General features: G+C 39.5%; 5 protein-coding genes across 11 annotated transcripts in view; 2 read left to right on the forward strand and 3 right to left on the reverse strand.

Moving 5' to 3' along the window:
• arf1 (ARF GTPase 1) overlaps positions 1 to 6,010 on the forward strand; it is a 12,134-nt gene extending 6,124 nt beyond the window's left edge. For both annotated transcript variants that reach the window (XM_088918335.1, XM_088918334.1), the window contains exons 3-5: positions 627 to 737; positions 2,927 to 3,051; positions 3,504 to 6,010. In XM_088918335.1, the coding sequence (XP_088774461.1) occupies positions 627 to 737; positions 2,927 to 3,051; positions 3,504 to 3,665 (398 nt within the window). In that variant the 3' untranslated portion in view covers positions 3,666 to 6,010. The remainder of the gene's footprint in view (positions 1 to 626; positions 738 to 2,926; positions 3,052 to 3,503) is intronic.
• Positions 6,011 to 20,951: 14,941 nt separating this feature from the next.
• c6h1orf35 (chromosome 6 C1orf35 homolog) lies at positions 20,952 to 37,063 on the reverse strand. The gene is made up of 8 exons (XM_088919762.1): positions 36,622 to 37,063; positions 34,578 to 34,728; positions 33,665 to 33,710; positions 32,686 to 32,768; positions 31,146 to 31,218; positions 30,656 to 30,738; positions 26,365 to 26,520; positions 20,952 to 21,843 (listed from the first exon to the last, which is right to left on the reverse strand). The coding sequence occupies exons 1-8, from the start codon at positions 36,716 to 36,718 to the stop codon at positions 21,585 to 21,587; spliced, it is 948 nt and encodes a 315-aa protein (XP_088775888.1). The 5' UTR covers positions 36,719 to 37,063; the 3' UTR covers positions 20,952 to 21,584.
• guk1a (guanylate kinase 1a) lies at positions 36,190 to 67,575 on the forward strand. Of its 6 annotated transcripts, none has more exons than XM_088919765.1 (9): positions 36,243 to 36,359; positions 53,041 to 53,154; positions 54,605 to 54,646; positions 56,526 to 56,600; positions 59,994 to 60,090; positions 61,931 to 62,069; positions 63,872 to 63,956; positions 64,234 to 64,319; positions 65,502 to 67,575. In XM_088919765.1, the coding sequence occupies exons 1-9, from the start codon at positions 36,335 to 36,337 to the stop codon at positions 65,535 to 65,537; spliced, it is 699 nt and encodes a 232-aa protein (XP_088775891.1). In that variant the 5' UTR covers positions 36,243 to 36,334; the 3' UTR covers positions 65,538 to 67,575. The 6 variants fall into 6 exon arrangements, with proteins under 6 accessions (XP_088775894.1, XP_088775891.1, XP_088775889.1 ...); XM_088919763.1 differs by lacking the exon at positions 36,243 to 36,359 and adding an exon at positions 38,053 to 38,216; XM_088919766.1 differs by lacking the exon at positions 36,243 to 36,359 and adding an exon at positions 49,768 to 49,830.
• A 1,747-nt stretch (positions 67,576 to 69,322) lies between these two features.
• Positions 69,323 to 239,610, reverse strand: obscnb (obscurin, cytoskeletal calmodulin and titin-interacting RhoGEF b). Its single transcript, XM_088918145.1, has 123 exons — positions 239,393 to 239,610; positions 230,114 to 231,252; positions 225,942 to 226,211; positions 225,383 to 225,643; positions 222,675 to 222,980; positions 222,024 to 222,290; positions 213,574 to 213,849; positions 212,436 to 212,711; positions 212,058 to 212,333; positions 210,764 to 211,039; positions 209,467 to 209,742; positions 204,274 to 204,549; positions 202,511 to 202,786; positions 201,101 to 201,376; positions 199,688 to 199,954; positions 198,337 to 198,606; positions 195,810 to 196,076; positions 194,914 to 195,180; positions 193,617 to 193,729; positions 192,753 to 192,906; positions 190,728 to 190,889; positions 190,169 to 190,273; positions 188,641 to 188,907; positions 187,919 to 188,188; positions 185,873 to 186,139; positions 183,383 to 183,649; positions 182,666 to 182,932; positions 181,895 to 182,164; positions 181,260 to 181,526; positions 180,269 to 180,535; positions 178,920 to 179,183; positions 175,192 to 175,476; positions 174,156 to 174,422; positions 173,134 to 173,400; positions 172,121 to 172,387; positions 171,097 to 171,363; positions 170,086 to 170,352; positions 169,043 to 169,309; positions 168,463 to 168,729; positions 167,599 to 167,865; positions 167,114 to 167,380; positions 165,819 to 166,085; positions 165,280 to 165,546; positions 164,316 to 164,582; positions 163,777 to 164,043; positions 162,811 to 163,077; positions 162,272 to 162,538; positions 161,306 to 161,572; positions 160,767 to 161,033; positions 159,801 to 160,067; positions 159,262 to 159,528; positions 158,297 to 158,563; positions 157,757 to 158,023; positions 156,797 to 157,063; positions 153,892 to 154,158; positions 153,113 to 153,379; positions 150,970 to 151,239; positions 150,342 to 150,608; positions 148,357 to 148,632; positions 147,481 to 147,750; positions 146,457 to 146,735; positions 144,870 to 145,127; positions 142,176 to 142,442; positions 140,437 to 140,709; positions 139,088 to 139,354; positions 137,917 to 138,192; positions 137,374 to 137,649; positions 135,264 to 135,554; positions 133,011 to 133,280; positions 131,235 to 132,536; positions 130,294 to 130,575; positions 129,502 to 129,583; positions 128,993 to 129,114; positions 127,886 to 128,083; positions 127,540 to 127,593; positions 126,889 to 126,987; positions 126,586 to 126,804; positions 126,100 to 126,163; positions 125,112 to 125,173; positions 123,973 to 124,095; positions 122,120 to 122,176; positions 119,647 to 119,786; positions 118,515 to 118,715; positions 117,946 to 118,028; positions 115,588 to 115,761; positions 115,171 to 115,330; positions 114,887 to 115,003; positions 114,518 to 114,682; positions 114,005 to 114,163; positions 113,571 to 113,748; positions 112,786 to 112,899; positions 112,026 to 112,193; positions 111,537 to 111,639; positions 110,793 to 110,922; positions 110,225 to 110,330; positions 104,757 to 104,799; positions 100,894 to 102,346; positions 97,114 to 97,291; positions 94,633 to 94,762; positions 94,157 to 94,257; positions 92,751 to 92,863; positions 91,830 to 91,998; positions 91,053 to 91,131; positions 90,277 to 90,477; positions 89,620 to 89,680; positions 89,457 to 89,534; positions 89,086 to 89,258; positions 87,870 to 87,896; positions 87,095 to 87,247; positions 86,694 to 86,739; positions 84,953 to 85,030; positions 82,197 to 84,543; positions 81,871 to 81,978; positions 81,132 to 81,242; positions 80,280 to 80,447; positions 77,482 to 77,604; positions 76,082 to 76,249; positions 75,793 to 75,916; positions 74,998 to 75,237; positions 73,801 to 74,024; positions 73,081 to 73,156; positions 72,534 to 72,683; positions 69,323 to 70,234 (listed from the first exon to the last, which is right to left on the reverse strand). Exons 2-123 carry the CDS (start codon positions 231,237 to 231,239, stop codon positions 70,060 to 70,062), a joined length of 30,441 nt encoding a protein of 10,146 aa, XP_088774271.1. The 5' UTR covers positions 231,240 to 231,252; positions 239,393 to 239,610; the 3' UTR covers positions 69,323 to 70,059.
• A 43,852-nt stretch (positions 239,611 to 283,462) lies between these two features.
• LOC148832773 (polyunsaturated fatty acid lipoxygenase ALOX12-like) overlaps positions 283,463 to 288,358 on the reverse strand; it is a 19,456-nt gene continuing 14,560 nt past the window's right edge. Inside the window, exon 18 of the mRNA XM_088919613.1 lies at positions 283,463 to 286,688. Coding sequence (XP_088775739.1) covers positions 286,509 to 286,688 — 180 coding nt within the window. The 3' untranslated portion in view covers positions 283,463 to 286,508. The remainder of the gene's footprint in view (positions 286,689 to 288,358) is intronic.

Genomic DNA, 288,358 nt, shown 5'->3' on the forward strand with positions numbered 1-288,358 from the left:
GTTTTAATTTTTACAAGATTCTTCTTGAGAACTTTGCTGATGGTGACAGAAACTTTGTACTCTCATATTGTAGGTAATACCCGCTTTTACTCCAAGTTTCTTTTCCATGTCTCCAAATTCATATCTTTCTCTCTTTTCTTCTATGTCTGTCAGACACATGTCACTCTAAGAAGTAGAGCTAAAAGAATTAAGTGAATCAGACCTGTTTCTGTATATGGTTGCATATGGTCTTTATACTGTCAGGTAAAAAGTTTCAGAGTCAAATTAAAATGGAATTGTAGATTGTCAAACATATGTAAATGTTTTGCAGTTACTTGAAAACTTACCTCAAACTGTGATTCTATACCATCCATTTATATCCCTGGATGAATACTACCAATAATCTTGTGAGGGGGAGAAATACATTATTAGACAATTACATTTGTTATGTTAGAAAATAACACTAACATGAAAACTGCTTTTGCACATAGTTGACAAAATACACTTTTAAAAGACATCTTGGACAGCTTCTGTTGGCAAAACTGTAATGCTTTTGGTATTTCTTGAAGCTTTGTTGAAAACCTGGGTTTACACTACGTTTTCTAATTTCAGAGATGTCTAATAAGAGGTTTTTCTGTGCTCTGCAGGTTTTAATGTTGAAACAGTAGAATACAAGAACATAAGTTTCACAGTGTGGGATGTAGGTGGTCAGGATAAAATTCGACCTCTGTGGCGTCATTACTTCCAGAACACGCAGGGTAAGTTTTCTCTTTTCCCAGTTAGGTACAAGTGTGTTTAATGGAAAATATCCAACATAAGACAAATTGTGGAACAGTCACTTAGTGTGGTAACATGAATAAAAGTAAGCCTTTAAGAATAAACATTTGTTAGAGACTGAAATGCCCAGAAATCAGAGCCAACATACAACTGAAATGCGCTGTTTCTTGAGCAGCCTTCTCAGCTTTTATCCTGGGTATACATCTGCAGGTTTTAAGGTCAAGCTGATCTGAACTCTTATTTTACCTAATATTAGGATTAATTTAATCTCTTTAGGCCATATTCATAAAAGTTAACTGTCATGTTAAATCTTATAAGGAAACACTACAATGGAAGTTGGAAAGTGACAAATCTTTCAGCATACTCAAATACCTTTTGTTGCATTGGAATTTGAAGTTTTTTACTTACAAAGTGGGTGGTAAACTAATTGTTAATATTTAAGAATTAATGTGCCTTATTTCAGTTCATTACCATGCTGCAGATTGCATTTTGTGATTAAAATTTTGCAAAGATTGCAATGAAACCACTTGATAGTTTTAGCTGAGGATTCAATTTAAGTTGCACGCAGTTAAGTTTAATTTTGTAATTATCTGATATCATTTCAGTAGTTACGCAGTTAACATTAGCTTGGTACTCTGTAACCAGTTGCTTTTAGGTTTTAGTGAAATAGGAAAAGACCTACAGTAGGTGATCTACAAGTATCATTAAAAGTTTAAATGTGTGCTAAAATTATTAATTTAAATATAAATATTTCAGAAAACTGAAAAATTAAAAAATCATTTTGCTTTGGAGCTGTTAAGCAATGTCTAAAATGTTTTTGCACATAAAACATTTTAATTTGCTTGCAAATAATATTGTTAAACAGTTCAGTACAAACAAAAGCAAGATAAAACAATGCGTGTCGCCAATTTGTGAATTAACTATAGACTGTGGTAGTGTTCTCTTTTACTTCATACTGGTAAGCTGAATACAATGCTAGAAGTAAAGAATATATTTAAAAATGGACAGGACATGTTAACATGGTACATCTACCTGAAACAGGATGACTTTGTGTATTTCATAAATATAACTAAATTAATTAAACCTTGGAACTCGTCAATTTGTAATTTCCTAAAATGAAGTCTGAAAAAATGCTTTCTTTACAGTGTCGTTTCTATTTAAGAAATTGCAGGGTTTGCTTTATTGCGTGAGCTGTACACAGGGAAAAAGCTGAGTGCGTCAAGGAACTAATATGAAACGATAATGTGGATTTGGTGACAGCAACTGTTAAATGCAGGAAAAGATTCTTGGATCTACGAACTTGAAAATGAACATAGCTCATGGGTTGAATAAACATTGCATGACTAACGTTACTTGGAAAAACACCCCTGGGATGAGAATCAGGATTGTGGTTGTACATGATTGCATACCTCTTATGCCTTTCACTAACAAATTCAAAAAGCATGATTTCAAAGGTTTACCTAAATGTCACAAACTGCATAGAAAACACTGCAAAATGCCTCATATGGTCACCTGTGGCATCACATGCTTAAGTTATTTGTGTGCCATTCAGTAGCCTTTTACTGAGCCAGGTAGAATTTGATATTGTTACCAATTCAAAATGTGATTCTAAACATTTGTAACAAGCTGAAGATCACTGTCAAGATTAAAAACTTAAGAGTTGGCAGTATGTCTGAACTTTTGAAAAAGATGGTTTTGTTAACTGTTGTGTACTGATTGTACTAACATTATACAGCAAACATTTTTGTTAAATATATCCATTATATCAGCTTTTGGAGCTGATTTTCTGCCTTGACAATCTATTCAATTATTTGTATTAATAATCAGAGAACTTGAGAAGCTACAAATGAGCAAGTAATGTGGATTTTTAGCTTGTTTATTAGTAGCTAACTAATCTAAGAATTTCAACCAGCTGTCTCTTGAAATAAGTAATGGTATTGGCTTCAACAGCATGGTCTGATAGTTTCATACTCCCACAACCCTTTCTTTAAGTACTATTCTGTTATATACATTAACTGTTCAAAATTAAAAGCATCTTGGAAAAAAACTAACAGTATTATTGACTAGATATTCAAAACATACTGCTGTCTTGTGATGAGTCACGTATAGATTTGTACAACTTTGCACATTATGCAACCTGGTCTTAATAAATATTTTTTATTGATTACAGGTTTAATCTTTGTGGTAGATAGTAACGATAGAGAACGAGTAAATGAAGCCAGAGAAGAATTAATGAGAATGTTAGCAGAAGACGAGCTTAGAGATGCTGTTTTACTAGTGTTTGCAAATAAGCAGGTATGTTTTAACTTTCTTCATTTCAAGGCTTTACTCTTCTGTGTATGTTATTGCTTTCTATATAAGTATTATAAAGCTGTGTGCAAGAACAAATAACAGAATATTAATGGTGAAAAAGCAAGCAGTTAGTATTTAATCATCTAGTCCTTATAACCTTAGACTCTTCCAGCTGACTTTTGAATAGACAAGTATGTAATGCCTTTTGTTGTACATGAACAATTTGACTTTTTCAATTATTTATCTTGTTTGAGTGTTATAGAAATGTGTGCTTCTGTTAGGGTGATTTAGAATGTTTAATTTAGCTGTTATTCTGATTATTAGTGCTTCGCTGTAAAACAATACAATTAGATTCAGCTATCAGTGTGTGTGATACAGTACAAGCAATATTAAGTACATTGTCTTGATTTTATCACCTTTAATTCTAATAAGTATGCTTTTTTTCCATGGTGCAGGACCTTCCAAATGCAATGAATGCAGCAGAAATCACAGACAAGCTTGGACTGCATTCTCTCCGTCACAGGAACTGGTACATCCAGGCCACCTGTGCCACCAGTGGCGATGGTCTCTATGAAGGACTGGACTGGTTGTCTAATCAACTCCGAACCCAGAAATAACTCCAGTCTTGTGTCCTCTTTCCATCCTCATCTCCTCTCCTTCTTCCTGCTTTATTCTCTGATGTGGCAAACTGTACTACTTTGTGGTATTGAGTGCCGGAAGCCGACCTCATTTCATTTCTATTGTCACAATATGTATTATGAAGCCACACCTTTTAGTTGTGGGGGGAACGAGCTCAGAAGCAGTTAGATTTCTTATTTAATGTAAATAGTCTTTTTGTAATGAGGCAGCTTCTGGCACTCCTATGCAATATTTACTCAGCTTTTATTCTTTTTCTCGTCCATTTTTGTACAAATTTTGACTGACGTACCTCTGTGTAGTACTGGAAAAGGAATATAAGAACCTCGCAAATACTTATTTAGAAAGGTCCATATGACAGTTTTAATAGTATCCAGTTTCTTTCCATTTTCTGATCTCCGTGTTGAGATTTTCTTTTAATTGGATGCTGATTTTTAACTTCTAGTACTGTATGAGTGGTGCAATCTTGAATCTTATCGGTCACTGAAAGTGAAGGAAGCCTGTGAAAGCGCACAGATGCACTACTCTCAATGAAGTGGTTACATTAAACTCAGCAGGTATTAGTCATGCTTTAAAACTTCAGACAAGCTTGGCGTTGCCTGATGCGTACTGTGTAGTTACCATGTAATTAACCACAGTCTGTGATGCTAATGCCAAGGCGAAGTTCATTTTAAATCCTGTTGGTTCTTTCATGAGCCTCTGCAGTTTGTCATTTGAAAGGACTGATGGCTTAATTTTTTTTGCCTTTTTTAAAGTTAATAAAGGTCGGGCTGGATTATGCATGGAGTGTCTTTCAGGTCTCTAAAAGCTTAATGATGTAAACAGGCCAAGAGTCCAATAATTGTTTCTTTTTAAAACTTACCAGTGACAATTGTCTCTGCAGATCTCTGTCCCTTTTTTTGCTTCATGAGTTCTGGATAAAATATTCATAGTGACTTACCGCTTTTTTTTTAACTTAGTTGAATTACCAAAAATACCTTTTCAAGTCATTCCATTCAAGTGTTATGTACACACCTAAATCCGGTCTTTTCAGTGCAGCTGGATTTTGTTTGAGCTACAAGGTCAGATTTGCCATTTCACCAAAAAGCCTATTTTTTCCTGTTTTGATCAACACTGAAGATTAAGTTGTCTGGAATTAATTTGTGGGTCTTTCTCTTTGGGGGTTTTTTTTATTTCATAGTGTGACTTTTTCTTATTTACTCAGTTGTTTTTTATGTAAACTTATTTTCATTTTGACAGATAAGCACTGTAATTAAAGTTATTAGAATAAAATATGAAAGGCATTCATGTCATTTTGTTTCATGAATTAATACCACCTGCTCACACAAGAATATTGTTGCAGTCAGATCGCAAATTACAGGAATGTCAGTTGTTGACATTGATTTTGCAGACCAGCAAGGGTCTACTAATGCTCTCAAGTGAAACTTGGAGACTTGATTGCAACAACTAGCTTAACTTGCATCTGACATGAATTTGTGGGGCTCAACTTCCTTTTTCAATGTAGAACTTGAACTTAGAATGGAGTCTTTCTCCTTGGGATTGTGACAGGAATACAGTATTGAATAATGCTGTCCATGTTCATTTATTTTCAGTACCTCTGGTGTCTTTTCCATCGGCACAAAAGATCCTCTTTGTTTTCAGGTAACTCTTTGTAAAATAGGCTTTTAGCTCCAGGATCACAGGTTGTCTCGCCTTCCTGCGGTGGCCAGAAAGCAAATGCGACTAGTGCTGCTGTAGTGGGGTGACACAGAGGAAACTCTTTTACTGATTGTGTACCTGTAGTACTGGACAGTTTACATGACTGTTGTCCAATTCCTTTGATCCTTTTATCCTTTGCATTGTGGTTTTGTTGCACAGAAAGAAGCACTAAGCCAGATGGACAGATGTGTTTACGCATCAGAATTGAATTGTTACCCTATTTTAAATCAGGTATTTTGATTTGAGGTAACAAAAATTTTTTGTTCAAGAAAAAAGTGGTCTGTGAGCTGTTTCCCTGATATGCATTAATGGGTTTCACTGAAAAGCGAAAAATAAAGGGTGTATAAACATGTTAAAAATACTATGACACTTTTTATGAAAGTGAAGTCATGCTTTCAAAGCAAGTGGTACATTTTGCTGTCCTATTTCGAATTGTGATATGGTTCACTAAAGCTTATTTTACACAAGAATTTTGTAACTTTGGAGACTTGAATGATACAAAGAATTATATTAATGACCCAAGAGACTGAATGGCGCATGTGCATGTTTTGTCAAAAAGTATGCATCTACTCATGCCAAATGTACTATAGGTCTTGTTTCTGGTATAAATAAAAGGAAGTTCTCAGATTAATCGATCAGTTTTTTTTAACAATTTCTTGGAAAAAGTGTACACAATGCTAGAATATTATTTAACCACAAATCTTGGAAGCTACATACAATTACATGTACATTTCATTTCCACCTTTTTCTCTTCCAGAGGTACTTCTGGATTTTTTATCCAGGTCTCGCTGGAGTTTTGCAAATGTTTGTCAAACTGATACTTCTCCCAGCAATACAACTTCATAATACACTTCTGTAATCATGGTCCACTGTTACTAAGGAGTCCTTAATTTACACAGAAAGGTTGCTACTACATTAATGTGCTGTGGATTAAATACTGCTTGTGAGTTGTTACCTCCTTGGATCATAAAGCTGGGAGAGAAAATTTAATCTTGCACCAACCTGGCCATTTGTAATCTGTTTACCACCACCGAACTAAGTTAATGGCTCAATTTTGCATAGTGTTTTGGCAGATCTTTATTTTCTCCATATTCGGCCTTGGTCAAAATGATGTGTAATTTGTTGATTAAAGACTATTTAAAAGAGATCAGATGAAATGGCGTTCAGAGATATTTGAATTGCTAATAAATTTAGGTGCTACTGTAGGATTTACATATGCTTCTATTGCTGATATGGTTATGGGACACAGTAAGTTATAGAGAATTTGGTGTGGCATCCTGTTAAAAGAAAGAGAACTGAATGTTAATTTTGTTTTGTTCATGCTTCCATAAAATGTACTGATTTATAAAAAGGTTGAGAAACCTTGCTCAAAACTACATAAATAGCAGTGTCCCCTCTGGAATCCCGCAACCTTTAGAGTCCCGAACCCTAAGTCAAAATACAATCCTGTTGAATCAGGCGCACTTCAGTAGATTTGGAGTAATATGCAAGTTCAACAAAAAGAAAAACATTCACTTGACATGTGCTCTGATGTTTGTTCAATACTGTCCATAATGTAAAGCTACACACCAATCACTCACAGGCAATTTAATTTCCATTTCATTTAAAATTAAACGTCACACTTTTTGCTTTAATCTGGTTACAGGGAATGTGTAGGTTTGCCCAGTTAAGTCTAACTTGGATGAGTCAACAAGCAACACGGGGTAATTCAACAAGAACAAAAAAAAAGAATCCATGCTTGACGACCAGCTTTTTCACCGACACTTCAAAAAAATAATGGCACTATTCCTACAATGTGCAGGGAGTGGTTTACTGAGCAGCTTAGGTGCAAATCACAAAGATGTATCATTAATCAGTCTTGGGCAGATGTCATTACACTCAGCTTCTTTTTTGTGGTAAGTCATGTGTGGTCCCAACTGCTTGCCAACATGATCTTGGAAGTTACCCCGTGTTTGCAGTTTATAAAAATTTTGGAGTCAGATTGTGTGCATCTTAGGAAAGGATTTCTTTCAGCTCCTGACAGCAGATGACAAAAATTAACCTTTATTTTTTAAGCAACCCCATGTTGCCTATCTGTGGAGAATGTGTAACTGTAGGTGCTAAACATTAAACTGAAATTATTGATATTTAAAAAGTGCCATGATGGATTTTATGGATGACAATTTAATATTTTTGTTCAGATTTTTTAAGTTCAGAACTTAAAGATGGACCTGGGGTTTATCTTGCTAACAATCTCATTATAATATAAGAAATGTCAGTAACAGCTGAATTTTTGTAGTGTTTTTCCTGTATTGTATATCGCAGGGATCACACTTCATTCACCACTGAAGTGAAAATATGCCAGAGATATTCATTCCTGATCCTGGATCACCAGGTCTTCTGTATGTACCCATAGTCCAATGCAGGGTTGCAGAAAGATGGAACTTAACCTGGGAAGACAGTAGGTGGCAGGCAGGAAAACTGCTGAAAGGGACACCAGTCTGTTTTGTAACTTGTATTCTTCAATAACAAAAGAGCTGCGAATAGTAGTAATGTAGACCAGTTAGTCTAATCATTAACAGTACATGGAATGAGAACTAGACAACACAGCAATCCTGCAGGATTCAGCAGATCATGTGGAGAGGCAAGAAATTGTTTTACCAGTCGAGAATATTAGGGAAGCGAGATAGGATAAGACAAGAGGTAAGCCAGGCCACATGGGTCAACACCCCTACCCTTACCAACATCTGCATGGAATATTTAATAACCCAACTGGGGTTAATCAAGACATCAGTTTACATTAAGTTTATCATCTGAAGGATGTAAATTCCTATAACATAGTGTTCCCCATCACTGTATTGAGGCATTGGTTTTGGAAATTCTATTCTAATTGGAACTGATGTGGAATGAAATCCTGCATTAGAGGTTTCCTGTCCTAGTGCTAACTAGGCCCTGTCTTGCTTAGCTTCTGAGATTTGAAGAGATCAGGCTGCAAGTCCTTGATATTGTGAAGCTGAAGCAGCAGTAAGTGCCAAAGACTTGGCATTTAAATATGGTTTGGCTCTCTGTAGTACACCAGTGGAGATTTAGTTTGCTATAAATCAATTGAATTTCTCTGGCCTTTACTAAAGAAATTTGACAGATACCTATTGTGTTTTAATTATCATAGTGATTAATACAATTTTATTTGTGTTTTAAAGAATTTCAAATCAGTGTAAAGAGCTCCTACAAGACACGATAGAAACAAAAATAAAATAATGCAAATTGGCTTGCCTTGACCTTTTACTTGGCTTGTAATTATGCATTATATACTTCAATGAAAATATAGCAAGTTTTGAAAAATGTTGACAGTCTTTGAATCTCTTAATAATTAGGTAATGAATTCCTGTTGCACATGAATGGCATGATGTGACTTGAGTGCTGGGAATGGATACAACATCTAAACAGGTAAAGAAGTGTAGGCCAACAATGCATCCACTACAACATTGCCCCAGTAACAGAGTCCAAGAAGCTTAGTGCAGAAGCAGAAGATACAGTTGCTGAGTAAATAGTCAAGGGTAATTAGTGTCTTACGACAGCCTGCTCAAGAGACCTAAAGGGGGCGCTCACCCTGCGGTCCATGTGGGTCCTAATGCCCCAGTTTAGTGATGGGGACACTATACTGTAAACAGGCGCTGTCCTTCGGATGAGACGTAAAACCGAGGTACTGACTCTATGTGGTCCTTAAAAATCCCAGAGTGTTTCTCGAAAAGAGTAGGGGTGTAACACCGGCGTCCTGGCCAAATTTCCCATTGGCCCCTACCAATCATGGACTCATAATAATCCCCATCTATGAACTGGCTTCATTACTCTGCTCTCCTCCCCACTGATAGCTGAGCGTTCTGGCACACTATGGCTGCCGTCGCATCATCCAGGTGGATGCTGCACATTGGTGGTGGTGGAGGGGATCCCCATTACCTGTAAAGCGCTTTGAGTGGAGTGTCCAGAAAAGCGCTATATATGTGTAAGCAATTATTATTATTATTATTATTATTATTATTATTATTATTATAGACTACTGCTGTGACACTTATTAAGTACAGCCCAGTCCACAGTTAGTCTTGAGACTTCTGTTGGATCATAACATTCATCAGAGCTAGTTGATAGCAAACACAATTCTATTGCTAATTAACCTTAATCTGAGCCAATATAACAAAGATGGCCTTAAATCTGTGAACTAGAGTGAGAGATGAAATTGTATTTTTGACGCCTAGAGCTAAGGTGCAAGTATAAATCAAGCTGCCTAGTCATGCTGTTAAAGCTGATGCCCTGGCGTCTTCAAAAAACTTTCTAGACGTGACCCTTTCATCAGTTAATTAACTCAGTGAACTAGGTGGGCTGTCTTCTCATTTGAAATCTTGTATCTTCTTCCCATTTGCATCCATTCGTATGAGGCAGAACGAGAGCTCGTCTACCACTGCCCTTCGAGGCAGAGAGTGTGCCACTCCTGTGTGGAAATCAGGGGCAGCTGGTTTATCTCACAGCTGCCTGCAGAGAAGATTATGAGTACGACTGGGGCCACAAGGCACCTTGTAGCTCATTATTGTCGACCTTCTGGCAGAGATGAAATGCTTTGCCTCTATATGCCCTAGGTCACAGCTAGGACTGTACAACCCGCTGCATAACACTCACACTGACACCAATTAATAACATAAAGACATGCAGCTGGTCTGAGTTCAACAGCACTGAATACTTACTGCAATAGGATGTAGAAAGTGGAAGAAAGGATCTCAGCCTCCCTTTCTCCATCCCCCATGTTCTCCAATTACTACTTGTACCCCAAGGTGGAAGTTTGCTTTCCAAAAGTGACCCTGGGTTGGAAATCCACTCTTCTGCTTCAGTTCCAGGTGGAATATAGTGTCAGATGCCGCAGAGAGAAAAGAGACAGAGAGGTGGTTTCTAGATCTTTAGGGTTAAACAAAGGTGTGATTTTGCTGACTTCATAACTATGAAATCTATGGAAAACAAAAAATCTTTTAAAAAAATCTACGTGAATGCCAGGTGGCTCCGATACCTTCACAAATGTTCTAGAAAGGAAATATCGATGATAAATGAACATGTTATTGGAGTATAATTTCCTGGTCATCCACGTACAGAATGCTGTACAATTCCTTATTCATTTACATACAGTAGTAGTCATTTCAATACATGCATTACTTAAATCAGGAGCAAATATAATAATCATGATCTTAATATAGTAATAATCCTTCAAACTTTGAAGTCTCTCCCTTTGTAACACATGTGATGACTATATAGATAAATGTTGGAAAAGCCTTCAGACTAGGAATGCTTCTTCCTCTGATCAGGAGACAAGGGCATTAGACCGCTGTCACCAACTCTTACAATTCTATTACTAAGGCCAGTTATCATCATCAGAAATTCTGAGTTTCAGGTTATATAAAATACATGTAAAATAACAGGTGATATCACACTTCACCCTTTTACGTTGCCCCAGGTTAGGCTTTGGCCTTGCTAATAACACAGTCTTCTTAACCTCCTTAGCACTGGAAATCCTCAGCCTTAGTCCTCTGGTGACAGCTAACAATTATCTAAATTTCCTTCCTACCTCAGTCTTAACAAAAGTGTGTTATACAGAATGTCTAAATAAGTAAGAAATGTACAAAATACAAATTTTGTGTTTGGAAAAAGAAAACAAATAATAAAACATACCACATACTTAAACTGCATGATTTGTAGGAAGAATCCTGCATGTCCCAAGGTCTTTGTTAATATGCTGAGTACACATTTTCTTATGAACAACACAATAGTTTGAAAACGTATTACTACACAGAAGAAAAGTTTCTATCTGAGAATCACACCAAAAGAACATTAATTCAATTTTTCTTTGAACATGGAACTTTGGGCTAGTATTATTTCTTTAAATTGTTTTATACATAATAATAAGCAGGAGATTAATGTTTTCTGCACAAGATTAATCTTGTAGCATTTCCTTTGAATGTAAAATGGTGTCTAGAGTCAAAGGCCCCATATAGTAACATTAGAACTTCATTATAATTTTGTTCCAAAAATGGCAGATGGAACTGGTGGAAGTGATCAACATTATGATATCAAAAGGTTATGGCTAAGAGGAGACAATTCTGCACCTTTATCTCATTTGGCTTCTAGTAGCAAAATAGTCTGAGGATCTTTTAATGAGAATATGTGTCTGGGCTCAGAATTATGGTATCAAGCAATATAGTACATATTGGATATATTTGCAAAGGATGTTTTGGCTACATACAGTATATTGAAACAAAGGTTAGCTCTCTTTTAACAAGGACTGGACATTAAAATAATTAGATATCTAGACAGATATATAAATGTAATCAGATATATAAAATGAAATCAAATGGTTTAGGATGTTCTTGCAAATGGAGTCCCTTTTACAGAGCGGTGTGTGAGCTGCTAGTGTGGTAAGGAATAGGGAACGGCTCTCATTTTGGTCCCAGTTCAGACTCAATACCCAGCATAATTTCTAAAACAGACGCTTACAGCTTCATATACCGGCAGAGGTGCATATTTAAGTTATAATCAGGTTACTGAGCCTGATCTTAGTTTTATGGCTTCATCGACAGGATATATCTGTGGGTATCTGTGACCTGTTGATTTCTCATTGTAATCTGCATTGTCATTAGATTTGATTCTTTTGCCAAGAAAATGTTCTATTGCATTGTGGCATTTGTCAGCATCTTAGTAAAAAAACAATTTATTGTTTTTTAGTTCGTGTGGATCAGGGAGCTGTTTGATTCCTTTTGTGTTTAGTTCATTTACAAGTAAAAAACTTAAGCAATCACACTTTACAGATTTGCCCTAGCCCTAGTCTGCATATGATCTTCATGTGACAATGCTGGAACAGGCTATTTCTACATTCGCACAAAGTAAAAACCCAAGGCCAGTTTTTTTCATAGTCATGTTTCAGATATTAATGACACAAAAAATGCACAATTCAAAATTCATATCCTTTGCAGAGAAAACTCACTCATCCATAAACATTTCTCTTTGCTTGAAATCTGCTGGTCATTTATATCATGAAATAATTGTCAATAAATTTAGGCCAGTTGCAGTAACATTTGACTAAGGCAGATGTAGTGGTCTTGGAGAGATATAAGGTGTTTTGATTTTCACACCAACCAAGTTTCATGATTTAAAACAATTATTGGTTATGTGAGAGTTATGTGACCTATCGATACAGACTGAAGAATCCTATGAAAGATTAAAGACTAGAACTTTGGAAGCAGGGCCTTAATCAAAACAATTTATCTGGAGCCTTACATACTGACAACTAATTGCAATTTATTTAAACTGTTACCTATATTTCTAATTTATGTCAGTTGATATTATTGTCTTCTGAAAAGTGACTCTTCACTATGGGTTGGCACCTGGAACCTAATTACAGGGAGCAGAGAGACAGGGCAGCTTCTGAAGCTTGAATTGATGATTTTGTAAACTCTGTGTTAATGTTTTGCTGAATTATTTTATTTAACAAATTAGATAACATATAGTGCAACTGCCTTTTGATTCACTTTTTTTAATTTGTTTAAAAGAAACTTGTTTAAAATATTTGTATATTTTATCTTTGGTAATTAACAACTCTATAGTACTGATTATTTCTATCTGGTTTACAGAACAGTAGAATTAATTGAATGGCAAGGATCTTCACATACAGGTATTAACAATATCATCACAATGATATTGCTGATTTTGTTAATAATCATTACCTTGTAAAAAACAGAGATGAAATTTATCATACGGAGAAATGAAAGAAACAAGTGATGAAAAAAACAATTCATTTCACTTGATGAATTTCACCGAGCACAGATGTTACATTGTAACATAACAGGCAGCAACATACATCAATTTAGCCATCATGTTCATTTTTCCCCATCCAGGGATAGACTAACAGGAATATGTCCAGCTGGAAGATATCCTGGAATTATGAGATCTCATCATCCTACTGTACTGCACTAGTCTGCACCAGGGTGGTCATCCCCTCCTGTTAGTAGGAACCCTGTGCAAGAAACCCATCTTAATAAGGCCACTTGGTTTAAACACAGTCAAATTCAAGATCACTATGACAACAGTTTACAGTATTTGTAGGGAAATTACATATTTAGCTGATACATAAATTCCTATGGGGTTCATATAAAAGTAATTTATTTGAACCCCAGTGTATTCATGGGTTGTTTGTATAAACGTCCCCTTTGCTCCATGAAAGGAACATGAATAGCCACTTTACTGTGAAGCATTACCACTAGAATTCTTATAATTACTGTTACCATAAATTTTAAGATATAAAATGTGTTTCACATACACAGATCTACAATAAACATGACAGAGCAGGTGCCCTCTGTGCATTGTTATAGTGTAGGTTAAAATGGCTCCCTTGGTTCCTGTTAAACCCCTGGACAGTGTCTGTGGATCCTCAGGAATCCCTGAGGCCCTGGTTGATATGCACTGCTGTACATTGTGCTGGAGAAATGAAACATTTCAGGGCCAGTGCTGCACTTTCTCCTGGGGAGAGATGGTGCATTAAGTTGCATGGTCATTGTGCTTGCTAGGAACAAGTAAAGGTTTATTCCATGCTGAAAAGAGAAGAAAAGTGTTGACACCTGAAGAAGATTCCACAGCTGAAACGTTGTGTTTCTCTTCTTCTCTTTTCAGCATGGGATAAAACTTTACTTGTTCCTTTGCTGCCTATGCATACTGACACAGCTACCTACTTGAACCTATTGTGCCTACTAGTTTACTTGCAGTGCCCTCTGCTGGTAGAAGAAATTCCACATCAATTCTAGAAGATTACCAACTTTTTGACATGCATCTTACTAGTGTTTTAAGCATTTTAAGTTTCAGATTTGGAGCTGGGGAGGCACTGTGGCACAGTGGTCAGCATGGTTACCTCGTAACAACGGGGGCCTGGATTCAACTTCTGGGGAGCTATCTGCATGGAGTTTGCATGTTTTTTCCATGTTCGAACAGAAAATAGGTTTCTTCTGTGTGCTCCAGTTTCCTCCCACTGTCTAAAACCTTACTGGTAGCATAATCAACTTCTATTAAATTGACCCTGGTGGACGGACATCCAGGACATGGGTTAGGATCCAAATCCTTCCGTGACCTGTATTGTATGAAGTGGTTAGAAAATGGATACATAGATGTACTGTATGTCTGGAGGTGTATTGAGTGTCCTTCACAGAAACAAATGCCCGTACATAGCTTGAGGATGCTAAAGGCAGTTGCAGGGGCTATCTTGGATCATGAAGTCTGCCTTTAAGCAACATTTCTCTGCTGATGCTCATTGCTACCTCAGCAATCACCACGCAAGAGAGAGGCAGCAGTGTGTGTATTTCCGCATCAGACAAACTCTGCTGTTTTCCCACCCTTTCTACACCATTAAAAATGTACCAAACCTCAAGCCATGGATATGTCATGGAAGATCAGTTGCTTTGAAGGGGGCTAGCAGGTTCTTGTTATACTTGAGCTAGCTGTGGTGGGTGTGATCAGTCATTTATACACCTGACAAACACTGTGTGCAGCCAAAAATCCTCTTTTTCCTTGCATTGTAAAGACTGGAAAACCCAGCTTTTTGTATTGCAGGTGCCGCACCTGTAAAGCTGTTGATCATCTATTGTAGATCAGTTCTGATCCCTGAACCTTATGTTGTAAATCAGTCGCAGTCCCTGAGCCCACACCAAGTCAAGCCAAAACTCTGTAAACTTGTGATGCGATTGAAGCTCTTTCATTTCAGGACGTCATCACAGCTAATTTCAAACCTGTGTCAATCCCAGACTCTCATTCATACCGTTTTTTTTCACAGAAGTGGGTGGTAAATGCATTATTTTTAAAGATTTCGTCTGAGATATTGACCTTAAATATGTATATCCAACATCCATTGAGTATATTTGTTCTATTTCAAATTCTGTGATGGTGTGTATTTACATTCTTGACTTTGTGAAAACTTGAGTCCGAGGGTTTTAAAGAGTTAAAAAATCCCTTGAATTGCTCAGCACTGCAGCTAACTGGATGACAGACAGTTTCAGCGTTCTTAATTGCGGCTGGTCCTCTTTATCCTATTGATATGCGTCAATTTCATCCCCTGTAAAAATCCTTCCACTTCAATCCAGTTCCCACCATTAAAGAGCTGCTAGCACATAGGTGACACAAGCTGGCATTTCCAATGAGCAAAGGTGCTATATTCTTCATTCTCAATGGCCTGTTCTGTTTCTCGTCTTAGAGGGAAACCATTACATTGCATATTATAGATGAACTGAACAGGACAGAGGAGGTGATAAAGTGGGCAACAAATAGTCTTTCAAAGCTCCATTTGTATTGCTCCATAAAGCCCGCAAATAGCAGGATAATGGGAGTTTGATGTGCTGCTGATAGTCTAAGTGACAGTCAATAACTCCAAAGAAACTTTTTTCAATGAGGAGTAGAAAATGAGTTTATTTCTGTAATGACAGCAATCCAGTTAGTGGCGACAGTGTCCATATTGCCGATTCAGTTGTACATCTGGAAGGTCTCAAATGAGAGGGGCCATGTATCCCATAAAGCTCATTTCACTTTGGTTCTATTGCAAAATAACCACTGCTGAGTCAGTTTAGAGAAGCCAAAAGGCCTCACTCACATGAGGTAGGAGGAAACCAGAGCAGCCGGCCAACATTAATGTGAAGCAGAGACCACAGTGCTGTCCACTATGTCACCAAACCACGTCACTGTTGTCTGGGTTGTTCTGGACATGAAGTGAGGGTAAAACGTTGGTCATGCATGGCTCTTGTGCCTACAGCATACAGCTGAAAGAAAGATGTTGTGTTACAATTCTTAAAGAAATTATGTGGCAACATAATGTTAATCAGGTCTTAAAATCCGGTTCACAGGAAGACTTGTGAGTGAGTGGAAGACCCTGCAACCCCGTTGGCTCATTGGGGTCTGTCAAAAATGACTTGTCCATGAATAGAACATTTCATAAAGCTGTCACTCATACCTAGCCTTTCTTTAAACTTTTGCTTATTGTAGGGCTAATAGTAGTCCAAAACTATGTAATCATTAATATAATGAAAAAACAGTTAACTTTCTCCCTTTGCATCTACCAATATTAACCGTAGTACTTCTTATTGAGTTCGTAAATTATAAAGTGGATTGTTTAATATTGTTATTACATTACCAGAGAATTGATTTAATTGACTTATAAATATAATTTGCTTTTCCAAATTTCTAATTAGGATGTTGCAGTTCTTCTGTGGTCTTTGTGAAATTCAAAAATTAAAAAGTCAAAGTTTTTTCTAGTTTATTCTCCATGATTCCCATTACTAGATAAAGTTTTGCACAAGAAACTTGTGTGACTTAAAAATGCTGATAATGTGTTTCTAGATATGGAGCTTAGCCTCACATTTACCTTTGGGACAGTAAGGACTGGTTTGTATTGATCATGGTATGTTTGTATTTCCTACTCCTGCTATCTTTTCAATCTTTGAATTCCATTTTCACCTGATCAAGCAGTAATGCAAAATGTTTTTATTCTCCTGAATCTTTTCTATAAAACCTTCTTACACAGGATTAGTCTGATTTGGGGCTATGTACAGTAACCTCAGAAAATAATAGCTGTTTTTGTAAATGTACTACTACTATTGATAAGGCAGGAAATGTTTTTCCCTGCCTCACAGTTTAGATCAAAACGGTTGTGGTATATATGTGTTCTCTTCAATACAGGTCAGACTTAGAAGTGTCATGGAAAGTATAACATGGTAGCGAGATGAACGGTATCATGAAAATCATTCACCGTTCATGAAAAACTAGGATTACTAAGAAGATGCAAAACAGAATGGACACCTAAAACTGGCAAGAACAATGTAGGAGTTTTAGGTCACATAAAAGGATGTGAAAAAGATGTGACAGTAAAAGAATTGCGTAGGCAGATTTTTTTTCTTACCTGCTGACGCTTTATGGATAGTTACTAATGCGTCTTTAATGCCCATAAATTCTTTCCAATATATGACCCCTGTGCCTTGTGTGAAACTGTTTGTTAGTTGACGCTTGGCCTCCTCTAGGCTGGGGGTGGTGTGTGTGTGTGTGGGGGGGGGGGGTGCTGGTTGGGGGACTGTCTATTCAGGGTAAAGTAGATATATACTGTATCCTGAAGGAGTTCTCAGCAGGAGCTGCCTTTTCTCACTGTGGCCATCCTTTCCCAGCCCCCCTCATTTCCAGCCTAACAATGGGATTAATTGCACAAACATTCTGACCCTCAATAGGTCCCCTCCCCTGCTGCCAGTGAGAGAGATGCCACTCACTGCCTCTTTTATTGGTCTCCTTTCTTCATTGCTCAGAGACGGAGAGACAGAGGCTCTCTTCTCCTCCCCTAAGCAGACAGAGCTGTACGAAAACCATAAAAATTGCCTATAATGGCACAGGATGAATGAGTTCGGCAAGCACAATGACCTGGCCCTGAAATGACCATATTTACTCCCCCCTGCCCCTCCTCCCCCAACAGCCAGGGACCTCGTAACTCACAGGAAACCGCAGGGGCAAAATGATTCAGGAAGCCTGCCTGTATAGACCCAGTCAGAACCTCGTAAGTCTCTTGTAAAACCACCACGCTGTCTCATTCTGTCCACACACAAACTTCCTAGGCGTTACTGAAACACCCATCAGATAGGCATTTGCACTTTCCGAGGTAGCTGGTGAAGTTATTGTTATTGGATAAAATACAGACACCCTCCCCCCCCCCAAAAAAAGAAAATTCAGGGTATCTTTTTGAAAGTCAAATTTCTGTCACTATACTGAGAATAAATGGGACAATTGGACGGCAGGTTAAAACCTGACTACAGGGTTTTAACAACTTATTTGAAGGTGCATAAATCATTGCGGCAGCACTGTCTTTCCATTACTTCTTTATTTGCCTTTTCCCAGCTCCTTTCACACTACGCCAAAATTAATTTCACTGCTTAAGAACAAATCTATCTGGCACTGGCTTATTTGATGATTTACGCCAGGACTCAGTATAAACATATTGTAACCCACCCACCACAATTTCATTGTGGGACCCAACAGGCGCCCTGTAAAACATCTTGATCAGATTTCCTTTGCATAATCTTACAGTATTAGCAAAACTAATAGAAGGATTTTGGAGAACCTTGATTATGCTTCTTCATTAGTTGCATTTTTACCTTACAATTATTTAGGGTACAACAATAAGCAGAGTCACCACAGCTCCACATCACATTTACGTTATACTTGGACAGAACCCTTCCCCTTACTGCAAGACTGCATTCTAAGCTTAACCCTAGTACTCCAAGCCTAACTGAGTGCTAGAAAGGACTTTGGGCCCTGTACAGGGACTAATGGACAAAAGCAAGTGGTAGGGCTTGGAGGGACTCTTTAATGGCGCAAATCTGGCCCCATCAGCCACTTGATGCAATGGACAATCACCCCGTTGGGAACGTTTTTATTGCACGTTAGTTTCAGACCTTGCTTGAATGTTTACCGATTGTGAGAATGCTTTCTATTCTGAGATGTTGTTTTGGAAATAAAGTTTATTTTGCAGAGTGTTAAGTTGGATTGTCTGACAACCTGTGCAGTGCAGGGATCACCACATGGTGAAGGAAGCTATGTTTATTAACCATACCATAGACAGGGGCCCTGATGGGCTGTTTGTTAGTAACCTAGTGGTAATGAAAGGAAGTGTGACGTCAGTCTGAATCTTTTAGAGTTGTTAGGGAAGTATGATTTTGCCAAGTACTTAAGACTCACACATTTCATTAACCCTCTCTAAAATGTCTCTCTGACCTTGCCTACTAACAAAAACTAGATTTCATAGTTGTGATCACACTCTAGTTCAGTCGTGTAGTTTCAGGCAGCCATAACACAATTTGATTTGTATACTATTTGTCAGTATAATACATTTGTCAGTTGTCCATAATGTATTAATTCGAGCAGCACTCAAATCTCTCTGGTTGCCTTTATAAAGCTCAAAATAAAAACGTGAGAAGTGCTGTTAAACCACGAAAACAGCGGTCCCAAGTACTCGATATTATTTGACAGAGAGCTGCAAGTTCTTATTCTCTTCTAACACTAGAAGCAAGAACCCAGCAGTCAGCACAAACCTAACCTACTGTCAGCCCTTAGAAGCCCTTTATCACACATGCTTTCCCTTCTCCTGCAGTGCTTTGTTCGAACATGATTCCTTTTCCACTGACTCTCCCTTTGGCTGTCTTGAGCCTCAGCATCCCCGCGTCAGTGAGAAGACCGATCACACCCCACCCCCAGACACACACACAACCCCTTCCCTGTGCTGCAGCCAGCATCGCAACTCGGAGGGGAAAAAGCACAGGACGAAAATGCAAGGGCCACTTACTAAGTGACAAAAGGGAATGGCTGGGCCTGTGGTGCTGGGGGAAGGGTAGAGCCATGCTGTTGGGTGGTGGACAGGGCTCTTTCGGGATGAAGCAGCAGCTCTGGATGAGACTACCACGCTTACAACACACAGGCGGAAAGAACTGGCAGAGAAGGGGAGAAAAAAAAAACCTTTCTGGTGGTGTTTTTTATTTTCTCCCCCACTGGGTACGCTGCATTGTCTGTTTGCGATGGCCCTGAGGCACTGGGCTGCACAAAAAGACTAGTGTGTTTTATACAAGAGGCTACAATTGTTTAGTAACTAGTTTGCTCTCTTACTGCACCCTGAGGTGACTGCCAATAGAATCCGCTTTTTCAGATCCACTCCAATACAAACATCACAGTCCATTATAAACACCCAGGGGCATTCCAAAAGACTTGTACCAGTGCTGACATTTATATCAGCGCACAGGGACAAAAGGAACACTTGATTCAGGGAAGAAAAAAGAACTGAGGCATGATGATGCTCTGTGGCTGAAACAATTAGAAGTGAATGAATAATAAGAGTCTCGGGATACTGCATACTTACCATCAATCGGTGCCGTTTCCCAGTTAAAAACACTTAAACTGCCGATTATGAATTAAATCTAACTGTTTTACACTTAACATCCCAGCAGTTGTTTTACCTCATCAATCCCTCAAGAAGAGTTTAAAGGGGACAATCATTAATCCTAGAGCCTGTTTAACAGTCATTTCAATCCTGCAATTTCCCAGCTGAACATATAGTAGATATTTTATGATTGTACTTCTATTGCCTCCAGTGGATAAACAAAAATATATTCTTTATACCAAATTGGTGATGTACAATCGGCTACTGAACAAGAATCACAAGTACACTGTTTAAAATCATTGTTAACCATGTAAATAATCCTACACAGAGAGGGCAATAGATACTGTTCATTAACCTGGGATTCATTGAAGACTCAATGACAGCTAATTACTGTTTAAAGGGATGTAAGCAGTTTGAAAATAAAGCAATGAAAACCTAGTGTCTTTCGACCCTTGATCCATTCTCAAACATTAAAAAAGAAAGAACGGACTGCAGCGCAGTCAGATGGAAAAGCAAAAAATGAAAAAAGTCCTTAAATAACTGAGCAGATACTACTGAATCTGGTCACTATTTTTTTCCTTAACAGCAAAGGCAATTAAGTAATACATTTCTTTGGGTGTGGTTTCTAAACACAGTTTAATGGTATTTTACTTTAATACTCTGTAAAAAATGCTTTGAAGGAAAGCAAGTATTTCTGAAATACAAAAACCAACAGCATGCACCTGCCGGACCATGGCCAATGCAGACACAACATTTCAAATGTACTGAATTAGATTTTTTTCTTCTAAACGAAAAACGAGGAACAGATCACGTTAAAGCCCTGACGCATAAAGTTCTGTTTTTGTAGCTACACTAAGGAGATTCATTTTTTTGTACTTTTTTAGTACTCTGCCTATTAGTCCACTCCAGTGTTTTTTTTTTAATATGCTATTTCTACTGCCACAACCTGTCAAGAGTACATGTAACAAGAAAGGAGTGGACTAAATACAGATGCTATAATGTGCTCCTTCAGGAGTCCAGGCAAACGTTTCGAATGTTCCATCTTACTCACTGCTGTCTGTTAAAGATATATGTGGTTTCTTTTAACGTTTCTTGCGATTCCAGTGTATGAAGATCAAGACGCTGCACTGTGAGGCTGTGCGACCGTCTGAGTTAGGCCCCATTACTCTTGCCTGAACCTGACAGCAAGCCTTGAACTCCTTCGCTAAGTAGCAGGGATCTGCAGGCCTCCCTCCCTGGGTGACAAAGCTCATTAATCGTCCGAGTCGGTGTCGTGGCGACGCTTGTGGCCACGTGCAGGAGGGGATGGGGCTGGCTGCCGGCTGTCGCGGTGGTGGGCCCCGCCAGGCCGCGCTGGGGGAGACCCCCTGCCCGAGGACGGGTCCGTGTCGTGGCGATGCCTCCTGCCAAAGGGGGGCTGCCGCTCGGCCTCTGCCTCCCCCGATGAATAGCTGTCACCGCGCCCGGCACCACTCTGCCGCCTGGATGATGGATGATGGACCTTTCTCCTCCTGAGGAGCACACACACACAAAAAGGGAAAAACAAAATAAATGAATGAATGGGGGAATGAAAGAATCAGAAAGAAAGGAAAGAGAACAGGACAGGTCAGCTTGTCTTATTAGTGAAATGCTCCCTTCTTTCCCCACCATAGAGAAGAAACACAAGTGACTCGCAATGGGCATACCACTCAATCAAATGTTTCTACAGGGGGGAGTGCGTGTTGCAGCACACACATTTTCAAACGCTAAAGGAAACTGCTGATGTTAAGCGCCGATAAAACAGCACAAAAGTTACTTGCGTTCAGCGCTGAGGAAAGTAACTTTTTGAAAGTAATCCATTACAGCCACAAGTTTCTTATGTAAAGAATTACTTTGTAAAATGAACAAGCAAACGGGGAAGGTAACTTTAGACAAATCGGCAGTAACAGTGATTTATGTAGTGCGCACACAGCGAATATTTACAGTAGTACATTACCTTTTAAAAGCAATTTCCACAACATTATTTTAAAAATGTAATTCCTATCGCAAGAAACTGATTTATTTTTTTAAATGGATAAGAATGGATTACTTTTTAAAATAGCTTTCCCCAAAACAGTTTACGTTATCAGGTTCTCTCTCCTTTCCTGAAAGAATTGGGAATTACATTCTTCATTATTAGTCACCAATCTGGATGACAATACATTGAGACATCATCTCACTATAATCTAAGGATTATTAGCAGGATTTAGTTATACCTGTACATAATCAAAACCCACTCAGATGATGAACAATAACCTGGAAAAAAAGTTACATGATAAAGAAGACAAGGTTGGCTGCAAAAAGAAAGATCAATGAGACATTGCGAAATTTCAATGAGAAATTTAAAAAGGTAGAGTTGTCTGTGTAGGTCCAGACACCAAATAAGGTATGTGATGAGAGGACATGAAGGCAAATTCATTGGCAGGATGGGACAATTTCAGAGTTGTGACACTGAAGTGTATTGAAATTTGGCATTCCATTCTTCTTTTGGCAAGTCAGGATTCTGAAGTGTGTAGACACTTTTAGAAGACTCTTCAGATTCAAAGACCCAGTTTGACCCAAGGCTACAATTCTAGCACTGTGTAACAGAATAAGTGTTTCTACCAGGCTTTTAAGTTAATCAACAGTAACCTCTGGCATTCTGTGTGAGGAACACTCAGTTCTCTCTCCTTACTGTATTTTAAACTGAGGAAGAAACCTGTGCAAAAGGTGAAAGAGGGCTTTATAGTGGTTGGATACAGAGAGCAACACTGTCTTACTATTATAAAAAGCCTTTTTGCACCCTCTTCTGTCCACACTGAGACTCTGAATAACAGACATGGAATCACTATGAGCACTGTTAAACCTTGTATATCATGAATTGCACATTACCATCAAACTACTCATTTTTCCATAGGCCATCTGCTTAATGGTGGTGGTGTTGTCCCTAATGGGTACACAAAAAAATTCTCAGAACTGAAAAAAAGGTGCAAGGTGGTCTTGTGAAGCTCAGTGAGACCCCTGACATATTTAACTTGAGCAATGCTGGGAGAAAAGTAGTGCACTTGTTAGCTGTGAGAAGAGAAGTGTAAAGGAAAGCGGCTTCAATTCAGTGATTTTTTTCTCCAACGTTCTCAGTTGAAGTTCTCTGCTGATTCATGCTGAGAGCGACAACGTTTTTCTACTTTTGGTTAATTCAGCAATCCTTTTATAAGCTGCTATTGGCCTTTTAGGATTTAAATTTTAAGATGCCACATAATGATAAGTTATATTAAACCACAATGAAGCAATAATGTTCTACTATGGTCAAATCCTGAATTCTGAAAATTTATTTTGCATTTAGAATATCTGGTTTTCTCAGGCTTTGTTTAATTTACATATATATAGTGTTTGCAGTATTTTTTCCAGCAACACCACATTTCCACAGATTGATATCACACTGCAACAGGAAAATAGTCAGAGAACAGCAGACAAGAAGGAATACAGCTCCATCTAGCGTACGTTCTTAGTAACAAATATCAGAAGAGAGATTACTGAGTTTTGTATTTCAAGAGATATATCAAGACTTTTTTTAGGTCCCTAATCTTTTCCTAATATCCTGTAATTAGGTCTGGTCAGACACTAATATGAAGAAGCAAGTGTAACCTGTCACATCTGGCAGCTGGAGTTCAGACAAGACAAGGCCAAAGAGCCTACAATTCCCTTAAAAAATATCAAACTCTGTCCAGTATTGAGTGTTCCCATTTTATTACCCGACAGAAAAAAAAAACAGATCACGGCATAAAACCTAAAATCTAACTTGTATTAGAACTATCGTACAATGTCCCACATTTCTTATGAACACTAAGGTACGTTATTGAACTGTTATTGAACTTCTTAGTCTCCATCAGTTTCCATCTGTTCTTCTTTAGATTGAGGCTATCCTCAGCAAAATAATGACAGTGAAGTATTCCTAACTGCTATTTTCATAGTGAAAGCCTCTACTGCTTATATTAGATTCTTTTGTTATAAAAAAAACATTGGAAGCAAAAAAAGAACTAAATAATGTTAATAATGTTATTTTAGCAATAGCATTAAGAACACAGGTGATGTCAAATTTGAATATTTTCCCAGCGAAAGTGAACTACTCAGGGATGGGTGTATGGTGCCCTCTGGTGGAGTTAAACAGTAAATGTAGGTCACAATAACGAAGGGGCAGATATGGAAACCATCATAGTAATGAAAAATATTTTGTGTTTTACAAGGATTCTCAGTATGAAAGAATAAGGAATTTAAATGATTCACAGCAATCTGATTAATATTTGAAAGCTGCGGACCCAAAAATATGTATCTCAGTAAGAATGAATTCGATCTTCTAGTGACACAACAGACAACGTAATGAAATCCATCAAAGCACGGTGGGTATGTATAATGGGGCCAAATATTGAACATGAAAGTACAATCATCAAGGAGGGGTGCAAAACACATGAAGTTAACCTAAGGTGGCACTGTAGCTAAGGATCTGCGCCTGTGGCTGAAAGGTTGCCAGTTCAAATCCCATGGCCGGCAGAGGAATCCTACTCTGTTGGGCCTCTGAGCAAGGCCATTAACCCCAGCTGCTCCAGGGACGCTGTATAAATGGCTGACCCTGCGCTCTGACCCCAAGCTTCTCTCTCCCCGTCTGTGTGCCTGTGTGTCTCATGGAGAGCAAGCTGGGGTACGTGAAAAGACTAATTCCTAATGCAAGAAATTGTATATGGCTAATAAAGTGATCTTATTTTATCTTACTGACTGACATCTTCATGCAAGGCATGATCGTTCTCTTGGAGGTGTTAATAACTGGAAATCGTCAATTCTTATTTTATAACAGGCATGTTTGGCATTTCTCAAAGCATGTCAAAGGCCATAGGGGTTTGGTGATTTCTGTCTTTGCAGATCGTTGAAGAGCCAGCTCCTGTAACAAGAAACTGTTTCCTTCCAGTGACCCCAAGACAAATTAAAAACTAAGCAGTGGAAACATTTAGTATTCCCACCACACAGGAGGTCCTGCACCATAGGCAATATCCATCCATCCCATTTTCTGTTCGGTGCTTCTAATTCAGGGTCACGTGGGAGCCAGAGCCCATCCCAGCAAACAACAGGAGCAAGGCAGGGTACCCCCTGGATGGGACGACCGGCCAACACAAGGCAGCAAGACAAACACAAAGACACACACACACTCACACCAGGGACAATCTTCCTATGAGCCATTTAGCCTACCAGTATGCTTTTGGACTGTGGGAGGAATCCAGCCCACCTGGAGGAAACCCACAGAAGCACAAGAAGAACATACAAACTCCCCACATATAGCACCTCAGGTCCATAACTGAATCCAGGGCCCCAGCACTGCGAAGCAGCAATGCTAACCCATTCGCCTCCCCTATAGGCAATATCATTCCAGCCATTCTCCATGATTCAGGGTCCTGATAACAGACTACATATTACACAAAACTATCAATGGGCATATACAGCAAATTTGAGGGGAAAACGGAGGAAAGACAGAAGAGGCAGGGAATATTGTCCGAAGGAGTGCTTACGCTTCACAGCAAAGCATATATGTATAATGTTCCTATGTTACTCAAACCCCATTCAGAAATAAAAATTCAGAGCACCCGAATCAGCTGAATCATATCATAATAATAAGGAACCTTGTGTCAAGAGTTATTTTAAGTAAACTGATTTTAAGATTAAAATCTGTAATATTATGTATTAAAATTTTAAATATCAACAATTCACAACTAGGTTATGAATCAATATTATAAACTGAAGGACAGCATTACCATAATTTTAGAAAAGCAAAGAGAATGTAAAGCAAAAGATAATGTAGATTTTTTTTTATACTGTTTAATGTTGCTGGCGCTTAAACTGACGAAGGTAATGCAAACTAACTGCTCAAAAACCTGCTAAAATGTGTCTTTGACTGTACCTCATAGTAGCACACTTACACCAAACCCTCTGAACATAAAGACTAAATTCACAGCCAGAGATAAACAAGCTGGAGGCAGGAACAGGGTTACCTTTTGCTGTCATCATCAGATTCCGACTCAGAGGAAGATGAATGCCTTTTGTGGTGCCTGGTCTTCTTTTTTTTCTCCTTCTTCTTTTTCTCCTTTTTACTTTTCTTTTCTTTTTTGCTTTTCTTTTCCTTTTTGCTTTTCCTTTTGTCCTGCAAGCTAGCAGCAAAACATCGAAAGATTTTTATTAGCATACATGTGAGTATTGCCGGTGTAGTGCATGTGTTATTTAAATACTTTTAATTCAATAGTCAGCTGTTAGAGACGAGCACTGGAAAAACGTTTTTCTAAATGTAACAGAACACTATTCTTTGTGCTCAAGAAAAAGAATAGTTTTGATAAGACACAGGCCAGATCAGGTTAAATCCATTTTCAATTACGTTAAGCCCAAAACATGGTCATAGTGGCTTATAGAGGCTTACTAAGAGCTGACAATGAAGGCAAGGTAGAATACAGTCGTACACTTGTATAATTTACAGAAGTTTATAATTAAATTAGCCTAGACAGCATACCTGTACATTGTGGGAGAGCACAAAACATAGAACATGGAACAAAATCTCACAAGCCCACATAAAGAATACGAAAACTCTACACAGAAGGTACCCTAGGCCAAAAACTGATCCTTCAACTCAAGAACTGTGAGGTCTATGTTGATCATCTATAATGAAAAGTCCACCAACCAGCAATCCTGTTATGTTGACTTTTTAAAAGTATACTATATGAAGGATTTCATTTTAGACTGTGATGTGACAAAATGTACCTTTCTCTAGACATACCAGACTCTTGTTTTAACATGGTGGGCATCAACAGACATCTAACTGAATTATTTTAATTTCTAACACTTGGAATTTTTCTTTAAATTATAATAGTTTTAATTTTTTAAAACAATTATCTATTTCTGTCATTTGTGAAATGTTGTTCAATAATTGAAAAAAAAGAACTATATAAATGCAAACAAAAGCATTAATAATTTTTCCCTAGAATATGTAGGTGGTTCCCTGAATCCCTCTTGGGTGATTTTTCAGTTTAGCTAAGTCAGTGTTAACTATACAGATAGTCATCTGCTACGTTCAAGGTCAAGAGGTCAAGCAGAGGTGTTACGTAGTGGTTAGGAGCTGATTCACATGGGGGGTTTAAAATCCACTACAGAAAATTATTTAAACAGCTTCCTTCCACCAAATAAGGCCAGACAAAAACAGCCCCTTACATTTACAAATTACTACTCTTCACAACAGGGCTTGCAAAACTCTTCGGAATCACTCCTCAGCCTTGAGATGACTAAAAGTGTGCTCTCCTTTGAGTTGGAGCAGCAATGTGTAGCCAGCACAATATCTACCCGCACACATGAAAGCATCAAAAGAATTAAGAACGAAAGCATTTTATTTGAAAGAATTGAGGAGATGGTTAGGAAAGTGAAGTTTTACCTAGACCGAACACCATAGCACAGTTATTTTAACTGAATAACTGACCAGAATTTTTTACAGACAAACTTAAGTCAGTGTGTTGATTGAGACTTTTGTTAATGCTACAGTATTATACCTTTTTTTTGTGCTCAAGCCAAAGAGAAATAAATCAACCAAGCAGAGAAGTACAGAGGAATATTCCTTCCACCAGGACAGGAGATCAAAACCTTAATCTTTGCTTGTTTTGTGAACCTTCCATCCAGAGTACAACTGCACTTCATTTGGAGGCAAAGCAGTGTCAAAGCCAGAGTCTTACACAACTGAAAAACCCTCTGCCATGAATTTTGTTCCCCCTTTGCAGGTGTGCAAACCTCACTTGCCATCTCCCAGTCTCCAATGTATTTCTTGGACATCTTCCTCTCACTGAAGATGTCCCAGAACCTAAAAGCTATGGGAATCTGCAACATGTAAAATATTCAGCTGTCACTTCAGGAGGCTGGTGGTAGCATTTAAGTCACCCAAAAACTGTGAGATGCAGTGTCTGACATTTTAAAGATATCAGGCCAGTGATGCTGCTCTATAAATGCTGGAGAAATAACAACTTTCAAGGCTTTCAAAACTCATCACCCTCCTTGAAATAGACCAATTCCAGCCTAGTATAAAGACTGTTCAAATCAATGCTTCTAGTGCCTTCTATAAGTTATACTGTTTGAAGAAAATCACATTGGCTTTCCTGGGGCCATGAAATCTAGAAATTTCCTGGCTGAAGACATCAGCCTGAGGTATTTCAATTGGTTGTGTCATGCGGCATGGTTTTAAACATGCTGATGTTCAGCTGTCTAAAGGCTCTCAGAATGACCTTGATGTTGCCCTCCTGCTCTGGCACATAAACTAATTTAACATACTGTAGATAACCCTAATTAAAACTCCTTAGTCAGAGTATTATGCTTGTCTTCATGTTCTCTGTTGCGTCTCATAACACATTTTCCGGTTCATGTAATGCACAATCACAAAAAGGTAACCAATTCTGTGGTAATTCACCATCCACATATCAAACTTGATGTCTCTGTGACCTATTTTTCCCCATATTTTAAGCTTGAGAATGAAACTTTGAAGAACTTCTTGAGTCTACTTTATTGTGTTTCCAGAAACAGTAGTTAGATCAGAGAGCAATGTAATGATATCAACACGCCCCAGCTACAGTGGCTATCAAAAGTGTTTACCCCCTTGGATTTTTTATTTGACTGTTTTACAATGTGGAATCAGAATGTAATTAACTGGGAGTTTTTGCCATTGATTGACAGTAAACACAATATTAAATTAAAGTCTTAAATTATTTATGAATATAACTGATTGCATAGGTATTCACCCCCTACGAGACAATATTTGGTAAAGGCATGTTATTCAGAAATTACAGCCAGAAGTGTTCTTGGATAAGTTTCTACCGGCTTTGCACATTTGGATGCTGCCATTTTTGCCTATTCTTCTTTGCAAAGTCGCTCAAACTCCCTCAGGCTGCCAGGGAAAAGTCGGTGAACAGCAATTTTCAACTCCTGCCACAGATTATTGATTGTATTTAGGTCCGGGCTTTGACTGGGCCACTCCAGTACATTGACTTTTTTCTTTTTAAACCACTTCAATGTGGCTTTAGCTGTATGTTTTGGGTCATTATCCTACTGGAAGATGAATCTTCTCCCAAGTCCCATGTCTCCTACAGACTGTACTCCCTGACTACTGCTCTTCTCATGTGGATACTTTTGAGGGCACCCTGTTCTTCACAGTTTCACAGTTGTGAATTGTCTACATTTCTTTATAACGGATTTAACTGTGCCTTGGGGGATATGTAATGTCTTGGAAATTTTCTTATAGTCTTACCCTGATGGGTTTTTTTCAATAACCCTTTCCCAGATTTACTTTGAAAGTTCCTTTGTCTTCATGATGTATTTTTTGTTGGGAGCTGTATTAATCAACTTTGGGTTCCTCCCAGAGAATGGTATATTTATCCTGAAGGCATGTGAAACACCCTAATTGCACACAGCTGGACTCCATTTAACAAAGTAAGTGACTTCTAAAGACATCTGGTTGCACCAGAGCCTATTTAAGTTCGTCTTAGTAAAGGGGGTTAATACTTATGCAGTCGCTTATTTTCCGTTTAATATTTATAATTAATTTAGGAAGATGTGTATAATTTTGTTTTCGCTTTGACATTATAGAGTGTTTTGTGTCAATCAAAGGCAAAAAATCCCAAATAAATACATTGTAATTATATATTGTAACACAGTTAAATGTGAAAAAGTCCAAGGGGGGTAAATAATTTTAAGGGGGTTAAGCTCTGTTAACTAATTCAAAAGATTTTATAGATTTACAACATACTTCACTGCCAGTTTTGTTCCTGATAACCTGTTGCATTTCCTGGGAATCCTTAACACATATTTTTAAAGGAAAATATAGGCAAATTTCTCCATCAACTGGAATGGAGCTGCACTAGTGATTTCAGAATGATGAAATTCCAGTTTTTATTCATTTTTCAAGCAAATAATCCACTTAATCATTTTTTTTAATTCCTGATTAACTCACAAGACTAACACACATCTCAATTTTCCTTGGAAAGGTTATCTTTGACTATTGATCTCACCTGCAGCTGACATGAGAAGCAGAACCGGAAAGATGCTGAATGTTGAAGAATGAACAAAAAAAATAGCCAGAATATCAGTCAGTCCTTCCCAGTCATGTCAAAAACATAGTCATTTTGGTGTTGCTATATACGTTCATAACACAAGACAAATTCAAAGGAATCACGCTAGTTGTGAACTTTTTCATATTCCAAACTCAAATCTGACTGTCTTTATAGGTTACCTGAGGTACACAACCTGATGCGGAACTGTTCTTACCTTTGGTCTTCTGTGTCAGTGTCTCTGCTCTCTGTCTCCCTCTTCTGATCGGAGATCTCCTGGCATCCTTCCACTTTATGATGCTGTGAAGTCGTCAATTAGTTGTTAAAATATTTTTTTTTTAATTACATAAATTCTTAAATTAAACATTTTTTTTTACATTTGGCTCATCCAGCAGATCACCTCACTTTCACATTCTGAGCAGGCTTCATCAAGAATTCACTGTAGTACGATATATACAGGCTATTGCATTGTTATTAAAGCACTTAGAATTTGTTTATTCAAGCATGAAGTGAATTTATATCAAGAATCCTGGGTTGCCTTTTTTAAAATAAATGTATAATAACATGGAGGAAACGTATAATTTCAGTATAGTTCTCCATATCCAGTTATTTGCTTGAGGACAGAACGATCTATCATCTTAACCCAATTACGTTTGGACTAGTTATCTGATATCTTCTCTAGTCACACCAACGAAGAGCACACTCACTGTGAAGACAGCTAAACCCAGCTTTGCAGCTTCCCTGTCCTGCTTGGAAAGCATCACTTTACTGGAACTGAAGCTGCAGAAAGAAGCAGGCAGAGGGTAAATCAAAGCTATCAGAACCTCCTCCCAAATTGATCATAACAAACATTGTACAAAAAGGAAAACAAAGCTGCATCACAATACACTATGTGCTCAGTTAAATGTTCTTTATACAGTGCCTTCAGAAAATATACATCCTCCCTCGATTTTTTCACAATGAGTGATGTTACAAACTCAATTAAAAACAGTTGTGTGGTAATTTGTTTCACTGATCTACACAAATTATTCCATAATGTCAAATTGGAACAAAAGTTCTGGATTTTTTTAACGTGTAAATCAATAGAAAACACAGAAATGTGTTTATTTGATAAGTCTTCATCTTTTTTGCTATGAAACTCCAAATAGTGTCCAGGTACATTTAATCTCCATGTGAGATCACTCTAAAACTTGAATATTGACTCCACCTGTGGTCAGTTTAACTGGTTTAATACCAGGCGGATGCTGCACACTGGTGGTAATGGAAGGGAGTCCCCATTACCTGTAAAGCGCTTTGAGTGGAGTGTCCAGAAAACTGCTATATAAGTGTAAGCAATTATTAAGAAATTATAATGATACATGATACAGCTTGCCTCTACGTAGTCCCCTTCTGCCCTGCACAGTGGGTCAGAGGTCACTGTTGATTGCCCATAGGGACGAGGTACCTGCAGTGTGGGTACCAGGACAATACCTGATAACATCCTAACCAATCACTGTGATGTCGTACCTTAAAAGCTTGCACCCAACTTATTTTCATTAAGTCACTCATCTTGTATTTGTAAACCCACTTTGTGGCTGATCAACAACATTTGAAAACAATTTTAACAATCTTAAAATTTGAACAATTTAAAAATAATCTTTGACAACAGTTTCAGTATCTAGTCCTCAGCAACGCTTTGCAAAGTTTTCTCTTCTTTCCACATTGAGACACTCCCAGCACAGGGGCACAACTGCCAAGTTGGACCACAGACCAACCCAGCCCAGCTCCATCAGCAGAAGGTTTATGATACAGTCAATGTATTTTAACTGTGAAATTATTAACTCTGTTCTTTGTAATCCCTGAATGCATGAAATAAATGCTTCGGTGTAATATCAATAAATTGTACTGTATATTAAGAATCCATGTGTGAATCTATAAATTATGTTTTACTGTTCCGATTTCTAATTGCTACATCACAACTGCAACCCTGTGTTGGATAAAGTTAGAAAATTAGAAAATGCATGGATAGATAAACCATGCGGACAAAAAACCATGCAGCAACTGCCACAGGACTTGATGAAATTGATTCTTCTACAGTCAGAGGATAGACGCTGCTTTAGTCTCCAGAATTGCTCCTTATCACAAAAATCACTGCAATAGAAAACTAAAAACCTGTTAATTGTGTTCTCTCTCCTTAACATATTTAGTTCACAGAGATGGGACATATTTTACAAGTCAGACTCCTTTAAATGTCCAAAGGAACCTCACCTGGAACTCCCAAGACCTGAGACTCTGTCTACATCCCTTGAATCATGATCAGTACCCTCCCTCCGACACACATCAGCCAAGTCCTGAGAATGAGAAAGAAAAATCAGTTTGAAACCTATTCAAAGGTCCAAAAAGATAACATTGTGATATTTAAAAAAGATGAACAGTGCATTTTAAAATATAATAATGTAATAAATTTTGCTATGCCCCACAGTTTGCTTTCATAACATGCTTCATTTTAAGCCAGATTGTTCACTTTTCTTGAAATTTGTTTCACCACAAGATACTTTCAGTACTCAGAATGCTGTGGTCAATCAGCTAAAATCTCAAAACAAAATTTTAAATGTAAAAAAACACACAAGTACCCTAATAGCTTCTAAATGAAGTCTGATGTGTAACTGAAGAACTCTCAATGCTATATAAATTAAAACCTGCTATGATATCTACAACTAGCCTCTTGCAAGTGCTACACTGAAAGCACTGTGCTACAAAAGACGAACATAAGAGTATACCTTTTTAATATGTAGGAATCAATAAACAAGTGTCTTTAACACAACGTGTGCTGTACGCTAACCAGCTCGATCACTTTTTACCAGAAAATAGCCCAGTCCATATGCATATCCTTCCACTTTATGATGCTGTGAAGTCATCAATTTGTTTTTAAAATAATGTTTTTTTTTTAATTACATAAATTCTTAAATTAAACACGTTTTTTTTACATTTGGCTCATCCAGCAGATCACCTCACTTTCACATTCTGAGCAGGCTTCATCAAGAATTCACTGTAATACGATATATACAGGCTATTATTATTAAAGCACTTAGAATTTGTTTATTCAAGCATGAAGTGAATCTATATCAAGAATCCTGGGTTGTTTTTTTTAATAAATATGTAATAAAATTTATTTAAATTACCATGTGTAATAACATGGTACACATTTACATGGTAGCAACAACTATCCTTTTATCTTCTTACAAACCTCTTTGGTAAGGCCAGTGGGCTGTCTTTTCACATCTTTGTAACCTCTGCAGAAGGAAGAAAAAAAAATGTATAACGAACTTAGTGAAATGTTTAAAATGTATGGTTTTTAAAAATATTTACTTAAACATCAGGGGCAAGTACAATCGTTTTTAACAATACTGTGTCTATTTTATTTCTGTGTCTATATTTTAATATTGCCCACAATTTGTAGTTCATGGGTTTTTGTATACTAAAAATATGAATTAGCTATGGTTTACTTCTCATTTGGGGTGATATTATTTTTGGGTGTGATGGCAACTGAAAAACCTGTCCTGTGTCGCAGCGCCTTGAGACTTGGCCAGAAAACAGCTATAATGACGGTTGCTTAACTTTATTTAATCTGTTGGCATTATTACAGGAGCAGTCTCAGCAAAATGGACAAACAGTTTGGAATTTGGACCTGCGTCTGTAGACCAAATTAACTCATTCTCCAGCTCAACAGAAAGACATTACTGCTGATTTAGTTCAGGTGGGTAGCTGAGTCAGCATGTGTAGGCTGCAAAGGAACAAGTAATAGGTTTATTCCATGCTGAAAAAAGAAGAAAGAAAACACAACGTTTCAGCCATGGAGTCTTCTTTGGGTGTGACACCTGAAGAAGGCTCCACGGCCGAAACGTTGTGTTTTCTTTCTTCTTTTTTCAGCATGGAATAAACCTATTACTTGTTCCATTAGTGCTTATTGCTGTGTAAACTATTTAATGCTTTACTTAACAGGAATTGGGTTTTGTAACATAGTGCTGTCAGTAGGATCTCGTCAGGAGAGGTACACCACCACAACTGACAAGATGTGCTTCAACTGAAATGAGAGAGGTGGGACTAACAGCTGTGAGCATCTGTCCCTACATGCCCTGGTCTGACAGGGCGTGACTCACAGAGCTGCCATTAGAGCCTCCTGCTCCGCCTGCCTCACTGCTGCCAGCTCCTCCTCCCTCGACAGCACTGCCTGGCCCTTCTTATCCTTGGCGTACCACGTCAGATCCCGGCCCTTCTGCCAGCGGCCCACTGGTGCCATCAGAGAGTTCCCTGTAAGGGCACAGCAGAGGGGACACCATTCAGGCCTTTGCTGACAAGCATGACAGACCTGACTAGGAGTTACATCAAGTGTCTTTTGGGGGAAAAGGAATATATGGCCTGGACCTCACTCTCTTCTGAGCTGCAGCAGATACCGCATTACTGTTACTGTATTGAGTGGTTAGTGTAACACAAGTTGTTTCTTCTCTACTAGAACTTGAAACCTTCTTTTTTTTTATAAAAACATTACGCAATTAAATACAATACATAATTTTGGACATTTGGGGAAAAAAAATATTGCTGTAGGCTTTGTATAATGATGTTGAACATTAGAACTGTTACATTTCAAAGCTGATTCGCCCTGAAGGTGAACAACTTGCACGGAGGATAAAAAAAAACACTTTTCTTCAGCAGACTTTCACTTTCAGCAGCCTTTCACTGTTTCTCCCTGGACATGAGGGGAAATGTTTTATGAAAAAGGCAGATACATTTGGGCAACCTATTCCCCTAATAACTTTAATGAAATATTTATAAGTGGAAATTGACTTCGGGTACTGTAGTCATAAAAAGCATAAGACAGGTTACAAATGAGTGGACCCCATTCAGCTCACTTTGGGTTATTTAGAAGTTGGTAGATCTTATCCAACCATTTCATGAACTAAGCCAAGGTTCGTCTTCAACTATATGTTTGTTCCATACTCCCACAACCCTTGTGGTAAAGATGTGCCTCCTATACTAAGTTTTAAATACACCTCCACATAGTTTCTAGTTCTGTCCTCAGATTTGTGTTTCACCGTTTATTCTGAAGAAATCCGAGTTGACTTTGTTAATGCATTTGAGTATTCTGAATTGGGTCTCCTCGTAACCTTCTCTTTCCAAGACTAAAGTTCCTTCAGCCTGTCAGTGCAGGACATTCCCTGAAGCCTTGGAAGCCCGAAACCTATCTACAGTAGGTGCTCGCCTCTGGATGTATTCCAAAGCAGCAATACACTTTCTTTAACTTGGTAACCAAAAAAAACAATAGTTTTAACCCAGTACCCCTTTATTTAAAATCTACTTTTAACTATATATCCTAACATTTCGTTTATAGTTTCAATTGCGTGTCAATATTGATGTGAGTCAATATTGATCAGATGTTAATGATGTGTCAACATAAACACTTAAGTATCTCAAGTACCCTCTTCTAGCTCAAAGCATTTTAGATTTTGTATTTAGACCTTTTTTTTCTGGCTGCGTTACATTAGACGTATTTGTAATAACAGACTCCCAGCAGCAAGGAATGTTACTATAATGTAATCGAAGTGGTGCGGGACAAATGGTTTTTCAAGAGCCCTGTTCTTCAAAGGATTTCCTTATGGTTCAACAAAGTACCGACTGAAGAGAAATTTATAATATGCTTAAATGCAAAACGCTCAATACTCTTGCTCAGCATTACAAAGAACTCACTCTACCGATGGACAACCCAATGCCCTTAGGAAACGTGTAACTTGGGTATCTGACAGAGAGGATCGGCATCCCATCAGCTCAGAGAGGGCGATAGACGAGCCGTGGACGTGACCTAGTCAATCGAGCTGTGTGGGCGAACTATATTTTTAAGAGAAAGCACAAAGATTATGAGATGAAGGAATATCGAAAAGAAAAAGGTAAGAATCGCAACTGTCAATGTGATCACCCTATCCTTTAATAATGCTCCTGTTCCTTCTTACTCTCGCAGAATTCCGGCTTTACAACAGCCACGAGGTTGTAATTAATTCGGACCACGTTACAGGTTTTATTAAAAATATAATTTCTATTAATGTTAATTCTAATCCCCGAGTAAAAAAATGTCAATAAAACATGCATTGATGTTTTATTCAAAAAGAGAAGTACATCTTGCGAAGTTTGCTTTGTATGTGCATGACTTACCAAGATAGTTTTCTCTGTGTTTGTCGCTCTTCACATCATCCCAGTTGAATTGGTCTTGGCCACCTCTCACGCCACCGGATCTCGAAGAACCAAACATCTTTTTTGTACAAGTAAAATAGCAAATTTCGGAAAGCCTTAATAACGATACTATTTGGCTACATGCGCATTTCTCTATTGTGCGGCCTGTTCAATCCGCGGAGTTTCCTGTAAAAATACTCCGGGTTCCTTCACTCAGCAAGGTTTAAGTGGCTTTGAGCCAAGCTGCTGTTATGGGTAGAGGAGAAACCGAAAGTCAGGATTTTGATTATTAAAATAAAATAATGTACACATATACAGTGTAAATTATGTGTCCACGCGATTTCTTGACCGCAGCGAGCTAGACTGTTACTAATTCAGCGCTGGTTATCCGCCCAGTCTACTCTTCGCCACCACTAGGCGCTAATTCTTCCCTCCGCCTGCAGTCGCTGCAGTTCTGACTCCCATTTCAAGTAGGCTAGGGTTTGGCTGAATGTATGGCAACTAATGTTGTTCAACTAAAAACAAAGCATCATAACTGAGAAATTACAATATTTTAGTAAGCACACAATACATAGGTGCTGCATTTAGTACGTATACAATACATAGGTGCTGAATTGGGTAAAAAATGGTATGCAGTAGATTAAATATTGACAACAGTGACGCTAAATGTAAATGGCTTATTCGGTATCTATTTTAAATTAGCTTCATTTAATGTAATTTTAAATTCACCCAGTTTAAGTTTTAAAGCAAACTATTTTACACAACTGTTCTAATCAGTAAACGTGTTGTATTCGTCTGCTTTGCTGTTAATTATTAATTACAATATTATTGTTTAAAATAACTTTTACTAAGGCATTTCTTAGTTTAAAATGTTCTTTCTTAAGCCTCTCATTTTCATTTTCAGCCGCCTTTTTGCGCAGTAGTGTATTTCCCTGCAGCAGTCACTGACAGCTGACGTGTATTTGTTTTGTTCTGCTCTTGCAGTCAGGGCCAAACTGGAAAGTATGAAGTCGTTGTGTGGCTATAATAAGCGGTCTGCTTTACTGGATAAAAAGAATCCCTAGTTATCTGAAGAAACGCTAAGTGTTTTCCCGATAGAGAGAGCATATTCGTAAACGAATTAAACTAGAATGATTCAGAGGTGGCTAATGGCATCGGGAACTGTAATAGTTAACACTGTCATATACAATTAAAATTAACTAACCGATATGGTGACACATGGCAAATCGATTTATATATTATATGGTTGTTGTAACGCATACATTACAGACACGTCTTAATTTCTATTATATTTGTCTTAACGGTGTTTCTTTGCTAGGCTTACGAAATAGTTTGATATTCAAGTGCTACAGTAGGATTTATAACCTTAAGACGCGTAGACGCGACGAGTAACCACAGCAACACACTGTCTTTGTCTCACTGTGATGACGTCGAAGTACAGCACCGTAATTTAATGGAGCTCATGCGAGAATACTACAGTTGCGGAAAGGGGAAGGAGAGGTGGGGAAAATAGTCTGGAGCTGTTGTGTCACATCCATCTCACATGTATCAGAAGATTTTCTCCAGACTTCTTTCAGGTAGGCTCGAAACGTTTATGAAAGAAGACTTGCCTTTCATTCCCCAATGTCGTACAGTACCACGGTGCATTTGAGGATGCAGAAGGCGTTTGCGTTGTCTTTTAGAGCTCTTCGTTTTCAATGCTTTGAGATTAACACGGTAGTGTATATCCTAAAGTAAAACGCTATAGTTACTTTTTGTTTTCGGTTTGCTGAGAGTTAATTAAACTAGAATTATGTGTGTATTTTAAAGTGCACTAAATGGGATGTTATTCAATAGGCACGTTGCGCCCGGTGAAGTTTCTCTTACTCTGTTATTCCCGTTTCCCATTATCTCTCCCTCCCGTATTGACTACAATTTCATTGATGGTCACATGTAAGTGTTTTTGTTACTTACAGGGTTAAGTGTAATAAATTGCCTTTTTGTTACAGGTTTGTACGTCCAACTGGTTGTTTAACTTTCTCTTGAGATTACATGAATTCTGTGCTTTGCAGGATCACAACTAAGGCAAGATAACGCAAAGTTTACTTTTCTTCCTTTATATCAGCTGTGGCTGATACAGGATTTGAGCTTTCCCACAGCTTCCTGATAAGGATAATGTACCTAGTCAGAACCACACCCAGGCGTAAATTAGTCAAACAAAAAACAAGAGTGCAGGAAACGGTGAATGCCATTTTAATGCTTATGATCTCCACGTGATTATTCTTTGAGCCCCAAGAAGAAATCCTTGTGGAAAAAAAAAAGAAATATTAACCAAGATCCAGGTGGATGCTGCACATTGGTGGTGGAGGGGAGTCCCCATTACCCGTAAAGCGCTTTGAGTGGAGTGTCCAGAGAAGCACTATATAAGTGTAAGCAATTATTATTATTATTATTATTATTATTATTATTTATTATTAAGATCCTAAAGCTACACAGAAGACTTTATGTAGTCCAGGATTATCTGAATTTTGTTCTGAACCTCTTACTGTGATTGGTGGAAGTCCAATGTATTGAAATATTATAAGACGTCTACAGTATCTAGAGGTCCAGATGATCATAGGTCTAAACAGGACCATTTTTCACATGATTGACTTTTAAAATGCGTGCAGTGCAAAGAACATAAGAGTCTAACATAGTTCGCCACCCATATAGTAAATGTAACAACCTTCACAACTCTCATGACTCTCTATAAAACATATATTATAATCCTTACAAAAACTTTTTTGTCTTCATTAGTGGATTGAAGATATTTTTATATTTTGTTTAGGACATATGCATGAGAGGGGACCATTCTGTGTGAAATAGTCCCCTAGGTTGAACCTATCTATACAGGGTTTTGTATTCTAGGATCAAATCGCCTCTTATCATCTCTCAGAAAAAGACTAAATAGATTTCACTCCTTCATCCTGTCTACATATGACTGTCCCTTAAAACCAGTCATTTTTCTATTGCTCTTCGAACTCTTTCTAAGGCTATAATATCTGTGAGGTCTGATCAGTACATTTAGAACTTAATATACTTAAACGTCTCAGTATTTAAACTTCAGTTTTTGCCATGATTTTGCCCAATCATCCATTTTGCCTTTTTGTTTAAAACATTTAAATATAAATCATTTATTCAGAAGCAGACAGCATGTGGCTCTTAATGAATCACACATGATGAACTCTGTCAGTGGGAAATATTGATCACAAGCATTAAATAGTAAAGGCATGATTCCAGTTGTGTCCCGTGGTGTTTGACCTAATTGTGAAATAGCTTTTTTTAATTCATTGAGTATAAAAACACATGACAGGAAAAAATCCTGACCTTGTGTCCAGATGAACTGTTGCTAGGCAGAGTTTAGATTCCTGTTCACATACTGTTTAAAAATCATGATACAGAAATTTACAAAGATGAAAAATAAAATTGCACTCCCAGGTTGGTTTTTCGTGCTTTTGTGAGAGGGCTTACCATAGTAATTGAACTGAACTGTATCTGTTTCTGATTTGGTTTCATTTAGTGCGAAAAACAACATGGCAATATGCTGTAAATTTACTGTTTCTTCTACATGAGTCTTGTTCTTTTCTTAGATTCCAGCCTTGCATTAGTGACTGCAGTACATCATTTTAGACCCTAATCTAATTAGATCTTTTACTAATGTATGACATTGTGGAAGATATGTTACTTACCATAATATTACCATGATATTACATTTTTACCTTTGCTCCAGGACAGCAAATGTCTAGCTAAAATTGTAATTTAAGCCTATAAATTTATGCTTACCTTATCTTTATATTCCCTTTTAAACTCTGCTATAGTTTGGGCTGCTAAAAAGTTTAAATGAGCCAAGTCTGAATGAACATGTTTCATTGTCTTTACTATATTAGGTACATCCTGCACACTTAACGAAGTGTGTGTCTCATCTCATTCATTTGCAAAGTACACTTCAGTTGTTCTGTTAACTTATGTTAACTGTGTCCAGTAGCATTTAATGAATAGAAAGCCCCACTACATCGGCTATTTTAAGAACATATGATGGGATTCCGAGAGAGTCAAAGTCTAGTTATTTTGTAGGTCACCCGAAATCCCCAGTTATTTAGAAATTAGGGTCATTTAATCAAATAAGCAAATGATGATTCAGTGCAGGACAGCACAGTGGTACAGTGATTAGCACTTCTGCCTTGCAGCACTGGGGCCCTGGGGTTCTGTCTGTGTGGAGTGTGTGAGAGGAAACTTTGTGTTCGCGTGAGTTTCCGGTTCCCTCCCTCCCAGAAAATGGATGGATGAATGTTTCAGTTAAGGAAACTCTGGTCCTTGAGGGCTTAAGGATGTTCTGATCTTTGTTACAAGTGCTCTGTAAATTACGTAAATGAACACAACACCTGTTTAATTGATCATACTGTAGATAAATTGTTTCAGTACTTTAAAAAATTAGTGGTTTAAAAGCTACCTTTGAAACCTGGTATACACTGCTTACAAAAAGATGAGATCATTTAGCCCATCTAGCTTGAGTGGGTGCTGGTAGCTAGTAGCTAAGTTATCCAATGATCCTATCCAGTCATTTTTTTAAAAGGAGCCAGGGCATCAGCTTTGACAGCATGGCTGGGAATCTTGTTCCAGACTCCTCCAACACTATGTGTAAAGAGGCACCTGGTATTGTCTGTTTTAAATGCAATTCCTTTTTGATCCTCCGGTTAATTCTCAAGACTTCTGCTAGGTTGGCTATGTCTATGTGTTTGAGGATTTTGAACACTTGAATCAGGTTCCTTTCTAGTCTTCTCTGTTCAAAGCGGTTTTCAATGGTCACCATTAGAAAGAAAGCATCTGGCCAAGTGGGGATTAGTAGGTGTGTTCAGTCCCTGTGAGTTTAATACACTTGCATTTTTTGTGAGCCTACAGGTTTCTTTCCAAACGTAAGGTGCAAAAGAAAATATGGTTTCCCCTATCTCACATACCACCCTCACCCATTCCCTGGCACCCTCACTGTTATCTTCCTCCAAGTTTCTAACAAAAATACACTCACACAACAACACCTCAAGCCCCGTGCCAGTCTACTGTATATAGTTTGCACTTTCAATAATACCACATACACACAGCTACATGGTTACAATAGGCTCCAGCTCCCCCATGACCCTGAATTGGAAGAAGCAGTCAGAAAATAATGGATTTTGTTACAGACTACTTTGACTTTTTTACTAATAATACTCAGCGAGTATTGTGCAGTGCTTGCTTTCAAGTAAATGAGGCTAGACACAGCCTAACTGATATAGTTAATAATCTCATTTAAAACTGGTACCACTGTTTGTCAATTTGTGTGATCAGTTACTGATTTGTATAGGTAATAACCCAACCAACAAAGCTGTCAGTAATCTAATTTGTCCGTTAGATTTACATTAATACACTACAAAGTTTCCAACGTCACGTCTCAGCCATTCAGTGCTTTCCACTTGACTTTGCTTGTAGAGGCTGCTACAGTATAATAAACACTCCTGAAGCAGAGATTAAGCCCCAAATGCTTTTGAGTAAATGCATTGGCAACTACATTCAATTGTCGCAGCTCTGATTCTGACAGCTCCAATTAGAAATTTCTCATTTGCGTAAGAAATGCTTGTGTGGTGTGCAGAGAGAATAGCACTGTCACCTGCAGGTGTTGGGGAGATCACTTTTGTCTTTCCACTCAGGGCAAGGTGTTTGACTGAGATGATTTTGGAAGGGATGCACTTTTTCATTCTGCTCTGTAACATGTGAGTAGTCTGCTTTCATCTTATTTGCCTGGTCTCACAATATGCTCAGATACTTTTTTTTTTCTTTTTGTCTGTGAGACCAGGATGTGACAGAGAAGTATCTTTCCCTACTGCAAGGCTACAGAATGCTTTTTGTTATCAGTGTAAGACTGATTCAGTGTTTTTAATTTTTTTTTTAATGTAGTGCTTGCCTTTATAAATCAAACACTTTTGCAGAATTTCAGGGGAGACGTTTTTCCATGATTAATTTTCCTGCAGCATTTCTTTCTTTTTTTCCCTCTTCGGAAAGCTAAGCATTTCTACAGAAAAAGGATGTCATAGACTGTGGAGGATGTGTACAGACCTACTGGACAGACAACATGAAATCGAACCCATGTAACAGTGGAATATCTGACAGTATTTTCTGTTATTCTGCTTTGCAGGGGTTGTCGGGTATGGTGTTGCCCTGGTTAGATTCTTCTAATCTCAGATCAGCCATGAAGGGGAGCTATCTACCTTCAGCTGTGGGAGATGCAAAGAGATAGAGACATTATCTTTCCTATGCTGAGGAGAACAGAGTTTTTCTATACTGTCTGCTGTGCATGGTTAGTTCAAGGGCAAGTTCAAGCTAGAAAAACACGGTTGACCTCCCAGCATTTCACAGCGCAGCTACACAATTTTTTTTTATGTACAGCGTACATCTATGAAAAAAACAAAACAAATTACACCTAGCAAAAAAAAAAGTTATAATTTAAGATACAAACCTACTCTTTAAGGGGAAATGGATGTGTTTTTTCTGCTTTTAAAAAATTGCCCATGTGCACATGCTGAGTGTTTTATAGTCTCCATTTTACAGTGTATAGTGGACTTCTTGTTAAACAGGTTTGGCTGGTGATTTGAATGAGCCACCCTTTCCTTTTCCACTCATCTATTATCAAGAGATTTACTTTTTATTTTGAGTTTGTATAACTTTATTTAAAGTTTTATTCTGAGAAATGATTGTGGTTAAAGTAACAGAACCTCTATGAAGGTGTGTTTAATTACACTGTAAAGATGGAAGTATTGAAATATTAATCTGTGGTAGGTGCATGGTGATTGTTTAGAAGATATAGCCTAGACTATGGCTATTGTTTAGGGGTGAGGCAAAGTCATTTTGTTGCTTAAATACATCCTTTGTTCTGACAAGGATTGAGTTATTTTTGTGTTTTAGTGTACATTTGCCTGCCTTCTCTATTTTCACTTGGTTAAATGTAAAAGTGCCAATGATATATAGCACATCCTTTCAAAGGACTAAAGAGATGAAATTGCTCGGTTTTGTAAAAGCATACAGTGTGTCAGATATCTGGGGGGGGTCTGTGGCTAAGGATCTGTGTCTGTGGCTGGAAGGTTGCTGGTTCATATCCCACGGTCAGCAGAGGAATCCTACTCTGCTGGGCCCCTGAGCAAGGCCCTTAACCCCAACTGCTCCAGGGGCGTTGTATAAATGGCTGACCCTGCGCTCTGACCCCAAGCTTCTCTCCCTGTCTGTGTCTCATGGAGAGCAAGCTGGGGTATGCGAAAAAAGACACATTCCTAATACAAAAAATTGTATATGGCCAATAAAATGATCTTATCTAGATTCAGAATATCATGTGGGTATTATATTGCATAAGGCCTTTAATCTTCTTTGAGAGCTATTTTATTCCACTTGCTGTACAATCAGCTTATTCCTGGGCTTTAGAATCCTTCCATGTTCCCGGTTTCTTCTCAAAGCAGGAACCATAGGAAAGATGTAGATTTTATTCTTCTTGGAGAACAAAAGAGTTGTAATGAAAGTAATGTTAAAAAGAGCACCCAGTCAGTCAAAAAAGATCTCTATATTTATAGATAAAATTACCATGCACTCTTACTGATAAAGGTTTGATGAAGGTAAATGGAGTATATTATTATAGTGTTGTCATTGATGGTTTGAGATGGTATTAAAATGAATTTTAATAAGGAAAATGTTATCTCGGCTACAAAACATACATTGAGTAAATATCAAGCGCTTGATGTTGAAATGGTTGGAGACACATAGGAAGATTAATTTGTAAATGAAAGCCTCCTCACTTAGAATTGTACTGTGCTTTTTTATCTTCAACAAACTTGAATAATGAAAAAGCAAACTTCTAAGTAGGTTTGAATAGCAGATAAAAAGATTACATTTGGTTCATGTAATCAACCGTTTACGTCAATTACAATTGATTCTTATAGAACAGAAGGGCATAAGAACATAGAAACAAGGGTAGGCCATTCAAACATTTATCCTTGTTAGGTTTCCGGTAGTCCTAGTATACGTGCAGCTTCTGACAGCTGACATCTGACACCATAATGATTATTTTTCATATCTTTACTTACTGTTAGACTTTAATTACTGCATTTTCTTACTGTCCTATATTGATACTTTTATTTTGCTGGTGTTGTCTATCCTGTATTTCTGCACTGTCCTAAGATCAGGTTCAATATGGCGAAACAACATGAAATGTAGAGCTGATCCTGAAAGACACTATTTTAGATTCAAACTGTTTAAGAAAACAAAAACTATAGGGTCTTTAGGGATTGAACATATTACACAAATTGCTTATTCTCTGCATTTTGGAACTCTAAATTAAGGATGTGCATCAGACAGGTTGACCTCGCTAGATTATTTGCGGCATGTGATTTCTTTAAGGTAACTGTTGTTGTCTGTTTTCCTTTTTAAATGAGGTCAGCCATGGCTTAGCACACAGCCCGGCTCAGGTCAGAATGACACTAATTACAGGAGCTTGTAGACCTACCTGTTTTAGTGATCTATGTGGGCCCGGTCTCATTAGTGAAGCGGAACAGCTCTTGATACACTTCAGTTTCGTTATTTTAAAGGCTTTGTCATGCTATTTCAAATATTTTACACACCTTAATCCTGCAACATTCTTAACAGACACAAATGGGAAAATCTGACAGAAAAAATGGTTCCTAAACAAATAAAGACCTCCATTCTTGAAAGCTTTACTAATAGTGTAGAGAAGATAGACTTGTATTACTTGTTCAACTGTGTTTTGTGCGAAGGTTGATATGTGTAAAATACTTAAATAATTTTAACTTTTAACCTGACAGTGGCAGCAAGTTGGCATTTTTTATTGAATTTAATTTATTAATTGAATTGAATTTATTGAGTGCATGTTCTGCTGTGTAGGGAGAGCATCTTAGTTATGACTAGCTCAGGTGGGTAGCTTCGTCATCATGTGTATGCTGCAAAGGAACAAGTAATAGGTTTATTCCATGCTGAAAAGAGAAGAAAGGAAACGCAACGTTTCAGCTGTGGAGCCTTCTTTGGATGTCCCACAAAATATGCTACTTTGGCAAGAGTGTATAGACTTTCTACGGGCACTGTATAAACTGTTTCTTTTTTAAATAGCATACTGTTTAATCCAGCTAAGGACAAGACATATTGTTGAAAAAGTACTTTTTTGTGATGTATTTCTCAGAAGCCTCTACGTAACCAAAAAAGATCTGACAGCTCTCTGCCTATTACAAGATATAGCTTCGGATAACTTGCATTTGATATTGCACAAAGTCTTTTTGGATAATTTTATCCACAAACAGTTATTTGAATTTGCATGATGGCCTGCATCTATTAACTGTGAGTTCTAAATCATAAGAACATAAGAAAGGTCACAAACCACAGGAGACTTTTTGGCTCATCTAGCCTGTTTGGTCAGTAGAAGTGGATTAATCCAAGGATCTCATTCAACCAGTTCTTGAATTAAAACAGGGGCAAAGGCCAGGACACCACCATTGCTAAAAATCCCAAAACAGAACAGGTGGTTGTTGGAGACTTCATTCTGTAGAACACTGCAACTGAGATGTTGACCAGAGACCATCAGACAACAACAGCTTACTGTCTTCCTAGAGCTAAGGAAACTGATATTATACAAAGGTTCCACAGGGTTCTTGCTAGGACAGGTGACAATCTAGCTATTGTTATCCAAAGGGGCGCAGATGAAATTGGATTAAACTGCACACTTTGCATCCTAAACATATTTAAACAACTAGGCAAGAAACTAAAAAACAGAAATTAATGTTTCCCAGGAATCCTGCCAGCACTGGGCAAAGGTGAACAATTCCAAATGTAAAACGTATGGATGAGTATATAATGTGCAGAAGAAGGCTTCAGATTTCGGAGCCACTAGAAACCTTTCCATGGCAAAGGACATATGTACAGACATGGCTAATTCCATTTAAATGAGATGGACATCAGTCATCTTGGCACAAGAATCCACATAGAAATTCAGAAACCTTTAAAATAGAATGGAATGAAGGAGAACCCAAAGCTAATTGAAAAAGAAGTTACGTAGGAAACAAAGTTGAAGAGAAAATAAAACAAACGGTCAGATGATCAAGTGCTTATACCAAAGGGCAAGGACCATCAGGAACCAACTGGATAAAATAATAGCTTCCACATTAGCAGGAAATTATGATGTTACTGGAATCACAGAAACCTTGGTAATCTATAATGAGGAAGAGGTATGTAACATTAGTGGATACACTGTTTCACAGAGACAGGAAAGATTGAATAGTGGATATGTTGTTCTACATATCCAAGAGTATTCAGGCTCTGGAACTTAAAACAAATCAAGAATCTTTGGATCTATGTGGGTCAGACTATGTAAACAAATTCAGAGGCATAATGTTAGGGATGTGTTCAGAGTATGCCGTATACATCCCTTAAATCAAAGGATATTATAAATTTTAACATAACACACCTTAAAGCATCAGTTAGAATATTATGTACAATTGTGGTTTTATCAGTGGGTCTCGCTAGGAAAAGTTTAGTTAGAACTCTGAGGAATACTGGGAAAGATCAAAAGACCTTTTGATTCCTTTACTCAGCCTACTTAATTTAGTGGTTTGTTCTTCAAAAGAACCGTAATTCCCAGTGGCAGAAGAATATGGCCTCTGGATGGGTGGAGTGTTCCCTCTTGGGCTACTGGGTGGAGTAGGTATAGGCAGTAATATTGTAATGAATCTGAAGGAGTGGACTACAACATTTTTGGTGTTTTAAAGTGTACATTCTGCACATTTCATTCATGTGAATCATTTACTTAAACATTGTTAAAAACATTAAATAACTGTGACTTGTAGTATCTTCTTAAACGGACCACACCCTGTAGTCAGGGCCAGATTGACCAGTTTGGGGCTCTGTGGAATGTCATTGCGCTTTCTCCAAAAAGACACTGAGGAATTCTAATTGGTGACTTGTATCTACATGTTCTAGTTGGCTGATTTAAGCCCACTTTTATTGGTTATTTTGCAAATAAGTGAAACATTAACTCAAACAATATATAAGTTTTCTGATCAGGTTGCTTTTATTGCAGTGACTTTAAGATAAGCATGCTAATTTCTGCCTTCACTTCATTTGGGAAAATAACCACTCTACTTCCACATTTGAAATTGGTAAACTGAAGTAAAGATGTTGCGCTATTTCCATATTTAATACAAATACTCAAGATCGCATGTTTTTAAACCACAGCTTTTTTTGTTAAATAAATCTCAGGTCGAGAATGAATCTTGGAGAAGATGCCAAAATGTTTAGCTACACTCCAGTACATCTCTAAGCCATTTTGAGAAAACAGAAACTGTCAGTGATGATTTTGGTTTCTTATTTTACTTGGCCTCACAGATCAGGAAGGTAATAGACTCACCTGAGTTCTGTTTAGTCCGTGCAAGCACAGTGCATCGCATATGCAGGAGCTGGACAACATAACCAAGATTAATATCCACATTTTGAAGTGTGGAGCTTGTAGAATCAGATTGCTGAAGGCAACAAAAAAAAAGCTCTGTTTCAGCACTTTAAAGAGCTGTTCAGTATTTTTTCTTAGCCTTAAATAATTTTCATTTTGTAGAACAAAGTATTTTTGATTACTAGACACATTGAGATAAAACAGTCCTCCTAAATGTACCAGTAAATTGGTGCTTCTTTCTGTTAAGCTATGATATCTTATTCAGCCAACAGAAAAGCCCAAAGTTGTTTTGTTTCTCTCTTGATTAATAAAAAGGCCCCCTGGGGCTCTAATGCAGATTGGTTAATTCAGGCATGCCTGTCATTTTAAATGGTATTAATGATAGGAGTCTTGATGTTATTTTGGCCATTACTTTTACCAATATTTTGCCACTATTACAAATCAAAGGGAACTGATGATGATTAAAATAATATAATGCCATAGGGGTTTAACAGGTTTGAAGCACACTGGGTTATCTTTGTCCATCGGCTAAGCTGACTTATTCTTTGAGTGTATTCCAAGAGTCATTTCGAGTCCACCTCACCTCTTTTAAAAGTCTTCCTTACATGATGCAGGATACAGTTCAGTGGAGAAGCCCGAGTGCCTTGTGTTTGTACCTATGCACTAGACCCTTAATATGCATAACTTGTCTAATGGGATTCACTGTTATGTATGGTCTTAGACCCAGTGTCCAAAGCCATAAGCTTAAGCTGTTGTGAGTAAATTAAGATGTCTGTAAACTTTACTTTATGAGAGAAATAACCTTTATTTCAGGTTTTGTAACCCAATATCTACACATGCATAACTAAAACTATTACTGTATATAGACCTATATTCTTTAAATTTTTGACTGTAGAGGAGAAGCACCCTATGCAATTTCTTACTGCATTAGTCAAAATAGAAGTAAGCAAATAAGAAGTAAAACTATTTCAGGACACTCAATGGAGCTAGAAGGAGTAATTCTAATCAGTGATACAATTTATTATCATCTAAAAATAATCTGAACTGTAGCTAAATGTCAGGAATATTTAATTTCCTATATGCTGCAGCATTTACTTGAAATATTTAAAATTAGTTGATACTTTATGCATATAATACAGATTATGAAGTTACACGTTTTTACTTTCTTACATACAGATTTCATTTACCCATTTAAATGATTGGGTTTGGTGGAGTAACCTGAGCTAAAGTACCTTATTCTGGGGTACAAGAGCAGTAGTGCCCCATCTGGGATTTCTACCCTCAATCGTTTGGCCAGGAGTTCAGAGCTCTGACTTCTAATACCAGCAGAGCGGTCACTGATTTATTTAAAAGGAGGCCATTTTAAAATGCCTTCCTTTAAAATCTTTTGTTAAGCAACAGATGCCATAGATTTCTGGTACAAAGTTGGCCATCTATCATGTGTTTGTAAACTAAATAGTGTGAGGAGAATGTGCTGGGAAGACATGCAGAGTTAAATGTGTGCACAGCAGATGCAGATTAGCAGAAGGCTGGTCTGCTGGATTTCCACTGGCTGTGCTGAAAAGGGGAAGTGATAATCAGTGCTGACAGCAGGCCGCCCCTGCGTCCCTCCCTAGGTCTGCCTCCGCACTGACTTTGCATTCATTCAGAGCTGCTGCTTCCTCACATACACAACACTCTTGGTGTTCAGAATCAGATATTCCACACCCAAGGTAAGATAAACAGGAGCTGTATTTGCAGACAAAGAGCTGTGTCTATTACAGTACAAAGGTTACTGCCTGCATCAATGACATACGTCTTGCTATTGTTATTGTAGAGTCCAGTGCTTTGTTAGAATGCGGGTGAGTGCCTTTGGCTGTTGCTCTGATGTACTGTAGGTACACAAGAGTACAATTGGTTGTCTCCCAGGTAGGATTTAGATACTTCCTTGTACAAAAACATCTACACTTGGTAAAGACTAAACGCTTAGTCTTTGTTCTAGAAGTCTGGTAATATTTTTCCTTTTCCTTTCAGTTTAATGACACATGCACAGGTGTTTGTACTTGTTTCTGGAAGAGTTTAGTCCTCGTTATGCGTGATGTCTGTCTTCAGAAATTTAATCCTTTAAAGTCTGCAACAATGATAAGATCCAGGATGTTTATCTTCTGAAATAGCCATAGTGTGCCATGTTTGTCATTAGTGAATTGAAGAAAGGTCTGCTTTAATACCTCTGTGATTCTAGATTAAAATATCATTTTGATTATACATACTGTGTTGTGAGAGAGTTGTTTTTGACATATCTGTGCTGATGAGTTTTAAAAATAAGAAAAGTAGGAACTGTTGTGTGTGTGAATCTAAATCTTTAAATGTGAGTTTTTATTAGGTTGAATACTTGAATATTTGAGGCAGTTCTAGTTATTAGTCCTCTGTAGTTCTATAACTTTAAAATGCTGGTGTTATTTAAAATATTATTCAAGTCTTTTTTTTAAAGTTTAGAGTTTCACAATTCTAAATTTAGCATGTTTAAGACCATGTTTCATCCTTAATGATTTTACCTTTGTGGCTAAATTTGTAATTTGTGGTTTGTTAGAATGAATGTGCAATTTTAATACATTAGGTGTTCCTAGTTTATTCTGTCACATCTGAAGACCAGAAATTGAGATGTCTCAGAAAGTGGGTAGGAGAATAAAACTCTGTGTAAATGTCTGTACTGCATGTTTGTGCTGGTTAACTTAATTAAATATTGGCATCTCAAAATACGTGTGAATATTACTGGAAGTAAAAAAAAAAGTCACTGAGTTTCAAGTTTTTTTAATCTACATATAGACCTATTCATCAAAACCTAAAAAGTGACTCCCTTTGTAATATGCTTTATTTTGTGGTGAGTCAAATAATTATAAAAAAATGATGTTCTTCTGTTGTCTAGCCTTCACATCTTCTGGTAGCAGGTAGCTCATGCTATGTTCTACTCCATCTGTTTTAAATAGATTATTTCAACATTATATAATGTCATCTGTATAGTGTTTCCCATAAATGTATATTAATAATGTAAGACTGTATACACATTGCAGAAAAGAAGCTAAAATATGTTAACGTTATTGCAGTAGTTTTTAAAAAATCTGCAATTGTACCATTTTAAGTTTAGAAACCACAGTAGTATTATCAAATTATCAAAAACAAAGGAAAGGAAAATTTTCAAAAACAAAGGAACTGGTTATTGATTTTAGGAAAAATACCACACTCCCTCAACCCACTACAATTGATGGTCAGCCTGTTGAAATTGTCGATGACTATAAGTATTTAGGACTGGTCATTGACAAAAACTTTAAAAAGTTGTGACACTTTCTATAAAAAAGGCCAACAGAGACTCTTCTACTTTAAGGCAGATAAAACTATCCTTACACTTTTCTACAAATCATTGAAAGTGTCTTAACATACTGCTTCACTTGTTGGTTTGGCAACCTTACCGGTAATTGTAATAGGCTGGGTAAATTACTGAATATAAGTGACAAAATAATCAGGATTAATCAAATCAATTTAAGCATCTTTTACAAACAGAGGTTGACTAGGAAAGCCAAAAGCATCAGGGAGTGTGTGTCTCACCCCCTCCATTGTGAATTCACACTTCTCTTATCTGGGAGACACCTCTGTGCCCCCAGGTGTAAAACCAACAGACTCAGGAAATCTTTCATTCCCACTGCAATTACACTCTTGAACAATTCAAAGTAACTGTTCAGGTGGGTAGCTTTGTCACCATGCATAGGCTGCAAAGGAACAAGTAAAAGGTTTATTCCATGCTGAAAAGAGAAGAAAGAAAACGCAACGTTTCGGCCGTGGAGCCTTCTTCAGGTGTTAGCTCACACCTGAAGAAGGCTCCATGGCCAAAACGTTGTGTTTTCTTTCTTCTCTTTTCAGAACGCAAAGTGACTACCTTGTCTCTTGTTTCTTTTCTCCTGTAACACTACTGTATTCTCTTGTGTTGTGCTTGACTGTGCCGTAAAACAAATTTCCCCTAGGGGACAATAAAGCTTGATTTGAATTTAATTGAATAGAATTATTGGATTTCTGGTCATGACACTTTAGGCTTGCACAGTATGGCCTTCCTAAGTTCTCAGTCCTATACCTTGTAGTAGGACTGCTACATTCAAACAGGAAAACAAAGGAAATGTTTATTTAAAGCATGTTGTTAGAGTTGATGTGGAAGAGTATTAAAAGTCTGAAGCTATGTCTTATCTTATAAACCTTTCATTGGTAGATAAGCAGACATACAGATCTTGTTTCTTAAGGTGCATACTGTAACATCTTAGGTAAGGACAAATTACCTATATGGGCCAAATGGCCACTGTTCATTTATAACCTTTCTTATGTTCTTAGTTGCTTTTAGGTCAAGTCTCAGTTTAATCCTTTCGCTGGCCTGAGGTGACACTATTAAGATGTACTCTGAGCTAAACCCAAAACACATTTTCTGTCCCCACCTATGCTTGTCTTATCCGAGCTAATCTTTCACATTGCAGGAATATATAGCCAACATCCTGGTCATAGTTCAGTGCTGTGGAATCTGATCAGTTGCTTGCAGCAACTTAACAGACCTCTCAACTCCAACTCAACTCAACTCCAATGTGGTACCTGTTGTTCAAGGAAAGCTAATAATTACAAGGCTAATTTGTAGGTAAAGACACACCTGATTTCTTTAAAAAAAAGATACTCTTCCAGTAATATTTATTGAAAGGCAGTACTTTAAAGTGACCCCGGCAATATAAAGAGCAAATTGCTGAACCATCTTGCTGTTTTTACATTTGTATCTGACCTTAGTTTCTGTCGTTATGCTTTTAATTTGATATGGGAATATCAGAGAAATCAAAAGCCTTGAATTGGAAGAGTTTGGTAAAAGTAGTATTGACTTATGTTAGATAGCCTCTGATATCTCTCTGTTTGTCCTCTAGCGATGGCAGGACCAAGACCTGTGGTGCTGAGCGGGCCATCTGGAGCTGGAAAAAGCACCCTGCTCAAACGGTTGCTCAAGGAGTACGAGGGGGTCTTCGGTTTCAGCGTCTCACGTAGGTATACTTCAGGGGTCTTGGCTTCCCCAGTATGGCCTTGTACGTCCTTAAGCCTCAGGCTCACCATTCTTGTGTGAAGCTTTGCCTTATCTTCTGCCTTAACTTTCTGTAGTTCTCAGGTACATCCTGTCTGCTTGGAGTCTGTGCTGTGTTTGTTAAAGGATCTGAACCTTTTCCATTTCTTTCGGAAATTTACAAGCATGAAATAATCTATTATTCCTCTAAATGTAATGGTCTGTGTATCTTTTATTCCTTTATCCGTTTGCCTTTCTGTTCAATTTGTGCTTTCTGGCGTGGCATGGCACTGTGTTTTGAAGTGCTAGTTTAGCTCGGTGGCTCTCTGGGGTTCTCAGGATCAGTAGGTTTCTGAAACTCTTCACTGCCTTGTACTGTCAAAACATTCAGTCAAGACATTTACCAAGTAGTAACCAAGGCAATGAGAAGTCAGTGGCATTTTAACAGTGGCATGATGGTTAGCTTTGCAGCCTTGCAGTTCTAGGCTCCTGTATTTTATTCTGGTCTCTGACATCTGTTTGGAGTTTGCATGTTCTCCTCACTTTCCATAATTTGTCACCCATTGTTCCAGTTTCCTCCAACTTCGCACATGCAGACGGGGCTTGACCGCCTCTTCTAAATCTGTCATTTCTCTGTGGCCCTGTGATGGGCTGATCAGATGGCTGGTCCTGTGCTCTGAACTTGCACACTATGCTTCCGGGATTGGCTCTGGTGTTCTGCGTACGTCATCATCAGACTAAGCAGCTTACTGATAACTGATGCGTGGATCTTTGATACTGACAGAGTAGCTGATCTGCCACTTGTCTTTTGATATTGCATGCAAGACTTTCAGAAACCTACTGATCCTGAGCACAGCCCTTTGATATTCCCATCCACCACTTCTGTAGAAGGATGTTTACAAAGATGATCAAATTAATACATTGGCAAGATTCAGAAAAATGTGAATATTTGTGTTGGAATTTAATTTTCAACTATAATAACTGCATTATGTTTTTTACTACAAAATTACCTTAAAAATGTTGTAAAAAGTGGGAAACTAATGTATCTGAAAATTCTATTGTATTTTTAATTGTACATCTTATAAAGTTTTTGGTAAACAAACTATGATATATAGTATAAGCTTCACCTGACAATGTGGATAGAACATTCAGAATGGGCCTTACTATATTCTTAGTAAATACCACTTTGGATTTTTTTTGCTTTTATCTCTAGACAGTTCGTTTGTAGCGAGAAGTTAAAACATAGCCCTACCAGAATAAATCAAAAAGAAACACTGAAGTTTTTAAATATGCTGTTTTCTATTTCTGTAGCAGATGGAATAAGATTCCAGTAGCTGAATTTAAGAGTTGAGCGAAAGAATGGCTTACCAGTTCTTCTGTAGCTTTTAACCACTAAAGAGCTCTGATAAACTCACTCTGTCTTTCGTTTCTAGATACAACACGAAACCCCCGACCTGGAGAGGTGAACGGCAAAGGTGAGTATTCCTGCATATATACAATATTAATTTTACTTCAATACTCCCTTGATTTATCTTCATTTTAAACTGCATTTTAACAGTGTTTTACATTAAGCACTTCAAATGTAGCACAAAAAAGCTTTTTTCTAGATTTCAGTATTTTTTTAGAATTATCCATTTAACTTGCTTAGATCTCCCTCAGACTTTTGTATTATGATACCTTGTCAACTCCAGAACTTTTCTTCTTATTGCCATAGGTACGAAAAGACCCCAAACATTTTTATTTGCAGATCTGAATATGGGAACATGTTTGGCAAATAGGTAATGCATACCTTCAGTAAGCTCTGGCATTGCACGAGGGCCACAGCTATTAAGGCCATTTAAAATAATTACTAACCACATGATACAGTATGCATGTACAGGAATATTTCTTTATTTTGAAGAACACAGTATGAACATGTTGAGATTAATCTTATGAAGCTAATCTTGTAATTCTTTGATCGCAAAAATATTATTTTCTTTTCTGCCTAATAAAACGGAAATGAATCAATTAAGTTCTCATAAACTTCTCATATTAGTTTCACTATAGTTTTGTACTTTGTGATTTTTTTAGAACTTAACTGCGTGATGAGTGTATTTAAGCTTAGACTTAGTTCTTTCTTTCAGTTCAAAAAGATTAGATACATTTGCACCAGTTTTCAATCTTTTTTTTTAACTTTTTAGGCATGTTTTCTTTTTAGGGACTTTTGAAAAATTGGAAATGTGTAGGTTTTCTCATACAGTATGTATGTAAAGACAATACTTCAATGGGAAGAGGTCTTGGAACAAAGCCATTTCCTGGCACCTTCTGTCACCAAGACCAGTGTTTCATTTTTATCTTGTCAGGGATTCTTTTCATTTCACTTATACTGTAGTAGAAATGGCATTGGGGTACTTAAGTGTTTTGGCACTTTCTGAGAAGAGCTGTTGGTTCCTTAGAAAGTCCTTAAGTATATAACACTAAATGAGAAATTGAAGATTAAATTGAAAATCATTTGATTGCCTCAATATTTATACTAACAGGGCTACGTGTCTTTAAGGTACTAAAGCAGAAGTCAAATCATATTGGGCAGATGTAAGCGGGTATTTTTAACTGATAATTGAGAAACTGGCACATGACATACATATTAATATTTATTGTAGTAAAAGTTGGCATTGACAGTTGAAAATCAACAATATTTGCTTCTCTTATTTCCTATATCTCACTTTTTCTATATCTCACTTTGTCACCCTGTAAAATGTATTGATTATTCCTTTGCATAACTCCCCTTTATGGATAAGAGGAATATATAGAGCTGCTATATCACTGCTGTAGAACGTGAACAGAATTACTACTAAGGATTACTAATACTGTCATCGTTTTTTTTTCAAATATTCATAGTTTTCAAACATTGATAAATTCACTTATCATGGTTTAGTTCTTTTTCCACTGTACTTACACTGTACTGTATTTGTATTGCTATCTGAAAATTTTGCCTCTTATTAGTTATTCAGATATACAGCCGGTTGAATTTGAGGCTATGATTTAATGATGCAGACAATTCTTCAGCTAAACAGTGAAAAAACGGGATTGCAGGTTACATCCTGGAATAAATACTTCTGTGGATCTTTTGTATTGTGCCAAGAAAACTTTCTTCATACTAGTGTTGCGTAGCAGAATAAATGTGTTTTTCCTTTTGGCATCTAGTCTTTTTTTTTTGCTTCATTCCAGTGACAGTGTGAAAAAAAATAGCGCTTCTTACTCCCAAGTGTACTGCATTGATGCTCTTTCCATCATTTCAAGCCCAGAACTCAAATTCATGTCTCACTTTGTAAAAAAGAGCTCAACTTCTTTTTTTGTACCCTTTTTTCTCCATAGGCTTGAAATATCTCCCTATCCTTCTTGAGGCGACAACTTTATTGCCCCTAGCAGACGTCCTCTCATCAGCTAGAGGTGTTAACTCCTTATCTTGGTTTAGAAATTCTTATGCAGCTGATCAAATTATTTTTAGTTAGTTCAGAACATAAGCCTTAGGGTTAAACTTCTGAAAGGACAAAAATTGTCAGAGAATATTACAAATTACAGTTTGATTTTTTTGTGCTGTATTCTCTGGCTTTGGATCAATACCTACAGTATGTGTTCTTCTTACTCAGAATGGCAAAACTTGCACTTTGGAGTAAAAAGCTTTTGAAAATAGCCCCCTTTGATTCTTTCTAGGGGTTGCTTGTGCTTGTTGCTTGTCGAAAAGAGCGGACACCTACATCCACCTTTCAGAACACCTAAGGATTTATAGTTTATTCTGATTATAGTCATTACCTTCAGTACTCATTGTAAGCATTAATACCCTCCCCCCCCAGGTTGTTTCGATAATAGGGAGCCCATTTATTATCCTCAAAGTGTTTGATCTATGTGTTTTCCAGACAACCATCTTAATCAATCACATTTTCTTTAACAAGGGAAAAATCGGCACTAAATTCATCTGAGCCTACAGGCAAACTTTGTAGTGCCTGTTCACAGTGGTTGAAGTTTATGGTAAAACTGTGGTCCTATTAATTCTGATTTCCTGAAAATGGTCCTTTTCTGCTTGAGCAAAAGTAATAAATGCATAGTATAGTTTCAAAATTGGTCCTCTAACTGAGCATAAGACATGATAAGGTTTTCCCCGTGATGGAAATCATGGGTTTCATACATCTATAGTATAAGAGGGTGTTACTTTGGAGCTGTCATTGTGAAAAATTCAATGCAATCAATTCATATATAGCTCGTATATGGAATGTTTTTTTCCAATAAAGGCACAGTACTACACACAATACTGCAGTGATTGGATACGTTTTAACAATTATGGAATTGTAGATTGCTGCTGAATTCATATGGGGATTCATAAAAGAAGTCCCATTCCGATGCAATAAGGAGGAATCTACCAAATGAATTTAGAACATGTTACTTTACAGTGCAGAAGGTGGTACAGTTTTGGTATCACCTTGGGTTATTGGAAAGATCATTGAATCCTCTTTAATTGCATTAGTGACAAGTATCCTTTGTGAGATTTGAACCCACAAGCTTGCGATTGGAAGTCCAGAGCCCTAGCCAGTACACATTGATGTTGTCCTTAATAGACTTGCCCTATTAGAGCTGACAGAAGGTAGACTGGACTGTAAAATTATCTGATCACAACCCCTTTGAACTTGCCAGCTCAGAGTTGTGGTGTACACAGCATATTCAAGAGTTCAGGTGCTCATGTAGGGCAAGAAATTAACTGTTTTTGCCCCCAAGTCATCCTTAAAGACGTTAGGTATCATTTAAATTGTTTTTGATCGTTTTAACCCCTCTTTATTTCCAAGTTAAAAAAAAATACTAGGGCTTTCATTTGTTTGTTCCATGATTTGGCTCGGCTGCATCTCTGTGCAAAGTCCAGTACAAATTAAACACTTTTCTGAGAGGATAAATGGGTGTCATCCTATTGAAAGAAAAACAATCTTACTGCTAGATTGCTAACTATAGATAACACAAAAACTGGTTACTTGCTTATGTTTTTCAATCTTTATCTTGTTTTCTTCTTTAGTTGTGATTGTCAGTATGTTGATGTGTAGTTAGTAGCTAAATAGCTTTACTCTCTTTGTTACCGTTTTCCTCAAGAATTCTGCTATTGCTAACAGTATCCCTTTAGGACTAATGGTAACATTTCTAATTATGAGAGACTAGTACTATATGTCAAACCTTCATGTAACACTTTTTGAACATCGGAATTATTCTAGATTTCCAGTTATGGAGCAGGATGTTCCCTGCAAAACTGCTTCCCTAGACTAATTGTGACAGACATCAATAAAAACGAGATCACTTCAGAGTGAAACTGTTAGAAATGATTGTTGTTTCAGTGATTTTGAAATAGTCGTTGTATAGAGTAGAAAATGCAGGCAATCAAAAATGTAATCTTTTATTGTTGGATGTTACTGCTTACTCTGTGTTTTAGTGTAAGTTGTGTGTGTTTTTTTATTAATAGTTACTTATGTAAACATATTAGAATATAGCTGGGCACTTAAGATACCGATAGCCTAGAGATGGATAAACACATTGAAGATTACAGTTAATAGCATTCGCTGTAAACTGTACATTATGTTAGAAATATTGAGATACTATTAAGTTTGTTCTTGTAACGCTGTTGGAAAAATGTGGAATCTAAATTTTGTAAGTGAAATGCAGGGAAGTCTTAACAATTCTATTTTATCAAATGACATGGTCATCTTTTCAGTAAGGTGAGTGGGAAGAAAACCAATCAGTCCTGTCAACTGGTAAAAAAAAAAAAGGATGGGAGAATTAAAACTTGCCATACATATGTCAGACATGTGACAAGCCTACATCTAACCAGGTGGCCCCTGAGAGCTGAGTATTGATCATCAGGTTTAATCATGATGGTCAGCAGAAGTACTGTGCAAGGAGTCTTTTTAATCAATAAACCACACACAAACCTATTTACAGGTAATAGAGGTTCTAAAAACCTGTAGTGGCAGGTCAGCTGAAACTGCAATCCTCATTACTGCTGGCCTACCACAGCATGTTTAGAATTGTCCTTTTGTTTCCTGTATTAAGACTCTATTAACATCACTGAGATGTAAACAAAGGCTTTAGAAAGGCTTTTATCAGGTTTCCAGGAAAACTCGGAGAACTTGCTTGTCTTGAAATGCAACCATGTCCAATTGCTTAAGTATCTTAAATTCAGGAAGGAGGCTTGAGTTTGCTATGGCCTTAAACAACATAAAGACTCATCCACATCCACAAAGGTCACACAAACTAGAATTTGGGCACCTTTTCATACCTAGTTTGTAGATGATTAATCTAGAAAAGATGGTAAAAATGGCATCATGTGCCGATCTTGGATAATTGAAAATGAAAAATAACTGTTTTTTAAATGGTCCTACAAAAGGAAAGCTCATGATGTTTAATCAATATCTGGCTTCTTTTAGATAAGTAGTTTATGATAAAAATGCACTTCTGCAGTACAAAATACAAAAAAAGTATGTAATATTTCCACAAAAAGCCAGTAATCTGTTCCCTAAACTATTAGAGCTCTAGGAGGTCACTTGAAGGAGAAATGTGGACCCCCGCCTTATAAGAAGACAGTCATGCTTCCACGAAGTTATTCACTTCTACCTGTGAAATCAGTGGTGTGAGAGACATGAACTTGGATAAACCGCTTTCTGAATGGCTTATGGCTGTATTTTGTGTCATTTTTTTCGTAGTGAGCTCTTTCATTACTTTCACCAAGCAGAAGCCGCTTCTTTGCTGTTCATGTTACTGCTTCTCGTTCATATGAACAATGGCTTTTCTTTTTTCCCATTTCCACTGAAGATTACCATTATGTGTCAAGAGAGGCAATGCAGAAAGCTATAGATTCTGGGGAATTCATCGAGAATGCAGAGTTCTCTGGTAACATCTATGGAACAAGGTATGTGGGATCAATTTCTTGCTACTTTTTCCTTTGTTGAGTAGACCACATTTTGGAATGTCAAGCTGTTTTTCCATATTCACCTCTTCTGTAAGTTTTGGGCAAACACCATTTGGTACATAAGGTTCCAGTAAATTTATTGTAGTCAAGAAATTATCATTTCTCACTAGCCAAGATCACCAATTTGCCTGGTGGTCGGGATATATACCAGTAGTGCTTGTAACACAACTTATTTTTAATGTGGACATTTTATCTCTCAGTGTGCAAAGTGTCACACTTGAGATTTCTAAGTGTATACGTCTGGAAACAATCAAACAGACTAGTTTTGTAGAAAAAAAGGTTTTCAAACTTAGAAGATAATTGCAGCAAAAACTGCAATCAAAAACAATGTATTGTATGCTGCCATTTCTTGGTTCCGCTACTACTGGCATTGCTCACAGGTTGAAAACATGGAACGAGTAGAAGTTAATTATATGCTGAAAAGTAGAAAGAACAGAATGTTTCGACTTGTTCAGATGCTCTTTTTCCTATTTCCTTTTCTGGTGTAATTAACTTCTTGTTCCTGTGCAGCCAGCTCCCCAACCTCAAAAGTAAAATATCATGAAGTGGCTGTAACAAGTTTTAAGAGACAAATCCGTATTGTAAATGGAACTTAAAATGTATATAAAATACAGTTTTAAAAAACATGTTACAAATAAACATTAGTTTGTGATTCCACTTACACTGCAAAACATGGAACAAACGTAATATTTCTTATACCTCATCTACAAGTTCTTATTGGGACTAAGCGATGGCACGTCTGTCAGTCTGTTTGACTTACAACTTACCGCTCTTAAGCGCAGAACAGCCTTAAGTCATCTGTTGAGAACAGCTGTCGGTGTTTAAAGGAACATTTGAAAACATAATTAGTCCGGGGTCTTAACTGTTTCTTACTGCTAATCCTAGCCATGTCAAAGTTCAAGAGTGTTAGTGTCCATCAAAGCAGGCCTGTTAGAGGAAAAAAGCTGTTTTCCTTTTGCAAATCCTGGACAATTCAAGATGATTTTGAAAGATGTATCCTTGATACCTAAAGTAATTGGATTACTGGAAATGTAAATCTGTCCAGTAAAGATTTGTAGGTTCATCCTTACTTTTCATATGAGTGTATTTCAGTTTCACTGGTTTCGAGGTTGAATGTAGTTTCCTGAAGTAAGATAGTTAAAAATGTGTAATGTGGAGCTCTTGGAAAGCAACAGCTTGGGTGAATTAATTAGGAATCTCCCAAGTTAGATCGTGTTGGAAAGAAAATACAGGCTAGACTTTTGTAACATGCAGAGAATTTAACTTTGTTTTAGAGCATGAATCAATGTTTTTGCAGACTTTGATTGTATCTTCAGCATTTCCTCTGAAGTAAAGATTTCTGTGGATTTATTCAATTGAAGAATGCATGTTTTTTTCTATTTGCTCAGAACTTTTCTTATGACAAATTGTTCTTAACCTGAAATAATAGTGCCACCTGCTGGTAAACCAGCATTTATGTTCAGAGGTAGACGTGTTGGTTCACAACCAACAATTTATGTTCAGAAATACATTTGTTTGATCTCAACTAATCAACAGTTCACAGTGATTAGATGTAATGTAGCAATGTACAGAATTCTCCAAAACTGCATAAACATTTGGGGTGTCCAGCCCCAGGAAAGGGTTATTAATTATATATAAGGTAAACTTATGCTAAAAAGACTTTGTAATGATGGAGGTTTACAACTGCATATAATTCTTCTGTTGGATTTTTGCACAGATACACATTAGTGAGTGTGCATATTACAGAAACACAACATCACACAGATTTCTTTCTCTACAGCAAGGCATCTGTGCAGGACGTTCAGGCCAAAAACCTGATTTGTATCCTGGATATCGACATGCAGGGTGTGAAGAACATCAAGAAGACAGACCTCAACCCCATTTATGTGTCCATTCAGCCACCCTCAATGGAGATCCTTGTAAGTATCCTAGGCCAGTGCTTCTTTCTCATCAATAACCACATACAATTTGTGCTTTTCAGAAAGTACCCATCGACATTATGCAGTATATGCATCTTACTTTCAATAGTACTTCTTGTAATAATAATAATTGCTTACACTTATATAGCGCTTTTCTGGACACTCCACTCAAAGCACTTTACAGGTAACGGGGATCCCCTCCACCACCACCAATGTGCAGCATCCACCTGGATGATGCGACGGCAGCCATAGTGCGCCAGAACGCTCACCACACATCAGCTATTAGTCGGGAGGAGAGCAGAGTAATGAAGCCAGTTCAGAGATGGGGATTATTAGGAGGCCATGATTGGTAAGGGCCAATGGGAAATTTGGCCAGGATGCCGGGGTTACACCCCTACTCTTTTCGAGAAACGCCCTGGGATTTTTAATGACCACAGAGAGTCAGGACCTCGGTTTTGCGTCTCATCCGAAGTACTTCCCTATCCTCACCTATGGTCGTGAGGTTTTGGGTAGTGACAAAAAGAATGAGACTGCAGGTAGAAGCTGCAGAAATGAGGTTTCTCTATAGTGTGTCCAGGCTTACTCTCCGTGACAGGGTGGGGAGCTTGGCAGTCCAGGAGGACCTCAAAGTAGAATCATCGATCCTCTGGATCGAGGGGAGCCAGGTGAGGTGGTTTGGGTATTTGGTGAGGATGCCCCTTGGGAGCCTCTCACTGCAGATGTATCATGTATCAGTCATCTGAGAAGAAATCACAGGGCTGACCCAGAACACGCTGGAGGGATTATATCTCTTAGCCAGCTTGGGAGCACCTGGTATGGAGCTGGAGACTCTTGCCGGGGAAGGGGAAGTCTGGCTTGCCTTGCTGAGCCACCGCAACCCTCAACACAAGTGGTTAGAAAATGGATGGATGGACATTCAACTGTACTAGACAACCTGCAGACCAGTGTTCAGTAAAGAGCATGAGGATGAAAAAATGGAGATCCCTTTTCTAGGTTTAGTGTATCTTGTGTGTTTCTGTATTTTTGCATAGTTTGTCTATCTGTGCCAGGCTGAACAAAGATGTAAGCACATCTTTGTTTTGACTTTCTTACAAAACCGTATATGTTCATTGAGAAGGTGTTGTGGAATGTAAATTTGTGTTCACTAAAACATCTAGCGTGTCTCCTATTTTGTCTCCCCATCAATGCAAGCTGTTAGTTGAACACATCATGGGCACAAAATGATCATAATGGTGAAAGATAGCATAAAAGATTTCATGATTAGAATGAATTATTCACATCAGAGCTTGATATTTTCTTATATTCTGCATAATTCTATCACTGAGTCAAACTGAATTTTGCAATATCCTAGCATATTAGCCTTCATAGTATGAGTAGGCAATTTATTCCATGCATTATTAATTCTGTTTGTGAAACAATGGTGTGTGTGGAGGTATAGGATATAAAAGTAATGTGATTGAGTGGTTAAGGAAAACATTTTTGAGAACAAATGTAAATTAATCCCATAATCTATATGTGACGTAATGCAAAGCTTCTATTATGAGTGTACCAGCACTTGGTGATGAGCAGTTTACCATAAACTTTATATTAAATATAAGGCACCTTTTTAAAAGATTTACCTTAGAGATTCATTAAATCTGAAGTTGATTGTAAAAATAAACAACTACCTATAGGCTCCTCAATGTGTTATAATTTCTGATGTGAAAGGATTATGTACTGAGATAGTTATATTGATGGTAAATAATGCCAAATAAACATATTTAAAGAAAAAAATCTCTAAGGACTGATTTTTGTTTCCCCAGGAAAAACGGTTACGAGACAGACAGACTGAAACAGAGCAAAGTTTACAGAAACGTCTAGAAGCAGCTCGAATTGATATGGAGATCAGTAAGTTTCTGCTTTCATTTTAAGGGATTGAGGTTCCTTGCATCATTGATTTCATTATCACAAATACATTTTAGGTACATAAACCCAATTAAATAAGAGTCTCAGCACACATGCAACAAATTTGCACACTAAGCATCCAGTAAGTGTGCTATTTTAATTGTATTTGTGAGTACCTGGCGATACAGAGTTGAACGAGTTAAGGAGCAATTAAGGAGTTAAGGAGAGTAATCTTTTGAAATTAACATTTAAATATCTGACTAGTTTCTCTCTTTTTTAGGTAAGGAATCTGGTCTTTTTGATGTTGTAATTATCAATGATGATTTAGAAGAAGCATATGGAAAATTAAAAGGGGTACTCATTGAGGTAAGTTTGTGCTATTGTTATTTTTAACTGTAAAATGGAAGAGAAGATAAAAGAACAAGCTTTCTACCTGTTGTGTCTTACACCTTATAGCTTCTTCTATTTTGTCACTGGTGATTTTTGTGTTGATTCATATGCCATGGTCAATCTTCTGTCATTAACATTTGTAGGCTAAATAACTCCACTGTTCTGTCAGCATGTTGTTTTATTGGTCTTTGTCCTTACTGTTTAACTTTATCATATTATTCAGATCCTTTTTGTGATTGCATACTTACTGTATAAAAGAATGATGATGGGTTTTTAAGATTCTTTGTAAAACAAAATACGATCTTTATTTTTTTAATACATTTTTCCATGGTACATAGGGCTGGGCGATATGGCCAAAAACATTATTACGATAAAGTTTCATATCAGTCGATATCGATAATTATCACGATAAATGTAAAAACATTATTTCTTTCACGTTTAAAGGCAGATTTTTTCTCCTGAGTGAAAGTTAATTGGTAAATTAAACAACTCTTTATTTTAAGAACACAACAAACACTTGCAAAACAGCAGAAACATTAAACAAATCTGAGGTAGAGAGTATTCAAGTCTTTTTTTATGTCAAAATATGCATGAGTAAAATTTACAAAATAAATATCTTAATGGAAAAATTAAATACTGCAGTGTGATAAAACACACATAGAAGAGGGCTCAGACAGACTGCAAAGTTTAAAGTGCTCTGTTTTATGTCTGATCGTAAAAAGCCAAAATATCTCCAAATTACCGAAGTTTAATTACCTTTTCTGTTGACGATGAACACCACGTTAGCTGGCCGGTCTGCAACACGCACGCGCACCCGCGCAGTATTTTATGCGCATGCGCATATCATGCGCAAAGCATAAACATATATATCGAACATTTATCGAACTTTTGTTAAAATTATATCAAGGAAAATTATATCGCGATAATTATCGTTATCGAATTATCGCCCAGCACTAATGGTACGTATTTAAAATGTAATGGTTTTGTCCACCACTTGAGATTAAAGTTTCAACCCATATTAGGGAAATAGATTGCATGGCCAGATATAAAACTAAACATCTACTATTTCTTTCAAACATATAACTTATTTTTGATTACATGTTGAAGTGTAATGAAATGTTTGTCTAAAAGCTTACTTTTTTACCTTTTTTGCAACAGGAAATCAATAAAGTCCAGGATGCTCAAAAATCCTGAAAGACTAAAATGAAAGAAGTCTACCTCACAGGCCACTCCTGAGAACATGAACAGCAGCCTTCCATTCCAGTACCCAACATTCCCTCATACAGCTGGGACTCTAACTAGAACAAGTACTTATGTATTTTAACTGCTAATTTTAATTTAGGAAATCCCCAGGTAGACTTGTAATGTTTTCCAATCCGAAGGGGCAGTTACTTTGTTTTATAGGTTTACATGTATATAATTAGGGGACAATTTTATTCAGTTTTTCTTAGCTGGTTAATATTATGACTTTTTATATTTAAATATATATGTACAGTGCGTACAGGAGTTGTACTTGTCCTTGCTCTGTACAGCACTTAGGAGCTTTGAAATGTCATTAACTACAAATGTATATTCCCCAGTCTTGGCCACATTTCGTCATCATTGAAGTAGAGAGTAACTGGAACAACGGTACAGTCAGGTGTTTAATGTTCTACAGCCAACTGTACTAAAATGTACATATAAAAGAAAATGTTTTATGCATGAATCATGTATAGCTTATTTTCCAAGAGAGATCTGAATGTATTCATTACTTTTTATTTCTTTTGAATAACGGAAACAATTTTTCTAGCTGGTGACAGTTGGCATCTTGCATTAGCAGACATTTGAAGGAAGATTCATGGTTCTCACTTCAGTGTGTGCATTTCTGACGTGTTGATGCTATAACTAGAACAAAGTTTTACTTAGTGAGGTTCCAGCTACCTTTTAATCACAGTGCAAAAGACATTTCTCAAATAAGCTCAATAGTTTAAAATTTGTTAAAATTTAATAGATTATGACTTTGTTTCCCAAGTGATTTTCAAATAGTAACATTACTATTATTTTCTGTTTCTGTTGCTCAGTCTGTTTTGGTATACATTTGTACGTCCATTTGTATTATGTATTATGTAGGACACCATCTGTATACTGTATAAAGTAATGGAATAGCCCAGTCTCCACTAAATACATAACATAAATGCATCTTTCTTCAATGTCATCCCATAATCAGTGCAGTGTAAACATAAGTGTGCTGAGTTTGTATCCTATCATTGAAACCTTGGCAAGTGGCTGGAACTGGGTTTTACAAACCAATCATTCGTATAGGAAAAAAACTACAGAATAAGTAATATCAACAGAGTGTTTGATCAACTTTTGATTAATGAGCCATCAAAACAGTCAGCCAACCCAAGAATGCCAAACACCAGGCCCTGAACTTGTGTAGCCATGAAGGAAGAGGTGAACTATTGTTCTAGGAATTGTTCCTAAACCAATGCTGCAATGATCCTTTAAATATTTTATCCTTGGTGTTATATAGACAAACATTCATATAAATAACTTACAATTTCAAATTGTGTTTCATATTCTGGCTAATGGAACAATGCACATGTCCATGTAATGATGTGTGTGTTTTTAAGAAAAACAAATACTGGAAATTGAAACATAACACATTATGTTAACAGTTCAGCTGATGTGATGACAACAAAGTCAATTTCAGTGATCTCCATAAGCAATTAAGCCACCTTCAGTTTTGTTTGATTTTATTATTTAAGTGGCTACATTTTATATTATTTTTTATATGTGTTTTTTAACTGTCAAAATAAGATTTGTTTGCAAGTATGAGTGCACCCTGCCTTTTACGATTTATTTTGACCTCTTCTGACAATGTCTTATTCTAAGGTCGAGCAGGAAACCTTAACAATGGCAAAGGAGGAGTACTACAATTTATGGCACAAAGGAGAGTGAAGAAATCTCTTGTGCAAGAACTTGAATTGAAAAAAGATTTTCTTTAAAAATCTTTCCATTCCAGGAAATTGTACCCACTTTATATGCTGCACAAGTATCTAAGAACTAAGCACACGTAGCAGCCACACAACTTGAAATGCATGATAGCAATATGCTTAATAGGAACACTCCTTCCTTCAGTGGAATGAAATAATACTTAGAGAAATCATTTCTTACTTATTGTGAGTTTCTGTAACATGTACCTGTATGCGGCTGTGCTAGTTTAATAAATGCCGTGTGGCACTTTATACTTTCCAGGTGTTGTCATTTGCATCTAGCATAACTACAGTGGTCACATTAAACTAAACATGTTCACTACCTCTCAGGAACGCTGTTATAGTGTACCCCAAATAAGGAAGGAATTTATCCTGTTATTGCATTTGACAAATGTAACAATGTGGGAGTAGGAGGAGCCGCGGCAAGCACCGGTAAAAGTGAACGGCCCGTCGGAGGGGCAGTGTGAGGTTAGCGAGAACCGAAAAGAAAACAATAGAAGATTGTGCCGTTGAGTAGTGTGGCGCCCTGGCTGAACTTGCCCTATTTAGCATATCCTAATGGCACCTGCCTAGCACTAAAGATGTATTCTTCTGAACAGGAACTAGAACAACAAGATTATGCACTCTTAATAGACCCATATAGACCCTCCTTCCAAAGGAAAACTTCAAAGTCTATGATTGGCAGCCCAGACTTTAATAGGTTAGTATACTAGACAAGTGCAAGTAAACTTACATTGCACATCTCATTTAAGTAGCACGTAAAATTTTGTAACTCATTTCAATGTTACAGACATTTTATTTGTGGTTTTCTTTAACATGTCCGTATACATCAAACTGCAGAAATATAATTTAATGAGATTTATCCAATGTGCATTCACCTCCTTTTAATAAAGCAATTTCAGTGGCACTGAAGCGTAAATGCCTTAATTTCCTTCTTTCATATTTGCCAAGAGGATGAGAATGACATTTCTTCAGCATAAATTGTCATAGGACTAATATGGACTTGTATTTCTATATTTGCTTATTATGGACAAAAAAGTTGGAAATAAGAGTTACACTATTCATAAATCAGTAAGCAAAATTCAAGTTACTGTCAAATTAAGTTTGTTGTATTTGGTGGATATGTTGTGTTTTTATAATCGGTAACACATGGATTGTTGCAAAAGAAATCTTCACATCATTTATCAAATAAATATAAATATTGTAATAAAACTAAATGAGAATCAAAGGATAATTTTTTTAATGTAATATAACAATTCTGAATCCTGTTTTTAGCCTTCCATGTTGAATTCAATTCTGAATTCTGCAATCTTAGAGCCAGAATTAAACTTCAATGCACTGAGATCTCTAAATACAAACCCAGTACATAAATACAGGATTACACCTAATATATGTAGGCAGTCTTTCTAGAACAAAGTCACCATCTGATACTAGGTTTTCAGAGTCCACATTGCACATTTACAGAAACATTTTGATTTAATGTAGACCTAGAAGGCATTGATTAGGCAAGAAAGAGATAAATGTGAAATTATGACAAAAATATTGTTGTGGAGTAGATAAATGTTATTTTTTTTTAATCAAAACCACCCCATTCTAAAAAGATAGTGATTGAAAATAAAGCATTGAAAATATGTGTAAACAAAAATCTTAACTGATCATCTTTCTTGAAGTGGTTACAATGGTTAAAGTTCCAGGTGTTGAAACAGTGATACTAATTTTTAATTTGGACTAAACCAATTCAGTTAAATTTTGTAAATTATCTTATAACACAGACGAGGGGATGCCAAGAACTTAAAGAGACAACTCGTGAAATGAAGAATCTTCTGCATGAGTAACCTCCTTCAACATACCAACACAGCAGAATCTGCTGTTTTATATCTGAGGAAACACTGATTTCCCTTTTGTATTATCCTTCAGACTGCAAGAAATCTGTTCAGTAATGCTTTTTTTAATAAGGAAATATGTTCCAAATAGCTTAGTATCCATTTTAGAGAAAGATTCAGTTGACTGGTTATTACTTTATTACATAGCTATGCCAGAAATGTAAGAAAACATGTTGTATTATGCTCGGTATTCCCTGACAACAGGAAATATAGTTAATAGTAATTATTTCAATTTTCTTGCATAGCAAGCTGGTGTCAGAGCCTGATAACTGATTTGATCCTTCTTAATTATCAACAAAATGCATAAGTATATACGATCTGATTTGGAGCCTAAACTGAATTCTAGTATGGCTCAAGTATTAAAGATGCTATGTTGAACAGTGCCCAAATCTTAGACGTACTGTACAATTCTATAAGGGGGTGTTGAAACAGTACTTCTGTATGGGTTATCTAGGGGGTTCAGTACTCTGAATAGTTTATAACTGTATGTCAAGCTGGTTAAGTCAATATCCTACCCTAATTCAGTTTTTACAGCTTGATTTCGGTACTGCCAGCTGTTTAACCGATAGGATAATAAAATATACAGTAAGGAGCAAGTAAGTAATAAGGACATGCATTACAATGGATTAACTTCCTAACTTTCAACTTTCCAGATCTTGGCTTGTTACTGAAAATCAAGAAAAGTTACACCTTGAAGAAGGGTGTTGAAAAGTTTAATTGTGAGTTGTTTACACGTTATTATTTTGAAGATACTGTAACTGTGGTTTTAAAACGGGCATACTCTATTCTTAGTGTCTGTGGGGCACATGTCTGGACACAGCAATACCTGACACTTTTCTTCCCTAATATTTACGCTGTTCACTGGAAGATTGGTAAATCCAGTTTGGTGCGGAGTTGTGCCCGTTTCCTCTCCCTGTCTCGGATGTACCCCTGTAGCTTGTCTGTGGAGAAACACACAATGGAGCGGCGCTTAGATACTGGGACTCCTTGCAACCATGGTAACTCCAGGCACTCAGCAGCGGAAGGCCTTCCCCTGAAATGAAGGACAGGTTACATTTGAAATTAAACAGGACATCAGAAATTATCCATACATAAATTATTCTAGTCTAGGAAAAAATAAATGTTTTTAATTATTCTTACTAAAAGCATCCAATGATGGAATCATTGTCTTCATACATTACACAGACAGCACAAGTGCTGAGCCATGATTTTGATTTTCTTTCTCTAAAATAATGTTCATTCTATTCAGCTAACAATTGACATGGGAGTTCTCTTCATAAGGGTGTGCTGCAGTGCAGTCTGGACAGACAGTTACAGTGGTGTGAAAAAGTGTTTGCCCCCTTCCTGATTTCTTATTTTTTGCATGTTTGTCACACTGAAATGTTTCAGATCATCAAACAAATTGAAATATTAGACAAAGATAACACAAGTAAACACAAAATGCAGTTTTTAAATGAAGGTTTTTATTATTAAGGGAGAAAAAAAAATCCAAACCTACATGGCCCTGTGTGAAAAAGTGATTGCCCCCCCTGTTAAAACATAAATCAACTGTGGTTTATCACATCTTTGGAAAGTTGAGTTCAATTTCTCTAGCCACAACAAGCCTGATTACTGCCACACCTGTTCTCAATCAAGAAATCACTTAAATAGGACCTGCCTGACAAAGTGAAGTAGACCAAAAGATCCTCAAAAGCTAGACATCATGCTGCGATCCAAAGAAATTCAGGAACAAATGAGAAACAGAGTAATTGAGATTTATCAGTCTGGAAAAGGTTATAAAGCCATTTCTAAAGCTTTGGGACTCCAGCGAACCACAGCGAAAGCCATTATCCACAAATGGCGAAAACATGGAACAGTGGTGAACCTTGGCCGGCCGACCAAAATTACCCCAAGAGCGCAGCGACGACTCATCCAAGAGGTCACAAAAAACCCCACAACAACATCCAAAGAACTGCAGTCTTCACTTGCCTCAGTTAAGGTCAGTGTTCATGACTCCACCATAAGAAAGAGACTGGGCAAAAATGGCCTGCATGGCAGAGTTCCAAGACGAAAACCACTGCTGAGCAAAAAGAACATAAAGGCTCGTCTCAGTTTTGCCAGAAAACATCTTGATGATCCCCAAGACTTTTGGGAAAATACTCTGTGGACTGACAAGACAAAAGTTGAACTTTTTGGAAGGTGTGTGTCCCATTACATCTGGCGTAAAAGTAACACAGCATTTCAGAAAAGGAACATCATACCAACAGTAAAATATGGTGGTGGTAGTGTGATGGTCTGGGGCTGTTTTGCTGCTTCAGGACCTGGAAGACTTGCTGTGGTAAATGGAACCATGAATTCTGCTGTCTACCAAAAAATCCTGAAGGAGAATGTCCGGCCATCTGTTCGTGACCTCAAGCTGAAGTGCACTTGGGTTCTGCAGCAGGACAATGATCCAAAACACACCAGCAAGTCCACCTCTGAATGGCTTAAGAAAAACAAAATGAAGACTTTGGAGTGGCCTAGTCAAAGTCCTGACCTGAATCCGATTGAGATGTTGTGGCATGACCTTAAAAAAGCGGTTAAGGCTCAAAAACCCTCCAATGTGGCTGAATTACAACAATTCTGCAAAGATGAGTGGGCCAAAATTCCTCCACAGCGCTGTTAAAGACTCATTGCCAGTTATCGCAAACGCTTGATTGCAGTTGTTGCTGCTAAGGGTGGCCCAACCAGTTATTAGGTTTAGGGGGCAATCACTTTTTCACACAGGGCCATGTAGGTTTGGATTTTTTTTTTTCCGTTAATAATAAAAACCTTCATTTAAAAACTGCATTTTGTGTTTACTTGTGTTATCTTTGTCTAATATTTCAATTTGTTTAATGATCTGAAACATTTCAGTGTGACAAACATGCAAAAAAATAAGAAATCAGGAAGGGGGCAAACACTTTTTCACACCACTGTATCTGTGTATTAGTCTGATAATCTGTCGCCAAGCCTCTGTTTAAATCGGGGGGAGTCTTAGAGTCTTAGCCTCCTGTCTTAGAGAACTGATAGTTATTTGATTTTTCTTCCCCCTCACTTCTTAATTTGCCTGATTGGCCAAGCTGAAGCATTTATATTTTCTCAGTAAGTTGGAAATTTAGAGAGACCTATAAAACCTTCTGGACAGCAGCCCTTAAAGAACACAGATGGGCACTTCTGGTCTAAATCCATTCACAATGTTCAGGGCTGATGGTGTATGTAGAGCATCTTGGAGCACATAATGTAACATAATTACCCAAAGCTCTGTCCTCTCTGGCGGGAGCTAGAGGTTATACTTAGGAAATACAGTGCAGATTTGCAAGCATGTCCCTCACCAGGGTTTGCTATGCAGAGTTCGTTTCACAAAGTTCAAGGCCCCCTCTGACAGCCCAGGGTAGCACCTCCCAAACTGGATCTTCCCCTTTTTAATGTTTCTGTCCCTCTCACAGTGGATGTCAGAGTAAAATGGGTTATCCGCGCTCAGCCTGAAGAGGAAAAAAAATCTAAAAGTGGTCATCAAAGACAGCTATCCAGACAACTTTCTTTACAAATGAAAAAAATGCTGTGTTTTTAAATAAATGTTATTTGTTCGGTTGTTTTAGCAGCATGCATAGATAAAACATTATTTTTAGAAGCATACTTAATATCAAAGCCATCATCATTTTTTTAATTGAAGTTTTATGCTATTGTATATCCCAGGATATTTCTTGTCAACTCTTAACTGAACATAATATAAACAATTAAGGCCAACAAACATTGCTCATGCTTGAAAGTGGCATCTATTTACCGTATAACCCTAGTCATCTTTCAGGTAGTTCCAGCACACATAAACAGTCTTCTGTGATATCACAGAGTCAGTGTTTTTCCTTGACTCATACTCACATGATGAATGCTACAACACCAACACTCCAAATGTCTGTTTCTGGCCCTACACCCTGCCCTCCCAGGATCTCTGGAGCTGTAGAAAACACAGTGAAAAATTGTTAAAACTCACACAACCGAGAAACATATTTGACAATGAAAGAATGAAACAGAATGCTAAAAATATATCACAGTGGAATGTAATACATAAAAGGTAGTTCAAGCTATTGTTGAAATAATCAATAATTTAACACTATACTGTCCTGTATATCACCCATCCATCTATTTTCTAACTCCTTCCAATTCAGCGAAATGAAGGCAATTTCAGCAAGCACCAGGCACAAGGCAGGGTACACGCTGTACAGGACATCCATTCATCTCAAGGCAGACAGAGACAAACACACCCAGTCACACCAAGGGTCAATTTTCCCAATTAACCTACTAGTATGTTACAGATAATACCTCAGTTCCACTATGGAACTCAGGGTCCCAGCATGCAAGGCAGCAGTGCTAACCACTGCGCCACTGTGCCACAACCCCTCATATCATGAAATATAAATTACCTCTGTCATAGTAATTTGGAAACATTAATGACTCAATGCACTTTTCACAGCCAGTATTGAATAATTCACAATATATTTAAAAATGTGCTGTTAGCTAACAAAAGCTGTCTCCGTATACAGCTGCACTCTGAACGGAGGAGACCTGTCTGAGCTGCTCCCGGATGTAGAAAGGTCCTACCTCGGCACTCTGTCAATTCATGGATCCTCTCCACAATGAGGGGTTTCCCTGCTTCGTAGGGCTGAGCTGAGCCGAAGTCCACAACCTTCAGCAGGTTGTGCTCAGTGACAAGCATGTTTTCAGACTTCAGGTCAAGGTGCAGCACATTGCAGGAGTGGAGGTATTCAGCTGCACTGAGGATCTGTTGCAGGAACTCCCTAACGTGCAGCTCAGAGTACGAGTCTCTGCAGGGCATACGTTCAGCACCAGTTAAACTTGTTCCTTTCTTCATCTTATTTTCTCAGAGCATTTTAATCTTTGTCAAGAAAAGTGCATGCTTTTAATTCCTTCTTTCTATACAATTCAAATGCACATTCAAATCTGTTCCTCCCTCAACTGCTCCCTAAATGGCTGGTCTGCAAAGATGGCTGAAAAATAGTTCCCACCATCTCCTCCTTAACTGATATCCTATTCACTATACAGAAGCAAAACTAGCAGCTCCCTGGAAACCGAGACACTGCTCAGTTCTCAGTTGTAAGGCTTTATGTGATTTGTCACTGCAGGTTACTGACAAAACCCATGGGGACAATGCTCAGCAAACTACTGAACTCCTTCAGTCCTTACTCTGTTACCTCATGCTCACACATGAGAGGAAACAGACCAAAGAAAACTACATCTCCTTGGTCCAGAAGTCTATGTTTATTTCCCATAATGTATCTTAGTCCTAGTGAGACTCCTTTTCACCAGAATTCTCTGTTGCGTTCACATTTAAAAAAAAAATTAACAAATGAATCATTGTCTTCATGCATCACACCAACTACACAAGTGTTTTCTTTCTCTAAAATAATGTTGTGCGTTCTATTCAGCTAACAATTATCATGAGAGTCCCCTTTTAAATACCTTGTATACATCAGGGGTTGATGTCATCTTCGTGGTGTACCGCAGAGCAGTCTGGACTGACAGTTATCTGCATACTAGTCTGATAATCAGTCACCAAGCCGCAGTTTAAATCACAGGGAGCACAGCTCCAGTCCTGGAGGACCAGTAGCTATTTGATACTCCTTCATTATTTGCTTAATTGACCACATTTCTTAAATTTAATTAAGGTATTGTATATGTGGTGACAGTCTGAAGCTTTCAGTGATAACAGTCTCCACCACATGAGGTGATCTGAGTCAATATCATAGTCAATATCCAAGTACCCAAGGACTCGCTTGCCTCTCAGCCAGGTGATGCAGCAGCTCGCGCCCGATGCACAGCTCCTCGATCAGCACCAGGTAACGTGGGGTGATGAAGGCAGCATGCAGCTGGACCACGTTTGTGTGCCGCAGCCTCTTCAGTAGCTGGTACTCCCTCAGCACACACTGGCGCTTCTCCGCCTTGTAAGGCGTCACTTTGGTCGCAAAGAGCTTCCCGCTCAGGTCTTCCCTGCACTGCTTTATGACGCTGAAGCGCCCCCTAGAAAAGGAAGAGCTGGGACTGAAAACAACGCGGGGCAGACTGAGGTGTGCCCCCGAAAATCACTGTTACCTCTGGCCATTTTGTAGAAATAAGTGCCATCCCTCAAAATATTCAATAGCAGAGTGAAACTATACAGCTTTGACAGCAGTATTACTGTGAAAACCTTTTACGTTTGTGCTGTAAGTTTATAACTCCCTACCCCTGAAATAATTTTGAAGGAAGCTGCCTCAGTGGCTGTAATGTGGTACAAGCGTGTGTCCACATATTCTGGTGTTGTGGAGTTCTTAAATAACAATATCAATTCATGAAGTAACATTTGAAAGTTGTAAAAAAAAAATCTAATTCAGCTACTAGTCTTTTTTGTAGACGCAGGTTATTGTAAGTTGCAGCGTTGGGTTCATACGAAGTGGCAGAATAGCATATTCTGTTTCACATGGAGGCTAGCCACTGCTTAGTTGGAAAATAGCTGATATACCTGTTTACGGAGATGCCGAAGCACCATTGACTGCATTATGATGAGTGCTGTCCAGACTAACTGTGGCCATTCAGTACCTGTTGATCTCAGAGAGGAAGGTGTAGGTCGTGTGAATGGGGAGGAAAGGGGACCCTGGCTGTGCTGTAAGCTCGCTCCCCTCTTCCCTGGGGCGAACAGTGTGAATGAGGGGGATGTGAGAGTCTAAAGAAAGAGAAAAAAGAAAGAACAGAGGTGTGAGCCAGTGACTAGGACCAAGCCTAACACAGTCTGGAGGTCAAGAGTCTGTCAGCACTGCATGCCACTGGCACCTCGCCTTATAGACTATGTTATGTTCTAGGATATACACTAGGTATTAGCAGGCCCTGCCTTCTTGATCAGTTCCAATGGTGGTTGCAGCCGAGGGGTCGCTGTAAGGTCCCATCCCAGCTCTATTGACACAGGCCACCCTGAACCTGTACAGTGATCCCCTGGGCAGGGCAGCGATTGTATAACAGCTGTCCATAACACCCTCAGCCAGCAGCCTCCACGCCTCTCCTGCAGAAACACAAGACACATATAATGGAACCTGTTAACATGTCTGTTCCATATAGAAACAGATCTAGCCTCCCATGTCAAAAATATTATTAATAATATCAGTTGTAAATGTCTGTCTTCTATGAACCCTTTTAGATTTACCGTGCAGACGACCTGATCATTTCTGCTGTCCAAGAAACAGGATATTCCAAAATGTCAGTAGCTGCATAGTGAAATATAATACTGTATAGTACTATACAGTAGCTGTATAGTGAAATATAAATAGGGTTCATTCTGACATGACACCATTCCATCAGGACATGTCTTCATGATGCTGGTCAAACAAAGTCTTTCTTGCAAGAAGAAAATGGGAGTAATGCTGTGGAAGACTAGACTTGAGGTCCGCTGAAGATGACCAGTGAAGGGGCTAATGCTTATTAGATTCACAGGCAGCCCATTCTTGATCAAGCCTGATGACAAATGTTAATCAGTATAATGAATGTATCAATGTAATGTGTGTTCAGCAATGTGACAGTGCACATGCTCAAAATTATTTTGTCAAATCATTTTGCCATTTTCCTCTTAATACCCAAATGTATTGCTTATAAGTGATGCATAGCTTTGAGATAAGATAAGATCACTTTATTGGCCATATACAATCTCTTGTATGAGGAATTTGTCTTTTCACATACCCCAGCTTGCTCTCCATGAGACACACAGAAACAGACAGGGAAGAAGCCTGGGGTCACGGCGCAGGGTCAGCCATTTATACAGCACCCCTGGAGCAGTTGGGGTTAAGGGCCTTGCTCAGGGGCCCAACGGAGTAGGATTCCTCCGCCGGCCACGGGATTCGAACCGACAACCTTCCAGCCACAGGCACAGATCCTTAGCTACAGAGTCACCACACCACCCATTATATATATAATAATGAGTAATATATATATAATGAGTAATGCTCATTATTTATATATTACTATATATTGATGATTGGATGACAATAAACTCTTTGTTGATCTGCACATGGTAATGACTGTTACCACTGTACATTAATTTAATTAATGTAAAATTAAGTTCTTTTCCCATTTCTTACCTTTTTCACGAATGATCACCTACCATATACTGTATTTTATGCCCAACAATGCAAGTTGCATTGTTCTCCAACTGTAATTGCAATCATTGATTTTTAAACCATGGATGTTGTCATGTTATGATGTGACATGTTTGTATTTTCAATAGAATATAAAAGACCTCACCATCTTTTCTGTACTGGATGTTGTATGTAAGGGGAGCTATGGATTCTACAGGCTTCCACACCAGTAGCACTCCATCCCCATCCACCTGGGTAAGTTCTGGGCTGGCCGGGCAGGCAGGCAGCTCTGCAAACAAACACAGGGATGTTTTAAGACTTCCCATTGATGTACATATCTCGTTTTGTTTGTGCGGTTTGAAACTGAAAATTGTCTCGTGACACAGACAGAGGTGTTTTGTCACTTGACATACTGCCTTGAAAGTCTGATCTCATCAGACCTCATGAAATGAATCAAGATGTGGTGTGTCCAATCCTGGGTTGGAAAAAGGTCTGGTCCTGCTGCAAGGGACCACTATTTCATGCTTTTTGCAATGCTCCTCCTATTTCTCTGTCTCCCCTTCTTGTTATGTCTTCCATTTTTTCCTGTCTGCTGGTAAAAGGCAAAACCAATTGATTTTCATTGTCTTGATTTCTTGGAGACATAAAATTCTCCATTTTTGTTGAAAGTACAGTGGAAATAAACTACATGAGCAAACAACACCTCTTCCAGCAATGGAGTGTGCTAAGGAACTTTAAGTGCGAGTAGTGGTTAGGACTCTGGATTCGTAACTGAATGTTGCAGATCCTAGGTGGATCAGTGTTCTTATACCTTTAAGTATGTACAGTGCTCCAAGTAAAACACGCATTTATGTTCAAATTTATTTTGCTTTGGATGAAAGTATAATATTAATAATACGAAGTAGAAGCATTTCTTTATTTCAAATGCACTCTGAGTTCAAGATTTAATAATGTAGGTCATACTGTAGGTTCATAGGTTACAGGGCAGGTAATATTACAAATCAGTAGAAAGAGTAACAATTATATCTTGTCCTACATCTGGAATATCCATGAAAATGAACACTGAGCATTTTAAATTACTCATCAGTGTAAGTCAAGTCAGGTTTTTTAAGAAGTGATTCAATCCTGGCTGACGCTGAGAGTATGTTTCTATTATAGTAGCCACAAATACTGAGTGGTTTACTGACAAAGACTTTTGCACATTTTGCAGGGATCTGATTCAAATTACTCAATAGCACTGATAAAATCAAACCAGTGAACTCCTTAAAACTCAATGGTGAAACATAAATCAGAGGACACAAATAATAAAAATGTGAAAAGGAAGGACTCAAAGGTTTGCGAGAGTACGGAACAAGCTAACCAGCCATGTCGTTCAAGTCAATCCATTGGCGTCTTTCAAGAAATGGCTGGAGGAGATTCTCAGAACAAGTAACTACTAACTGCCAAATGGGTTGGAAGGGCTGAGTTGCCTTCTCCTCATTTGTAACTGTTCTTATGTTCTCAACCACACTGTGGTCTGAAACTGAACAATAATCAATAATAAGTTGAACTGAAATCCTAAGGCAGAAATACTAAAGCTGTGTTAATATTTACCTTTTTGATTTGATTCTAGCTGCAGCTTTTCTTCATTTGGAGATACGTTTTTTTCTTTTTTTAGTCTTTTGTATTTCCAAGGGTTCCAGGTCATTTTGGTTCAGATTTCTAGAGCTTTCATTCTGCATAACCTATATGGACATCCCAATATGTTTCTTCTCTTTCCTTTCCCTTTCTCTGCATTTGCGTCTGTCTTTCAGTGGGAAATCCATTGCAAAGTCATCCATATATACAGGAGAATTCTGGGACTGGACCATATCAGCTGACTTCTGTGAGTGTTAGATATTTTAGCTCGCTGGTCAGTCTCAATGTTAGGACACATGCCATACCACGCATTCAGATGGCCTTGTCAGAAGCACTGTTTACAGCCCCTGCTTGCCGTGTAGCTCACTGTACTCCTTCTGATTTCTATAAATAACTTGTGTGCTTTTAGTTTAGGAGGATAAAGCTGTTACACAGACTCACAAGGACTTATCAACAGTTAGACAACCCAGTTTTCTGTCTTTCTTCGAACATTTCCATTGTCCTTTCTGGCATCTGCTATTGCAAACACAGAGAACAATCCATAAAATACCGTACCTGAACTTTACTTAGTACCTCTGTGCAACTATCCACCGACAGGAATTCTGTCACTAAGGCAGATCTGAGTCCTAGGATGGCTAAGAGTTCATCTGGGGTGAGTCAGGAATGGAAAATAGATTTTAGCCAAGCCTAACATCAGCTTCTCTCCTTGGAGATGGCGGTACAATATGAGAGAGACCTAACTGTGTGGAATTTGCTAGAACAAGGCAAAAAATGTTTATCAGGAAGGTGAAAGGCTTGTTCACGAAGACCATTAGTAGTATATGAGTAGTAGGGTTGGACACTATTTTCTAAAAAAACGAGCCTTTGAAACATAAGATTGGAAAATTGCCTTTGAAGATTGGGAAATTTATCATTGATAGATACTTTATTAATCCCGTGAGGGAAAAACTCCCTCATTTAACAGCACTTAAGAAAAACCATCCACATTAGTACTTATTTTGCATAATGTTGCCTATATACATACAGCCTATAAATATGGTTAACGTATAGCTATGGAGGTGTGCAAGAAACAACATAAGCTTAAATATGTGTTTTTAAAAGCAAGCTCTAAAAAAGCTCTAAATAAAAATTAAAATGGATAAACGTTCACTGTTATGATTAGCAGAATTAAAACCATATTATATATATATAAATGCACTAATATATACAACCAACACTAAAAAGTAAACACAGGTGTGTTACACCTTTCACATGAAGTATCGCAGGAAGGTCACAGTGGATCTGAGAATTGGCAGGGGAGAGCAAGGGAATCTTGCAGGACGTTGGTCTGACCCGGGACTCTCTTACCTGACACAATGAGGGTGCAGGAGGTGGAGGCCTGTCCCACTACGTTACTGGCCACACAGCGGTAGCTGCCCAGGTCCTCCTCCCGGGCTGCGTGGATAGTTAGAGAGTGGAGCTCCTTGTCCATCACTGACAACCAGATATGGCTACTGCTCTTAATCCACTGGCCCTCTGGAAAACACACAGCAAAAACCGTGAAGGTGCTCAACAAAACAAAAGCATCATAGAGCCTCAGCCAAGCACAAATGTAGCAAGGAAAAGAAAAAAAAACTTCAAATAAAAAGCTTTATTTTAATCACAAGAGATCATAGGAAATGTTCCAGCCAATTATCCAACCTCCATTATACTCATTAGTAGATTTTTATTTCAATTCAGTCACCAACAAAGCCAGCTGACATTTGACACAACTGGAAACAAGTTAAGAGGCTGTCTTTCATTAATGCATAAGAAAGATATGCTTTCTGCAAGAATCAGAATGGACATGATGTTGTAAACATCAATTTACATGTCCACTTAAACATTTTATATACCATATTTTATATAATATTTGATGTAATTTGTATACAGTATGTGTCATCAGTCAGAAATAGACTTGATTCGCCAAGCAGCATATCAACTTTTTTCTCAGGGAGCAAATTGAACTTTTTTGTATTTTTCTAGTAGACAATTCTCCTGCAGTTAAAACCCTGTTGTGCTATTGTGATGACTTGTCACATTGTTGCAGCCAACGTAACATGAATTTCTGATTAACACGAGGAGATAAGCATGTTCTAGTGGCAAGGGGTATCTATTAATCATCCAGATTAGACAGGTCCCAAAAGTGTTTAAGGAGTATACTAAAGTAAGAACATTCACCTTTATACCAGCAGATGTCTGGGGGTGGGTATCCTGAGAGCCTACAGGACAGCGTAACTGACTGACCCAGAGATACAGACATGTCTTGTAGCTCTTCCAGAAACACTGGCTCTGAAAGGACAAGACAGACAGCACACTGTAAACTTCATATGCCTCTTTCAACATTGGGCTACCATCAAGTACACTGAAACTTCAGCAAAGCAGTGGGCTCTGACAGCCTTATCCTCATGGGCTGATTGTTGCTCTGGCAGACAAGTGAGTTATGGAAATATTTCAAACTAACTGAACTGTTGAGGGTTATCTCCATGCTAATAAATAGAAAGTAGAAACAAAAAAAAGTTTGGCTGTAGAGCCTTCTTCAAGTGTCAATACAGCCTAACCACTGTGATTCTCCTTTTTATTTTTCAGTGTGGAATTAACCTTTACTTTACTTTACTTACAGCCAGTGCACCCTGACACAACTCCCCACTCAAATTTGATTACAAACACTATTTTTATTGATGTTTTATTGATGTTATTGATTGATTTTATTTTAAATCCTGACTTTAGTTAAATACTTGCATGCAGCACCACTCCATGTTTGTGAACCTCAGAATGTCATACAAAACACTTAGCATTTAAAAATATCAAATATTAACAGTGCTTTTCAATAATATAAGATTCTTTATTTGTAAAACACAAAGAACAGCCACCTGTGCAGTATTTCACTCCTTCCACCTTCTCCCCTGGGAGTTCTTACCTCGACTTTTCTTCAACCCATGCAGTTTGAAGGAGAAGAGCTTAGACTTCCTCCTCAGGGACCCTGATGTGGCAGTCCCCAACTCAGGGTGTGGCTCTTCCTCTCCACCTGAGAAACAAACCACTCAGCCCAGCTTTTCTATCATTTACCTCAAGGCTACACCACAACTGATGATGGACAGAAAAACAAGCAAGTCTTACTTCAAATTAATAGAATTTGAGGAAAAAATTTAACAACAACATTAACAACAATAAGGGCATTACTCATGTGGAGGTGAATCAAAAAGAGCAAGTAAATGTATATTTTTTTCAAAATTAAAAATTCACCTTCTCTTTTATCTGTCTCTTTGCGATGTTTCCCCCAGATGGCTGCAGGCAAGCAGGAGATAGAAGCCCTCATCTTCTTTGCTAAGGATAAATTGGAAGTTCCTTGTAGCTGCTGATACAGTGAGGGGGAGTGGCCCAGCTTCTCCTCTGGAGTTTGCATCTCGGACCCCTGTCCAGATGATGATGTAGGGTAATCTGTAGATGAATGCTTTCTGAAGAACCGTAAAATTCCGTATTTCCCCGTTTTACTGGGCTGGTGCTTTGAATCTGGGACAGAAGAGGGACGATGAATTTGTTCTGTGAGGGCTTCCGCACTCTGTTTCTCATGAGAAACTTCAACTAAAGATGTGGACTTTACTGGGAAGGCAGTGTCCCGCCATGCAATGTTGAGATTCTCATACATGTTGACTTCCTCCAAAAGGTGCTGAAGTTCTGGCTCCAGGTCATTATCATCATCGCCACAGGTTTCCATATATGCACGTGATGATGCCTTCACTGAAGCAGTCTCTGACATATGTTCATGAAAGATCCCAAATTCTTCCTCAGGGCTCACTTGTGGCTCTTGTGGATGGCTTGCAGATGGTACACTAACACAAGTAGCTTCTTCAGGAGTTGAGAAAATCACTTCTGGTTCTCCAAAAGAACCTTGAAGATCATATTTGGACCCATAAGGTTCTTTAAAAGATAAGGAGCCACCTGTTGCAGGTGTTTCAGTTGTTGGTTCTGCAGCCAAGGCCAAGACAGGTGGATCGGTTGATGTTCTCATCTTACTTTTTGCCTTTGCAACATGAAGCTGTGGGAAATGAGTTCTATTTTCTTCTTCTAAAGTTTCTAAAGCCTTTAAAGACAGGTGAAAGCTTCTGGGGCTCTCAAACTCTGAAAGGCCATACTGGGAAGTCAGTAGCTCTGACACCTCTTGAACCGCAGACACTGGTGTAGTAGATTCTACAAAAATGGGCTTCATTGGTAATGGCTCCCTTACTGATGACGGTGAATCCTCAGTTCTCTGGGTGCTCTCATCTTGGGTGGCATACGCTAAAAGAGAGAATTCAGATGTATCAGGGTTTTCTGGAGGTGATTCAAAGCCACTTATAACTTTAATTTCTTCAGATAGGGAAACCATTTCACTTATAACGCTCTGAAGCATGGCAGATTCCACTTTGCTATCAGCTGACGAGAGGGGTGTCTCTGCCTTGACAGTGTCCTCTGTGGTGAGTTCAGATTGCTGAACTGTCTCTCTTTCACTGTGTGATTCTTTGAGTGTACATTCATCTGCAAAGGAACCTGTGTTTTCTGCATCATCTTGAGTAGATTCTTTCACTCCTTTTTCAGGGTGACTATCAAAGAGCTTGATTTGTATTTCATCTTCACACACCACTCTGGAAGCAAGATCTTCACCCTCATCTCTTCTTGCTTCTATCGGTTCAGAGGACGATGGGGTCCCGGTGTGATATTCATCTAAGGATCTGCTCCTCCTTTTCATACTTATATCAGGGTTGGAAACCCTGACTCCGCTGTCAAAAGAACTGGATTTAGCAATGACTGAAGGTGGATACAGCAGGTTTCTTCCCTGATTCCCACCATCATCTCCCTCATTCTGGCTCTCTTCAAATTGCTCTAGAAGGGGCTCCTGTAGTCGACTGGAAAGGCCAGCTTTCATGAGGTGCTTCCTAGATCTCTCATGCCTCTTCATGTGCTTCCTTCCCTGAAGAAACATTCTGCGGGCAGACAACGGAGAGAGCTCTGAAGAGCTGCTATAGAATGTGCTCTTGATCAGGCTATCCCTTGGGATACGTCCACAAGTAGAGCCTGTTGCATCATTTTCGGAAATGTCTAAAGACAGGGAGCTACCAGCTGAATCCTCATGACTCAGGCTGCCAGTGGACTCTGAGGACCTAAATGCTTCTGTAACACCTGGTTTACAGACAGTAAGCCTAAACTCACTGCTGACACCACCCTGGTCTGGTAAAATCTGTTTTCGTGGAGTCAAAACCGAATGTTCTTCCTTCTTCACTTCGGGCAGTGCATCTGAAGCACTGCTCTGTGAAAGTTCTATGCAATGGTCTGTCGTTCTAAATCCCTCTCCACTTTCTTCTTCTACTTCCCAGGACTTCTCAGAGTGTCGCCTGTGCTTAGCAGGTAGGAGGTGCTCTGGGGTGCTCATGGAGTCTGTCTCTCTGTGACAAGAAGCGTCTTCATAATCAGAGGAGGAGACACTGCTGGGGGAAGAGCTGCTATTGCCCAGCTGTTCTCGGGGAACAGCCAGAGAAGTTTCCTGGAATGGTCCTTCCAATAGTTCGGGTATAGACCTCACCACCATCACAGACCCATAGGACTTGAGTGAGCACTGCACACAAACACAAATCAGGTTTCAGTTCTTCCAGTGACAGGGACAGCTACTGGTTCACAGTCATTTGGTGCATTGTTTTAACCAGGACTGTCTAAAACATCAGACAGAAATCTTATAATCTTATATTAACAAATGCAATATGCAGTAGTCAAAAAAAGCTTTAAAATAATAATGAATAAATAAAATAAAAAAATACCAATTTTAAATAATAAAATAATTAATAAATAATAAAATAATAATTTAATATGGTTGTTCGCAAGTTCTCCAAAACCACTACCTGTCACCATTGTAATACAATGGTTGGTTATTCTTCACTCTGGGGGTTTCCAGTCTTACATCGTAGACTCAGCAGTATAGAGTATACAGTACAAGTGATATAATGTAGTATTATTATTTTGCACATTACCTGCCACTTACTCCTTGAGACAAAGAATTTCAGCTTCTTTGTATTGATTAATTCAGCTTCTTGAGTACTCTGATCGCCCTGTAAGCAAACACACCAAGAATACATTTCTTGTTTTACAATAGAATATTTAAGGGGACACTGTTTTTAATGAGTATCAGATTTAGTTTTTTAACACATTTAAAATATATAATTAAATACATATATACAATATATAATTAAATATGGTATGCACACTGAGAGACAAACAGCATGGGATTGGGCAAAATATTATGTATGCGCACGCATACAGTACATTATATAGCATCTTGATTGGCTATATCGGATAAAACGGAATGTCGGATAATCGAGACTCTACTGCATAAAGCAGAAAATAACCGAAGTATTCATCCCTCTTGAGTTGATATCTAGTAGAGGCAACTTTGGCAGGAATTACAGAAATTTGTTTTCCTGGATAATTCTCTACCAGCTTTGCACATCTGGACACTGCAATTTTTGTCCATTCTTCTTTCCAAAATTGCTATTTCCAATCTGGCTACCCCAGAACATTTACATATTTTTTTTTATTAAGCCACTCCAATGTGGGATTTGCCGTATGTTTGGGTCATTGTCTCTCTGCGTAGACTGCAGCAGGTTTTCCTCCAGGATTTCTCTGTACTTTGCTGCATCCATTTTGCCTTCCATGTTCACAAGTCTTCCAGGCTCTGACACAGTAGCATCAGTACAGCACCTCACAGTAGCAACACCTTGCCACTACTGTGCTTCATGGTAAGGACAGTGCTCTCAGTATGATGTGTGGTGTTATGATTTACGCCAAACATAACATAAGCATAACATTAAGGTCAATTTTTGTCTCTTCAGACAATAGAAACTTCGACTTGGTCTCAGTTTCCCACATGCCTTCTGGCAAACTGTAGTTGAGATCTGATGTGAGTGTTTTCAACCTGCTTATGTTTTGCTACTTTCCCATGAAAGTCCAGATTTGTGAAGCATCTGGGCAATTTCTGGCATATGCAGAGTTTCGCTCATCTCAGCTGTGGAAGACTACAATTCTTTAAGAGCTGTCATGGGCTTCTTGGTGGCCTCACTGTCTAGTGCCTTTTTTCCCCTCGATACTCAGTTTCTGAGGATGTCCTGTTCTGCACAGATTCACAGTTGTATGATATTTTCTCAATTTCTTGATAATGGATTTTACTGTGCTTTTGGGGATATTCAATGCCTTGGAAATACTGTATTTTAATACATGTCCCCTGATTGGTGCTTTTCAATTAGCCCTATTAACTTCTCTTTGACTTCATGATGTACTTTTTGGTGGGAGCTGTACTAATCAGATACGGGTTTCTCCCAGAGACAGTTGTATTTAATCTGAACTCATGTGAAACACCTTCATTGCACACAGGTGGACTCCATTCAACTAATTATGTGACTTCTAAAGACATTTGGTTGTACAAGGGCCTATTTACAGGTATGTGTGTCATAGCAAAGGGGTGAATGCTTACACAATCAGTTATTTTCTGTTCAATATTTATAATTTAGAAGGATATGTAGAGTTTTGTTTTCACTTTGAGATTATAGGGTGTTTTGTATTGATTAATGGCAAAAAATTCAAACTAAATACATTTTGATTCTATACTGTAACATAGTAAAATATGAAAAAGTATGGGGGGGGTGAATATTTTGAGAGCCATGGCATCTTATATATATTTGTTAACTGTGGGAGAAAATATAAGAAAATATCTTTTACCAGAAACCAGTCATGCCTCAGACACTCAGCAGCTGTAGGTCTCATCCTAAAACAGATGACATTAACATTTCAAGAGATGACAAAGTGAGAGCAGTTTGGTGGATAAACTGTGACGAGTTCATATACACATGTGAGCAGAATCATTCCACTAAATTTGCGACGCATTCAACACCAGAACAGTGAGGATAGTATTTCTCACCAAAGAAAAGCCTGAGTATGTGCACTAAAGAAACTTTACACAAAACATCATTAAAATCAAGTCTCCTGCAATAAGACAGCATCAGTATATAAATATTTAAAATGAAATATGCAGAGCATATGTATTGCATGTTAGGAGGTAAGAAAGCTAAGAGATTAAATACATAAACAAAGCCATTTACACAGATACTAGAGACACGCACTCAGCAAACAGTTGTAGGACCCTATGGAGGAAGTCCTGTGCCTCTGGGCTTCTTGAAGTGACATCAAGATCATCCCAGGAAATCCTCCCATCCTGAATGTTCTTCAGTGTAGCACGGTCATTCTCTCCAAAGAACAGACAGCTGCCTGTCAAACTGTTAACACAAAACAATATTGATACTTGACACTCTAAGGTCTGGATCAGTTATCCCTGCATTAATCTGTAGCCAGAACTGTTATACCTTATGACAGCATTTGATGCTTTTTTGTTTTGAACCGTGGTGATTTATTACCTGATTGGATATATAATTTACAGAGCAGGTGAATAAAGATAACATTATAGTATTCCACTGCCCCCTGGGAGTTATGAACTGGGCTGTTGACCCCTGACCTCTATTGTAGCAGCTTCTCCTCCCTTGTTGAACCCTATAGAAAGGGGGCTCCCATAACATTCACTCTCTTTGCACCACATAGCAAGCTATGGACAGCTGTGTTCCCCCTTTCACTCAACCTGCAGCTTTTCTCCTTTTATCTCTCCCTGGTGAATAGCACACCTCTGTAACTAAAAGGCAATAAGTCCTCTGTTTGTGGAGCTGCAGACTTGCTTCCTGCCTACTCTCTGTCACTGTCCTCTGCAAAACCAGTTTTGGTGCAAGTTCTCCACAATATTGTAACATGATATCTTTATCGAGATTCCACAAGATTCTGATATATTTTTTATTTACATGTGACCTAATGCAACATATCGAGTTTAAAACAAAGGATGAATTGACTCACCATAAGTAAGACAGGACACCAACAGACCTGTGGAGAAGTTAGTGTATTAACAAACATTTTAATTTAGATTTGACCGCATCGAAAACAGCATGTGCTGTGCATGTCAATATCATGGGACAATCATTCTTGTTTTATTTTTTCCCTTCAACATTGTCTGTTACATTTTAGGAATTAAATTAGTCATTTTCAGTCAGTTTGATTTATGTATAAAACGTCTGAAGGCAAATTACACCGGAAAATGTTTCCTTAGACACAATTTATCTCACCTCTGGGACTCAAAAATGAAATCATCAGTACTGTTATTAAAATTAATATTTTAAATGTGATTTGAAAAGTGAAACGAAAGGAAATAAGTCCATCTTTTAATGGTAGAACAACAAAATTGTCTAATTAGCAAAATAATTGTAAACCATTTGCAAATATAAACAACAATAGGAATGAAAACAATCATGAAGTGGGTAAACATACTGTATGAAAGAACAATTATTTGACCAGCAGTAATTTGTAAACATTCAGGAGTTACACACTGTACATAACACTTTGCAATTGCCACGGTCATCATTCCTCCTCTAGGGCACGGTCCTACCTTTCTCGTACTGTTCTTAGTTTTATTAGTGTCAGCTGTTTTTCATTCACTTTCCCTTAATTAAGCCCGATGTCTCCGTAGCTCTGGGCTCAGCTTTGGAAGACAGACGCCCGGAAGCCCGCCTACCACCAGGCTTAGGAATGTAGTGCACAGGCTACATCACGATGTCCTGACCTACTGAGTCCAGGGCTCGGAGCCCCTTGCCCCTTTATGCTTTAAACCTTTCGTGTTCCTAGTCCCAGTTCCCTATTCCCGTTTTTAACCATCTGTGTCTCCGATGGATCTCCTGGTTTCTGGATTTTGGACTGCACCTTACTGCCTTTTGGAATTCCTTTGGACTCGTTCGCCTGCGCACCCCCCATGCACTGGATAACCTCAGTCACTGCTCCCTGTCTGTCATCCTGACCTTACCTCGCTGTGTCTTCCCTGATGTCATTCTCCAGACACTTCTGGATTATACCGTCACACATAGGGTCTTTTACAACACGCTCCACGGGAGTCGAATCCGACTCCCATGACAGTAATATTTTTCTTTGGAACAAAAACTTCGAACTCCTATACACTATAAGATAAATCTTTAAAAACATCTAAAGGGAATTCTAGGCATATCTACAACAAACCACAACTTACCAAATGTCTGTTGCCTTGGTAACTGGTGCTTGGCAGACAATTTCAGGGGCCACAAACTCAGGGGTCCCAAACCTGCTGTACTGGGGTTTAGACAGGTCTATTTCTTGAGCAAAACCAAAATCGCAGATCTTAATCTTGTCCTTTTCTGACAGCGCCATGAGGATGTTGGTAGGCTAATGAGACAATTACAGGTTTGAAAATAACACTGATTTATGAAACACAGAATAGGAAGGTTATAGTTAAAGTTTATTTAACAAATTAAAGTGAAGTAAACTGAATTTTTTCTTCTAACAAAATCTGGCATATACAGAAGTTAGACTCTTCAAATGGTGAAATATCAAACACGATGTCTCAAATAACATAGAAGTCACCTTTATATCCAAGTGGAGAATGTTTGTGTTGTGAATATAATCAATGCCTTCCAAGACTTGGTGAATGTAATTCTGAACCTGATAAAGAAAAAAAAATAACTCACAATGTTTGATTGCATATGATTTCTGTATCTATTGGAAATTTAAACATTTTCGATCTTACCTCTTTTTCTGGGACAGATTCCTTTGATAGCAGGTGGTCTAGTAGTGTCTGAGTAGAGCAGCTAGGGGATATTGTTAAAGCAGAAACATGAGGGTTCATCAGTTTTCCCCACATTGCTAGGAATATCAGTCTCCATCTTGACAACCCACTGCTGCATGAAATAGACTTCATGTAAATATAATATAAAGGAATTTGTTTTTGTGTCATTTCAATAAATCTGTTTATGCTTTGTAATGCACTGTCAATGAATGCCAGTTACAAGTTCTTTAGTACATGTTAAAATAAGTTGAAACAAAACAAAATTTCTTACAAGGAACACCCTTAGGGCACATGAACACACCACTAGCCCAGTCGAAGAGCCCTAATAAGGTGACTCAGCTGTCTGTGACTACCAACATTAATTTTATAAACACAAAGAAGAATTAGACATTAGACAAACATTTTCCTTAATATATACAAAAAGGGTAAATGAAAAGTTTCTTTCTCTTTAACGTCTCAGCTGTCACATACTGTACTTAAAAGAAAACACAAACTCGCACAGCTACCAACTGTTTAGACTTCAGCCACCGTGAGTTTAACACTGAAGAGACTAGTCTGTGTTTCCAGCTTTGACGGCAAAACGAGTGTTGCTAAACTCAAAACATGCCAGCAGGATACAGCTCAGTGAGCAAGACCAGTGTCCTCCTGGCGTAGAAGGAATCCAGCAAACAGGCGAGTCTGGGGTGGCTGAGCTGGGAGAGCACAGATCGCTCCCGAAGGGCCTGGGCCTTGTTGCTGCTTCTGAGAGGGATGAACTTGGCTGCACAGCTCTCCCCGCTCCCTTTACATTTCGCCCGCCTCACAAAGGCAAAGCTGCCCCTGGGGACACAGAAGACAGAAGTACAGAGCACTGATGGCTCTCTCAGAGGCAGATATGTACATGGACATTTGACCTTTGACCTCCATTTACCAACCATGGATGATACAGTACATACAAGTTCAGCTACAAATGTAGTGCATATATTTAACACTGTAGATACAATGTGCCTTTATATTAACCTTTATATTTATATATCATTTACAGTTTAAGCTTCTAGTTACTATTTTTACTATTACTATTACTGGTATTATCACACTGATGAAAACGTGTAATCTGTATTTTCTTAGAAAAAGAATTCCTTGAAAGAAAGACTTCCTTACAAAATGGGCAAACTTCAGTAATAGGATGACGTTGCTGTACTGAAACAAAAGAGATCTCCCTGATGCATATTCAGAAATCGGAATAAGCCAGAAGTGTAAAACACGTTTTTAATTGGAAAATCTTTCACCAATGAAGAGAAATAAAACAGCTGTTAATTGCACAAAAAGAATATACAAGAAAGAGCAACTAGTATAGAGAGCCACTTTTACATATACAGAACCTGGAGTTGAGGTAATAGTGAATACAGAGCTACCTCCCAATCTCCTCATGGACCTCGTACAAGGAGTGCAGTTTCCTCCTCTTTTTCCTTTCAGGTTTACTACGCTCTGAACCTGGGAGGAATAGACAATATGTCTTACTATACTTAATACAATGTTGGAACATTTTTGTTTGTGATTTCATTTTGTAATAATGCCAGTTGACAGGTAACAGATTCACATGCACACAGATAATTAGAAATGCTCAGCTCCTGTTGACATTCACATCTGAATTTCTGTCTCATGTTTACCAACCAAGGATTGTATTTGTACAATAATGAAATATTTGAGGCCAAGTATCTTTTATGCATGTCTTATTGTCAAGCATTTATTGGCACAGCAGCTGAATGATTATTGTAAATGCATTGTATCACCAAAACTATACACTGGGATGTTACTGTTAAGGACTGTTATCAGTGATTTTCATGATTGATTTACCATGCCAGCCACAGGAAGCTGGCACTCAGATATGATGTACATAATTGTCAAACTAACAGGCTTTCACAGCATCCTTGGGAAACTGTGGTACACAATCATTTTTACCATTTATTTCCAACTAAAAAAAAACAACATTTGCACAAGACAGAAAATCCATGATAAAATATAGAAAATACAGAATTGTTGAGGGGGATCTGTGCGTAGAAGTGTCCTTCACTCTCCAGCATTTCTTCTTTATTATTTTAAACAAAGTGCAACATTCATCATAAAATATGGGGTAGAGCAGCTGAAGTCCAACCAGTCCTAAACAACGAACTAGGCCTGCTAGTTCTCACCTTCTGCGACAATAAGCTCAGCCTTGCAGGAAACCTCACCCCAGGGGTTGCTGGCAGCGCAGGTGTAGACGCCACAGTCCTGGCTGCTTGTGTCGACCAAAGTGAGAGAAAACCGGGAGCCCTGCTGGTGGAGCTCAGCCCGCTCGCTGCTGGACAGCACCACCCCGTCCTCCGACCCCAACACAGACAACAGCAATCAGCACACCGCTTGGCACAGAGCCATGCCAGAGACCTGCTGCAGCCCTGAGAGTGGCAATTAGATGGCTAACTACTGAGATTCCCAAAATTAAATTATCAGTATAAATAATGTTCTAACTAGTGAACAAAATAATGTATATGAGAGCAAAAAATATCAAGCTAAAAATCAGTTAGACATAATAGCAGCACATTGGCGTAGTGGTTAGCTTTGCTTTTGCACTTGGGCCCTGGGTCCAGTTCCAGACTGGGGTGCTGTCTGTGTGGAGTTTTTTATGTTCTCTCCCTGTTGGAGTGGGTTTCCCTCTGGGAGCTCTGGTTTCCTCCCACTGTCCAAAAACATACTGGTAGGTTAATTCAGATCTGGGAAAATGGCCCTGGTATGAGTTTGTGTGTGTCTGCATTTGTGTGTGTCCTGCAATGGACTGGCATCCCATCCTGGGTGTATCCTGCTATACTGTCCCGTGTTGCTTGTCAGGATAGGCTCTGGATCCCCTGGATGACTCTATTTTGGATGAAATGGCTAGAAAATGGATGGATTCATTATCATGCTGTATATGTTGCATCTCAAACTGATTAGAATCTCTCTCTATTATATCCAAAGGCAAGTAGGAAGGGAATGTCTAAAACCTCTCCCTGCCCACTCAACCTTTGAAACACATTACTGGTAAAAGATGGAAAAATGCATCCTTTCCTTCATTTGAATGATAAACCAGCTACAGGTACCTTATACCACGTGACAGCTGGTGCAGGGTGCCCTACAATTACAGTACTGAATGTGGCTGTGTCCCCACTCTGCACCTGGAGGTCTTCTACAATCTCCTGAACGTACGGAGGACCTGAGGAAAATAAACACCATGGTTCAAATGTGGTATTTATAAATATCAGCATGTTGCATTAGTACAAAGTTTCTTTAATGTATGTCTATACAACTTTGTTTCTTTCTTACAAATAGCAGTTTTGTGCCCCTTGCATGTTTTACATTGTACATCATACTAGTCCAAATATGTTTACACATTACACACTATTTTCTATATTGTCTGGGACAACTACCACATCTCTTGCGAGGTGTCCAATAAGCTCCATGTTAAACCCCAAAATGAATTAGTTCATGGTGAGGATTTTCAGATGCATTAAATAAATTGTACCAAATTTCAATCACTTACTTATTTAAATTAAAAGTTTCTAAATGTAACAATCCCTGTGATTAAAATGAAACATCAAACCATCTATTATAGGATTAAGAATATTAATACCACTGTTAGACCTTAAATTGGAAACAAAAGAAGGCCTACCCAGCAGTACAGAGCAATTATGCCACATGTAGTAGCTGAGTATTGGTGCCGATTGATCTTCTACATGATCTGATTGATTGATCTACACTCTATGTTTTTCTATTTCTATACATATAGTTACAATGTTTGCCATAATAAAGAGAACATACTTCTTATTTGTGAGATCTGCAAATAAAATACCTTACATACCTATATGATTCACTAGTTCTTTCTCAATATCTCTGCAGGGCATAGTGGACTCAAGATTTAATCACACTCTTACAATTTTACATACAGGTTAAAATTAGGGAGGGCCAGGCCCTCTTTTGAATTTTGCATGCTACAGCTTACTGAACTCATACTGTTGTACAGGAAATTCCAGATTAAACACATTGTTTAACCCTACAACTGATAGGAGGGGAAATGCACACATTAATAAAATAAAATTACTTATATCATAGCAGTATGAGTTTGTAGCTTGTATGTGTTTTAAGTCTGGAAAAATTGACAAAATCTTTTTATGTCTCTCTTCACCTCTTTTATTAAATATTTCTGACAATGAATTGAAGGGAAATGTGTGTAACATTATCCAGGTATCTAAACAGCTTCTGGGTTGGAATGGTGAAGGGTAAATGAAATCTATCTGTGGCTGTGTTGAGAGGCATCAGTACAGTTAATTTGATATCCTGATAAGTCACTAAATTCTTTGAAGATTGTTAGGGTTTTCTGTACAAAAACATCCAATTTTCATCACATACCACTTTCAACTGCTGTTTTTGAAGTATTGCTTTATATTAAAAGCATAGTTTCTTTTTCTAGATGTGGCAGCAGTATTTTACAGAAAGCTGTTTTCTCTACCTGACTCCTTCTCTCTGGTTTCAACATAGTCCTCTCTCTTTATATCCCAGGTTACATTCTCTTTGTCATCAAGACTGGGCTCTCTGCCTCTGGTCTCAGTTCTGATGTGAGAAAGCACAATGAAAATAAATCTGAGACTGAACACACAATACAGACTACATATGAGTGAGTGATTCCATATGGTTGTTCGCTGCAAAAGTTCCTCACAAAGACAATGCATCATTAGCGGACCTTAGTGTACAGACAGTCATACCAAGACAGGAGGGCAGAATGCTCCTTTGTTTAATTACATAGGAGATGTCAGTGTTAATTAAATTCACAAAACAAAGTTAAACACAAAGTCAAATGGAACACTTTTTCCACTTCTGACGAGTATGAGGAGAGCTCTGCACTAACTGGAGTGATCTATGTTTGTCTTCAGTAAGGTGGTACTGTATGTTTTGAGTGGCTTACCGTGAAGAGTAAATGAAATCTACCTGTGGCTGTAAGGACTGAAGGACTCTAATCCTTGTGTTATAAAGGTCCTCTTGTGGAAGGTGGTTGGGCTAAATTCGATTTCATACCATCTTTTCACGGGCATCCTGGACATGCTATCCAGCCCCACGTCTGTGGACGAAAGAAGTACATTGACCTCAACTGGGGCAAATAAAGGAAGAGCTGCTTAGGAACAGAAAAGCCTGTGATTAGTGATTCAATGAGCCACAACAATGGCAAAAGCAGGTTTCACAGCATTTATAAAGGCTCTTTATAGGCAGAAGGGATAGTTTCCAAAATGACCTATCTGAACAAGTTCTCCCACTTTTAACCTACAGTGACCATAAGATCATACATCCATTTCAGTTCTCTTGTTCTAGTGACAGCTGATCGTGCAGAACATGCCACTATTTTGCTTCCAGTAAATAAAGCAGATTACTCCTTCAGAGACAGATCTCATCAGATCTCAGCAGATGAGCAAGACAGGGTCTGGTCAGTACTGAAATGGGATGCCTCATGGGGTTAAAGATCACATGTCACTGCTGGTAAGAGTTGGAGTGCTTTGTCTGGCTAAATTACACTCTGAGTTTGTACTCTAAAACTCTGCACATCTCAATTTTTCCTTTCTTCACTTTTCAAATCAATTTCTGCCTTCCCCAGTGATTTGCTTTGTATTAATGCTTGTTGTGCAGAATTATTGCTATATGTCTATATGTCTATATGTGAAGTGCTTTGGGACCTTTTGGGATGAAAATCTGGATGACATATGTACTGTAAATAGGATTAGGTTAATCTGAGATCAGAGAATACTGATGTTACAATTGTCAATTGTAAGTATAGTATTAAGTGTGGTATTGTAAGTATAATCATTCCAATTCAAATTGTTTATATATTATAGAATATTTGGCACTTAGCTTGTTTCTTATGGGATGTTATCCTGCTACACATTACAAGCTTAGCAATATCTCAGATGTAAAATGCCCTAACTCACTGCAGTTATTGATCTGAAAAAGAACCCTTTCACAGGTGGATACAAATATAACACATATAAGCAAAATGACAGACTGCATCCACAAAATCCAAGGGTGGGACATACTGTATGAAAAACTGTTCTATATTTTGCTGTCTTTTATAAAATGAAGCACAATATTCACATTTGTCAGTGGGTTTCCATGTTTGATGATGGAGAAAGAAAGGTTTCACTATCAATGGATCTTTCTGCTGCAAAAATTAGATCAGCTACTGTATACCCTTTGCTATGAAGAAATCACAGTCAGATTAGGAATGCTTTCAATACTTCCTTCATGAACTATTGTAAAATGTAAATTTACTATAAAAATTACATATAAATATTGTTCTACAAATATTCTGCAGGATATTTTTTTCTACTCCACCATTCTGCTTACATTGTTTTTTTAAGTAAACACCAAATTATGCCAACCTGTTCCCCACCTCCTAACCCCTGCTCTGCCACCCAAGAGATTACTGTAGTTCTATTTCTATTTTCCAGATGATGTGTTAACGGCACATACACCAGTATATAGTTCCCTTGTGCTTTCATTGAAAATCTTCATACCTACAGTTATAAAATATGCATAATATATTCCTTATGCAGTTTGTGAGGTCACAAACAGTATTTGTTCATATTGCTTACAGAACACAAGTGAGTGTGTTTGAGCCAAAGAGCTCAAACATTTTTTTCTTTCTTCACTATGATTATATTAAGTACTAAATTTGTGCTTGAGGAGAAATTCTAGAGAAACAGTAGCAGACTGAACTGTATGTATGGATGGTGGATGTGAATGCATATTAAACTATAAGCAAGTTAAGGGAATGGGAAAAGGATGGCTAGTATACGTGACTATCAAAAGTAATTCCTTCTGCATAACCTTTGTTTTTCTTCTGTCCAAACTCCTACTGTTACCCACATGTAAAACTTGTTATGGTAAGATGATTTTTAAGCAATTAAATCTATGACCTTTCTCCTGCCTTTGACTTTAAGCCAGCTTTAAGACCGATGAGATTTCACATGGTAGATGCGCTGCTTTGGCAAGACTAGTGTACTCTTGCAATGTCATTAAAATGCTTTTTAATTTGGAATTGGAAATGTATAGCTTCACAAGAATTTAAATTAAAATAATTCACACATTTCAATATTGCCAAAACTACAATGACCTGCCATTCAGAGTAAGCTCTATCCTCCAAAAAGTGTGGCGTTTTCATTTTCCTCATACTGCTTCTGCATGTTGCCAGTGTTAGTCTCCCCTGTTACTTATCATATATCATAGTATCTCCATTAGACTCTGCATTTAATCGGATAGAAATGAGTTTGGGGTTTTATTGGGTGTACATCCAGTTAGATGAGAGTAGAGCAGTAGATTTGAGAGCAGTAGAAAACACACTGATTATAAGCCTAGGACCAAATGATGATTCTTAGCTGTAAATGGTATCTTTAACATCATTCAATACAGGATCATACCAACCTTGGTCATGGGTGCTGTCTGTATGTGAAGCTCTTTCCACTTGTCCTGGCAGTGATGTACAGGCTTGGTACCTGCTCCTCAAGGCCTGTTCCTCCCCAGAAGGGAGCATCTCCTTAGTCTCTCTCTGTAGGAAGTCACCTACTGCGGCCTCATCTGCTGCAGGGATTTCTGGGGCTACCTGTGTGCCATCGCTTGCTTTTTCAAGAGAGACATACAAGGAATCTTTCACCATGGAGCAGGGCCTGGAGTCTCCTACAGACATAGAGATTTTCACCAGATAGACACTTGGCTGTTTCACTGAACTAGCTCTGTATAATACATAACTCTTTCTTTTAAGCTATATATTAAGGCCATTGTGTTACAATTTTAATTATAATATGGTTTAAAAGATGCTTCCTCCTTTTATATTAAATAGTATTGTACTGTAGATATCAAACTGAAGCTTCCAACAACAATCTGAGTGCATTTCACACATATGAACTAAACCACATATCCACAAATTTTATTTCCTTTAATTTATAAGTTGCTGGAATTTCCTATGAAAATTATATTATATGGATAACAGAAATTAAGCAACACCTATTAGAGGTAACTAAGGGAACAGCTACAATATCATCTCAGAAATCTTAAGATTGGGATTTTAAATCACGTTTTGTTTCTCATAGAGATCATTTTCATTGTATTTTATAAATAGGACAAATCATGTACAACACACAAAACACTGACAATAAAAAGCAGGGAGACTAATTCTGTCATTTTTTTTATTTTCTTATGGCACTGGAAAGGATATGTTCCTTGTCTGGCACTTCTTAATATTTGAGATCATGTGATATTACGCTTCCTGTAGAACTGTCAGCTTTCAATGGTTGTATTCACTCCATGTTCTTATCAGAAATTTAAATTCATAATTCTCCTTGTGTGGTCACAGCTTCAATGACACCTCTGAGGAACACCAGACCATGTTACTACCAAGCATGGAAGAATTCTGCCATGGCAGGGTATGGAATAGCTTTTTACAAACATCATAGAAAACGTGGCACGCATTCACGTCTGTGATACACTGCCATGTTAACATGGTATTGGTATCTGAACTAGGGTCCTCCCAAAGCTTAAAGAACAAGAGATATTGACATGCTAGTGCATTTGCCTAACACCACAATGCTTACTTTTATAATGACTTATATATTTTATAATGATTTTAATAATTTACCAATAGCACACAACGCAGATTTGTTTCTCCCTGTAGTTTCCTAGCAACAACGTTTGAAAAAAGTTTTGTCTGCCTTGAAATGCGTCTTTAATCCCTGGGACATTGAAAGACCAAATACGGATTTAGAGGTGCTCCTAAATCTATGCCGAACAATACCATGTGCTTCTACAAAGTTTGAAAAACAACAGAATTCACTGCCAATATATTTTCATTATTTCTTTTACCTTCGTCATTTTGCCCGTAACCATATTTTGAAGATTGTATTCCTCTTCTGTGAATTCCTAACAATAATTTACAAATGCCTCCCATAAAAAAACTAATACTGTTCAACTATCAAAATGATAAAGCTGGATGTTTAACAATGACTTTACACAAATGTTACACACTTGTATGGTAAAGACAATATCTGATTATTGTTACCTGTTTTATTGGTCACCTTGACTCAATTCATGGTGTTAAACAAGAAAAGAGGTTCACAAGCTGTCATTCAGATGCAAGAAATTTATTTCTTCTACTTTTAAAATCCTGTATCTGACACACTCTTGGAAATGGAAAGAAAACTGAAATACCTCAAACAAAACTACATGGTCAATAATTAAGGCTTCACATGTTACATTCACCTAGGATGCCAGTTACAGTTGTACTTTTTTCTTCAGCTGATCTGTTAAGTTTTTTTGGATAGGGATACAACTCAAATAAAAACAAACATCTTCACAAACATTCTTGCATTAATCATCTGAGTCTATTGGATACAAACTACAATGGATCCGTATTGTCCAAAGCATGCCATCACAGCAGTGAATCTGATCAGTATGTGTTTTTATGTATGGCTACAGTTTCGAACAGAATCAGAGAACTGGTGACAGTGGTTGATGTTTTTTTTTTCTTCCACAGGACTGTATATACTACTTTAAAATAGGTATTGCTATAAAAAGGATGACAGTACAGAAGGAACTGCAATGTGTAGAACAGAAATCTCTCAGACTGCCTATCCCACTTATACTGTACTTCCTCTTTCATTAAACAAACAACTAAAAAATGTAGAATAGAAATGTCTGAAACAAAACATTATTTAGCTTAAACTTTTGGACTTCATTACGCAGACATCACAAGCATTCAAAAATCTTAAAATCCAAGCAAGACTTTGACCAGGAACAAAAGTACTCAAAATGCTTACAATTTGCATGTACCTACCCTAAGCGGGTTAAGTACACAATGTTAACAAATTGTTAACATCCCAATATGTGCTGTTTCACATACAAAGCCATTAAGCACTATGTAGTTTAATATAATATGTTCTCAATCTGAATCTGTAGCAAACTAATGACAGAGGTATTAGTGTTCAGTATCAGCATCAATTAAACTGTGTTAAGAGGAACAAGCTGCACTTCAACTAATGTTGGTAGTATTTTGCATTCAGTTCGGCAGCTTGGTAATTTCCCATCCAGATATAAAATCCTTGTATGCACACAGGTTTAACTACTTCAAGCTGTTATTTATGTTTGAACATGATTGTTTTATTTTGTTTTCACATTATTTTGTGGAGTGAAATACATTATTTCCTTTGGCCTCAAATCCATGTTCAAAGCAAATATTTTTTATTTACAGTTAACAATCTCCAACGCTCTCCAGATGAATGTGCATATGCATATCTTCTTTTTTTATTAGGGCTTTACAGAAAAAAAAATCACACAAAATTACACACATAAAATAATTTAAACCGAAGACCATTCTTATTTATCAAATCTACTGAATCAATGCTTTATTTACTTCTGACAGCCCTTATATTTTCTAAGAAAATATCTTATAGAATTCAAGATTTTCCATTCTTTGAAGGAACATGCAGGAAACTCTTGCATTTTTTTTCTTGACTGACTACTCAGTTCCCTCAGAATTGAAAGGAGTCCTATTTGTATCTTTTAACCCTCTAAATGCCACTCATGTAGATTTAACAAGTCGATTTTAGTGTGACAAAATATCACCAGAATCCAGTGGCTGACATGATGTAGAACACAAGGTGTAGAACACAACAAAAATTCAATCCCTGTGACACAATTGTCTGTACAGCTTGGCTGAACAAACAAAGGGTTTAAATTAGCATTTGAAAGTCACCTGAATACAATTCGCCCATTGTGTTGTACATTTGGGAAATAAGCTAGAGTAACACAACATAATAAAGTCTCATGGTTAAATATTGCCTTCAAGACAGCCAACAGCTATGGCATCTTGGATAATTGCTTATTGCTTGATTCATAAACTCCAGTATCTGCTTTTCCTTATAATGTGTTTTTCAAAAATAGACATCAGACTCTTGCTCCTGAATCTTGCATTTGAAAAAGCAGGAGAGCCTGTCAATGTTTATATCTTATCTTCAGTGCATCAATATGGAATGATCTGCCATTTTCATAAATGCCATACCTATATAGGTTTACATTTAAGAAGAATTTTCAGAAATGTTCCCATTTAAGACTAAAAGGGCTTTTTTAGGTCACTTTCTCATTGACATTATAGTTTTCCTGGACACAATTTAAAGCAAATGGTACTCGTTTACAATGACACTTTTTGATTCATGGGTTTGAGTGTTGGTATTTGTCCTTCTTGCTGATCTGAAGAGTGACTGGCTCTCCCACTGTTTGGTAGCTGAAGGTTCGTGCAGAAACTTCTGTTTTGAAGCTCTGCTGCCCATTGTCTCGGCCTCGCTGAACCTCCATACAGTATGAAGGTTTAACTTCAAATGTATGTTGGCTCTCTGGAGCAGCAGCAGCCCTTGCTGACTGTGTGACAGTGTCTGTACATGTTCCAGTCACATGCACTGACACCCCTGGCACCCCACTGGACTGGGCTTCAGGCATGTGGCTTGCGGACATGAAAAAGCTACTGGAAAGATGCTCCTTGAAGCGTGTGAATAAACTGGGCTGGGGATTTGAAACAATGGGTCGCCCTACATTGAGCAGAACAGGTTTTCCAATGGTGGGCTCATTGATCTCCCTCTGAAGGACAGATATCTCACAGGGCTTATCAGCATCTCCTCCAGATGACTGATCAATATCCTCGCATCCATAGGTTTCTCCTTCTTCTGGGACATAATCTTCAAGATCTTCCAACGTTAGTATTCTCCCATCTTGGGTCAAGACCTTGATGTCTCTGTTTGCCAAGGTATCTCCTTCCTCTGGTTCTTCAACAATGATGGTTTCCTCATCTGGCGACTCCTCCTGACATTGATCAACAGAGGGGTCTTTTTCCGCAGAATCCCCCTTTGCCATTTCCAGAGATGACTCATCATGGCCGGACTCTGGTGTTTCAAAACTAAAGACAAGAGTTTGTCCAACCTGGGCTACCATGGGGGATGTACCATCTTTCAACTGAATGCTGGTCGTTACCCCTGTTGTGACGACATCTCCGTTTCCCTCAGAAGTATCGCAGTGAGGCTGTGAAGCAGCCCTGGAAGATACTGCGCTGGGGGTGGTCCCTTCTCCGTCTGCTGAAGCCCCATCTTGTCCATCTTCCCAAGGAAGTGGCTGAATATTGAGATCAGGGAGGCTGTCCTCCGGGAGAGAGGGGTCTTGCTGTTCTACCAGCTTGTTGTTTGAGTTGTTGGCATTAGGATCATCTCTGGGAGATCTCTTGGGCTGGGGACCAGGAAAAGCAAAGACTGTTTCAGTTTGCTCTTTCTCAGATTTGCCTGGAGAAGCTCCTCTCTTCCTGGGAAGCTTGGGTGATTTCTTCACTTTGTACTCAATGATCTCCTCTACCTCAATCCACTTAGACTTTTGGTCTTCAGTCTTGGATTCTCCTTTTGCTGATCTAGCCAAAGCTCCCTCGTGTTCCGTAACAACGAGAGTAGGGATAACTGGCTTCTTGGCCATTTCTGGTTGGGACCGGGTAGCGGGTCTCTTGGGCTTGGTGCCTGGGGTGGGCTCTGGAGTTGACACCTCAGACCGGAGAACCCGTGAGGGAGACAGTCCAGGAGACATACGGCGTTTCAGTCTGGGAGTCTTCACCACTGTGGTTATAGTTTCTTCTCTGATGATGGATAATGCAGAAAGTTTTAAGTAAAAGACATTTTCAGAGATCCAAACTGCAGCCATACATGCCAGCAGGTAAGTTGGATGTTAGTTTGCGTGACCTTGGCCACACGTTGAACTCGCACAAAGAACAGCAATCCACATGTGTTGTCATACAAGGAAAAAAGCTCTTTTTGAACACACAAGTAAACGTTTCACTGGAGTGCAGTAAAAATAAGTGTTTTAAAAAAGACAGAAGTATCTTCTAAACAACACATTGCTAAAATAACTTGATTGATACACTACTGAAGCTTACACAAATGGTTCAAGATAGTAAGACAATAAAACTTTAATGTGCTACATGGGATGATTTTTACATATTTAAAAGAGGGTTAATATGTTAGCTATGAAGATTTAGTTGCAGAATTTTAAATGTATTATATTAGGTAAAGTATATATGAACACAACCAACTGAAATGCTTTATCAACATTTTATAGCCTCTTTACTGTACAGCCGTTTGTGTTTGTGTAAAACAAGAATAATGTTACCAGAATTACATGACTTCCACAAACGTAATTACCTATATGCTACAGAGACCAAAAAAACAACATATCTTTTAAGTCTGAATGATCATGAGATGTACTATGTAAGAAGCTCTCTGAAGGTTTCTGTATGTACACATTTCAAGATTATGTCTTTCTATGTTGTGCAACTGTGCAATCTACAATTCAACGTGAAAATTAAGAGCTTGTGGCACTCAAATATCAAACACACACCTTTGACACATAACAAACTAAGTCAGCACTGGAAATATGATGTCAGTACAGGTTTACTGTACTTAATCTACTACTCTGTCACCTAAGTTTCAATGTGAGCCAGTAAAGAGGGTACTGGGTGAGCCAGTAAAACTTCATCCAGCACTGAAATGAATAACCAAAAGCTGAGGTAGAAATGAATTGCTTTTGCTTGCTTATCAGTCCCTCTTTTCATCATCTCATCTTTCTTGCAATTGACTGCCATTCATCTTTATAGTTTTTTATGAACAGAAAACTATTAGCATTTTTAATGATGGACAATCATGGAAGTCCAAAATTAAGTTAAAATATATTTTATTAAATAGTGATAATGGTTTGCAGTGAAAGCTTTGAGGAATGTCTTCCTCTTGATGTCTATAAGGAAGCACTGAAACATTAGTAGATATCAGGATGGTATTTTGGTCTTGAACACAGCAGCTTTAGGATCTCTCAATATAATTTATAAATAATATATACTGTATATAAAATCTATGCCAAATAATTTTTATTTCCATGGTAATTCATTCTATATGACAAGAACTGGAAAAAACAAAAGAGAAAGTTGATTTGAAATTAGTTTTGAAAGAAACAAAATTGTCCTTTTCAGGAAAAAAACAACATAGAAACCAAAATACTAATGGACACAATAATCAAATTGTTTACTAATACTCCTGTGTTCTGTAATTCGATAGATCAAGCTTTTCTGACACAGGAGGCATACAAAATACCATCAGGAAATGTTAAGGGAAAAGCAGAGGTGCACCAGACACAGGAAATCAAATCCTCTTTCAAGGCAAATGTTAGACATAGTCCTGCCAGGCTTGTAGATCAAACTACTCAACATACAGCCCTTGCAATTTGTCCCACTGCAGTACTTGAGCATTACCAGCACCTTCACTCCTGTATTGAACCTGGTTCTATGGAGTGTGGGAGGACACTTGTGAACACGGTGAGAACATGCAAACTCCACACAGATAGCACCGCAGGTTGGAATTGAACCAAGGGCCTCAGCACTGCTAACCAGGCAGCAATGCTAATCACTGTGCTGGCAATTATTAAATAAAAAATTAATCTGATTGTTCTAACACAATTCTGCAATGGAATGGATTAAAAAGGCTGCAGTTTGTTTTACTCTGTTCTAGATGTCCACATGTCCATTGCTCTAAAGTATGGAAAGCTTGAAATGTATTGCCAAGCTTGAGGAACATCTTCAGATGTACCCGCTTGAAATTGTTATAGCAGAAGAGTGAAGATTTCAGAATATTGCCTTTTACTCTTGATTTCTGACATTTTGTTTTCATTTCAATGAGCATACTTATTGAAATGATCTAATTTTAGATACTTTTTTCTTTTACACTTGGCATCAATGTTTTCAGAATCCTGTTTAGTTTCTCCTTTCCATCAACTGGAGGAAAGAGTTTTGGAAAATGCAACATTTTTTGTGTGAATACAGGATTGATATTTTCTACACTTCGCAGTTTTTTTCCTTTCACTTTTGCATTACTTTTTATTTCCCTGCACATTACTACAGTATTTCACCTGTGAGTACACCAGTTAGCTGGGCATGCAGTGGTGAAGAAGCATGGATAACATGCAGTATGAATCAGCCAACATTATAAAATAACAACACTTACATGATGATGGTTTTCTTTGGCACTTTAGTCTCCTGCTCTGTGACTACAGGGAAAACAGGATGGAAAGCATGGAATTAGAGAAATGCCAAAAGCTGAAATGTGTCCAATAGCCATTGAGACCCAGTTATAATGCTTAATCTTATGCCACATTTATTGTTCTAGAAAACAAAATATAATATATATACAGTATAATACAGTAATATAATATGTAAGAGAGACTCTAAGATGTATAAACTACATTTATGAATGACTAAAAAACATAGAAAGGTAAAAAAGCTGAATTTTACAACTACATATATGAAATGAAAAGCCGTTTTCATTTCAGTTTGTAACATGTGCTGTTGTCCGAAACCTGCATTTTTTTTATTTTGCAAAGTCATCTAAAACCCAGTTCATACCTCCTAAACGAACCAAGTTATCTTATGAAGTGAAAATAAGGTGCAAGGTTTCAGTGTGTGTAGATAAGATGTAGGTGCTGTGTGGAAATGGTGTATGTGATCTGAAACAGAGCTTGTTAAACAATGGAGACCATGTGAGGATACACTAGGTGTACTTAATAGATAAAAAGGACAATGAATGTGTAGAAGCCGAAGTCCTTTCTAACAGCTTGGAAAATGGGTATTTTAAATAGAAAACCAAGAAAAGAGGAAATCGGTGTAGGGCTAAGAAAGTCAGGATCCCAGGTAATTGCTGGGATACATAGATAAGTAAATGCCCTTTCATCAACAAGTTACCAGATTTGTAGAAGAAATATTAGAAAGTGTATGAATTATATGTATACCATTTTAAATCAATTGGTATTTTATTATGTAGGCTATTAATGCATACTTTAAAAAGATGGATTATTTTTGGATTATATAATTATTTTTAAATATTCTATTTTTCACAAGGATTTGTGCGATATAAACATTATTTACTAAGAACAGAATCAAATGCTATAGAGACTACATTAAAACTAATTAATCATGCCGTTAAGTTTTAATAAGTACTACTATAATGCATGTGAGTGAGATATCTTTAATTTAGATCATTTCAACTTTTATTTTTAGCATTTATTAGCAGTGGCATCTGGGTAAAGCAGGTTTTGGAGATGACTGATGTAGTATCAAAGCGTGTTACAGGGCACAAGCATTAGACAACAGAGTGGATATGAAATGTCACCTCTCTGTTAAAGGAATGGTTCTCATTAAAATGAGTGATGGCAGTGATCTTTAAAGAGTGGGGATGATGCTGGTGAAATGATGGAAGAGAGGGATCATGATACAATACGTGCTCAACCCTGGTGAAGACTCAGGCATCTTACAGAGACTTAAATGCCTTACAAACCTTTATTAACACCACAGCAGAATTAGAGCTTAACCAAAATGATTTTCATTTTAACACCTGTAGAACAATTACTACATCTGAGTGCCATTGGGCTAATTTTCAGCCTTCATGTATATGACCAACTACTGTATGTAGTTTTGTGCTAAATCACTTCTGTTGTGTTTTTTTTTAACTTCACTCTTGCTTATCTACTATTAAGAACTAGACCACCATTGTGAACAACCAGTCAAACTTGGTCTCAGTCCCCAATTTCCTTTTTGTTTCAGATGAAACACAGGCATAACATCAAGCTACCGTACGCCATGTACCTCACTGGTTATGAGCTGACCTCCTCTTCATGATTCTATTCAGCATTTGGGAGTTTACTGTACCTGGAGTGTATGTCAACTGGTTAGAAATGACCCTATAACTAGAACTCCTTAAAATATCCTTAAAAATATCTTCCTACATTACATAAACAATAGCTCATAGGCCTGGTCCTTCCAAAAAGAAACTGTACTTCATGTCAGAATGAGAAAGTGACAATTTTGTTCAAAATAGTGGAAGATGAAAGTGGAAGTATGCATATCTTCTGCTTTATACAAGCATATTGATAAATAAAAAAGATAATTTACAATGACACCACACAAGAAAGGTTTTGAAAGCTCAATAGTAATTTCTTTCTGAACTAGAGGAAAAGGGAAGGCTTCTGCTGAAGCACTGATTTGTATTTGATACAGTCTAGAAAAAAAACAATCCATCAAGACACTTGTCACAACAGATGATGCGTTCACCATACTTGATACTAATGCAAGCTTCTTTGAAGAAGATATACCACTGTAAATAATGCACCAGCAAGTTAAAGACTTTTTACTTGTGATGAAAATCATTGTCAGAATTGCAAATTTGAATTGAACAAGAACACTTCATCAGCTTGATTTGAATCCTTGAATCCTGCTTACATTGGGCTGGTTGTCTATCCTGATTCCCCTAAGCAGTGGGAATATTCTACATCGATTTTTCTATCCAATACAGAGAATAATAGCTTTCTTTAAATTACAGATTGATGTGTGCAGTCGGCTTTCAGACAATGCATGTAGTTAAATTTCTGATATTTGACAATATCCAAAGTTGAACAAGTAGAAGAATGAACTGCAGAGAAAGGACAGAGACTTTTCACATATTATCAGAGGATTGAATGCTTTCAAACTGAAACTGGGCATGTGATCCATCCAATTAAAAGCACAAAACGCTACAGCACATTCCAATGCCGGAGAAAATACTGGTATAAGTAAAACTGGAAACAAAGAAAAATTGATTTGCCCAGAAACATTCTTTGACAAAATTAGCTGAGGAATTCAACAAGCAATTTCAAGAATTAGGATGGAGACAATTATCTTACAGTATGTATCTCAAATCCACATTTGGTTTAGAAAGTAGTAGAATTGATATGAAGATGATTACCATGGAAAGTGATATTGAACAGAAAGTCAAATGAAAGGAAAGTGATTTCTGGGGACTTGCAAGCTGATAATAGTACCTCCTTCTATTGCCATGTGTTTTAAAAGTGAAAGCTTGCTTTGGATCACCCTACGTGTGAAAGACAGTATAATAAATAATGAAGATAAGCAAGTTCAAGCATTGCACTGGCCACATTGATGCCCATTTGCAGGACTAAATCTGCCTAGTTGTTTCAAACTAAAATCTGATCGTAAAGACACAGACAGATAATGTGCAGAGTCATAAGAGTCACATTAACTTGATAAGTACACAAAATATGCAATTATGTACATTACAAATACAACTTGTTTGATCATTAAGCAAAAATAATCATTTTGACTGTGGTGTCCCAATATCTTGGAGGATATTATATGTAGATTTCCAGAAAGCTTTCGATAATATTCCTCATAAAAGAGTAAAACACAGAGCAAAAATCAGAGGAATCCAATGTTAAAAAATAAATCTATTACACACAAAGAATTAAAAAATCTATCACACATTTGTTTAATGTAGATACTATTAGACTCAGTCATATACTGCTAACTTCTGGGGACAAGCCAGGTTGGAATGTATCCTTATCCTTATTTGTATTCATAACATAACATTATTGTTACGACCCCAAGTGTATAGGGGTAAAGGGGTGTAACATTTAGGATAATTTTTGGATGCAGGTGGGTTCTGGTGAGGGACTTAGGAAGCAAGACAACAAGGGTTGGTGCAAAAAGTGATTATTTTAAGATGAATAAGTGACTGGTACGTAATAAGACAATAACACACAGGGGTAGGGAACTAGAGCAGTGCCAAAGAAAAGAAAACAACAAATAAAATGGAACTGGCTAAGAAAGTGAAGGAAGCTGACCAAAGTCAAACGAAAGGCCTCTTCTTTCTGAAAACCTCCATGTTATATACTGAATAAGATGAGTTCTGATTGGTCGAGAGTAAAATGAAGATGACGGGATACGGAAACAATGGTGTAATGATGGACCAATGAGGGAGGGAGAACAATCAAAGTCAGAACTGTGGAACATAACAACAAAACACACATGGACCACACACTGGGACATAACACCTATTTTTAGAATTAATTTTCTAAAAATTAATCCAACAAGAAAAGTGGAGCATTTTCAAGAAAAAACTGGCCAGCCAGTCTTTTAAGTTACCTCTGAAGAGATTAATTCATTAAGGAAAATGTAATAATATAAAGCTGTCACTGTCTAACTGAGAAGAACTCCCCAAGATGTAGAGAAATGTCAAAACAAAAGCAGTGTGTGTATCATGTATTGCCTAGCTTCAGCTATAACAATTAAGTAAAAACTATTTAAAATATTACATTTCAAGCCCATAGAGAATACCAGCTTCTCTCTCCACAGTCAGTTTTCCCTGTATACTGCCAAAAGAAAGATCCTTGTGAGTGAAGCTTTATCCTGACCTACATCAGAATGGCTCAAAGATTATTTGTTTTATCCAAAACAATTTTTATCACTGAAAGTGTGTCTTCCCTGCACTCATTGGCAGTCTTCCACAAAAAAACAAGCAATTACAACTTTTATATTGCAGGTGAACTAGACTATAAACTTGATAGTTTGACAGTTTATTGCGATCTTATAAAATAACTGATAAAAAAGTAACACTGCTCAGAAATTGCAGAAGACAGTAATCTCTTAGTCATGTACCACACACTATATATGAATGCACTACTCTAGTACAAACATAGGTTGTCAAGCCATTTCAAAATCCTGTGCATTACAGTGAATCATAGTCTTCTAATTTTTCAAGCAGGTTCAAGTTGACAATAGGACCTTGATATTCATTTTCATTATATAAAGCATTATGTTACAATGAAAACAAAGACTGACAGTCACAGTAAACTAGCTTAGCCCATATGAAAAAACAGTAAGACTTCTTCTTTTCATCTTAGAAATATTGCCTTCATTAGGCAATTGCTATCACTATCTGACACAGAGTGCTTGATTAATGCATTTATAACATCAAGGCTCGATTTCTGCAACTCTTTACTCTATGGGCTCCCTAGCACATCTCTCAACAAGTTGCAATATTTTCAAAACTTTGCAGCTAGACTACTAATTCACAACAGACCTTACTAAAGTCTCTACAGTGGTGACTTATAAAGTCACGTACACTATTCAATATAAGATCTTGTTACTGACTTTCATGGTTTAAAATAATCTGACTCCATCATATACCTCTGAACTTCTCCATGTTTACAATCCCACCCATAGGCTCCATTCAGCTGAGACTGCTCCTTTGCTCGCTGTATCCAGGACTAAATCTTGGACTTTTGGAGACCGTACCTTTTCTGCTGCTGCTCCAGTGCTGTGGAATGACCTTCCTCAGAACTTATGAGAGACAAATTCTTTGACTCTCTTTAAATCCACACTGCAAACTTGCCTTTTTATTAGGGCCATTGTTTCACAGCCCTAAATTATATCTGTATAAACCTGTATGCTCTTGTTTATTTTTTTCTTTTACTTATCATACATTTACTTTTTTCTTTATCACCATGTGCAGTGTCTCTGGGTTTGGAAAGGCACTTTATAAATAAAATCTATTATTATTAAGACTGGGGTGGAAAGCAAAATAAAACAGTGGCTCTCTAGCCTTCTCCTGTAGAAGGACAAGGCTGTGCAAGCAGTGTCTCCTACCTTCAATACAGATGGCCTGCTCCCCCCTCCGCTCGCTGGCCATCAGGGCAGCAGACTGCAGACACAGCTCGGCTGCGCAGGTCGCAGTGCCCAACCTGTTCTTCAGCTGGGACACAAGATCAATGGGTTTAATTTCTGACACATCAGTACAAATACAAACACCAGTCAGCAATCACAATGCACGAGGCCAAGGGCATGCTGTTCTGAAGAAGGCTTTGGCTTTGGCTTTGGCTTTGGCTTCTATCACAAGGGCTATCTGCATAGATGTAATATCTTAGAGGTGAGTTGGGTATCAAACCTGAGTCAAGAATCTGCAGAGAAATTAATGAACAGTTAAACTGGAATGGAGAGGCTTGAGAGCCACCAAAGGAAAATTGTAAGGGAGACACTTAGAGAACAAAAAGAGAACAAAATAAAAAGCTTCCAAGGAATTAAATGTTTGTGCCAAAATGCTAGCATGCATGAGGAGAAAAGCTGTTAAGTTGAAAGAAAAATACGTCCCATAAAGAGAAAAGCTTCTTTGAAGTCACTATCTATGGCTAATAATGGATTTAAGAGATGTCAGTACCTCACACTGGTATCGTCCCAGGTCACTCTCCCCTGGGGTCTTGATGACCAGTACCACCACTCCACTACGTGGCTCACTGAATGTCTGGTACTTCTCCTGGTCTGTCAGCAGAACGCCATCCTTAGTCCACCTGTCACGAGGGTGACACAGAGACACTGTCACTGTAGAGGAACTAATTCGGCAAAGCATTATCATCTCTGGGATTGTAATTATTATTACTCTTTTTACTCTTATGGGAACATGAGAAAACATGGTCACACTGTAATACAGGGATTGGAAAATTAAATTTCAGAAATGGATAATGAGGCATATGTTAATTAATTTTAGATGTAAATGTCTTATTTATTTTAGATGGAACCTGCCACCTTCTGCAAAATAAAACCCTAGGGTTGGAGTGAAGGGTATGGTTCTCATTATGCTTGAGATTTCTTGTCTATAGTAGTTGGTGGTTATTATCACATTATTTCAGTCTATTTCATACTTCATTTTGAAATTCCATTATTGAAACATTTAGAAATACCTAGCCTAATGTCATGTATTACTGAGATTTTTTTTAATAAAAACATGACTTATGGCCTGCTCTGGGTGTTGTTCTTGGGATGAAATAGTGTATTCTTCAAAACAGCCTGTTTATAAGCTGGAGCATTTAAAAAGAGTGCTGTGTTTTGGAAGAGCAAAGTATCAGAAATATTTGCCATCAGTGAAAGGACCTTTGAGCTCAGAGAGTAATGGTAGCATACGTACCTGATCTGTGGGCTTGGGGCACCCTGTATGGTACAAGTGAACTGGCAGTCCTCTCCTTGGACAAGCACAGCATTCCTCAACTTGTTCACAAAGCGGGGAGGCACTGCAGAGGGCAAAAGGAACATTACAAATCATATTGTGAGTAATTTTGTGTCAAGAATATCCTGGTTCTTCCTCCATTTCATCTTCTCATAGATGTCTGCGGGTTTGGAGCAAGGAAGTCTGGATAACAGTAAAGCACTTCACAGTTACTTAGAACTACAACAAAAGACTTGATTGATGGGCTATATTTATTCTTCATTGATCAAAGTAGGGGCAATTCTTTTGCAACACAAGCTGGGGGTTCCAGTTGGCATTATTATTTTTATTATTTCTGGTACAAATTAAAACTGACGTTTTACAGGTTGGCAATAATCAAAGGTACCAGGACAATACCAGGGTACAAACTGGACGTTACCAAGAGTAGTCACGCTTGGTACCAAGACGTACCCTGTACTAGGATCTTGCCCAGTGTGCTAGCATTGCCCGCACTGCTGGCAGCGAAGCACATGTACTGTCCTGAGTCCTCCGCAGTCATGTTGTCCAGGATGAGGGTGCAGGAGCCGTCAGGGTCCTCGATGATGATGTGGTGAGGGTCCACATCAACTGGCCGGCCATCTGTTATATGGGGGACACATGGGATGATCCCCCACTCCACACTGTCAGCAAACCACTTTCACTGCCTTTCTAAAAAACAAAACTAGCCTGCCCCCATCACTTATCTTCAAAGGCTGTTAAGAGTGCTCAATTTGTATGTAATAGTAAAAAAAAAAATCATATAAAAGACTGTTAAAGAAAAAATGAGGGGAATGCTAACAAAGAGGGTTAGGAAGACGTAATAATTTACCAATCTTAGGTGGAGAAGATGGGATTTTTTTTTGGAGTCTTTTATGGGACTACTTCTCAATTACAAAACAAAATATGATTCTCGCATACTAGATAATTGTGCTAAAAAGGCCTCAATAGAATTTATGCATCATTCAGTTTCTTAATTAAAAACATACAACATCTAATAAACAAAAGCAAAATTAACTACTTCCACAACTAATATTCTTTTCCAAACTACACACTTAAATCATTAGCTATTGTGATACAATTTTCCCATCAGCAACAGTCAGATGATTTTTTAAGGTGTTGATGAATATATCCGTGTAACAAGCACAAATCAGCAGAATGTGTGATTTCTAGCTACATCCTCCACTCCTCTTACCCTTGTACCACGTAACCACGGGTTTGGGTGTTCCTGTGACCTTGCAGGCCAGTTTGACTGTCTCCCCAAGCTCAGCCGTGCAGTCAGCGAGAACCTCCTCAAAATCAGGGGGACCTTCACCCAGACATACATGACAGATATTATGATACAGTAAACCATAATTGACATAAGCGTTACTTCCTATAAGGTAAATCATGTACACATGGCTATGCATTGACCCTTCTCTGCAGTAACATTGGATTTCCTTACAGCAATAAGTAGTTCTAATCCTGTCTTTAGTTCTGCCCAGCCATGACAATTTTTACTATGGTCATGAATATATACAGTGTAGAAATCCACTGTATTACGTCTTGCTTAAATCACCAGTGTCTACTATGATGATGAAAAGAAAACACTATCATAAAGCAAATCAATTTAGAAATATTCCCCTGAAAGAACACTACAAGACATTCATAATTAACAATATCTTTTATCACTCTCCATTGAATATCCTTTGACCTGTTTTTACTCTTCAACAGTGTATTGTAGTTTGAAATGGCTTGCACCCTGAGTATTCACCTTAGAGCACAGATGCGCACACAATGTTATCAATGGAAACTCTAACTTTAAAACATCAAATGCTTATAAATCAGATTTTCAAGATACTTCCAATATACAATTGGCCCAATTTAGTAATGAGCAATGGTGCAGCCAAAAGCATAGAGAATGTTCCTCCCATAGAGTGTGGCTATGCCTTCTGGGCTATGTGATAAGAGTGGACTTGAGAAGGTGATGAAGGAACTCACTCCAGGCTGGCAGACTGTAGCGCTGCTGCAGGTCACAGAGATCCTTCAGCCAAGAGTTCTTGATGATGACAGTCCTGGCCTGCAAGGTGTACTTCCTCACTGAGTCCTCCCGTTCGTGCCAGATCTCGAATGAGCGGTCATCCCCCTCCACTATGTCATTCACGTCAATGTTGGTCAGCTGAGGGACAGCACCATCACAGTCAACACACAAACCTTGTCAACGAGGATCAGGCTGATGCAGTGGCAGACAGATCAACATGAATATTTATTAGCGATTAGCATTTCACAATGCTGAGGGAGGTGAATAAAGATGGAATGAAGAGTCTCTTTAGACAGTTTTGCCCCCTTCAGCATTGTGAAGAGCTACTTACTATTTATTTTCATGACAGTTCAAATCTCCAGCATGAGCTCCCTGGTGTCCTCTTCATAATTACCTTCATCATGTTCTTGAAGATGTAAGTCTGTGTGTCAGTGTTGCTGTCTCTCTTGGGTTTGCAAATCAGGATGTAGTTTTTGAAGAGGAAGACATGCCGGTGGTGTCCCCGGAAAGACGCTCTAGCTCCTGGGGCCCCCTCCCACACAGTGAATGGTCCCTGCCACATCAGAACACAAGATGGCATCAGCATACTTAAGAAGCCATGAGATATTCACAACATCCTTTTGATAATACAATTACAACAATACTGAACATGGCAAAGCTTTTAATAATGTATTTATGCTTCAGTGCCACTGATATTCAGTTGTTTTTCAATGATGCTGTTAAATTGTCTTATTTTTTGTTTATTCTTAACACTTCAGATACTAATGTCATCCACTGACAGCAAAAAAAAATGTTGTCAAATATTTGTGTAATTTACTGACGCCAACAAAAAAACAATGTGTGGAGTAACTTCCAGCTGTAATTCAGTAACTGCTGTCCCTATGGCAGACGGTTTGAGGAGTGTCACCTGTCTGATAGGCTCCCCAAGAGCCTCCAGGGTCGCAGGATAGTTCTCGATAAGTGTGACATGGTGTGTGTTCTCAGAGCGGCGCGGGAGAGATGAAACTATGGCAAAGGCCTCCTCCAGGAGGCAGCAGTTCTGACCATTTCTTGCTTTGTTTCGAATCATTTCCTGTGGAAATAATAAGACACCCAGCAATTCATTCATTCAGCAATTGCAATATCAAGACTGCATCGTTTCAATTTGACATCTTACGACACTGGAAAAGAAAGCTGAAAGACAACTACTGAGACCTGAAAGTTTAAGGAGTTCATATTCATATTTCAGGAGGTAAACACAAGCTGCACTTTCTGAGACATTTCTAAAACCCCTCACCTTGAGCACAGTCTTGTACTTTTGGATCCTTTCCAGGGGTTTCTCCAGATAGGCATGGACAGGTGGGACTGGGACTTGAGAAGGGTCTTCAAGGGCCAGCTCTGCCTCTGTGTATCTCTGTGTCAAAAGGAGATATACACAACAGGGGGTAACAAAGAGTCACTTTGATTTACTCATTGATATAAAAAGTTTTGGTACTACAAAGGTTTGCTCTGGGAGGTTGCTGTGAAAATAATACCTCCCCTCAAAAGAGGCCACATACTGAGGGACAGTGTAATCCTTACCTTGAAGTAGTCATGGACAGCTTTGTTGCTCAATGCAGCCTCACCCTGGGGCTTCCCCACCAGGTAGTGGATGTATTTCTCAAAGCCTTCACTATTTTTTATGAAGCGCATGGCCACATCATCATCAGTGTCACATTCACTCAGGCCGGGGAACAAGGTGCTGCATAGGGAGAATTCATTATTGAGATATCCAGTATTAGTAAGATTTACTTTCTTGTATCCACTGTTGCTTGTAATCACTTATTAGTAGTATCAATAAAAGGTCATTAGAAAGCTATAGAAGAAGAAAACAGAGAAAAAAAGGAAAGGACAATATTGATACATGAAAAGAACAATGATCAGAAAAAATATAACCAATATGCTGCTTCTAAGGAGTAACAAACTGTGCTTATGGCCATCAGTGTTGGACCCCTTTACCTGTTGTGGAAAGTGCTAATGTCATCAATGTTCCTAAAGATGGCATCCTTTTTGGTGGTGACAACAGAAGGCACATCGGGGCTGGAGCTGACATGCTGCACATGGTGAGACACAAAGAAGTCCATGTCCCGCACAAACTCTTCCTCACTCGCTATCAACTCCTGGATAAGATGACTAGGAATAAAAGTAAAACAAATACATGTCATGCATTGTCATACAGTGGTCAAAGAAAAACACAATATTTGTTGTGATAATGGTAAAAGAGGGAGATATCACATATGCGATCACACAAGAATGTGTATTTCACTTTTAATAAATGCAGAGTAGAATTGAAGTTTAGAGTGTGGAACTGTGTTAGAATGCCACCACCTGATATACATAGTATTCTTGTCCACTGTGCTCTTAACCACCTACAGGCTCTATCCATGCCAGAATTTTTTTTTTATTTCAGTGACTATTGCAGCCATATAACCCTGCAACTCACTACTGGCAACCCACTGGAGCTAAGCAGGTGTGATCTTGGCCAGTACATGGATGAGGGCCTTCAGGGAAAAAACGAAGGTTGGAAGTGTTGTTAGTTGGGACAGTAGGGGGTGCTCACCCTGCAGTCTGTGTGGGTCCCAATGCCAGTATAGTGACAGAGACACTATACTGTAAAAGGGCACCCTCCTTCGGATGAGGTCCTGATCCTTTATGGTCATTAAAGATCCCAAGATGTTTCTTGAAAAGGTTAGGAGTGTTACCTCGATGTTCTGGCCAAATTTCCCATTGACCTTTACAAATCAAGGCCTCCTAATAATCCCCATCTATGAATTGGCTTCATCACTCTGTTCTCCTCCCCACTGATAGCTGGTGTGAGGTGAACATACTGGCGCACTGCGGCTGCTGTCTCATGATTCAGGTGGATGCTGCTCATTGGTGGTGGTGGAGGGGAGTCCCCATTACATGAAAGCACTTTGAGTGGAGTGTCCAGAAAAGTGTTACATATGTTTAAGGTATTATTAATATTATTTAAAAATAAACAGATGTATTACCTGCAAATGTATATACTGGTATATATATCCAGCTTACTCATATTGACAATACCTGTCTAGTCATTTCAAGATCATCCAAAGGGCAAAGGACAGCATCTCTTACAGAAAGTGCCTTACTATTTATATTGTCGAAGGAAAAATAAGTCATTTCAGGGAACTAGTGAGAATAGAGATCGAAGAAAAGAGTTTTTACCTCTCCTGTCCATGAATCCCCAAGGAAGTTGTAAAACACATCCACATCTATTTAGCTGTCTTTCACTTCTCTTGTTTTTTTTTTAAAATTTGTCCACCTTACTTCACATTGCCTCATATTCCTGCTGTGTCCCTCATTCCCCTACACACCTGAAGAAGGCACCTAAACCAGCAAGTATTTCCTTTTTTGTAACTGTCAGCACGGACTTTTGTCTCTACATGTTCCTCATTGTTTTGAAACGTACAGGGCAGCGAAAAAGATTGCAAACTCCCTAGGTTAGTCTATATTCTTGTGTATTTTAGACCCAACACAATCTTCATGAAAGTCTTAATGAAAGATGAAGATAATTTAATTAAACTCAACACATAAGACATGCTGTTTTAGATATTTTATGCAAATGTGTATCAGTCTCACAAATCACCTTTTAGGGGTTTTGGCTCATTTTACTTTATAGAACTGATTCACGTTGATGACATTTGGTGGTTGCCTTACATACACATCTCATCTCAGGTTCTGCCATTGCATTTCAATGGGGTTTAGGTCTGGACTATGACTTCACTAATCCAAAATGCAAAATGTCTTCTTCAAGTATGCTGTTGTAGATTTGCTTGTATATTGAGAATTATCGTCTTGCTGTATGACAACTTTCGTCTGTTTCAGCTGATGAATGGATGGCCTTACATTCTTCTCCAGAATTTGGTAAAACAACCACGAATTCATGGTTCCATCAATGATGCCTTCTGCCTGCCTATCTTCCCATGAAAGCCATTCCCCTTCAGTCTTTTCCTGATGGTTAAGGCATGAACAGTGACATTAGCTGCACTCAGAGAGGCTTGTAGAACTTTGGATGTTACTCAGGGGTTCTTTGTGAATTTTGCAATGAACTTCCAGGCTGCTCTTTGGGAGATCTTGTCCTGATGATTGGTACTAGGCAGAGTCACCACGGTCTTAAATATATATTTTTTTCATTTTCAGACATCTGTCTGACAGTGGATGTATTAAACTACAGATGTTTAAAAATGGTTTTGTAACCTTCTCTAAATTGATGAGCATAATCTACTTTTCCCCGAGGTGCTCTGAAATCTATCCTGATCATGGCATGAAATTCTTGGGGTGCTCATGTCTCCTTACCATAGTCTTCTCTTGTATTCATCTTCAGAAACCTCTTCTCCACTGATCTCTGGAGCTTCTCCTACAGGTGTGTCTGGAGAAAGCTGTGACACAATAATGGGGAAAACAGTCATCAATATTAAATTTCAGCTGAAATGGATTTCTGTAACAAAAGAACTCAAAGAATTTGGGGGAATTCTGCATTCTGAATGCTGGCTTAACAATTTTTCTAACATTATGATACTTAATGCAAGAAATGTTTCCTACTTCTTTTGAAATGGGGTCACCTACAACCCTGTAGTAAACTGGATGTGTTATTCTTTACTTTCCCTTTTGTAAACTTTCCCTATATCCTTAGAGTGTATTTGGGAAAATGCACATATTCAAGTCAAGGTTTGAACTGAATTGCAAATGAGTTCCAGATTTGAAAAGATACAGGAGGGTTGCTTTGTCTAGAGCTACAGTGTGTCTGTTTTTCTGGGCAGCTGGAGTAATGGATTCCTACTAATCTTGCACGATTACTTTACAGTACAAAGCTTGCAGACCTCTGGTGTAAAAATTGCTCTAAAACACTTTCAACACCAGTGTACCTTTAGCTTCTTGTCAAGGTAGGCTGGGGAAACCCAGCCTTGTCGAGATGGAGTGGACTTTGTGGGTTTAGTGCGAACAAGCCACTTGAGAGGATGTGCTGAATCTAGGACCTCCACATATTGTCCCTCTTTCAGAGCAATGGCTTCTTTTTGGCCACCAGCAGGGGTGTAGTCAGCTGTAGCTACGTAGATATCAAACATCTAGAGAGATAGAGAATGTGGTCAACACACAGTCACAAAAATATAAGACGGATTATAGTACAAGAGACATTTTAGCATAGGTTATTTTGCTTACTAGTAGCTAAGAGTATCTCATTTAGTAATTAAAAGAAGCCAGGGTATCAACTTCAGCAAAATGAAAAAAAAACTCCCACAGAAAACTGCCTACTCTTTCAGTTTTAAATGCACTTGAATGCTCTGATTTACAGTGAATAAGAAAATACACCCAAGATTCTAAGTCTTTACCTATTAAAACACATCTTTGCCTAGTCCTCAGCAAGACCTAACAGTAGATAAATCTAACCTCATGTGACAAATAACACACACACACACATTTTACTTTATCATTATTTATTAAACATAAAATCAGCCAACATTCAAAAGCCTAAGTTTTTGTTTAATGTTAATTTGATTTGTTCAAACAAGTCAAAGACACAGTCAAAACTGCCTTTTCTAATTCCATATTTACAATCACCTAGATTCACCTTCCCATACAAATGGTTCTCAAATTTAGTTCTAATTAATTTCAATAACCAGATTTTGAGAAGAAAGATTTATCATTCTATAATTGTTTCTGTTTTGTTACTCTTTTGCAATGCGTGGGTGCTAATTCAGTATTTTTTCCAGTCAATGGGTATTGACTGTGTCTTGAATGTTTTGTTTTTGTCCAGGAATCACACATCTTTAAGCTCTGGCAGATTCATTCTTATGCAAACTGTAGTGTAGTTTATGTAAGCGAAGATTTTGTATAACAAATGGAGTTAAAAAAATACAAAGAAATATAAGAATTTATTAAGAAATGTTACTTCTCTCACTACATTTTTATCTAAACTAAAAAAAAAAATGATCACGATCACTGTGATGAAACAATGCAGATTTCAGAACAGTATGACTGGCTAACATTCATTAATACCTCTCCCCTGGACTCCCCTTCATCAGATTCAGAGGAAGACTCCGCAATGAGGGAGGATGGCCGTGAGCGTCCATGATGTGGCGAGGGGGAGGGGGTCTTTGTCTCATCATCGCTATCCACTCCTGGGATGCGGAGCGAAGCTGCAACAAGTGAGATGGTACTGTCAACATCCACAAAGACCGCTGACTGGCTGAAGGTGCTAGCTTCTAACTCAGATTAAGGCTCAGGTGAGGGTTAGAGTCTAGTGACTGGCGAAGTGTGAGGCATTCCCAGTGGCATCAGCAATGTGGCACTTTAAACCATCACCTGGTGGGGGTGGGAGGGGATGTAAAAAGAATGAATGCTTGAAGAAAAACAAAGAACCCTGGAGAGCAGCTTTGCAAGTTACTGCGCAGTGGCGTCAGCACTGGCATGAGCTGAAAGCAGGAAAAAAGCTCAAACTTGCTTCGGTGTAGAATGATCTGAAAAAATCTTTCTTCATTTCTTCCAGGTAGGTGCAGAACTGGCAGCAGAGAGTTAAATGATAATTGTTGTTTCACACTGTGAGTGTATACAGATGTCACAACACAATTAAGAATACAAAAAGAAAGAGAAATGAAAAAAATGCATATGTCAGTTATAATGTATACCGTATGGGAACACCACCATTTTATGTAATAAGACATACACTATGGCTGGCTCCTCTGTTTTTTAAATAAAATACAGTACATATTTTGATTGAGGAGAACAATGTGCAGGTTTTACCCCTTGTGAAAGGCTACATGAGAATTTGTCAACAGCCATGAAAATGATAGTATTCCACCGTCTCAGACAACAGAGACATTAAAGTGTGCAAATACTTACAGGACATCCAGTGCTACAAAACTTCACAGATCTGGAAGCACATCAAATCAAGCTTGCTTGTCCCTAATTGTTTTAGCATGGATGTAACATAAACAAAAACCCTTTGTATTGTCAGTCACTGGGGAATTTTAAGAAATTTTAAGAGAGATAATAGAAAGGATCTCTGCATGGAGCACAGTATGTCACCTGTCACCATAAGGCCATTGTAACAGCAAGCAGGAGTCAAGTGCTCAGACACTTAGAGCCCAATAATTGGACGAGTTTCATTCATTTCAAATTCACCACAAACCAGCCAGTGTCATCTGTCACAGGTCTATGATATACTGTATGTAATGACTGTGTTAGTCCTTTGTCTGGTCCATTGTCTCACAATAGAGACATGAAGATGCACATTTCAGAGCAAATGATCTACATCACTCCCAGAAAGTTAGAGGTGTTATAACTGGGAATGGATTAACAATGACTAGGTCATTTCAAACTGATTCATATAAAAGTGGAAAATAGTTTTGACAACTAAATTTTTAAATTGATTACATAAAAAAAGAAAGTTAATACATGCTGCACATCATTATACACAACTTGCACAAGCACTGGTAATACAACACATCAATATCATTAATCTCAAATTCTTCAAAGGTTGGAACTTTCAAAACATCTCCTGGAAACAAGGCATTTTTATTTTTGCTGTGGTCTGATGCTCCTGTTGTAGCCAGTTAGTGTTCAACTGATGAGCAAAATGAGGAAGTAAGCTGTTTACATTTTTTACACAACATAATGCTAAAAAATGCACTCTTTTATGTAATTAAATGTTTTCAACACAGTATAAATGTAGAATAGACATTTATACTGAGCATGAGTAATTTATTGTGAACCTGGAAGCAAAACATGCAAGCAAACCAGAGGATAAGATGTGTGGAGTTATTACTAATTAATATTCCTCAAGTCTTAATTTACAAGCTGTTAAAATTCCAAATCTACCATTAGGAAATAAAATCACTCAGAAATACATCTCATCATAATGAAACACATGATTAAAGGTGTGCTGAAGGCTGCATTTATAAATCCACTTCAGTTCCAGGTCTAAGTTGTGTGTGAAGTGAGTGAGTATTTGTTCCTGTGATAAAACAGAAAATGGTAGTCAGCCCTGTTGCTGGAAAGCCACAACCCTGCAGGTCATAGGTCATCCTTAAATCATCAATTTTCACAGACTTCAAACTTTGATCTATCTAGTGAAAGAGGCATTCAATTAAGTCAGCAATGACCAGTTACAGCTTCTGCGATCTTCAGGGTGGTGGAATTTGTTGTTTGAGAAGATGTTTAAAAATACTTAATTTCACAAATCACCTCCATATGTGGTCAAAATGAAAGCGTTTTGAAACTGATGAGCTGAAAGTCACCCATAAAGATCGTGGCTTTCCAGGTCCTGGACTGGCCACCTCTAGGTCAGGTTGAAAAACCAGATACAAAATCAGAGGCAATAAAAGCTGCCTACACTGTTAAATGTGGCTGCCGGGCAAAGTATGGAACAGTGAAGTTGCCATCCTGGGTAGGGATATGCTTCTTTAGAAATAATACAAAATCTACTGTACTGTATACTATTATTGAGCCTTAATATACCATAGATACATACTGTATACTTTGGGCCATGACCTCATCCACTGGAGCACTTGATGGTTCGTAAAGCTGTCTGAATAACAAACGAATGATTGAATGAGTAAGTGAGTGAGTGAATGGGTGAATAAAGGAATGGATGAAGAAATGGGGGAACAGATGGTAGAACTATCTGGAGCACAAATCAGGCAGCAAGACCCCTTCCAGCATCCAAATGCCACAGCAAACAAACCATAAATTAACACTGGCAAGCATATTAATGTGTCCGAACAAAGATGTTTTAATCCATTATTCAACCTATTAATCTGAATATAAATTAATACAAATATTACAACAAAACAGCAGAAAAGGCTATATTCATAAAACTATAATGTTTACTGTATAACTTAATAAGAATAATTTCAGTCTTACAAATGAACAAGACAACAGTTTATTTCAAGTTTTCTTGAAAATGAAAATCTACAGTGTCTTGCAATTCAGACCCTTGCACAAAGGAGGCTTGTGTGGTTATGAAAAAAAAAGCTCTCAAATCCAACATGGGGTTTGCAACAAAGCACCTACAGTAAGTGATATTGCAAAAATGTGGTCAGACAAGTCAAATTTTGAATATTTTATACTAAATACAAGTGTTACATCTGATTAAGACCCAACATAGTGTTGGTCTAAGTCAATACCACCCCTACTGTCAAGTATGGTAGTGTCAGCATTATGTTATAGATCTGCTTAGATTATGAAGAAAAGTACTAGGTCCTGGAAAAGTACTAAATCTTGTATGAGAAACTGCTTCAGCCTAAAAGTGGACAAAAAGTTCACCTTACAACAAGACAATGACCCAAAACACAAGTCCAAATCTACATGTTCCAAAATATTTTAGTTTTTAGTATTTATCTTTAGCATTTGTTGGAACTTATCTTACTCTTAGAAGTCTTCAGTTGGAGCATTTAGCTTTTGAAACAAAATATGAAGTTTAGAATGTGTGCTTCAATTTGTAATTTCACTAAATGGCACACAAAATGGGAAGGGTCTGAATTAATTTGAATTAATAGGCATTGTATATTGTCACATCTTTAGACACATAAAAATGTGAACATTTCCCTGGTAATCAAGCATTTTCTGCACTGTGAAATTCCAAGACTAAATGTAAGTTGTACAAACAGAATGAATATGAACATAAAGATAAGTAAAATCCCTCAATATTACTTAAAGAAAGTTAAATGAAATATTTAAGAAATACAATAACTTGTTAGATTGTTAATAATAATGTATCAAAAGGCATATCTGCTCTTGCACTTCATTCAGGAGGGAAAGATGAAACATAAGATGAAAGAAACAAATTGCACTACTTATAGCTTGCTAGAGTGCAAGCATCTTAGTACTGAAAAGTGTAATTGTTTGACATTATTACACTTTATGTTACTAATTACTAGTGTTGTGTGAACATAAAGAAATATTTTTCAGCTCTCTTTCACAAATCTACTTTCATTCAACATGAAATGAAGGCTGCCAAAACTAAAAATATTTTAAAATAATTCATCATTAACACCTTGAGTATTGTAGTTGTTAGTTGGCTGAAACAGTTTCGGTTCTCTTTGTTAGTATTTTAGATGAGGAATTATGAAATTGTTATTAACATAGCTTTACTCAATGAAGTGTCTACAAATCAAAGCTGTGTCTCCAATGTTAACCTCCATGAGTGATGGTCAATATTAAACATAATAGCCAAAAAACCCTGGGTTTGATACATGCATTAATGAAAATCACAGGGGAGATAAGTGACTATAGCTCTAGATATATACTGTATACAGGAAGATATGGGTTAAGTACTCCCCTTGGTGGGTTTCAATGGAACACTCCAGGGCAGATCTTTCTCACCTTGTGTGATCTTGGCCGATACCATCTCTGTGATCTGGGAGGTCAGCTTTTGTAAGAACTCCTCTGTACCCACTTCCCCCAGATAAGGGCTCGGGAGTTTACTGCCGACACGCTCCACTTGTTCTAAAGAATTTTTTTTAAAACAAAGACATATGGAATCCTTTGCTGGGCTATCCATAAATTTCCTCTGCAGCACTCCGGCACATATTTCACAGACCCAGTTTTGTTATTTGTGAAGTGAATTGTTTTTCTTGAAGCAAAACAACAATGAAACAAAATGCTAACAAAGTTTGTCTGTGAGGAGGGTTATGTTCAAAGAAATTATTCAAGAGCTCAGGAAAAAAAGGTTTGAAAGGTCATTGTTAAAAATTATTCCGAAATGTATTATTATTAACTTTATTTTATCTAGCGCCTTTAAAAACAGGTTTGGAATACAGTAGGAAAGCAAAGGAGCAGACACAGATCCAGCTAAATAAAAGCATTTCTAAAGGAGAAGGTTTGAGTCTCAATTTGAAAAAGCTCAGAGAAGGTGACTCTCTGGTATCTTTGGGGATAGAATTCCAGGAGCTTTGGGGCATAACAGGAGAAGGCCCTGTCACCCATAGACTGTAGATGGGCTTAGTAGGATGATAGTAGCTCAGACAGGTACTGAGCAGTTCACATTGCTGAAGAGAGCAGAACTGTCTAAGGAAACTTCTGATTACACGTTTTGTAAGAAGTCAAATTTAGCAACCATGGACAGCTAGTTCACCCAGATAGATACTTTATTAATCCCGTGAGGGAAATTGCAGTGAAATTAGGGCAGTGTTGCATAGGTAATTTTGACATTAGAAACATACAAATGCATCTTCCAAATTATATCTTTAAGGTTTTAAGAGCTGTATATTGTTGCTAACTTTGACTTATATTCACATCCAAATCAGAGGAGGGTCCCTTAGAAAGAATTTCCTTTGAATGGCTCTTCCTTCTGGGATCGAGGCCGAGCTATACTTTTAAGACTTCTTTTAACACAAGGAATGCTTTGTTTAACAAGAGGGATGCTGTTCCACCCTACCAGCTAAAATCCACATTCAGAAATCCAGTGGCTGAAGAAGAAATTATGCATTCTAAAACCGAAAGAAAAGAGCCTGCACACTTACCTTTTCCTGGGCCTCCAAGGATGTGCTCTGCTTCCGGGGGGTGTACAGTAATATCAATGATTCTGAAACACAAGAACACAGACACACCTTCTATAGACACTCCAGGGTAGCACTGGAAGGGCAAAGGGTTTGGACAGATGACCGGACTGACAGAAAAACACATCTGAGATGGGAAATTCTGAGGCAGCAGGATCTGTTTTACAAAAAGATCCTAAAAAAACATATGGAATTCAAACAAGGGCCAAAACTAAAACAGAAATAGGAAATAATCACAGATGACAGTGTTGTGGTGATTGTAGGTGGTCCAGTGCACTTGTGTGATCATTTTTCACTGATCTGCTCATGTCTTATGTGTGATTCTCAATAACAAGCACAGAACAATCAAATGAATATTAGGACACTGATGTCTTAAACCAAATGGCTAAATTCTGCCCTAACAACACTTACAAGTGATTGTGTTGACCTGCTCCTCAACCTGTTCTCTAAATTCTATTAATGCATCTTCATCAAATCTTGAGATTTGAGATCAGAGATTTGCTTCAATTATACTAAAGTGGTTTTAAAGTTTTACTTCCGCCATGATTTGGGGTTACGATTAAGAATTCACAGCCCTGGAAAATGCTCCCTAATGTGAGCTATGAATTTATCTATGAGCATACATAAAAATCTAATTTCAGCCTTATTTACTGTAATGTATAGTTGCTCAAATTTTGTATTTATTTATTGATATTTCTGTTCACATGATTATAATCAACAAACATTGCACATTCCCTTTTATTTTGCCCATTCCACAAAACAAATTGTGGGACAAAAAGGATTTAAGCCTGTGACCAAAGATCTGTGTCTTGATGGACTCAGCTGATGAACTGATTGAGCATTTAACGAAAGAGCTTAGTTGGAATTGGGAACGGTTGATTGTATTTACACAGCCTTTATTTTCAGATAATAAAATGTGTTCTGAGGCACAGGAATGCTCTTTAACACTCACTCATGCGGTAACTTGTGAGAGGGTTCGACTTTCTGCTCCACTTCATGCATCTCCTCTTCGGGAGCTGAAAGAGTAGGATGTTAATGCAGCCACAGTACAGAGAGCTGGATTTGCAAAACACTTGATTATGCAGCCTGCAGAGTTTATTCAGATCTGTTTATTCCTCTGTTTAAAAGTCTCTCAATGTGTGTATGGTATGTGGCCATGCCATAGTGTTTGCAGCTCTGGCACCATATTTACAGTAAAAGTTAAATACTATTCTGAGGTTATACTATTATGGAACTTTTGAGTGCAAAATTTCTCTGTAGTTATTCATAGTTTTATGTACAGGTTTGGCTTTACGTGGTGTTTTGAAGATACTGTAGATAAAATAATGTGTAGTGCTTTTAACTCAGAAACTGCATTGAGGCTGAGCCGTCTGTGTTACTGTGAAACACGAAATGGCCTGAACTGGCCATGTGCTGGAACCCGGAAGTCATATCTTACCATCTATCACTTCCAGTTGTGCAGTACAGATGGACTGGCCACCCTTGTTGGTGGCAATGCAGGTGTAGGTGCCCGAGTACTCTCTTCCCACATCCAGCAGAATCAAGCTGTGCTGATGCTTGGAGCTGGCCACCTTATAGCCAGGTGTGTCTGGCTTTATCCACAAAACATCCTCTGCAGATTCCTCTTTAAGCCAAGTAATCATGGGCACAGGGAACCCTGTAGGAACACAGTGACAATGTCAAGGTCCGAGTGACAAACAGTAAAATCCCTGACTGTCTGTAGCCTTGCTCTCAGCCCTACCTTCCACTTTGACAGACAAAGTGATGCTTGAACCTTTCTTCACCTTCTTGTTAGTGAACCTTTCCAGGAAGCGAGGGGGTACCACCATTTCCTTTGTGCCTTTAAATGCAAAAGTTAAAAGTTACCCAGGAAATTAATACATATATTGTATATCACAATCATATGCAAGTGGTTCAGAGCTCTTTTAGAGTAACACATACTTATAGTATACCCCAGTGCATCTACTGTACATTAAAGATGGAGTAAGGCTGCCATGTGTTAGCAGCAAAACAAAATATGATCACCACCAATGCCAAACCTTTCAAAACATACTGTTAAAATACATTTTGAAAAAGTGGTAAAATCAACCACTTTATTTTACTTTGGTATGCATCTGTAACTGCATTATTCTGTGGAATCATAACCTGTTTGATAAAAAACTCAGCCCCTCCAAGGATTTTGCTACACACTTATCTTGTCACTTCATGCTTGTGTCTAACAAAATAGCAATGGTCATTATTATTTAATTCCCTCATCCTATAAGAAAAGTGAAGAGACCCACTTTATACAGCATTACATCCACCTAGCCTGATTTGACACTCGCATAAATACACTAATGCTAAAATTTTCCTGTTCTGTCATGAGCTTGACAAATGAGGGGGATGTCTTTACCTTTGGCTTTACCAGCATCTGGCTTGTCTCCCTCAGCAATCTGCTCCCCAGGGCCTGGGGAAACATTTGGTCAGTTTCATTTGACTGTTATACTGCTATCTTGGACAGCAACAAGCAAGAGAAACTGTATTACAGAGCCCCAGTGTATTTAAACAAGCAAACCCCAGACAAAGTGGAGTTGTCCACTTTTCCCGAACACTTTACTGGGCTGCAGGGTACATGGTCACGGCTTTGTTTAGTTAATGGTGCTTATTAGTATTGGGTGCTACATTCCTACACAGCAGGGCTCTGTAGAAGTCAGTGTGCTTTCAGATTCAATCTGTGTTTTGTCAGCGTCTTTACATACTGTGCAAAAAGAGCCTGGCGGAGGAGTAGGCAGACCCAGCGGCGTTGCTGATGTAGGCGGAGTACTCCCCCGCGTCCTCCTGGCAGACCTCCAGGATCTCAAGAGAGTGCAGCCTTTTCTCCTCGCTCACCAGCACTCTGTCAGAGGGCCTCAGTGGCTGGCCGTCCTTAAACCAGTACACCCGTGGAGCAGGATAGCCTGAGGCCCAGCAGTATGAAAAAGACAAGAAATGTCCAGGCCATGTTGGTCAGTCATGTCTTCTTGTCCAGTTGTTGGCAGCACAGGAAAGTACTGTTAAACTTCACATTACAGGAGAAACCATTTAGAAAAAGTGAAACATTTGTGAATTCATCCTAAATCCCAGCCAACTCAATCACTAAGCACCGTCTCGACAACAACACTGGCATCTAAAAAATAAATGATGGAAATATTTTTTCAGAATGGGGAGAAAAGGAATATTAGATTGGGTATGCACATACACACAAATCAACATGGTATTATGACTAAACAATATATTTATGTACACGTAGTTACAAAATGTTGTGATATACAGGTTTGTAAAAAGATAAGAATTCATTGCATCTTTCATCATCTGGTTGAATCATAATGGTGATGAATTTGATCAGGGGTGGACTGACGTGTGTAGTATTTATAACTGGGGCAACATGTAACGAAGGAGTATTATTGAGGGGAACAACTGTAACAGAGAACAGCTGTCTGCGATTAAATTCTGTGGGGAAGACTGTCATGGGCAATTAATTATGGACCAGTGTCAGGGTATTACACAGTCTTAGCATGATATTCCTTGTATGTGAAAAGAAAGCAACATAAATGAACATGAACTTAAATATTGCACTTTTGATGCCTTAGATATGTTTCTAAAGGCTTCAAAACATTATGTGACAGACCCAGTAAATATTTTTTCACCTTTGTAGTGCCCAGCTTCTCTATTTGGGGTCTCCTCATTTGTCAGCCAGTGGGCCTGAGCTTTGGTTTACAGCAACAATAATGGTTACAGTATGCAAAAGAGCCTAATTTGTAAGAATACAAAATTCATGGTCTTCTGATACGAAGAAAGAGGCCTTAACAATTTATTGTTTAACTGACCTTTGACCTTGACATGCATCTTGGCAATGGGGGCTCCAGGGCTGACATAAACGTCGTGTAACTCATCCACTACCTGGGGGACCTGCCCCTCCTCTGTCATCGATTCAAAGCCTTCCTGCTCTCTTCTCACACGCACAAAGAAGGGGAAATATGTTAAATTAGTTTGATGTGTGGTAAATCTATTTCACTTTATTTAGTCATTAGCATTACTCCTGATAATAAATTCCATCCACCTTTTTTCTCCCACTAACCACTGCACCACCATGCTGCCCTACTAATAATAACATTGACATTAACAACAACAACAACAACAACAACAGCAACAACAACAACACCAACAACAACATATTGTATACTATTACTGTACTTCATAAACATTCCGAATTTTAAATTTGATAGAAAAGAATGCATATAGCTTGTCAGATTTGGCTTATATAGAGGACAACTGGACACTCAAGTGGACAGACTCCTGAAATGCAAAACAATACTGTCCCATTGCTCTGCCTCACCTGGACAGGTAACCCTTAGCGCTGACATAGGAAGAGGTCTCGGTGGCATCAGCTGCCGTGTCATAGTCAGAGCTGCAAGACACTGGAGATAAAGAAAAAATAGCAATGAAAACCCTGACCCCCTTTAAAACCAAATCAGACTCCGAATTAAGAAGTGTTAGACTAATGTATTAAGTAACATGATATGTAATAACATGGAGGGATAAGACCCTGTATATTCTTATATTCTAAATAATAAAATATTATTAATGAGAATAAATAGTAGGATACAAAGCACATTGAAATCCCAGGAAAGAGCAGATTTAGTCTCCTCTTTCAATAGACATTTTGCACAGCCTATCAGATAGTAATTATCTTTTTTAGCTTTGTACATTTTCATAATCTTAAAACGGTACTAAATGGGGTAGTGAGAAGGTCATAGCAGCAAGAACCCTTAATCAACAGTAACTGTTTACTTCACATTTAAGTGATAAAAACACATTTCAACTTAAAAGAATTCTTCCAGTTATGAACTATACAGAACTTGGTAAATATACAGGAGTTTAAAGAAGTAATGATAAAACCTTCAATGTAATAATCCTTTTCTACTTACCATAACTAAGAAACTTCATATTTTAGTTTTTTAACTGCTTTAAAAACTATTTATAGAATGTGCAATGTAATTTGAAATCTCCAATGGTACATGAGCTGACAATAAATGGTTAATTGATTAATGTCGGGGACTGGTAGGACCTCCTGCTGGAGATGACCAAGAAAGTCAGAGCCCCTGCTGCTCCTGAAGTGGGTACCCACCATCCACCCGCAGCTCAGCCTTGGTGGAGGCGATGCCACTGTAGTTCTCGGCCATGCAGCGGTACACCCCCATGTCGCTGGGCAGGACGGCGGTGATGATGAGCTGGTGACAGCCTTCCTGGTCCTCGTTGATCATGTAGTGGTCATTCTCCTCGATCACTTTCCCATCCTTGAACCAGCGAACAGTGGGAGGGGGCTTGCCACTGACCACGCAGTCAAAGCTGACTGGGTAGCCGTCTGGCACGTCCTGGCTCTGCAGCTCCGTCAGGAACACAGGGGGAGCTGTCATTACAGGGATGGAGGACAAAAGCAAACAAAGCACAACTGAAGATCATCCCATATCTGACCAGCATAGATAGCAATCGTTTTGTTAGTTAACACACCACGGTCATCCAATGACTGGTAAAGATGTTTAGATAAAGTATGTCTACGAGGACACAGACAGGATCAGAAGTCTTTAGTTCAAAAGAAAGTCTTTGGTTCAAAGTAAGCATTTACTTTGAGCATTAGAATTTATACAGACTGACATTTTAATACATTTTAATACAATTTTTAATACATTTTAAATCAATGCAAATACAATAGGATTTCTTTTAAAAAGCGTAAAACAATCACAGAAAAGTTTTAACTCTTTGTATTGCAGTGAAGAGTTCTTTATTGGTCTTAAGAATATTGAGTCTTTCTTTTATGATGCAGCAATAAAGTAAATTGAAAAATCTATTTTGAATCATCTAGTTGCTCCAATGTCTGATAATGTTCTCATCAGACTAGTCATTGCAATCAATGCAACTCCCTAAAAATTAAGAACTCTAAAATTCTGAACTCAACTTTTAGAATTCAAGAAGTAAAACATGTAAATGCTCATCTCCTGGTCTTGAGATGCATTAGGAACTATATCCTACTCAGCCTTTACTTGGTGTCAGAAGTGAAGGCACACTAACCGGATCCAGTAAGTGTGTAAGCAGGCTGTTCTTTCTCTGCAGTGGGGGTCAGAGGGCTCTCCTTGGCCTGAGGCGGGGCTGCCTTCATAATGCGGAGTTCAACTTTCCGAAGGCCTTCCTGCAGGATCTCCGTTTCTATGGGAACCCCCTGAACAGTGAACATCTCTTGGAAGCGTCTGGATGCTACCTGTGCCTCTGCAAGAGTATCAAACCTGATGTAGATATACTTGTCATCCTCTCGGTACGTTTGCTGGTCAGCAGCCTCCAGGTCTCCTTCATCAGCACTCACAAAGGGCTCCTCCTCCACATCAGGCATGTCCTGCGACAGCCTGGTCCTGAGGAGTCGCCGTAGCCTTTTTCCTGCTCTCCGCAGGGATTCATCCATTTCACTACCCGAGGAGCTCTCTGGCTCACTATCTGCACTGTACCCATAGGGAATGTGCTTGAGTTTCTGGGTGGGGACGTCGCGAGAGCTTCCCACTGTGACTTTAGCACTGTGGGATACCTTGCCCAATTTATTCGAAATTTCACAGGTGTAGACTCCTGTGTCTTTGGGTGTCAGGCCTGTGATTATCAAGCAGCAGGTGCCATCATTGTAGATGTCAATGTGATGGTGTTTCCCATCATACAGCTGCTCCCCATCTTTCAGCCATCGTACCTGGATGTCAGATTTCATGAGTGACACACATTCTAGGTGGACAGTACCATTGGGCTCACATGTCTGGTCCTTAAAAACATCACCAAAGACAGGGACTCCCTGATGCTTCAACTGCTTCCTGGTCTTATAGCCTTTGAAAGCAGCCTGAATTTTAATGGCTGCCTCTGTCATTTCAGACTCCTCATCCTTCCCTATTTCCATGGTAGGGGGTTCCAATGTTGCCATCTTCTGAGGTGGTTCTGCCTCAGACATTTCAAAGAGATCATAGAATTTCTTGGTAGAAACAGTTTGGGCTTGGCCTCCAACAAAGGTAACAGTGGACTGACTGGTTTTCTTGAGATAGGAGACTAAGGAAGTGGCCCCAGTTAAGGACTCATCCTCTGAACTGGCATAGAACTGCTCAAGATCAGGCTTGGCAAGAGGCTCCTCCTCTGCTTTTTGTCTCCGCTCCTTGGAGAGTTTGTCATCTTCCTCCGGCACCTCCGAGATGGAATCCAGAGTGGGCTCCCGGCTCATGCGGCGCTTCTTGGCCAGGGCCTCCCACAGGAGATGAAGGTCACCCTCCTGAGCTGCCTCAGGGGGCAGACTGGGCTGGATAGGGGCCTCTTCCTCTTCACCTGGAACCTCCATGGGCGGGGTAAACTCTGAGAGATGGGGGAGCAAGTAAATAAAATGCTGTATAAGGTTGTTTTTTAAAGTGTACATTACTTTTTGTTCACACAGCTTGAGACGCTTCTACAATCTTGCCTACCTGCTGAGACTGAGTTCCTAAAGGAAACGTTTTAATTACACCTGAAGAAGGCTCCACGGCCTAAACGTTGTTTTCTTTCTTCTCTTTACAGCATGGAATAAACCTATTACTTGTTCCTTTGCAGCCTATGCATGCTGACACAGCTACCCACCTGAACTATTTTAATTACTTGTTGTGTATGATGGAAGCAAGTTTCAAGGTTTAATGTGATGTTACATTTATTTAAATTTGGATCTAATATTTGACATATTAAACATGGCTTGACCATAAAACAAACATTTTGGAAAACAATTTATACTTTATCCCTTTCATAGCACATAGCCTCCTGAACAAGTGACGGGAGAGGATCTAAAGAGCTATGCTGTACCTTCTAAGTAGAGACCTACAGATGTCTCAGCCTCAGGTGAAGCCACACAGGCGTAGATGCCCTGGTCGTCAGGCCTGAAATCCTGGATCAGCAGCTCCTGCCTCTTCCCCTGCGATGTGGCCTGGTACTTCTTCCCCAGGGGGAGATGCTTGTCATTCTTCAGCCAGATGACAGAACTGTGCTCACTGGACAGTTCACACTGCAGACAGACTGTCTCCCCCTCCCTCACAGCAGGGCTGGACAGGGGTTTGGTCACAGAAATAGGGGCTGCTGGGGTTCAGGGATAAATACAGAAATATGTTTGATGGAATTGAAGAAAGCTGGGAAGTGCAATTCAATCTGGCCTTGTTCACAGGGACTGATAAAATACACTGCACAGACAGGAATTGCAATTATTATTTTTTATATCATCACTGACTTTTATATATATATGAATTCTTATGTAGTTAATTCAGCAAATTGGAACGCAATACCTTTGCCATCTTGTATATAAAATACAAAGTTGAAATGAGGCAAAACTATATCATATAAATCATTCATTTATACTAAAGTGTCCTCATTTCCACAGGAGATATACAGTAACAAAAAAATATCAATCCCATAAAGGCACCAGTTAATTCTACAGATTCAAAAATCCCAAAATATTGGTGACAGCTCAAAGAGAAACTAGGCATGAAATAATTTAAACTCTTTCACACTTTATAATTCTTTCATTTATATCATTTGAGAGATTGATTTAAGATATCCTTGATAACACTTAGTGGAGTTATGGGCAAAAGTGAGCCTACAAGAACGTTTTGTGACTTAACTGAGGGCTGTTGTGATACTTGAGCTGCATTTCCTTTCATGCACAAGAAAAGGTAGCCCTGGAGAAACAGTCTTTGACAAGCAGTGTATATTCATTGAGAAAGTACAACTAAGGCTGAAACAACACAAACTAAGGGGCATAAGACACTCAGTTTGTGTTGTTTCAGCCTTTGTTGTGCTTTCTCAATGAAGGGGCATAAGCAGGTTGCAGGACACAAAGCCCACTGATCAGTACCCTTCAGTATCAAACCAGTACCTTTTTACTCTTTGGAAGCTTTGTGAACTAGCTGACACTGAAACCTAGGCTAAAGTTCACAATGGGAAATTAGAGATGAATTACTCCATATACTGTATACCACCAATTACCCACCACAGACACTAGCCTCTACTAACCCTCTTATTTTTCATGAAACCGACACACTATAATGTATGGTAGTTTTTCCCAATTTTGAACACTGAAGGCACTGGAAAGTAAAGCAGAAAAATCCCCCTTTTTATGTTACAGAATAATAGATGCAATAAGGGGAAAATGTTGCCGTTTGCTGAAGTTATGTTCCATGCAAGCGGTACAACTGCATGCTGGGAAATGGCATGTTGTTACTTTTAGCAGTGCAATGAAGAGAATTATTGTCAATGCACTTCATCTGCATTATGGAGTTCAACTACATACTATTTGATTAACTGATTCACAAAATCTCATATCCATACAACTGACATGATCAATTACATACAGGCCAACAAATACATCAGATGAATACCAAAAGTATGATTTTGTTGCTACAAGGCATGTTGTGAAAAAGGTTCAATTCTTTAAACTTTCACTGAGCAGTAGGTACAAACCACAGATACCATCACAAGGAACTTGTGTGTAAGAGGAGTACAGAAAAATACTGTAAATAAAAGTCAATTACCTTAAACATCCAGTGTTTTTGTTTCTTCAAAAGTACACATGAGACATCCTAATGAGATTCTATAGCTCACCCTATGCAACACAAGCATTTTATATTTCTCATCTATCACCATTTAGGCAATTGGGATTAGTATTAGGAATTGGGGTTTGTTAATCTGGGTTTGCTGTGGAAGAGTTAATGTAAAGGAATGAAAGTAATTCTCTCCTAACCTGAGAACGAATGTTAAATGTGAAACATCCACATTCACTTTTGAAATCCCACTACTACATATTGTGGTGATTGGGAAACTGACAAAATTTGAAAACGATTGTATCATTTTATCTGCAAACTTCAAGCACATTTCTAATCTTTACAGGCATATGCATGGGTTATCACCTATGACGTACTGTAGCCAATTGAAGCAGCGGTGAATTAAAAAAAACAAACTCTAATTTAGCGAAGCTACAGAATTTTGCCTCACTTCTGATGCTTACTGACTAAAACACCACACCCAAGACGTGCAAATGCAGTCCTGAAGCAGCACAGCGTCTCTCACCTAGCTGTACAGTTTGTGGTAAATGGACAGGCTCTCCAGTGCCAGCGCGATTCACTGCGGCTACTCGGAATCTGTACCCCTTTCCTGGAATCAGGTTGTCCACCACAAACTCTGTGTTCCGAATGGGTTCCGTGTGGCACGGCTGCCACAGGACACTGTCAGTCAATCGCATCTCCACTCTGTAGCCCAGAATGTTCCCGCCCCCATCATTGAGGGGCGTGAACCAGGACAGCGTCACTGATTCGCTGTTCTTACTCACCACCTCTGGGTCCTCAGGAGGGTCAGGAAGGGCTATGTGGAGGGGAGGGGGGAGGTTATATGGAAAGCAAGAAGAGAAACTAATCTAATGTACCAGAGAAAGTATTACACAATGTGGTCACATTACTGAGACAACGTATCTAGCTGGATATTGCAATTTTCTAAATCAATTCAAACCCTCCCACTAACTGATGCCTGTCTGCAAGATACAATCTAATACTCTCTTCCAAAATGGCACAACTATACACGGAAAGTATCTTCCACGATCTCAAAATACCTCTATATTTATGAATTTATAAATTTGAGAGATGAAGATAAACAAAGCTGTACTGGATATATGTCTGCCTATAAAAAGCAGCAAGACATTTGCTCTGCATGAACCATTAGTTGGGGGGATTGTGAAGGGAAAACATGACTAGATTTCAGGATTGTCTGTTATTTATGTAGAATGATGTATTGAAGGGGAAAATGAAGGGTTAAGACAAGGGTGTGTTGAATGAATCATCCAAAACGTCATGCTTTGTTTCTCTAGCACTAAAACATCTTCTTCCAATCTTTATTTTCCCAGAAGGACCCTCATCTAAAGCTAAGAATCAAGAAACTACAAGAAATCTACCTCAACACAATACATTAATCACCACTATTCAGGCCTACACTCTGTGTGATAATCAAGGATGATCTAGAAAATGTAGAATGTGAGACAGTCCTCTCAGTATGTGAGTCGTGGGGGCCTCTCTGCCCTGGAATCTCAGGAGCATTGAGACTTTGTGGGGGATATTGGGATTAGACAATTAGAGGTGCCTGAAAGACAGCAGTTTAAAAAACGGGGATTGATTGAATGTGCGCCAAAATGCTTTGAATAAGAAAACTAAGCTAACATCTAGGAACCGTGATATTTCACGTATTTTATTTTGCATCCTCAAAGAAAACAAGTATAATTTACTTTTGTTTTCTCCTTTAAATATTCTCGTACTGTAGTTTCTTCCTTCATTATTTAAAAGCTCAGTGGTGGAAGTGGACAGTTTTAAGAGTACGACTGAGTTAGTGTGCTCCTAGTTCATTGTCATTCTGATGCAAGTAAATTATTTAAGTATAGAGGATGGCTAAATAACCATTTTTCCAGCTTAATTTGAAACAAATTCCTATAAATATTCCCTTTAAACATTAAACAGGAATTTAAAATGCAGCTTAAAACTTGAAACTGTAGTCTGCCACCCTTCTTCAAACTGCATGAAACATGGTACTTGAAAAGCACAAAAAGTGAAAACAGAGATCTATTTTCTCTAACAGTTGTATGAATCCATTCACTAAACCTTTGTAATTTAAACACTTGTTTTCTCTACATTGAGACCTGTTTAGGAATGACAGAGGACCACAAAAGCAGAATTCTTTACCATTCTGGTGCCACTAAGAACTGGTACCAAAATTTTTACTACAGTGTTATGAGCAACATTCACCATTTACAATTTCTTAAACACTTGACATAACCAATGTCCCATGATCAGCAGTGTGGTGTGAACAGAGCACATTCTATACCACTTCACATAAAGCAAAGTGATGTAGATGTAGATGTGGTATACAGATTGTGAGACCCTTGTTGAAACTGATACAATGAACTTAAAGCCTGTTCCCAAAAGTTTGATTATGGTAAATCCAACGCCTTTTTTTCAGGTAGTGATAGGATTAAATTAAAACACAAGAAAACCCTGAAACAAGCAGGCATGTTCAATACCTAGTTACAAGGGAATGGGAAATGACTACTTTTAGACAGCCGCTTCTAGATTGCAGGTCGAAATGCTGTCAAGAAATTATCAAAGACTACAGCTGTGAAGGCACGAGCTAAGAAGCTTACCAATGACTGTGAGTCTGGCAGTGGAGATGGCATCCCTAGCTGCAAAGGTCACTTCTTTGGAGTGCTGTGGCTGAGCCTGTTTGAGGATGAGGCTGTAGGAATTGCCGTCGGCCTGCATAACCCAGGTGTGGCTGTCGGCATGGATCTCTGAGCCATTGAGGTACCAGGTGACCTCACTGATGGGAACAGGCTCACTCAGCTCACACGTAAACACCACATGCTCCCCCACGACCACCTCTGCGTCTTCCAGCGGCCTCGCCACATGCAGCTGCCACCCTGCATTCAGGACGACAAGGCACTGTGTCACGCATGCTTACCAACTTACTTTCTTACACATCTTGGGAAAACAGCAAAATTACAATGCTGGTTAATAAAGTCAACTTTATACAGTTTATGGCCTTTAGAACCAAATGGTCTGGAACATTCTTGCAGGTTCTACAATGTACCACTACAAACACAAGTTTCAACACTGTTCTTCTGAGTCAGTGATTAATTGCTAGACAAAAGGCTGACAAGTGCCATTATAATAAGTTGCAGGAGTACCTCTAACTGTTAGGAATGCAGAGGAGACAACGTTGCCAACCAGGAAGGTGACCCGGCAGCTATCTTCAGGATGCAGGTCTTTAAGAAGCAGGAGGTGCCGGCGTCCGTGCTCAAACACTGCCATCTCCATGTTCTCAGTCTCCCGCACTGGTAGGTCATCTATCAGCCAGCGGTAGTCCCGCAGCTCTGGACGAGAGAGGGAGCACTCGAACAGTGCTTCACCTCCATCCACTGTCTCTACGTTCTCCAACCCCTGGATGATGTCTATGGGTTTAGCTGTGGATGAGAGACAACAGTGACAGTAATGGGGTCCTAAAATGTACAATTTGTCAATGGCAGAAATGATCTCTGGTAATATACTGTCCTATAAACTGGACAACAGTAATTCTTCAGTAGTCTTCTGTAATTCCTGTAATTGTTGTTGGCAGTACTAAGCAATTCCAATTAATGTCTCACCTCTTAGTACAATCTGAGTCTGGGTTATTTTTTTCGTTTTACAGCCACTAGTTTCCTTATAGTGTATCCTCTATTCTATTTCCAATTTCCTCATCTCAGCTGCAATTACCACAGCAATCCCTGTCCCAGTGAATTGTGCACTCATTGGAGACACCTGCCATTTTCCTTGTTGCAAGCCCCATGGTGCTTCAACAAAAGACACCATCACAAGTTCATAGGCATCCAACAAGTCACAAGAGTTGCTCTTCTGCACCAAACTTAGGACACATGGGCCAACTCACTCCCACTCTATCGACTGTGTACAACTGCTTGGAAATTATTTTCTGCCAGCTAATGTTAGTTCAGCCTCAAACTGACTACTTATTTTGCACATGCTAATATATATATATTTCCCAAACACTTAGAAACCAACATTTGCATTCATTTGACAGGAATATACTCCTTTTTCTGCCTCTTCTTTCACTTCATTTACCGGTGTTTCCCTCACTCGTTTACTATAGTTAGAGGCAATATAACAGTCTTAGATAGTGGTATCTAAGGATATTTCCATGAGTAGGAGAAGGAAAAGAGCTGTGCTTTGAGATGTCTGATAGCACCTAAAGAAAGAAAATGAACTGCACTGTCAAGGCATGACTTCCTGATTTAATGAAGGCAATGGGGAAAGGGTGTGTGAATTTGTCTGCCTGGCTCCTCACAGGGATGGTGAAGAGCTCACCTTGGACTTCAAGAAGAGCGAACACTGTGGTTCCCTCAGCTTCACATGAGTATGTACCCCTGTCTCCCACAGTGACACGGTTGATCTTAAGTCTGGCCACATTCCAGTCCTGCTCCACAAGGACTCTGCGACTATCAGGCTGCAGCTGCTTGCCATTCTTCTTCCAAAGCGCCTTGACAGGTCGGGAGTACTGGCAGATAAACTCAGCCGGCTGTTCTTCCTCCACGCACATGTCCTCCATGGCACTCACCACCTCCACTGTGGGATCTGTCGGCCGACATGTCAGTGAGGACATGCATGACGCAGAGGGCGCTCAGCCAAGGCAAGGGGCAAGTCACTCGGAAGCAAATGGTGAGCAACAGCAAAAACTCAGGGCCAAGATGGAGGGGTTAGCCAGTTTTAGTGCTTGCAAAAGAGATTGGGCATTGAAGTAAATGAAAGCGTTTAGGTGGAGCTCACAGAAAGGGGGGGTGGAAAAATACAGCATATGAAATTAAGTGCTTCGTTTTACTCCGTTTCTATTCTGTACACTAAGCTTCCCTGCTTTTGACTGATAATTGTGATCTCTGTTGGTAAGCTGAGTTGAAAAATTATACAGAAACAACGCAGAGGACCAAAATGTTATACAACACGAAATGCAATTCTCATAGCATTTTAAAATAGATGCATTTAGATTGATGAAATCCATTTTTGACATAAAATATACTGTCTTTAACGTGAATTTGTCCCTGGAAAACTCAGAAATGTATTTTTAGTGTTCGCTTTAGGTTGGTTGTACATTCTAAAAATCTTGGTGTGTAGTCGAGTGACAACAGAGCACAACTCACTTTATATCATTCTGATATAAACACACAGAGTACTGGGGCCTGCCTGTTGAACTATTCTGTGATCCTGCAGGTGCTGTGATTAGCAATTCCCTTTTTAGTGCTCTTTGGTTAAAATAACCAAAAGAATGCATCATGCATTAAAAGGGCATGAACAATGACAATATATATCAAGCTTCTACTGTACTAATGAACATCATAAGCAGCAATGCCATTAACCCTTTTCAGACAGAGTGCATGAAAAACTGAACAGCACACTGTCAGGCCTTAAACACGAAGAAAAAAAAAGGACTGAATGTTTTTCCTCTTGTCTTGTCACCTTGTTTTCCTTCAATGTACGTTAATTAAAAAATGGTATAGTCTGGCTTTAACCCACTGTAATTAAAAGTGGGTTTATAATAAGAGAAATGCCACGAGACAAAAATAAAAGTAAAAGTCAGTTTCTGATCTGAAAATATTCAGACACTGTAAGGCCTGGTGGAAAGGGTTAAGCCAGATTGCTCTTCCTCTCTTTCACTTTGATACCTTTTACTAATAATTTGGCAGAAGAAACGAGGCTCCCAGCTTTGAAAGTCACCGTGCCCGAGTCGTCAGCGGCCAGGTTGTTGAGGGTGAGCGTGTGGGTCGTGCCGTCCTGAACACTTATCTCGTTGAAGGGGCTGTTGTGCAGGGAGGAGCCATCCAACCACCACTGCACATCCTTCAGCCCCTTCCGGGAAACCTGGCAGGAGAACACTGCCTGCTGCCCCACAAACACATCCGTGTTCCTTAAACCCGACACTATCCGCACCTCTCTCTCTGTGAAGCAAGTCAGAGACACCGCACTCAGCAAGTGAGCTACACCTGCCAAGCTCCTGCCCAAGGAGTATGTGCTCATCTCTTCCTCTCTGTACACATTCTACAATGTACACAGCAACCGTGGAAGATAACTCTGTAAACTCACCTCCTGGATCCAAGTGTTCCAGAAATCATTAATTTATAATTACGAATTAATAATTGCTTATACTTATATAGCGCTTTTCTGGACACTCCACTCAAAGCGCTTTACAGGTAATGGGGAGTCCCCTCCAGCATTACCAATGTGCAGCATCTACCTTTACAAACATTAGCATTGTTTAATCTAAATTCTGCTTTACAAAGACTACTAAGTGCTTGTTCCAACCTGAATGTTTAAAAAATCCTTCCATTTCTATTGCATTTTTCTGTTTAATATTTGAAAAGCAAAATAATAAAGGAAATCCTTTTTCCATGCACATTATCTGAGCTTTCATTGCTGTGTTTGCAAATCATTTCAGGTGCTGCCAATTATCTCAGGATCTTATAAATATATGAGTATACTGTAGGTGTATTAACATTATTAACCTTCTTGTTCATAAATGTCAGCGCTGCTTAGAAGGATGTGCTCTGGGTACACTTCCAGATATTTTCCTCATTAGCAAAAACACAAAGCTTGAAACGTTTTGTGCACTGATATTCACTGATGAGAAAATAAGATCAGGCACACAATACAATAGCCCTGTGAAGACATTTGATCTGTAGCTTCAGATGTGTACTTTTTTAGATCAAAGTGCAAAACTGAATATCAAAGCTAGATTCTTCATTGTTAGTTCAGCAGATCCGAACCAGATCAGCCTTCCCCTTGGTTTTGAAAACTGATACTAATCATTGTACAGCTTTGACGTATTACTGTTAAGTAAGCAGTAGAAGACAAGGGGCCTTGAAATCACACATGATGCAGGTCTAAACAACACTGTAACACTGTAACCCTCTTCCTTTTAGACAAAATTTTCCAAACCGATGAGAGAACATCAGAGAACATCCATTTTTACAATTCCTCAGAATTTGTGGAAAATCCAATATAGCAGTGTTATCTTCTCCCTGACAGCTTCCTTCAGGCCTTTACAATCTTCACATATTTAACAGGATTTTGTTCCGGATTTTGGAATTCATAGGCTTTTGAAAAATATATTCAAAATAATAGTTTCAGCAACCCTATTACATGGTACCCAAAGAGTAAATTTGTATAAACACAGTTTGTTCTAGTCTTTTCTAATGTGGCAGACAAATACAAACTGTAGCTGAACTGATAAAGCGAGTGATCCAGTCAGTGTACTCAACCTCATATAAGATAAAGTCACAATCGCTGCTCTGACACTTCTGACCAGAAGTGGAGACGCGCATCTTTGATTTAAAATGGATTGACCACAGATTTACACGATCATCATCATACTAAGGAATCCAGATTGATTGAAATGTAGAATTACCTTGAACTGTGACAGAAGCAGTTGTCAGCTGGTCTCCTGTGTCACATGTATAGTAGCCATTGTCTTCAGGTTCCAGGTCATGAATCACTAACTCTAAAACAGTGCCTTCTTGCCTCATCTCATACTTGTCACTGGGCTGCAGCACCACTCCTCCCTTCCTCCACTCAACCTGGGCTCCGGGTTTAGAGAGCTCACAGCGCAGGGTGGAACTGTCCCCTTCTTCAGCTTCCTGGTTCTGCAGCTCCTGTTTGAAAAATGCAGGCAATTCTGCAAAGGACAGAAACAAAGGCATTAGAGTTAAACTAAACAAAGACAACCATTAGATCTGCCATAAACCTTCTTTAGTCACTGAATATGTCTTTAATTTTTTTATATACAGTGGTGTGAAAAAGTGTTTGCCCCCTTCCTGATTTCTTATTTTTTTGCATGTTTGTCACACTGAAATGTTTCAGATCATCAAACAAATTGAAATATTAGACAAAGATAACACAAGTAAACACAAAATGCAGTTTTTAAATGAAGGTTTTTATTATTAAGGGAAAAAAAAAATCCAAACCTACATTGCCCTGTGTGAAAAAGTGATTGCCCCCCCTGTTAAAACATAAATTAACTGTGGTTTATCACATCCTTGGAAAGCTGAGTTCAATTTCCCTAGCCACACCCAGGCCTGATTACTGCCACACCTGTTCTCAATCAAGAAATCACTTAAATAGGACCTGCCTGACAAAGTGAAGTAGACCAAAAGATCCTCAAAAGCTAGTCATCATGCTGCGATCCAAAGAAATTCAGGAACAAATGAGAAACCAAGTAATTGAGATTTATCAGTCTGGAAAAGGTTATAAAGCCATTTCTAAAGCTTTGGGACTCCAGCGAACCACAGTGAGAGCCATTATCCACAAATGGCGAAAACATGGAACAGTGGTGAACCTTCCCAGGAGTGGCCGGCCAACCAAAATTACCCCAAGAGCGCAGCGACGACTCATCCAAGAGGTCAGAAAAAAACCCACAACAACATCCAAAGAACTGCAGGCTTCACTTGCCTCAGTTAAGGTCAGTGTTCATGACTCCACCATAAGAAAGAGACTGGGCAAAAATGGCCTGCATGGCAGAGTTCCAAGACGAAAACCACTGCTGAGCAAAAAGAACATAAAGGCTCGTCTCAGTTTTGCCAGAAAACATCTTGATGATCCCCAAGACTTTTGGGAAAATACTCTGTGGACTGACGAGACAAAAGTTGAACTTTTTGGAAGGTGTGTGTCCCATTACATCTGGCGTAAAAGTAACACAGCATTTCAGAAAAGGAACATTATACCAACAGTAAAATATGGTCTTAGTAGTGTGATGGTCTGGGGCTGTTTTGCTGCTTCAGGACCTGGAAGACTTGCTGTGGTAAATGGAACCATGAATTCTGCTGTCTACCAAAAAATCCTGAAGGAGAATGTCCGTCCATCTGTTCGTGACCTCAAGCTGAAGCGCATTTGGGTTCTGCAGCAGGACAATGATCCAAAACACACCAGCAAGTCCACCTCTGAATGGCTTAAGAAAAACAAAATGAAGACTTTGGAGTGGCCTAGTCAAAGTCCTGACCTGAATCCGATTGAGATGTTGTGGCATGACCTTAAAAAAGCGGATAAGGTTCGAAAACCCTCCAATGTGGCTGAATTACAACAATTCTGCAGAGATGAGTGGGCCAAAATTCCTCCACAGCGCTGTAAAAGACTCATTGCCAGTTATCGCAAATGCTTGATTGCAGTTGTTGCTGCTAAGGGTGGCCCAACCAGTTATTAGGTTTAGGGGGCAATCACTTTTTCACACAGGGCCATGTAGGTTTGGATTTTTTTTTTCCCTTAATAATAAAAACCTTCATTTAAAAACTGCATTTTGTGTTATCTTTGTCTAATATTTCAATTTGTTTGATGATCTGAAACATTTCAGTGTGACAAACATGCGAAAAAAATAAGAAATCAGGAAGGGGGCAAACACTTTTTCACACCACTGTATATCTGCAGCCTCTTTCAGTGAACTACTTTTTTCCCCCAAATCCTGTGTAAAGTCTTTAAATGAGCTATTGGGATGCCCTCTCAATCACAGATGGACTCCCTTAAAGGAGTGTTTAAAAAAATAATAAGAAACACTACAACAAACTCTGCAACTCACAAGTGGCAACCCACTGAAGCTACTGTAAGCAGGTGTGAGCCTGGTCAATACCTGGATGGTTGACCTAAGAGGTGTTAGTGGGGCCAGTAGGGGGTGCTTACCCTGCGGTCTCAGTGGGTCCTAATTTCTTGAAAAGAGCAGGGGTGTTACCCCGGTGTCTTGGTCAAATTTCCATTTGGCCTTTACCAGTCATGGCCTCTTAATAATCCCCATACTGTATATGAACTGGCATCTGTTTTCCCCATACTAATAATCCCCATACTGTATATGAACTCCTTGGGCATCTGTTTTCCTCTCCACTGATAGGTGATGTCTGGTGAGCATACTGGTGCACTATGGCTGCCATCGCATCATCCAGGTAGGGGCTGATGGGCAGGTGAAGGGGAGTCCCCATTACTTGTAAAGCGCTTTGAGTGAAGTGTCCAGAAAAGCTCTATATAAATGTCAGGAATTATTATTATCTTTTCTTCTGACTGTCATAGGATCAGATAAGAGACCATTCCAATCCAAGCAAAATGTTTTCCCAGGCCCCTTTACCTTCTACTGTCAATGTAGCACTGCTCTGGTCATCCCCAATTTCACACGTGTATTTCCCAGCATCCTTTGCTTCCACACTGTGGATAAGGAGACGGTTGAGCAGACCCTCCTGTCTGATCTCATACTTGTCGCTGGGCCTGATGATCCTGTTGTCTTTCCTCCAAGTGACTGAACAACCTGGCTCTGAGGTCATGCAGGTCAAGACAGCCGTCTCCCCCTCACAAGTAGAAGTGTCCTGAAGCTTCTCCCTGATCACAGCTGAATAGAGGCAAACAATAACACGTCTTTTGTATTTTCAAATGTCATCTCAGTGATGCTGTGCACCAATGTAACATACAGTACTATGTGCATTCCTTGTATTATTTTATTTACAGTACATATATATTTTATATATTATTCTGGTGAGGGTCTATAATGCACTGTGCAACAGCTGTGCAACATGCAACAGCTCTCACAGCGTCACAGGGGAAGAGACCATTTAGAGACACCAAGCAAATCTAACATTCTAACCTTGGGGGAGAGAAACATGAGCACCTGGAGAAAACTCACAGAAAGACACAGAGAACATGCGATCTCCACAGATGAACCTGAGGCCAGATTCAGTCCCAGAATCCTTTGTTGTATTTTCCTGGATGTTACAGTATGTGCATAATTTGCGATGTGTAAAAAATTGACACTCGAATTATACCTGCCTTCTGAATTGCATACATGTCTCAACTGCTGCAGTGCAGGAGCAAAACATGACAATTGTGTGCCTTTCTCATGAAAACATTGATTTTCCTTCCTTACAACGCATTGTCTACCAAAAAGAAATGGCTTTTACACTAAATAATAACTGGAATTTGAATTTGAATCAGCTTTGTTACAATTTGAATGACATTTTGCTTCACAGCGGCATCGTGGCTCATTCAGAGGTTAGCATTGCTGCCTCACAGTGCTGTGGGTTCAATTCCAGACCTGGGATGCTATCTGCATGCAGTTGCATGCAGTTTCTACTGTATGTTCTCCACGTGTTTGCCTGGATTTTCTCTAGGTGCGCTGGTTTCCTCCAAAAAATCCCAATATAGTGATAGGAAAATTGGTCTAGGTGTGAGTATGTGAGTAGGTGTGAGTATGTGTATGTCTGTGTATCTGCTCAGATTCACTGGACAGATACTGTCCAGGGTGCATTCTGCCTTGCGGTCATTGCTTGCCGGGATAATATTTGGCTCCCCCATGATCTTGTGTCAGATGAAGGGGTTAGAAAATGGATGGATGGTTTTTTGCGACAGCTACTTATTAATTCAGTCTTGGAAGGGATTGCATTGGTAATTATTAATCCTTAAAAAAACAGCCTGTCTAACAGGGATTTACAGATAAATGGATGAAACTGAGCTAGAAGAAAAAGGGCACTGGAATACAGCTATGGCATATCATGACTCACGCCAACTGTGCAGCTCAGGGCAATGCCAGGCATGCATGGACAAGCAGGTACATGGCAGCTCTGTCCTCATGAAGAAATGGACACAGTGGTTGGAGGATGGCAATGGATTTTTCTGAAGGAAAGATCTGCAGGCAGGCAGCAGTTCTCACAGTGGAAGGTTCTACCTTTGGGTTTCTCCTGCACCACCAGCCTGGCAGTGGATCTCTCCTCCCCTACGGCAAATGTCACCATGCCCATCTCATCCAGAGTGACTTCCTTCAGCACCAGGGTGTGCACCCTGCCGCTGACGCTGATCTTGTTCATGTCATTGCTCTGCAGGACAGCCGACTCCAGCCTCCACTGCCCCTCAGTCACCCCCTCATGGGAAACCTCACACACAAAGCAAGCATTCCCCCCTGCATAGACACTGACATCCTGCAGACCCTCAGTGATCCGCACATGCTCTGAAAAGGAAAGGTCAGGACAGCAGTAAAGCGACAGCTAACTTATTAAAGAAGCAACTGCTTAGGCACATAGAAAGCTAAGCACAAATGTTAAGAATCGCATTGGAAAGTACACGTTCCAGCTGAGCAATTTAATTAAGCAGTGGCCTTTCAGCAGCTTCCACTCAACATGCACAACCACAATACAGTGTGTAATACACAGCCCTGGGAACAAACTGCTTGCGAGTATTTTCATTTTCTTTAGTGATCTCTGTTCAGACAACTGTTAGATGATAATAAGGCAAAACAAATCTTACGTTAAATCATTAAAGTAAATTGATTAACTATACTGCTGTTCTTTCACTTTAATTTAGTTTTGACTGGATAGTAAGCACATCTTTGACATGCAATGCTTCATGACTTCAAAAGTTGCAGTGACTGTCCAAAATCTCACAATGCTCAATATATCTACATCACAGATCTTCTGCCCTGACCCAATCCAGTCTTATTGAGTATTACCAATCTTTAAAAACGGCTAACACCTGTACATTATTGATGGATTAAGCAAGAGAACTCTAGTACTCAAGGTCTGGAAGGTACAGTATTAAGAGCAGTGTATAAAATCTGCAGGATTACTCCACGGGAACTGTGCCTAAGACGCACTGCTCTACTTGATCAAATCTGTAAATCCTAAAGGATCTAGATGGAAGATGGGAGGATGCAGTATGTTTCTTATAAACCCACTTTTCGCTGCAGTGGACTGTACCTTTGACAGTGAGAGTGGCTGTAGACTGCTGATCCCCTGTGTCACAGATGTATTCACCAGCGTCCTCAGGCTTCAGATTATGGATGATCAACACTAGCATGGTCCCCCTCTGCTGCAAGGTGTACTTGTCACTCTGAGACAGTGTCTCTCCGCCCCTCCTCCAGGTGACAGGGACATTAGGTTGCGAGATCTCGCAGCGCAAGAAAGCGTTGTCCCCTTCCTTTAGTTCCTGACTCTCCAGCTTTTTCTTAAACACCACAGGCGGGGCAGCTTTAGGGAGAGAACCAGATGGTGACCACATACAATATGCCCACTGGCTTGGCTTTCATAGTGGGTGTTGTATATGAAACAGGACTACTGATTATGTAGCACATGGAATTTGGCCACCTACTCATAAAGATCCCTAACTGTATCAACAGTAAAAGTTTTGTGGTGTAAATGATAATTACTTTAAAGAAAAAAATATTTTCTGATTCTACTTATACACTTGTCTACAGGAACAGTTTTTTTAATAATTAAATCTAATGTAATAACATCCAATAAGTTAGATTTTAGCTTATTTTTTATATTAACTAAAATATTTATTTTGAGTGGGACATTACAGAAAATCAGTTTTCCAGCAATTATTATAACTGAATGGTTATCTGTAGTTAAGGCAGACAGTAATCGACACACAATCATGCAGGAAATGAAATTCAGGCTACTGGTTCAATAAGTTGAATATCAATATAGGTAAAAAGCAGTGCACATACTGTACAACCATAGAGACAAATATCTTCCACTTGTTGTTTTCAGTTCATGGTGAGGTTAACATCTCAGTCTATAGCCTGGAAAGATGACAATATACAGTAGTAGGGATGTAGTAGCACTGCTCACCTGAGACAGTAAGTTCAGCTGTGGAAGTGCAGCCCCTAGCTGTGAAGGTCACAGGGCTTGAATCATCCAGCGTCACCTTCCGCAGGGTGAGAGTGTGGACAAGGCCGTCCCGCGTCATCCCAATCTCATTCATTTCATTGTGCTGCAGGGGAACATCTCCCAGCTTCCACTGAACGTCCTTCAGACAGGGCCGAGACAGCTCCACGGAGAACATGGCATCCTCATTAGCAAACACCGACACGCTCCTCAGCTCCTTCACCACCCTGACTTCAGGCTCTGGGGAAACAGGATACACGTGGCTTGACACAATCTTTGGCAAAATTGTTTTACTGGAATTAATAGTTGAGGAAAATCATTTAGTCAGTTTTAGCAAGTTCTTTCATTTCAGACTTGTGTAACTGTAGGGTTCATCCAATGGTGGTTAAACACTCTGCCTGTACGGATGGGAGCTGGATGGAGACAAATATTTTTTGTACAGTTTATTACTGAACAGCCACATTTACACCTGCCACATTCTCGCTCACTCTCTTCCTAAACGTCTCCCTTTCCTAGTCACGTTCTCCCCCATAACCAACCAGAAAACACAGAAAGTCACATCAACGTACACATGTCCACAAACCGAAACAGCAAACTCAACACAACTCAAAAATATTTCAAACTGCTAAACTGAATAAAACCACAATAACAGGACCTAAGCTTAGACGTGATTTGTTAAACAGGCACACCATGAGGTAAAACAGTTCTCCTTTATTTACACACTGAGTGGGAAGTTTTACAAGATGAAACCTTAGCAGTCCTTTCAAGCTCTAACTAGACTTTTACTCAAATTCCTTTATGTCATAAGAGGGCAGTTAAGCTCCTAGCTGATATTAAAAAAAAATGTGTCTTCTGAACTCCTTTCCAAAACTCATGCTCTAGTTGTTCTCTGTCCCTCTCTCCTAGACCCTATGGTCCTCTGTCTCTGTATAGCAGATACAAAACACTGAAAGCTTCTGCTTTCTAGCCTTTAAATCGGTCAGATGACTGAGGATGGCAGTCTATTCCTTGGCAGACTGTGTGTTTCTGACAAAAACCTCCATCTTGTCTCCACTTGTCTTTCAGTTTACAGTATATCATATTTTCTATCATAATCACTTTAGTTGCACCAATAACTAAAGTAGAGGTCACAAATCAATCAATCAGTAAATTAATAAATAAATATCTAAATACAGGGATGTTAAGATCAATTTAGGGCCCTCACAACACTTTCTGTGGCTACTTATCTTCCCTGAAATGACAAGTGTGACAAGCATTATACCATACTCTTTATTCTACTACTCTATTATGAATAAAAAGGGTGCTTATTTCTGAAGCTGATGTAATATGCTTTTCTTCCAATGGCCAAGATTAAGCCATTCAGCACACCTGGCTCCTCTGGTAGTTAGCAGACAATCAATCAATTGTTTCTTGGAAACAGTTTCTTCAAAGAAGTCAGGGCATGACTGGGTTGTTTGTTTCCATACTCCCACAATCTATTATTTAAAGAAGTGCCTCCTGTTCTAGTTTTTAATCTACTAGATTAAACACACCATGAATGGCCTGAACAGGGATATGAACTCTAGATCTTCTGAGACTCCACTAACAGAGTTATCCAGGATCATTAAGCAAAACATGAGAACCACTTATACTGTATGTGACAGTGTTTTAGGTTTCCATGTTACAGACTGCAAGTTTCCAAGAGTGGTGGTATATGAAAGGTTCCTGGTACTGCCGGCAAGAATATCATTCATTTTGCAGAAGGGTCAGACCCTCTACCAAGGTCAGGATTCTGGGGCTTTTATCTTGTTATCGTGTTGTTCTTGGTGTTATCTTGCATCTTGTATCTACTCTTCCCTGCAGAGGTCACTTTAACACCCTTCCAGATTTAACACAATAAGCACTCTTTCTCTGGCACAATGCAAAAGTGGTGCGAAAAAAAAAAGGGTGAGTCAAACTCGTCAACTTACCTTTAACAGAAACAGATGCTGTGCTTTGCTGGTCTCCTGTGTCACAGGTGTAGTCTGCACTATCCTCCAGTTTGAGATCTTTGATGACAAGCAGGGCCTCAGTCCCATCGACCCTCATCTCGTACTTTGTGCTTGGTTGCAGCACAACTGCCTCCTTCCTCCACTCTACAGAGGCCCCAGGCTGCGAGAGCTGACAGCGTAAGGTAGCAGAGTCCCCCTCCATAGCCTCCTGGTTCTGCAGCCAGCGTGTGAACAGCACATTGGAAGCTGGAGAATTAGCACACCAGATTGTAAGCAAGGTGTACAAAGAAGATCATAATACATCTGAAGGTTTTAAACTGTGGTTCTCCTAAGATGCAATGATGCTATCTAGCAAAATATAAGGATTTATAATATGATGCCCTATCCCTTTAAGTGGTTTCAGAATGAACTTTCATGGTTAATGTTGCTGATCTTGGTGTAGTTTTGCTTGCAATCTGTCACATATGCACTCATCAATCTAACTAGCCTCTATTCCAAGGAATCGAAAATAGTATGTTGAGTCCTAGGGGTCCATTGATAAAAAAAAAATGCATGCACAGCGGTGCAGAGGGGATCAGAACAGCATCAGATCGACACCCTACTGTACCTCTGACTGTGAGCTCAGCAGAAGATGTGTGAGGTCCAACGCTGAAGACCACAGTACCCGAATCCTCCTGAGTCACTTTCCTGAGAGTCAGGGTTTGCACCTTCCCCTCCACGGTGATGTCATTCATCTCATTGCTCTGGAGTGGGATATCCTGCAGCTTCCATTGCACCTGGGGTGCGTTGTCATGGGAGACCTGACACTGGAACACTGCATCCTCATCCTCCTTCACCATGAGGCTCTCTATCCCCTTCACTATGGTGACGTCCAGTTCTGTCAACACAGGAAATGCACATAGCAGTTACCTCTCTGAGCTATGTCCAGATATATTAGAATACAACTACAAGCTATTTCTGTGAGTCTATGACTGCACACTTATATGAATTTTGCAAATAGATATTGAAGAGATAATGATGCATGATTCCTGATGAATGTCTGTGGAATATTGACCACTCTTTCAAAATATTAAAACAGAAAATTTGCAGGAAGTCCTAAAAATAAAAAAATAAAAATGCACAACTAAATCTAAAGTCTTGGCTTGCAAATAATATAAAAAACTTCACCAAAACCAAAGTCATGAAGAACAAACGTTTCATGGCGGATGTGATGAATTTGCTTAGAGAAACTACTGGATTTAAAAGTCAAAAGACTCTACAGCAGCCCCTAGCCAAGAAGGTAAAATGTGGATAAGGCACACAAAAAGGCAAGAAGGTAATTGAAAAGGGTAAACAAAATCACAGAGCAAGCATCATTAGACATTATTTTTTTATTTAACAAGTTAAACAAGTTAAAATATGAAGACATGCTTAAGAGTCTGATAATATATGGTATACAGTATGTAGAATGGGAGAGTTTATAATCATACTTGTCCAAAAGAGTTGCAATACAAAAACGCAAGAAAAAAAGAGGTTGAATTAATAATGAAATGCTATGCATTCTGGATTAAGATATTTATACAGCAAATTAGGCACTTTTAATATCCATAACTCACATAACTTTTACTAATGTGACTGTTCAATCGTCCAACAGGATACTTTCTGAATATAATTGTTACGGTACCATCATCCAACCACCAGGGGGCTCCGAACAGGCAACTACCTCAGTTACTCAGGGAAGATTCAAACTACCTACTGTAGACCTCGTCAACCAATCCCAGCACCCCTTCACCACCACGTCTCCCCTTCCCAGCCTACTTCAGCCCAGCTCTCTGTCCTTTCCCTGCGTAGTATTAGGTTTTCATTGAGACATTCTTTGCTTCCCTTTTGGCCTATGGATTCTAGCCTTGCTTTTGACCATGGCGTTTGGATTCCCCCATCAGATTATTACTGCTTTAAGGCCTTTTTGGCTCTTGACCTACTGCTTGTTAGGACTTTGTATTTGGATACCCCCTGTTTAACTCTGTTTTCCAAATTTGGAGTTACATGGATCTGCATAGGATCCATTCCTTACTATTTCCTTAACAATAATCACTTCATGCCATGATAAAACTTTTTTTAAAATGCAATTTATTTTCTATGCCTATTACAAATGCTTGGTGTATAGTACTGCAGTGCTCATGCTTTCCATTTTCAATCCAAAGAGCAGCAACAAAAAGGTAGTGTCCTAACATCAGTCAGACACTGCAGTACACCTCTTGAGCAGGAGGATTTCTCTCCATTTTCTGACCTGAGTAGAATTTGAAATGTCACTCATCCCACCCATAATGTGTGGATTAAGAGGTTTAATCTGGTGTGCTTTAAAAAAGTAAATTGATACCTGACCATTAGATCTTCCAGTAGGAAACCATTATAAAAATTAAGACTGCATGTTTCCTCTTTTAAAAAAATATTATCTAAGACCATTAAATTAGTTTGAATCTGAATAGGAATACGTTTAGCAGTGTACAAAAACCTGAGTGCTATTTTAGCGATGTTTATCAAGCATTATGACATAATGCTTTAGGAAACTATAACCAGAAAAGAGAAATATTCATAAGACGTTAACACTGCAAAGAGGAGGTTAGGTCTGATGAAAGGTCACAAAGGCAGATAGTGAAAGTTCATGAAAAGAGTTAGAGTGAAAGACAAGAATGGCAATGAGTTATTGAAGTGCCAGTGCTGATTAAAAGCACTCTGTCAGTCGTATGCACCCACACAGTCCTGCTTACCCTGCACAGTGAGTGTGGCAGAAGACTTCTGGTCGCCCGTGTCACAGGTGTACTCTCCGGCATCTGATGGCTTCAGGTTGTAAATGACAAGCTCTGCTACAGTACCTTCCTGCCTAATCTCATACTTGTCATTGGGTTCTAGAACTTTCCCGCCCTTCCTCCAGTCCACATGGGCTCCGGCCTTGGTGAGCTCACAGCTCAAGGTGGCCATTCCTCCTGTCTCTCCCAGCTGGCTCTCCAGCAAGGTCCTGAAATATACGGGCAGGGCTACAGGGAAGAGGACACAGGGGATGGTTGGAGAGACTGCGGGTTAGGAGGCAGCAGTAGTTGATTCAAAGCAAAACAAACACTCAACCAACTGCAAGCAGTTAAACCAGAACTACTGCTGTTTTTGGATGAGCTTACTTTAAAAAAAAATCAATTAAAACTTTGACTATGTTGGCAAAAAAAACAGTTCCTCTATGTAGCAAATGTAATTTATGAATATCAGATATTCAAGGATTTGTTAACCAGTTACCTATGACATTTATATAAAGAGAAAATGTCTCCACTGTAAGTAGCACAAAACTGAAATATGCATGCGTACATGAGTAGGAGATACAAAAGCTTTTTAACATACACAGGAAAACATTTTGTATCGGGACCTCCAATGAAAATGCAAGAAAACATATATCAAAGAATAAGGTGGTTTGATAGTAAAGACTTATTCTCTGAGTAAAAAATGTGTGGCAAATCTTTCTATCAGTTTAAAGCATATGCAGCCCACTGTCCTTGCCTACCCTTCACTGACAGACAAGCGGTGGTCTGTCGATCTCCAGTGTCACAGGTGTAGTCTCCAGCATCCTCTGGCTCTACATTGTGAATCAGTAAGCAAACACTGCAGCCATCTTGTCTCATCTCATACTTGGCACACGGGCAAAGCTCCACTCCTCCCTTTCTCCACTCCACTGTGGCACCTGGTTTGGAGAGCTTGCACTGCAGGGTGGCAGTGCCCCCTTCCTCAGCCTTCTGGTCCTGCAGGTCTTGTTTGAAAATGACTGGCAGTGCTGTCATTAAAAAAAACAAACCAAATGATTAATTCTTCAATTACAAAATTATTCATTGGTCTTTAAAAGCGATGTGGCACGGAGGCCTCGATGAAGTCATAAATGGCCCTTAATAAATCAGTTGGTAATGAAGAAAGATATAAGATATGAAAAAGGGGTTAACTGATTTCTTTCTGCACAAAGACGTCTTGTGACACAAGACATTCCATGCTTAGGCACCTTTGAGTTATGGTAGGGATGGGAGTTAATTGATAAGAAATTCCAAGTGCAAGCTAGAGACCCCCTAAATAAGGAAAGATAAAACCAACCATTAAAAGTGTTCAAAGTCTTGGGAATGTCCAAACACAGGTGCCCCCCCCCCCATTACCATGGTAACAATTTGCGTCAGAAGCGACTGAAATTTGCTATATAAACTGGAAGTTTTGGACCTATATTCCAAACAATACATTGGTCTTATTGTTCCTTGCATGCAATAAACTCAGTTGTCTGGGGCTCCAGAACTTATTTGTCTGTTACAACAGTACCTTAATGCCATCTGTTCCAAAATACCTTCTGAACACTTTAATCATTTTTTCTCCTGAGCTTCCATTCTAAAGGAAAAGTCTCGTGCCATTCTTTGAAACTGTTGAATGGTTCCTGTGTGACGTCTCAGACCTCTTCCGAAAAATGCATTTAATAAAGTCCACCCTCTGGACAATAAGGTCATTGTGCATTTGGAACATAGAGGTATGATATATTTCAGTGGATCTGGGAAAAATGTTTCACTGCAGTGTATCAGTAGAGACACACCAGTATTGGATTGATAGCTCTAGTTCATTTCCCACTTTTAATGTTGGAGGGCATTTATTATCGATTAGCCAAAATTTATCAACTGCGAAGGACTGACTCAGTGTAAAGATGCAGTAAGAGAAGGACTGAACCATAACAAAAAAATGTCACCCAAAACAAATACAGGGTTATACTGTAATAGATGGACATATGTGACACTACATACACCTTTAGTTAGGATGCAATGACTTTGTAATGAAACAGAATTAAAATAATCATTGTCCACAAGGAGCAGGTGATCTCTTGACCTCCACTGCAGAAGAGTTGCAGAACATTGGTTGTATTTAATAAACAGTTTGGTGGCAAGAGAGAAGTTTATAAAACCAGAAAAAGAAACACACAACACCTTTAGGAAATTGCTATACGTACCCTTTTTGAAAAACAGGAAAATCAATGAAAGAAACTAGATCAGTGAAAGATGGGTCTACTGTAAAAAGGTTAATGTTAGCTTCATACAAAAAATGAAAACACATCTGGAGTTTATGGAAAAAAAGAAAAACCCCACAAAACATATTATGTAGGACTGGCAGGGATGCCAGTTAACCATGGCAAGCGCACACACACACACACGCACACACACAATTAACAGCAATTGGGTCTTTTGGAAGGTGGGTGAGCAATCAGAGGAAACCCATGTGAACACAGGCAGAATAGCAACTCCTGACACCCCAGGATTCATATAAAGAACAGGTCAGAAGCTATGATGAATAGTATTAACTGCCATTCCACTATGCTGAGCCAAGCCTACATCATGAGATGTATTCAGTTCCAAACTAAAACTAATTGCCCAAGTGAAATGGCCATGTAATTAACTCAGTATTGTCAATACACTTTGCATCTGCCAGTGACTATCACCATTCTAAGTTCATACCGGACCACTAATAAATATGTCTCTCATTACTAACCATGATAGTGTCTAATTACTGATACAACATTAGTTACAACATCTATGTTTCAGCAAAGGCTGTACACAAAGATGTATCCCACACACCCTCAATGAGTTTCACAACATTGCTATGATATTGTTAAAGAAAGAAAACAAACCAAAATGCCAGCAAAAAGAGCACTTACTAAAAGTTTGAGCTGCATATGAATGTATCATGAACACCCATAAGAACAAAGGAATGTTTACAGGTGTGATTTGGCCAATTTGGAAGTTAATAGTTGATTAATCTTAAAAACTCATTAAGCAATTTCTTGAAAGAAGCCAGGGTATTGGATTCAACTACATAACTACTGTAGATAATTTGTTCCTTAATCCCACTTACATAAGTAAAGGCACATACGATGAAATAAAAACTGAATTAAGTTGTTTCTGAAATGATTTAGATCAAAGATGAGCAATAATTAATACTTGGACTAACATAGGATGCTATGTTAAAGTAAATATAATTCACAGGCTCTTTGACACATAAAATAAATGATATTTTCAATGACAAAGTAGAAGATCAATCTGCAGTGAGATTCAAGCTCCTTTTCACAAAATAAAGAACACAAGAACACAAAACACTTTTAATACAGATACAAATGTGAACGAAAGATTTGAAGTTATGACCAGGAAAGTCTCATTCTCACAGAAAACATATAGAGTAAATGTATAGTGTCTGATATTTATGAAGGATAACTTCATAAGGAAGAAAAGAAGTGATAACTGATAATGGGTAATCTTTCCCTCTGAACAATTTCAATTTCAAAAATGTCTGAAAATGATTGTTAAGAACAAAAAAGAGTATATTCTACATGATGAAAGGACTGGAAGACATAATAATGGAGATGTAAGAACTACAGATTACTACAGGCTCTTTCCTACCATTGACTTTCAGAGACGCTGTGCTTGTCTTGTCACCAGTGTCACAGATGTAGTCTCCCATGTCGTCCAGCTTCAGATCATGAACTACCAGATCTACAGCAGCTCCCTCCTGCCTCATCTCATACTTGTCACTGGGCTGCAGCACCACTCCTCCCTTCCTCCACTCCACCTGGGCTCCGGGTTTAGAGAGCTCACAGCGCAGGAAGGCCCTGCTGCCCTCTTCAGCCTCCTGGCTCTGCAGCTCTTGTTTGAAAAGGACAGGCAGTGCTGGGGAGTCAAGTTTGAACCGAGCAAAGAAAAATTAGAAATGCAGCCTCCTCGTATCTTCTTCATAATGAGGTGACATCCTTCCTCAAGAGCTGATCTAGTCGGAAACACTCTTTAAACACAGAATCCAATTAATCACCTTCTTATTCAAACAACGTTTTCTGCTCCCGTTACACAATAACCCTTTAAATATAAGACCATCTGTGGCTCAGATTATGAAAATGACCCACACCATGAGTATCAGAGAGAAACATAATTCTCAAATCCAGTGTGAGATCAATAAACAGTTTAGTGACATAAAAGCTGAAAACCTTTCAGATCTAGTACAAATTCAAGCCACTACAAATACAAGGTTTAAAAACAAATCCTTCTTAGCTCCAAGCACTCCTCTTCTACAATTTCTGCCATATCCTAATACACCACATATAAACTCACTGAAATCCAGTATATGAGGATGAAACCTTGATATCACTCTCATTTTTATAATCTAGCTGCTTTTATACCAATGGCATGATGACCACTTCTATGACGATGGTGCAGAACAGGGAACAGACAAGCGCAGGTGCCTGCAAGGTGTGATGAATGTGTCTGATAATCAGCAGGGTGTTAGACAGCAGAGTGGCAGCAGATCATTACACACAAGAGTGATGCAGGACAGCACTGCTGATGAGGGATGGTGATACATGGTCCTACCATTGACTTTAACATGAGCTGTGCTCTTCATGTCCCCTGTGTCACAGATGTAGTCTCCACTATCTTCAGGCTGCAGGCTGCTCACTATCAGCTCAACATTGTGGCCGATCTGCTTCATCTGATACTTGTCTCCCAGCAGAAGAAGCTCCTCTCCTTTCCTCCACTGCACTGACGCTCCAGGTTTAGACAGCTCACAGTGCAGGGTGACACTACTCCCCTCTTCAGCCTCCTGGCTTTGCAGCTCTTGTTTGAAAATGGTGGGCAAGGCTGAGGAATGATCCATAAAAGTCAAATGCTGAATTAAAGGATAAAGAACTTTTCAATAAATGACAAAAACCAAAAAGTTTAAAAAGTCATCTCATTTCAAAATCCAAAAGTGCAACACAAATTGTCCAATTGCAGATCTTAGGATTCAAATGAAGCTAGAAGCAAGACTGTGACTGTTGTGGAGCAATGGATATGGGACCCACTCTGATTCTGAGTATAATACGTGACACAGTAATGGATGAAAATTATAATTCAGGCCAGGACATTTCCTACCATTGACTTTCAGAGACGCTGTACTTGTCTTGTCACCAGTGTCACAGATGTAGTCTCCCATGTCGTCCAGCTTCAGATCATGAACTACCAGCTCTACAGCAGCTCCCTCCTGCCTCATCTCATACTTGTCACTGGACTGCAGCACCACTCCTCCCTTCCTCCACTCCACCTGGGCTCCGGGTTTAGAGAGCTCACAGCGCAGGAAGGCCCTGCTGCCCTCTTCAGCCTCCCGGCTCTGCAGCTCTTGTTTGAAAAGGACAGGCAGTGCTGGGGAGTCAAGTTTGAACCGAGTAAAGAAAAATCAGAAATGCAGCCTCCTCATGCCTTCTTCACAATGAGGTGACATCCTTCCTCCAGAGCTGATCTGATCAGAAACACTCTTCAAACACAGAATCTAATTGATCACCTTCTTATTCAAATAATGTTTTCTGCTCCTGTTACACAATAACCCTTTAAATATAAAGCCATCTGTGGCTCAGATTAAGTATGAAAATGACCACACCATAAGAATCAGGGAGAAATATAATTCTCAAATCCAGTGTGAGATCAAGAAACAGTTTAGTGACATAAAAGCTGAAAACTATTCAGATCTAGTACAAATTCAAGCCACTACAAATACAAGGTTTAAAAACAAATCCTTCTTAGCTACAGGCACTCCTCTTCTAGAATTTCTGCCATATCCTAATATACCACATATAAACGCATGGAAATCCAGTATATGAGGATGAAACCTTGATTTCACTCTCATTTTGATAATCTAGCTGTCTTCTATACCAATGGCAATGATGACCACTTCCATGATGATGGTGCAGAACAGGGAACACACAAGCGCAGATGCCTGGAAGGTGTGATGGATGTGTATGATTATCAGCAGGGTGTTAGACAGCAGAGTGGCAGCAGATCATTACACACAAGAGTGATGCAGGACAGCAGTGCTGATGAGGGATGGTGATACATGGTCCTACCATTGACTTTAACATGAGCTGTGCTCTTCATGTCCCCTGTGTCACAGGTGTAGTCTCCACTGTCTTCAGGCTGCAGGCTGCTCACTATCAGCTCAACATTGTGGCCGATCTGCTTCATCTGATACTTGTCTCCCAGCAGAAGAAGCTCCTCTCCTTTCCTCCACTGCACTGACGCTCCAGGTTTAGACAGCTCACAGTGCAGGGTGACACTGCTCCCCTCTTCAGCCTCCTGGCTTTGCAGCTCTTGTTTGAAAATGGTGGGCAAGGCTGAGGAATGATGCATAAAAGTCAAATGCTGAATTAAAGGATAAAGAACTTTTCAAGAAATGACAAAAATCAAAAAGGTAAAAAATCATTTCTCTCAAAATCCGAAAGTGCAACACAAATTGTCCAATTGCAGATCTTAGGATTCAAATGAAGCTAGAAACAAGACTGTGACTGTTGTGGAGCAATGGATAGGGGACCCACTCTGATTCTGAGTATAATACGCTGACACAATAATAGATGAAAATTATACTCAAGGCCAGGACATTTCCTACCATTGACTTTCAGAGATGCTGTGCTTGTCTTGTCACCAGTGTCACAGATGTAGTCTCCCACGTCGTCCAGCTTCAGATCATGAACTACCAGCTCTACAGCAGCTCCCTCCTGCCTCATCTCATACTTGTCACTGGGCTGCAGCACCACTCTTCCCTTCCTCCACTCCACCTGGGCTCCGGGTTTAGAGAGCTCACAGCGCAGGAAGGCCCTGCTGCCCTCTTCAGCCTCCTGGCTCTGCAGCTCTTGTTTGAAAAGGACAGGCAGTGCTGGGGAGTCAAGTTTGAACCGAGCAAAGAAAAATTAGAAATGCAGCCTCCTCATGCCTTCTTCACAATGAGGTGACATCCTTCCTCCAGAAGTGATCTGATCAGAAACACTCTTCAAACACAGAATCCAATTAATCACCTTCTTTATCAAATAACATTTTCTGCTCCTGTTACACAATAACCCTTTAAATATAAAACCATTTGTGGCTCAGATTAAGTATGAAAATGACCCACACCATGAGTATCAGGGAGAAATATAATTCTCAAATCCAGTGTGAGATCAAGAAACAGTTTAGTGACATAAAAGCTGAAAACTATTCAGATCTAGTACAAATTCAAGCCACTACAAATACAAGGTTTAAAAACAAATCCTTCTTAGCTACAGGCACTCCTCTTCTACAATTTCTGCCATATCCTAATATACCACATATAAACGCATGGAAATCCAGTATATGAGGATGAAACCTTGATTTCACTCTCATTTTGATAATCTAGCTGTCTTCTATACCAATGGCAATGATGACCACTTCCATGATGATGGTGCAGAACAGGGAACACACAAGTGCAGATGCCTGCAAGGTGTGATGAATGTGTCTGATTATCAGCAGGGTGTTAGACAGCAGAGTGGCAGCAGATCATTACACACAAGAGTGATGCAGGACAGCACTGCTGATGAGGGATGGTGATACATGGTCCTACCATTGACTTTAACATGAGCTGTGCTCTTCATGTCCCCTGTGTCACAGATGTAGTCTCCACTATCTTCAGGCTGCAGGCTGCTCACTATCAGCTCAACATTGTGGCCGATCTGCTTCATCTGATACTTGTCTCCCAGCAGAAGAAGCTCCTCTCCTTTCCTCCACTGCACTGACGCTCCAGGTTTAGACAGCTCACAGTGCAGGGTGACACTACTCCCCTCTTCAGCCTCCTGGCTTTGCAGCTCTTGTTTGAAAATGGTGGGCAAGGCTGAGGAATGATGCATAAAAGTCAAATGCTGAATTAAAGGATAAAGAACTTTTCAAGAAATGACAAAAACCAAAAAGGTAAAAAATCATTTCTCTCAAAATCCAAAAGTGCAACACAAATTGTCCAATTGCAGATCTTAGGATTCAAATGAAGCTAGAAGCAAGACTGTGACTGTTGTGGAGCAATGGATATAGGACCCACTCTGATTCTGAGTATAATACGTTGACACAATAATGGATGAAAATTATACTCAAGGCCAGGACATTTCCTACCATTGACTTTCAGAGATGCTGTGCTTGTCTTGTCACCAGTGTCACAGATGTAGTCTCCCACGTCGTCCAGCTTCAGATCATGAACTACCAGCTCTACAGCAGCTCCCTCCTGCCTCATCTCATACTTGTCACTGGGCTGCAGCACCACTCCTCCCTTCCTCCACTCCACCTGGGCTCCAGGTTTAGAGAGCTCACAGCGCAGGAAGGCCCTGCTGCCCTCTTCAGCCTCCTGGCTCTGCAGCTCTTGTTTGAAAAGGACAGGCAGTGCTGGGGAGTCAAGTTTGAACCGAGCAAAGAAAAATTAGAAATGCAGCCTCCTCATGCCTTCTTCACAATGAGGTGACATCCTTCCTCCAGAAGTGATCTGATCAGAAACACTCTTCAAACACAGAATCCAATTAATCACCTTCTTTATCAAATAACATTTTCTGCTCCTGTTACACAATAACCCTTTAAATATAAAACCATTTGTGGCTCAGATTAAGTATGAAAATGACCCACACCATGAGTATCAGGGAGAAATATAATTCTCAAATCCAGTGTGAGATCAAGAAACAGTTTAGTGACATAAAAGCTGAAAACTATTCAGATCTAGTACAAATTCAAGCCACTACAAATACAAGGTTTAAAAACAAATCCTTCTTAGCTACAGGCACTCCTCTTCTACAATTTCTGCCATATCCTAATATACCACATATAAACGCATGGAAATCCAGTATATGAGGATGAAACCTTGATTTCACTCTCATTTTGATAATCTAGCTGTCTTCTATACCAATGGCAATGATGACCACTTCCATGATGATGGTGCAGAACAGGGAACACACAAGTGCAGATGCCTGCAAGGTGTGATGAATGTGTCTGATTATCAGCAGGGTGTTAGACAGCAGAGTGGCAGCAGATCATTACACACAAGAGTGATGCAGGACAGCACTGCTGATGAGGGATGGTGATACATGGTCCTACCATTGACTTTAACATGAGCTGTGCTCTTCATGTCCCCTGTGTCACAGATGTAGTCTCCACTATCTTCAGGCTGCAGGCTGCTCACTATCAGCTCAACATTGTGGCCGATCTGCTTCATCTGATACTTGTCTCCCAGCAGAAGAAGCTCCTCTCCTTTCCTCCACTGCACTGACGCTCCAGGTTTAGACAGCTCACAGTGCAGGGTGACACTACTCCCCTCTTCAGCCTCCTGGCTTTGCAGCTCTTGTTTGAAAATGGTGGGCAAGGCTGAGGAATGATGCATAAAAGTCAAATGCTGAATTAAAGGATAAAGAACTTTTCAAGAAATGACAAAAACCAAAAAGGTAAAAAATCATTTCTCTCAAAATCCAAAAGTGCAACACAAATTGTCCAATTGCAGATCTTAGGATTCAAATGAAGCTAGAAGCAAGACTGTGACTGTTGTGGAGCAATGGATATAGGACCCACTCTGATTCTGAGTATAATACGTTGACACAATAATGGATGAAAATTATACTCAAGGCCAGGACATTTCCTACCATTGACTTTCAGAGATGCTGTGCTTGTCTTGTCACCAGTGTCACAGATGTAGTCTCCCACGTCGTCCAGCTTCAGATCATGAACTACCAGCTCTACAGCAGCTCCCTCCTGCCTCATCTCATACTTGTCACTGGGCTGCAGCACCACTCTTCCCTTCCTCCACTCCACCTGGGCTCCGGGTTTAGAGAGCTCACAGCGCAGGAAGGCCCTGCTGCCCTCTTCAGCCTCCTGGCTCTGCAGCTCTTGTTTGAAAAGGACAGGCAGTGCTGGGGAGTCAAGTTTGAACCGAGCAAAGAAAAATTAGAAATGCAGCCTCCTCATGCCTTCTTCACAATGAGGTGACATCCTTCCTCCAGAAGTGATCTGATCAGAAACACTCTTCAAACACAGAATCCAATTAATCACCTTCTTTATCAAATAACATTTTCTGCTCCTGTTACACAATAACCCTTTAAATATAAAACCATTTGTGGCTCAGATTAAGTATGAAAATGACCCACACCATGAGTATCAGGGAGAAATATAATTCTCAAATCCAGTGTGAGATCAAGAAACAGTTTAGTGACATAAAAGCTGAAAACTATTCAGATCTAGTACAAATTCAAGCCACTACAAATACAAGGTTTAAAAACAAATCCTTCTTAGCTAAAGGCACTCCTCTTCTACAATTTCTGCCATATCCTAATATACCACATATAAACGCATGGAAATCCAGTATATGAGGATGAAACCTTGATTTCACTCTCATTTTGATAATCTAGCTGTCTTCTATACCAATGGCAATGATGACCACTTCCATGATGATGGTGCAGAACAGGGAACACACAAGTGCAGATGCCTGCAAGGTGTGATGAATGTGTCTGATTATCAGCAGGGTGTTAGACAGCAGAGTGGCAGCAGATCATTACACACAAGAGTGATGCAGGACAGCACTGCTGATGAGGGATGGTGATACATGGTCCTACCATTGACTTTAACATGAGCTGTGCTCTTCATGTCCCCTGTGTCACAGATGTAGTCTCCACTATCTTCAGGCTGCAGGCTGCTCACTATCAGCTCAACATTGTGGCCGATCTGCTTCATCTGATACTTGTCTCCCAGCAGAAGAAGCTCCTCTCCTTTCCTCCACTGCACTGACGCTCCAGGTTTAGACAGCTCACAGTGCAGGGTGACACTACTCCCCTCTTCAGCCTCCTGGCTTTGCAGCTCTTGTTTGAAAATGGTGGGCAAGGCTGAGGAATGATGCATAAAAGTCAAATGCTGAATTAAAGGATAAAGAACTTTTCAAGAAATGACAAAAACCAAAAAGGTAAAAAATCATTTCTCTCAAAATCCAAAAGTGCAACACAAATTGTCCAATTGCAGATCTTAGGATTCAAATGAAGCTAGAAGCAAGACTGTGACTGTTGTGGAGCAATGGATATAGGACCCACTCTGATTCTGAGTATAATACGTTGACACAATAATGGATGAAAATTATACTCAAGGCCAGGACATTTCCTACCATTGACTTTCAGAGATGCTGTGCTTGTCTTGTCACCAGTGTCACAGATGTAGTCTCCCATGTCGTCCAGCTTCAGATCATGAACTACCAGCTCTACAGCAGCTCCCTCCTGCCTCATCTCATACTTGTCACTGGGCTGCAGCACCACTCCTCCCTTCCTCCACTCCACCTGGGCTCCAGGTTTAGAGAGCTCACAGCGCAGGAAGGCCCTGCTGCCCTCTTCAGCCTCCTGGCTCTGCAGCTCTTGTTTGAAAAGGACAGGCAGTGCTGGGGAGTCAAGTTTGAACCGAGCAAAGAAAAATTAGAAATGCAGCCTCCTCATGTCTTCTTCACAATGAGGTGACATCCTTCCTCCAGAAGTGATCTGATCAGAAACACTCTTCAAACACAGAATCCAATTAATCACCTTCTTTATCAAATAACATTTTCTGCTCCTGTTACACAATGACCCTTTAAATATAAAACCATTTGTGGCTCAGATTAAGTATGAAAATGACCCACACCATGAGTATCAGGGAGAAATATAATTCTCAAATCCAGTGTGAGATCAAGAAACAGTTTAGTGACATAAAAGCTGAAAACTGTTCAGATGTAGTACAAATTCAGACCACTACAAATACAAGGTTTAAAAACAAATCCTTCTTAGCTCCAAGTACTCCTCTTCTACAATTTCTGCCATATCCTAATATACCACATATGAATGCATGAAAATCCAGTATATGAGGATGAAACCTTGATTTCACTCTCATTTTGATAATCTAGCTGCTTTTCTACCAATGGCATGATGACCACTTCCATGATGATGGTGCAGAACAGGGAACAGACAAGCGCAGATGCCTGCAAGGTGTGATGAATGTGTTTGATTATCAGCAGGGTGTTAGACAGCAGAGTGGCAGCAGATCATTACACACAAGAGTGATGTAGGACAGCAGTGCTGATGAGGGATGGTGATACATGGTCCTACCATTGACTTTAACATGAGCTGTGCTCTTCACGTCCCCTGTGTCACAGGTGTAGTCTCCACTGTCTTCAGGCTGCAGGCTGCTCACTATCAGCTCAACATTGTGGCCGATCTGCTTCATCTGATACTTGTCTCCCAGCAGAAGAAGCTCCTCTCCTTTCCTCCACTGCACTGACGCTCCAGGTTTAGACAGCTCACAGTGCAGGGTGACACTGCTCCCCTCTTCAGCCTCCTGGCTTTGCAGCTCTTGTTTGAAACTGGTGGGCAAGGCTGAGGAATGATGCATAAAAGTCAAATGCTGAATTAAAGGATAAAGAACTTTTCAAGAAATGACAAAAACCAAAAAGGTAAAAAATCATTTCTCTCAAAATCCAAAAGTGCAACACAAATTGTCCAATTGCAGATCTTAGGATTCAAATGAAGCTAGAAGCAAGACTGTGACTGTTGTGGAGCAATGGATATAGGACCCACTCTGATTCTGAGTATAATACGTTGACACAATAATGGATGAAAATTATACATCAAGCCAGGCTCTTTCCTACCATTGACTTTCAGAGACGCTGTGCTTGTCTTGTCACCAGTGTCACAGATGTAGTCTCCCATGTCGTCCAGCTTCAGATCATGAACTACCAGCTCTACAGCAGCTCCCTCCTGCCTCATCTCATACTTGTCACTGGGCTGCAGCACCACTCCTCCCTTCCTCCACTCCACCTGGGCTCCGGGTTTAGAGAGCTCACAGCGCAGGGCGACAGTGGACCCTTCCTGAGCCTCCTGGTCCTGCAGCTCTTGTTTGAAAATGCTGGGCAGTGCTGATTGATGGAAAATCACATTGATACTGTCACCACAGGTTTTTTCTGAAGTCATTCTAAAGTCATTTAATCAGTCTTTTTCACAATCCAAGAACCACTGAAATACCAGCAACATTGGAAAACAAATACCAGCATTTCAAAAGCTACCAGGAAACATGATTAGGTGAAGAATCCAGCTTTCTTACACAATCTTAGATTATTATAATTCAAGGCTACAATGGGGTATCCCATCTTGTTTTTTATCTCTACTATGTCTGTACAATCTTCCAGCCTAAATCCACATTTTCTGGCATTCAACAAAACACACATATTCCGAATGGAATAATTGGATATAATTTATATGAAGAGGCACAACACACCTTCACACTCCTGAGACACAGGAGACACACTCTGACTAAAGTGATAGCCTATTTAAGGAAGCATTATTTAAAGAAGCGCTATGCAGCAATAAGTGGTTTCCACTCACATTTCTGTTAAGCCTTTACACTAATAAAATAGTTTCTTACTTTATGGTGATTACATAAAGTATGTGAAGTATGTGAAGTACAGGCGTATGAGAGTGTTGTTTGTTTGAAGGGAACAAGTTGACATTTGTAAACATTCCCTGAACCTTTAAAAGAAAAAGGGTCCCAACTCCATGTCATGCTAAGACTATTACTAGTGTGACACTGGCAATGATACAATGGGCAGAATGACATCCTCAGCAATTTTATCACTTCAAAAGAAAGTATATTACAGGGGTCAAAACACAATCTGAAATCAATGCTTTCAGATTCATCATATCTCAAAGAATAGAAATAGAAAGCCTATAGTAATGTATAGCCTTAATTAGACTGTGCTGTGCCCCTTAACGTATTAAATCTTGGTTCAATGTTCAAAAGTATAACAAAGAAAAATCAGAGCACATCAATCACCTTTATCACGGGTGTTCCCCACAATATTTTTTTTCCAATACATTAAAACATGTATTTTGATACACCTGTAATCTTTTCATTCTATTCAATCTCTGTGTCAGTCATTCAACCTACCGTTGACATTAACATGAGCACTGGTCTGTTGAGCACCAATAGCACAGATATAATCTCCAGTATCTTCTACTTCTAAATTATTTATAATTAGCTCAGCTACGGAGCCCCTCTGTTTCATCTTATATTTGTCCCCAGACTTTAGAGCAGTTCCTCCTTTCCTCCACTCCACTGGGGCTCCAGGTTTAGACAGCTCACAGCGCAGGGTAGCACTGCCTCCCTCTGTGGTCTGTTGGTTCTGAAGCTCTTTTTTGAAAGTTACAGGCATGGCTGGGAAACAGAGGTCACGCAATTAAAGAGCCAGTGATAAATAGCTGCCTCGATCAAGGTACACACATTGCTATCACAGTGAAGACAATTAATAATAAATCACTATCTTACAAGGAGAAAACTTGTACTTGAAACTTTACAAACTACAAAATTATCAGTGTCCCAGATATTGCCCTAAGCATACTGAAACATGTTCTGAAAAGAAACACTCATCCTACCTTTCACAATGAGTTCAGCGGTCGATTCTGCATCTTTACTTTTACAAGTATAATGCCCAGTATCGCCAACTTCTAAGTTACATATTAGCAGTTCTGTTACAGAGCCAGACTGCCTCATCTCATATTTGTCTCCAGACTGCAGCAGCTCCCTGCCCTTCCTCCACTCCACTGCAGCTCCTGGCATAGAGAGCTTGCAGTGCAGAGTAATGCTGTCCCCTTCTTTGGCATCCTGGTGCTTAAGTTCTTCTTTGAAAAGCACAGGCAAAGCTGGTAAGTTGAAGATAAATGGGAACATTTGTTTTCTGAGATCATGGCACAGTTAAAAAATAAACCAAGCGCAGGCAGATTGCTGAGTAATACAAAATGTGGTTCAGTGGTTAAGATTAAAAAAAGACACCACTTCTTATTACCATTTAAATAAAAAATGTTTTTCGTTCAGTATCTATTAAGAATATGGTGGTTGGCACAATAAAGACAGACTTTGCATTTAACACTCCACTTTCATGTGCAGTATTGATTCACAAAGGCAAGAAAAAGAAAGGAAATTAAATTAATCATTTTCAGCTAACACTGACGGTAGCATGTTACACAGTTTTGAATGTCAAATGTATACTGTAGTTTTGTTAAAAAAGAATAAAAACATACTCCTGTTTTTTACAAAGAAGGAATTTGTGTTGATATCTTATCGACACATTTTTAAGCAGTGAAGAAGACACTGAATACCACTCAACAGAAACACACTGGAAGGACTCCAGCAATTTTTTAAAGAACATTTAAATAATGTTTCCATTATGAGATCGATGATGACATGTTGTTGAGCTGTATCCTTTCTGAAAGTGACAAAATAATTGTTTTAGGGCATACCCTTCACTTTCACTTGAGCACTTGTTTTCTGGTCTCCTGTGACACAGGTGTATTCTCCGGCATCATTAGGTTCCAAATTTTTAATTTTCATCTCAGCATTGTTTCCTCTCTGCTTCATCTGATACTTGTCTCCAGGCAGAAGCAGCTGCTCTCCCTTCCTCCACTCCACGAGAGCTCCGGGTTTAGAGAGCTCACAGCACAGGGTGGCAGTGGCTCCTTCCTGAGCCTCCTGGTCCTGCAGCACTTCTTTGAAAATGACCGGCAGTGCTGTAGAATCATGAAAGGGGGTCAAACAAGAGTTTCAGATGCGAGGAAGCTAAGAACTGTATTGATTACCACATCACAGATAAAGGTTAATAAAGGAGGCAAACTTTTGACTTATCCACTGCCCCATCCAGCAAACTTCCAAAAGAAATACCGTATAAGCAACCCGTGTCTAAAATTAATTTCTAGTAACAACATGGAACATACTGGCATTTCATAAAGGAAAAATGCATGAAATCAAACATGCATGATGTAAATTCATTGCTCACAAACAATGTTACCCAGTGTCAATAACATAGTGGCTAATTCCTCCTACCATTGACTTTGAGAGAGGCGGTTGTTTTTTGCTCTCCACACACACAGCTGTACTCTCCACTATCCTCAATCTCTAAATTGCAGATCTGCAATTCACTTGTTGCTCCCCTCTGCTTCATCTTGTATTTTTCCCCAGTCTTCAGCGCTGCTGCCCCTTTCCTCCACTCCATTGGGGCTCCAGGTTTCGACAGCTCACAGCGCAGGGTGACGCTGCCTCCCTCTTTGGTCTCCTGGTTCTGGAGCTCTTGCTTGAAAGTCACTGGCAGAGCTGGGGAAGCACGAGGACACGGAAATGACACAAGAAGCAGACAGCACTTCAGACTGCAGTATCTCATGATATATTGGCAACAGGAAACCAGTATTGTCTGAAAACAGTCCAGAAAAGTCTTAGTATCTAGAGCAGTGCTGCTCAATATATCATTAATGTGCCAACAAATATGCAAAACAACATCAAGCAATACTTTGGTTCAGACATGGATAAACAATCGCATTAGTAAAAAAGAGCTCACACTGACAAAAAAGGCAACTTCAATGAAATTACTCAGATCAACGTCTCATTCATGGCCAGAGTCATTCATAAGTCAAAATGCATTTCCTGAAAAGGACACAATTTCAAAGATATTTCTTTATGTTGTGGCAGTGGACATACTGTAGATTAATGTCATGCAATTAAAACATTTTCTGATTGAAGATTAACAGACAAATCAATAAAAATGAGTTTCTTGAAGTTATACTGTAAAGTCGTTCTGCTATCTACACAGAAGAACAAGAAATTAAGAAAATTTCAATAACACAAGCATTAGACATTCAGCATAATGACTTTCTGAGCACCAAAACACACACAAAACAATAACGCCAACAAGCACCAACTACAAGACATCAGCCACCCTGACACTTCAGCACATACTGACTGCAGGACACAGCAGCCCAAGGTCAGCCACACTGCTCCTCTACACCCTGACAACAGCTCAGAGCCCAGTGCTCTCTGCTCCCACAGAAAACCCACTCCAGTGCAGGTGAGGGGTGAAGAGGCCTCATTCCTACCCTCTACAGTGAGATGGGCTGTGGTGTGCTGGTCTCCACACACACAGCTGTAGTCTCCTGTGTCTTCAGGCTGAAGGCTCTCAATCAGTAGCTCAGCAGTGCAGCCCCTCTGCTTCATCTTGTATTTCTCCCCAGTCTTCAGCGCTGTTGCCCCTTTCCTCCACTCCACTGGGGCTCCAGGTTTCGACAGCTCACAGCGCAGGGTGACGCTGCCTCCCTCTTTGGTCTCCCGGTTCTGGAGCTCCTGCTTGAAAGTCACTGGCAGAGCTGGGGAAGCACGAGGACACGGAAATGACACAAGAAGCAGACAGAACTTCAGACTGCAGTATCTCATGATATATTGGCACAGAAAATCAATGTCGTCTGTAAAAGGTCCAGAAATGTCTCAGTACCTACAGCAGTGCTGACCAATATATCATATTCATACACCAACAAACATGAAATACAACATCAAACAATACTTGGTTCAAACATGGATAAACAGTCAAGTCAGTGACACAGCTCAGACTGACAAAAATGGCATCTTCAATCAAACTACACAGATAAATGTTTCTTTTATGGTCACAGTCATTCATAAGACAAAATATGGGTCCTGAAAAGGACACTATATCAAATGGATTTCTTTATTTTGTGGCTGTGGACATAGATTATCTCCAAAGCAAAGAAAACATCTACTGGATGAGTTTCTAGAAGTGACATCATGAAGTTGCTCTGCTTACCACAAGGAAGAAAAAGAAACTCAGCAAATTTCATTAACAATATGGTGGTAACACATTCAACACAGTGACTCTCTGAGCACTATATCACTCAAAAAAACAAATGCCAACAAACTCCAACTACAAGACATCAGCCACTCTGGCACTTCAGCAAATACTGACTGCAGGACACAGCAGCCCAGGGTCAGCCACACTGCTCCTCTACACCCTGACAACAGCTCAGAGCCCAGTGCTCTCTGCTCCCACAGAAAACCACTCCAGTGCAGGTAAAGGGGTGAAGAGGCCTCATTCCTACCCTCTACAGTGAGCCGGGCTGTGGTGCGCTGGTCTCCACACACACAGCTGTAGTCTCCTGTGTCTTCAAGCTGAAGGCTCTCAATCAGCAGCTCAGCAGTGCAGCCCCTCTGCTTCATCTTGTATTTGTCCCCAGTCTTAAGTGCTGCTGCCCCTTTCCTCCACTCCACTGGGGCTCCAGGTTTCGACAGCTCACAGCGCAGGGTGATGCTGCCTCCCTCTTTGGTCTCCCGGTTCTGGAGCTCTTGCTTGAAAGTCACTGGCAGAGCTGGGGAAGCACGAGGACACGGAGACGACACAAGAAGCAGACAGCACTTCAGACTTCAGTATCTCATGATACATTGGCAGCAGGAAACCAGTATTGTCTGAAAACAGTCCAGAAAAGTCTTAGTATCTAGAGTTGTGCTGTCCAATTTATCATATTCATGTGCCAACAAACATGAAAAACAACATAAAACAATACTTTGGTTCAGACATAGACAAACAATCAAGTTAGCAACACAGCTCAGACTGACAAAAGATGGCACCTTCAATCAATCTACCCAGATGGATGTTTCTTTCCTGCTCATAGTCGTTCATAAGACAAAACATGTTTCCTGAAAAGAACACTATTTCAAATTGATTTCTTTATGGTATGGCAGTGGACATAGCTTAACTTCATGAAAATAAAACATTTCCAGGTTGAAGGATAACAGACTAAACAATAAAAATTAGTTTTTTGAAGTAATGCCATGATGTCGTCACAGAAGAACAAGACAGTATCAGCAAATTTCAATAACACAGGTGTAAGACATTCAGCACAATGACTCTCTGGGCACCATAACACTCACAAAAAGCCAACAAGCACCAACTACAAGACATCAGCCACCCTGACACTTCAGCACATACTGACTGCAGGACACAGCAGCCCAGGGTCAGCCACACTGCTCCTCTACACCCTGACAACAGCTCAGAGCCCAGTGCTCTCTGCTCCCACAGAAAACCCACTCCAGTGCAGGTGAGGGGTGAAGAGGCCTCATTCCTACCCTCTACAGTGAGATGGGCTGTGGTGTGCTGGTCTCCACACACACAGCTGTAGTCTCCTGTGTCTTCAGGCTGAAGGCTCTCAATCAGTAGCTCAGCAGTGCAGCCCCTCTGCTTCATCTTGTATTTCTCCCCAGTCTTCAGCGCTGCTGCCCCTTTCCTCCACTCCACTGGGGCTCCAGGTTTCGACAGCTCACAGCGCAGGGTGACGCTGCCTCCCTCTTTGGTCTCCCGGTTCTGGAGCTCCTGCTTGAAAGTCACTGGCAGAGCTGGGGAAGCACGAGGACACGGAAATGACACAAGAAGCAGACAGAACTTCAGACTCCAGTATCTCATGATATATTGGCACAGAAAATCAATGTCGTATGTAAAAGGTCCAGAAATGTCTCAGTACCTACAGCAGTGCTGACCAATATATCATATTCATACACCAACAAACATGAAATACAACATCAAACAATACTTGGTTCAAACATGGATAAACAGTCAAGTCAGTGACACAGCTCAGACTGACAAAAATGGCACCTTCAATCAAATTACACAGATAAATGTTTCTTTTATGGTCACAGTCATTCATAAGACAAAATATGGGTCCTGAAAAGGACACTATATCAAATAGATTTCTTTATTTTGTGGCTGTGGACATAGATTATCTCCAAAGCAAAGAAAATCATCTACTGGATGAGTTTCTAGAAGTGACATCATGAAGTTGCTCTACTTACCACACAGAAGAAAAAGAAACTCAGTAAATTTCAATAATAATTTGGTGGGAACACATTCAGCACAATGACTTTCTGAGCACCATATCACTCAAAAAAACAAATACCAACAAACTCCAACGACAAGACATCAGCCACCCTGACACTTCCTGCACATACTGACTGCAGGACACAGCAGCCCAGGGTCAGCCACACTGCTCCTCTGCACCCTGACAACAGCTCAGAGCCCAGTGCTCTCCGCTCCCACAGAAAACCCACTCCAGTGCAGGTGAGGGGTGAAGAGGCCTCATTCCTACCCTCTACAGTGAGCCGGGCTGTGGTGCGCTGGTCTCCACACACACAGCTGTAGTCTCCTGTGTCTTCAAGCTGAAGGCTCTCAATCAGCAGCTCAGCAGTGCAGCCCCTCTGCTTCATCTTGTATTTGTCCCCAGTCTTCAGCGCTGCTGCCCCTTTCCTCCACTCCACTGGGGCTCCAGGTTTCGACAGCTCACAGCGCAGGGTGACGCTGCCTCCCTCTTTGGTCTCCTGGTTCTGGAGCTCTTGCTTGAAAGTCACTGGCAGAGCTGGGGAAGCACGAGGACACGGAAACAACACAAGAAGCAGACAGCACTTCAGACTGCAGTATCTCATGATATATTGGCAGCAGGAAACCAGTATTGTCTGAAAACAGTCCAGAAAAGTCTTAGTATCTAGAGTAGTGCTGCCCAATTTATCATATTCATGTGCCAACAAACATGAAAAACAACATAAAACAATACTTTGGTTCAAACATAGATTAACAATCAAGTTAGCAACACAGCTCAGACTGACAAAAGATGGCACCTTCAATCAATCTACCCAGATGAATATTTCTTTCTTGCTCATCGTCGTTCATAAGACAAAACGTGTTTCCCGAAAAGAACACTATTTCAAATTGATTTCTTTATGGTATGGCAGTGGACATAGCTTAACTTCATGAAAATAAAACATTTCCAGGTTAAAGGATAACAGACTAAACAATAAAAATTAGTTTTTGAAGTAATGCCATGATGTCGTCACAGAAGAACAAGACAGTATCAGCAAATTTCAATAACACAGGTTTAAGACATTCAGCACAATGACTCTCTGGGCACCATAACACTCACAAAAAGCCAACAAGCACCAACTACAAGACATCAGCCACCCTGACACTTCAGCACATACTGACTGCAGGACACAGCAGCCCAGGGTCAGCCACACTGCTCCTCTCACCCTGACAACAGCTCAGAGCCCAGTGCTCTCTGCTCCCACAGAAAACCCACTCCAGTGCAGGTGAGGGGTGAAGAGGCCTCATTCCTACCCTCTACAGTGAGATGGGCTGTGGTGTGCTGGTCTCCACACACACAGCTGTAGTCTCCTGTGTCTTCAGGCTGAAGGCTCTCAATCAGCAGCTCAGCAGTGCAGCCCCTCTGCTTCATCTTGTATTTGTCCCCAGTTTTCAGCGCTGCTGCCCCTTTCCTCCACTCCACTGGGGCTCCAGGTTTCGACAGCTCACAGCGCAGGGTGACGCTGCCTCCCTCTTTGGTCCCCTGGTTTTGGAGCTCTTGCTTGAAAGTCACTGGCAGAGCTGGGGAAACACGAGGATACGGAGACAACACAAGAAGCAGACAGCACTTCAGACTGCAGTATCTCATGATATATTGGCACAGAAAATCAGTGTCATCTGTAAAAGGTCCAGAAATGTCTCAGTACCTACAGTAGTGCTGACCAATATATCATATTCATACACCAACAAACATGAAATACAACATCAAGCAATACTTTGGTTCAAACATGGATAAGCAATCGCATTAGTAAAAAAGAGCTCACACTGACAACAAATGGCACCTTCAATCAATCTACCCAAATGAATGTTTCTTTCATGGTCATAGTTGCTCATAAGTTAAAATTGGTTTCCTGAAAAGGACACAATTTCATAGAAAATTCTTTATGTTGTGGCAGTGGTCTTAGATTGACGTCATGCAATTAAAACATTTTCTGATTGAAGGCTAACAGACTAATCAATAAAAATGAGTTTCTTGAAGTTATACTGTAAAGTCGTTCAACTAAATACACAGAAGAACAAGAAACTCAGCAAATTTCATTAACAATATGGTGGTAACACATTCAGCAAAATGACTCTCTGGGCACCATAACACTCACAAAAAGCCAACAAGGACCAACTACAAGACATCAGCCACTCTGGCACTTCCTGCATATACAGACTCTAGAACACAGCAGCCCAGGGTCAGCCACACTGCTCCTCTGCACCCTGACAACAGCTCAGCCCAGTGCTCTCTGCTCCCACAGAAAACCCACTCCAGTGTAAGTGAGGGGTGAAGAGGCCTCATTCCTACCCTCTACAGTGAGATGGGCTGTGGTGTGCTGGTCTCCACACACACAGCTGTAGTCTCCTGTGTCTTCAGGCTGAAGGCTCTCAATCAGTAGCTCAGCAGTGCAGCCCCTCTGCTTCATCTTGTATTTGTCCCCAGTCTTCAGCGCTGCTGCCCCTTTCCTCCACTCCACTGGGGCTCCAGGTTTCGACAGCTCACAGCGCAGGGTGATGCTGCCTCCCTCTTTGGTCTCCTGGTTCTGGAGCTCTTGCTTGAAAGTCACTGGCAAAGCTGGGGAATCATGAGCAGCTGTTCATAAATTATGCGGAAAGGATGATTGTGGCACAAACTGATTAAGGACCCATATTAAAGGTTCAAATGAGTCACTGACTGGTTAGGGAAAACCGGTACCAAGCGCGACAAAAATGTACAAGCAATGCGATTGGTACTGAACATAATAAAACACAAGAACAGCACTTGGTGCTAAAAAATATTTTTTTAATAATATACAGTAGTTAAGCTGAAAAAACTGTCTGGTCAAGATGTCCTTATTAGGTGAGTTATTAGGTGTTTCATTAATACAGACTTAGTAAGCCAAAGTGTATCCTGAATGCATCCTGAATGCGTCACCATACAGTGTGTTGGATATGAATTGTTAACAGCTGAGTGCTAGTGTCCAAGAATGCATCTATAAACAATTCCATAGTGTCTTTTTAGCTTACAGTACTCTGCTTGTCATAATTTAAATCTAAAAACAAAAACAACCTTTTCTTTGCTTTAATCCATGAAGTTCTAGAGGAATAATTAAATAGGCTGTCTAAGGATCCTTAAATATGCTGTATGTCATGTGAAATGAGTAAAAATCAGATCAGTTGTGTTTTTCATTCATGTAAATATTGTGTGTGGGTTTGGCACAAAGTCTTTCTGAAAGTGGCATTCTTTTGTTACTCCATTGAAATGGGTTAAGTAACTTGTCATATAGGCCCATTACAATCAAACATTAGCAACGTCAGTTGCTTGGATCCATCAAAAATAAATATGTGAACTAAAGTGAAATTGTATATGTCTAATTTCCACACGATAATTGGGTTTTAATGCTCAAATTGAAGTTATGTAATTTGTGGTGTTCAACAAAAATGTGAAGAACAGTATTCTCAGGTACAAAAGAAAAAATTCCCAAAACTGCTAGCAGGATTTTTCAAATTGTTTATAGCAACTATGTTTCATTCAAAACCTAATTAAATAGAAAAGAGTTACAATTCAAATAAAGAGCTTTACTCAGATAACTTGCTTGGCCAAGAAGAATAAGAACCTTGCTATAAGAGGCTCTTGGAACCTGCCTCCCTCCCCCAGCAAGGGATGAGACAGGGAGCAGCTGCAATCATGAAGATAGGACAGAGATATAAGCGTGAAAACAAAATAAAATATTTGTAGGTAAGTGGGAGTGGGTGAGATTAGGTTCTGACCTCCTCCTAAACTTTTGTTTAAAACTCCACTTAACACCTTCAAAGTCTACTCACGCATTTTACTAGTTTATTCTAAATGTAAATATCTGAACCATATATTCACAGTTGTCTAACTGCAGTTCTAGCACTTACTGTATATTTGATATACTGTCGTTGTGTAGATGACTATCCATCTCATGTCTCGAAAACTGGAGACAATTTTCTCCAACAGTACTACTGGTATCAGATCCCCTTGCTGCAGTGCAAATTTCTTGGGGAACTGCTCAAACACCTTGTCCAGCTCAAAGCAATAAAGTTGGTATGAAGAGAGAACAAAATGTCTGGCGATATTTGCGACAATATGCGTTTTGATCATGTTGTGTTGATGCAAGAGTAGTTTTCTGTTCCTCCCTAGCTCCCTCTAGTGTACCTGTCAATGTAAAGGATTACACTTTATCCCCTTTTCTAAATTAGTTTGCCTCTCAGGTTATAAATGAATGTGGCAAGCACAGTTCTTTATTGTTTGTTTGAAGGATCCGTGAGACACTATAGTTTGCAGTATTTACTTGTTTGCAGTATAAAAGAAATCAGAGAAACTTTGAGAGGGGATATTCTCTTCAAGAAACCTGTGAAATACTTTGGCAAATTACAAGAAGTTGGAAAACAAAAGCTCACCCAGTCAATCTATTAGTTAGCTTGAGAGTTTGTATTTGTAGCTAGGGTGTAGACATGGAGATAGGTTTTGTTTTCTGTGGGCCTGGTACTAGGCTGAAAATGGGCATGTGCTAGAACTGCATGTACTGTAGAATGACATGTTAGGAAGAAATTGTTACAGAATACAGATAAGTATCCTTATCTTAGAGTATGCAGCAAAAGAGCCCAGCAAGTGGTGACTATGAGACTCAAAATATCACACCTGTAATGCATCATTTGTTTTGTTGAAACAGCAACACAACTGACCTAGGTTACTCTTTTTTAGTAAACTACAGGTAAACTACAGCAAGGACTCAGCAAGGAATATGACCCAATACATAATAAAAGATCATACTGCTATTCAGTAGTGATACACTCACACACTTAGAAAGAAGAAAAACACTACATTGAGTTTCAGTTCCCAGATCCAGGTAGCGTGGTGCAGAAATGACACCCATGAAATATGGTGGAAAACCAGAAATCTAGAGTCTGTTATCTATCTCACCTACTGTCTAAGCAGGTTGCAATGTTCTGTCAAATAAATCCACATTTCTCTCTTTATCTTAATTATCTCTGTATTTCAAGGGACATACTTTTTTCCCTACCTCAAATAATCCAGTTCACATCACTCTATACTTGAGCACCAAGATTCTTTTAAATGAAATTAATTCATACTTTGTTTCTTTTGTATACACCAGAGCCAGTGTCTTGTGTGCCTCATTGAATTAGCAACATTGATAGTATTTTTACTGCTAAATAAATGCAGCTACAATGCATTACTAATTGATCTAATCTGGTACCGATGTCAAAAAGTAAATTTCCACGTGCCCATTTGCTTTAATTACATACCTAAAGTAGGCACTTAGCTTATTTAGTCAAAGTACTAAAACCTTCTCTGAAAGACCAGCCTAGTGGTTGTCTGTGGAAAAAAAGGACCCTTTTATCCTTTGGAGATGATCAAGCACAATAATGGCCGTTAGTAGGATACGGGAAACAAACAAAAGAGAACCAGAACATGGTGACAGTTAAAAGGTTAATCACAAGGTCCACTTTGATGCACTCTCCTGTGTTCGTAGTCTTCCTTTGGGGCTGAGGCTCCAGGTTTAGTGAATGTGCAGCAGTTGGATTCTTCTATCTGGAACCTCTAATCCTCTAAACCCGAATAAACAGTACTGCCATTTCTGAAGTACACATGAGAAAACCCTGTTCTACACCCTGTTCATCAGGGTGCCTCTGTCATTCCGTTCCCAGGATTAGCATAAACCAAACCTTCTAACAGAGGAATAAACCAAATGCTCCATACAAACAAGAGAGCTTTGAAAGCATACAAGTGATATTATCACTAAAAAGGGGAACACAGCCTGCCTTTGCAACTATGGGCATCCTTGAACGTTTAATAAGCAAAGGTATGTGGAAATATGAAGATGAAGTACTTACAGTACAGACACAGATGAGAACAGTTCATTACACAGAAGGTGTGATTTATTAGTGGCCAGTAAATGAAGTATGAAAACATCCATGATGCTACACCCCAGGGAGTTTACACATTGCCTTGTTAATGGTGATGATGAGGCAATGGTAACATCTAAAAAGTGGAGAGGATTCACTCCTTACCCTTCACCGTGACCCTGGCCTTGGTCCTGGACTGCCCTGCCTCACACTCGTACATTCCTCCATCTTTCTCCTCTGCACTCCTGATGGTGAGCCGGGCCTCAGCACCTATGCAGCTCATCTTGTACTTGGAAGACGTCTTCAGCGCAATCCCATCTTTGTACCAGTGGACCGGACAGTCTTTAGAGGTCTCGCACAGTAGCAACACATCTTCTCCTTCCTGGGCATCACAGTTGTTTAACTCTTTTGTAATGACAGGTGGCTTTTCTAAAAAGTACAGGAGAGAGGATTGTTACATGCCTTTCTTTTCAGCTGAAACCTATCTGATTTGAACAGCCTCATATTCAACCTTTTATATCCACCTATTAATGACAAAAGACCAGTAATGCCTCCACCTCTACACCTCCAAATCTACAACTGTATCGTCAGTGAACATTTCACTAGCAGAATCATCATTCTAAACCACTTTCTGATACTTTTGTATGCTATTCTTTAATGTTTCTACATGGGATAGGTTAAAGTATCCTAAAGTAAAGTTACTATGCCTTTGTGAGGTTTGAGACAAGATTTTAAAGAACCATCAAACTCTTGATGATCAATTAAATTAGTTCTGTAGCCATACACATTCTCTAATAATATTTCCCTGGGACTCTAACATTGTACTGTAAAAGGTAGAGTTGAACACTCAACATATCCTAATAACCAGCACAAGACACACTCAAAAACAAAAACAAATACTTTTTTTTACAGAAAATTAAGTCATCATAGAAATCTGGGTAGCAGGGAAACTCAAGTCACATTTTACACAACTAAATCACGTGAATGTAACCTTTTTCTTCAAAGGTTTGTTAATAAATTGTAAAAATATCTCTGTGTCCTTCAGTAGTTTCCCATGTAGTTTTAGATACAATCCACTGAATTACAAGCTCTTAAATATAGTTTTAATTGGAATGGAATTCGTAGATACAGTATAAACTGTATCAAAAAGTTATTCTTCTCAGTGTAAATAAAGCTACGATGTAACAACATATATCATGCATTGAATTCACCTCAGGTGCAACTAGAAATTCCTGCTTTCCTAAGTGACTTTTATTTTAAGAATACCCAATACAAACATAACTAAAACAGAAAAATAGAAACAGTTCACTGATAAGATCAGAATTACATTCTTTAACTACATGCTATAAAGAGAAAACTAACAGACAATGGGATGTTATAAAGAAGAAATGCTCACATATTTAAAGACATCTTCAGCCAGAAGAGCTTGCCCCTATATGAATTTTCTGCCCAATAGACCTGTGAGGCTGTATCTTTCCTGAACCCACATATAGTCCTCTATACTAAATTCATACCATGCACTGTTAGCCTGGCTCTGCACTTCATGGCCCCAATGTCGCAGGAGTAGCTGTCACTGTCATTCTTCTCCAGGTTACTAATGGTGAGAGAGAGGAGGGTTCCCTGCTGTTTTATTTCATACTTGGTGCCATCTTTCAACTCCATCACACCCTTCTTCCAGGTGACTTTGCTGACAGGAAGTGTCGTCTCACACTCCAGAGTCGCAGAGCCCATCTCCTCCACCGTCAGGTCTTGCAGCATGGTGGTGAAGCTGTTTTCTTCTTCTGAAAGTGTAAGCACAGAGTAATGACTGTTACCTGTGTAAGAGCAGCAATACATAAGGGTGGAGTTCGGCTCCTTCAAACAACGCCAGCAGCTACTGTATATCACCCTGCAACTCACAACTGGCCCACTGAAGCTCAGGTGTGAGCCTGGTCAGTACCTGCATAGGAGACCTTCTGGGAAAGGAGCTAAGGTCGTGGCTGGAAGAGGTGATAGTGGGACCAGTAGGGGGCACTCACCCTGTGGTCTGTGAGGGTCCTAATGCCCCTGTATAGTGATGGGGACCACCATACTGTAAAAAAAAGCACCTTCGGATGAGATGAAAAAATGGAGATCCTGGCTCTCATGGTCATTAATAATCCCAGGGCATTTTTCAAAAAGAGTAGGGGTGTTACCGCAGCCTAATTTCCCCGTGGCCTTTACCAGTCATGGCCTCCGAATTGGCTCCATGACTCCTCCACAGTGATATCTGATATGTTGTGACCGTACTGGCACACGTTGGCTGTCATCGCATCATCCAGGTGAGGGCTAAACACTGGTGTGAGTGGATGGGGGTCTGCATTACCCGTGAAGCACTTTAAGTGGATTATTATTTTATTATTATTAAATGCAGACCAAAGAAATAAAAAGAAAAGGCAAAAATGATATGATGTTCCTATTGAACTCTATATTTGAACTCTATATTCTTAAAAACTATTTCCACCGTCGCCCGATTCAAGGACTTACCCTTCACTTCAAGTTTTGCTCTGGTTTTGGAGCTGTCCGTCTCACAGCTGTACTCTCCCGAGTCCTTGGCTGTGGTGTTGTGAATGATTAACGTCTGCAAGCTCTCTTCCTGGATTATCTCATACTTGTGGCTCCTCCTAATGGATTTGCCATCTTTGTACCACTTGACACTGGCTCCAGGCTTTGATATTTCACAGCTCAACACTGCATCTTCCCCCGGGGTCACCCTGCAGCTCTGCAGCTCTTTGGTTATAGTAGATGACTTCTCTACAAAGGTAAAAATAAACACTCAGAAACAGAGTGCTCAGAAGAGTTTCTATCCATCTAGGCAAATTGTCTTTCAGCTTCTCAACACGCAGCATCTTATACACTACAGAACAAAACATGACATAGCTGAACTAAAAGAAAAAGTAATTGTGGTGAAAACTATTTTGGATGTTGAAAATATTATTTATGAGGAATTGATCACATCAGTGATATTTTTTTTACAAAAAAGGTTGTTTATAAGACATTCTGAATTGATTTTTATCCTACATCTTTTTTTTTGTTGTTGTTTATTTCTTTTTCATCTATTTTTTTGTTCTTAATGTAAAATGTCTCATGTTGCAGGATGATACAAAGCAGTCTTTAGTGACCTTTGACAAACAGTGTGGTCTTGGAGTTGAGGTTCCTGGCAGTAAATACTATGTCCCCAGCATCAGAAGCCTTCACTTCCTTGATGGTCAGCATGTACTTGCGGCCCTTGTTGGAGATCTCGAATCGACCATCTTTCTCCACTGGCTGCCCCCCCACACTCCAGGAGCAGTCATCAATGCTCTCATGTGACAGGATACACTCAAAGCTGCAGCTCTCCCCCTCCTTTGCCTCTGCAGTCTTCAGCCTCTTGGTGATCCCAATGTTCAGGTCTAAAAGGACAGCAGTGGATGAAGATGAAAATTCATGGCACCACCTAGTACTGACACATTCAGGACATCAGCATTACAGACACATTCAGGTCTTTAGCTCTGTTCATTTACAACCATTACTGAATTTCCTCAGAAAAATGAATATGAGAGATCATTAAGTGTGTAAAATAGAAAAATATATGAATGTATGAAGAAACACCATATAACAGTATGAAGAAACAGCATATCATTAGTGCAATTCAGAAGGCATGCTTCATGTGTAGCCACCAACACAACATTCTTGGTTTGTCGCATGTTCAAATACGATGATCAGAATCCCATACTCAAAAAAAGTCATTACAATAAAGCTACCTCAAGCTTAGGGCTTATAACAGTAAAACAACAAAACCATACTTAACTCTTAAATAGATCAAATGATTGCTTAAAACATTCTTTTTTACACAGCTTCTTGAATGAACTCTCAGTCCGGTAGTGCAGATGTGAATGCAGTATGGTACCCACCTTGAACAGTAACCTTGGACTTCGCGATGTCTGTGCCAATGTCACAACTGTACAGCCCAGCATCCTCCTTAGTGAGGTCATGGACAATCAGACCAAGTGCCTTCCCAGCATGCAGCAGTTCATACTTATCGGAAGCAGTCAGGACAACACTGTCCTTCTTCCAGACAGGGGTGACTTTGGGTTTGGAGGCTTCACACTCCAGTGTGATCATCCCTCGCTCCTCTCCCACTGCATCATCCAGTGACTTCAAGAACACAGCCACCTTCTCTGGAGAAGGCAATGAAAAAATAACATTAAGGACTTGATTATCTAGGAGATGTCTAACTGTCCCTGGTGTAAAGGAGCAAAAATGACACACAACTTCATATTATAAATGGAGGGCAGTGATATAAGAATCTTAGTATGCTATTTATGCATATGGGTGATGGTATTTTTAAGTACATAATGCTTTTTATGATTTCTTAAAAAAACTGTAAGCTGTGAATAAATTGAAGATTTCTTTGAATCATGCTTAATTGCATCTTTTTTTTATAAGGAACAGTTAATTCTTTCTCTGTGTGTTTTATATATTTCCTGTCAAAACCTTTGCTGCATTACAACAAAAGCAGCAATGAAAGTGTGTCTGCCCAGATCCTGACCAGTAATACTTATGTCCCATACCTTTGCCTGTATTTACTGCTCCTGTGGTGAAGATCTTTGAGTTAAAACAGAACTTACCTTTAACTGTGAGGTTTGTCGACTCAGTGATCTCCCTTACTGTGACCTTCACAGTTCCAGAATCCTCAGGGGCCAGCCGCTTGAGGGTGAGGGTGTGGCGTTTGCCAATCTGCCTGATCTCATTGACATCATTGGAACAGAGTGGGTTATCATTGAGAAACCACTGCAACTCTTCATCCTCGTGGGACACCTCGCAGCAGAAGAAAGCACTACCATCCTCCTCCACCTCCACTGACTCCAGGTGCTGGATTATCTCCACTTTGCGAGCTGCAGACAAAACAGAAAAACACGTCAGAACAGACCGTGCGGTAAAGATAAATGAAATCTCATACATTTTTCCAGCAGTGTAAAACTTGTTTCTGTTTTCCTTCAACAAAGCTTAAAACCTGAAAGATTTAGCTACTGTAGGAACTGGAAAGCTTAATACGTGACTTGTCAAATTGGCTTGATACAATTACTGGAGTGCCTCAGGGATCTGTCTTAGAACCTCTGCTTTTAATTATTTGTGTCAGTGATCTAGATTGCAACATAGTTAGAAAACGACAGCATTCAAGTTCACAGATGAAACTAAATTAAGAATATTTAGCAAAATATCACCAAGTAGACATCTTTCTAAGATGGCTCAGACAGATTGTGCTGCAGGTGTGCGGCTTGGAGAGAAAATAAGTGCAGGCATCCACACAATATTAAGAGACCAAAAGCAGAAGATTTCAATCAGGAAAGAAACACAGAAGTCTTCCAATGGTATGATCACCTAGACAGACTAATCAAAGGGTTGCCAATCAGACCACACAAGATCTAAGACTGATGGTGGCGAAGGGAATGCTGGCAGTTAAGTGCTTATTCACTAACTTGTTCTCCCATAAATTATGAGGAGAAACATATAGTTTGGCTTGCCATAGGTTGAAAGAGGGTGAAGTACAGTTCACTCTCTGTTATAGTTTAGGGAAGAAGAAGGAAAAGACAGGGTTTGCTGTTCTATACTGAAGTTAATTTAGGAAGGGAGAAGCACAGATCTCTCTCTCTCCTCGTAATATAAAGTACAGACAACGGACATCTGGCCAGTTAAAAGCAGTTTACAGACCAAATTAGGGCAGGATGGTTAAATTACATTCAGGTTAGTCTGTCCGTAGGCCCGGTTTCATGATTCCTCACAGTTTTATTAGCTGCTTATCATTCAGGTTATGGCAGGTAAGGGTGCAATGACCTTACTAACAGGATGTCAATGTGTCAACACCACACTGCTGGTTAAGAGGCACCTGTCACACAAACACTAAAAAAACTGCAAAGGACAATCAAAAAGATTTAGATAAAACTTAAAACTGTAAACACCTGGCAAACACAAGATGTGCAGATTATTAAATGCAGGTGGCAGAAATATAAGCTACAGATACTGACCACTGAATTTGGAAAAGCTAATTACTCAGATATTGATGTTGACACATGATTTACATCTTCTAGACAATGTGAGGAAGCAGTAAAAGGGCAAACAATGTAAGAATATAAATCTCAAAGTGCAGAATTTAAGTCACAGAATGTTGTTTTAAAATTGTGAATACAATTAATTGGAAATTAACTTCAAACGTATTTTTATTTTAAAAGCCTGAGTTCTCCACTTACAGACTAAAATAACTCATTTATAAGAAAGCTTAGACATATAAAGATGCAGATTGGACTATCAAGCCTGTTTGTTATTTATCACCTTAAGGATCTCTATTAAAGGGGAACTGCAACGCTATTTTTTTATTTTGGGGTTAGAAAGAATCAGCATTGATGAGTGCATTTCAAAGCACAGTAAAAGTCAAATGTACACAGGAACTTCTAAAACCTCCAATTCATCACAAAATATATGAAATTTCCAGGAACGTGCAGTACAATGTTCTCCGATACTGAACGAGGCAACAACGAAATGTGTTGCAGCCCTATGACATTGCAAGCAAGCAAGCTTGTCAATACATTTCTTCTAATCCATTAGAAATACAGTATACTGTAGCTCTTCAACTACAGGAAGGGTTTGCTGACAAATACAACTTACTTGTTAACTGTGCCTGCAGATCATGTTGGAATCTTTCTGGGGTGAAATATATGCTGCACAACATGTATTTATTCGCTCGTTCATTTCATTGCATTAGTCATTACAGCGACTAGTGAGCAGGAAGGGACCACATTGGTTCACAATTCATGGGGACTCTTGCTCTCACCCATGGTGTAATCATAGGTTTGTGACAACATGGCGGCTTTTAGTACTTTTACAAAGTTCACGATTTTGTGCATTATTCAAAATTTCAAACATTTTTCAACTGAAAATGAATTTATTTTGTTACCAAGATTTAATAACAGGCCTGAGAAACTGGGACTATAGATTCCCTTTAAATTACTTTTATTATGGAGCTTTTCTATGAAACAGTGGGCCCAAGATCACAAACAAGTACATCTGTACATTTTAAACTCAGTTGAAAATTAAAACGTTCATGCCACTGAGCTCCTGACCTTCCACGGTGAGTGTGCCTTTGCTCTCTGCATTGCCAGCCTTGCAGCAGTACACTCCAGAGTCCTCGGGTACCAGCTTCAGAACGGTGAGCTCCATCCGGCCTCTGTCCTGTTTCATACGGTACTTGCTTGAGGCCTCCAGGAGGGCTTGGTCCTTGTACCAGTACACCGTCTTAGGAGGGGGAGAAAACTCACAGCTCAGGGTTACAGATCCCTTCTCCTTGCCATTTGTGTCTTTGATCTGCTGCAGAACCAGCACCGGAGGTTCTGTAATGAGAAAAAGAGGACTGTTAGTGCTACTATCTTTAAGAGAGGAATATTAACTGAATAGAACTGATGTGAAGGAGATATAGAAGCTGTTGTGTTTGATTTGATTTTTAATTTGGATTTATTTAGCACCTCTCTTGGAAGAGAAACACCAAATGCCCTAGAATGAATAGGACTGAAAGATTTTAAAGACCTTTTTTTGTAATATAGCCTAGCATCAAACCATATGATGAATAACCATTAAAAATATTCCATTGTGTTACTTTATTGCAATAATATGTCCTGTGAACAGCATGTAAAAGACAAGAAGATAAAGGACATTGTAGATAGCTCATGAGATATATCCTTGTAAATTCCTACCATAAACTGCCTTTTGAGTTTGTGTTTATACTCTCTTGATATATGAATGCCCTAAATACAAATATGTAACTCATCAAAATTACATTAATTTGATTTTATTTCAAAGATGAATTACACCCTATGGAAAATAAGTTATGTTCATACAGTATGTATACAGCATATCAGGTAGATATCCCTGCTTGTAATTTTTCAAAGAAATCCAATTTGTACTTCCAATGTTCCAATGTTCAGGTCTCAATTTGAATGAATAGATTTAAAGACTTTAATGACAAGTGCTCCTCATCATTACAGGGGCATTTTCTAATGCGACAGTTTAATTGTTCATTGCTGCTGTAACATAGTGGAACCTGAGTGTCTTCACAGACGCCCAGACATTCATGACTGAGGTTCACAGCCTCAGTAATGACATGGTGATGCAATACTGTGCTGCAGGAGGTGCCATTCTTCACCTGAGATGTCCAGCAAAGACCCAGACTACTTGGGCATTAACGTAGCCCATGGCACTGTTCTTAAAACCATTTGTACTAAGCCCTTTGAACTGAATAAATTCCACACTGGCTTTCACAATCTAGTCTAACTGAAGTCATTAAAATCTACCCTTAATTAAATTGGAGGACCAATTTCTCATTTTTACACGTGGTTTGCTGTACAATTTGTTATAGTTCCATGATCTTGCCACTAGAAGGCGCCCCAAGCTGTGGTTGCTGCTCCAGCTGCACAGCAGGAGCACAGGCAAGCAGAAGATTGTGTAGTGTACCTGGGCCCCCACATCTCCCCTCCTCATATTTAAACTGCTCTCAGACTTTGCAGTATGCAATATTGTTTACCTCTGTGTTAAGCTCTAGATCCTGACTTTCTTGTTTGTTTTTCCTGTTCCTTGTCCCGATTCCTTCACTTGTTAGCTTACTCCTTGTTTTTGTTCTTGTTATTTGTTACCTCATACAGTAGATTCTTGGACTTTTCCTGCTACTGATGTTTTGTTTTTTCTCCCTGGATTACTTTCCTGGTTTTGGACTTTGACCTGTTTCAAGACTTCAGTTGTGGATGGTGTTTTATTGTTGTCATTTGCACTTCTTTGACTGTTGGAACCCACACAGGGCCCATTCCTTTTTATTCTGAGCTGTCAAGACAGCCATCATAAAGTAATGAGCTACCAACATGGAGCTGCGCAGCTGGAGCAGCAGCCAGAGTTTGGGGTGCCCTCTGGTGGCAGGTTGGTGTAACACAATGGGGCTAACGTTGCCTAATGGCAGCTGTGAGTCGCCCAGTTGGGTGTTGCAATTCCTGGCATATGAAATGGTTCCCCTCCTACATAAAGCACTACAGAATGCCAAAAGGGGGTATTAATATATTATTAATTGGTGGTTGCAAGCCTCAAATTAATGAGGCTTGAAAAAACAAAACACCTGAAAGTGATACCTTTCACAGTTAGCTGTGCAGTAGATTTGCTTTTGCCAGCAGTGAACTGGATGGGGCCAGTCATGTCAGCTTTGGTCTTTCTGAAAATGAGGCGGTGCACAGTGGCATCATGCTCAATCTCCACATCCCGACTGGCGTGGAGTGGCTCTCCGCACAGTGTCCACTTGGGCGGCTTGACCTCCACGACACTGATCTCCACCTCAAACCGAGCCTCAGCCGGTTCTATCACCTCCACGGAGCTCAGCTCCCGTACGATGGTGATGGCTTGCTCTGAAAAAAAGTTCATTAGTAAAGTTAGTTGCTTCACCCATATACTGTATCTATGTTGTTTTCTCATAGGTTTTGCCATCCCTGTGATACAGTGAACTATATAAGGTGGTTTATTAAACATGGAAGAACAGAGTGTTGATGAAGTCTAAATGTCAACAGCAATTTGCGAAAACCTGCGTTGGACTATTAGCTTTATCTGTTGTAAAATGCCAATAGCTTGATCTGTGGATTCCAGAACAGAACAACTTAAAGTTTGATCTGTGACTAATCTGAAGTACTTTTCACTGCAAATATGAAAATGAATTAAAAAGCCAAAGACAGTTACATTTCCCTATATAAAAACCCTTACTTATTTTATGAAATATTTTGGCATAGAATACAGATTTATGTTCCTCTTACACAGGCACAGAGTCAGTTTCTGTCAGCCCTAAGAATCAGTGATATTACAGTACCTTCCACAAGTAACTTGCAAGAGGTTTTGGCATCTGTGGCATCACAGGTGTAGGTGGCTTCATCTTTTTGCTCAATGTCATTGATGATGAGCTTCCGGTAGACGTCTTGGCTGCCAATCTCATACTTCTTGCTGGGTTTAAGCTCTTTGCCATTTTTGTACCACTTAACCTCAGCATTGGGCCGGGATACTTTGCACTCCAGAATACCCCGATGCTTCTCTATGGCAATCTTGTCCCTGAGTGGCTTCACAATCTGGACTGGCAGCTCTGGAACACCAGTGACCAGTTCACGTGGATTAGTGAACATTCGTAACAGATACTGTATGGTGGCAAGCCTATCCTGAAACATTTCACACTTGATTGTGAGCTCCAGGAAGAGCTATGTGATGACAATGGTAAAATACTGCACGACACCTGGAAAAAACATTGTTTTTGTCTTTTCTACCTTTTTTAAATTGTGGAATTCACCCAGACCTGTTCCTTCACAGTGAACATGTTAACTCCCTATTCAAATGTTTTCAAAATTCAATATATATATGAATTAAAGCTGTCATAACTTTGTGAAATTTAAGGATAAACTCATGTGAGGAGACTAAGGATTACAAGCAAGGTAGATTTGCAGTTATATCAACAAAATGCACAACAGCTATTTATACTTGTTAAGTTACAATGCAGCATCGACTGTAGTGTATGTCTGGCACAGACCGCATGGGGGTTTCTAAAGAAGATCCTTTGAATACTACTGTGGCTGTGATGGCTTTGATTTTGAGACCCACTGTAACTGAGCAGTTGTCTTTCTGAGTTGTCCTTTGGAGGGTGGCATAAGGACAAATTAAAGAGGAAATAAGTGCAAATATTTGACTTAACAGGCAAAGGACACAGGAGGGGTCTCTTGTTGAGATCATTTTAAGGGTCCGCAGCAAAGTGAGTACTTTAGGTTCAGTGCTCACCCATCGACTCTGGGAATTCAATACAGTTATAGGGACTAGGTTATTTCAAGATGTGTGATGAGACAAGCACGGCTTGCTCTCCCGACAATGAAGTTTAGCCCCTGCTGGTGAGCGAAGTCTATGAGTTACCAGTTTTCTCCATTAAGGAAGGAGCTCTCAGAGGGACAAAGAAACTTCAGTGATATATGAAACCCAGTTACGAAAAGTGAGTTATAGACCAGATTTGAGTGGGTAGTGATCTCATTACATCGGGGCCCTGAGATTCCCCATTATATTACTTCTAGGAATATAAAAAATGTAAAGACCAGAGTAACAGGTGGTTAATGTGCGTAAGTCCTCCACTGCTGTGATACTGGTAAATGGGAACCTGGCACATCCACCTAATAGAAAATAGGATCAGGTTTGGTAGACAGTAGCATACGTTAATTACTGTAAAAAAAAACTTTTATGCCAATTTCCAATTGGAAAATAGTTATTTGCTTCTATTATAATAGGAACTTCATTTTCTATTATTTAATGTTTCATTGAATATAAATAATATTTTCATCTGCAATAGTATACTGTATATTACAAGTTACCTTTGACCTTAAGTTTTGCTGTGGATGAAGTTTTCTCGGCAGTAAATTTGATTTCAGCTGCATCTTCTGGCTTTACAGACTTGAACAGTAACACATATGTTCTCCCTGGTATTAAAAAGAAGAAACAATACAAATCGCATTATATCTGGTGCCTGGTCTTGAATTGTGATACATAAAAGTACTACAGTTGAAGAAAGTATGAATTTTGATCTTTGACTATGAAATCTCAGTAGTGGCAATAAAATAACATCTGAATGGGTGTAATTATTGGGTTCTTAGTATCAACTACAGTATAATTCCCAGAGATGGTTTATGGTGATGTAGAATGCACATTTTAAGGCAACAATTTAATCATAAATTTCCCTTTAATCTAAACTTTTTCTGAAGCTAATTTAGCTTTCAAAGTGCACAGAATTACCTATACAAGATATTTTCTCACACAGCATTTAGTAAAACCTTTTATCCTCCTCTTATTCAGTTTCTCTTGGTTTTTCGCACAGTAAAACTGTTCACTGTATTTCAGTTTATCTGTTAATCGGTTATCGCCACACAGGCTCACCTTCCTGTCTCATCTTGATGTTGTCTCCGGGCTTTATCTTGCCATTGTTCTTGTACCACTGTGTCTCCACTTCATCATGGGAGATTTCACACACAAAGGCTGCGCTCTCTTTTTCCACCACTTCCACATCTACCAGTGGCTTCAAGATCTGGATATCCCGGGCTATGGATAATGAGTAACGATGTGATCAAGACATAAATCACTGAACATCACCCCTAATTTTTCTGCTCAAGTTTGGAATGCACTAAGCCGAATGACATTGACATTCAAGGAATGTAAGGAACATGTACTGACCCTCCACATCTTGTGTGAAGTCTGTTGTAGCAAATTGTGCAAACTGAGGTTTACAATTGCATGTAGGGGAAGATATCACCAGACGCTACATAGGAAATTACCTCCAAGACTACATTGATGTAAATAGCTGAGCAGGGTCAAATAATTGTATTTTTAATTTGATTGAACAGTTTACACATGGGTTGTCTTGTACAAAAGAGGGGTTTGATTTGGGAAAGATATTTTAATAATGTTCAATGGAAAGACAAGGCCCCAGAATGCCAAGACATGCCTCTGGACTGTGTCTGTGTAGTGTGGATTACCTGAAACCTTTAAATGGTATGAGATCAAGTACTGCCACATTTTGTGCCAAAACCTGACCCTCCTGTTCAGCTGTGGTGTGCTGAGGTATGTTGCGTATGTGAGTTTGTGACAGGTTGGAGCTGCAAAAGTATACAAATAGGGGCCATCCATGTGCTGAAAGAGCGAAAACCCATGTCAATGGAAAAACTACAACCCTATGTCTACCCCACAGGACAGGGGTACCATGCTCCAGAGTGCCTCTTGAAGGACACAGGATGGGACCTCAAATATCAGTGGGATCCATGTTTTCCGCCTAAAAGATGCCAGTTACATCTGGTGCAATTTATCTGGAAAGGAGGATAAATGGTGATCCAGCTGTCCTCTTCTCTACCCTGGAAACTGGTATGACCACTGCAACAGTGACCTCTGGGAAAGTTGGACAACAGATTGCCACAGCTATGAAAGTGAATCAAGATTGACACTTCAATTTTCCATAAAGAAGGGAAAGCAGACTGAAGTGTTGCAAAACATTCAATAATCCAGGAAAAAGAGTGCTGGTAGATGTCGAATGTCCCCAGAGGAGAGGGAGGAGTCTGCAAAACTCCAAGGGTGTCTAGCTGAGAGCGAGACATTCCTTTTCCAAGGGTTCAACATGCAAGATGGTTCCCAAATCCACCTGCCAAGGAAGGGAAGATCTAGACCGTTGCATTCTGGCACTCTATGACCATGGAAGGAGGACTTTTACAGCATTTAAGTTCTCACTTTAGTGCCTTTGATGATCCCCCTTGACTTCTGTGCCAGTTTCCCACTTGACTTTAGTCACAGAAGATAAATGCAAAAATAAAAGCATGGCTAGAAATTTAGAAGAAATAGTGCTAGAATGTTACTGGAAAATTACAATGCATTTGATGGAAAGTTCTTTTTTTACATTCACTGGACAAAACAGTAGGAACTCACAAATAACTGTACATGTACAGTACCAAGAACAGTTTTAATAAGAGGTGTCATAGATTTCACAAGCTTCTATTTGCAGCACAGCCTAATCCCATTAATACTCTTGTTAATGTAAGGGTGTATAAGCGTAATGGAGTGTGTACTGTAACTGATGCCACTGGTTCCCACAGTGTTAAAGTAGGTCTATTTATTTGCCATACATTTTCTGACCAGTGAGTGTATAATGAACTCCTCTATTAAAGTGTGAAAGTATTTTTTGTTTGATATTACAATTACACTGAATGTTACTTTTGTGCTTCTAAGATATATGCAGTACCACAGGGAATTTCAGGTAAAAGCAACATTACAATATAGATTCTCATCTTAAATAAAGTATTTACAGTAATCTTGCTTCTTTGTTACAGTTTTCAAAAGGGAATAATTTCAAGTGAAAATAGCATGTAAATCTAATACAGTCTTGCAAATCTGTGTTCATGCTGAGGCATTTGTCCATACCGTGAACAGTCAGCTTAGCTGAGGTCTTGTTATCAGTCATGTCACATGCATACAGGCCCTGATCTTCATAGGCACACTTGTGAATCAGCAGGCTTCTCTTGCGGCCCTGGGAAATGATGCTCAGTTTCTTCCCAGGCTTCAGTTCAACATCATCCTGAAGAGATAACAAAGAGTCATTCAGGAGAGTGGACACCAGCTCAAGCTACTCATTCTACTGCAACAAACTGCATTAAACTTTAGAGACATGACAGATGAGAGGGCTGAATCCAGCTTGAATTGCTCATCCTGTTATTGCTGTGGTAGCTTATTGATCCAAGAAACACTCCATTAAGTTCCACATCAGCACTTGACAGTTTGATCCACAGACACCCAAACACTTGTTCCATTTAACCACAGTTTGTATAGTTTGCACCCAATAAGAGTTCTGAAAAGAGCTAACAAGAAATAAGTGAACGTGTTATACTGAATTCTACTGTGTACTCATTCAGTTACCTACAATATTTTACATTCACCATTTCAGGAGTCTGACTTTAGTATGTCACATCATTGCTACACTCACAACTTACAGTACATTACATGGACAGAAAATACTCTTCATCAGGATAGTGAACTTAATGGAACTTTCAGATTTACTGGATACATTCAATGATGAAATGAATACAAATTTTGAAGTCATGATTAATGTCCTGCTCCTTCACATATAGGAAAAAAGGTAATTTCCTATATAATAATTTCCCATGGCAACTGTGTTATGACTATAACTTAGTGTTACCACAGTTCAACCTTGAGTGAAAGCTACCGGTGAAATAAATTGTATATGCATTCCATATAGGGGTGGTCCTACTGTATCTACCCCTAACCTACCTTGAACCACTTGACATCTGCATTGGCTCTGGAAAGCTCACACTCAAAGGTCACTTTCTCCTTTTCAGGAACTTTGATGTCCTGAAGAGTTTTGGTGAACTTCACAGCAGGCTCTGGGGATATAAGATCAAGGGAAATCCTACATTAACAGGCACAGTTAATGTTCTTAAATGTGCTTTCTGACTATTCTCTTTGCATCACCTCAAACAGGCAACATATCATACACAATGAATTGAAGACCTGTCTTCTATGGAACTGTCTTTTTTTTAGTTTAACAAAACTTTATTAAGACTTGACCCTTTCAGACAATGCATATGCATTAGAGGGCACCATCAGGGTAATGCAAACTGTTGTTTTCTATAAAAATCACAGAGTAATACAATTTTATGTTTTGAAGAAGAGAAATATGAGGGGTGTATGGCAGGTTCAGAAGGCATTGCTTGACTAAACTACTTTCCCCAGGAAGCTGTGGGAAATGTCTTGTCACCCTCAGTCACCTGACCAGTGAGAAAAGACATTGGTCAAGTGACAATTTAGAAAGCCTGGAAGATAAGGCAGTCCATATCTGCTGTCTGGGGACAGAGGGCAGATCCATCGTGCTGCATGGGAGCAGCAGTGGGAGAAGAAGCCAAGAGAATGACTGAAGAACAAGGATGGCCCTATGGACATGAGCCAAGAATGAGTTTCTGCAAGAGTCTAAGGTTCTGAGAAGCATTTAATCTGGAGAAGAGTCTCAGAGAGAGATTTTGGAAGAGGTTTTTGAGAGAAACATGAAGCTGCTCAGCTCCCCAATTACTTATGAAAAGAGAAATGAAGAAGCTAATTAAGATCTTAGATAGGGTCTTAAGTTTTGTTTTGAGTTTGGTTGAATTATTTTCTCACACTGTAAAATAAAAGGAGCGCTTGTTTTATACAGTTTGGCTGTGTGTTTGTGTGTGTGTTTACCTAAACTTACAGTACCTCTTTAAAGATTGTTGCAATGGCACACTAATTCCCAGGTGTATCACAAACTAAACGGACATACAATTTAATCTTTTTTCACCTGTGACAGTGAGGTAAGGTGAAATGGTCTATAATGTTTTTTTTTTCATTTTCATTACTCTTATTTTTATCACATTTGTCAAACTTTAAATATCCTGTAAATGATGACTGATGTTCAGGATTTTATTAAAAGAACTGTACAGTATATGTGTACAGGGTTACTATTTTCTTATTGTTCTTGATTTGCTCCATAAAGGAAGCATCACTTCCAGATATCATGGTGATACTGCTTCTGAGTTCAGGGACATGACAATACCTGTTACAATAAGTCTCCCAGACGTGTGCACCCCTTCAGCCTGGAAGGAAACCAGCCCTGAGTCCTCCAGCCTGAGGTTGGACAGCGTGAGGGAATGCTTCGTCCCCAGTGCTGAGATACGGCAGTTGGCCCCTGGTTTCAGCCTGACAGCATCTCTGGTCCACGAACCTTCCACATCGGCGTGATTGAGCTCCACCTCGAAGGTTACAGTCTCCTTCTCCTCCACCTTCACCTCTTCCAGCCCTCGTACCAACGTCACCTTCCTCACTGTGGTGACACAAAGGGCAGAGGAAGAAGAAATGTGTGGGAACAAGGCATGATGTTCCTTACTCCACTGCCCAAGCCTCTACCGTATAATGACTTACTAAAATGTTAATGACTTCATACTTTGCATTTAATGATTTTGTGGTATGTCCATTGTGGTTCCAATAGCTCCTGAAATTACATTGAAATATCTCCAGCCTGAAGGAGTAAATAAAATTATATTCCATTTATAGAAGGTATTCAGGAAGTAAATTATTAAAGGCACAGTAAAAATCAGATCAAGAAGGATTCATATACATTTAATGTTCTCCAAATGTTTCTCCTGATTTGTTTTGAGTTCTGCCCAATAATAGTTAATTATTGTATAACTTCAATCCTTCAATCTGTTTTAATACGCTTTTTGTATAAAAATGAATGACCCAATTCAGTGCAACAGTGCCAAAGACAGTAGCCAGTTTCACAAAGTCTTTCTAGCACTTAGAAAGCCGTTGACGGTCAAAAACGTCTTAGTCTGCTACACTTCACTGTTTTTAAAAGAATGATTTTCTGTCAGATCTTACAAATATGCACACTTATTCAAAAGTTTGAAAGAGCCATAAATAATTGTAATTGCAATGATGAAGTCCTCGTACTCTCCACGGTGAGCTTGGCCTGTGTCTTGTCGTCCAGGGTCTCACAGCTGTAGTATCCGCGATCCGCAAAGGTCACACTCTTTATGACAAGGGCCTGTCGGGTGCCCTCGGTGCGGATCTGGATGTTGTCCCCGGGCTGCACCACCACGCTGTTCTTCATCCACTTCACCTCCGCGGAGGGCTTGCTCAGCTCCACCTCCAAAACCACCTCGTCCTGCTCCTGCACCGTCTGGTTCCCCAGCTTCTTCGGGAACGTCACCGGCATCTCTGTGAGCACGAAGAAGACAACGCTCATGAACAACCATTTTAGTCATTTAGACATTGTTTACAGCACAGTAACTTCCTTGGTTGCTGCTGGAAGAGGTGTTAGTGGGGCCAGCAGGGGGCGCTCACCCTGCGGTCCATGTGGGTCCTAATGCCCCAGTATAGTGACGGGGACACTATACTGTAAACAGGCGCCGTCCTTCAGATGAGACGTAAAACTGAGGTCCTGACTCTCTGTGGTCATTAAAAATCCCAGGGCGTTTCTCGAAAAGAGTAGGGGTGTAACCCCGGTGTCCTGGCCAAATTTGATTGGCCTTTACCAATCATGGCCTCCTAATAATCCCCTTCTATGAATTGGCTACATTACTCTGCTCTCCTCCCCACTGATAGCTGATGTGTGGTGAGCATTCTGGCACACTATGGCTGCCATTGCATCATCCAGGTGGTGGTGGAGGGGAGTCCCCATTACCTGTAAAGCACTTTGAGTGGAGTTTCCAGAAAAGCGCTATATAAGTGTAAGCAATAATTATTATTATTATTATTATTACTGAGTAGTTAAGTAGTTAGTCATGTAGTTAATGTCATGGTATGTACATACAGTGGATATAAAAAGTCTACACAACTGTATTGAAATTGCAGGTTTTTGTGATGTAAAGCCAGAAATCAAGATAAATCATGCCAGACATTTTTCCATCTTTAATGTGACCTTTAATGTGAAAAACAAATAGATAATTATTAGGAAAAATAATTTAAATTAAAAAGCCTACAACACCCTGGTTGCATAAGTGTGCACACCTCCCCCAACTAATACTTTGTGGAAGCACTTTTTGCATTAGTATAGTATAGTATTAGCATTACTATGTCTTTGTGAATAAGTCTCTGTCAACTTTGCACACCTGGACTTTGCAATTTTATCCCACTCTTCCTTGCAAAAAAAGTTCAAGCTCCTTCAAATTGCCAGAGCATCTCATGTGCACAGCCCTCTTTAGGTCATTCCACAGGTTTTGTATGGGATTGAGGTCTGAGCTCTGACTGGGCCATTCCAAGACTTTGATCTTCCTTGGTTGAATTCTTTGGTTGACTTGGATGTGTGCTTTGGGTCGTTATCATGTTGGAAGGTGAAATTCCTCTTTATCTTTAGCAGGTTTTGTGCCAAAATATCTTGATATTTGGAGCTAGACATTATCCCATCTATCTTGACTAAAGCCCCTGTCCCAGCTGAAGAGAAGCAGCCCCAAAGCATGATGCTTCCACCACCATGCTTCACAGTAGGTATGGTGTTCTTTGGATGATGGGCCATGTTGTCTGCGTCAAACATATCTTTTAGAATTAAGGCTAAAAAGTTCAACCTTTGTCTCATCAGACCATAAGACATTTTCCCACATGGTTTGGGGTGATTAGACAGGCTTGGATGTTCTTTTTTGTGAAAAATGGCTTCTGTCTTGCCACCCTACCTCATAGCCCAGATATGTGCAGAATACGGGAGATTGTTGTCACATGCAAGGAGTGACCAGTACCTGCCAGAAATTCCTGCAGCTCCTTTAATGTTGCTGTAAGCCTCTTGGTAGCCTCCCTGATAAGTTTTCTCCTTGTACTGTCATCAAATTTGGAGGGTCGTCCTGATCTTGGCAATGTCCCTGTGTTTCCACTTATTGATGATGGTCTTCACAGTGCTGCATGGTACATCCAATGCCTTTGATATTCTTTTATAACCCTCTCCTGATCAGTACCTTTCAACAATAAGATCCCGTAGATGTTTTGTCAGCTCCTTGTGGACCATGGCTATCCCAGTAGGATGCAACCCGAAAGGTTCAAGGAAATCCTACAGGAACACCTGATTTTTATTTGAGGTGGATCAGAATCATTTTCTTTGATGGCAGGTGTATGCTACTTACCATTGGACATGATTTTGAATGTGATTGGTTAACTCTGAACACAGCTACAGTCCCCATTATAAAAGGGTGTGCACACTTATGCAACCAGGTTGTTGTAGGTTTTTTAATTTCAATTATTTTTCCTAATAATTATCTATTTGTTTTTCTCTTGAATTTTGTTGGTTGTAAGGTCACATTAAAGATGGAAAAATGTCTGACATGATTTATCTTGATTTCTGGCTTTACATCACAAAAACCTGCAATTTCAATAATGGTGTATAGACTTTTTATATCCACTGTACATTGTATCTGACGCTTTTGCTAAAATCGGACCTGCAAGAAACCATGTAAATAAATCATCTAATACTAAGCAAGCGAGGAAGTTTCACCCTGCACTTGAAGGTTGGCCTTTGTCACTTTCCCTTCCGTTTCCGCAGAGATCTCCCCTGCGTCCTTGCAGGTGACGGAGGTGATGGTCAGCCAGTGGTTGGGTCCCTCTTGAGTGATCTTGAACTTGGGCCCCACCGTGACGGAGCCTCCGTTGTGGAACCACGCCACTTTGGCATCGGCTGGGGTCACACTGCACTTGAATACGGCGTCCTTCCCTTCCACCGCGGCCACAGTGTTCAGCTTGGAAGTGAACCTGACCAATCGAGGAGCTGAAGCACAGACAACAGTCAGTTTCGTTTGCGTAATCTTTTTCTTGATTTAAAGTTTGTTTTTTTAATCCCTGTTCAAGCTGCTCCTAAACTAAGCTCCAATTTTGTAAACAACCCCTGTCATATTAAATTGAGACTCCTTAAAAACAGTGTACTGTAATTCCCCTTTAAATGGCAATGCCCATGGTACAGTATGAGCATCAGCCTTCTGCTTGAGTGTTCACATCAGACTCTGCTCTGCCCTATTTTGTTCTTGATTATCTGCTGCATTCATAGTACTGTAGGTCTGAATCAAGGTGGCTTATTTTTTTTTAGTTTACTAGATGGATAAGTGTCCTATGCTCTCAGCTCCTTGCCATTACAAATCAGGAAGAATCATGCAGTGCTGAAGCACTGAAATCTCACATCCTGTATTTTTCATCCTAGGTTCAGTAGGCGTTAGGCTATTACAGTCTGGTGTGAGGCAATGAAGTGAAATGTTCCTTTGTGGATTTTTCTCCTGGAATTCCTTTACATGAGCCAGATACTCATGTAAAATCTTCAGCACTTACAAACAGCATATGTACAATAAGTATTTTGTAGCACTATTTATGTACTGACATCATAACTAATAAATGTTGTTGGCCCTTCAAAACCATGAGGGAATTTATGACCTAACCTAACAGTTTATAAAACCATGGTGATTTCTAGTTATTACAATAAAACAAATGCAAAGCTGATTAATCAACTGTTCCTGACACAAAAACACAAAGCAAAGTGAACTGAAAACACCAAAGTTCAGAGTGTGATCGTCGTGTAATGCCAATTGTTTTCCAAATCCCTTCTAATCAAAATTGAAACGGCATTGCTTATCTTACGAATGGAAAAATTATTTCAGTTCATCCCAAATTAAATGTATCACCTTAAGAGAAAGGCCACTTTTTTTGCTTAAACACTAGATAAGGCCACTATTATAAAGACTAAAGCAGATAAGACCACTTGCTATGGGATGATATATCTTTTAAGAGCTCAACTAAGCATTATATGAGACACTAAAGACATTTTAACGACAGAAGCTTTTCAACAGAGTTTTGCCACAAACCTTTAGTGGAGACCTTGGCAGCTGTCCTGTCATCTTTCGACTCACAGCTGTACTCTCCCTCATCCTCCTTCGTTACCCCTGTCACTGTGAGGATGCGCTTGGCTCCGTCAGCCAGAATCCTAAACCTGCTGCTGGGCTTGATCTCGACCCTGTTATGGCGCCAAAGCACATCTCCCCGGGCGCGGTTCAGCTCACAGGTCAGAGTCAAGTTCCCTCCCAGCTCCACTGTCACGGCTTCCAGCTTCACAGCAAACTTCAACGGAGGCTCTGAAACAAGACGTCAGGAAATGTATGTTGTTTCAAGGAGGGTTATTCCTAAGATAATGACTACTTCACTTTGTAAAATGAACTTTTCTATACTTGAACTGAGTCTGACACCAAAGAGGTAAAAATCTGAAAAACACACAAATACAACATACTGTACAACATATAAAGCCCCATGGGAAACAAAATATGAAATATAGGTTCCGGCTATATTGCTACAAGTGTCCTTTGTGCACACAATGCATTTCAAGTATTAACAATGAAAAATAACAGAGCAGTAGCTTGGTATTTTGTTGATATGCAACGGTGAAATAATATATGAAATGTATTAAATTACAGAGATAAGTTTTTAATCAAGGCCTGAATTATGTATCATCTTCACTAAAACTGTAAATGACGATCACACTTTCCTAGGATTTAAAGAACCATCTCTTCTATCATTACATCTGCTAGCACGTACAGTACTGTACAATGTCCCCTTTCAGACTGATAGAATGTTCAGAGAAAATGGTAAAAAGAGATCCGAGCAAATATGAATTAATGCTTAGTTATGTTTTTTCCATCCTTAATATAAAAAATTGAATCATTATCATGTTATTTGTTATTGTAATTGTGTGTTATTTGTAAGACTGGCCTTACAACAATAATTCATGCACTGTAACTCTTGGGAGATACGTTCCTCCTTCAAACCCACTTCCACTACCATTTGTCATCTGTCAGAACTTCACCTTGATGGCACTTGGCCTTTTGTTGTTTTGTCAGACGAGCAAACCCAGCTAGTGACATTGTTCAGTTTTTTAAAAACTGCAAATAGTCAGAATACAAATTATTATATATTTTTCATGACGATAATTTCATAATACTGTGGATTTCACCCAACAGATTTTTTTTTTTACTTTTTGCTCTTTATTCATCATTATTTTATATATTAGATGTAAGAAAAAGAAACCCTAAAACTGGATTCTCTATTTGCTGATGTACTGCTCCTTTGTCTTAAAAAAACAAAGTAAAAAGGCAAAATCATTAGGCAAGACTGTGTTTACTCTACTTTTAATTACAGTACATATATAAGAATGTACTTTTTTACATTATGTTTTTTTTTTGTGAATGTCATTTTTCTGTAGTATTTCTAATACAGTGGGTACCGACCTTTGACCTGAACGCTGAACTCCTGCTTGTCGTCAGCGGTCTGACAGGAGTAGGTGCCGCTGTCTTTAGCCTCAGCAGATTTGATTACCAGTCGGCGCGTCAGGCCCTCCTTCTTGATCTCATACTTCTTCCCTTCCTTCAGCTCCACTCCGTCCCTGAACCACCTGACTGCCGCACTCTCAGAGGTCACAGTGGCTGTCAGGACAATGTTTTCACTTTCCTGTACTGTTACCGTTTCCTTTATTTCGGTCTTCTTCTGGAACTTCATCGGAGATTCTGGAGAAAGAAGCCAGATAAAACTGAGTTCACTCCTCCTTTCTCAACATCTGTGACAATATGGTTGGTCCCCTTAATCTGGTGGCATGTTGTGGAGAAGCTACACACATAAACCCTTTAAATCAGGGTCTCTGGACCCTATGTGCTGGTAACTTTCTTGTAAATCTAACACTACAGACAGCGAGGGATTGTGAATACTGGTGCTGAAAAGCCTTCCCACCCTGATTTGATCTTTAACATGTTTTTGCCTCACCAGAGATTCCTAGTAAACCCAACCTGAAATGTCAGGACAGCAGCACTGTGCTTTCTCCTTTTCATATTAAACTTTAAGGGAACACTAATCTTGTTTTCCCTGCTAACCTACAGAAGAGCAAACCTGCTTCTTCCTTAAACCTATGGGAAATATTCATCTTTTCCCTGGCCTAATCATAATCTTTAAGCTAGTCTACCCTCATGACCTAGTTGATAACACAGTAACACTTGTCTACTGAACGTTCTTTAGAGAGACTGATCGAATACAGCTGCAGCAGAACATACTCTCCCTGCATCAAGTGCAAGTGCCTAAATGTCTCTCTCTGAGTAGACTCTAAACTCTAAACATCTGCAGCACAGAAAGTTGAATTCTTAGCTTCTGTTTTAGTGACAGCTTCTGAAGGCTGCTGTTGGTTACTCTGACCTTAAAAAGTCGGGATATCTGCATGAACAAATGTACAATGAAAAAATAACAGTGCACTCTATTCACTGTTTTAAAAGACAAAAATGGGAGAGCTTAACTATTACGACAAATTATTTCTGGAGGGGTACAACCATAATGCCCAAGGTAAAATCAAATCACACAATTGCAGATGAGATCGTCACTGCTTTTTTTTATGGCTTCCATACTGGAAAATACCACCTCTCATCAGCTAGAGGAGAGATCTGTAAGCTTCTGGTACCTAGTTCCTGCAACACTCTATGATAAGGTACCTCTTAAAGAAAATTAAATACGATAATGATTCCAATCCCACTATGGTCTCTTTATATTGTACAGAAATATTCTAATAACATCTAACAAAAAAACACAGACTTAAAAATTCATGCTAGATATCAGAATCTCAGTGCCAAGATGAGAAGCCAGGATACCCGATGCCCTACCTGCCACCTGAATCTTAAAGACCAGCTTGTCTCCACCAGCCTCGCAGCTGTACTCGCCCGCGTCCTTCTTCTCCACGCCCTCCACCACCAGCCGCCGGGTCCTGCCCTCTGACTCCATGCGCAGCTTCTTGCTGGAGCTCAGCTGCTTGCTGTCCTTGTACCACCTCACCTCTGTCTGGGCCTGGGACACCTCGCAGCTTAGCGTGGCCTTCTGGGAGGCAGCGACTTTCACCTCCTTCTGCACCGAGTCCCTGTTGGCGAACGTGGCCTGGGGCTCTGGGGGGGGGGGGGGAGAGGGGGCATCGTCACATCCCTGTGGATCTGGGCAGTGCCTCATGCTTACAGGAGGAGCACGCTGCTCTGGACTGGAGCAGCCCACAGAGTGCCTTTCAAGGGGCACCACTCCTACATGTGCTAAAGCCAAGGACTGGCACAGACTGAGCACCACAAGACAGTGACATGAAAACACTAAATGATGATACAAACAGAAAGACTGCAATTGACAAAGAAGGCTATCGATGGCAAGAATAAAAAAAGGGGGGGAGTGTGGTAGCTCTGTGGCTAAGGATCTGTGCCTGTGGCTGGAAGGTTGCTGGTTCGTATCCTGTGGCCGGCAGAGGAATCCTACTCTGTTGGGCCCCTGAGCAAGGCCCTTAACCCCAACTGCTCCAGGGGTGCCATATAAATGGCTGACCCTGCGCTCTCACCCCAAGCTTCTCTCTCCCTGTCTGTGTATCTCATGGAGAGCAAGATGGTGTATGTAAAAAGACAAATTACTGATACAAGAAATTGTAAATGGCCACTAACGTAATCTTATCTTATCTTAACTGTGCTGAAAGATAAAATCACAAGGATCACACTGCTCCAGACTGGACAGGCACAGAAATTTTCTGCAGCCTTCAGAGTGTTTTTCAGTACCCACAAAGGTACTGGATTGATGCATAAATACCGTGACACACAAACAGAGAAGATTTCACATTGTGGTTCTTGTTTCTACTGCTAAAAATGTTGAAATTATAAATACTGATCCTAGCTCTGGTTTCCACCCACAGTCCAAAAACATGCTGGTACTGTACAGTATGTTAATTGGTTTCTGGCAAATTGCTCCTAGGTGCGAGTGTGTGTGTTTGTGTCTACAGTATATGTCTGCCCTGTAATGGAATGGTGTCCTGTCCAGGGTGTACCCTGCCCTGTGCCTGTTGATTGCTGGGATAGATTCAGCCACTACCACGAAACCTCAACTGGAAGAAGCAGTCAGGAAGTGGATGGTTGGATTACTGACCATAAGTGAGTGAAGAAAAATTCTACTTTGACTAGTGCGTAATAATGTCTTTCCTTTGTACCCATTTAATTATTCATTTGGTAGACGTTTTTTTCCAAAACGACTTACAGACGCATCTGGTCAAGATGACCCATTTACATGTCACACAGCTCAGAGCTGATCTTCTTTCCATGAAAGTCATAAAATTTCATAATAACTGTGGTTTTCACCCAACAGATTTTTTTTCCCTTTTTGCTCTTTATTCATCATTATTTTGTATATTGTAAGATGTAAGAAAAAGAAACCCTAAAACTGGATTTTCTATTTGCTTACATACTGCTCCTTTGTCTTAAAAAAGGGTGTGAAAAGTAAAAAGGCAAAATCATAAGGCAAGTCTGTGTTTACATTACTTTTAATCACATATATAAGAATGTACTTTTTTACACTGTTTTTTTGTGAATGTCATTTTTCCTGTAGTATTTCTAATAAAGTGGGTACCAACCTTTGACCTGAACGCTGAACTCCTGCTTGTCGTCAGCGGTCTGACAGGAGTAGGTGCTGCTGTCTTTAGCCTCAGCAGATTTGATTACCAGTCGGCGCGTCAGGCCCTCCTTCTTGATCTCATACTTCTTCCCTTCCTTCAGCTCCACTCCGTCCCTGAACCACCTGACTGCCGCACTCTCAGAGGTCACAGTGGCTGTCAGGACAATGTTTTCACTTTCCTGTACTGTTACCGTTTCCTTTATTTCGGTCTTCTTCTGGAACTTCATCGCAGATTCTGGAGAAAGAAGCCAGACAAAACTGAGCTCACTCCTCCTTTTCAAACATCTGTGACAATATGGTTGGTCCCCTTAATCCGATTGCATGTTGTGGAGAAGCTACACACATAAACCCTTTAAATCAGGGTCTCTGAACCCCACAGATGCAGCCATTCAAAATGGGGGGGCGATACCGCATTATTTTGCGGTGCGCTTTACGCAGTCTACCGCGAGTTACCGGTAAATACCGCTAGTTACCGTAAATTCTCCTATAATACCGCAAGCAAAATAATAGTATCCGGAATTTCCGCAAGTTGTAGCTAATAAAGCTCAACCTCTCATGTTTGAGCTGTCGCCATCAAAGTCTTTAACGAAGATATTACTAATAGTATTAATAATGAATGACCTTGGACAAGCTGTAAACTCAAAGTATTGCCCTGGTCCACATTATTTTTTTCATTGACCGTCTTTGTAAAAGTAACACCACAGCATTTCGCAATCACGCATTTGTTTCCAATCATGCAAAGTACAGTAATTTTTGTGAATCGATTCACCATGCCTTTCACATGCTCATAAAAGAGATTGATTTAGGAACATAAACATATTACCGTATGCAAACTGTACTGTATACAGTATGTATATGTATATTTAATGTCTTAACTGTGTCCGTTTAAGTATTGAATATTTATATGGAATTTTACCACTGAAGGGAAATCTTAGTACCTGAGCATAAAAAGAATAGGAGCATACTGTAACGCGTGTGAAGGCCATAAACGATATTAATTTTGGAACTTAACCATACAGTATATGGCTAGTCTCGGTACTTTAAAGAAAACATACACACCAGTATTCCATTTCTCCCTAAACATTTTAAGCATCGAAGTCTTTAACTAACGTGATACCGGAGTCAACAACCATACTTTTTAGAATTTGATTAAAAGGGAGTATAATATGGAATCGCGTATCTAAAGAAATTAATAACGATATAATTATATTCATGTACCGCAACACAAGAATAGTACACGCTGTACATTGTCTGTTGCAACGTAAATTGCAAAAATGCACTTGGAATCTGTCCAAGCCCTACTTTGTCAGGCATTTTCTTTTACTGCAACAGACATAAAAACTCCCTTGCTTTTAACAGAGCGTTTCATAATTTCTAACTACGAAAATTATTTAAACTGCGACACTTATCATTCAACCAGAGCTCGAAATGTCACAAGGATCCTCTAGAGCACAGCAAAGACTGTATTAAAAGAATCGCGTATCTAAAGAAATTAATAAGATATAATTATATTCGTGTACTGCGACAGGGCTGTGTAGGGCTGTTTCACCTCTCTCTTCATGTGACTCTATTCAAAAGCCATTTAGCAAAGAGGGGATGAGAAGAGTGACAAACTAGTATACTTTAGATCTTTTTTTCTGAACCGGGGAAAATCTGATCATGTTTCTCTATAACAATAATAAAAAACTTTATTTTACATATCACCTTTAAAAGTGGCATCTCAAAGCAGTACAGTAGATGTAAACCACAGATTACAAAGTAAATACCCAGACAAACGCAAACGCGTTTTTAATAAAATGCTTTTATTCATTCAGCAGAGAGAGAGCGTAAAACCTGGGCGTAACAGCTGTTCCTTTTTCTGATCACTCGCTCTCTGGATAAACGTCTCGCCTGTCCTGTTCTTTGTTTTCCTAATTTGCCGATTATGCCTTCTGCGATCCACTCCTGCCCTCACACCTAAAGAAGACTATTTTAAATTTGCTGTCCTTAAGGTGATATCACATAAAGGTGATATGTAAAATAATGTTTTTTATTATTGTTATAGAGAAACATGATCAGATTTTCCCCAGTTCAGAAAAAAAGATCTAAAGTATTCTAGTTTGTCACTAGTATACTGTAACGCTTACGGCCGACAGGTACTGTGTAAGAGCCGGCGTACCAGAGCAGGTGACGTCACCGCCCTTCCCTATGATAGCAGGACTACAGCTACTGAGCTGTAGAGAGATCTCTCTTTAGCTCACGGGGCTAGGTCGCTGCAGAGAGACGCGGAAGTCCCGGGTTCGAGCCTCAGTCGGGATGGGGCCGACCAGATACGGCAAGGGCGCCCGCCTGAGCCCCCGTTGCGTTACATTGGTGTCAGAAGCGGGGTGGGATAGCCCTTCGCCGGGGACGGCGATTTAAGCGGGGGAGAGTGTAACGCTTACGGCCGACAGGCACTGTGTAAGAGCCGGCGTACCAGAGCAGGTGACGTCACCGCCCTTCCCTGTGATAGCAGGACTACAGCTACTGGGCTGTAGAGAGATCTCTCTTTAGCTCACGGGGCTAGGTCGCTGCAGAGAGACGCGGAAGTCCCGGGTTCGAGCCACCTATACTTTGGGCCGACCTGATGCGGCAAGGGCGCCCGCCTGAGCCCCCGTTGCGTTACATTGGTGTCAGAAGCGGGGTGGGATAGCCCTTCGCCGGGGACGGCGATTTTTAATACAGTCTTCGCTGTGCTCTAGAGGATCCTTGTGATACAGTATTTCGAGCTCTGGTTGAATGATAAGTGTCGCAGTTTAAATCTCTCTCTCTCAATTCAATTCAAGGTGCTTTATTGGCATGACAGATGGGTACAATCAGTGTTGGGTATTTACTTTGCTTTGAGATGCCACTTTTAAAGGTGATATATTAAATCAAGGCTTTAACTTGCTTTAACTACGCAAGTCTGAGTTCTTGTGTCTGTCCTATCCAAACCCGAAAGTATCACAATATGTATCTTTATAGCAGGTGGTGTACAGCTTTTTAGTATAGATTACACATTTCTAAAATGTATTTAAAAAATAAAAACGATTACAATCTAATCTTTCCACGTTTGATCCCAAGATCCCAAGAAAAATAAATCTAAACGGGGAGAAAGCTATGCTGAAAGTTTATTAAGATACTTAGAAGACAAAGATATCAATTTATGTTGCATTTGTCCGATTGTAAATCAAAAAACACATATATTTAAACACGCGTTTACGATTTAAATCAAAACGCGATTCAAAGCAATATAAATGTTTATATTGTAACGCATAGGTGACTATTCATTGTTATTAAAATGACTTAAATTCGATCATGTTGTGATATTTAGAAATATAAATTTGTTTGGTGCGAGTGAGGTTTTATTTAATCTCTGACCAAGGGAAACGTTTCATTTTTTCAAAGAAATGTTTGTTAAAAAAAAAAGTCATGGTTCCAGTGGGATTCGATCACAGACCATGTGACATGGGAGTCAAGAACCTAACCCACAGCGCCACCGGCAAGGTCACATGCAGAGTACTGAACAAGCACTACAGAAACATTATCAACAGACAATGTACAGCGTGTACTATTCTTGTGTTGCGGTACATGAATATAATTATATCGTTATTAATTTCTTTAGATACGCGATTCCATATTATATTCCCTTTTAATCAAATTCTAAAAGTATGCTTGTTGACTCCGGTATCTCGTTAGTTTAAAAGTATGCTTGTTGACTCCGGTATCTCGTTAGTTAAAGACTTCGATGCTTAAAATGTTTAGGGAGAAATGGAATACTGGTGTGTATTTTTTCTTTAAAGTACCAAGACCAGCCATATACTGTCTGTAACATAGGGATTTCTATATGTCTTTATTTAGTGGTTACATTAGTTTATGTTCCAAAATTAATATCGTTTATGGCCTTCACACGCCTTACAGTATGCTCCTATTCTTTTTATGCTCAGCTACTAAGATTTCCCTTCAGTGGTAAAATTCCATATAAATATTCAATACTACAACGGGCACAGTAAAGACATTTACTGTAAATCTTTCTACGACACACCAACGGACCACGAGTGCCCCTGTCGGTCAACCAATCACGTACCGCGGTACCACTCGTCATCGTACGTCACAATGCGCGACGCCGTAGCCAATTACCTCCGGTACGTGTCTGTACCACGCACTTTGAATGGCTGCATCTGTATGTGCTGGAAACTTTCTTGTAAATCTAACACTACAGACAGCGAGGGATTGTGAATACTGGTGCTGAAAAGCCTTCCCACCCTGATTTGATTTTTAACCTGTTTTAGCCTCACCAGAGATTCCTAGTAAACCCAACCTGAAATGTCAGGACAGCAGCACTGTGCTTTCTCCTTTTCATATTAAACTTTAAGGGAACACTAATCTTGTTTTCCCTGCTAACCTACAGAAGAGCAAACCCGCTTCGTCCTTAAAACTATAGGAAATATTCATCTTTTCCCTGGCCTAATCATAATCTTTAATCTAGTCAACCCTCATGACCTAGCTGATAACACAGTAACACTTGTCTGCTGAACTTTCTTTAGAGAGACTGAGAACATACTCTCCCTGCATCAAGTGCAAGTGCCTGAACGTCTCTCTCTGACTAGACTCTAAACCGCACATCTGCAGCACAGAAAGTAGAATTCTTACATTAGCTTCTGTTTTAGTGACAGCTTCTGAAGGCTGCTGTTGGTTACTCTGACCTTAAATAGTCAGGATATCTGCATGAACAAATTTACAATGAAAAAATAACAGTGCACTCTATTAACTCTTTAAAAGACAAAAATAGGAGACCTTAACTATTATGATAAATTATTTCTGGAGGGGTACAATCATATTGCCCAAGGTAAAATCAAATCACACAATTGCAGAAAAGATCGACGCTTTTTATTACTGCTTCCATACTGGAAAATACCACCTCTCATCGGCTAGAGGAGAGATCTGTAAGCTTCTGGTAACTAGTTCCTGCAACACTGATAAGGTACCTCTTAAAGCAAATTTAATACGATAATGATTCCAATCCCACTCTGGTCTCTTTATATTGTACAGAAATACTCTAATAACATCTAACAAAAAACACTGACTTTAAAATTCATGCTAGATGTCAGAATCTCAGTGCCAAGATAAGAAGCCAGGACACCCGATGCCCTACCTGCCACCTGAATCTTAAAGACCAGCTTGTCTCCACCGGCCTCGCAGCTGTACTCGCCCGCGTCCTTCTTCTCCACGCTCTCCACCACCAGCCGCCGGGTCCTGCCCTCCGACTCCATGCGCAGCTTCTTGCTGGAGCTCAGCTGCTTGCCGTCCTTGTACCACCTCACCTCTGTCTGGGCCTGGGACACCTCGCAGCTCAGCGTGGCCTTCTGGGAGGCAGCGACTTTCACCTCCTTCTGCACCGAGTCCCTGTTGGCGAACGTGGCCTGGGGCTCTGGGGGGGGGGGGGGGGGGAGAGGGGGCATCGTCACATCCCTGTGGATCTGGGCAGTGCCTCATGCTTACAGGAGGAGCACGCTGCTCTGGACTGGAGAAGCCCACAGAGTGCCTTTCAAGGGGCACCACTCCTACATGTGCTAAAGCCAAGGACTGGCACAGACTGAGCACCACAAGACAGTGACATGAAAACACTAAATGATGATACAAACAGAAAGACTGCAATTGACAAAGAAGGCTATCGATGGCAAAATATAAAAAAAGGGGGCGGCAGAGGAATCCTACTCCGTTGGACCCCTGAGCGAGGCCCTTAACCCTAACTGCTCCAGAGGTGCCATATACAGTAAATGGCTGACCCTGCTTCTGACCCCAAGCTTCTCTTCCTGTCTGTGTATCTCATGGAGAGCAAGATGGGGTATGAAAAAAGACAAATTACTGATACAAGAAATTGTAAATGGCCAATAACGTAATCTTATCTTATCTTAACTGTGCTGAAAGATAACATCACAAGGAGCACACTGCTCCAGACTGGACAAACACAGAAAGTCTCTGCAGCCTTCAGAGTGTTTTTCAGTAACTACACAGGTACTGGATTGATGCATAAATACCGTGAAACACAAACACAGAAGATTTCACACTGTAGTTCTGGTTTCTACTGCTAAAAATGTTGAAATTATTTCTGGAGGGGTACAATTATACTGCCCATGGTAAAATCAAATCACACAATTGCAGAAGAGATCGCCGCTTCTTTTTATTACTGCTTTTGAACTGGAAAATACCACTCTCATCAGCTAGAGGAGAGATCTGTAAGCTTCTGGTACCTAGTTCCTGCAACACTCTATAATAAGGTACCTCTTAAAGCAAATTTAATACGATAATGATTCCAATCCCACTCTGGTCTCTTTATATTGTAAAGAAATACTCTAATAACATCTAACAAAAAACAGTGACTTTAAAATTCATGCTAGATGTCAGAATCTCAGTGCCAAGATGAGAAGCCAGGACACCCGATGCCCTACCTGCCACCTGAATCTTAAAGACCAGCTTGTCTCCACCGGCCTCGCAGCTGTACTCGCCCGCGTCCTTCTTCTCCACGCTCTCCACCACCAGCCGCCGGGTCCTGTCCTCCGACTCCATGCGCAGCTTCTTGCTGGAGCTCAGCTGCTTGCCGTCCTTGTACCACCTCACCTCTGTCTGGGCCTGGGACACCTCGCAGCTCAGCGTGGCCTTCTGGGAGGCAGCGACTTTCACCTCCTTCTGCACCGAGTCCCTGTTGGCGAACGTGGCCTGGGGCTCTGGGGGGGGGGGGGGGAGAGGGGGCATCGTCACATCCCTGTGGATCTGGGCAGTGCCTCATGCTTACAGGAGGAGCACGCTGCTCTGGACTGGAGCAGCCCACAGAGTGCCTTTCAAGGGGCACCACTCCTACATGTGCTAAAGCCAAGGACTGGCACAGACTGAGCACCACAAGACAGTGACATGAAAACACTAAATGATGATACAAACAGAAAGACTGCAATTGACAAAGAAGGCTATTGATGGCAAAATATAAAAAAGGGGGGCGGCAGAGGAATCCTACTCCGTTGGACCCCTGAGCGAGGCCCTTAACCCTAACTGCTCCAGGGGTGCCATATACAGTAAATGGCTGACCCTGCTTCTGACCCCAAGCTTCTCTTCCTGTCTGTGTATCTCATGGAGAGCAAGATGGGGTATGAAAAAAGACAAATTACTGATACAAGAAATTGTAAATGGCCAATAACGTAATCTTATCTTATCTTAACTGTGCTGAAAGATAACATCACAAGGAGCACACTGCTCCAGACTGGACAAACACAGAAAGTCTCTGCAGCCTTCAGAGTGTTTTTCAGTAACTACACAGGTACTGGATTGATGCATAAATACCGTGAAACACAAACACAGAAGATTTCACACTGTAGTTCTGGTTTCTACTGCTAAAAATGTTGAAATTATTTCTGGAGGGGTACAATTATACTGCCCATGGTAAAATCAAATCACACAATTGCAGAAGAGATCGCCGCTTCTTTTTATTACTGCTTTTGAACTGGAAAATACCACTCTCATCAGCTAGAGGAGAGATCTGTAAGCTTCCGGTACCTAGTTCCTGCAACACTCTATAATAAGGTACCTCTTAAAGCAAATTTAATACGATAATGATTCCAATCCCACTCTGGTCTCTTTATATTGTAAAGAAATACTCTAATAACATCTAACAAAAAACAGTGACTTTAAAATTCATGCTAGATGTCAGAATCTCAGTGCCAAGATGAGAAGCCAGGACACCCGATGCCCTACCTGCCACCTGAATCTTAAAGACCAGCTTGTCTCCACCAGCCTCGCAGCTGTACTCGCCCGCGTCCTTCTTCTCCACGCTCTCCACCACCAGCCGCCGGGTCCTGCCCTCTGACTCCATGCGCAGCTTCTTGCTGGAGCTCAGCTGCTTGCCGTCCTTGTACCACCTCACCTCTGTCTGGGCCTGGGACACCTCGCAGCTCAGCGTGGCCTTCTGGGAGGCAGCGACTCTCACCTCCTTCTGCACCGAGTCCCTGTTGGCGAACGTAGCCTGGGGCTCTGGGGGGGAGAGGGGGCATCAAAATGCTATTAGAAAAGTTTTTAACATATTAAAAAAAGTCTGTGTCTTCACACGGTTGAGCTCTTTCTTTAAAAACTTGCCTTTGACATTCACTTGGAATGTTATCTCATCCTCAGGGAGTTTATATGTATACACGCCAGAGTCGCTGACTTTCGTGCTCTTTATTTTGAGCTTTCTGGTTGTGCCTTCCGTTTCTATGACCACATCTTTTCCCAGCTTCACTTCCTGTCCTCTCCTCATCCACTTCCCCTCTGCAGCAGCCTGGCTCACTTCACAGGACAGCACCACTGTCTCTCCCAAGCAGGATGAGAACTCTGTCTTCGTTGTAGACTTCTTCACAAATTTTGAAGTTGTTTCTAAAAAACACATACCCAAATTAATTAGTATGATGTATTTTTGTCAAACTAAATGTACTGCATTAGTATGAGACCTTTAAATCACAGATATTTTAAATAATGGAAGTAGTCAAATTAAATAATCAAACTATATACATATTAGTCAAATTAAATACTATTTTATTTTAAAAATAAAGTCAAGATTTTTAGGAAACACTGTGGCTCTCACTGGGCCCCAATTAGTTTTGTGTTCTTATGATCCCCTGTTCATTACATACATTCAATTCATACATCCCTGTGTATGAAATGTTCTCCCCACTGCAACGGAACCTATTAAAATTTCACAAATAAATGAGCAGAACTCTGCTTTGAAAGGACACCCCCCAGGGTCACTGGAATAAATTAGAGCAAGATTTTTGCATTCAAGAGTCTGGGGGAAATGCAGGTTTATTACACACATTATTCCGCTACAAGTATCCAGTCTCTTATTCTCCTCCGCAAGTCATCATAACGCGGTTTCATTACAATATACAGTATTGAGAGTTTTTCCAACTGCACTTTCCCCCTTGGCCTTCTTTCCCTCTTCTGGAGCTACCTTATTACAATTTATCATGCTGCTTTTCTGCTTTCTATTGATATGCAAAAATATGAATACTGAGATCAATATTTTGCTAGTTTTCTAGAGCAGAAGAAGACAGTGATGGCAAGTATTTAAACCCTAAGCTTCAGCACTGCAAATGAACCAGGTAGAACTTCCTAAAAATGTTAGATCAGTTTGTATGATCAGTATTACACACTTTTCTTTCTTTCTTGTCACCTCAGCATCTCTCCAGCATTATGGAAAGCTCACCAGACAGGTGTCCTCACAGACATGCCTTCTCACCTTTCATTTTGACATGATAGGTCACTTTGTCCTCTTCCGTCTCACAGGTATACTGGCCTTGGTCGCTCTGCCTGGCGTTTTTGATGACAAGTTTGCGCTGTGTCCCCTGGGAGATGAGGGTGGTCCTCTGATCCTGCTTGACCTCACTGTGACCTTTCCTCCACACTACACTCGTGCCGACCGCTGCCACCTCACAGCTCAGCACCAAGTCCTCTGACGCACAGACTGTCACCTCTGCAGGGCTCTGAGGTTTGTTCACAAACTTAGCTGGCTCCTCTGAGGAATTAATAGACGACAGATTAGGACATGACTCCATTTAATAACTTCAAGAACTTCATTTACTTTAAAGGTGCTGCGATGTTTGAAATATTACGAGTCATGAAAGATTAAAATATGTCATCCTGAAACGTGTTTTAAAATATGTTGTTGAAAAGAATGAACATGGGGCAGAGATGACATTATTGTGGCCTCAGATTTTATTATGTGTTGAGGATCAAAATTTTCATTTAGGTGGCACAGTGTGAAGTCAGCAGGTCAACACTACAATACTTAATATTAAATTCAAAAATGTATTTTATTAAGGTCATTGAAGCAATTTTGTTTTATTGAATTTCAGCACACAAAGTATGTAACAGCAGGTCTCTTTTCTAAATCCTGTCTGAAAGATAAATAATGAAGAGCGAGTTTGTGTTCTACAAAACGTGCCTCTTTACACCTTTCATTGTGACAAAATGTTTCATCATGTTGTGCTCCAGAATAAGGAATGGTGTGATTTTTTTTGTTATAACCAGTTGCTTCATTAAATAATTTATTCATGTACCAATCTCTAAAATAATTTATATCAGCAAAATAGGTGAGTCCAAAGGGACTGAAATCTGCAAACACCATTCTCGGTGCTCTTGATATTTGTGACTCCCTGGTATAAATATTGCCCTCATTCACATACTTACAGTACATTTGTTTTTTAATCCAACATCTACCAATCCAAAACAATTAAATGTTATCATAACAACATATGAAAGGTTATGCTGAGCCCAGGAAAGTATCTGGTCTCCCTTTTCAAGATTGATATCAGAGTAGAGATACTGTTTGTAACATCGCATTCCTTTGGTGCTTCCCTACCACCCCAACACACTTCCTATCCCCAGGACTATTAACGACAACTTTTCCATCCTACAGGATGATCCCTCCATTGGGGCCCTCTTTTCTGACCGCCCCATCATCTCATATCGCCGATCACCTAATCTGCGTAACTTTCTTGTTCACAGCTCCCTCGACCGCCCTCAGCAACCATCCACACCAGGCACTTTCCCTTGCAACAGAGCTCGCTGTATCACCTGCAAGTACACATCTAACACCACACTCATTCAAGGCCCCTCAGGACAATTCCGGATCACCCAGATGGCATCTTCTACTTCCAGCAACCTTATTTACTGTATCTCTTGCAGTAAATGCCCAGCCATCTACATTGGAGAAACGGGAAGGAGACTCGGAGACCGCTTCAGAGAACACGTCAGGGCTGTAAAGATTAAAGATCTCTCCAAGTCCATTGTTTCTCATTTCACCTCTGACGGCCATGACCACTCTAATCTCTCCGTCTGAGTTCTCAAAGATGGTTTTCCAAACGCATACATCAGAAAGACTACCGAAACCAAAATTATCCTGCAGCTAGGATCTCACCTTCCCCCTTCTCTTAATGACAGACTACTTTTCTTCTAAATTTTCTCCATTCATTGGAAGTTTCATTTCACACCTCTCTACACCTATTCTGACTTCACACCTCTCGATTGGCCTCTCTTTCTGTCCCTTGCTCCCTCCTCTCACTCCTCCTCTCTCCCAGCCTTTGTTTCTTCGCTACATTACCTTTGCCTACTGCCTTGTCTTTCTCACACCTGCAGAAGGCTCCATGGCCGAAACGCTGTGTTTTCTTTCTTCTTTTTTTCAGCATGGAATAAACCTATTACTTGTTCCTTTGCAGCCTACGCATGCTGACGCAGCTACCCACCTGAACTACTTGTTTGTAACATGTTGAGCAAACTGCACAACAATCGGAGAGGATATAGTAATGAGTTGCAAAATATTAATGCTACAGGATGTATGCTTTGAGATGTTAACCTCCCTGCAAAACTCCAAAAAACAATGTATTTATTTGTGCTACATTTGTGTACATTTGAGCTGTTAAAAGTAGCATTTCTTCTGCTTTCCTTGAAACTATATACTGTAGTGCATTCATTTTCGTACTTTGATGTCACTCAGCTCCCCCCTAAAACTGTTCAGGAGAACTACCTGTACACCTGTTCAATTTGTTTGTGACAGTTTGTGTCACTTAAAGTATCATTTGTGCTGCTTTAATTTCTGAGAAATAATGCTCTTTCTCAGGATAGTGACGTCAATCAGCCACAATATAATGGGGAAGGTGAAATGAATTGTTCTCTTTCACTTGTGGCAGTTTGTGGCTTTAAAATTAAAGCTTATGCTGCATTAGTTTCTGAGATACAATGCATTCCTTTTTTGTGATGTGACATCACTCAGGCCACTTACAACAGTGTAGGAGAACTAAACTGGATTTATTCATTTGTGCTACATTTGTGACACTAAAATTATCATTTGTGCTGGTTCCATATTAAAGAAATAGATTCTTCTTTTTTCAGGGTTTGACATCACTCACCCATATACAATGGTGCAAAACAAAACCAGCCTCATTTGATTCTGCTACATTTATGCCATAAAAACTAGCATTTAAGCTGCTTTCCTTTCCAAATATAATGCATTCTTGTTTCACAATGTGACATCACTCAGACCCCCTTCAATAGTGCAGGAGAACTGAACTGGTCTCATTTGTTACTGCTATATTTGTACCGGTTTCAGCCACTAAAAGTAACATTGGTGCTGCTTTCATTTTCAAATTGCACCGACATACAGTAATGTTTCAAGGAAAGATGGAACTCAGCCCCTCTGAACTGAACTGGTCTCATCCACTTGTGCTATACTTATGCCAACATATGCTGTAAAAATAAACTTTTGTGCTGGTTTCTTTTCTGAGACTGTAGCTGAATAAAATATCTAGACGTACGGAAAGTGTGTGTGAGTAACAATGAACACACAGTTCTTGAGAAATACCGTGCCTCACAGTAACTGATAGAAATTCAGATTTGTAGGCCCATTAGAAAGAAAATGTGGGTGAGTTGTACAAGAACACACTCTCATGAGGACGTAAACATTAAGCTTTACACAAGTGCTAAAAGTACAGAATATGGCTGCAGCTGATGTTCCTGTTATGAAAATATAAGAAGGGTAGAGAAACAGTAGAAGAGAGGAGATCAGGGAGAGATCAGAGAACCTGAATGAGGGAGAGAGAGCCACTAACATCAGTATGGCTGGAAAGAGGAAAGACACTCGTGTTGTATCTCAGCCTAGGTTATAGAGGTTATCGGCTCAGGAGTGGGTTGATTCTGAGCGGAGAAATGGTCCTAGCACTGTCGAGTTCACTGTTACAGCTGACTGAGATAAGTAGTAAGCAGTAAGCAGTAGCAGACTCAGTTGTAGCTACAGTTCACGAGGAATGACAGCAGCCAAAAGCTTGGGAAAACGTAGAATCGTTTATTGTGATGTGGAGATTTGGCGTAACCCGCTTGGCTGAGGGCCAACCTCCCGGCCGTTGGAAGGGGAGGATAGGACCCCCATGCGACCAATTGGGTAGCTGCAAAGGTGGAGAGGGGGTGGAGGAGGGATGCAGAAAACGAACGAGGAAGAGGAGAGGGTGACGTTTGATATTTATGGAGACCGGTTGCTTACGTCAGGATTAGTGAGAATTGCAGCAGCTGTGTCGAATGAGCGCGGCTGCCTTCATTCCTCCCGAACTTTCATTAAAAACTCCATTATGTCAGACCACCAGTAAGGTAAAGAAGGCAATAGAGTGGTTCCAGTCAAACGGGAACAACCGAGAGAGAATTCATCCTGCTACAGTAAGCCAGGCTAAGGAAGCTTCTCTCTCTCTCTCTCACTCCAAGCTAGGGATTAGGTAACATCATTCGGGTATAAATCCTGGATGGGATTTATCATACTCCAGAAGGGGACACATAACCACAGTTGGTTAGTGAATTATATCAGCAGGTTATAAATCCCAGAGGAGATTTGAGATTCCTTAGAGGGAATCAATAGAGGTTGTTTTCCCAGGAGGGAAACGTACTGTAACAACAGGACCAACATAAGAAACCTGGCAACAGGCCATGGAGAATACCACAGTATCACAAAAATTTGTGTCAGAGGGCTGCAAAACCTCCAGGCAGATGTAGCAGAAAACGGCTTGAAGGCACCACTCCATTACAGATACAAGTATGTCTTTTTTTCAATGTGTGACGTCACTCCGCCACTCAACTTCGGGGCAAGAGAACTGAACATTCTATTCGTTTGTGCTATTAAAGTTAGCATTTTTTCTGCTTTCAATTCAGAGATATAGCGCCTTTTTTCAGTTATTTTATCTGCTACTTTGCCTCTAATTTCCCAAATGTGTGATTTTAATCTTTTATTGCCAGATACTGTATATGTTTATTTTATTTGTTTCATACAGTATTGGTTAGGGCTCTGTTTTTTTTATGTGCGTGCGCATTTGTGGATTAATCGTTAAATCAAAACTTTAACCTCAGTGAAAGAGATGCATTCTTATCCTTTAAAAAAAAAACACTTTAAAAAACCAGCACATTTTAATGACTCGTAGCCGTGAGTCTTTAAATGTTATGAGGGGTTAATTGTTAACCGCTTGCGAATTGCATACTGAGTTTAAAATGAGCAAAGTAAACAACTAGTAAGATTAATATATCGGTATTTCATTGCAGTAATAACAACGTTAATGTGATAACGCGCCACTATTGCATGAAAGTAGAGACGTATCAGGATATACAGTACGTCGGCTGTATTTTAATATAGGCCAGCAAATCAACCTTACAAATGTACACAGTAACATTCCATTCCGAATTTCCTAATTAAAATACAAGCCTTTCGGGAGTCACTAAACAAAAATATTAATACATTATTTAAAGAAATAAAAGATGAATACGCTGCCCCATTTTAACTTCACCACCAGTAGAAAGATCATAGTGGTAAAGTCACTGTAAGAAGTACTAACTTACAATGCCGCACAAAACGGAACACACGCGAATGAGAACAGCGCGGTTCTTCAACGTCTCTGTATGGCGGGGCTGTCATACCACAAAAACAGAATGTGCTTTATGCCGGGAAGGAAAGAAGCACAAAGGCTACTTTTAACTGCACAGATGCTGTGGGACTCACTGTGCAGTTTATAGGTGGCCTACTTCACTGCGCTCTTCTCGTCTTGTGACGGAGCGGTGGAACATGCAGGGTTAATACTGGGTTCGGCCGCTAGAAGGCGAAGCAGGACACTCCAGAGACGGAGAGAAACGCTTCACATTCTCCACGAGGTTATAAGCGAAATCGGCTTCAGCTGTCTGTGAACTGGATTTCTCACTATAAAAGATTTCAACACAGAAGGCACGTTGTCTGTTCCGAGTTGGAATAGGCTGGTATAGTCCTATGGTAGCAAGAATGAGTTGGATAATCAGTGTGGTCTTGAGTTCAAGACCTATAGGGTGTATATCAAGGTGCAAGGTCTGGTACCAAACTATACCAAATGAGGGCAAATAGCTATCCGTTGGATATTCTACAGTATATAATGTGCCATGAGATGAGTACAGCTATTGTGTTTGACTCATGTTCTGTATTGGAGTGGCTTTAATTTTTATTGATTAAAGATGGATATGTACCAGGACACTTGCAATGTGCAAGAGTTCTGCTTGATTCTCATTTGGTCTGTAGGCTAGTCCAGTTAAGAATTAACAACATTGCTGTTATGTGCAGTCCTTCCTAATCTTGCTATGAACTGGGATGAGGCATTTGTTCTATCGCCAAGGTATTCAACAAACCTACCATTTTGACACCTTTCTCATTGAACCAGAGCCACAGGGAAGAGAAGGGTAGTGTTCTGTAGAACTGTTCATAAATCACTAAGAGGATTTTTAGTCTATGCATACATTTTACCTATATAAAATAACATTTACTGACTGTTCCCCTATTCCTCAATCCCTTTTGTCCCCTAAACACCAGTGTTAATTCTCATTACAAACAGTGGAACAAATAGATTAATGTGATGTATAACAAGTATGTTCAGTCATGGCTGGGTATTTGCCTTAATTTCAGTTTTCTATCCTCCAGAAAATCTCTTGAGATTAATACATCTCAACTCCCTAATATGTTATAAACAACATGCATTAATAGTTGCAATAATAATGACCCCTTTTTTTCATCATGAGAATGTACAATGTGGGTTTACTGCATTGTGGTTGGAGTACACATTTACTTTTTAGTTTTACCCTGAAATTCAAGGTCTTTCACTTTAGAAATATTCATATTTGCAACTAAAAGGCAAAGAGATGAATACTTTTGCAAGGCACTGTATTGTGTACTTTAGGCTACTACTCCTTAATATGCTTACTCTTGATGTATCTGTGCTGTTTTAGGACAAATTTATCCTATTCCTTTCTACTTGGCTTACAATTCTAGAAAAGCAGCAGAATCCAGAAGTATTAATCTGGAACAAAAATCTCTTTCAAAATATCACATATTCACTTATATTATGGTCACAGTTCCCTCACCTGTTTTCCTTGTTTTCTTTCTAGTTAGTATGAAAAGCATAAATCAATCCAGATATTTCCTGTAGTATATCTTATCTGATTTTGGTGGTCTGTGGCATACTCCTAACTTGCAATTAACTTAATCTGCAGATTTATTTAGGATTTACAGTAAATAGCATTACACCTCTACCAGTAAAACTTGAGACTTACAGTACTAATCATTCCACTACTATACGTTGTAGAAGTTCTTGTGGTGTCAATTAAACAGTAGTTTCATACGGAAGAATAAAAAAAACAGGCATGTCATAAAGTATGCAAAAATCTCTGTTAAGTGGGGGGAAATGGCCATTTCTAGCTTGTCTTTGATTTAAAGGCTAATGTTGAAAAATTCCACAGTATTTAGGCAATCCTTCAATAATTTGATAAAATTAAGCTTGTATAAGATTTTTGGATAAACTGCAAATGTGGATATTTGTGTTTTTGTATTGACCCTTCCTGCCATCTTTTTGTTTATGTCTGTTACCTGCAGTATAAAAAAGAAGCAATCAAGACCATTTCTCTCAACTGGAAAGTTATTGATTATACTGTGCACGAAAGCAAGACTGTATTTAGACTACAAAAAGTCTAAATATTTCACAAAAGTCAATTTTCAGCTTAATGTGGAGCTTTGGGATTACAGCTGTATTTTCTTTTATTGGTAAAAATACTAACATTGATAAATGAACAAAAATAAGATTGAGGACAATCTAACATCAGTCTTTACATTCATTTAGGGTTATTAAATAAGATACAGAAATGGTCAGTAAATATTAATTAAATTTCTTAACGAGACTATTTAGCCTAAAGAGGTGTGAAGGAGATGAGCTCCATAGCAGGGGGATTTTACACTTGGTATTTGTTCTATGATGATATGGAGGATTTAGTTGCTTTCAATCCTATTGGCTCAGAAGGCATTCCCAGCACCACCTGCCACCTTCTGTCAGGCCTGCCTTAGAAATGGGCACTCAGTGACGTGTCAACTGGGAGACTGCAGTGATTTACTGACCACTGACAAAGGACAAAGGAAGTTTATTTAATCAAAACTCCATTAAATAAAACATTTTCAAAAGGTAAAGTTTTCAGAGACTGCTGCAAGGTGCCCTGATTACTTAGGATCTGAGGAGCAGGCTTTATTTTTATTTCATGTTGTTTTTCTTTCTTATACAAACATGTTATGCAGTACTGTATCTCCCACATCTGTCATATGACATTGTATAGTTTGTGTGGAACATCTGCAGAGCTCTTGACTTTTAAAGGCTTTAACGATTGGCATAACATTGATTCACACCCACTGGTACAGTCGGCTCTTCCAACAATTAGTTGACTTAATAGATGAGAGGGTTGTTTTATTTAAGTATTTTGAAGCTTTCCTAGAGCTTCAAAGTGAGTCCTGTAGTTTAAATTGAGGAATTAAGCTATGTACTCAAGAATGATTGGCAATGATCTCTAGGTCCATGCAGCACAGATGGGTTTTGTAGAAGGAGAAATGAAATTAATAAACCATCACTTCTTGGAGTTTATGGCATTATAGTGTCCAAGTCGCATCTAAAATTTAAAGCTACTCCTTTTCACAAAACTAAGGACTGCTGTTTTTTTTAGCTGAATATCAGATGAAGCAAATGAAGGGATGATTAGAAAACAGTCACCTCCACAAGGAACATATATGGATCTTGAAGACACCCTGTTTGCAATACATCAGTAGCTGATCTGCTGTAACAGGAGAAACCAAATGCAATATTCATCATCAACAACCCATGTACTCACCTTTTACTTTCAGCCTACACGTGCTCTCTGATCCTCCACCCACAAATCTGACCAGCGCTCCATTCAGATCTTTGCGCACCTGGCGGATCACCAGAGTGTGGGTGGTTCTGGTGCGGCTGATGAGGTAAAGCTCACCGCTGCGCAGGACCTTGCCATCGAGGAACCAGGCCCCTGAACACACCTCGGAGAGCTCGACTGTGAATGTGGCCTCCTCCCCAGCTGTTGACACCACATCCAGCAGCGGGGTTTTCACTGAAGCCTTGGGTTCTGGAGGAAGAGGTTATAGGAAGTAATGAAAAGTGTTGATTGGATTTGGATGAAAACGATTGGGGAAAACGGAACAAAACAATTTAACCAACTCTGGCAGGTCAACAGTTACTTGCATTCATGACAGAATGAACAGTCACCATGGGCAGTTGAATATTGATAAAGATCAACTTATACTGCAGCCTTATTCAAAATGAAAGGTCAACATTTAAAAATGTTGCATCAGCTGTTAGACACTCTATCAGGACCAACAGAACTTCTCAGATATCTGTGCTTAACCATAAGAGGGAATGTAAATCTTACAACAGTATGTGAATAGTGAGGTGGCTATCACATGGCATTCTAACAGACAGATGAATCAATTCAGTGTAGTTAAGAGCTCACCAAGGTAAAAGGTCCCAGGAACTTCCAGGAAGGCGCTCTGTCCAAAGTCGTTGACGGCAGTGATTCGGAACTGGTAGCTGCCCTCCTCTGTCAGGCCACTCACTGTAAATTCTTGGCAAGGAATGTTGTCTGAGCCATGACACCTCATCCAGGTCTGGCTGCCCACTTTCCTCCTCTCCACCACATAGCCAGAAATGGGCACTGGCCTGTCTGTGACAGGAGGGGACCAGCAGAGGGTGACGGAGGTGTCCATCTTGTCCCGCACCACAGGGTCAACTGGGGGATCTGGAGGATGCTTTCTTGGGGCTGAATAGGACAAGGAATGTATTAATTTATCACGCTAACGATTTATTGTTCAAGGTGACAAGAGTAGTGCCCCACCCAAGATTTGATCCCACAATCTTCCACTTACAAATCCGATCCACTACACTCCACTGCCTAAGCAACACATTCGGTAGGCCCATGGATGCAATTAGTTATCCTGAAGTATAGTAAAAAATAGTAACTGTTTGCCTACTAACAGTGCTTATAGAAAGTCCAAGGGGGGGGGTGTAGACTTTCACATTTTATTATGTTACAGCATGGAACCATGATGTATTTAACTGAGAATTTTTGGTACTCATCAATACAAAGTACTCTATAATGTCAAAGTTGGGGGGGGGAACCAGACATTTTACTAAATTAAAAATAAAAAACGGAAAGTAATTGAATACATAAGTATTCACCCCCGTCCCCCCAGGGTTAATATGTAAGACCACCTTTGGCAGCAATTACAGCTGTGAGTCTCTTTGGGTAAGTTTCTATCAGCGTTGCATATCGTGACACTGGAATTTTTGCCCATTCTTCTTGGCACAATTGCTCAAGCTCCATCAAGTTGGATGGGGACCATTTGTGAACTTTTAAGTCATTCCACAGATGCTCAATTGGATTTGAGGTCTGGGCATTGACTGGGACACTCCAGGACATCAACCTTTTTGGTTTTAAGCCACTCCAGTGTGGCTCCTGCTGTACGTTTTGGGTCATTGTCCAGTTGGAAGATGATTCATCTTCCAAGTCCCAGTGCTCTTGTGGATTGCAGCATGTTTTCCACCAGGATTTTTCTATACTAAGCTCCATCCATTTTTCCTTCTATCTTTAGGAGTTTTCCAGTCCCTGCCTCAGAGAAACATCCTCAAAGAATGATGCTGCCACCACCATGCTTCACTGTAGGGATGGTGTTCTCAGTGTGATGTGCTGTTAAGTTTGTGCCAAAAAAAGTTCAATTTTGGTTTCACCAGACCATAAAATATTCCTCCAAATTGTTGAGTCTCTCACATGCCTTTGGGCAAACTCCAGCCAAGATGTGAGTTTTTTCCAACAAAGGCCTTCTTCTTGCCACCCTTCCATACAAGCCAGATTTCTGAAGTGTGGGTGCTATTGTCTCATGCACAGTTTCTCCCATCTCTGTCAAGGAGGACTGTAACTCCTTTAGAGTTGCCTTAGGCATCTTGGTGGCCTCCCTTACTATGGCTCTTCCTCCCTGGACACTCAGTTTTGGAGGACGGCCAGTTCTGGGGAGATTCACAGTTCCATATTTTCTCACCTTTTTAATGATGCAATTCACTGTGCTTTGAGGTATATTCAATGCCTTGGAAATGTTCTTATATCCTTGCCCCGACTGGTATTTTTTTGAAGAACCTAAGCTCGGATCTGCTTGGAATGTTACTTGGTCTTCATGGTGTAGTGTTTCCTTGGAAATGCACTAAGCGGGGAAGCTCCCAGACACAGGTGTATTTATTCTGAAATCATACTCATGCATTCAATTACTTTGTTTTTTATTTTTAATTTAGTAAAATGTCTGTATTTTTTTTTCACTTTGACATTATAGAATACTTTGTGCTGAGTGCCAAAAAAAGGGGGAAGCCGAAATAGTCACAAACTGTGTGTAGAAACCCCTTTAGTACTTCTTTGTACATCCTTTAAAATGGCTTTTGACTGACAGGTTGTGGTGTTATAATTAGAAAAGGATGGGTTGCAGTCCTCTTAAGTCACAATCTATCAATGTTAACTTTGAAATATGATGCTCATCCATCTTTCTTATTTTTCTCATGTGGTAACCCCAGGGTGAAGGTTTGGGTTTAGGAATAACTTTAGATATGTTAACAAGTAGAGTTTTAGCCATAATGGAAGGGAAATAATCCTAACAGTCCAAGACTGAAAGTGTTATAAAGTAATTAAATTAATCTGAGAATCAATGAAAGCGATGATAAAGGATTTAAAAGGCTAAAATGAGCATCTGTGTTGCTGCACTCAAATTGGATAGATAGAAGGATAAACATTACAATAAAATATACATTTAAGTACACATGCATACAATTAAGAATATCAAAGAGAATGTTTGGAAATCCATGAAATACTGCAAAGTCCCTTTTTTTCAAAATATCAATAATTTGGTATTGGATTCAGACTTGTAATGAATGTCTTCCTATTTCAAACAGAATATAAGCAACTTTTAATGTATGGCAAGTGAACAGCTGTCTTAAATTTTGAGTCTATGCATATATTGTACATACAAGATGATCTTCAAAACCATTTTCTCCACACCAAATATACCATGTCTTCATCATACATTTACACTAGAAACTTAATCCATACATACATAAGCTCACTCTTCCTCACGCTGTCCGTGAGGCTCTGGAGAAACCCACTAACAATGCTGCTGGGCTCACCAGTCACTGAGAAGCTAGTGGAGGTCTTGCAGTCCCCAGCCACAAAGGCGATCTCCCCAGAGTCCTCTGCACGGCAGTCTCGGATGGTCAGGGTGTACTGGTGGCCAGAGGACACCAAGGACACCCTGCTGTCCTCGTACAGCCTCTCGCCATTCCTGGTCCAGAAGCAGTTCTCACAGGGCTTCTCCAGCTCGACGCAGAAGATCACTGTGTCACTTACTGGCAGGATGGTCTTTCGAGGAAGCTTCTTGGTGATGTTGCCTGAGAGAAGAGGAAAGCAACCATAGGTTGACTGAATAAAGACTGAGTACTCCGCTTCCTAATGGTTTTTGCTTTGAGGACGTCCTGAAGGACTGTTGCTGTTATCGTATAGTATAACCAGACTGTATAGTGTGATTTACACCCTACTGCATTTCAATGTATATTTGGCTTGGACAGCTACAATAACATGAGACTTCCAAGGATGGATTTCAAAACATTTTGATGCAGAAACTCTTGTTTCTTCGAAAATATACTTTTAAGCCAAAAGATTTGTGGGCAAACTCCTCCCACCCAGTACCTCTCACAGTCAGCTCCGCCACAGTCCGGCTGCCCTCCTTCATCTCGCAGATGTAAACGGCATCGTCGTTGGTGGTGACGTTGCAGATGGTGAGCCGGCGCAGCGTCCCGTCCTCCTCCATGTGATACTTGGCACTCTGGGACAACGGCGTCTCCTCCATGTACCAGCTGGTCTCGGTGGCGGGCATGGGCACCTCACACTGCAGTGTTGCCGTCTCCTTTTCCTGTACCTCCACATCCCGCAGCTTGGTCTTAAATGGGATCATGGGCTCTGAAAGAGGATCGGCCACCGGAGCAGAGGTGGAGAGTCAAGGAGATGAGACAAGATAGAGAAAATTCATGAAAACTTCCAAGAGGAGGGAAAGGGCAAATACTTCACTGAAGAACTGAAGTTTCTTTGCATACAACTATTTGATTATCAGTTTCATAAAACAATTTGGTGGTTGATTTGGGTGAGAGGAGAGCTGATACAGACTGATGTTAAATAGTTAATGAATAACAGCTACAAGAATCTGTACTGAATAATCATTGCGCTGTGGAAATAAGCAATGGAACAGAGTCTCACCGTTCAGAACCACGCATTTGGAAACTGAATGAATGCCAGAGTCAAAAGAATGCAAATGATGGCTAACCACAGAAATGTTTTCTGCTTGCTAATCATTGTCAAAAGCCAAGTCAACATTTTTAAATAGTAAGTTGACAGAGCTGGACCGACCTGACAACTAATGAAGAGGAAAAAATTAACTCTGTTCTAATCAACTATTTTAATTATTAATACAATTAATTACAATAATACAATTAAGGATAACCTCTTCCTGGGTGCAGCAGTAATGTGCCAGCAGACCTAAGACCAAGCAGATCAGGTAGTGACATTTAGGTAGATTTGAGCCTGGACAAGGACTATTACCCCTATGTTTACAATAGTATGGTGAATTTTTTACTGACCAAGTAGTTACAACCTCAAGGGCTCAAACAAAAGCATCACCAGTTTCTTTAGTCACCTTATTATCGCATTATGGCATTGCTTTAGAAATCCTGGTCCAGAAGGAAGAGTGCCAACTATTGGCTGACCAATACACTTACAGCAGCAATCAGGATTTTCTTACTCCAATCCCAGTACTGATCCCACCCAACTTTGCATAACTTCTGAAATGGTATGATCAGGCTACTATATATATAGTATTCACTGACAGAAAGCTGTCCAAGATGCAAACATTCATGTCTTTAATTGCTTTTCACAGAAATAAGGCGTTTCTCACAGATCTTAAGTACTATTCTCCTATTTACCAGGTTTAAGTTGTGGTATTAACTCCATGACCCAAAAAATATTTTTGTGATCAAAGTATTTTTATACAATATTTATTCAAAATCTTGCAACGATGTCTGCTTTACGGCTGGTCACCAGGGTGATAAGGAGATTCCAGCTCAGGTAATGTAGAGGAGAAATGGCTATGATTCAGACAGTTTTAAGCTTGTTGATAAATTTCTAGGTACCTAGTAACTAAAAAGCATTCTGAATTAATGACCTCTCTTCAACTCATGTTTGTTTTTTCACCTACAGTACTACCTAGGTTTAGAATTTCTGATGTATCTAGTTTACCTTTGTGTTAGGATGTAAATGGCTTAATGGCTATTGAACTTAAGTGCCATACAGTAAGTCCAATATACGAAATTTCATATAGCGGTCATCCAGAATTGGTGTCTATGCTAGTCCTATTAATGAGAAAACCACACTTCTCGAAGAGAACAGGTGACTGTTTGCTCCAATTATCATGGTATAAGGTTTTCAATAGAAATTTAAGTGACCTTAAAATGCGTGCATAGAGAAAGATGTGATGGGTGAGGAGAAGGACTGGTATTTCAGCAAACCTGTAGCATGAGACTGTATGATGGATATGGTTGCTAGTATCGGTTCACTTCCAGCATTTGTAACCTTTCACCAGTTAACCAATTAACTGCATTTGTACAGGTATATGGGTGTAAATCAGGTACAGAATGTATCAAAACTACCATTCCAAGTTGGAGTATTTGCATTACATTAATTTCCAGTGAGCTACACTGGTCAGTAACAAGGAAGCAACTAGACTCAGTGTTTTTATTTTTACAAAGGCTAAAAAGATCACTGATTGTATAATTAAAGACCATACCCGATTTATTCTAAAGTTTAAGCAAGCCAAACAATGATGCCAAACACTGCCGTCACATTTCAACAAAGTCAGAAGCTCATTTTAAAAAGCTGAGCTTTTAGACTCACTAGTGAATGCATGGAAAATCACGATCCCTCTGGCAGCACATAGCAGCAGGCTAGTGGCCATTGCACCATCTGTGACCTACTCATCACTCAGAAAATAGCTGAAATAAAATACTGACCTTCACTGCTGGTTTGATATTCCAAAGACCACAAAGATGTAAGGCCCACATAACAGTATTCTTTGCAAACATACCATTGAAGGATGAGTAATATAGCAACATAGCCCTGTAAATATTAATTATTATTCTCTACACAACTGTACTTAATGAAATTGCAACTAATAAATTCAAGCTATTTAGGAAATTGGCAAAAATTAAATACAAACATTAAAAAATAGTTTGGAATTCTACATGAAAAATCTTTTTCTGGAAAAAAACACAACTATTAAATGATCAAGGTTTGAGATGGAATTTTTTAGTCTACATTTTAAAAAAGCTTTTACAAAAATTTTAGGATGGGCAAATTACAGCAACCCACACCTACAAACAATATGGAAATTACTTACATGTGTGTACTCAGATTTCAAACTGTGTACTATATTTACTTGTTGTTCTTTGAAGAATGCATTTTACCATCAACATAATGGGGAATTATAGACTGAAACAGCTCCTGTAGTTTTGATACACACACACACAGGGCAAGACTTTAAACGGCTCTGTTTCACTGCCATTCTTGACAGAAGACAGTTAAAAGACAGACATGAGGCATAGAATGAGATGGGGAAACTAATAATTTCCATTGAGGTTTCAGGATTTTTTCCAACAGTCTGATCATCAACTGTTTTAAAACCTGATTCTTACCACTAGTCATTGCCAGGCTCAACTATTTTGAAAACAAGACCAACAGTCCTGCAGTCTACATTATCTACAGTAAGCTTGTAATGTGACCCTGGGAGAGATTCAAACCACCAGCTGAGACGGCACTTTTAAATTCCTAAATTAATATTGCTTTGAGCAGGGCTACAAGAAATGAGCAGCCCACTACCTCTTAAAACTAAAATGCATTAATAGCAATGTCACACATTGGTGTATTTAAAGCTTTCTTTAGGGAAAGAATTTCTAAACAAGATTTTTTTCTTCAATTGGAGGTCAGGCATATTTTTGGAAAGGTGGCATTCATTTTTTTTTTAAGTATAAGGCTGCTAAGATACTCAACAAATGAAGGCAAAGTACTTCACTCTATCTATACCATCGTTTTCCCATTAGATTACAAGCATTTATTTCAGGTTTGCCATGGTACAACCTTTCACTGAGGGTGCAAAACTTTAGTGCATCTGTTACAACAACACTAAACTCAAGAGTTACAATTCTGGAATCAAAACTGGTCTTAAAATACCCATTTGGTGTTAAAAATAATTTAGCTCTAAAAGTTTACTAAACAATTAGTGTAGTCAATTTCACTAGCCATTCCCAGTCTTTTGTCACATGATTTTACATGACCCATAGCAGAAGATTGATTGATTTGTAAAATATATGAACATTGTATACAAATCAGCTGATGTGATTTTCACCTTAAAGTGTCTATATTTTCTTAACATTCCCTACCAGAAAAGTTTCCCCTTATTTGTGTATTGCATAGTATGCACAGAAATACAATGATCCTGTAGTGAGGATTCTCATCACACTTATGTATATGACTTATACAATACAAGTTGGGGGGAGGAAGTGATTCAGTGTTACCAAGGATCAGGCAGAAAGGGTCCTCTTAGATTTTGTAGACACATCACAGTGATGGTGTCGGTGTTTTCATTCAAAATGCAAGTCCCCGTTTTTAAAGTTTCAATGAATGCCCTGGTACATACTTCTAAATAACACCTGCTATAGCCCCTAAGGCCACAAAGAATAATTGACATGTCTTCACTGTACATGTATTCTGCAGGTAAGGACCTGGATCAATAAGAGCAGCCTACTGGAAATACTTACCTCTGACAGTGAGCAGAACGGCGCTGTAGGTCTGTCCAGCCAGGTTGGAGGCAGTGCAGGTGTAGAGACCGTTGTCGTCCTGTTTGCAGTACAGGATCTTGAGGATGAAATTCTCTGCCTCGTCCTCATAAATCAAGAGCCTGCGACCCTCGTTGATGACTATCCCATCCTTCATCCACAGGATCTGCGGTTTGGGGTGCCCCGTGACGAAGCAGCTCAGTTTGGCGTGCTTCCCCTCGGTCACAGTGCAGGTGCGTGTAAACACCCCCTTCGGCAGTCTGCTAGCCAGGCCGGCTGCGCGCACGTAGTCCTGGGACAGGCTCAGGCCCAAGGAGCTCAGCCCCTCCGCGGACTTCAGGATTGAAGTAGTTGAGGAGGAAGTGGAAGACTGATAGTTGTCCACAGTCAGATCCGAAGAGCGGTAGAGAGAGATGTCGGATTTGCGCATCTCTTCCCGTCTCTTCTGCAAATGTGACAGCAGGGAGGTGCCCTTATCTGCACTGGCCAGGTTATGAGAGTCCTGGTGTTCTACTACCAGTGCAGCCGCCGCTTGGGCTCGGCCAGCGGAGTTCTGTGCCCTGCAGGTGAAAGTCCCACTGTCGATGCTCCGCGCACACTGGATATTCAGGGAGGTGGACTCCGAGTCCGAGCTTATCTTGAAGCGGCTGGACTCCCCTACATACCTTCCGTCCTTCTCCCAAGTGAAAGTGGGTTCTGGGTGAGCCAAGACTCGGCAGTAGAACTTGACATCATCCCCCAGGCTCACCCTGGTGGAGACGGGCTTCTCCACAAATGTTGGAGGGCGTTCCACCAAGTCGCTGGGAAACCCCACCTGGAGAGTGACCGCAGCATAGGCCTCTCCCACGGTGTTCTTGGCCCGGCAGATGTACTGGCCACTGTCATCCAATGTCAGTTCGTAGATGGTCAGGCGGTACACATCCCCATCCTCTACAGTCTTGAAGCGCCCACCTGAGGTAATATTCTGCTTCCCCTTCTCCCAGTTCACTGCTGGCACAGGGTTCCCCACTATAGTGCAGCTTAGGGTGGCATCTCTCCCTACACACACAGCAAAGGCCTTTGGGCGGGTCAGGAAGCGTGGGGCACCGCCAAACAGGTCCTGGTCCATCTTCTGGTTCTGTCTGAGGACAATCAAGGGTGAAACAGCAAGTCAGGCTGTTTGGAGTAATAAGAAATATTAAGTTTAATAGATATGCGATTAAAAATCAAACAATAAGCAAGTCATGTACTGTAAAATATATATGAAGAAACAAATGAAAACTGTCCCCAAGATGGGGAAAAATGCCCTTCACTTCCAATTTTACCCTCTCAGATGTAGAACATGGACAATAAGAAGAAAGACTGTTTCATGTGGACATTCTAGGGAAGTCCAGCTGTATTCCTTTAAAACTGCTGATCAATCGGTTAGTCAAAGGATAAAAATAGAGAGCTTCGGGTTACCTTTTCATGCTACAAACATGACTGCACTGCCAGGCAGAGTAGGTTTACAAATAAAGAGCTGCAAATACATATGAGCAATAATTCAAAAAAAGCAAATGAAGTCTAAAACATAATGGAACATTAAAATATTCATTAAAACATTAAATATCTGTCAGGTTTCTTCACTCTTACTCCAAAATGCCTTGAAGATAAAGTTTTGGTTTTAAACCAGCTTTTCAAAAACACCGGCAACTAAAAAATCTTTTCTCCCTACTGTACATTTAAAATTATATGCTTTAGCGGGAAGATAAATATGCAAGCATAACTGTTTAGTACAGTACTTTTCAAACTTTCAAGACAAATCTAAGCTTTAATGTGATATAAATGTACTTCTGCTATTTTAAGCATTAGGGTTTATGTATATATCGGGACATGAGCTGAACTCTGAAAGCTCTTAAATTGCTTTTCCCCTGGGTCCTATTTCCACCTGTTGACACTTGAAGGAACAAAATGCCAGGACATTTCAGTAACTCTAACAGATTCAGAACATGCTAGAATATTAAATCAGTGGGGAGGTACTGGTTACTGGTCAAAATTGGAGAGCTCCTATTCTGATTCACTGACAGGACCTATTTGCAAATAACAGTACTAGAAGTCAGGAGGGATCTGCCATAGTAGCATTAAGAAAATAAACATCCACTTTCTGAAAATGGGGGTATTTCTTGAATAAAGAATTCCAACTTTCTTATAGCACTAACTATGAGCAGTTTATAGCACTGTTTCCTCATTATATGATAGTGTGTATTAGTTTTTGTCATTAATTTTGCACTTAAGTGGGGTTGCACACTCAACTAAATTCTATTCAGTCAGAAAGAGGCTGGCTGTAAAATAGGATTTCACACAGTTGTTTTTCTCGTGACATCTGTCTCGAATATAATCTGGATTTATTTGCACAGACGAAAATCTGAGTCAAAAACCAAGTTCATTTTTAATTATCTTCCCACCCACACACCCATACAGTACATACAGACCACCAAAATGTGCTCAAAAGAAGAGATCTATTGTAAAAAGTTATCCATGAATAATTGGTGTGTCAGTTACTGAATGGAATGTGGGGTACTTCCATTTTATACAGATAAAACCCATGTCACAATGGAGTTGGTAAAAGTCAGCTAGACCAGACAAGCTGAAGTAGTTACTCTGTATAAGTACAGGTCTTGTACTGGGCAAACGTGTCTAGCAATCCTAGAAAGATGCCTGTTTTAAAGGGCTCAAGTGAGGTTAAAAAATAATTAAAATAAAGCCTGGCATACTTTTGAACTTCTTAATTACGATGTTGGATTGTCACACATGTACTTGGAGCACGTCACTGGAGCCATGGTACCACAGTCGGAGTTCTTCCACAACTACTACATAAATTATTCTTTCTTTGCTAGTGACTGTACAAATCATGCAAAGGCACTTAATTATAGCACATCAAAGCTAGGATCTCTTTTCAATACACCAAGGATAATTTTGCCCTTAGATGAATAAAGAGCAACAACTGGTGAAGTTAAATGCAGTATCTAAGAGTTCTGTGTTGCCACATTCACCGTCTTATAATAGTCTAAGAGTTCCCCAAGAATGACAGTACAGTAAACGGAAGTGATAGGAGCCTGGCTCTCTACCATGCTATCAAAAACTGTGCTGCCTGCTGAGGAAGTCTAGGGAAAGACTCAGCAATGTGGCTGCTACTGGACTGTTACTAAAAGCGACATGAGTCCATCATGTCAATACACCATGACAATACATGGTGAAAGTTAGGCACTCCATGTTTAGGAACAGATAGATTGAACCCCAATACTTCTCAATTTGTAGTGTGGTTAAGACAAAATAACTGATTAATCTGATTTTACAGTACATGCAATATGATAAAGTTATGTGAAAATATTAAACTGAAGTACTGTAATGATAAAATGTTTCAGAAAGCATTAAAATACAAATGTTATGTGGTGTCTGTCATTTGAGTAGATTTAGAAATGTGTAGTGCAAAAGGAATCAATCTATGTTCCCCATCCTTAATTTAAGTTTAGGCCAGCTGTCTTCCTAATTCAATTACCCAGTGATCCTAATGTTCCTAACTGCAATTTGCTGAGTGTATGGAGTCTTTTGCAGAGTCAGAATTTCAGTCCAGGAGACAGAAATTGTGTGAATTAATGCCCTCTCTTCAAAGGGGGCTGTAGTCTGTAATAAATGTACTGATGTAGGAGAGGGAAATCGAATAATTCAGTCTCTTCTGGTCTGTGCCACAGAAATCAACAGGGCAGGTGAAGTACATCCAGCTGAAAAGGGCATAACGGACATTTCCCTTTCTGACTTTGAGAAAATTGATACAACTTATAACTGCATCAAACAAGTATTTTGTGACTTTTACCAGTAAATGTCTTGATTCACAGCAAAGGCTGAGTAATGTAATTGGAAAAATCTGCTGGATGATTAATTTGAACACCAGGTACAGTGAATGTATCATAGGAACAAGCGATCCTAAAATCTAGTACTGTATATCTGTGCAGCAGCATTGCTACCTTGTAGCCTAATCTCAGAGGCTAAGCAAGCCTAGCCTTGGTTCGTACTAGAGTAAGGGACCTCTGAGAGAAACCAGGTTGGTGCTGTGTGCTGGTGGAGTAGTACAGTAGGTGGTGCTTTCCCCCCTAGACCAGTATGGTGACTGGGGACACATACTGCCATACAGTTGTACCAGGGAACTGAGGTCATGACTACTTGGTCTTTAAAGATCCCATGGTACTGCTCATGTTAATGTTCTTGCTGGGTTTTAATCTGGGCTGTGCAAATCATGTACAAGTTTACATTAGTAGGTGATGAAATTTCTCCCTTTTCTACCTTGTACACAGCATCATGAGGCTACTGTGCCCCATGCAGGTGATGGATCAATGGGATACCTTCCCATCTACAAATGTGTTTTTGAGATCTCTTGGGATAAAAAGCAGTTTGGCAAGGAAAAATAATTTCTACAAAAAGTAACCCTAGGATCAAGGTAAACTCCAGATAAATTTTAAATTTGTGTACTATCTGGCTGTGACATAATTTCATGTTTCCCAAATGAGTGTCTTAACATCTCTTGTAAGTCATATCCTTCACTTAAGCACCTCTGTATGACTCGGCTACTGTAATGAGCACATAGAACTAATTTTCTGAGGTTGGAAATCTTGTATCCTCAAAAATTTTGAACCTGGAAGACTAGCGAGACACAATCACTTTCTGAAGTACAAAAAGGAAATTTGTTTAGAAGGAATAGACATCTGCAAAAGCCTAATTAACTTAATACTCTACTCTGAATAAATTTAAAAGAAAGCTGATTAAAATCAAAGTAATCTTTTCATTACAAGACTTGGCAAATGACAAACTGTAGTATTTTCTCTGTTGGTGCTTTTTTCTACTGCACCAAATACCACATACTGTACCTGTCCATGACTAAAAAAATCAACCTGGAGACTACCCTGGAAAATAAGAACACAGGGCTGGACAGCACCCTGAGGCCATCACAGATTACAAACACACCAATAAAACCTCACCAGCATGCCGTTGGAGGTGGAAGAAAACCCCTGCAAACCTGGAGAGAACATGCAGGCTCCACACAGAATGTGGCCCAGACCAGAATCAAGCCCAGAAAGTGTAAGATCATAGCATTAACCAACATAGCACTATGCCATAATTACATCTCGTACTAAAACTCAAGACATAAAAACTTATGTCACCTTTTTTTTAATCATGTATTTTCATACAGCATTCATTTTGTACAGTCGATTGTTTTACAAAAATACGGCACTGTACTGTTTTGTCAATATAGTCCACAACCTCCAGAGGGCCACACTAGACTTCATTCCACTACATATTAAGGTAAAATTACCCAACCATTAGAAAAGAAGTTTTAAACTTAACCCCTATAGAAAACAATTTTAAAGAGAGGAAGGGTGCAAATCTAAGTTCCCCCAAATACAGCTACCGACACTGAGGCTCCACATTTACAGCTTTAGCTTGGCCTGACTGCTTGAATGGTAAGAGACTGGTGGATCTGGTAGTGTGGATTGAAAACGGTTTAGTTCATCGGCCCTATAACCGAATAAACATGCCAAGTGCCGTATATTTTGCTTCAGGTGATCAGCAGTGGGGAAAAAGTGGTATTGTAAAGCTGGAGGGATGGCAGTTCACCCTGAGCCATAGTGGGTGAGCACCGGTAAAGAGGGCAGAAAACCAGCAGCCCAGAGGCTGGCTGCCAGCAGTCCCACTCCCACCACACAGCAAGGAGCAAGATGCACTAGCGGCAGGGACCATAGTGAAAAGGAACTGTGTGTGGGGGAAAGAGTCCAGCTAGATGGAGGAGGAAATGGACTTCTGATGGTTCCAGGAGTGGTTCACACACATCTGTCAACTTTTGTACTGTAAGTCTTCCACTAACTAACACTCCTTTTTGAGAAGCCAGACTGACTATATACCTGTGGCAGAGCTCACCCTTGTGAACAAAGCCAGTGTCGTTCAGGCACCAAGTACCAGCCCTTCTTCAAACTGTCCTGCAGAGACCTTTGGGGGAAAGATGGAGCCAGAATAAAATGCAAGTCATCCAATAAAAGTGGTTCCAGATCACTTCTGGTCCTCTGAAATTAGACATATTCCCCTACTTAATCTCTGCTATTCATGGCAGCTACACCACCATAGATTACAAAATAAACCATGGGATATGCCCACAATAAAGTCTCTGATCCAGTTCTTTTTCCTTAACCTGTAAAGGGGACAGCCAACTGCCACCATCAGTGTCTCATTGTCCCTAATCGGTGTTACTTTGCAATTAAAAGATGGAGCCATGCTTTTTGTCAGGAGTAAGCGTTGGGGTGTGAGAACAGCACCAACCTATTGCCAAGTTATCTGGACCGGGGGAGCTGTGTGAGCACTGGTCAGCTACACAGCGTCTTGCTCAGGAGACAGAGCAAGCATGAAGCACTACCAGCACCAGGATAGCAGCACAGAGTCCTAGCCTGCAGATGAACACTGGTTTGAGGCGTTGTTACTTTGTCACCAAGAAACCCAATTTTAATAGTATTCGCTTGTTTCTTAAACTACCTACAGTACAACATGGTGTCAAATCAACCGTACTAACTTGCGATATATTGCAACGTGTAGTATGGAACAGTGGGATATCAGTGAGTTGGGTGACAGCCAATCCAAAAGTCTTCCTGGAGTATTTGACAAAATAACAATTCACAAAAGCGAGCCTGTTTTATTTTAAATATCCAATAATGTCAAGTTTTAGTAAATGTCATGAACTACCTACAGAACTATTTATACGTGTATGTTGCTGTATCAATTACTATATAGTAATGGGAACACTGGCAGAATTAACTAAAACACACAATGAAATTATACAGTCAAGTCCATATGAGCATCAGATATACAGTAAGAGACTATAATACAATACTTTCTGCTCATGGTTAGAATCCTGGTCATATTGACTTCATTGACTACAGCTATTATTTGGATACTAGTTTTTGGACATCTTAACTCAAAGTTCAGATGCATTATCTTCACAGAGATGTACTGTAACTACAGTACCTCCCTTAAAGCGGGGCAGTCTTTTAACTCAGAATGTTTTTCCATTTGTAGGCTTGTAGTCTTTTGCTGCTCCCTTTTTTTCCATACACAATTAATCTGCCTGAGAACCTCGTGTTCTGAATTTGAATCTTGCAATTAATTTATTATGGGTCTCCCTAACGGAATTCACACTGCTTTTACATTGGTTTCACTAAACTTAAAGTGCTGTAATTTTTTGGAACCATTCATTCCGTAAATATCTACAGTAACTCTTCCATAATAAAGCAAAAATCCTTTCTGAAAAAAACATGCACTGAGTACAAGTGGTATAACAAAGTTTTAAAAGTCCTTAATTACTTGAAAGGCAAAAATCTTTCAAATAAGAATCATCATAGCGGGGTTTTTTTAATTACCGTTCAGAGAAAAAAAAAGCAAATGATGAATGCTTGCAATACCTTAAATGTAATTAGAAAATGGAGCTCTCCGCTAAAATGCAGAATAGCGCCAAGTCTGCTGTGACTGACGGTCCCTATTGCGCCGTGGATTTGCCTCTGGCTGAAAGCCTACTGAGAATGGACTCTTCCTCAGTTGATTAACTTCAACTTGGCAGCATTGAGTGTCTGTTTAGGCGGACAGGAGCCAAGCTGAGTTGATGCTTCTCGTATTTACAGCCAGACATCAACCTTGACTTAGGACGCTCATTAGCTTTAAGATTTAAACTGTACTGCAATTTGGGGTTTTAATAAAGATATAGATGAACCTCGTTAGAAGAAAACTGAAAACGTAAACTTTACAGATTTTAATGTACAATCTCAAGCATTAGGCCTATATCTTCATCGATTATACTCGTAATTATTTAATCATAATTATACCCCCGCTTTAGCTAAAGTGCACCACGACGCTGGAAACTACCAGAGAGCAGATACAGGTCTGCTTAATATCACGCTCTTCAATAAGCGAAGGGAAAGGAAAGAATTCAAACCCCTGTCAATATTCTATATTTACGGTTACGGTGACCCATAATAATAAAAGAAATCTAAAATCATTGACCAAAACAAATATTTTATTTATAGTGGAAATGCAAGGTTCATATTGCTGCTGTACGTTATTCTAATGCACACGATATAAAGATGATGTACTGTACTGTCGCACCAAATAGTCTGTGAAAACTCAAGTCAAAATTAACTCGCTAATTAGTCTTAAAGTCAAGACCAAGAACTTTTATGCTATGAGATCTACAAAATGTTTGAAATGTTTTATAATCTTCAAATAAAAATCTATATATACAATTGATACAAGCAATCCCCCAGGTTTGAAGACCGATTAAAATCTGATTCCTTAACACCATAACTAAAGCCCCCTTTTCGTAGGCATGAGTGCCAGACGTGTTACGTTACATTGTGTGAACAAAGACTGTCGATGCGATTCGACTTATCGGAGAATGATACTAAGCCACTGTAGAACTTAAAGTTAAAGGTTCTGTGCCATTTTGGGCCCTCTCAGCATCGCTTCGCCACAAATCTGAAATCGTTTGTGCTAAACTATACAGTCTTAAAATAAGATTGTACTTGAATTAGTTTGTGTATTTTTACACAGTATGGTACACTGGTTAAATATTGAGCATGTCGCTGAACGGGCTGGTTTTCTGTATGCTGTAACACCAGATGAACTACAGTACTGTTGTCCGACTACAAAAGTTCTGTCCCTTTTAACAGGGTGACATTTCCAAACTTCACCTCACTTCATTGGGCCCCTCATCCCAAAAATAGCCTCAGCTGTCCAACTCCGTCTCAATACATGGCCATTTGTAGAAGCAAAGACCATCAGCTGTTTGAGGAGGCATCCCGAAGACCTCAAGAGCAAACTGGAGAAAATGCGTTTATCCAATAACCGCACTTCATTGCTGTTGCTTTAAAAATAACATAATTGCAAAATTACGTTTACACATTTCAACCTTTGTTGCAAGTCATTTCTGTGTTTTAATTTATTGAGGGGGAGAAATGTTAAAACACAAGAACTAATTTATTATCCGCTATGAAGCGCGTAGTCAAACTTTCTTTCCCTTAAACCTTGTGGACTAGGCTGTACAAAACAACATAGACACAGATGCATGAAACGCGATAGGCAAATTAAACAATAACCAAAGTCCAAATTGATTTAATTTGACCGTCTAAAAAGTTTTTTTTTCTTTACATACAGTAAGTGTAACTAAAGCCAAATCCATAGGGAAAAAACAGAAGAACATAAAACAGTTCTCACCTCTTTTAGATTTTAACAGTAATTTATCAGTTGCAACCTCAGTCCAGTGATTAAAAAAAACTATATATCCAGGCTCTTTCTTCTTTTTTAAATTAACAACCCAGTTGATGTACAGGACAGAATTCCGGCGAGATTCTTGAAAAAGCCTATCTCCAAGATAGTGCAGCGTCCCCCAGTCCCCTGTAGTGGATTTGAGTCTCGTATTTTTTCTTCTTCTTTATCCCTCGGTGCCGAATTGCTGACGTTCTTTGCTCGGTGCAGCCTCCTTTCCAAAATAGCAGTGGATGTCATTGCTGCAGAGATACCCTTTCAGCTCAGAGTGGGGTGCGCCTTATGTACATACGCGTCTTGTAGCCGGTTAGCGCATCTCTCCAGAACTGAGATAGGCGCGCGTTAGTGAAATGCTCGATGATTTTTAGATAACTGGAAGTAGTTTAGAGGAGTTCATCGTTATACATTGAACAGAAGTTAAACTGTGCTGCTAGGATACTGCTCATTCCCTTACTGTGGAAGGATTTATGCTTGTGCATTTACAAATGCACAAAAAGAAAGCAGTATTGAACAACCCCCTTGTAAAGTAATATCAGAACTCTTAACATTTAACCATAAGGCTTTTTCTGAAAAGAAGGACATGTACATACAGTATATATTATGACTATGATCGACTTCCTTAAGTAAATCTCTTTGGCGGCAGCTGATGAAGGCATTCGACTGAGGTGGTTTTAGCAGCAGTGAATATGCGCTGGAATTAAGCCAGCAGCACCCCGCCAAGGTAATAGTGCTGTGTATGCAATCGTTTCACTTCCCAAACTCATCAGATTTAACCTGGCAAACAAAGCAGCAGTACTGTACTTAACTCAGCCCTTCGTGGAGCATAAATCAATACATAAAGCTTTCCGAATGGGAAGTAAGTGTGGAAAGAGTCCAGATTCTTCAAAGAACCCCTTGCAGCTGATAAAGTATTCCAACAGATTATTCCTCTTGAATTGTCTGACACTTTTAAAGGTGTGGTAGACCGTGACCAAGAAGAATGGAGGTGTTCAACAATCTCTAGATATTTAATCAGTCGCACAATCAATAGCTTTATTTCTAGTACAGCACAGTCATTTAAGACCTCTTATTTAAAAAAAAATGAATTTGAGCTGTATGGCTTGTGTTTTAACATTTACACTACTAGCTTCAAATTGTCTATATCAGCACTCAGATTACACTAATATAAGCAATAATCATTACAATTAGCTGTCTCATTTGAAAACACCCACCCCCTTAATTAAGGAATAATTACAACATCTACACAGAAATTGTACCAATGATGTTGTGGATCTTAATCTGGTTTGTTTCAAAAGAAAACCATTTACACTTTAAGTTTAACTTAAAGATGGGTTTAAACCCCAGATGTGTCCAAATTCCTTTTGAATTTGGCAGACATCAAAAGGAACAGTAATGGGATTTCTTTAATGGATGCTTGTAGAAATGCAGGAACTTTTTTTTTCAGTTTAATAAGAGATGCGTCTCAACCTATGCCTTTTAAGATCTGTTTTAAACGCATGTATTGAGGTGAAACTAGTAGTTTCTTAATAGGCTCTGAGGATGAATGATAAACAGTCACTGGCAATTTAAGTGCTAGGTGCTATTCTTTATTTGAGCAACAGATAAAAGAACCTTAACTGTAACAAATGAGTAAAGACTATTCAGATTTCAGTCAATTTATCCCATTTTGTACTTAGTAGTTGTTTTGAGGACCTTATCCTGTTTAATCTTCAAAGAAGCCAGTTTATTGGCTTTAACAGCATGGATTAGTAGCTTGTTCTTTAACTCCCATAATCCTTTGCATAAAAAGTACCTCTCTTTGTCAATTGTCCTCTCAGCTCAAGAATGAAAAGATCCAGATGACTTTAACATTCATTTGAGCCTTGGAATATTTCTGTTTATTCTTTTTGAACTGATTTCTAGAGAAGCAATATCATGTAGGTAACATGCTAATCAAAATTTCGCATTATACTTAATGAGATCTTATTGTGTTGTACAATTTCATCATAACATCCCTCAATTCAAATTATACCCTTTTAACTATACATTACAGGAGATGTTAATATTTAGAACTAAACCCTACAAACAATGTTGTGGACATATTAAACTGTTTCATCTTTTCATATTATCCGTCCATGGACTCTGGATGAACTAGATAACTTCTGAACTGGAATTTGCAAAGGGGTCTGTACGGAATTGGTCAAATACTGTATATAAACTCTCTACATACCTGGTAACTTCAAACCATAGAAATCAACAAATGTGTTCAAGTTTTAAATACGTCTTCCATCATAAGGAGCAAGCATAAGGCTTTATTGGGTACCATGCTAGGTACAGACAACCAGAGCTGATGCTCCTTGAAATCTGAGCAATTACAACTGACAGCAATGTGGAGACCCTGTGGTGGAGATGCCCCTCAAACCTGGTGAAGAGATAGTCACTCAAGAAAAATACCTCCATGCCCCTAGGGGCGGCGGATAGTGGATATGCACACAAATGTAAATTGGCACAAGTTTTTTTTAATAAACAAAGGTAAACCAAATGTGGAACAGTGGTGCAGAACATAAACTTAATAGAGCAATGTATACAATTCTTGCAAACAATACATTGCAACATAATTCAAAAATAAAAAAATTCTCAAAGAGGCGATTGTCCGTTATCAATCGTTTTGTTTGGCAAGTGGTCATTAAGTCTGGATTTGCACAACAAAGAGTTCTTCCATGCCTCCCGGGTGTTACCACTTGCTGTTGTTCATTCTGTGTCTTTAAAACCTGTCCTGGCTCTGATATTACAATTGCCCAGTTCTTCGCAGGAGCACAACACAACAGGTTTTTACATTTCCTCTGAACCTCTTTACAGGGCCCAGAGACCTTTTCAGCACTTTGCTTTTCTGCTTTTGGTCCAGTGTTTGACCACTGGATCAGGTGCCTCATCAAGAGGGAGAATCAAGAGCCTGACAAAGTACTGGTACTTGTGGCTGATCGATTTCCACAGAGGTTCCAAAAGAAGATGCAGTCAAGCTTCAGGGGAAAATGCAGCACGTTTCCCCCCACTTCCTCCACCGCCTGACACATCTGGTTTCTCATGACATAAATGTACCTGCCTCCCCATATGAACTTGAAGACCATTCCTTGCAGCACCTGTCTGATTCTGGTCAGCAGCAGGTACACCACGACGAGGTAAACCAAAGCTGACAGGATCTCTGCTTTCAACACCATCACTCTACCCGTGAGTGTCAGTGACCACGTCTTCCACAGACCCAGGCTCCCATCCACCTGGACAAGATAGATAAGACTTTATTGATCCCAAAGGAAAATTGAGGCGTTACAGCAGCCCAGGCAAGAAAAGCAATACATACATGAGAATCGGCTAAAATTAAAATAACTACAGCATTAATGTAATTAAATAAGTATATAGAATACAAAATAAAATAGTTACAAATAGGTGTGTGCACAAGATGTTAATAGTCACTGTAAAACAATAAAAGATGTGCAAAATGCGCATAGGTATATACGGATTAAAAATACAACAGTATAAACAGTATATTAATGCAGTGTCCAAAAAGTACATTAGTACAACATGCTGTCCAGAGATAAGCAGATGAAGGGCTAGCAGTCCTAGTCTAGGGCAGTGTTATACACCCCGAAAGCCAGTGGGAGGAAGGACCTACGAAAACATTCCCTTGAACACCGTAGCTGGAGCAGTCTGTTACTAAAAGTGCTCCGCTGTCTAATAGTCCCATGTAGCACATGAGAGGCGTTGTTCATGATGGCCGTGACCTTGTCCAGCATTCTCCTCTCCGCCACCACCTCCAGGGGGTCAAGGCTCAGCCCCAAAATAGAGCCAGCCTTCTTGATGAGTTTATTAAGTCTATTTACATCTCTTGCCATGATACTGCTGCCCTAGCACACAACAGCGTAGAAGATGGCTGCTGCCACCACTAATTCATAAAAAATGTGTAGCAGTGTTCCACATACACCAAAGGACCTGAGCCTCCTAAGAAAATAGTCGGCTCTGACCTTTCTTGTACAGGGCGTCAGTGTTACCAGACCACTCCAGTTTATCATCCAGGTGTACCCCTAGGTACTTGTAGGACTGCACCACCTCTACTGTGTGTCCTCACCCTGGATAGAAACAGGGGTCAACGGAGACGTATTCCTCCGAAAGTCCATGACCATTTCTTTAGTCTTGCTGATGTTGAGCTGAAGATGGTTAAGATGACACCACTCCACAAAGCTGGTAATCAGGCTCGTATATTTCTCCTCCCTCCCCTCACTAATACACCCCATAGTTGCAGTCATCCAAAAACTTCTGTAGATGACATACCTCAGACGTGTACTTGAAGTCAGAGGCATAGAAGGTAAACAGGAATGGAGCAAGGACAGTCCCCTGTGGAGCCCCAGTACTACTAACAACCTGTTAATCTATAATCCAGGACACCAAGGGAGTGTCCACCTGCGCAGCCCTTATCTTATCTATCTGGATAATCTATCTGGAAATGGACAGTCCTCTGAGTCCAGTTTATGATCTTGTCGTCCTGGTTCTGTAACGACACACCCAGTATATTAAGGTGCTCCGTGTAGAGCTTGAGACCTTCCTGTCCCTCCATGATCCGATGAACTTGACCTTGCTCTTTCAATGGTTGAGCTTCAAGCCTAAAGCCCTGGAATACCTCTCCTATCCGAGCTCAGGAACACTATTGTTGTCTGTATACTAGGAGAGCTTGAGGGCTTCTCTTGCACCTTCCGGTATCGCCAGGCCATCGATGACCGAGTCCTGCCTCCCCCTTGTCTTCCAGACACCTGAGGGATGAAATCCCCCAGATGTTATGAGGAGGTAGGTTATGGTGTGGATGAGATGTGTTAGAACCCAAGTGACTGGAGAGAGAAAAAAGAAATCAGATGTAGCACATTGGTACAGGAGATGCCAGCTGTCTGCTTCCCTGGTGACTGGAGAGAGGCTGACACAGCAAGGTGACAGCCCCCACTTAGACTGCTCATCCCAGCCTGCCGACTGGAATCTGGGACCCTGGGATCCAGGATGGGACTGGCTACCGATCCCCAAGCAGGAAAAGGGGCCACACAGGTCTGGGTGCACTGGTAGTTGACTACATTGTTTATGTATGTGCTGGTGTATTCCTTGGCTGTACACAACACCTTGTCCATCAACTGTTGGAAGATAGTTTCCACACGATGTAGACCAAAAGGTCTAAGTTTAAAAGTTGAAAATTACTTTAAACTGAAATATTCTGCAGTTAGCAGTACTTGCCAATACCCTTCACACAGGTTGAGGGTACTGAACAAGAGACTTCCCCTATCCTCTCGAGCATCTTGACAACCTGGGAAATTGGGTAAGTATCAAGTTTCAAACTGTCGTTAGGCGATGGCAAAATCTGAGAGGGAGGAGGCACTGGTGTGAAAATAACACAAAAAATGGGAAAAACAAAATAAAAAGAAAAATTGAAAAATGCATCGCTGTGCACTGCGGCATCTAGGTTAGACTTACCCTATCTAATGGGGTCCAGCCTGGGAAAAGGAACCTGCTTAGCACCGAGGTAACCAGGCTGGACTTTACCCCTTCCGGTCTGGAAGAGCAGGGAGTGCAAGGCCAAAACAAAATAGAAACTCAATGTGTGATAAAGGATCAGCCTGCCCAGGTGGAGATGCATGGTGGGAGAGTCGAAAAGAAAAGAATCTGAAGGGAATATGATGGCCTTACGCTTGGTCACAATCCCCCCCACTGGAATGGTCCTCCCCATCCGAGTGGTTTCTCGTCCTGGGGGAGGTGCTCAATGTTTTCTTAAAGAGTGCCCACAGCTGCTTGTCTTAATTAGCCAGGCCAGCTGTGGTTATGAAGGCAACACATCGCCCTTAATCCAGGGCAGGGCTCTGCCTCGACACTGAACCCCCCGGTGTACTGCCACACTATGGTACTTTTGTATACACAAACAGTTATGGCAGCAAAAAGCTTTCTTCTGTTAGCCAAATGTTTATATTGGAAATAAAATGAGTCAAGGCAGGAGTCAAAACACAAGCCATATTTTTGAAACATTCACAAGATAGCACTGCTAGTAGGGCTGAAGACAAAGAAAACAAAAAGTCAAGCTATGAAAAACAAGCATGGTACAAGAAATGTGATGATATTTAAAGAGATATTGACTTCATGGAATGCAGGAATGGAAGGCTGCTGTTGTCTGTGCAGAAACATATAGATAAAGCAAGTAAACTCATAACTGTAAGTCAGGGTACCGTTGGTTAGTTGGATAAAGCACCTGTCTCATAAACAAGGGATCATGGGTTTAAATCTCAGCAATGCCTCATGTTTGTGTCAGAGGGTATAAGAGGAAACAACTAAGAACAGGAGCTACTTCACCCCAAGGGTTGTGGGAGTATGTAAGAAGTACCACAGCCATGTGCTTGGAGACATTTGCATGACTTCTTTCACAAAAAGGCTGGATGAGAAACTTGAATCAATGAAGTATCACAAAATGGGCCAGAAAGACAAAATGGCCTCTTTGTGCTTTGTAACCTTCCTTATGTTCTTCTGTGTTCCTCTCTAATGATGCGTGAAAGATACCCCTTTCTGGTAACATGCCTCAGGTACTTTTGCCCATCAAAATAAAAATGCAGGCTTTTCTTTTGACCATTTAGAGCAAAGAAAAATAAAAGCCAAGCTCGAATGTCACTTCTTTAGGCTCTATCTTTGGAAAGGTCTCTCTTGGCTTACCCTTCAGTGTTGCCAAAAAGTAGGCTCTGTTTATACACCTGAGGTCCAATCATTTTCATCAGGGTTAACATTAAATATTAGAATAGGGATCTTGGTGTGCCAACAATCTCAAAGGTGCCCTGTATTCTGAAATGAGTCGCATAACACTAGGATTACATAGATGATAGAGTTTCATGTAGCCTATTATAAGACCTCAGGCTGCCTGCTGCTGTCTGTCAAAAGGAGCCAGGAAAAAACTAAAGATGGAAGATACTATTTGATTCCCCAGTGGGGTGAAGTTAAAGTTTCCACAAACAAACAGTAATTAGACAGACATTTCTGTTATTTACATGGAGATCATCATACAGAGCAGGACACTGAGTGTATGGAAAATAAAATGATACTAATACTGCCTTTGGTTCCAAAGGGATTCTTTGCTATTGATATTTCAACCCCACACATTTTAAAATTCAAGTCTGATTAAAGTTGTCTGCTGGTCAAAAGACATCATAATTTTGGAGAGCAGGGTGTTACAGTAGCACGGATATTCCTTTAAGTATACAGTTGGTGTAATTATTCTGATGGAAGCTTAATTATTACTGAGAAGCACTGAGTTAACAAGAAAATCTTCTGATATATGTTATGTTTTGTGGTCTTTAAAATTGATATGATGTTAATGATAGTTGTATTAAGTTATTACCTAATGCATTTTGAACCTCAACAGACTTTCTGTAAGTTGCAAGGAAGATTTTAAGTTGGGATTTCCAGCCTTGCCTTTCATCATCAATGTATTCAATCTATACATAATGTTTATGAAAATATTGAGAAGGGAAAGAAGTGTTTTCCAAAATGAGAGAGTGTGTTTAAAGAATATGAAATTAAGGTTAAAGTCTTGCAAAAAAAACTACTGGAACACATGAACCAGAGGTATTCCACACTCCTATAGTTTGAATAATGTTGAGGTTACAAGACTTTGGAACCCTTGCAGACACTCTGGCTTATTCATCATTCTAAGGAGTGGGGGGTCCTGTCACCAATGTCCTTACAGTCAGTTTGATGTCCTGTTATCTGGGAGAGTTACACCAAAGCGTATTCCTTTTAAGGAACAACAAAGTTTTTTTTTCCCCCGTAGGCAGACTCCTCCCTGAACAGTATGCCACACGCACACAGTAACATTTCACTGAGGCCAATTAATTTAAGCCAGTATGTCTTTGGAATGTGGGAGGAAAACCGAGCACTTGTCCGAGCTTGTCCACATGGCCTATTCTCACATGGAAGGCGCCCCAGTGCTGTTTCAAACCAAAGAACTAAGTGCTACGTGATGCATTTGCTAAATACCTTGTCACCCAGCTGGATTCTGCGGGTGAGCAGTGGCTTTCTGAGGGAAAGAAGTTCTCATCATCGCTACTGCAAGAAAGGTAGGCAATTGTCCTGATATACTGGAGAGGGCTGCCGTGGATCTGTGTCGGCTAAAGTAAAGTTGTTTGTGTGTATGGTGGTGTAACTGGACTCCCCTCCAGGGCAGGGCAGGACAAGCTGTGTAGTGACTCTATCCTTGCTGTCTTTCCTCTCTCAGCTGCCAGGAATTGGAGCATTCCAGTGATTCAGCACATTTCTACATTCTTCCAGCACATCTAACCTTCCGTCATCAGAACAATACAAACTGGACAGCTTATTGATTTAAAAAAATAATCAAAATCTGTATGGTGAAAGGAGGGGATGTGGTCTTCACCACACTAGTGAGAACACTTAAGGAAACAATTCAAAAGTGACCTGAAAATTAGGGTGCAAAATCCTAATTGTCACAGGAAGCAGCCTGGTCCAAAGAACATTTTTATATTTTCTTTTGCAGAGGCAGGTGAGCACCTTTTGGAAAATGATTATAGGGCAGGGCCTCATTTAAATCTAACAGAACTCAATAATTCAGCTTCAGGTTTTTGAACACATATTTCACTGTCCAATCAGCTTCAACACAAGCACTACCCACCAATTGATCTCCAACAATCCACTGCATCTCCTCTATCTTAAGCCTGGACTGCTTTCTGAATGTCTACATTTCATTCAACAGCTCGAGTCCTGCTGAGGGAGTGGGGACACTGAACCCTTGTGTTCCAACACCCCACTCATCCATCCCAGGCCCTCTCCCTCACAAGCCATCAGAGGTGTTTCAAATTCTCACTGCCTTGCAGCTCAGACTCTTGCCTACAGCACGTATGGTTACAGCCTTTCACATGGGCACTTACATCTGTTTTGCTCAGCAGGAAAGACTGCTTCCATGAGCAATAACAACACTCAAGAATTAAATATACTGATGGGGGGGGGGGAAGAAACGTAGCATTTTCTGGAATGAGAATACTATAGTTACAGTTTATGTACTTTCACAAAAAGATGTCAATTTGTTTTAAGCCCTCTGACCAGCAATAAAACTTGTGCAGTGAGGCAGTGCAACTTGCCAATTACACGAAAGCTCGTTAGGTGCACTTTTGCAACGAGGTCCAGGTGGAACAATGCCTGATAGGGTCACCTTGAAAAAGGCCTTAATTCAAAGCTTAGGTCACTGCAAGAAAAAGGCCACACTTACTCGGTTTTCTGTGCATTCTGTAATGCCTCGAATTTCACCAGAAGCAAGGGAGAGGACCATTGGCATGCTGCAGGCAGGCATGTCATGTGCCAGCGTTGCCAGACACTATGGAGTAAGCCACTCCACTGTGTCCCCACTGCAGAGGTTTCAGCAGACCGGCAGGAGAGATGACTGTTCAAGAGCCAGTCGCCCTCGAGTGACCACACCAGAGCAGGACCGACACATCAGACTGGTCCATCTGAGAGATCGTTTCAGATCTGCCACCCGTACTGCTGCTGAAACTGCAGGCAGACACAATGCCCATCAGTGACAGGATAGTGAGGCTCCATGCCAGAGGCCCTCTGATCACACCTCCTAGATGTCACACCCGACTGGCTTGGGCCAGACAGAGGCTGCGATGGACTCGTCAGCAGTGGCATCAGGTCCTCTTCACGGGTGAGTCACTCTTCAGCCTGTTCCACGCAGACAGGAGGGCCAGAGTGTGGAGGAGGAGGTGTTACTTTTCTTTTTTCCCCATCAGTATGTATTCAAAAGTGTTGAGAGATACGTCATAGTAAGATATGGCTCAACTGGCTTGCCTGAGGGCCCACCCCCTGACTGTAGTATGAGAAGATTGGAACCCACATGCAGAGCGAGGAGTGACCAAGGGACATCAGCAAAGGTGGAGAAGAGATGCAAAACATGCGTGTGAAGAAGGATACTAATGTATTGCATTTCGTTTTTTTTTTAATTTAGGAAATGACGTCTGTAATGGTTGTTAGTACGGTGGCTGCTGTCGTCCATCCAGAAAGTTTGTTGTGAGCTCCACATATTGGGGAAAACACTGTTTTATGCGTCTTTGCTATGGTGAAACCAACTTTAAATAAAGACCTTTAATAGTTTTTCCTTCTGACAATAAACTGGGCATTTAATTTCGAGAGGTGGTGCATTTAATTTGTTCATGATCTTAATTTCTGATTCAGGGAACAACTTCTAAGAGTTTCAGGGCCTGAGGCTATTAGTTGCAGAGCTGCATTTCCACAGCAAAGAAACAGCTAATAAGATTCACAGTGTCCTATATTGTACATACAGATGGTTATAACATAGTTATATAGTATTAATGTTCAGTTTATCATTCTCTTTAACAAAGAGGTATACCATGTTAGAAAACCATCTTCTATTGATGTAAGAAATGTTTTATGGCTAACAAACAAATATTTTGTAAATACTATGAAAACAAATCATTACACATCCTGGAGTGCAACTGAGAATACTTTTGAATTTGTAAATGTCTGTCCTATGAGAGGGATTTCGGGTCGCCTACACTTACTCAGACACCACTTTGGCTCATGACATCACTTCTGGTCTTGGACCATGAGATAAAACAATTTTGACAAAAGATTTCCTGACTAGCACACTGGGAAAGCAAAGACTCTGTTTAGATATGTTTTTGATGTAATGGGAAGGTGAGGCTATTTTCATAAACATTTTGTAGGAAAAGGCAAACCAGTGTTTTGGCCTAATTACTGCCCAAGAAATTATTAGTAATACAGACATTTTGGTAAAGCCTTGGGTGTGTGAAAAGGTTATTTTAATAATAATTCCTTACACTTATATAGCACTTGTCTGGACTCTCTAGTCAAGTACTTTACAGGTAATGAGGACTCCCCTCCACCACCACCAATGTGTGGCAAGACCTGGATGATCCAACAGCAGCCAAAGTTTGCCAGGGGGAAATAGTTTGACACTTATTGAAATGAGTGCATTTGTACGATGATCTAGAAGATTAAAAAAAAAACAATGAGAAACTGAGTTACTGTAAAAGTAAACATTTATAATTACAGATCCAAAGAATATTCTGAAGTTTAGGTATACAGAATGGTATCCTTAGGGTGAATACTTAAAGGCTCTTAAATGTTCCTGTAATGAAAAAAAAACAACACAGAAATAAGCCTGCAAAATTTAAGAATGGGTGACCTGTGAAAGGTGATAGAATATTATGGCTACAAATTCAACTTCAGCAGGTGGACTTGACACTAGAGCAAGTGCAATATACGCAACTCATCTGGAAGCAAGCTGTAAATCCTTTATATACAGTGGTGTGAAAAAGTGTTTGCCCCCTTCCTGATTTCTTATTTTTTTGCATGTTTGTCACACTGAAATGTTTCAGATCATCAAACAAATTGAAATATTAGACAAAGATAACACAAAATGCAGTTTTTAAATGAAGGTTTTTATTATTAAGGGAAAAAAAATCCAAACCTACATGGCCCTGTGTGAAAAAGTGATTGCCCCCTAAACCTAATAACTGGTTGGGCCACACTTAGCAGCAACAACTGCAATCAAGCGTTTGTGATAACTGGCAATGAGTCTTTTACAGCGCTGTGGAGGAATTTTGGCCCACTCATCTTTGCAGAATTGTTGTAATTCAGCCACATTGGAGGGCTTTTTGAGCCTTAACCGCTTTTTTAAGGTCATGCCACAACATCTCAATCGGATTCAGGTCAGGACTTTGACTAGGCCACTCCAAAGTCTTCATTTTGTTTTTCTTAAGCCATTCAGAGGTGGACTTGCTGGTGTGTTTTGGATCATTGTCCTGCTGCAGAACCCGAGTGCGCTACAGCTTGAGGTCACGAACAGATGGCCGGACATTCTCCTTCAGGATTTTTTCGTAGACAGCAGAATTCATGGTTCCATTTACCACAGCAAGTCTTCCAGGTCCTGAAGCAGCAAAACAGCCCCAGACCATCACACTACCACCACCATATTTTACTGTTGGTATGATGTTCCTTTTCTGAAATGCTGTGTTACTTTTACGCCAGATGTAATGGGACACACACCTTCAAAAAAGTTCAACTTTTGGCTCATCAGTCCACAGAGTATTTTCCCAAAAGTCTTGGGGATCATCAAGATGTTTTCTGGCAAAACTGAGACGAGCCTTTATGTTCTTTTTGCTCAGCAGTGGTTTTCGTCTTGGAACTCTGCCTTGCAGGCCATTTTTGCCCAGTCTCCTTCTTATGGTGGAGTCATGAACACTGACCTTAACTGAGGCAAGTGAAGCCTGCAGTTCTTTGGCTGTTGTTGTGGGGTTTTTTGTGACCTCTTGGATGAGTCGTCGCTGCGCTCTTGGGGTAATTTTGGTCGGCCGGCCACTCCTGGGAAGGTTCACCACTGTTCCATGTTTTCGCCATTTGTGGATAATGGCTCTCACTGTGGTTCGCTGGAGTCCCAAAGCTTTAGAAATGGCTTTATAACCTTTTCCAGACTGATAAATCTCAATTACTCGGTTTCTCATTTGTTCCTGAATTTCTTTGGATCGCAGCATGATGTCTAGCTTTTGAGGATCTTTTGGTCTACTTCACTTTGTCAGGCAGGTCTTATTTAAGTGATTTCTTGATTGAGAACAGGTGTGGCAGTAATCAGGTCTGGGTGTGGCTAGAGAAATTGAACTCAGCTTTCCAAAGATGTGATAAACCACAGTTGATTTATGTTTTAACAGGGGGGGCAATCACTTTTTCACACAGGGCCATGTAGGTTTGGATTTTTTTTCCCTTAATAATAAAAACCTTCATTTAAAAACTGCATTTTGTGTTTACTTGTGTTATCTTTGTCTAATATTTCAATTTGTTTGATGATCTGAAACATTTCAGTGTGACAAACATGCAAAAAAATAAGAAATCAGGAAGGGGGCAAACACTTTTTCACACCACTGTACCTTCTGGGGAACATCCATTACAGCCCCCTGTAAGAAACTGGTGCCTATAATTGTTTCACAGCAGCTACATCTTTCTTCAGAAGCAAAGGTGGACATATTGTCATTCAAAACACACCAATACTCACGAGCAAAGCCTTTGAGAGCTCTTCAATCTCTTTTGAAGGTAAGGACAATATCTTTGTGCCCCAGGGGGTTTAGAACAGGACCAAGCACGTTATAAATCTTTTCCTTATTTGACACACAATCAACACAGTACGTTACGCTCCTGTGTCCTTCTCTCTTGAGCAACCTGTCCGTGTGGAATCCCCATCTGCAGCTGCTCCAGTTTGATCCCATCTCCTAGACAGATTTGACTGGCACCACTAAATTAAGGGTTGGAGGGTAAGGGAGGGTTCAAAGGTGATTCATATTTGGGATTTTTTTCCATGCTGTACTGTATGTACAGTACTAGCTATTAGATTTAAATAATCAAATGGAGTGTGATGGCCTCTTTTTCATTTGTAGTCTTTTGGATGTTCTTGCCAAGAAAAAAAAAGCATCTTTTGCAAGTAAAAAAGGGCAATGCTACTTCTCTCTCCACTGATAATGGGAAATAGGTTAATTACTGTACAAACATCTTTTAAAAATACAGTGAACTGCTGCTGGTAAGTACTGTACATAAAGACTGAAAAAAATGCATTGAGTGGAAGCTCATTTTTGCGTTTCCCACAGAAACTAGCCTGTAAAATTAGCTAAGTTTCTACAAGTCTTCTACTCAAAGAGAAGAGCATCTTTCCCAAAACCTTTTTTTCTGCTCTATGACTCAAATTGAAGAATAAGTAAGCATTTTCACAGTGAGGTGAGTTTTGTTGTTTTTGCTGTGTATTTATACGAGTACAGTACATAAAATTTCTGCTTTTCTTTCACAAATATTGGGACAAATATCTAACTGGTGTTCTCTCGTTGTGCAGGTTTTCCAAATTGCATTAATTGTGAAAACAAACTTCTAAATGTATAATCTTGCTTCCAGCCCTTGGAGTCGACTTTGTGGTTATGCTTCTCGAGTTCGAAGGCACAAAACCACGAGTGTCTACGATGGAAAGACAAGCACTTATGAAGATTAGAGCAAAGAGACTTCCAATTAGAACCAATGCAGAGATCTGGCATCACAAAAATCAACATCAAAGAGTATCCTGAAATGGAACAACTACTGAAGGAATCAGCAACAGGCTAAGACCAGGTTGTCTCAGGGAGACGACTAGTTGAGGACAGAAAAATAATTAGGACTGTAAAGAAAAACCCCAAAATAACCAAAGAAATGGCAAGCAACCTCCAGAAGACAGGGGTTGACAAATTCTCAATTCACTGGGAAAATTTAATCTAGGAGTGGGGTAGGGGAAGTTTGGTAGTTTCATGATTTAATATGCATACACAAAAATATCCAGAAATAAAAGGGCATTTTGTATTTTTTTCTCTCATCTTGATCTTTTGATCAGAAATACAAAATCCTCCTTTACGGTCATAATACTTCACCTTTCATTGTACATATAGTAGGTGCATGTTTTGAAGCCAAAGGTCCTTCAAGAAATTGTAAAGCACCATGCAAAAATTACATGAATTTCTACATGTAGAGCCTAGAAGCAAGATCAATTCTATATGAACATTCAGAAATTCATTAGTCAGACAAGAAAAAAAAAAGAGACAGGTAACATCAAAGTAATAACTTTATTATTGATATTATTTTGTCAGTAATGTGCAAATATCTTTTCAACATTAACCTTTTTTCCCCAATGCTTCTCAGGTACAACTTAAAAAAATCAGTATTTAAACCACTGTGGACTGCTGGACAGGCTTTATTCATTTGACAAGCGTGACCGACTTCCAACAGCATTAGAACAAAAGTAACATTAAGTTTGAACACACAGAACCTAGACAATCCAAATGTAAAACCTAGATTACAACAATTCAAAATTATGCATAATGCCAAATAAGTCAAAAGGTGCTCCAAAATGTAAGTGCTGAAATCCCCTCTGTTTAGAGATATACAGTAGTCTGTAAATTTATTCATACTCTTAGTAGTATAACCAAAGTTGATTAAGCAAAGAAAATGCATCATTAATTTAGCCAATAAAATTGACCACAGCGCCTTATATTTGTAATCAAGTACACAGCCGGGCATTTTACTGAGCAGAGTGATGTAGTTTGCCGACTGGTAAAGCAAATCTCACAGCCTTCCAGTTACAAGTCTAGTCCTCCATCTTGCTGCCCCAGCCAGCACATTCTTATGATGTAAAATGTGATGAACACATATGAAAAGGAATACTGAATAGCAGAACTGTAAAAACATTCCTAAATATGTTTTGTGTATATGTGAACAATCATGTATTACTAGGTTAAAAGTAATTGCTTTAAATCTAGACCTAGATCTTTTTTTAGGTATCTGGTAGTTCCATAAAACTTTCTAAAAAGCTCAAGTATTCTTCTGGAAGTCACACTGATTGCTACAGAGTATTAAAAAGGGTGAAAATAGGAATCAAACTCTCATGTCATTGTGGGCAAGGGTAGAGAATTGTTTGAAAGCTGTAAATTATGGACCTCAATACCTGTAGTTGGAAGACTATGGAGAAAAATAAAACAATCTACAAAACCTCCCAGCAGGACTGGTGTCTATCACCAAGAGGTTGAAGGCTGATAAGATGGCTACTACGCCACTAAGAGGACCCAAGAATTTTTTACTCCGAAAAATGGTCTTCTGGATACAATTTCTCCAAGACTGATTTCAGACTGACCTTGGGGTCTGCAGAAAAGACATTACGTTTTTGAAAAAGCAGCCAATTGACTCCCAAGTCAAATGAACCTACATGGACAGCCTGACCAGGAATAAGATTAGCCCCAAAAGTTCATGTTATGCCTTCTAAAATGAACAGGAAATTCTGTCATTAGGGTGGTTTGCTTTCTCTAGTTCTGGTGCCATAATGTTAAAAAAAAAGGTTGATCAGGACATTTTTATTATATACTAGTTCTTTGTTATTAAGGCTCAAGCTTGACAGGTGGACTTTACAACAGGGGATCAATACAACGAACGCATTAATTACCAAAGTGTGAGAGAACATTAAGGGGCTGTTATCACTATGATATTCATTATACGAGTTAAAGAAAGCTGATCAAGTGCAGTTCACATAACCTGGAGGAGATGGAGATTCTACATGGAATTTAAGAACCTATTATAAGGCTACAGGAAGCACCTCACTGAGGTTATCAAAGCCAAAGAATTGCTCACATATGAATACATTTGAACATTGTGAATCTATGCATAGCCTTCACAGCACTTCTATACAGATATGATGTTGAAAGTCATACATGTCTTGTTTGTTTTCTTTCTGCCAAAAGTGATTTTACACAATGGTAAATTTACAGTTTTACTGTTTACTGTGGTTATGAATAAATCTGAAGACTACTGTATAGCCTCGTACTCTGAGCACCTTACCTTTAATATTTCCAGGACGTGACAGGTGGCTCAATGTTACTGAGATAACTTGCATCTGTTAATACTTGATTCTTCTTGTAAAACATTTCAGGGTAATGTGGATATTGCATTTCTTTACTATACAATAACCAAAGTTTCACATACCTGCCTTGGCCCTCCCTCCCCTTTAGTTGCAGAACACTGGTCCCCAGTTCGGGTCTTAGAGGGTAGCAAGGCAAGTAGGGATCACTACTTAATCACTTCACTGAGTAAGCTGGACAGCCAGGTTAGAAGAAAACCCAGGAGACATCCCAGGAACAGAACCCTGCTCTGTGCATTTCTGTTGTAGTAGTGAGTGCCTTTTCACTTGTGACGATAATAGATCCCTGAATTGCTTTAAGGAATTTACAAAATTATAAAGCAAGAATAATTTGTTACTTTATAGCACCACTGAAACATTACTTAGTTCATAAATTTGGAAATGGCAAGATACACAGTTGCTGTAGGTCAAAAACAGATTCTTTATTGAGACTGCAGAACTCAGTATTTTGAAAGACTCTTCAAAAGATTTTTTTCCCAGTATACACAGAAATTTCCTAGCCTTTAAAACACTCCAAACAAACAAATGTAACTGTACACATCATTGGGTTTTGATTCCTTCACGGCAAATAAGTTAGCTTTTCAAAAATGTCACAGTGTTTCCAAATCATGAACTTCATTGAAACGGGAGAGAAAGAGTAATAAAAAAATTAACATTAGGTCAGCATGTCACTCCTCGGTACATAGTTATAAACATTTTCAGTCTAGTGTTATGTGACACATTCACAATATTTGTTTGAAAAGGTACATGCAGGAAATCACAAACAGCTAGTGTTATCCAAAATAATTTGTACTTAAGTGCTTCAAAATAAACCTTTGGGCTAAACATGGTGGCTTTTATTTGTTCTAATATTCAGCTTCTGTATGAACAGTCTGCAGGCAGTTAATACTGGAAACAAAAATGTTACACAGAGTATTTCAATACTTGCACACAATGTGATTAAGTTCTGTCAAAACAAATCTCATTCACACATATGCAACTTTCAGAATACATTTATGTAATTTTGTATAATGATCATCATAAAACTGAAATACAGCTATTTCTTAAATGATCAAGCCTATATTATTGAAATGTCAGGAGGGAACTAAAAACAAATATTAAAACATTTTTTAATACAAAATAAGAAATACTTGGAAAATTGAAAATGATTTTGAATAAAACAGACTTTCATACCTTGTACATAATCAGGATACTCATGAGAGGAAAAGCACATACGGAGCTGCAACTTTGTATACTCCATTAGGCCATCTCAAAAGCCCCCTTAGCCTGAAAGCTACTTTCTTTGGACACAATACCATGTTGCAGTGGAACATGAAAGATGCATCCGACACCTGCCGTGTACCCCTCTGAACTTCAAAGAGTGGAATATACACATTCTGGACATGGATAAGTCAGAGTGTCTGTGACTACTGGGAGTCCAGAGTGGTTTAACTAGTAACCACTTGACCCTTAAGCCGAGTTCTGTAACTCGGTTCAGAACTCGGCTGCCTCTAAAATCGGACCGTAAACAAGGTCTCCCGAGTCCTGGTCCACAACTGCTCTAGGGGCTGAGGAGTCTGGGTGGGCTTCAGACAGCCAAGCTACCCCCAGTCTTTCACTGCTGCAGCCCCTGTAACTTGCTGGGGTGTCCATTAGACCTCTCCCATGCTGGGAGACTTTGGGACCAGAATCTCGGATAAGTAACAGTTGAGGATGGAGAGGAGACAGGAATTAATTTCCTAAATATTTTTTTTAAGATGCAACAATTCCAAAGACTTTCCCTGTCGCAAGAAGCACTCTGAATCGAGATCTGGCCTTCAGAAGAATTAAGAACCGATAGAGAATTAAAAAACCATTAATTAGATAATTAAATCCACCATGTGAGGCACATTTGGCAAAATGATTCTGGTCTTCCTGAAATAGCTGCATTTTAAACACATCAGTTCCAACATATTAGAAGCAGTACAGCTCCCTTAAAATGGAGATCATGAAGACTATGATGTCATCAGGCAAATGGTCAAAACTACCTTTTAAGTGCTTTTTCTTCCCATTTTCAAGATCTGCAGTGCCACCTACAGCCTAATGACGTATATGGTTTACCTCAAAGGCAACCAGCTAACATTCTCATTTCTAACTGCACTTACTTGACATTTCCATAGCCACCCCTTCAGCCTCCTATTACCACACAGTTTACTGGCAATGAAGGGGCCACATTAATGCCCTCCGCAGATTCGCAGGCAAGGGAACACTCTCTGCTCAAACACACTGAAGCCACCATCACCGTGCACTGCAGAGCAAATCCAAACCTAACAATACAGTATGTAGCAAACTTCCAAACGCATACAAGTGATGTATATAACCACATATCACACAAAAAAAAACCAATACAAAGATAACAATACACTTTCTAAAACAGAAAAAGGGTAAATAAAATATTGTGCAAACTACTAATATTGTTTAGGAAAAACCATACATCCCATCAGTACAAATTCTACACTGTAAGGTACAGAACAGCGCAGTACACACCAAATGTCTTTATACATCTGCTACTCCACAGCCAGTCTACTAACACTTAACAGTTTAAGTCCCTTTTATTGTCTTTTAGGCCTGACAGGTGAGGAAGCAGAAGGCTCTGGAATTCAACAATCTGGTAAAGGTAAATAGCAATCTTGTGCATTTTACCTGGCCATAGAATTCACTAATCCTTGCATTCAAAAATTCTGGAGCACTATTTAAAACTTGGCTCTAAAACCTGCGACTTTACCAAATCTCCTCGTCACTGTATCCCAGAAAAGATTCAAACTACAAGTACAATTTTTCCTCCCATAAATTTGAAATTCCTGCCAACCACTGACCACAATAATAGAATTACAAGCTTGAATTTAGTTGAGAACAATAGCGACCCTTTCCTGTTTCCTGCACAAAAACAAAAAAAAGCACATGCTGGCGGTACTTGCCTTGCTCTTTCAGTATTGATATGATAATTACCAGGATCCATATTGCAATTAAGGTGCTGGATGCATCAAAGCACAGCCTTTGGCCACAAGATGAATAGCCCAGATTTTAAAAAGTATAAATTCATAATGCTCAAAGAGAGAACAGTTAATAATGAACACTTTCTGCTGTTGAGAGTACAAGTCAAATTTATTGCATAACATAACATTCCACACCAGTTTTAATACCTGCCATTAAATCTTAATTATCCTGAAGTATACCTGTTCCAGTGTGGCTGTTAGGGGCTAAAGAAACAAAAATGTCTCCTTGAGGGGCTTCTTCAATTTTTTAAGTCAGTTTTAGAGGGACCTTTGTAATGGTCATGAATCGATTTAAAATAATCAGTAGGTTTCAATGGCTTACAGTCAATACGAGTGGCTACTGCCTGTCATCTAACATGATGGATTCCTTAAAGTGTGTGAAGAGGCACTATTTTCCACTTGCTTTATTTCAGCCTACCCTGTTTCAAACCTAAAGAATAAACTGAGACTATTTTATTCCATGCACTTTACATTCTTTGAGACATTTAACAGCTATACTTACACTCCTATTTAAATTGAATAATCTGCTCTAATTTAATCTCAGCAAAGGTGTGCTTATTACAAGCAACCAGCGGCCTTTCACGACATTTATTAATAAACGTCAAAACATTCATTTCGCCTACCAACACAAATACCCAGAATTCACAGCATTAGACCTGCCTTCTCTCCTGTAAAACCTAGACCTGTACCATCCAATTCCTTCTTTAGACACTGTTCACTCCCGAGACAAAAGAATAACCACAGAGTAAATTAAATATTCTTCCCTGCCCGTTTCATAACAAGTACAAGCTTTTAAGTTTTTTAAATTAGATTGCTGCCCCCAATTAAACAAAAGTAATGTTCTGGTAAAGCTTATCCACATTTTACCAGACTCAGAACAGCACAATAGCTGAACACAACACTCAATAAGGCTTAAAGTGTCATACAAATATTTATCCACTCACATTACAAATGTTTGGACCTGAATACCACAGTTACCTGATCCTAGAAAATTTTAGGCTCAAATTACATACCAAAGGCATGACACAGTATATTGAATTTCTCAGTCTGCATTAACACAGGGCACAGTACAACCATATACTATATGCATAGTTCTAAAACTAAATTTAAGGTTACTACCACTGTATTAAAAAGAAGGGTAAGCTAAATAATAAAGATGTCAAAGTATGTCAGTAACATCTGTCTTATATGCATTATATCTCTAGTAGCATAAAAAGAAATCATGACATTTCATGCCTCCCTCTGGCAACACTCCTGAGCGCATGGTATTGTTCACATGGAATCCTAAAAACAGACAACAAATATTACTTTTTTCTTATTTCTTCGACCACCCAATGGGGAAAAAAATCACACTAATGTATGTAATACCGGCATGTAAAATCAAGACTAAATATTCTCCTTATTCTATCCATCTGGTAATAATGGAAAAACCTCGGCACAAATATGGAAAGACTTTTTAAAATTACATTTCCTATGTAACAATGAAAAAGCACTGTTATATAAAACAGTTACAGCTTTCTCATGTAACCCCATATATTATTCTAAAAGAAGAAACCGTGGTAAAGAGTTCTGGAAATGGAGGGTGAGTTTTCAATTAAACTCCCTTCTATCAACTTGACACTTTTGATTAGGTGACTCGTAAAAGTTTTCTTGGTTACTGGTTGGCTGTTCTCAATTTGATCTCTGACTGTAGAGTTAGGACTTCCCTTGATTCTTCACCAGAAGACACAACCATGAGCAACAGTACTCAAGACTATTTTGTGAACATCGTGCCTTTAAGTGAAATGCATTACACTCTGATCCAATAGCCAACAATAAATGAATAACCGATTAAAAATGTGATGTTGTCAAATCTATGGTATTTCTAAATCTTTAAGGTTGTTGTTTGCAGGTGCACAGGTTTTAACTTTACATTCTATGTTTTTCAAGTTGGAATGTAAACAAATTTAATGAAATATCCTGCATATTTAATACCCAAAACAATGATGTTAAGTTTTAGTTGCGTGGCTTCTGACATTTACAGAAACTGATGAAAAAATGCTCCGATAATATAACATGGAAGCCAGTGTACTGAAATATATTTCATGCATGAAACAGGTGGATTGCTACTAAAAATTAAAAACAGCAGTAACATGGATAACTTAAAAATCAAATAAACCTAGAAAAAAATTGGAGTACGAAGAAAAAGAATAACTTTTTCTTTTCTGTATGTTTCCTCTGCATTGCAGTACCTTATTTTTACAGAACTAAAAGGTATCCCCAAATAAGAAACCAGTCGATCTGTAATCAGACTGGGATGACTGCCATTAGACTGGCATTTCAACGTTTCTGACACTGATCACAGCAACCCTATGCACAAAATAACTAATACACTAGAGAAATATTGGTTTTATATAATGTACCTCCACTGCAGCTTCTCTGAACCACTTAAAATAATAAAACAGCAACCAACTTTGTTTTAAATAAAAGTAACAAATTAAGTCAATGGAAAAGTGTGGAATGGATTATTCACAGTTCTTCACCAAATCAGGAACAATATTAAAAGGCACATTTACCATATAACTCACTCCAAACTGATTAAAATTAATAACACATCTGGCGGTACCGATTACAGAGCACCCTAACGTACAGACCTAATAAACCCATACATTCAAATATAACTTCATAAACTTTGATCCTACAAACTACTATAAAAAATCATTGTAAACAAATTCTAATTTCAAAAGCACAAGGAAATCATTTTATTGTAGTCAATACATAACTTGTTATATCAACTTAACTAAAATCTGTTACAACTTCAGCCAATTTCTATTTTGAAGCAGTAAAAAAAACAGTAAACCTTACTTATAATCAAACCATTATAGTCCAGTTTTACTAAGGGCAACTTAGACCATCTTGGAATCCCTTACTGTAATCTAAAGTACTTACAATTTCTATGATTTTAATCCATTTCCAGTTCACCCCCATATGATTCACAAGAAGAGCATTAATTTTAAGGACTGAACTAACTACAGTAGTTTCTTTGAAAAAAAAACAGTAGTGGCTCAGTCAATTATACATTGCTTACACAGGTCTATATTTCAAAGTCATCATGATACAAAACTGAATCAGAATGGTAAGATCATATAAATTCAACAACTGCCAGTAACAGATCTGAAACATTGAGGCAAGAGAGCTAACCTCATTCTTTAACATCCTGATGTTATCTTTTGGAAAGTTCACCATTTGTCTTGTAGAATTCTAACCTTTACCCATGTTCAAAATGAGGTAGATAAAATATCTTCTTGAAAATAAAATAACAATGATATAATGGAACAAACATGAAAAGAATAAGTTACCATCCCTACAATAACTTAATTGAAATGAATGAAGACTACAAGACTAGCGATTATATCACCACAGAAAAGGAAGAAAACAATTACAGTAGGGGCACTTTGCGCTAATATAAAAGTGACTCTTAAGGATAACTGAAGTGCAGATTACAGTTCAACCCAGAGCCTTTGCTAAATTCACTTTCTCCTTTCCTTTCAAAAGGAAGATTTGAAACACCTCCCAATTAACACTTCAGCATTCTTTTATTGTTAATCTTATACAAGACTTCCAAATCCTAATATTTAATATATTTAAACTGCTAATATACTGTATGATGGACATAGGTTCAAACTACACATACCAACTGTTGGAGCAATTTTATTTAAACAAATCTGAATTCATGAGACAATTGTTAAAGCATTATGTTTTTAACAGAGTAATGAATGCGTTAGGAAATTGACCTGTTAATCATTTAGTGTTTTTTTATCTCAAATTTGTTTTCGTAGTTTTCTACATTCACGTTTTATTTTAAGACATAGAAACCTAGTGATTGTCTAAGCCTAAGTACAAAGGCTAAATGACTACCTCTTACATACTGCTACATTTGAAACTGAAATAAAACAAATTAATAACAAGTTAAACAATAACAGCTTTGGTAACTTAGTATAGTTAGCTTTCTGAAAACATCTTGCACATATAACCAAAAAACTAAATATTAAATATTTCCTGAGTAAATCGTTAAATGTGATCTAATAGCAAGGCTTGGCCAATGAAAATAATTAAATATTACACTAAAAATATTTTATATAAACAACTTAATTAGAAATAAATATTGAATGCTTCTTATAATCCCTTAAAATGACGTTAAATATAGATGAGCACACACTAAGTACATATAACCTTATTTTGACTCACCAAAAGGTATTAGTACCCAAAAGTCAAAATACTTCTGAGTATCATCTTTTTAGCATTTAAAGTAATACCACATGTTGATCAAAAACAATACCATATTAACAACTGACACTTATGAACTGTTAATTTCCTCCTTGTGCTTCAAAATCATTGAATACTCAATATTTTCCTACTGTGTGATGCTACTTTATAATAATCCAAGAACATTTTCACTTAATACACTCAGTGAATGAATCAGGAACGGAGAAAAGTTCTGTTTTCTGCTCAACATTTGTACTGGATGATAAAAAGTGCAAAGTTAAATTAAAATATTTCAGTAAATAAAACTTTAAAAACAAAAAAGTTACCAGGGGTTACATTCATATAATAGCAAAACGTCAAACGTCTTCTTCTTTTTGGCACTTGACAGCGGGTTGAGCACTGATTAACTGGACACTACTGTACAGGACTATCTTTGGATATATATAAAGTTGAGAATTTAGTTTATTAAAAGTGAGATTTGCCCTTCCCTTTTAATACAGAAAACTAAAGTCCCTTAAAACTAACTAACTGATAGCACCTGCAGGACAGGACTATAGCCACAGCCTAACAGAACTTCAGTCCAATCCACTGAAAAAAGCATTTAATGGTTTCCTTCAGTATTTTGTTCCCACTCTTACAAAAAAAAAAAAAAGATACAAACAATACATAATACTATAGAGGAGCTGTACTAGAGAAAAAGATGCATTTAAAAAAATGCTACAAAAACAAGAACATATAAAGGCCTGTCGGAAAAAACTCTTGCAAGCGAATAACCAAAAGGTAATGAATCAACCTTCCCATAACACCCTGAGGGGAAAAGAAAATCCAAAAATCTGAACAAAACAGAAGAAACCAAAGATTTTGTAATTCATTTTGAAGCAGTTCAGAAAGTTGGGGGGAAATATTCACATCTTCTCAATTATGAACAATGTCAACATGGGAAATTCACTGACCATATAGCCCGAAGAATGAAGACCCCCAGACCTAATGCATTGTTTTTTCCATTAACAGCATGAGATTTTCCCCTGATCTAAAACTACCCAAGCACCTCTGACACACTCAGGACCCCCGTCTTCATTACTTGTGGGATGCTCTCGTGTCTTGCTTTGCCTGCGTCTCCTTGCCTGCCCCTGGACTCCCCTCCTTCCGTTTCTCCTCTTGCAATTCCTGCGGTTTGTCTCCCTTGCTGTCCCCAAACCCCTGTACCTCTCCCTCCTCCTGGTTACAAAGCTCCTGTAGAGCCCTCTCCAGCTCTGCCTGGAGCACAGGCACGCCCACACCGCTCTTCGGCAGGGTCATCTGGAGGGCGCACCACATAGCTGTGCGGCCTTTACGAGTAAAGGCGGTCAGCTCTTTAATCGCAGCTGCAAGGGCAAGAACATCTGAAAAGACACGAGACACACAGAGTTACATTTTTCAATGCATCACAGGCATGAAGTGGACTACATATTTACCCCCTATGTAATTAACTGTAATAACGGTTGTAGTTCTCCTATAGTAAACCCTCAGTTTAACAGACTGGGTGATAACGGACACCTCTTCTCCCCTATTAATGTCCTTTAAATCACAAAGGATGTTTTTTCAGCCCAGAAACAGTATTATACCAGACAAATAGACATCCGTTATACGCATACTTTCTGGAGCCTTTGTCTTAATTGCAATCAACACAATCAATGAAAACTGTCTGTTTCCTTTCATAAATATACAAGCACTTTATTTAGTGAGTCATAAATACACTATATAAAAGTTTCTAAAGTATACAAAACAAAATTACCACAAATTTCCTCTCACTCCGCCTCATGGACTTATAGCTGCTGCTTTATCTCCCTTGCAATCTGCTCAACACCTTGACCAACACACACGCTTGTCAGCCATTATAAGACAAACCCTAGTGAGCCTGTAATTCTGCTATCCTGTCTTTCTTCCTCACTCAACACATCTAGGGAAAATGGTGGAGAACCTCTGTAACATCATGAAAAATTCTTTACACACACACGCTAAACAAAATGTCACACCTGACTTACAGAAAATTCAGGTTCCGTAAAGACTTGAGGCATGGAACCCCTACGCAACGTGGGAACCAATATTTTGTGCTGCAATCTTCTCAGCTATCAGAAGTTTTCCGTCAACACCTATTTCTGCTAAATTACCCCAGCCGACTTCTTCCGAACGAACAGTAAACATGAACCAAATGCATGGATCCTTGATCCTTGATCCTTGATCCTTGAATCAATTCACTGCTGTGGACCAAAACCAACAATCATGTTTGTAACTATTCATGAAGTATGTTCTTAGCCAATTACTGTAACTAATATAAATGTTAAAAAAAGGAAAGTATCAGAAAATCATTTACAGTATCATATTTTCGTTTCCTGGGCTGAAATGGCAAGTGACCCATTCGGTACCCATGTCTAAGCCCAAGTACAAAGTCTAACTGACTAGTTCCTACATACTGCTACATTTGAAAATGAAATAAAACAAATTAATAACAAACAGTTAAACTATAACATCTTTGGTAACTTAGAAAGTTAGAAAGCTAACTACACTAAGTTAGCTCAGTAGCCACTGTGCTACTGCTCCACTTCAAGAGTGCACTGTGATGTAGCAGGGAGGAGTGGTCATGCTTCTATCAATATGTCAAACCATATGCTATTGATAAAAGAATGACTGCACAATAAGGTACAGACTGCATGTTGTGTGGAACAAGCCCTACCCCTACCTTTCTCAACATTAGGTCTTGGTGTTCTCTGTTTATGCCGGTTAGCAGCACTCAAGATCTCATCTTTGCGGCGTGCCTGTGTGACGTGGATGGCCTCCAGGTGGCGATCGAGAGCGGTGGATATGTTGGCATGTAGAGGAGCACTACGCAGACGTTCCATCTTCCCAATCAAAGTGGTGACCTGGAAACACACAGGCAGAAGGCTGTCTTCCAGACACTAATCGCAAACACTTCTGTACACAGTTTCAGCGCTAGAGAATACTTAACTGCAATGACTTGCTCAACACACAAAAAATAATTTTCAGCCTCATTTTGCAAAAATCAAGCAGTATACCATAAGAGACTGGGAACATTTCTGCTGTTAAGATGAACACAGACGATTTGATACAGGTCATACCTGCACTGAACAAATCTTAAACGATCATGATGTTTACAAGTCCCTTAAACCCAAGTCCACTAACTGGAATTCCTTTTCCACCCGCAGACATACATGTTACCTGAAGCACAGATGGCTTACCCTGGCGTGCTCTCTAAGCTGGTCCACAATCAAGCGGTCCACTCGAGAGGGATTAGCAGGCAAGCGAGGGACAGGAACTTTGTTGGAGCTGGAAACACGTTTTCCTGGAAAGTTTCTGGCCAGATCAGCTTCCGTCTGAAAAGGTGAAAGAGACACTGCAGACCTGTCCGATAATCTCTGCATCTAAAAAACATTTCCACTAGTGTTTCTTTTCCATCAGAAGAATGTTACACACTTCACATCTTTGAGGAGCCATCAAACAGAATGTGTCCTTTCACAAATACGTAGTGAGAGGAAGTGTTATACCTTGCAATCCCTCATTTCAGAAGTTTTTCAGCCCATTGTATACCAAGGATATTGTTAAGAATTTAAGTGACTACTTGACCAATACAAGATATAGGTCACTTCAGAGACATGGACCACTTTGATCAGGGTAGTGGTACTGTAGGAATGCAGAACAGGCAGAGGTTGTGTTAACACAAAAGTCCTAGATACAAATTAAATCTACAGGACACAAAAGTATTTCTGATTTTTAAACATTTTCCACAGAAAAAAGGAAGCAAACTAAGCAAGTTAATAAAAACGCATATCGCCATGCTGTGAAATTTTATATCACAAAGTAAAAACTAACATAGTTCTTTCAGTAGTATTTTCTGTAAATAAAATCAGGAGTGTTCCAGTTTTGCTGCTCTCAAGATCCAGCCTTCTGAAAACAGATTTTTCTAGCTGTCATTTGAACCATCAACATCTGAGCTCAGCAGCCGAGCATTGGTAAAGAACAGTCACATACTGTATATTAATGCACTCTACTGCAGGACTCTCCAAGAAAGGCTTTGGTTGGTAGCAGGTATGGTCTTAGTATGTCAGTGACAGAAGATAAAATACATATAACCTGTACAAATCTAAAAGGTGAAAAGTGATTACGACAGAGAAAAGTAGGCAATAGCAACTTATTCTAGGGAAGTTCTAAGAGAACACTGAATGGCTCAAGACCACAATGCCAGAACATTTGAAGTGGGAAAAAAAAACTAGATGTACAGTATTGACCATTTCTCCACAGACGACCTAACAGCTTTTAGGAATTCCAAACATTAGCACAGTGAGCGTTTTCCTTGGGAATATAAAAGTGTCGTGGCTGCCAGCATGATTTTGTAGTTTAAAGAACCTATGTATACACAGATAGAAACTAAACAAAGTTTTGTGCTAGTTGTAAACTCAAAAGTGAAGTTACAAGCAACTAGATACCATCCATTGTACTTATTTTGCTTTATGTGAAGAAACCATCCTTTATAATGAGAAATGCAGATTCTAATGGATGGACAGAAATTTTTTACATGAGCAATCGCAAAAACCTAATTCTCAAAATCAAGTTTAAATTGCTGAAACACTAACATCAGGAAACATAGTGCAGTTTTTGGGCCAATCTACAGATGTTCATACATGAATTTCCCTACGGGATTAATAAAGTATTATCTATCTAAATAACCATAGGCCAAGTGGCACTATTGCACTAGTAATCTCTAGTGTTCTACAAAAACACTAGCTAATTTACCTTCTTCCTCTCCTTCTCCAGGGATCTCCACTGGTCATAGCACACTTCCAGCTGCACATGGAGCTCACTGGTGGGGCCGCTGCGGTTCCTCATAGGCCGGTACTTGTTGAAGGGAGGGAAATAAGGAAGAGGCACATCTCCACAGAACAGCTCGCTGACGAAGGGGCTCAGATGATTGAGATCCTCCAAATGGAGCCGATCCATGAGGTGAGGGAAAGGAAATCCAGAGGAAGGGAAAGGGAACCCAGCACCATTGCCACTGCCAGCGTGGTGGCAGAGCTGGGAGAAGTTAGGGTTTTGTTTAAGGTCTGGCATCAGCAATGGAAAAGGCAGTACAAGAGGAGAGTTGACATCCGAGACGCTGCCAGCACCTTGGTCTGGTTTTCTGCAGTAATTATTGTACTGGTGGGGTTTAGAGGTGCCAAAAGCATTGGGCTGAGGGAAGATGTTTTTATTGACACCCTTTCGATCATGGGTGTCCTGTTCTTGCCTGTTGCAGAAGCGGTAGTAATTCCCAGGCTCCTCCCCTGTGGATGATTGGGAGTTAGGCCTCCAATCATCAGACTGGCCATTATGGTGCTCTTTGGTTGCTGTTGCATCCAGTCTGGGATAGCTGCCAAACTGGCTGTGAATCATGTTGTCATTAACTGTACAGCCACGCCAAAGACCCGAGTGGTTTTCACCTTTTCTGCCCCTCTGATCCAGCGATGCTGGGGAGGAAATGGGAAGCTGGTGGTTGGAGCCAAGAGGGAGCTGGATGGGACAGTTCTCGCTTGACAGGCTGGACACTTGGGAGCTTCTGCCTGTACCTTTCTCCCTCGCGTACCGCAGGCTGTGCTTCCCACACGGGCTCAGCACATCTCCCTCGGACCTCAGGGGACCACTCTTTGCGGAGTGAGGGTGGTCCTCATTGTGGAACACAGCATTCATGGCTTGGCTAAATGGAGAAGGCAAATCCAGGGAGTTAAACAGGCCCTGACTGAGGGGCTTCCTGTTCAGGGGGTAGCCGTCCTGAACATTCAGGTTCAAATCAGGACGCGGCTTCCAGCTCCTGTTCCCATTCACTTTCATGGGCTGCTCAGCGAAGTAATTCTGAGAGTTGGGGAAATTCGTCTGAGACAAGGGCCCATTGTGATCCTCGTATCCCTTAATTGAGTTTGTCCTCAGCTGAGAGTCCAGTGCCCAACCGCCTCCAGGCTGCGGGCTATTCCGATCAGTGGGAAAGCTTGCTTGCTCCATTTGGCCCACTTGCTTGGAAAACTTGTCTTGCCTTGGCTCCATTTTGAACTCCCTCTGTATTACTGTGTTGTTACTGTTGCTGCGGTTGTGAAGCGCGTACATGCCAAAATCCCGAAGTCCTTTTTCATAGCCCCTGTTCAGGATCTCTTTATTGCTTTCGCGCATGAAAGGCTCAGACTCCTTCTTGCGAGAGACAAAGTCTTCCCTGTGCACAAAAGCATTGCTATTGTACACAGGATCCTCAACATAAGACCTCTTCGTTAAATAAGCGGATGGATGGCTCGTAATGTCAGGATCCTTTTTGTCACATGAAATCCAGAAGTCTCCAAGGTTGAGACCCTGGAATCCTGGATAAAGGCTTTCCATCTGATTTTCATTTAACTTAAGAAAAGTGTCTTGATAGGAGTTGTTCATATCACTAGATCCATTCTGTTCCAGCATGCTCTTCTCTGGATGGTCAATACAGCTACTGTTGTCTGCCGGAAACGATGGAAAAAACCTGGAAGATGAACTCCTAAATAAAAACGATTTTGAATATTTAGTTTAGACATGTATTGTCCCGTGGTAACTGCATGTTTAAGAGCCAGAACCAGAACGCTCACCACACAACAGCTATCAGTGGGGAGGAGAACAGAGTGATAATCCCCATCTATGAACTGGCTTCATTAGGAGGCCATGGCATGATATGTAAATGCCAATGGGAAATTTGGCCAGGACGCCAGAGTAACACCCTTACTCTTTTTGAGAAATGCCCAGGGATTTTTAAGGGCCTTGGTTTTACGTCACAAAATAGTGTCTCCGGCATTATACTGGGGCATAAGAACCCACACAAACTGCAGGGTGAGCACCCCCTACTGGCCCCACCAGCACCTCTTCCAGCAGCAACCTTAGTTTTTTAATTAACACATAAGAGATTGAAATTGAACTTGGAGATATTTTGTATTTCTAATAGCCTTGTCATACAGGCACACCTTAGCTGAGCTCTCACAGTACAAATCATTTCACACTGCCCATTTTGTGGAGCCCAATCAGAACCAAAACTTGAGACCTTGGCTTTACAAGTTACCTGCTACTGGCTCAGGGTTGAGCAAAGCTGGGTGCAGGGCTAACATGCACATGTTTTTCAGTATGTCACAGAATACTTGGAAGAGAAGACATGAAACAATGTTTCTTCGTTCTATCATGAAATGCATGAACAACTGAAAAATGGGGGAAAAAAAAATGTTGACAATGACCTTGAATTTTTCTCTGCATTATATACCATCTTTGAACATATAGAAACTCAAACATCAGGTTCTACTGAACTGGAATAATAGGAGGTAAGAAATATGCTGATGGACTCCTTAACTCCTACAATTTTCAACAGAAGAAAGACTCACTTGCTGTTAAGATGGCGAAATTGGATTTTATCTAGTTTATTTTAAAATTATGGACAAATTGCCACACTTAATAAAGAAATGCCAAGCTCCAATCTAAGAATTTAAAAGATGAACCTGTACATTATTTTTTACATATGCAAGAATGCAGATTGCATAACCGAGTCCCAGGACCTAACCTGCCCTGTCTAATTCTTAAGGGAATAACTGACTTATCTGTTAAGTCTTACACTGGAGTATTATTGTAGAGAAATTGAGAATAGCAGTGGTTCAGGTATTGATCACCCTCCATGTCAGCCTTCACCCCTCATCTATAATAATAATAATAATAATAATAATAATAATAATAATTGCTTCCACTTATATAGCGCTTTTCTGGACACTCCACTCAAAGCGCTTTACAGGTAATGGGGATCCCCTCCAACACCACCAATGTGCAGCATCCACCTGGATGATGCGACGTCAGCCATAGTAATGAAGCCAATTCATAGATTCATACAGGTGAAAGCCTTGCAAGGATGTATTGTTTGCTGAGGAACACATCTCTCTACCGATAGAAACAAACTCCAGCATGGGGTGGTTTTGTCTATAGTGTATTCAAAGACTAATGGCTTAAAGGTGGGAGGGTCAGTGGAGATTTCTTCTTTTGCCCCCCATGCCCAGCCTATCTAAAATTTCCCCTTTAATTGGTGAAGTTATTACTTCTTGCAAAAAAACTGTTATTCAATTATTAATTGTAGTTTTGAACAGTGTGCAAAAAATGAAGTTGTACTGGGTTGGCTCAGCAAGGTTTTGACTTATCTTGGCTGAAGTGTGCCAGTGTCAATAGGCGATAATAAAACGGTCCAAATCCGACCCATTCACGGGCTGCAGCAGGACTGATTTTTCAAAAAATTAAAGTTTTTGATTTTTTGTTTTCGATTCGGAAACCTGAGCACTGGGAATTTCATCGGGAAAAAAGGCATGCAAAAATGCTCTGTACAATTTACCAGTCTTGAAGGTGTTCTGATCCATTTGGTTCTTCCAAGATACTTGAGACCATTCCAAATAAATCTGGGCCATTTCCAGAGTAGGAGAGGTTAACCTGGGGTCTACAGAACACAACAATAATCAGTCAGTCACACAATAACATTACACAACTAAACCCACTCGTGTTACCACTGTGCTGCCTTTGTTAATTGTTCTTTAAGAAAAGGTCTGATGAGGTCATATTCAATTGAACAAATAAAAAAATCCCATAGTGAGAAAATGCATCTACCCAACATAATTTACAAAAAAAAAACTTTGCTAGTATATCACTAAATACCTTTTTTTAAATCAACACCATTCATATCTAAAGACTAATCATGTCAACAGAGAGTACCAGAATATTTAATGAATCTCTAGAAGGAATAATTATAGATTTGCGTTTCACAAAAGGAGTGAGAAAGTTCTGCGTAAGACCTGTCTGACAGCACTTCCCTGTAATGGGAAGAGTTTCCCCCTCCAACTCTGTGCTTTTCTCCAATATTCATGAGTGCAACTTAATACGTCTTTCCTCAAAAAGGTATACAACTGTTACAATTCCTTACCTGGGCAGAATGCTGTCCTGAAAGGCAGCGGAGGGAGTGCCATCATCGGTGAACATAGACCAGCTGTTGTAGAGCAGCGCTGGGTCCAGGGCTGTGTTACTAATGCAGCTGAGGGAGGCAGGGGGCAGCACCTGCGTGTCCATTTTATCCTTTTTCAAGTTGATCTTTAGCTACAGTAGATACAAAAACAGCATTGAAACCTAAATAACTGGTCGATACAGTTTTAAACTCCGGGAATAATAACCACAAACTAAATCTCGACCGATATAGAGTGGGATAAGAGCTTTTTCTCGAGAGGAAAAAAAATCTTCAGTTTTAATTCTAGCTCAAGGCAGAGATGTACATCCTGACCCACAAATCAATGGAGGTGGTTCATTAGAAAAAAAATCATTCTAACTTGAATTCACTGTGAAAACATGAGTGCAATGCATAGAAAATCTCAATTTTCTGTTAGCACTTAATCTGAAAATCTTAATTCTTCAAATTGTACAGGTTAAAATCTTTGAAACCAAGGTATTCTGTAACATACTAATAGATTTTGCCCACAGGCTCACCATTCACCAGGCTGTGAAAGGTGTAGTACACTTGCTATGATCTACAAGTAAAGGTAGCTTAACATTACACACAGCCCATTCCATTACTCAGTACTCATTTCTAAGTGATGATTTTCCTTTAACTGTTTCTATACATTAAAATTTTAATGTGGCTTAACGTCTGAATGTTATTAAAGTATGCTACATCTGAAACTTCAGACCATTTTGATAGGAAAGGTTGAGGTGATGTTCAGCTTTCATATTATCATGAGAGATGAAGACATTTGTTTGCCAATGTTCTATTCTACTCCTGAATTCACATTAAAAACTGCTGAAAAATATCACAATATATTTTATACATTCGATTAAGAGGATAAAAATGCATATCGTACACACAATGTTAAGATACCTAAACCAGAGGTCCTACACAAAATCTATGATTTCTAGAAACCTCTTTGCATTTAGAGAACAACAAATCTCCAAACATTAAGGGTATGAGCAGATTACCTGTGGCTTGTAATGGTTGGCCATCGTCTCCTGAATACTGCAAGATATGGACTCACAGTTTGTACCATTGCAGTATTCATAAGATTCCAGATTCTTCAAGAAAGCGTCAGCCTAAAAGGATGATCAACATTTTAGTCATTAAGAACAAAACAAAATGTCCAAAACACAGAAGCAGAATATAAAGCGGCCTGTACCAGCAATTACTGACAATGGCCAACAAACTGAATGGGAGCTGAGAAACAGACAGGCACTATGATCTATACCACAGGTCCCTCAAGAGTACCTGTTCAATCTTTCACTGGAATTCAGATCTCAGTGTCCCTCAACCAGTGGCTTGATACACACCAGCAAGTGGTAAGCTGCTTAAAAGATGGTCTTTGTGACCCATTCTCCAATATAAAGAATTTTACTATTTGAGATCTAGTCCACTGTAAATATTTTGTTTGCTTGGACTCGATCATTGTAGCATCATGCAGTTGTCAATCAAGTGGAGTTCTGTAGTGACCAGACAATTCTGTTCAGCCAGACCGATTGGTCTGTTACACACTTCAAGTAGCAGCAGCATGAAGCATCGGTTAGGACACTGGACATAGCACAGCAGGAGTGTCCATTGAAATCCCAGGTCACAAAGGTTTTGTACTTCTTAAATTTGTCTTAATATTTCTGCACCCGATACAACTCAGTGGGAACAGTCTGCCATGTGGTATGTCCCATAAACTGTAAACAAGAGCAGAACAGAAGTTTTCTTTGGTGTACACGGCATGACTTTCTTTGAAGGAAACTGCAGGCTTGCTGAAACTATCATCAGCTCAGCCAGCTTCAAGGAATCACAGGCTATGACTGCTGAATAAAAAAAATAAATAAAAGTGCCAGATTTTATTTTTCATGTCTTCGGAGAATCACATGAGCCAGCAGCTATATCACCCTGCAACTCACAACTGGCAACCCAGTGAAGCTCAGCAGGCGTGAGCCTGGTCAGTACCTGGATGGGAGAGCTCCTGGGAAAAACGAAGGTTGCTGCTGGAAAAGGTGAGAGGGACCAGTAGGGGGCACTCACTCTGCAGTCTGAGAGTACCAATCCTCCAGTATAGTGCTGGTGACACTACACTGTAAAAAAGGCACCATCGTTCGGATGAGACATAAAACCGAGGTCCTGACTCTCCGTGGTCATTAAAAATACCAGGGTGTTTCTCGAAAAGAGTAGTGGTGTAACCCCAGTGTCCTGGCCAAATTTCCCCTGGCTGTTAACAAATAATCCCCATCCATGAACTGGCTTCATTACTCTGTTCTCCTCCCCACTGATAGCTGATGCATGGTGAGAGTATTGTGCGCACTTTGGCTGCCACATTATCCATATGGGAGCTACACATTGGTGATGGTGGAGGGGACCACCCATTTAAAAAAAAGCATTATATATGTGTAGGGCTAGGCGACATTAGAACTGACATTAAGAATCTCTCAACGGCCTTACTTTGCTTATGTCAGTATGCTCAGTAAAAGCTTTCCCCACTGTGTGCTTTCATGAGCGGTCCCCTTAAAAAAACTACAACACCCAGTCGTTATATCCAGTCACATGCTTCTGCCTCATCCAACCTTCGGTCTTCATTCAAAACACAAAGAAGCGTGCCGGGCATGAGACAACACGAGCACTTCTGCTGAACCCCAGTCAGGCAGGGATGACTCAAGCACAAATGAAGACGAGCTGGTATCTAAAAAAGATGCAGTGTCAATCGTTTGGTCATATTTTGGCTCCAGGAAACCGCACAAAGAGAAGTCAGATGTAAACTCTTGTCGGAAAACCGTTTCTGCGCCCAAACGTAACACGAGCAACTTGTCTCATCACTTGAAACACAACCATGTCGTGGAATACGAAGAGTGCATGGCCAAAAAAAAAAGACTGACAAGCGCACTCATGGCTGAAGTGATTCACCCAACCAGCTGTCTCGAACGCAAGCATTTACTAATGCCACTCGATATGCAAAAGATTCACGCAGATGGAACGAGAGAACTAATGCCATTACATACTACATTATTTGTAAGACACTGAGATAAGATGAGGTGTGTGCAGCTTTAATAGTTTTGCATATTTAAAACATGGTCTTTCAGCATATCATGTAATCATATCATTTCAAGGGTTTCAAAAACAATTATCATTAATTTATCGTTATCAAGGTGAATGTGTGAAATTATCGTGATGTTGATCTGAGGTCATATCGCCCAGCCCTATATACAGTATGCATCAGGGTATTATTATTATATCTAGGAGAATGTAATGAAACAGATGCACTAATTGTGGAGGAGGACTGACAAGCTGGTAAAGGTGTTCTATAATAATTAGGTAGGACAGTTTGAAGAGATAAGTCTATACTTTCATCCACTTTCTGGCCACTTCTCCCAGTTGAGGGTTGCAGGAGAACCACAGCCCATCTTTGGACAGCAGGAGACAACCAGAGCACCTGAAGAAACCCCCCCCCTCCCCCGCACACAGGGAGAACCTGCAGGGCAGCACGTTCTCTGTGCCACCCGATATGTCTATATAACCAGACAAAAAGATAGTCTTATATACACTATCTTAAGAAAACGAACTTGCATGGAGGCAAAATAAGATCAGCCTACCGAAGCCTGCAAAGCTCTTTGTACTTCTGAACTGGTTTCCAAAACTGACCCCAACACATTACAGCTTCTTTCACTCTCTTTTATACCAGACATGCGAGGAGGTGTTTCCACAAGTGAGATACAGTATTCCTGGCCCAAGGAAACCAGTACTGTAAAACAAACGCCTTGTAACTTATCTAAAGTTGACTTGGATACAAAGCAGGCTGTGACCCGACGTTGCTGCCTGACAGGAGAGGGAAAAGCACTGCAGCACGCAGCGAGCTGGAGGAGAGAGGCTTCACACTTGTCTCATTACACAAATCGCAAACAGAATCGGTTTCAGAAAGTTTTTCATAGCCTGTATGGAACAAGGTTTGCAAGAGATGCATACAGAAGGCTTGATGATCACAAATCATGAGGAGGACAAAATCCATTAAAAGCATGCGGTTACATCATACTAGCACCTGTACTGATATTGCACTGTTTGCACTATGTACTGTCTTGGCTGTATTATAACATCTATTGTCTACATTTATTGTCCATGTCTATTTGTCATTTGTGCTTTTTTTTTTCCTCTAATGCTACTGGGTATCCCTGAACAAGTAAGCATTCCAATACACTTTTTGTATATGGCAAATGAAATCTTGAATGGGTGTCTTTGGTTTTATGTTGGCTGAAGCCAGTTTGTCACAATTCCCCACACATTCTTCAGTATACTCCACCTCTCCAACACTAAGCAAAACAAATATCAGAGATCGCAGACTCAGTTATGGCGTTTTCCCATGTTCTCAGTTACACACTAGGTTTAATTATTCAATTAGCTGCTATGCATCTAACCAGGCTCCAAGAGTATTCATAGGTACCTGCACCTAGAATAAAGTGAATGTCTTGTTTAATCAACCGGAAAAGGCCTAAGAAAGAAAAGAAAAATCCTGTTTAATTTAGAAAATAATTAGATTCAACTGACTATTCAGGCTGAAACAAAAACCAGAAGGCACAAAGCAAGGCTTTCCAGGAACTGAGCTGGCACACCCTCATCTAGGATTGCCCTAATCACCACTTCTCTCCTGAAACGTGTTCTCAGTATTACCACTTCTTTCTCCTTCCAGATTTTTGAGACAGAGAGGGATCACTTAAAATAGATGCAAATCTGTTAAAACATGTTAATTGCTAGATGAAATTATTTTTTTCCTCCAACTGGACTCTATCAGAACGCCAGGAACAAACCACATCACTAAAATCCAAACCAAGTCTTTGCCTGTTTTAAGCATTTTACCTGCACATTACACAGTAAATGGCATAATGGGGAAAATGTTTTAATTGCACTGGGAATACATGCCAAGTTATTACAGAGGTCTACTAACACCACGCATAAGATTTAAACACCATTGTACACTGACTTCTAAAATAACCTGTGCCTCGCACAAATGCGCTGACTAATTCCTTAACTTTCAGAAGCAAGTGCTGATTTACTATAAAACGGCTTCTTTTACACTGTGTGGTATTTGCAACATTTCAACATGATCCAAATCACACTAACCTGATAAACATACTGGCCATTAATTACATTTAAAACTTAATCAAGTGGAAAAAAAATGTATTTTTTCTTTCTAAATTAATTGTGGGTTTTGCATGATCTGGCCTTTTACAATCAAATTAATCCATTAATTTGCCATCAAATCAGTGACAATTTATTTTAATAAGATTAACAAAGTATGCTAAACTCAGGGGTGGGCAATCACCTTAAAAAACTTTTTTAGCACAGTACAGAACCTGCATGGTGACATTTTATGTACTTTTCTTCAATAAATGTGCAATATACTGTACATACTACACTAGTACCAACAACAAATTCTACTAGTATGTAGCCATTGACTGTACTCACAATCCCAGTCGCTTTCAGTCAAGGGAAGGATATAATTTACATCAATATGCACAGGTGTAGTTTTATCAATTGTCAAAGGGTGCATGGTCATACTACTATGTTGTGCAATCTTGGGGTCAGTTGTAATGGTACTACACACCAAACGTGGACATTTGACAACAGCCAACTGGCATCAAGTCTCGAGAAAGGCTTGAATTCATGACAGCAGTCATGAAAAAAGACAGGAGCCACACAGAAAGAGCCTTTGCCATTTGAAATAAGTCATCAGCTACAAGAAGTCATTCAGCCCATCTGGCCTGTTAAGTAGTTAGTAGTCAAATGATCCAAGGACCAGTACACAAATTCTAGAACGCGTCTGACTAGTGTCCTCTAGAGGGAAGCAGCAGCAGCAGCAGCAGCTATTGCTTGGATCTCTTTGCAATTGGGAGTATTTCTAAGACGTCGCTGGTGACCGATTCCAGCAGGCAATAGTTGCACTTGGGATTTACTGTACCTGGTGCAGTAATTAAGCAAAATATTTTCTTTATCATTCCGTTAGCTCACCACTCTCAAAACCGATTTTATGATCCTCTGCTCGCATTACTGCAGGGGAAAGTGTGGCGCATGAATTTTTTTTTAATTTTTAAAGACCGGTTTGGATCTGTACATGTTATTTTTTTAACTTTTGGTGAACCATGCCGATGGTTTTTTTTTCTCTAACGTTTTAACTCTCCGCTGTTGCCGCTATTTGAACCAAATATGAGGTCTGTGGATCAATTTACCCTTCTAGGCCGGTGGAAAATGTCGGAACGCACCGTGGATCAGAAAGTTGCGATTCGGCAGCAGCTCCAGAACAGATTTAGTGCAAGCTCCAGCTCTCTGCCAAACTTACTTTCCATGCACTCCAGCGGAACTTTTACAGTTTCACACAGCCGTGCTTTCTGCCCACACATGCATTAATAATGTTTTATACCGCGTGTAGATAATTAAAGACTCCGGCTTCATCTTGGTGAACAGTTTTAACCACACTGTATCCATCAAGACAGCGTCACTTCGCCCGTTTCTCCATTTGTCTAACAGGTTAGATGTTCTGGGGGGATTCGTTTTGTTTTATTAACTGTGTCGCTGTGCAATTAAATGATGACCCGTACTTCACAAGATAGAAAACCACCTCAGGAGAGATACACACGTCAAATGCTGAAAATCCTAAATTAGGCAGAAATAGATCCACATTCGGAAAAACAGATTATCGAGTGAACTACCAATGAACAACAAGTTGCATACTTGGGAAAACGGGTCTTTCAGCTGCCAATAATGTACTCGGTACATACCTGCAATACGGTACGCGTTCTTCGCAAAAAAGAACTTTTCGTGGGCTGTACATCGCTAGTTGCCTTAAAATTGATGCACTGCAAAGCCGTCCACGCCTAATCGAGTTGCAGGCAAAGAACTGGGGAGCAAAACAAGTCCTGTGGCAGAGAGCCATTTCAATCGCATCTTCACAACATCCTTGGTGCAGCGGTAACTGAATACAATATTGTGCACAGTGATGAGCCAGGCACTCGTAAAGGCACGTTTCGCCACCACACAAATAGTAAATGTCGGTTGTGCAAAGGAGGGCTCTAATGTTGACCCGGTTATTGACATTTGAGCTGCACGGTTTAGTTCTGCAAAGAAGAACTAGAATTCCTCGCCGTGACATCCTACCCCAGCGTTAAATGCGGACGCGTCCCCACCGGTCACTTACGCAGCTTTAATGGCGGTGCAGCTGGTAGCGCTCAGAGGCGACGGCGGCTCTCCCAGCGCTCAGCGGACTGGGCCGGACAAGCCGCCATTGGCACCAGCCGGGTCCTCTGCAGAGCGGAGAAGGGAGTCTCGCGGCCCGCGGCTCCGGCAGGGCAAGGCGTGCGCGCGCAGCTCCTCGCGACCGCCGCCGCAGAGGCGCACAGCCGGGAAGGGCTGAGGCAGCGCGTCCCCCCGGACCCCCAGCTCTCCCACACCGTCTCCTTCCTTTACCGACAAGCTCACCGAGCCCTGCGAGGGGCTGGTTTCTGGAAATCGTTTATTTTGCAGCCTGCGTAAGTTTTTCGAGGTTGGGGAAAACTTCTTTTTTTCGACAAATGACGCGAGCGAAACCAAGCAGCATTAAGGGGGGGCAAACTCAAACCGATGATTCTGTGGACAATTGATACTCTCAGCATATGATTAAAAAAATGTCGACAGACAGGTGTTATAAGAAAATTCCTAAATTTGAAAAAAAGTTTGGAAATGAATGGGAATGATTTCTCCCCCCTCCATTGTAGCGTAACTTCATATCTTTTATTGCCGCTTTTCAAACAAATAACTGTAGTTCCATGCCATTCTTGCGCAGGTGTGTCCAAGCTGGGCCGAGGAAAGCAGGTGTCTGCTAGTATTTCTAAAGGAGCTCATTATTGGTTTGATTTGATCAATTTAATGATTTAAAGTGCTGGTGATTAAAAAAAAAGGAGACATACGCAAAGATACCAGTCCTCCAGGACCGGGCAGCCCTTCAGTGTATTGGGAAGTTGTTTTCCACTGCAATTGGAATTATCTACAGAATCTGTTTTGGACCGTTTTCAAACACCGCGTATATAAATAATTTAAATCGAATAATCCTGGTCACAATGATGACAATTTTCAGAAAATGAAGTGATGACCAAATGGATGTAAAAAGAGTAATAGTCGCTCAGATCAAATAAAAAAGCCTCCACTTGTTACAAACGTGGATGTCTTTATATTAAATATATTTAATTGAGTAAAAAGACAAAACAATTGAAGCCGATTAATACTAGACAAACAGTACTTGATTCTAGCTTCAGGGTAAACTTGACCGTCTTTTGTGGTGTGGTGCAACCTAGGTAGCCAGCTTACTGTTATAACATCCTTTGGCTTTATCCAACATGTAAACTTGGCGACCAACGAATTTAACCTTAAAAATACCTCAAAATTCATACACGATTTTACTAAAAATCATAATTTACCTTAAAGGAAAAACCGGCAACAGTGGACCATATAAAATACACAATTTCTGAGTATTTAACGTCATAAACAAAAAATCATAATTCTTAACTTACCCTAATGTAAACAACCTCTCAAGATAAAAAAGAAAAGTTTTTAACTCACCTCCTGTAACTCGCACATTCGGGTGATGTCGTTTAGGAATGCGTACTCTTCGTTACCATCTCTCACCATTACACGTACACACTCGTATTGTAATGAAAACGTTTCCTTCCTTCGCAAACTGCCTAAATCTCCGGTCTGATGTCTTGAGCTTCGCCCCGCCGCACTCTCGGACCCTGACAACCCGCCCGGCGCGCGACTGCTTTCTCGCGGCCACCACGCCCATCCCGCCAATCAGCTCCTTGAGAAGTAAAAACAACCAGAAGCCGAAGTCTCCACTTAGATACGGGGCCAATCAAAACCTTTATTTAACGGGCCAATAAGAAAGTGTCACCCCCCACCCCCCCCCCCACTTGGCAACCGGAGCAACGAACCATGATTGGCAGCCGCGGTGCCAAGTCACAGGCCACGCCTGGATGGGGCGGGGTACGGAATGTCTCCTCCATGTTTCCTGGGGACCAATGACATTGGTGCAGGAAAGGCGCGCTAACAGAAGCCAGAAGAATAACAAAAATACGCTTGAGTCACCATAGTAACTGTCTCCCCGGTAACGTGGAAAGCCAAAGTACTTGACAGTGGCCGACTTTGAGACTGTTGACTCTGGAGCAGGTTAAGTTGAACTGAACTTCTTAGATAAGAAAATGGGAGCGAACACAGAGAAAAGGCGGCATTTCTTATCGGTTCAAAGTATAAAAACAGCTTGGTTAAGTTCACAATAATAACGTTTAAATTCATTATGAGAACAACTAGCAACGTATTTGTATCACTAGTCATCATAACTTAGATAAAATCAAATTTTATTATTATTATTATTATTATTATTATTATTATTATTATTATTAATATTATATAAATAAAAAGGTTTAAGATTAAAAGTGTCGTACGATCTCTCATTCCGACTTTTTCCTAATTTAAAAGCGATCACAGAGAGCTGTTACTATTTTTTAAAGACACCCTTTTACTGTTGCTCTTTTTTTGACACCCGAAGAAGGCTCCACAGCCGAAAAGTTGTTTTTCTGGTCTTTTCAGCATGGAATAAACCTTTACTTATTCCTTCGCACTCTTTTTAAAAGTTTAATTAACGAAATAATCAGAAAATGTGGAAAGTCTCATTAATTCACAATAACAACGAAATATAACCATGCTTATCTTTCCTAGAATTAAGATCCTTCCATGTTAGGGTTTGAGTTAAGAGCTGCTGTCGTGATACATGACCTCAGTAGCTGGTCAAAGCAATTTCACGCCAACACCCCATTAACAAGCGCTGTGAATCAGGGTCCTGAGGACTCTAGTTTGTCCTCCTTTTAGTCCTCTATAACTTCTGCCGAGTTCTTAATCACCAACTAATTGGTTTCAGTTTTCATTTTTCATGCCTACTTTTAGGCATTACTTTCAGCTCTTGAAATGCTATTAGTGATTGATATCAACGCAGCCCTAATCAGTGAATTCCAGACCTGTCCCTATTCAGGGGGAACAGATGAAATGGGGAAAAAACCGGACTTGTGCAAAAGGAAAAGCACTAATTCTGGGAGCATGTGATACAGTATCATTCACAGTTGTACACGTTCATAGGAAACTAATCACCTATTGAGAGATTTTTAGTTAGAAATAAGGAAGCACTTTTTTAAATTAGCAAATTGAGAAAAGGAGAGAGGTTGTTGGACAATGTATTTTTGAATGGCTTTGAAATACACATTTAACCAGATGAGTTACAGGCAAAAGTTAGTACCTGTGTTACTAAGCACCCATTTGGAACAAAAAAAGCAGACACAGGTGTCCTCCAGGACCAGGACTGAGAACCCTTGAATAATGTTTTGTTCATCCAGTGCTGCAACCATCATAAAACATCTCTAAACAGCAATTAAACTAGTTTCAGAGACAATCTCAACCTTAACCTGAAATACTCATCCTCATTACAAGAAAGAACATTTCCATGTGTTGCCTACAGGTGCACAACTCAAGTCATAAATAAGTTATGGCCAGAAGATTTTGTGTTCCTTAAGTAGCTCATTAGTTGCTGAATTGAGCAAGGTGAAACAATTGTTCTAAGGTGCAGATTCTGAGAGACGTATAAAACCTGCTGCACAAATGAGAACCAGAACTGGAGACCTCTGGCCTTAGCAGTTCTTCAGTGGGTGTGTGACCATAATGTACAACCTAGTGCTCAATGGACATTAGAAGATCACATTTCCCCTCAAAGCTGAGATGCTCACTACTGGGTTTGTGGGATATTACAAGATCAATGTCATACAGTATTTGTTTATTTTTACTTACCTGATGATTTGCCATATGTCTATGAAATATATTGTTCTCAGAAAGCAGAACTGTGATTTAAATTACATTCTGAATTGAACATTTTCACTTGGTTACTGGTGACCATCTGTACCACATCTTCAGACATCCATCTGGTCTCACATAACTTTGTTTAATTGCTAAACATGACTTGGTTGCACTGCTGGCTGGTCAGTTGAAATGCAGAGTTCTTCTTTCTTCACTTTCACCAGACTGGATATTCAACAGATTAAATGACCTGTTAGTCAGTGAGACCTGTTCCAGATCAGTTCCCACTAACAAAGAGATTTAGTGTTTATGCAACAGTCAAAATCACTCGATTGTATCACAATCAGTCATGAATCATCAGTCAATCAAAATGACATTTAATCAATATCCAAGGTACTAATTATTTATCTGAAAACATGTATGCATAGTGTAATTAATTCCTTTTGTTGCTCATTATTGAACTGGAAAACAGAAGCTATTGTTAGTATTATAACAGAAATTAAGAATGCAACAAAATTGTATTGAAAAGACTATTTTTTAAAAATAAGCGATTAAGTGTTTAACATCTAAATTAAACACATATTCCCATATTTAAAAATAAATTATTTAAAACCTCATATGAAAGTGTATTTCTAATAAAAGTGAGAGAGTATTATAATATAGGGCATTTTCATTATACAGCTTCTTGTATCTCATTGAGATTGGGTCTATGAATGCAGAAAAGGCCAACATCAATTTCCCTCAGTGTACAAGATAAAAAGATTAAATCTCAGTCAAATAACCACCTGTCAATTCATTTAGAGGTTTAACTTTTAGCAACATCTTTAAAATCTCTGTAGCAAACTGGAAGCCAGTGCACAGTGGCTGACACAAGTTATATATGCTTTTGTTTCCACATTTCCTTTTTTTCATCAGCAATTTGTGTGCTGCACAAGCTGTAAACATGGCAGAATGGAATGGTGAGCAAATAAATATCACCATTACTGATGTACAACACAACTTTAGAAAAAAACAAGTGAGATTAAAATTGTCCCTGTCCCTCTGAGTTTTCCAGAATATAACAAAAATAATCCCACATACAGTGGTGTGAAAAAGTGTTTGCCCCCTTCCTGATTTCTTATTTTTTTGCATGTTTGTCACACTTAAATGTTTCAAACAAATTGAAATATTAGACAAAGATAACACAAGTAAACAAAAAATGCAGTTTTTAAATTAAGGTTTTTATTATTAAGGGAAAAAAAATCCAAACCTACATGGCCCTGTGTGAAAAAGTGATTGCCCCCCCTGTTAAAACATAAATCAACTGTGGTTTATCACATCTTTGGAAAGCTGAGTTCAATTTCACTAGCCACACCCAGGCCTGATTACTGCCACACCTGTTCTCAATCAAGAAATCACTTAAATAGGACCTGCCTGACAAAGTGAAGTAGACCAAAAGATCCTCAAAAGCTAGACATCATGCTGCGATCCAAAGAAATTCAGGAACAAATGAGAAACAGAGTAATTGAGATTTATCAGTCTGGAAAAGGTTATAAAGCCATTTCTAAAGCTTTGGGACTCCAGCGAACCACAGTGAGAGCCATTATCCACAAATGGTGAAAACATGGAACAGTGGTGAACCTTCCCAGGAGTGGCCGGCCGACCAAAATTACCCCAAGAGCGCAGCGACGACTCATCCAAGAGGTCACAAAAAACCCCACAACAACATCCAAAGAACTGCAGGCTTCACTTGCCTCAGTTAAGGTCAGTGTTCATGACTCCACCATAAGAAAGAGACTGGGCAAAAATGGCCTGCATGGCAGAGTTCCAAGACGAAAACCACTGCTGAGCAAAAAGAACATAAAGGCTCGTCTCAGTTTTGCCAGAAAACATCTTGATGATCCCCAAGACTTTTGGGAAAATACTCTGTGGACTGATGAGACAAAAGTTGAACTTTTTGGAAGGTGTGTGTCCCATTACATCTGGCGTAAAAGTAACACAGCATTTCAGAAAAGGAACATCATACCAACAGTAAAATGTGGTGGTGGTAGTGTGATGGTCTGGGGCTGTTTTGCTGCTTTAGGACCTGGAAGACTTGCTGGGGTAAATGGAACCATGAATTCTGCTGTCTACGAAAAAATCCTGAAGGAGAATGTCCGGCCATCTGTTTGTGACCTCAAGCTGAAGCGCACTTGGGTTCTGCAGCAGGACAATGATCCAAAACACACCAGCAAGTCCACCTCTGAATGGCTTAAGAAAAACAAAATGAAGACTTTGGAGTGGCCTAGTCAAAGTCCTGACCTGAATCCGATTGAGATGTTGTGGCATGACCTTAAAAAAGCGGTTAAGGCTCGAAAACCCTCCAATGTGGCTGAATTACAACAATTCTGCAAAGATGAGTGGGCCAAAATTCCTCCACAGCGCTGTAAAAGACTCATTGCCAGTTATTGCAAACGCTTGATTGCAGTTGTTGCTGCTAAGGGTGGCCCAACCAGTTATTAGGTTTAGGGGGCAATCACTTTTTCACACAGGGCCATGTAGGTTTTGATTTTTTTTCCCTTAATAATAAAAACCTTCATTTAAAAACTGCATTTTGTGTTTACTTGTGTTATCTTTGTCTAATATTTCAATTTGTTTGATGATCTGAAACATTTCAGTGTGACAAACATGCAAAAAAATAAGAAATCAGGAAGGGGGCAAACACTTTTTCACACCACTGTATCTCCCGTATTTCACAATATAAGAACATAAAATGTTATTACAAAAGCAACATCCACCACCAGAACAATTAAAAAAAACAATAACCGCAATACTAAAACCAAATTTAAACAAAAACAAAATAGATTTCTTCACATTAAGTTTGGATTTACAATGATATCCAAAACTACAATAAATATCCATAAGAGATATAATGTTTTAACCACATAAAATGATTATCAGTTGCAATATTAGGTCTTGTTAAAGTTAGTGTCTACAGAACTATTTATAGTGATCATCTTAATGGGCTCCCTGCAGCAATGTGCCACAGCTGTAAAATCACAAGCAGCAAAAAACATTGAGTGCCAGAGATCTAACAATTTAGGTAAAAGGCCGTACAATTTGGACAGTCAAGGTAAACCTTTTCTTTTACAATCGAGTGACTTTCTGTAAGTAAGAATTCCATTGTACTAGTACAGTACATGTACCGGTTATATATGGCAGTAAAGTTCAAGTTCAACTGAAGTGTCCTTCAAGCATGAATAATAAGTTGAAAGATGCTCTTGTGTTATTAGGAATTGAATAAACCAAATCAGCTATAAATTAAAAGAAAAAAGTACTGTGCTATGTTGACATAGGTTTCAAAGTCTAAGTCTGTGAAAAATGGCATAATATCAGCTACTTGAAGGCATTTTCTTGTGTGGTCTGTTTTTATACATCATGCACCTTGTCTCAGATGGTGATGCTGTTTTCCAATAAGGCAGGATGCAAGTACTCGTAAGGGAATTCTTGAGTCTTTGATCTTTCGTCGATGTACTCCTTGATTTTCTTCAGATCTTCATTGAATTCTTCAATAGGACCCTTCATTTTGGGTTCATATTTCACCTTATCAGAGTATTCCCCCAACAATTTCTATAAATAGAAATACGTTATTTAACTATGAATTCTGTCACTTTGTTCTCAGCAGCACAATGAAAGTTCATTTGTGACACAACAGAGATGATAGAAGAGAACAAAAAAAGTTACAAGTTTAAGATATTCCTTATTTTTTAAAATAGGTTTCGCTACTGACACAGGCATTTAGGTCTACAGGATAACAACTCCATATTCTCTGCTATTTTAGTGTGAAAATGATTAACATGCACAAATCAGGCATATTCCTCACACAAGTGAGAAATGGAAATGTGATGCATAAAGGAGGGGGTTTATTTCACTTTCACGACAAAGCAGCACAAAAGTGAGGAAAATCACTTAAAGACAGTTTTTGAGCACAGCACACTGTATAGCATACTATAACTATATATAAACCTCAACAACACAGATATGACCATCACATTGCCTCTCAGGAAGCATATTTACCTCAGAAACACCTACCAAATGATCACATTACTCCTGTCTTGGAGTCCTTGCACTGGCTTCCAGTCAAATTCCATGTAGACTTTAAAATCCTCATGCTCACCTATAAGGCTCTGCATGGCTTGGCACCTCAGTACCTGTCTGAACTATTATCATCCTACTCCCCACCTCGCAACCTTCGCTTTTCTAATTCTGGTCTCCTAACTGTCCCCCAAGCCTGTCTACATTGTATGGGTGACAGGGCCTTCTCCTGTTATGCCCCCAAGCTCTGGAACTCTCTCCCCAAGGATATCAGAGAGTCACCTTCTCTAAACTCCTTCAAATCCAGACTCAAAACCCTCTTCTTAAGAAAAGCCTTTATTTAACTGGTTCCATTCTGCACCCCTCTGCTTTTCTTAGTACCACCATCCACGGTCTCCTCTGTATATTGTAATTGTGTTTTATCTTGTGTATTCTTTTTATTTATTGTTGTTGTCATTCTGTAAAGCACTTTGAGAAGCCATCTTTAAAAGCGCTATATAAAATAAAGTTTTTTATTATTGTTATTACTGTATGTTGCTTTTCCTATGAACCAAAAAAACATAATGTACTGTATACTGAGAGGCACTATAAATGTAACAAATGTTGTTGGCTCCAATATTTATTTGTTGCATTTATAATGCCTCTCAGGATATTTGCTGTAACCTGGATTTACAGTATATATTTCCAATCCAAAATTTCTTTGTTTAGCACTAGTTAGAATGGTACTGTACTTTGCTTCCCATTAATGCTACTCCTACCTGTGTAATAAGAAACAGGTGTTTGCCCGTACACATATCAGTAGATATACTGAAACCCTTTAGCACACAGCCCTAAAATCCAGATGAGGATGAGCTGATTCTAGGTTTGTTTGTTTTTTGGATATGTGATTGTGACATCACTTCCTTTTTCCATTAAAAATGTTTTCAGAAACTTCAAAAAAGAAAATAAGAAATGCAACCCGCAAATTACTTTAACATGAAAACTCTGTCTCAGCGAAGGCTTTTTTTCTGACAAAACCTTGATGGAGTTTAATACATTGTTATAGAATTGACGTGTACTTCCTTTTTTACTGTAAATGCTTTTTACAAAGAAAATTTAATGAAATTAATCAAAGTTAGGGGTTGACATCACATAATTTTGTGCAATTTTCTAACTAGAAAGCTCAGAATGTCAGCTTTGAAACATTTTTCTCCTATACCTAGTCG

Source organism: Atractosteus spatula, chromosome 6, assembly GCF_055471065.1.
Source record: "Atractosteus spatula isolate fAtrSpa1 chromosome 6, fAtrSpa1.hap1, whole genome shotgun sequence".
NCBI classification, from domain to species: domain Eukaryota; kingdom Metazoa; phylum Chordata; class Actinopteri; order Semionotiformes; family Lepisosteidae; genus Atractosteus; species Atractosteus spatula.

Coding starts and splice junctions, on each gene's coding strand:
- obscnb (XM_088918145.1), bottom strand. CDS start 231,239: ATGGACCAGGACCTGTTTGGCGGTGCCCCACGCTTCCTGACCCGCCCA. Junction 179,184..180,268: donor AGCCAGGCTAACAGTGCATG/GTATGAATTTAG, acceptor TGTACTTTTTAG/AAAAGCCACCTGTCATTACA. Junction 70,235..72,533: donor ACTCTGCATAGCAAACCCTG/GTGAGGGACATG, acceptor CCTTCATTTCAG/GGGAAGGCCTTCCGCTGCTG.
- c6h1orf35 (XM_088919762.1), bottom strand. CDS start 36,718: ATGTTTGGTTCTTCGAGATCCGGTGGCGTGAGAGGTGGCCAAGACCAA. Junction 34,729..36,621: donor ACACAGAGAAAACTATCTTG/GTAAGTCATGCA, acceptor GTGCCCTTACAG/GGAACTCTCTGATGGCACCA. Junction 21,844..26,364: donor TCTGATGATGACAGCAAAAG/GTAACCCTGTTC, acceptor TGTGCTCCTCAG/GAGGAGAAAGGTCCATCATC.
- guk1a (XM_088919763.1), top strand. CDS start 38,183: ATGTATCAGAAGATTTTCTCCAGACTTCTTTCAG. Junction 38,217..53,040: donor TTTCTCCAGACTTCTTTCAG/GTAGGCTCGAAA, acceptor TTTGTCCTCTAG/CGATGGCAGGACCAAGACCT. Junction 62,070..63,871: donor CACCCTCAATGGAGATCCTT/GTAAGTATCCTA, acceptor TTGTTTCCCCAG/GAAAAACGGTTACGAGACAG.